The sequence below is a fragment of the Glandiceps talaboti genome, chromosome 7 (genome assembly GCF_964340395.1).
Source record: "Glandiceps talaboti chromosome 7, keGlaTala1.1, whole genome shotgun sequence".
Taxonomy (NCBI): domain Eukaryota; kingdom Metazoa; phylum Hemichordata; class Enteropneusta; family Spengelidae; genus Glandiceps; species Glandiceps talaboti.
In genome coordinates this window covers 130,012-418,369 of record NC_135555.1, presented here as the reverse complement: position 1 = coordinate 418,369, position 288,358 = coordinate 130,012, and the positions used below count along the sequence as shown (strand labels likewise).

General features: G+C 35.0%; 15 protein-coding genes across 17 annotated transcripts in view; 5 read left to right on the top strand and 10 right to left on the bottom strand.

The window, feature by feature from the left end:
- The window catches only part of LOC144437317 (uncharacterized), a 15,576-nt gene extending 10,794 nt beyond the window's left edge, over nucleotides 1–4,782 (bottom strand). The window contains exons 1-3 of the mRNA XM_078126241.1: nucleotides 4,737–4,782; nucleotides 3,529–3,726; nucleotides 1,186–1,905 (exon numbers count right to left, since the gene is read on the bottom strand). Of these exons, the coding sequence (XP_077982367.1) occupies nucleotides 1,186–1,905; nucleotides 3,529–3,726; nucleotides 4,737–4,782 (964 nt within the window). The remainder of the gene's footprint in view (nucleotides 1–1,185; nucleotides 1,906–3,528; nucleotides 3,727–4,736) is intronic.
- A 12,214-nt stretch (nucleotides 4,783–16,996) lies between these two features.
- LOC144437316 (CUB domain-containing protein 2-like) lies at nucleotides 16,997–22,892 on the bottom strand. The gene is made up of 5 exons (XM_078126240.1): nucleotides 22,643–22,892; nucleotides 21,298–22,198; nucleotides 20,067–20,164; nucleotides 17,542–17,742; nucleotides 16,997–17,007 (listed from the first exon to the last, which is right to left on the bottom strand). The coding sequence occupies exons 1-5, from the start codon at nucleotides 22,890–22,892 to the stop codon at nucleotides 16,997–16,999; spliced, it is 1,461 nt and encodes a 486-aa protein (XP_077982366.1).
- A 48,349-nt stretch (nucleotides 22,893–71,241) lies between these two features.
- LOC144437371 (lysophosphatidylcholine acyltransferase 2-like) lies at nucleotides 71,242–122,014 on the bottom strand. The gene is made up of 11 exons (XM_078126296.1): nucleotides 121,768–122,014; nucleotides 119,704–119,840; nucleotides 111,542–111,765; nucleotides 105,136–105,309; nucleotides 98,641–98,734; nucleotides 97,833–97,970; nucleotides 96,969–97,094; nucleotides 79,946–80,099; nucleotides 77,174–77,272; nucleotides 76,329–76,470; nucleotides 71,242–74,515 (listed from the first exon to the last, which is right to left on the bottom strand). Exons 1-11 carry the CDS (start codon nucleotides 121,870–121,872, stop codon nucleotides 74,391–74,393), a joined length of 1,518 nt encoding a protein of 505 aa, XP_077982422.1. The 5' UTR covers nucleotides 121,873–122,014; the 3' UTR covers nucleotides 71,242–74,390.
- A 102-nt stretch (nucleotides 122,015–122,116) lies between these two features.
- LOC144437179 (gamma-glutamylaminecyclotransferase C-like) lies at nucleotides 122,117–125,845 on the top strand. The gene is made up of 2 exons (XM_078126062.1): nucleotides 122,117–122,384; nucleotides 124,630–125,845. Exons 1-2 carry the CDS (start codon nucleotides 122,205–122,207, stop codon nucleotides 124,912–124,914), a joined length of 465 nt encoding a protein of 154 aa, XP_077982188.1. The 5' UTR covers nucleotides 122,117–122,204; the 3' UTR covers nucleotides 124,915–125,845.
- A 1,200-nt stretch (nucleotides 125,846–127,045) lies between these two features.
- Nucleotides 127,046–133,898, bottom strand: LOC144437314 (deoxyribodipyrimidine photo-lyase-like). Its single transcript, XM_078126238.1, has 6 exons — nucleotides 132,657–133,898; nucleotides 132,380–132,464; nucleotides 131,341–131,567; nucleotides 130,762–130,956; nucleotides 127,317–127,702; nucleotides 127,046–127,262 (listed from the first exon to the last, which is right to left on the bottom strand). Exons 1-6 carry the CDS (start codon nucleotides 133,896–133,898, stop codon nucleotides 127,046–127,048), a joined length of 2,352 nt encoding a protein of 783 aa, XP_077982364.1.
- Nucleotides 133,899–134,667: 769 nt separating this feature from the next.
- On the top strand, nucleotides 134,668–142,567 carry LOC144437189 (homocysteine-responsive endoplasmic reticulum-resident ubiquitin-like domain member 2 protein). The gene is made up of 6 exons (XM_078126075.1): nucleotides 134,668–135,247; nucleotides 136,335–136,412; nucleotides 137,830–138,080; nucleotides 138,980–139,129; nucleotides 139,485–139,793; nucleotides 140,357–142,567. Exons 1-6 carry the CDS (start codon nucleotides 135,110–135,112, stop codon nucleotides 140,694–140,696), a joined length of 1,266 nt encoding a protein of 421 aa, XP_077982201.1. The 5' UTR covers nucleotides 134,668–135,109; the 3' UTR covers nucleotides 140,697–142,567.
- A 1,202-nt stretch (nucleotides 142,568–143,769) lies between these two features.
- On the bottom strand, nucleotides 143,770–155,763 carry LOC144437578 (uncharacterized). The gene is made up of 12 exons (XM_078126545.1): nucleotides 155,492–155,763; nucleotides 152,776–152,962; nucleotides 152,279–152,434; nucleotides 151,435–151,571; nucleotides 150,266–150,420; nucleotides 148,846–149,034; nucleotides 148,342–148,431; nucleotides 147,412–147,504; nucleotides 146,875–146,997; nucleotides 146,412–146,546; nucleotides 145,026–145,142; nucleotides 143,770–144,624 (listed from the first exon to the last, which is right to left on the bottom strand). The coding sequence occupies exons 1-12, from the start codon at nucleotides 155,514–155,516 to the stop codon at nucleotides 144,511–144,513; spliced, it is 1,521 nt and encodes a 506-aa protein (XP_077982671.1). The 5' UTR covers nucleotides 155,517–155,763; the 3' UTR covers nucleotides 143,770–144,510.
- Nucleotides 155,764–159,263: 3,500 nt separating this feature from the next.
- LOC144437313 (glycine N-acyltransferase-like protein 2) lies at nucleotides 159,264–167,036 on the top strand. The gene is made up of 7 exons (XM_078126237.1): nucleotides 159,264–159,377; nucleotides 159,738–159,857; nucleotides 160,985–161,096; nucleotides 162,138–162,252; nucleotides 163,673–164,096; nucleotides 165,544–165,647; nucleotides 166,799–167,036. Exons 1-7 carry the CDS (start codon nucleotides 159,264–159,266, stop codon nucleotides 167,034–167,036), a joined length of 1,227 nt encoding a protein of 408 aa, XP_077982363.1.
- On the bottom strand, nucleotides 165,863–172,667 carry LOC144437626 (CCAAT/enhancer-binding protein beta-like). Of its 3 annotated transcripts, XM_078126608.1 has the most exons (3): nucleotides 172,492–172,667; nucleotides 170,204–170,283; nucleotides 165,863–169,005 (listed from the first exon to the last, which is right to left on the bottom strand). In XM_078126608.1, exon 3 carries the CDS (start codon nucleotides 168,910–168,912, stop codon nucleotides 168,511–168,513), a length of 402 nt encoding a protein of 133 aa, XP_077982734.1. In that variant the 5' UTR covers nucleotides 168,913–169,005; nucleotides 170,204–170,283; nucleotides 172,492–172,667; the 3' UTR covers nucleotides 165,863–168,510. The 3 variants fall into 3 exon arrangements, with proteins under 3 accessions (XP_077982734.1, XP_077982735.1, XP_077982732.1); XM_078126609.1 differs by lacking the exon at nucleotides 170,204–170,283 and having other exon boundaries at nucleotides 172,488–172,667; XM_078126606.1 differs by lacking the exon at nucleotides 170,204–170,283.
- Nucleotides 172,668–173,274: 607 nt separating this feature from the next.
- On the top strand, nucleotides 173,275–174,601 carry LOC144437655 (uncharacterized). The gene has a single exon (XM_078126648.1). It carries the CDS (start codon nucleotides 173,290–173,292, stop codon nucleotides 174,313–174,315), a length of 1,026 nt encoding a protein of 341 aa, XP_077982774.1. The 5' UTR covers nucleotides 173,275–173,289; the 3' UTR covers nucleotides 174,316–174,601.
- Nucleotides 174,602–176,686: 2,085 nt separating this feature from the next.
- On the bottom strand, nucleotides 176,687–191,648 carry LOC144437312 (DNA repair-scaffolding protein-like). The gene is made up of 19 exons (XM_078126235.1): nucleotides 191,502–191,648; nucleotides 190,850–191,027; nucleotides 190,007–190,203; nucleotides 189,367–189,444; nucleotides 187,735–187,961; nucleotides 186,751–186,851; nucleotides 186,334–186,523; nucleotides 185,893–186,067; nucleotides 185,404–185,615; nucleotides 184,498–184,722; nucleotides 182,688–183,171; nucleotides 182,208–182,398; nucleotides 181,680–181,818; nucleotides 181,405–181,548; nucleotides 179,776–180,073; nucleotides 179,150–179,341; nucleotides 177,854–177,944; nucleotides 177,444–177,567; nucleotides 176,687–177,093 (listed from the first exon to the last, which is right to left on the bottom strand). The coding sequence occupies exons 1-19, from the start codon at nucleotides 191,553–191,555 to the stop codon at nucleotides 176,929–176,931; spliced, it is 3,465 nt and encodes a 1,154-aa protein (XP_077982361.1). The 5' UTR covers nucleotides 191,556–191,648; the 3' UTR covers nucleotides 176,687–176,928.
- Nucleotides 191,649–191,941: 293 nt separating this feature from the next.
- LOC144437233 (enhancer of mRNA-decapping protein 4-like) lies at nucleotides 191,942–217,381 on the top strand. Its single transcript, XM_078126135.1, has 24 exons — nucleotides 191,942–192,151; nucleotides 192,664–192,727; nucleotides 193,986–194,117; nucleotides 194,711–194,822; nucleotides 195,369–195,468; nucleotides 196,494–196,677; nucleotides 196,854–197,025; nucleotides 197,640–197,744; nucleotides 198,330–198,523; nucleotides 199,021–199,213; nucleotides 199,854–200,025; nucleotides 201,054–201,144; nucleotides 202,313–202,407; nucleotides 202,881–203,754; nucleotides 205,175–205,345; nucleotides 205,680–205,836; nucleotides 206,325–206,520; nucleotides 207,092–207,247; nucleotides 209,084–209,199; nucleotides 210,633–210,798; nucleotides 211,200–211,386; nucleotides 211,882–212,101; nucleotides 213,980–214,143; nucleotides 216,696–217,381. Exons 1-24 carry the CDS (start codon nucleotides 192,055–192,057, stop codon nucleotides 216,874–216,876), a joined length of 4,299 nt encoding a protein of 1,432 aa, XP_077982261.1. The 5' UTR covers nucleotides 191,942–192,054; the 3' UTR covers nucleotides 216,877–217,381.
- Nucleotides 217,382–225,888: 8,507 nt separating this feature from the next.
- On the bottom strand, nucleotides 225,889–227,705 carry LOC144437786 (cilia- and flagella-associated protein 410-like). The gene has a single exon (XM_078126809.1). It carries the CDS (start codon nucleotides 227,595–227,597, stop codon nucleotides 226,851–226,853), a length of 747 nt encoding a protein of 248 aa, XP_077982935.1. The 5' UTR covers nucleotides 227,598–227,705; the 3' UTR covers nucleotides 225,889–226,850.
- Nucleotides 227,706–243,774: 16,069 nt separating this feature from the next.
- On the bottom strand, nucleotides 243,775–247,320 carry LOC144437310 (peptidase M20 domain-containing protein 2-like). Its single transcript, XM_078126233.1, has 2 exons — nucleotides 247,239–247,320; nucleotides 243,775–244,397 (listed from the first exon to the last, which is right to left on the bottom strand). Exons 1-2 carry the CDS (start codon nucleotides 247,318–247,320, stop codon nucleotides 243,775–243,777), a joined length of 705 nt encoding a protein of 234 aa, XP_077982359.1.
- A 10,221-nt stretch (nucleotides 247,321–257,541) lies between these two features.
- LOC144437307 (xaa-Arg dipeptidase-like) lies at nucleotides 257,542–260,640 on the bottom strand. The gene is made up of 3 exons (XM_078126231.1): nucleotides 260,266–260,640; nucleotides 258,239–258,527; nucleotides 257,542–257,726 (listed from the first exon to the last, which is right to left on the bottom strand). The coding sequence occupies exons 1-3, from the start codon at nucleotides 260,638–260,640 to the stop codon at nucleotides 257,542–257,544; spliced, it is 849 nt and encodes a 282-aa protein (XP_077982357.1).
- Between the last annotated feature and the right edge of the window lie 27,718 nt (nucleotides 260,641–288,358).

Genomic DNA, 288,358 nt, shown 5'->3' with positions numbered 1-288,358 from the left:
TAATTCCTCCATAGTTGATATCCATCCAGTATGTAATATTCTACAAGAAAATAATACTTGCTTCATGTAAATTTGGCAATTTAATAAATTTTAAGACCTATGAAACTTAGAGTCAGCAGATTTATCTCCTCAAAATATTCAATGTATCAATTATAAGGTTCAACACAATTCCTTTGGTATTTAGTAGTAGTTCTCATTCTTATGAACCCTTGCACTCAGATTAATTGCTACAAATAAAGACTTGCATGAAAAAAATTGAACAATCATGTAAATAGACACAGGAAATGGGCAATATCCTATCCAAGTAGACATCAGGCACTGCTTAAGGTCTGTGGTGGAAAACCAAATAGAACAGGAAACCAAATGAAAAGTAAGATTACTTTTCGTTGATGAGTTTTTGATTCAGGAGGAAATGCAGTCTTTTGATGATGCAATCTCTCCTTGTTAAAATTCAGTGATGCATTGAAAAGTTTGATATGACTTACCACAACATTCAGGAAATATCAATCTTGTGTACTTAATGGCAGTTGTACTTTTTAATCTGAAAAAGGTCTCTCCAGGACATATGTATAACTGTGTACAAATTTGTCCTGCCAGTCAAAATCTTTATGAATTTGTTATAAATGAGGAAAGAAAAGTGACACATGTAGGAATCGAACCCATGTCACCTAAACACTAGTCAGAGTGTTCTAACCAGCTGAGCTAACGTGTCAACTGGTAGATTGCGTGAATTGTTCCAAGATGTCTTTTTTTCCTGGAGGCAGTGCAGAGAAGCCAACTCATTTTTAAGCTTTACGTTTCAACCTAAGGATCTAAATAAATTGACAGGTCGTCCCGCCTAAGGAGTGGCCAATCAGTTATTAAAGCAGTGAGACTTTGCTGAGTGATTTTCTGTAGCTTTCAGTTTCTTTCTCATTAGCCTTTTCATCATTTCTCAACCAAGAATCCATTTTTCCCCAAGAAAAGAATATATAACTGATATTACATATTCTTGAATTCATCTGGCACTATTCTCCTGTAATTTTTCTTTTTGCAACAGAAATGTACAAAAGGAAGTGGATACGTCATTGAAAATTAATGCAAATTTTAGTCCAATGAATGAATGAATAAATGATGTATGGTTTTGCCTTATATCTGTTGACAGCAGTAATCTATTGTCCATTTAGGAGGAAATGAATATCTTACCTGCAGTAAATTTGGCTGAAAATCCAACAGACACATTTCTGTCATTGCTGTGAAAGACAATCTTTAATACTGATCCATAGGATACAAATTTCATGCTCACTATCACAGCAGTCCTATCTCCACAGTACCTTGCAGTTCTCCTTTCATCCAACCCATCTAATATGAGAAAGACGTAATCCTCTTTACAGTCAGGTGACGCTTGCAGCTGGAAGTCTTCAAATTCTAAGAATACACGGTAACCCTGTGGCACACGTATGTCTGTCTGACAAGACAAACTATTAAGGTAATTTCCAGGGTACCTTACACTGGTTACATATCCTGTCATTCCTTTCAATATATCATTTTCACATGATTTGATGTAAAAACTGTCATAATATGCAGAGTAGCCTAAATCTGATATTGAATAATCCGAATGGAATGTGATGGTAATTTGATTTGTTAATGACCAGAATGTCAATTCATCAAGTTGCGTAGTATGGTTGCCACAGTATCTGACATATTGTATACTATCATTGAGACTAACATAGTCATACAGGCAATCTTTGTGGTACTCTAAATTTAAAGCAAAAAATCCAACTTGTATTCTGTATCCAGAAGGCACTTCAATTATTGTAACATTGTCCATATTGTTATCATAATTATTAGGAAAGTTTTCACTGGAAAAGTTTCCGCTTGCACCACTTAATAGAATAGGCTTGTGATGACTTCCATCTTGTGTAGCTGTTAGGTAAATAAAAAATGATAACTTAAAAACCAATAAATGTAAATGTCATTTCTTTTCATTTAGAATAATAATAAAGCAATACCAGTTTATTTATTGATCCAACAATTACATGTAGGACAGGTGGACAAATTAAGCCTTTATTATGTTATTAATGTAAAGTACAGTGTAAGGCTTACATAGTTTAGGGATATGACTAGATCTGTACTATAACAAGCATTTGTACAAGTATGTTTGCTAAAAATGGCTGGGTCTCTCTAACAATAAGGTTTAGGGATTTAAGAAATACACAGTGACTACATTGTGGTTGTTGACAAAGAGCTTAAGTTAAACTTAAGGTAGAGCTCATAGAATCTTAGCAAAATTTGACCAATCAGATGTCTTTCTTGAGAGTACTTTTTATTATGCAGAAATGTTGAAATCAGCTGTTCAGATGTCATAAGATATGGACTAACATTTTGATATTCAGGCTAGTAAACATCACACACAAGCTTATCGACTGGTAGAATTTTATGTTGTCATGACGTTATCATTTGAAACATGTTTGCCAATGCCAGGGGCTGAGGAATACAGTGATATATATGGATCATATCAATTTTACATGTGTGAAGAGATAAGTGTTTTGTGTTAACTTCACTATCAAGCTTAGTAACATGATGACAGCCCGGGGTTTTGAAATCAATATCGAAAAAAGTTATAAATTATAGAATACTGCATGGGTAAGATATACGATGGATCGTATATGAGGCACAACAGGTTTATCTATCGGTATGCAATATATGGGCATAATAATGAATTTTTCAAAGTCCTGGACATAGGCATAATATTAGATATACTGATTTTTTCCCAACTCCTATAAATGATTCTGAAAGTTTAACATATAAATTTTTGTGAAGGCTGTTTCACCAAGCTTGCACTCTGACTATTCTTTACTTATGTCATGTTAGGGCGATATTTACTTTCTATAAATCTATCTTATAGCTTAAGATTTTGAACACAGACACTTTGAATTTCATTCAAGTATTACCTTCTGCATGGAATCAGATTCCTCTAACTTACATTTTAAATATGGTGACCCGTGCATACACAGTCTTATATGACTAGAAATATATATAATTTGAAAAATTGTATGAAGTACTTCAATTTTCATGAAGTTATTTTCTAATATTGATTGACGCTTAGCTTAGGAAAGGAGATTATTATCTTTCCATGTAGTTTCCTTTCTTTCACCCTGTCTCTAAGTTTATTTCCGTTGATAATAACAAATACATATACCTTGTTGTACTTTGTGGAAAAAAACTCCAAAATTTGGTTACAAAGCTAGACAATGCCACTGTAAACCTAGCACACAACACTGTGTTGAATACTAGACACAGATCCCTGAGTACCCCTACTCTATTTGGCTACCAAGCATCTGGCTCAGCACAGCCATGTCTCAATAGGACACCTGATTGAACAGTCCCAACAGTCATCAGACCAATCTGAATCCTGTTATGTCCAAGCAGAGTTTGACTTAAAGTCATACCAAGCACAGAGATGCCATGACATCACTTAGCACTAGCATTGAACCTTGTGCTATATCAAAACTTAAAATTGAAACAAACAGTTTTCTGTTGACTTACATTTCTGTTTCTTTTGACAAACAAAATTTGCTTTGGTGTTGCATAGTTTGTCCATCCAGTACATTCTATCTTCTAATTTGGTAGCACCATTAGTTGCAGAGAGTTCCTGGCTCATTGCTAAACAGTCTTTGTTGTTGCCACCACTTGGCTGTCTTCCATAGATACCAGTCTCTTCATCCACCCAGCCAGGAAACCATGCTGATCATGTAAAACAGATTGTGTCCTCAATTATTCACTTTTTTTGTTTTCAGTTGAAGAAAATACAAGTGACATATAAAGGGTCCTTATATCTTATATAGAATTTGATACTTGCCTAATTATCAAATATCATTAATCATGCTAATGACTCACTACATTTAAAAAGTATATCAATAAACTATATAAAATATGTGCGTTTTGTTATCCCCAATGAATGTACCAAATTAATGAAATTTGAAGCTTGCATCCAAGCTATGATAACAAGTGTTTATTGGACATGTGCGCTTTGTTATGGTTGATGCATGTACTAAACTATATGGAATTTGAAGTGCGCTATAAGACATAGCCGGAGTACCAAAACCCCTTATTTATATAAATGACTCATTAATATTCATGTTCTGACTTGAAATTAACAAATCTGAGTAAGCTACCCTCTGGGTATCTACATGCCAGATATCAAAGCAATCTGAAAAGTAGTATTTGGGAAGAAGTTGAAAATATCTTTTTTGCCAAAAATGCAGGAAAAACCTGAAAGTGGCACAAATCAACATTGCATGAACAAATCTGAGCAGCTTTTGATTCCACTATTTAAAAGTAACATATACACAGTCACATACAAACCAATATTATACCTGTATTTATATCAATCATTTTGAAGTTGAAGGAATAAAAATTTACAGAGTCTACCAGATTTAAAAAAAAAACATTACACAACGATATGCCAGTGAGATTTTGATATGAAGCATTGAAAGTTACATATTAAGACATTAGATTAGGTTTAACTTATTTTATTAACCAAAATGACTTTACTATCAAAAATGATTGTGCCTTTGTATTGTTAAAAGCATAAAAAACAACTAACATGACACAAGTAAACAATCTTACAATAAATATGCAAGGTACCAAATCTTTCAACTTATTCATTCTCGAAATGAAACTGCCTCCTATCCTGTTTAAATGACAACTGAATAACCAGTAGAAAAAGTTTGAAAACTGAAACTAATTCTTACCTGTGAATGATTCATTGATGGGTTCTCCATGGGACCATACCCACATTCCTTCTGAGATTATGTCATCCCCACCAAGCCAGAAGAGTTCTCCTGCCTTGTAGAGATTATTCCATCTCAGTGTCTCCTCCAAGAAATAATACTGATTTGCTGAGAAAATTGTAGCTAATGTTGCATTCAAGTCTTGACAGACAGCCTTGGCTACATTCCATGATGATTTTTGCAAGAGTCCCCAACTGGCTAGGTAACAATAACCATTGTATGAAAGCCAGTCTTTGCTGTCACACTTTGAAGGCACTACACAAGAAGAAAAAAATCAGTATCAGATTGAAAATGATCGTGTTTTTAAATGTGCATCTGGAGAAAAATGTTCATTCTATGGTGCAATTATCTTGATGAAAGCAACATAGGAAATATATATCTTATTATCAATGGTTTATCAAAGGTTTGCAAATTATGTAAACACCCGCTTTTTGAATGAGTTTGTGAGTATTCCCCTACCCCCTCATCCCCAACCCCATATGTAATGACCATTGGATCAATGATATTAAAGTTAAAACTTCACCAGATATCAGTCCCCATATATTCCAAGAGTTCTAAAATCTTAGCAAAACCACAGCTATATGTAAGCACTTGAAATACAGGATTGAGATTATACCATTATTATATTAATAATGTATTGTGCCTAAGGCATTTACTCTTGAAAGTTATGAATAATACATTGCTGAGAAATTGATTGCATTACAACCTACCTAGTCTGAAAAGATGAATTAATTGGATAATTTGAAGTAATACCTACACTTCCCTTAAGCAACATTAATAATTGAATACTCTAACTAGGTTGTAAATTTTTTTATAAAGTGCTTACATTTGAATACTTCCATTTTGTACAGCAACTTCTATCAAGATCTATAATGATGTCTCACATGACATTTGAAATACTAATTTAGAGACTGTTGTATCCAAGGTGTTTTTATAATCAAAAATCATCAATTAAATCTACGTGTGAAGTTGGTTTTGATTATTCTGAATATCAAGTGCATGCATTCAAAATATTTACATTTTGAAAGGGTTTTCAGTTATAATTTGCTAATTAATTCTACATTTTATGAACAAATGTGATGTTTGAGATGCAATGGCTGTAATTCTTTAAAGCAAAGACAATGATACATTTTCCATACACTTGGCCAATTTTTATATTAAAATAATATGATCACATAAGTAGTGACTTTTAAAACACTTTTAAGTATTGGCATGTCTTACTTCACTGTCCTACTTCCAATAATATACTATTATCACCCACAGGCTACACTCTGTGTACTGTCAAGTCAATAGTATATTTAACATCCAGCATCATCCAATTATTAAGTTGATGCCAATGGAGGCTACAGCGATATTATCACCAGAGGCTCAGCTCTGTGTACATGACTCTATTTAACATGGCAACATCCAGTTATTAATTTGATGCCAATGGAGGCTTATCACCAGAGGCTCAGCTTTGCATATAAGCTAGAAGCTTTACAGACATTACATGTTTGTGTGAACAGTATGATAAGCACCATACCATGAATGTTGGCATTGTCAAAGCACCAATACCATGAATGTTGGCATTGTCAAAGCACCAATACCATGAATGTTGGCATTGTCAAAGCACCAATACCATGAATGTTGGCATTGTCAAAGCACCAATACCATGAATGATGACATTGTCAAATCATTTGTCAAAGGTGAGTACAGAAATATGTTTGCCACTCACCATGCATAGCTGAATTAAATTTGTGACTTATCGACAAGTATTAAATTAGGAATTTTTGAAAGAATTAATTGTACATGAAAATTTCATATGAAATTTCATTTATAAGCAAAATTAGGAAGAGCTTAATTGTCATGGTAGTGAAAGCTACATAACATATTGCCTAATTATTAAAAAATCATTAATTATGCAAATTAACCTTTTAGCAGAAGTTGCATCATCAAGCTTTAAATGACGCATGCACGTCTAAATTACCAGACCATAAATGCATGAACTAAATTACCTGAAATTTAAAGTTTGCATGCTAAATATATCGATCAAATCAAAATGATTACTTCTGGATATTACACATCACAAGTAAAAACTACATAAACAACTACATCAAACATGTATGATTTGTTATGGTTGATGAATGTATCAAGTTATATGAAATTTGAAGTTTGCAGTCTTAAGATATAGCCTAATTACTGAAAATCATTAATGACGCAAGTTACCCATTAAAATTAAAAACTATACCAACAGGCTTTAGAGGATATGTGTTTTCTTATGATTTTCTCATGGTTGTACTAAATTATATGGAATTTGAAGCTTGCATTCCAAAGATACAGCTTAATTGCCGAAGATCATTAATAATTCAAATTATCCATTAAAAATAAAGGCTATGTCAAGAAACCTCATATGTGCATTACTGAAAATCATTAATTATGCAAATGTTTCATTAAAGCTGTAAACTACATCAACAAATTTTATAGGATATATGCACTTTGTTATGGTTAACACATACTAAATTACATTGAAATTGATGTACGCATTCTTAAGATATAGCTATTAATGAAAATCATTAATTATGCAAATTATTCATTACAACTGTAAGCTATCTCAACAAACTTTATGAGGTATATGTGCTTTCTCATGGTTAACATGTGTACCCAATTTATAATGATTTTGAAGTATGCGTTCCAAAGATACAACCTAATTACTAACAAGCGACCTATCGGTCAGAATAGCTCCGCTGTTTTTTTTTTAATTTAATTTTTTATTTTGGTGACATGTAGAAGTGGTTCAGGCCTTCAGCTCTTCACTATGCAGTTTTGTTTTAGCGATGCAATAAAGTGGTTAGTGGTTTCATATGATGTCTCACTATAAAACACATTTTACACAGAAGTTGGTAATGTATTGTACTTTTATACCATAGTCACCATTTTATGACAAAAATCTGTTATGAAAAATTGCACAAAATCTCAGAAAAAAATGACTGGGAAATGCACACAAGAAAAAGAAAAAAAGAGGATTTTGAGGTTGGCTATAAATAATTCCAGTGTCTTACAGCTGTAACCCTGGAAAATTTTAATGATGAATGAAATAAACTAGGGATCTAAAATAATTTTGAGGCAATTTCAATTTCAATTTTCTAACAAATTTACAAAGTCAACAACATTCAACTTGTACTAGTTGTGGTAGATATATATATAGGGAAGAAATGTATTAATCGCCATCTTAGTTTCCGTACGGCGACAATCTCAAGTACCCGGAAGAGAGTCATTCTCAGCCATACGTTACAGTGGTAACACTCGTTCATGTTCGGTTACCTTTCACAAAGAAAACACAACGAAATAATAATAATAATAATGTTCGGTTTTTATATAGCGCTTTCCCACACCGTGCTCAAAGCGCTTTACAATTATTACCCCTGGCTCGGATCAGAACGGCACAACGGCCCTTTAGTCTTCCTCAACTCCCCGGGGAGCATACAATCCATGGTTGAAATGATCTTTTTTTTAATTTCTTTTCATCACAACAACAAAATCTGCGTGATCAAAAGTGTTGTAAACTAAACCAGAAAGAATTATCGGACTGGCTAAACTTCCCGATGAACTGGAGTAAGGTCCTACTACTTCCAAGTAAGCCTCGATAGTACTATAGCATATATACGTGAGAAAATCGTCTCAAACTAGCGATACAACTTTCAAAATATAACTTGACATGTCTTCATTTGTTAGAGTTATACAATTCAAGACGGGTTTTCACTCGAAAACAACAATTCTGTGAATAATGACACTCTGAACGCAGCGATTTCTCGGACGATGTTACCACTGTATTACGTATGGCTGACAACGACTTGCTTCCGGGTTAGTCCCTCGTGCATACGGGTGGATTGTCGGCGATTAATACATACATCGTCTGATATTTTAATTCACATTGTTTCTTGTGACCGGCGCCTGTCAGCAGACTCTGCCATTTTTTTCATCATTCCATTGTATTTAAACCTTGTACTTGACATTTCGCAATATTTATAATTCTCAACAAAATACCTCAACATGCCTCACTTCGCTCGTACTCAAAGCAGCCCCGCGCGGTATGATCACTGACACTGATGACATGATGAGAGAGAACCTTTTCGGATTTACATGTAAAACGGGGAAAGATACGCAAAACATAATGCAAAGTCTGAAGCCAAATTAAAGTTGTAATTATTTTAATTATTTTTACTTGCCAAATATTTGCATTTTGGAAAGGCAAGACACGTTCATGTCGTTTAACTTTACATGTGAACTGTCGGCCATAACTTCAACCGTTAACCGCATGCCTGGCATGCCCTTCCTTCCCTTACGCAAGTTGTCTGAATTCTGGTTCACTGTCATTCCAAATTGCACGACAATATAGAATTAACCACAAGTTACATGTTATCTGAAAACATCACACTTTTATAGTGGGTCTGAAGTGTGATTTTAGTGAGTACCAAGAACGTCCTGTGTTGATACTCAAGATACTTGCTGTGGAAATCGCTCGGTCAAATGAGGTCACCTACAGCTTCTGGTCGAATCAGGATAGAGTATGCAAATGAGGATGTTGCGGATTGGCTGATTATGTAGAAGGATGCAGAATTGGATTTGAAGTTTACAACCCTGTTTCGAACAAACGCTTGTCATTTGGGCGCCCAATGCGTAGAATTATGACTATAGCACATATTACATTGCTTGTTTGACGTCAATAGTGTCTTTTGAAAAGTGGCAGTTTACTTAAAGTCTCGTCGACTGATTTCCAATATGGCGTCGGTTATTATGCTCATTAACATATTCATTTTTTTTTCAAATTACAAAAAAAAAATCATAAAAAATAAAAATGAGGATGTGCTGACTTGAAATTAACAAATCTGAGTAAAAAACCCCCTGCGCATCAACACGCCAGATATCAAAGCAATCTAATAAGAGGTTTTCAAGGAGTTGATGAAAATGACATTTTATGAAAAAAAATCATAAAAAATTGAAAATGGCACAGATCAACTTGGCATGAACAAATCTGAATAGCCTCCCCCCAGGGAACATGCACACCAAATATCGAAGAATTCCGACTGTCACTTCCGGAGTAGATAGTAAAAATATAAAAGTTTGACGGACACCTATGATTCACTCTACTCTCTATACCTCAATACCCACCTATACCTAAAGCTACGCTTTCAGCTTTCGCTGACAGCGGAGCTAAAAACCATTAACTACATATATTATGCAAATGACTAATTAATGTTTACTGGATGTTTACCAAAATCTAATCAGTTCTTTTCATTACCATATTGAAGATGTGTAACAAATTTCATTAGAATTGATGCAGTAGTGTTTGAGATATCACGTCCGCAGACAGACAGAAGCATAATATAACCCCCCCCCCCCTTACAAGAGGTAAAAATAGAAAGAGAAACTTGTAGCCAGCAACGGATAATCAGCTGTCAAGCCAATATATGCATACAAATCTCAGTCCATGAAACTAAACAAATTTCTTGAAATATTCAAAATATTTGGTTTATAATGTTGCATACATGTGACTCAGAAATTGTTATTGCACATATCTCCCTGTGAAGTTTTCATTGCTTCTACGACTCTTTTGAATGTGCAGTCATGTGGTTATGATGTTTGTGTGGCTGACTAGCAATGGAAAAAATGTCAATTATATTCATTTATATGCAAGGAACGTGTTCAAATGTAAGCCCTCAACATTGTATTTATAGCAATGAAGAAATTTTGCTAAACACACATCAGTTAATTATTACAAAGTGTGTGTGAATGAAAAGCTGGGTTTTGGGGTGTTTTGTCTAACAGTAAAGACATTCAATACCATACTTCACAAATATTTCACTTTTCCAAAATCCATGATTCATTATTATATGGAAAGCAATTTAATGAGACACTTGTTCTCAACATAAAGTGGATTCTACAAGAATGATTATTTCTAAACTGGCAGAATTATTACAAATCATCTAATCAGAATAAATCTTTCAATGCTGTACAGTTCTTATTCTTAAGAGTGTACATCACTTATTCTACTTCTTGCTTATCATTAATGATATCACATGAAGTTGAGCCAGTAGCCTCAATTGATTAAATACAATTAATCAAGTAAAATATTACAAAAGTCTTTTTATGAACATTAAGATAGGAAAAGTATATAAAAGTAGTGGGTAATATGGTGAGTGCAACAAAGTGTGGTAGGGAGGGCTATTGACAATACAATGTTGGATTATTGGATCTAATTCCTGGTTGAACTGTAGCCATTACATAGTTGTACATTGCAGAGGACCATACAACTAAGGAAACCTATGTATTGGCTGTACAATGTACCCGGGTATACCATACTATTAACAAACTTCATGAGATGCATTTTTAATTTTCCACATATGAAATTTAAAAGGAATGGACTCTATACAAAATGATTCTATACAAAATAGTATAACCTTCATGTTTGGTACAGTAACTATGAGTGCTTTCATTAGAACATTTCTTTTCAATGCCCACTAACAATGAAAATATTTGTTTAAGAAAGTACTCCTAGTGTGAAGAGCTCAGTGCACCATCTGTCTCTGAATAAATGCTGAAAGCATGACTTCTCTACCAAACACTGAACATCTGGCTAATTCTTGTAAACCAATACAATATTTGCATTTGGAAAACATTGTTTTTATGCTCTTTTAATCCTAACAAGCCCTTCACAGCCCTGCATATTTGTAAAACAATTATTTGATACCTGACATATTTGAATTCAGTCTCCTACAACAAATTGATACAAAATAAAGAATCTAATGTGTTAAATTTACTGTCTGGGTGAAATGAATTATTTCATACAAAGTGTGTGGAAAACAAGAAATGTAGGAAAATTTGTTTAAAAAAATTCTTGTAAACCAGAAACAATTAAGCTGCAAGCAGAAGTGTGTGTGTGTGTGTGTGTGTGTGTGTGTGTGTGTGTGTGTGTGTCTATCTGTCTGTCCATCTGTCTGTCTGTCCATACATACATGCATGTATACAGGTATGTAGCATTATGTATATGTATGTATCATTGTTCATGTATGTGTGCACATGTATGCATGTATGTATGTATTTGCGTGTACATGTGTGGTAGAATACATTAATGATGGCCCTATGATGGTTATATGATTACAAGTGCAATAACCATCCTACTGAAAATATCTAAAAAGAGGTAAATTAATGTAATTGATGTGCCTGGATAAGATTAGATTAAAATATGGCAAAAACACTTTTCGTAAGTGATTGATTTGAAATGTTATTGCCATATTCCCATGCATACCAACCTTTCACATTAATAATCCAGTGGTATAGATGGAAGGCAATCCACATTGAGCATTTGCAAAACACATCAATGATACTTAAATTATTTTTCATTATTTTATTTACTTATTTACTTATTTATTTATTTATTTATTTATCCCCTATTTAATTATGAATATATTCATTTATTTATGTTTGATTGTTTATTTATTTGCTTAATTTCAAATTTCTGGATGTTTGCAATACCTGCTTTATATAACAGCAAATTGCAGGATTAAAGACCATGGGTTTCAATCCTAGGCTCTCGCAGTCATGTTATCTTACATATGTATTAGTGGAGCCATATAATCCATAACAAGGATTTTTCTTTTGTTCAGGACTAATTTTATATCTCTCAGACAACTATTTTTCACACCTACATTTCATTCCTAATCTGAACTGCACTTTCCCTTTATACAATTATTATCGAAAGACTTGATCCTGATAGAATAAATCTTCTTTAAAACACATTTAAAAGTGTTATGACAAATATGACTGCAAATTGGCCATTACTGTGAAGGTCATGAAACAAAGTGATGTGCATATGTGGACTACTGTAGCTGACATTTGTGCCAGGTTTGGTGGAAATGGGCCCATGTACACCAGAGTTGTGAATATGCAATATGATGTTTATTGGGATATTTGGTTAAAAGTCAAGGTATCAGTACAAAGCTTGTTATTAATAGCATGGTGCAGACAAATGAATGTATGTATTTTGAATGAGCAAAGTGTATTTTTAATTGACTGTTATTTGTGAAAATCACAAAATGAAGTGAAATTCATATTCAGACTATGACACCTGACATCTGCTAAAGATATGGTTGAAATTGGCGAATGCATATTTGAATTACAGGCGGACATGCATGCATGGATGTATGGACACACCGGATCCAACAAGGTAAGTAGTGTCCCCCCTGTCCATTGGGCTAAGTAATTTTGAAAATAAGCTGGAAGTCTTTCCACCATGGCATACATCAATTATTCGCATTGATAGAGTGCACAGAGAAAGTTAGATTATTTCAAGGTACCTCTTGACTATTCCATCACCAACAATCAGATAATTCTCTTTTCTTTAAATGTGCAGAATTGTTTATGTTATTGAAATTCAACTGAGAATGCTGATTGTAAAACTAAAAGGTCTGAAAAATTTGAGTTAATGCTAACCTCACAAGTTTTCAGTAATTCATAATTTGTGTTGAGGTTAAAAGATGAAAATAATATTATAATGAATTATACAAGCTTTTTAAATGATTATATCTTTGCTTCTTCCATTCAAACATTTTCTTTTAAGTAGATGGTAGTTTAATCATTACTGAAAAAAAGAATTATTTGTGTAATAGTGTGTTCTGCTATAAATGGAAAGTCAGTCCCAACATAATAAACGTTTATAGTTGTTTTATTTCTCCTTCAAGAAGCCACTGTGAGTGTACCACTGTGAGTAACACATAGTAAAGAAAACTTCATGTACTTTGTCTTAATGCACCTACACTAATGGATAGCCAACATTGTAATTATTTATTTACGATGTGGTGCAAAATACGATTAATCATAGTAAATGAAAAAAAGGCAAATACGTCTTGAAATATTAGCTGCTTAATTTGCCGTTATTTGCCTTTTTGTGTCTCCAATTAATTAGTTTCCCTAATATATTTGGCATTGAATATGGAATGTGATGTAGATATCAAATGAAACATAACTGATGGACTGCTACAAAGAAAACAGCGAGTACCACAGTATACCTATTTATCACATAAATCACCACTCAATAATTAATAGAAATTAGTTTTCTACCTCCAAGACATGGAAACCAATATGAAAATTTGGCATTTAATAGTTGGTATTACTATTATTATTTGTTATTGAAGACTTCAGCAGACAGTATTAATACACTATGTTGTTTATTATTTGATAGATATTGACTTTTAGTTTAGACAACGAGATTAGTAATTCCATTAGCTGTATATCTATTAAGCTTTTTATGCTTTTGACAATTGAAAAATCTTCAAGCTGATTCTCCAAAATATGTTTCATTAGTCAAAACTTCAAGCTGATTCTCCAAAATATGTTTCATTTGTCAATAACTTACCAATGTTATGTTGGCAATAAAACAGTCTCAGAGTGAAAAATGTGCCTTGACTAGCTGTATACTGCATTTCATATATAATACAGTGTGCATGTTTACTATAATTCTAACTTTCAGGTATGAACTAGAAACTATTCAAACCAAATCTGTGGCATATTTTAGCTCTTCAAAGATCTACATCCTTGGAGACTATGAATAATTTGTCTTTTGAATAAAGATGAGTTAAAGAAAGTGCACCACTAATACAATAATACCAATAATTTACCCATTTCTCCACATAAAATGGTTTTAAACATCAGTTAAGTGCAAATTTGGGTCTATACTGTCACCAATGTATTGGCAGGAAAAGTCTACAGAGATCCCTGGAAATGTTAACTTTAAACCAAGACACTGCTGCCATACGATTGATTTCATGTGTCAAATTACTGTCTTATCTATGATTTCATGTGTCAAATTACTGTCTTATCTATGATTTCATGTGTCAAATTACTGTCTTATCTATGATTTCATGTGTCAAAGTACTGTCTTATCTATGATTTCATGTGTCAAATTACTGTCTTATCTGTGATTTCATGTGTCAAAGTACTGTCTTATCTGTGATTTCATGTGTCAAAGTACTGTCTTATCTATGATTTCATGTGTCAAAGTACTGTCTTATCTATGATTTCATGTGTCAAATTACTGTCTTATCTATGATTTCATGTGTCAAAGTACTGTCTTATCTATGATTTCATGTGTCAAAGTACTGTCTTATCTATGATTTCATGTGTCAAATTACTGTCTTATCTATGATTTCATGTGTCAAAGTACTGTCTTATCTGTGATTTCATGTGTCAAAGTACTGTCTTATCTATGATTTCATGTGTCAAATTACTGTCTTATCTATAAATTCAAGATGTCATGCATCTTTCTCACTTGTAAAGAAGCATGGTGCAAGTTAGCAATACACTGTATGTGGAGTGGGTAAATGTAAAATTCAATGGAAATAAGTGTACAAACCATATCAATTCACAGTTACTGCATCTGATTCAGTGTTTTGCTAAGGCTGGGAATGCTAAGTACAAATGTAGTATATTAGCTATTAATTGACTGTTCTCTCTTTGTAGAATTGTCAATACATGAATGGAATATGAATAATAAATACTGGGGAGATATCTGGTAAAATGTGTATAGATTAATTTGCCATACCTTGTATTTTTATTTCACTTGACAACTCTGGTAATTGAGGTATGAACCGGGTAGAATGTGCATAGATTTCCAACCTTAAACCTATATGTAGTTAAACATCTGGTCAACTCAGGTATATGTTACCCCCCCCCCCCCCTCCATATAAAACAAACAAAAAAGAAAAAAATCTATTTTCCTATGAAACTATCACACCTTAATTAGGTAGCTCAAACCGAGATGATATTTTCCTGTTTTCCTTCATTAATTTCTTCTGCAAATGAGCTTTGTTAGATTTTTTTTATACTCTGTAATTATTCATAACACTGCCATATGTTTCCACCTCCTCAAACTAGACTTCATCTTAGCTTTAATAGCACCATAATGCAATGCGTATCTTTCACCTTCATTCATTTTCATTAAAATGTCAGTTTCACAGTTCACTTTGTTGTCAAATTTCTGTTACCTATACAACCTTGCTTAATGAACAAATGTGACTACTGCACCCATTCATTCACTTTAATGTACTGGGTTCATTATTCTTTTATACACAAACTGTAAAGTGATATGTAGCAGTACAGCTAAGAGTAATAATTGATCAATAACTAGAAATAACGTTGTTTGACACCGTCATCTCAGATGGAATCATTTGACTCGATCTGTTTTGAGACACATTGCAGACACATTGAAAAGATCCATTTACCACTTAATCCAATCTTTACACTACTGTCACTTTGTCGGTTAGTTCACACTGATTCCTTACAAATGCACAAGCTTTTAAAACCTGAATGGTGCAATTTTCTTTGAATTAGAACAACTTGCATTTTACATTAGCTTACCTGGTTCAGATTTATAAACTGCTCTAAATCCTGTGAAAGTTCTTGAGTGATCTGTGTGAAATTTGATTATCAATGTATTACTTGGAGTAACACGTCGCAATAGCTTTATATCTGAAGTCCAATCTCCACAATAATCAGCTGGTCTCTCCTCCTCTCCTGGGGTAAACACTTGCACATAGTCATACTGACAGTTTTCATCATCTTCCACAAGGAAATCAGTAAATTCAATGATTATCCTATTCCCCTGAGACACTTCTATAGTGATGATACAGTCTAGCATATTCGCATAATTGTGTGGGAAATATGGAGTGGTGATTACTCCTGAGGTTGAGTTCAAGTGTTGGTTACATTCTTTTGCCACTGGTTTGGTGGGATATTGTGCTGTATGGTATGAATGAATACAAAATTTTATTATTTCTGAGTTACAGATAATTTCTACATACAACAGTATTGAAACGGGAAAAGTTACTGCTAAACTGAAATAATGAGCTGTATGGTGGAAAAAATGAGATCACTGTAATTTCTGTGTATTCATAATTCCATGTTCAAGTGCAAGCACGTTGGTCCTTATTTGTTCTGCTTTTGATTACTAAAGTGTAGTAAATCTTGCAACTGTTATAGGTCAGTGAAATTTGTAGACAGGATGAACAGGAATACAAAATCATCTGAAAATGTTAAAAGCTTGACTTTAAGTGAAAGTTGGTAATACACTGCAATCTAAGTAAATGATACAGCAACAAGACATAATCATGCATAAAGAGCTTCAGCCTAGGAAGGTAACTCTTTTAGCATGATCAATTTGCTCCTAAATTTTGGAGGCAAAATGCTCCTTAATCTAAAACTTAGGATCAAAGTAAAATAATATATTATCAAACTTTAATTCTCATCAACATTCATTGTGACAGATGCCATGTGTTACTGTAAATTGAAAATAAATCATAGACGTTGTTGAATGGCAATGTTCATATTACATTGTATTTATTATAAATTAAAAAAGATTCCTCATTATCATGAAAAGTCAATATGCAAGTGGGCTTTAAAAATTGTCAAATGCAACTAAAGTTGAAATTCACCTTTTGAATGCCAATAAATTTAAAATGTGACCAGCTGAATGCAGCTATTTACAGAAACTTTCCTGGACAATTTATCACCTGCATGTGCCAGTAATTACCAGTACATTTGAGTGCATAGTAATACAAATTATGGATATAATGGAGATCTACCCCTGAATAATTCATACTATGTGATTGATTCTGGATACATTATGAGAAATTAAGAAATATTTTTTTTATTCAGTGCTTTTTATTCAACTGCTTACAATATAGAAGTAATAATCATCACAGGAAATCAAGAAAAATATTTTAGTTTTTTTTACCTCCAAATGCTAACTGCTTGCATATATAATGATTCTGAGTATGGCAGTCTCTATCATTCCAGTAGTATCTATTAGCTCTGCCTTCTCCTTTTGATGGATAGTGAAATACTTGTCTTAGTTCAATACAGTCCTCTGTACTAAAACCATCATCTGTTGGTTGCTTACCAAAATAATTGAAGGCACTCCAACCTGGAAACCAGTCTGTATAGAAAAAGATTATCAATCAGTAATGATAACAAAGCACAATTGATTTATATCTGTTACAAGTACTATCAAACAATGTTGTGCTCAATGTCGATGTGCTATAGAACCCTCATCATACATAATTGCTCTACAACAACACAGCCATGCTTATTGGATTCACAGGGTATGTCATATTTAAGTAATTCGTGGAAGATGTTAAGAAGTAGGTGAAAATGTAGAATTATGAAAAGTACCTGGTAAGCTGTTGAAGAATGAAGAAAAATAGGTCTTAACATTTAAACTGAATGCCCTTGTAAGGGCAAAACAACACATTTTTGGGCCTACACACAGTGTTGGAATGCAAGATTCTGAGTACATGATGTACCCCTGAAATTTGAAGCCTGCATAGTTAACATATTGACTAATTACTGAAACATAAATTATGCAAATTAACCATTTAGCTTATAAGTTACATGATCAAGCTTAATGACACAGGCACTTCTATAATTAATTATGCAAATTACTCACTACAATGAAAACTATACCAACAGGCTGTAGAGGACATGTGTGTTTTCTCATAGTTGTTCAGTGTGCCAAATTATATGGAATTTGAAGCTTGCATTCCAAAGATATAGATTATTATTCAAATGACTCAAGTAAAAGCTATGTCAACAAACTTCATAGAAAAATGGGCACGTTGTTATGGTTGATATATGTACCAAAATGTATGAAATTTGAAGTTTGCATTCTTAAGATAAAGCCTAATTACAGCAAATCAATTATGCAAATTATTCATTAGAAATACAAGACTATGCTCACAGGCTTTATTGGATATGTGTGCTTTGCTATGGTTGTATGTGCCAAATTATATGAAATCTGAAGCTTGCATTCTTTAGATATAGCTTAATTACTGAAAATCAATTAAACTTTCAAATTACTCATTAAAAGTAAAAGCTATATCAGCAAACTTCATAGGGTATATGGACATTATCATGGTTGATATATGTACCAAATTATATAATTTGAAGCTTGCATTCTTAAGATACAGCTTAATTACTGAAAATCATTAATTATGCAAATTATTCATTAAAGCTTTATCATTTACGCTAAATCAACAAACTTTAGAGGACATGTGAGCTTTGTTATGGTTAACGTATGTACCAAATTACATTGCATTTGAAGTATGCGTTCCAAAGATATGGCCTAATTACTAAAAAACATTCATTATGCAAATGACTAATTGTTGTTCATTGGATGTTTACCAAAATCAAATCAGTTCTTGTCATTACGTTATTGAAGATGTGTAGCAAGTTTCATTAGAACTGATGCAGTAATTTTTGAGATATTGTGTTCACAGACAGACATATACATACATACATACATACATACATACATACATACATACATACATACATGCATACATACATACATACATACATAGACAGACAGACAGCAGTGTAACATAACCACCCCTTATGGGAGGTAAAACACTGCCATTCCTATGCTCCATTGCATCCTTCTTCATCACTTAAATAGGAATGTCACGTTATGTTATCAGTTATTATTATTCATTAATTTGTTTCTTTTTCAATTAAGAAAACATGCAAAGGAAAGTAAAGACACACTATTCACACACTATTTATTACTCTTTGTGGACAGCATGTAAAACATCTCAACTTTAAGGAAAGTTGTTATTGTTCTCATCCGACACTTTCTATAGTACAAAAACAACACTACTTAAAATGTATTAAAACATGTCCCTGACATAATTATGTGACTAAAATAACACTTTAAAATAACAGACAGGCATTTGGTTTATAACTACAGCTTTGATGATACCTATTTTGATAACACTTGAGACTCATATGATGTAATACTCATTACATCCTATATCATCAATGGATACAATTTAATATTAGATTGCTTATAAAAATTAAATGAGACAATGAAATATATGAAATAAAAATAGCAAAGGTTGCTGTTCATACAAATCTGATGGAAAATTAATGAATATTAGTAATGGATTGCAAATTCTCAAGTGGCTTTCCTTATTAGGTTAGCTTCATTTGAAGTCATCCACTCTATCAATATATGTTGATATGAATATACAATTTCTAATCTAGTGACAATATAAATTCACTATTTTCTTTAATAATTCACAATCTGTTCAGCTTGATAAATGGTGAAAATACTCAAAAACAGTGTCTGGTAAAATTCGGATTTCATTTAATACTAAAAGTACAATGTATTATCAAAAACATACAAGAAAGGTGTTATCATTTGGAGTACAAATTGTGAAGGTTAATTTCAAAAGTTATGTTTTGATGAATGTGAATATTCACCTGTAAAATTGAAAACACTGTTATCTGCCCACATGAACTCAGCTTCATAATGCTGATCATGACCTCCTATCCAATACGCACCATTTTCAGTTCCAGTACTGTAATTGGCAAAAAGACAACAAAATTTTAGTACAGGTAAATTTTAATAGTTACTCATTCAATTGCCAAAATTGAATCCTTTGTTAGGCTACACCACTGCATTATCTAATATGCATTATTGAATGGTTTCACATACTCTTCTTTCAAGTGTGCATATCACTGATATTAAAGCAATATTGCACTACTAGCAATATGTCCAAGCCACATCCACTACATCTTAATTTTTCAGGTATAATTCACATAATGCCATGCACTGGCCAATTTATTGTCTTTGAACAGGAAATATGAATTATGTACCTTGGTCATTCTACATCATGACAATCTGTGTCTAACGTCAATGGTTCTGTGGTGTATGAATATGAGTCAAAACATTCCAAAATGCCTTCCTGATTTTTCATCATTTATGCTTTAAGAGGTATAATTTATATTATTTCCCAATATTTTTCTTCATTCAGCCAGAAAGCACTCATGACCTAAGGGTCTCTCACTTCCAGTCACTCACAGCGATAAGGCCCCTTAGGTCACTTGTATTTTTCATGGCTGAATGAAGAAAATATTAATTCTGTACAGCATTACTAATACCACAATGAAATATGAGAATTTGCAACAGTGTTTCTTTACGAGCTACAGATATGGCAATGAATCGTGTAGTGGGCCAAGTGTGAATCAAATTTTCTAATGCATATAAAGAGGCATATATGAATATTGCATTTTCACTTTTCAGGTTACAATCATTAAAAGCTTAATCTGCATATAAATAGGGGTCGGATTAAGATGACGCTCATTATGCTTGATGACTTTGAGTGTGTAACATGGTCACAGAGCTCACAGAGCATCTGTAAAACTTCAATTTTAGAGAGTATTACAAATTTGTTACCTCCAATGCCAGACTACATACTTAAAATATGAATATACAGGAAAGAAGCATGTCACTTTTTTTTAAATAGTTGTGTTTTGGGGACTGTATTCGTTAAAATGTTGGCTTGATACACATTGAGAAGTGTCAAGATACTGACCAGGGATTGGAAATTAGCACTTTTGACAGAATTTCTAAGGTTTCAAAATATTCATGATACACAATTAAATTTGGTTGTCATGATAAAAATGTTATACAGAGGGATGAATTACTTACCTTTCACAAATTGCAGAATTTATAAAATGTTGTTCACCTAAACTATGTATACTTGCAAGATTTGTACCTTCCCGTTGGCATGCATCATTAGCCTCATACCAAGTTCTTGTGATGTTGACTATTTCATAACAAAATCTCTTAAAATGCAACCATCCTTGTGGACAAGTTGGATTGAAAACAACTGTCCTGTTGTAAAGAATTGCACTAAAATCTGCTCTAAACCCCTTGGCAGTTCCATAACCGTCAGTAAAAAAGTGAATTCTAAAGATATTAGACACAGACTGGTACACCAGTTGATTCTGTCTTCCTTGCCAGTTTCCACACAACTTGATTGTGTCATTGCCAGTGAAGACTTCTACAAAGTCATTGCATGAATCCAAGTTTCCATCTTGTGTATTAAATGTTTCAAAGTGTACAAGTAATTGATAACCCTGTGGGGCCTGCAGTGTAATGTAACAGTCTTGAGAGTTTGGATAGAAGTTGGGATAGTTAGGGCTTGATATTGTTCCATTCATAGCAAAAATACTCTCATTCCTACAAGAATCAAGTGCATAATATCGTCCAAGAAAACCATCTTTTTCAGTGAGGTAGTCAGAATAAAACAACAGTTGGATCTCATTCTCTTCAGAGTCAAAAATAAGTTGATCATGTCTATATTTATCAGTTGTGCCACAAAAAGTTGTAGGGCGAGTGCCTTGGCCTTGAAAAACTTGCAAAAAGTCAGTGTCACATAAATATTCAACTGTCCCATTCTGTATATCCAAAAATTGTATTTCAAATCGTATGCGCTGATCAGTCGCCACATTTATCAAAATATTGCAGTGCAAATTTGGAAAATAATTGCTTGGATAGTTCCAACTAGAAATTGATCCACTCTCTAAAGTAAGAGTTTTATTGCATCCTGCAAAGGAAAGAAAATTTAAATGAAAGCACTATACAATTATAATATTATATTATGTATACTATTTTGAAACTTGTGAATTTGTCGTTATTTATGATTAATGCAAATGTGGCTTTCTCCCTATTTATCTTTTCAATGTACACAGTCAATAACATGGAGGCTCATTTATTTAATAACCCAAAATTCGAAGGTAAGTTTCAATCAAAAATTAACATTTGACCTGTATCAATGAATCATGGATGTAAAACATAATATTCGTAGAATGATTCCGAAATTTGTGGCCGTTGCCTTAATTAATATATCATTGATATATTAATTAAGGCAACGGCCACAAATTTCGGAATCATTCTACGAATATTATGTTTTACATTTCCAGTAAATGTATTGACTCTAAAATGTCCCTTTTCATTTCCCCTACAACTATCATATCAAGTTTTTACCAACCTTGTCTCTGGTCTAAACTATAATACTGTGCATGGTAGCCTCTGTAGCCATATTTGAAATCAGATGATAGCTGTACACCCATTATATTGCCCGAAGACTGGAACCACAACTGTTCCAGTGTGTCTTCCCTGTATTTTCCACATCTTTTTTCAGAGTGACCCGTGGTAAAGTTTTCGGTGTAAACGTTAACGTAGTCATAACCACACTGTTGTTCAAACTCAACATCTAAATCTAGGAACTGTGAAGACATAATAAAGACTATATTAGCTGAATAGTACGATATCCGGCAAATATTTTAAAATACCTTGTAAAATATAGTCGACTTGTGTTGCGGTGATATGTTCCATGTGTGAAAAAGTATTAGGCCATGTGCGCGTGCGCAAGAATGGCGAGCGAGCCAAATTAATGCGCGAGCAGAGAGGAGGAGATCAGGATAAAAACGTAAACATGTACCACGAAGGTCAATTTAGGCAAAATAACGAAGGTAAAATAGCAATGAACGATTAGCCGACATCTACATCGGATTTTAATCAGATTGCAAAATTACTAAACATGCTAGATATATTATCTCACGGCCACGAATGACCAAAATCTCACTAAAAGTACGCGGCCCGCACACAGAGGAATTGGCGCGAGGAAATTGACAAGAGTGAAATTTTGCTCACCTAATTCCTCGTGTGCGACAGGTTTAAGGATCATCTAAGTGCAGTGGCTTTGGACTTCCCTGCGCGAAGTCATCATCAAATTTTAAGTTTGGATATGGTAGTTACAGAAAATGGTCATCAGGTGTTGTAGGGGAATGGCGAGAGCAAAAATCTGCTGGCGACTCACAGACTCATTTCCTTCTCTGTCTTTCAAGAAATAAAAGGTTTTGGCGAGAAACTCGAAGTGTGCACAGACGTAGACTCAGGACAGACGACCAAAATATAACCAACAGACCTATGTGCCATTATTCTGTTATACCTCTGTTGACCACGTACAATACACATACGATGGCCTTTGAATACAAAGAGTACCCTGTGCCGATCAAGTGTTAGCCTGTTTTAGTGCGCTTATATCCCGTTTAATCTCTCATATCCTCAATCTTGCAGACAAGGCTCTATTGTAGTGTCAGTGTGTTCATCTGCATATCACTTTATTTGAATAATTAATATATGCGATGTCTCACGATGTCTCATGCAATTATGCATATAGATTTTCAATCCGTATTATCAGCTTTTTGCAATTCTAGTTACACGCGATGATATGTGAGATTGAACGGAATATACCGTAAGCGCCATAAACAGGCTAGTGTCTACTTACTTGCAAGAATAATGTTGAATAAGGTTGTGCATGTAGAAATGTGAAACATCGTATATCGTCTGGATATGGATTAGGATAGTATGGAGAGGATATGAAACCCCCTTTGTCGGCATCACTTCTGTATTGTACACAGTCTGTAAATTGAGAAGGGCGAAGTTTTTAAGCAAGGTGTTAGATTCTAATTACATGAGATCTCCTGTTCACATTATATCAACACAATCTGTCAGTAATTTTATCTAGGTATAAGCTTACATCAAATGGGCATTGGTTTGCAATTCTGAATGTGGTCTCCTTTCTGCATACAGTTCTTATAGATTACTATAAAGGCAGAATTCACCGTATCCCATCCTTCTTGTATTTTGAGTTGAGGAAGATGCAACTAGATGAGGTAGACTAACAAAATAACTTAAATATGAAGGGAGAGAAAATCGCACCCAATTCAAAAAGTATTTCTGTTTGTGTGAGGGCTACACTAGTATACAGTTGGCATTAGCTTTATACGAAACCTAATTTCTTTTATGTGGCCACAATGGAAGATTATAAAGTTGTATATTGCTCTTTGATTGATAAGAAAATACAATATAGAAGTGCATTTAAAATACATGCCTATACAGATGGCAGAGGTTACTTAATACATACCCTTAACCTGTCAAGATAAGATATAATGTGAGCAAATAGTAAGTTTTATCAGATACTAATTATTTAAACATATATTGTTTCGAGAATTGTGCAATGTGCAACGGTTCATTTTACTACTGGTATTATAATAAAGTGACGGTTAGCTCTTGCATGTTCCGTAAAAAAAGGTAAGCATTCTGATGAAGCTTATCTTAAACGCAAATGAGTAGACAATTTTCAACTGGAAATTACAACAAACGGTGCAGAAACACTTTTAGGTATAGTAAATGTTGCGATCGTCAGACTGGTCATCAGCCCGCCCCCTTCTTCCTTGGACTGTGATATGTATGCAAACCCTGTCCTGAAGTGTACAAGTATATCAAATTGCTTTACCTGCCACTTCATTTCCTGGGTATTCACAAATTGATTTGGAAACCAGATACCATTCTGAGTTGCTTCCTTGGATAATGGCGCTGAAACGGAAATAGTGTCAGGACATCCCATATTATATATTAGTATTCTGCAGAGCATACAAGGACAGCAAGAACAGGACAGTGAAGCAGATTTTGGCGAGGGATCGAACTAGCAATTAAAGTAGTTCTCACTATAAGAGATTTAGATGTACGTTCATCATTTGCCTTACAGCAGTATTAATTATTGATAGTTTAATAACGTTATCCGGAATGTATGTGGGATATAAAAATAACGATAAAATGCATTTGATTTTGGTGACGTGCAGTATACATTCTATACATTTATTCTGAGATAAGATAACAACGAATCCTTCAATTCGTGTTTGTGAAGCAGTGCTTTTATTGAAATCTGATTATCAATAATTCAATTTATTTGCTCCTCTATTGCACCTCGAGGGACGTACCATACGACAGTATTATCAATGTTGACACTAAGAGACAACTGGGATGGAGAGTAATTCTCGCTTGAATTGAATTGAAATAGTACTTGTTAGTACTCTAGTCGGCTGAAAATTCACAAGGCATTACAGATTTCTTGAATTTAGCATATATCTCTAAAACGAACAGTCTGGCGAATGGATATAGATTGACATACATTATACGCATGAACATGTGCACACCTACCTACCCACATAGGCTACCTGCAAACAAACAAATATCCATCCATCCATCCATCCATCCATCCATCCATTAATCAATCAATCAATCAATCAATCAATCAATCAATCAATCAATCAATCAACCAAACAACCAACCAATACATCAATAAATCAATCAAAAGAATTTGTGTAGCGCCAAAATCCAACACGACGTAATGTACTATGAACAGGAACAATAGGAGATTTCCTTCTTGAATTTATCGACAGTGGGTGATGAACGAAGTTCAAGTGGTGTAGTGTTTCATAAGAGTGGCGTTGCTTTGAGAACGCACGGTCATCGTATGACTTTTGTCAACCCGACCTACCCTAGTTGAAGCCGCCGACCCTAAACATAACAAACACGAGAAATTCTTTGTCTTCTTGACCTTCATGCACGTCTGTTTTCTTTCCCCAGTGATGTCTGTACATACTTCATCAAACTATCACAGAAGGGACATTTCGTTTAAGTTTTGGGTCGTAGCATTATTTTTCAAAAATTAAAAACCATTAAAAGAAAAAATAAAAGAAAATAATATACCGACCTACCTACCCTATTTTCTGAGGCCATGTTATCTGAAACACACAATTATTTTTTTCCGCCTAATCAATTCAGCACTATAGCCAGGAGTAATGTTACTGAGTACTTTGTATTGGATCTTATACTGGGCAGGTAGCCAGTGAAGAGCAGAAAGAACCGGTGTGATGTGATCTCTTTTCTTTGTACGTGACACAATCCTAGCTGCTGTATTTTGGGCATGTTGAAGAGAGACAATGTCTTTAGCTGGCAGCCCATACAGAAGGGCATTGCAATAGTCAAGTTTATATGATATAAGTGCATGAACAAATTTGTGACAAACTTCCTTTACATATACCCCCCCACACACACACACATACATACATACATACATACATACATACATACACACACACACACACACACACACATACATACATACATACATACATACATACATACATACATACATACATACACACATACATAAATACATACTTCTATTGCATTTTATATACACGTCATCTATTGTATTCATTCTTTAACCTTACCTAAATTCTACACATCCTAACCCGTGGACGTCAGCATCAATTTGCCAGTATACAATTACTCCATCTGAATCCACAGTACCGATGTAAGATATTATATTCATGTTTCCACAGCTTTCAATTTCACTAGTGTTAGACAGGAGTGGACTGGTAAAATTCCCTGCAAATTGGCCATCTCTTCCCAATGCAGATATAACGAACCCCTGGACTGAGCCGTCATTGATATTACTGTATACACGAACTGAGAAATAGAGAAATCATACAAACTCTATTTAGGCATGGTTGCGTTCCATTTAGCTATTCCATAAAACCAATAGATTGGTTGGGATGTCAACCCAATGGTCACACGTGACGGATATTAATATGTACGTGTAATCTTAACCTTACTGTCTTTACTAGTATTTTCAGCTGTTTGATTTGAACAATGGTTGCCGCATCTTCTGTTAAAATTCGTCTTTTATTTATTTATCACTTTAATTGGGGGTTTTCTCGAGAAACGTAGGATGGCGGAAATTAAAATGATAAACCCTAAAACGAAAGGAAATTTATCAAACAAGCGTAAAAACAACAACCAACCTTCTATATAGGCAATTTTACGAAACGTGACTATGACAATACACACAAGGTGGGCATGTAACATTCAAGCAACAGGGGATGCATTCAAATCATTGCATTCTAAAATCCTTGTATGTAAATACTTTGTAAGATCGCACCATGAATCAAGTGATGACGATCATCCTGAAAACATTATGAGCTTTTAGTAATGTGAGAGAAACTCCACCCACTCGTCTGAAAATGTACAGGAAACTTTAAAGTTTACAAGTCGAGGATGCTATACTAACAATGTAGATGACTGTAAATTCCATAGAATACTGTTGGGTTTGCAAAATTTTGAAGGATAAAAGGAAATTATCAATTTAATTTAAAGGAAGGATTTGTCTTTTTTTTCACTCTCAAAGTGTTTTAAAATATCAACCGCCCACAAATGACTAAATTTGTATACCTAGCTTTACCGAACAGATGAATTGGCATGACATGTTTCAAGAAAGAAAGCATTTTCTAGTTATTTATAGACATTGGACAGAGCTTGGCAGAGTATACATACCAAGTGAATATGCTACATCAAGCGACAACGTCTTAGATTGCACGAGAATTTAGTTATTAAAACGGTTACCTGTCTATATTCTAGTATTTTACGATGGCGGTCTATAAGAAACGTAGGCTATAGCGCACAAATTATGAAAGAGTGTTGCCGTTTTCAACTGAACCCATTGCAAAATTCCGTGGCGTTTACAGCTTTCCTAAGATTTTTCATCGCTGCTATAACTTTAGACTGGAATAGGAATTTTGTATCTAAGCATATACTCTATGCCAATAGTATTGATGATGCAACTTACGATTAAATGAAAATTGCTCCCAAGAAGGCAAAAGATGTAATTGTATACGTAGTTGCAAACGTGCCTCTTTTATTTTGGAGATGAAAGCGGCTGATTTGTACAGTTTTGCAAAAAGAAAGAGGTGGAAATGATGTTTTAACTATTAAATATGTCGGGCAAGGGTTAGTCTGCCATTTCTAGATATATTTACAGCCTACGGATTGAATGTATATTTATTGATAGGTTTGCAAAAACTGAGATTTCCTATTCAATGAACATATCACGATTTTCTCGTCGTGCACTTGTATCCAACAGTGAAAACCGGTAAGTGGTTGGAAAATAATTAAATAATAAGGAATCAATCACTATATGTCTGGTTGGATAAAGAAAATTAAGTAACTAATGTGCAGAGGTTTCCTTTCTGCATTCACTCTTAGTTTTCTGTCTTCCGTCGAGTATTATAAATGAATAAGTTTCCTGTCGTATACCAATTCATCCTAGTATATTTCAATATCCAGTGTTAACAAATCATTAAGTGAACGTACACAGAAAGTACTCGGTAAAAAAATACCTTGAAGAGGTTACCCATCAATCGGCGACTCGCCCATTCGATCTGTTGTTACAGTTACATATTATGATGTGTGTAGATCTATACATTCATTGATTATATGATGTAATGTAATGTAATGTAATGTAATGTAATGTAATGTAATGTAATGTAATGTATAATATAATATAATATAATATAGTATAATAAAATATAATATAACATATATGTGTATTCATTCATTCTGTCTCTATCTGTGTCTGATGTGCGTGTAACTTTCTGTGTTAGAGTGGGTTTTTGTGTGTGTGTGTGTGTGTGTGTGTGTGTGTGTGTGTGTGTGTGTGTGTGTGTGTGTGAACGTATATAACTTACTATATTTCATACAAAATCAAACTTGGGCAAAGTATGAAGAAGTCTGGATGTATAAAACATTTTTCGTTAAACTGAGTTACACAAATGGACTTGGTCATGTTGTTTCACAATTTCTTTTCAAGTAGAAAACATATAAAAAATAGCACCCATGGCGTTTTAGCATAACTGTATAGTTTGCAATGATGCAAATATGTATCCAAATGTCAATCTATCCTTGTTATTGCCCTTGCAAGTTGCACCATTATGTTATTGCCACTATGTGCATTTTCTTAGTTGCTGGATGACTATATGTCATTTTTGAATGTCTGTCTACTTGTCTAACTTCCCCTGTACATATCTATGCCATATACACCATCTTTTGATTTTTGCGATTAGTTTTGTTGCTAGGTAGGCATGTATTCACTTTTTTATATTTATCCACTTGTCTCACCAGCCCTGTTGTTATATTTGCAATATGCACAACCATTTGGTTGTTGCTATGTGTGTAATCTTGTTATCACTTCTTAAGTTTATCCACATACCTACCCATCCCAGGTTTTAGACCCCCCCCCCCCCGCCGTTGCAATTACAATGGGCTCTGTCCGCCCGTCCGTCTGTTCGTCCGTCCGCGGCATTTTTCAGACAGTCATGCAATATGCTATTCATGCCGGGCACATACATGATATATCATGTGGTACATATGCACGTCATTTTGTTTTGCGATACATGCATATTTGACTAAAAGGCCATATTTGGATTTAAAAACTAAAAAATATAATACGTAGATACTTCATTCAGGTGTCTATCCCTATATACAATCAGGTACTAGCTTCCTTTTAAGACCTTGAACTTTGAACTTGACCTGACCTTCAAGGTCAATTATCAAAATCAAGCCAATTCCTACATGCAATAACACCACCATTTTACTGTTTCTGTGGGCGTGGTCTTGTTGCTAGGCATGTTTGCATACATTTTTTTTACTTTATCCACTTAACCATCCCTGTTATCTTCCAATATACACCATCGGTTGACTATTGCTAAGGGCATGGTCTTGTTGCTGGGCATATTTGCAAACATTTGTAAATATATTTATTTACTGTCCACCCACGAATATTGTTATCTTTGCAAAATAAACTGGAATGTGGCTGTTGCTATGGGCGTGGTCATGGCTGTTTGGGCCGTTGTGTCAATATGTTTTGCAAAATATATGCAGCCTGAGAATAACGCCTCCTGAAATGTTCTCACCAAAGTCTATCCCTGTTCGCCAGGTAGTGTTCAAGATATAAGTTTTTGACGAAAATATAAATAATTAGACTTAATTCGGATATCACTGATGGGATCATCACGTCATGATTACTTCTACATATACATATCCCAAGTTGCATCATCATTAATCAGCTCAATCTGTCCAATAGTTTTGAAGTGAACGATTTTTGACCAAAAATAAAAGAAAATTACCCAAAACGCACATCTCTGATGCGATCATATTCATCTACACATCCTAAGTAATGCTCCCATGGTGATACCAAGGCAATTGATCTGGTGGTTTTTTACTTTAAATTGTTTAAATATACACACACACGTACATACACGCGTATACACACATACAGATACACACACACACACACACACACACACATACACATACACATACACATACACATACACACAGACATGTTGCTATGCCAATATCACTACCTCTGAAGTACCTTAGTGTTCTGTTGTTTTAAAAATACAACTTGCTTTATTCATTAAATCCACGTTAAATACCAATTACTCATCCCTGTGGACACTTATATAGTTTTAAGTTATTATCCCTTTTTCACCAAGTTTCTTGAGTATGTATGATTTGTTTATATTAGTAAGTAATTACTCGTCGATATCTGCTAGACGAAATTCCATATCAGCCAAAGACTGCTGTGTTCAAAGACTACCTTAAACCACCATCTAGAGAAAATAAATAGTTAATGTGTTATTGCCCTAGCCGCTGGTATTTTGCTTCAGATTACGACGTTTTATTTGAGTCGAGTTCAGCATACAACGGACCCGTAGCGAAGAATATAATCTCTTATATGTCCCATTGTGATGCGAAACTACACGACTCAAAGTCTCATCTACGAAGAGGTTATGTTTAGAAACTAATACTTTTTATGATATTGCTAGATATCACTGATACCCTCAAGGAAATTTCATTCTAATATACTTTACTTTTTGTAGACAGTTAACAGAAGTAAGATCCCATAGGAAAGAAGACATTCTGTGATACATTAAATCCACCTTCATTGGGGAATACTTTGTTATCAATGGGATTTGATTGGACCTATGGGATTTTTCAGAAGGAATACTAAACCGCTATTCTTGATTAAATTCTGTACTTTGATACCCTATTGACACTAGCATTTACACAACAAACTATCCCCTTTTCTGTCTTCCTGGTACTTTGGGCTCTTTATCACTTGACTTTACATCAACCAATGCGGTAACACGGTTAGCTCAACCACGCACGCACAGCAATGGGTAAGTAAAGCAGGCAATGCTAAAGGAAAGCTGACTACAGTTAGTTCATTTTCTTCAATAAAATCGTCATTCTACGACAATTTTATATTTGATCGAACAAGCGATAGATGAAATATGTAACGTCATGAGGAAACTAAGAGTAACTGCTTTAAGATGACAGGTCAGTAGTAAAGATAAATTACTGATACAATAAAGGACAATTATTTTATACTCTACTATTCTGTTTTGACCAGGAGCTTGACCCGGTAATACAAATACCTGTCCACGTGGTCTCCTGAGATTAGGCTGTTAGAATTCATTGATAAAATATTTACAGTAATGACACAGAAGCTTTCGACAGAGTTTTGTTTTTCTCTTCATCACCGTCATGTTGTTTAAGCCTACGGGCAAACTAAACCAATTTATACACAGTATACAACTATCGACATTGCCTGCTGTAGTCAACTTTATAAATGTCAATGCTTTTATGCATGAGACATTAAACTTACATTACATTACATTGTATCATATTAGAATATTGAAAATCTGTGAAAGTTACATTTTTATGTCGATGAAACTACGAATTTCTGGAAATTTTTTTATTGTGATTTGTTTGTTTTCGATCTATATCTAACGTTTTTCTGCCACAGGCGATATTTTAACCTACGGAAAAAATCAATTGTTGACGTCTTTGTATCGAATAATCCATATTTACAGAGAAATGGTGATGTTTAGAAGCCCTGTATATTCAAATTACGTACAGAAGTCAGTTAATTAGTCGATGTGTCGTGTTATTCGTGATAAAGGTACTCCTACGAATATTCAAAAGGGGTTGCAATTTTTCCCAAGTTGTTATTCAAATCGTGTCACTTACTATAAAGTTAGAATAACAGACACAAAATAAACTATAATGATTCTTTCAGTATTACTGCCTACAAAATCAATTCACACAGTTTTACCAAGACAAACTGAATGAGTAACAGAATGACTGACATTTGTAACACCAATAGCTTTGGATTAGGCTAAGAATTTGCAATGGTGTCACACACATGTACTAGACTAGTATTATTCAAAATGATACAATTTTCAGTTTTTATGAAAGCAAGCTAAAGTAAATATAGGCTACAGTGCACTAAGTAGACAGGAAACACAATGCAAATTGAAATCTACTAGTACCAGTCAAGAACGATGTCATTCTTAGAGCGTGTACACAACGTCGAATCAATACCACCATTTATTATACAGCCACACACTTTTGGTACAAATTATATATAATTTCAGTATCATGAATCAGCTGTAATCATGACACACCTAGCAACAATAAATCGTGACGCGCACCTAGAAAAAAAGTTGAACTTGTCTCTTGAAGTCTTTATCATTATACTGTCGTTAAAAGGTGTAACTTGGAAGTGGCAAATTGCGACATTAGACACCATTATTCAAGTGTGGTTACGGTAAAAGGCAAAACACAAAGGCTGGTGGTAATTTAAATGTACATTAACGACAAATTTGTTGCCCTATATGACAATAACTAGTTACTATTAGCCGTAGGCATTTATTGCAATTAGAGCAAAATCATACCATGATTTAATACTGATATTAAAAAGTACATTAGTCGTTCGATCGTCGCATGAGTCCTTCTTTTTTCGAAAATCACAAGATTAGGAAGCTAGATGATGTTTTGTGTTGGTTGCGTTGCGTTGCGTTGTATTGAAGTGTGGTGTGGTGTGGTGTGGTGTGGTGTGTGATATGGTGTCATGATATGATATGATATGATGTGATGATAATTATGACAATATCTTTCATAGCTACCATTAAGGACATCATCTTTCATAGCTTCCATAGCATTGATTCAATGCATGCTTACCAGGAAATAGATTAGTTATCTTATGATTTATTATCTATACCGTGGTAGATCATCAACAACACATTGATGCAATACAATAAATGACGAAATATAAGATGTCATCATTAAAATGTTCTATCACAGTTCAAAGTTCATGCAGTTGAGACAGCGTGGATGGGATGGGGTATTCACACTGATACAGTTTAATGTTTAATCTTTAGGAATTGCTCAACAGCGGATGAACAAGATATCGACGTTTGACAGATGATGATTTCTCATCATTTGTAACTGAAGGTCAACCGTGTGTATTTGTATAAACCCATACTCATGAACAATGTTTTGTTGCAGATAAACCAAACATTATATAAGGCAATAAATCCTTTGTAATATAGATTTTCAATGTTAGTTATGATGTGGCACTCTTTTCACATCAAAAGCAACGTATCTAAAGTCATAATAGTAACCTTATAAAGTAAGAAAAATCTGCCATTGATCACCTTTAATATCTTATAGTGACAGCTGAAAAAGTGCAGTTTTGAAATAAAATGTCACTATAGCTTTTCATTCAGTAATCACCAGCACATGTGTGTAATGTTGATTCTCGTAATGGACTGCATTCCGTCTGTGTTAACATAGCTTATACCACCGAGGACTGACTGACTTGCATAAAAAGTGAAAATTTAACATATCAAATAAATGTTTATATTGCCATTCAAACGATTAGCAAATTGAGTATCTTAGAAATATACCCGTCTTCACTTTTCTCATGAATTTGTCAATGAATACAACATGCTTATACAATATACTTTTGTGACCTAAAATAAAGAACATGTGATTGTATACCCTTTTGTTCTGTATGATTGAGTTGGCTTTGTAATTTTATTCCCTAATACGAGACCTTGTTTGCAATTTACTTTGAGGGGAATGAACAGCATTATCAATTGCATGGAAGACCAATGCATCAATAGGAAATACCATCAACACATATGCAGTCATATGCAATATAACATTGGACTACACGGTGTGTACCATCAACGTATGTAGATATACTTCCATAAACAAATATTTGCACAGTGTAAGAAATACATGGCATCAGAAACGTCATGAAATTAAAGAGCCACCATGACTTCGGAAGTCAGCATGTGTAGAAACAAATTTCTACGCTAATATTTTCAACGTTGCGGTGAAGATTGAGTTCATACATTTGAGAGTGTTTTCTGAGTTTTATTGTGTGCTAATATTGAGAAAATTCACAAATTGGATGTCACTATTTTCTAAATTTCAGATACTGCTTATTCAGTGTCACATTAATATGATAATAATACATAATTTTGTACAAGCGAATTGGGACAACCATTATGCGATGAATTCAATTGCTGATAATCGGATATTTAGAATGAGTCTTAAAGCAATTACTGTCATTAAATTCATAATTTCACACCGGTTATGACGTCATATTATTATTAATTTCTTCAGATCTTTGTCAAGTCTATTTTAAAGCACATTTCGCAACAAATAACAGCCCTGTTAATTTTCCTATTTAATGCCTAATATATCTTGGCAAGCTGCCAAACCGAATGAAAAAGCGATTGTCATATGACGAGATTGACTCACATACTATTGCAATTACAGTAATTGCGTTAACTTTCCGTGTATGGGCCATCATAATTGGCAACGCGGTTAAACATTGAAAAATCAAAACGATCTTGTTAACAATCCATAAAAGACACTTTTAACTCCTGAACACGAATGTCCATGTGCTTTCGAGAGATAGTATAACTTTTAAAAGTAGATGCCATAATCATTTATTTAATTCAAATTATATGGATCCGTGTATTATGTAAAGAACATTGTAGCTTAACGAATTTGATAAACTTTACACTAGATAATAGAAAGTATAAAGTTACGTTAGAGTAGAATAGAATTAACCAGTGTAAATCATTCACTTGCACATATCCTAGGCAAAGTTATATGAATTAACCCTTATTGTCTGGCTATGAGGAAGCTATGAGACATCTAGAACTGTTACCCGAGGGCGTTTACGTAGCACTGCTACACTGTATTTCCCGAGGCTGAAAGCTAAATTTTGCTACATAACAGCACGAGATATTATATGGCGTCTAATAGTGCCCTAATATCATAACACGTCACATTCTCACAGGCCCTTTGTACAATTGACCGTCGCTCCGACGCCTGCAAGGAGTACGTTTTCTTCACAATGGACTGAAACACTCTTTTAAAAAAAATCTTTTTATTCTTCGTTTGTTAGGTTATCTAAAGTTATATTTGTATTGTCTAGGCGATGTAACACTTAAGGAGTGAAATTAATGAATAGACATTTGACACACGGTTCAAGATACCATCACTGAATGTATGATATATACTACTTTGCATATTATAGTTTTATATCAATGGATTAATCACAAAGAATATTGAAGGGAAATGTAAACTTAATTTTTAATCTAAGTTGATGTAGTACACCACTCTGATGGCTTTTTTATATAAAGCTTGTCGTTACACAAGTTCTGTATTTGTTGAACTATGGGTAAACATTTGGCCCCTCACCCCAGCAGGGTTTTTATTTGACAGCATAAAACTGCAAGATCATATTTCGTAAAAATGACAGCTGAGAATCGATAAGTATTTTAGCTAACACTTGACCACTGTCTAACATAATACTTCACTTGCAATTCATCGCTTTACTACGTTTGCAATCTACTTCTGTAAATGGTAATATAAACATTCTTCGAAAATGTATGCCTTTAATTGTAGTTCACTTTGTAATCGCTGTAAGTCCATATTACTTTTTTGCAGTAATTCCTTACAGCGAAATTGACATGAAAGCATCATTCCATACTGTATTGAGTGAAATATTTTAGATACAATCCCTCATATAAAATTCCTGAGTGTTTCAAACTAATTTACGTGCTTATGATTATAGATGATGAACATAGATGATGAAGATAGAGACAAGAAAACATACAGCATTGAGCCATAAAAAATGGATGATTCGAAAAAAAAATCACACACAAGAATAGAGTTGCAAATTGTATTTGTAGTTCATATTTTCCTTGTTTGAGACTAATGTTTTATTTATCTATCTATTTATTTATTTATCCATTCATTCATTGTTATTTATTTATTTATTTTGTTTGTTTGTTACTGAGATGTAATTATATATCATGTACCAGCTTGCGTTATCCTCAACAGTATAACTATTCAGTTCTATAAATGGTATGAACCTCAGAACAATAAGTTTATAATGATTTGAGTATGACAACATTAAGAATGTCAACATCCATAATGACGGTTACGCCGGTCTATACTTAACTATGAATATCTTTGCCAAATACATGTACACAAAAACATTTGCAATCTATATACATATTTACAGAGAAATGGTGATGTTTAGAAGCCCTGTATATTCAAATTACGTACAGAAGTCAGTTAATTAGTCGATGTGTCGTGTTATTCGTGATAAAGGTACTCCTACGAATATTCAAAAGGGGTTGCAATTCTTCCCAAGTTGTTATTCAAATCGTGTCACTTACTATAAAGTTAGAATAACAGACACAAAATAAACTATAATGATTCTTTCAGTATTACTGCCTACAAAATCAATTCACACAGTTTTACCAAGACAAACTGAATGAGTAACAGAATGACTGACATTTGTAACACCAATAGCTTTGGATTAGGCTAAGAATTTGTAATGGTGTCACACACATGTACTAGACTAGTATTATTCAAAATGATACAATTTTCAGTTTTTATGAAAGCAAGCTAAAGTAAATATAGGCTACAGTGCACTAAGTAGACAGGAAACACAATGCAAATTTTGGTTGGTATTTGTAACATACTAGATACAAAGCTGCAAGGATTTGCGGTTCTCATCTATGCTGCCTATTAAGTTATACTTTCACATATGCAAATTGGATAGAGACATCGTGGTCGTTGAGCCACTCTTTACGTCCAAATCATAGTACACCAGTTCCACTAGTTTGCCGCCAGATGAAATCAACTCTTGGAATATTCTCATCTCCTACACCCTAGGCAATAGTTATAGCAAGTTTCTGGTTAACCGTGTTAGATTCCTTGGTATGAGTCAGTCTTTATTTAAGTACTAATGTGATCGTGCCTTGAATGAATAAAACGTTGGCATCATAAGGCCGATATTGTACTACACCTTTAACTCCCAATAGACTTGTAAGCACGGTGACAATTTATTCAGGTGATACCTATATATGTATGGTAAAGGTTTGGGTATATACTGATGATACCCAACTTCAACAAATCTGATAACAAAAGGTGTCCAAAGAGATAACATTCGTAAAACTCAGGGTAGATATTAATAGAATTGATGATATATGTTTGATTTAACTGCTTGATAGTTACTTATAAAACAGGTGACTTCTTAACTGTAGATAATCAGCAACGGTTTTAAAGCCTTCATTACAATCAACACAGGTCCTTCGAAATGGTCTTCGTTGCAATAGCATTAAGGAATCCTCACTATAGGCACTGGATGATGAAAACCCTAGCTACTATAAAAACAAATATGTACATAATCAACCTGGTGTTACCACGATTTTCGCATCATTAAGTCTAAAATCCTGTCTTAACTTTCTCAAAAGCGTGGACTGTCGTTTTCTTTAAAGAGTTTCCTGTGATAATGGTCGCCCTGCGGTTGTGACAGCGATAACACATCGATCCGCATTGCATTTACTATAATATACATTATGTAGTATACAGAAATTTCATACTAGTGTTCTCTTACTTTATTTTTTTTTTTTTTGCGGTTGTTGTTGTTTTTAAATTACTACAACCTTTACGATTAATAGACAATATGACACTCCACTGCCACACGTCCTCTCAGTAGTGTAATATCTTCTTTTAGTTAGTAAACCTATATTTACTTTCTTAACGTTCATCCATCTCATTCCTTTTTATAACACTTCGTTCAAGCAAATATTCTATACTAAATGCTTCTATGCCATTTTTTTATTTGTTGAGGTTTATCGTACTATAAGATATGATCAATATTGTAAATTTTGCCTGTTTATGTGCATTAAATCTGGTATCAACGGTAGATTGACATATGTGTGCGTTTAGAGACTTTATTAGGTGTATTATGCGTTATAGAATCAGGCCCATTAACGTTTAATTTTGTGTTATAGAAATAGAAAACTATAAAGCTGAGATGGTTGTACATGTTTTATCACATTTTACAAGAATGTCATGGTAATTGACCTCATTCCCCCTAGAAAACTAAAATTTAACTCATTGTTTAGTTTTTATTTGTATATTTATTCAATCTAAGCTTTCTATTCATCAAGATCTGTTTTCAGATGGACATAGAGTGTCTAATCCTGAAACACAATCAGACATGGCTCCATATAAAATGTTTATTTTATCTTCTTGTTTTACTTGATGTAAGCTAAAATCATTAAAGGTTACTGTATAAAAACTGGCTGTCTCATTAATATGTTAAGTCATTGCCTAGCTTTGACATGTCTAGCAAATGTTCAAGTGTTCCCAGGCTTCCCCTTGTAATATTTGTACATAGAGCATGAGTTATACAAACATCTATTTATATTCAATAGCAATGTCGAACACACTTTGATATTTGTATATCGAAAAATCGATGAAGCGTTGACCAGGTACTTGTGAAAACTAGTTGCAAACTATCTGATGAATTATCTGTTTTGGCACTTTAACATTCTATAGATGGAAACTGCATATGAAAGGTAAGGTAATGCAACTTATTAAATTACTAAGCCATTATGATGTAATGGTGCTGAATGCTAACCTATGATTCTTGTTATTCATATAGTTTGTCGGAATAACTCATGTTACGAGTTTATGTTCACAGCCTTTATGATAATATTTGGTGGTTACTATAAAGCAAATTTGACATCACGCAAATGTAATATAATGACTGACTGACTACCCATCGACGCCCCAAGTTGTACACGTGAATGAGGGCCATTACAATTTTTCTCATTATCTTAGCCAAACAAAAGAGTTTCAGATAACAAAGGGACAGTCACTTGCACATGTCTTTCCTTATACAGCAGTGTGAATTGGAGGTATAAATGACTACATTGCATTAATATGTCATCTGTAAACCATTAGCGAGATACTAGTTGTCAATACCCCCTGTCATAAGTGTACATCCGCTTGTCACCAAAAGTCGACAATTTAAATGGATGCTACAGTCAACTGCAGCTAAAAATACATCCACAGGACCATGATACAATGATGACTAAGATGTTTTTTTCAACAGTTTTCACATATCTAGCTTTTCAGTTGGTATATGGTATAATGCATCCCAATACTGTTTACTCAACAATGTAAATGTTGAACGATTTGTCTACAGCATCAAATGCTAAAAGCCTCTTGTTTATCAAATTTGGAATCTGTATACCTGATATAATGTTTTTTCCTCTATGTATGCAAACGTCGTCGAAATATGCTTAACCTCTAATGAGTACGTAAGGGTATTCCTTGATTCAAAACACAAATATCCCTTTATTAACGTCGACGACTTGCAGAAATTTGACCAACTTTAAGTAGTGTTAATGGATATCATTGATCAGAAGGAATCGTACAATACATTGTTACTTATATTCTGTCTTTATCGGCGTTCACGCCCAAACCTGCAAAGTATATGAAAATTTACACATGGTACAAAATCATACGAAAGAAATGTTTTCCTCTACGTTTCTTAGCACAAACACAATAGTGTGTATTTGTTGTTCATATCAATATTTGACGTGTTGTGAGGAGGGAGAACAATCTATCAGTACGTGGCAGATTTAATTTCAAAGAATTCTTACAATTATCAACTTAGCTTCTTGAAGATGTTTTCGATTTCTCTTCAGACACTAGTATTATATCAAAATATATGGATGTAAATAACAGCATGAAAGACATCAGTGACATTAATATATCTTTTAATTAGTAACACATTACCAGACAGCCGTAAAGTGGTGACTGAATGTTTATTGGGCGTATTTTATTTCTGACCCATTCCTAAACAAAGAACCAAGGGAAGACATTAACGGTGATAACCATACGACCATAATGTGCTTCTTTCCATTTAGCAAAGCCAGGTGGATTTGTCCATTTTCTATACATTATTTAGTAAAGCCGAGTAGATTTGTCTATTCCTATACATAAAAAAACATGGATTTACCACTAATTTCCCGACATTTCAAGCGAGTAAAAGCACTTCCTGGCTATCATAGAAAGGGAAATTCAATTTAAAAATTAGTTTCGATGGAATATAAGTTGAAGAGAGGGGAGTACACAATGAGTTGTTTAGGATAAATACTAGCTCTTAGCTTGTGTGTATTTTAGAGTAAATCTCAAACACATAAAGGATGTTTTGTGTCGATGTAAAGTATTACAGTCACTGAAAGCTGAACAATTGTTGCAAAGGTACATTTTTCACGATTCCATTATTCTGTGATACCGACTCAAATAATAATTATATAAGCTAAATTACGTATTGGTTTGCTCTGGTCAATATCTATAAACGTCTCAAATTGCTACGGCCAATCTATTGATTATTCTGCTATTTGTAGGGATAGGAATTAATAACAGTGGACTAAATGCACAACATGCTGCACTACTAGGGAGTTATAGTTAGGTTTAGTTACATATGTGAATAGGGCAAGACCCCTCAGACAATTCTAAACTCTTTTTGTATTGTCAAACATTAATAGCTACTATTATTGACTTGACCCTTGGTTATATATATATATATATATATATATATATATATATATATATATATATATATATATACAGGTTTTGAAAATTTGAACCAAATTATATGCTATAGACCCTACAGAACTGTTTCGTGAGGTGCGTAGTCCTCACTCATCAGGGGTAGAATGGAATATAGTATCTGCGTTTCCTTACCGTTAAATTCTATAATTCTAATGTTCCTAACAGGGAATATCTACCTAGTAACATAGCGTATTAGCATAGTTAATTACTATGCTATTACTATGTTACTAGGTAGATATTCCCTGTTAGGAACATTAGAATTATAGAATTTAACGGTAAGGAAACGCAGATACTATATTCCATTCTACCCCTGATGAGTGAGGACTACGCACCTCACGAAACAGTTCTGTAGGGTCTATAGCATATAATTTGGTTCAAATTTTCAAAACCTGTATATAATTCGCTCTACTACCCGTATTGAGCACTTTTATGTGGTTTTATCTACATCCAGTCAATTATATATATATATATATATATATATATATATATATATATATATATATATATATATATATATATATATATATATATATATATATATATATATATATATATATATAGTTTTGGTATAAGTTGAAGAGAGGGGAGTAAAGTGGTGAACTATTACGCTCTGCCACTGCGGTATGAAGCACTGTCTTAGCAGATTGATAGTCACCGAGTTATATATATATATATACATACATATATATATATATATATATATATATATATATATATATATATATATATATATATATATATATATATATAATTTCTATCAGTTTCATCTTGCTATGTTCTTTCAAGAATGCTCGAAATCATCTGTATTTTCGAAAAAATATAGATACTAGTTTCAGTGCATAACACATGGTGTTATACTGTTTTTACAACTGTCATAGCATACGAAGCTTCTGACATTTAGTAAGAAAGTACCTATTTATTTTTCTGTAACTTAATACTGAAGAGTATTTGCTCTTATTGCTGGGTGAATCACAACTATATAATGATATGTCATGTAGGTCATATCAGACACATTTCCATGTAAGTGGATATAAGCAATATTAGACTGAATCTCTTGGCCGATAGCTTATGAACAGGAGATTACAGTTACCTGATGAATACCGACATTACAGAGGTATGTTATGTATCTGTCTTTCACACTTGAAAAGGTCAGAGCTTTTCTAGCACAAGGAACAATTCTGTTCAAATTACTTGTGTACCTGGTGTATCGTAAAACGCTTTTGAGCACTGATTTCATAAATTACAAGCACTGCCGTTTCTTGAACAATCATTATCTCCTACCTGAAGCCTGACATTGCAGGGTATTAATATTAAGTCTACCATATCTTCTTGGTGAATCTTACAACTGTTTTACTTTTTTTTTTTTTTTACACATTTAGTTCGTTGCAGTGTTACGCACTTATTTACACTCTTTATTTTCAAAACTAAAATGTACTTTTAATTAATAAGTGTATGTACAAATGCATAGTTAATTACTACTTATAATAACTTGGCTGCATCTAATAAGTAAAATATTTTATAGTGAATAGTGTCTTATTCAATCATTTCAGGAATATTCTGTTTCAACATTTTGAATTCAGACAGTGGGAAATAACACTTAGGTATACTATTGTAAGTAGTTATAATGTGTGTGTACTTTTAGCATGAGCACCCATAGTAGAGATTTTTAGACTCAATGTAGCTATAGTGTATTATACATTACAGATGTATAAGTTTATCTACAGATACTTGGAATCGCTAGCGGTGGTAGAATTTATGATTGTTTTCGGATTTGAAATACATACATTAACTTTACAGCATGTCACACCCTTCCTTAATTACATGAATAAATTGTATGTCATCTCACTCACAAATATCTTTACTTTCTTATGAATTTTCATCATAAGAGACATTTGAATAATATCCCACTTCTGTACGTATTCACAGCAGTGTCAACTAAAGTATGACTGTAACAGTTTAACTCTGATAATCTGACTCAGATATAACAAATTTATCATTCGATGTAACTGTGTGGTATTAGCCATATTAATGTAGTATAAAATTTTCAATTTCCAACGCAAACAGGTTTAGAAAGCTGTGTCTAAAGCTTTTGTCCTTTACCTAAGGACTTCATCGGCAGACTGAAGTAATTACTATGCACTAAAACAAAGGTGTTAATTACTAGTTTGAGAATTCACATCACTCGCTTGCTTAGTTCCCAAGTATGTGAAAGATTAAAACGGCCCCTCCCTGTTTAAAGTAGTATCACATTTATCATGATTTTAGATTATCCACAGAAGTTTGTTTCTATTTTCAACTGCGTGATATTTGATTGATTTTCAATCGATTCGTTTGCTTTTAAATATTAAACAATCGAAAAACGTGTAAAAACTCTGTAAAACAACAGGCCGTATACGCGCATGCGCCAATGTTCGAGATCAGTGTACTTTTCTTTGTCGTATTTCTAAATATCCTCCTTGGTCAATCACTTCCCGTCGATGCTTAAGTTAAGTAACGAAGGATATTTAGTATTCTGAAATCGTACTGATAAATAAGTAGAGTACGGAAGAATTTGAAATGTCTTCTTTGCGTTCGTCGCCAGTTTCTATTCAATGACGGCATAATAGGTAAATCTAGAAAATTGGACTTCCATTTCATCAGTCTGAAAGTTACTATCATAGTAAAGAGTGAATCGTGAAGAGAAAGATAATATCGTGATCGTGACTGTTGCATGGGAGATCTTCTTCTGTGTCCGCGGTCTCTCTAAGATAAACACGGCAGTTTTAACATCACGTTATATTTATACAATGTTTGTTGCTTGGTTATTTTGGGTGAACAGATTTCTTTCAATCTTGAAATGGTCATACCAGAATTGGCATACAACCAAGTTGCCAATAGCAACACATATATTAAGCTATAGTATACTTGAACACTAATAAAAATGGAAAAAATAGCATTTCCCAAAAAAACGAAGGTATTTCAATTTAATCGCTGTTGATTGTTACATAATGTATACGATATTTGTAAATTTAATTTCATTCAGGATACTTTAAATGTTATCATAGAGATATCGCCACAATTCCAACCACGGATAGGGATAACACTTAACAGAATATCAAGACAAAGAACACAAAATTGTTATTACTCGGGTACACTACGGTCTGTGATTGTGTATAAAAACAATGATATGGATAAAAGGTAAGATAGCATTTCCCAAACACTATGACATTAACACCAGTACTTCACTACATAATATTCTTTTGAATGCTAGTGAAATTTTTTCTGTATGCAAAATTTGGTGATGACGTCATCATTTAAATGTCAAAAATTGCACGTTTTGGAACTATCAAAATCGGGAGGACAAAGACTCCAGAAATCGCCGAATTGAGACATTATACATTATTTTCGATTGTTGTGCTACAATACCTAGGTAGAAAGAAACTTCTAAATTAATCATTTTTTAGTAAATCTGATGTTGTTACCAGTGTTATGCAAATATAGCTAAAAAAATAAAGATAATTAGTCATACAATGAAAAATTTCACTAGCATTCAAAATTATGTAGTGAAGTACTGGTGTTAATGTCATAGTGTTTGGGAGATGCTATCTTACCTTTTAATCATATCATTGTTTTTATACACAATCACAGACCGTAATGTACCCGAGTAATTCATGACACCATTGCATTCATCACTGAAAGAATGGTCGGGACTATTGTCTTCTAGCCATGAAAGAAAACCATATCGAGATTACTTCTGACCAGCACCATACCCATTGCATGGATAACAAAGACTTGATTAGCGAACGAACAGAATTTACGACAGGAAGTGCCTTTATGAAAACGCTAGAGATTTCTATATGTGTAATTTTACAATACTTCCAACCTTTGGTACTGATGTATGATTGTATGATACACGATACACTACATCAAAGTAAACTTGACAATCGACGTCAGGAAGAGAATTCTTTACAAATAGACGTTGCCTTCGTAAGGAGAAATCGCACATAGATCCCTAACCTATTCTTGGAGATAATTTGCCAACAGGGTCTTTCCCTTCATTGCGATCGAGGCTATTATATATCAAATCATGCACATAGCTTAAAGCATAGAATACTTGAATAGGATCTTCAATATCGCAATTAATCAGCAATTTTACTCCCCAGTACGTTTTTTAAAATATTAAATGTTAAAGTGAACAAAAGGTCATAAGATGTGACCAGGTAATGCACAGATATAGGCAGCAAATCACTATGTAAGTAAACCTCATGAGCCAAAGCAGTGGTTCACGACAGCTTAGGCAACATATTTTCATCACATACATACATACATACATACATACATATATCCAACAGATAACAGTGTTTCACAGGGTACAAAAGGGCAGTGTTCAATTCAGTATTTAGTAGAGCATTATATATTTAATCCAAGGCACTTGGAGACCATCTTTTTATGTAATCAAATAACAAATATTTCACATGAGTAAACAGTCCTTGAAAAGCTGAACCCATCTAAATGATTTGTGTATTTTTGATGGAAGTTTGCAAATGTACAACGTGAACGATAGCTCCTGGGGTTTTATTTGGTTTAAACAGCCACAAATCATTAACAAAATATTTCCGGCCCGCACCCCCCCCCCCTTCAGACGATTTCAAGGTGTCCCTTCCCACCACAAAATTTTTCCGCCCCACCCTTTTTTCCATATGACCCCCTGACGTAAATTCCCTTTCATGTAGACGAAAAATTAATATTGAATCTGAAATCTCGGGGACAGAGTGATTGTCTGATCGTGGCCTCGCGCCTTTATTGGATAGCTCTTTGTCATATTCATGAGGTGAATGCCATCCTTGAAAGATAATTCCGTGAAATGTTTAGTAGTTTCAAGGCGTCTTACTAATTGTGGTTTGAGCTTCGGGATTCACGATAGCAAATACTAACGTGCTTATATAATGTTATCATTGGAACTGGAATTGAATTCCTGTCAGTGTGTTGTCTTGTTGTACTAAACTCCAAGATTAAAGGGCATGTTTGTTTTAAATGTAACTGTGAATAAATTACTGTAACAGGGATTTCATGTTTTTCAAGCAACACTGGTGCATTATAATGACGTCAGGGAAGACGAAAATGTCCTAGGTACGTTAGTTATGTATCTGGAAAGAATAAGAAACCAGATCCATTGCAAGTATCTCTATTCTGTGTTATAATACAGGGAATTGTAGCATTTTCGAAGTAAGAACGGCATTTGGTAGATATACAAGAAATACAATATGCAATGTTAATGGGCAAAACATTGACATTCGTTTGAAAAATGAACATAGATTTGAAGTGCATGTATGTATGTATGTATGTATGTATGTATGTATGTATGTATGTATGTATGTTCTCTGAAGACGTTGCTGAGTGTAAGCTGTGAATTGTCGAAAATGAAAGCAAATAGATGGCATATAAGCAACCCATTATAAAAGGCGTGCTCTTTAAAACTCTTGCAAAGATTGATGATAATATCGCAAGATTACAATCTCTGATAACTGCGTCATGGAGATGTCAAATCAAAACCTCAACAACTGGATATGGATACAAATCAAACTGTATAATTGTAAGACCATTCTCCATTGCTCGGTATTTGTCTTACATTTTTACACCGTGATATTAATTTTCTTTCTGCAGCGAAATGATGACTAAAATATTCGATAGAAGAGGCATCCATTGGTTTTGTCTCTTGAACAACATTTTCTATAAAATGCTATAAACAAAATAATGCATTAGTAATCAGAGATAAGATGATTCTCGTTAAGGCCTTGAATAACATACCAAAATAAATGGTAAATGAGATAAGAAGCCAATATACCCATCAATATATTATAAAAGTGTGGTCAAAACACAAAACTCTAGACGAAAAAATAAAATGAAGCTACTATACTAAGTCTATGCTTGCCTAAAATATAAAAACTCACAATGATCGATAAGAAGCTTCTCAATTTTTCATCGTTAGATGTAATAACTGTAATGTAGTAACAAGTTGCAACTGTTGCAACGTCGGAAAAGTCTCCCCTAGACTTCGTGCTGCTATATACCAGTAGTTCATTAGTTTGTTCAACGACTATATAATCTATTCAGTTTTTTGTGTCGATATGTTTTTAAAACTTTGCTTTTATTATTGATGATATCATTAACGAATATGTAAATGAAGATATTCATTCGTCTGCACAAAAAAAAATCATGACGGATTTACACTGAATGCCTTCCGTAAGGGAATGCAAAATGCTTAGCTATAGCTATCATACATGATATATGCCTTTATTGTCAAACAGCTATGCCAAACTATAAGAATTCTGATGTTTACTTAAGATATTGCCAAATTACCAAACATCATTAATTTTGCAAACGAATAATTCTAGCTTTATAGGACAAATGCAATTTGTTATCATCAATGTGTACATCATATTATATGGAATTTGAAGCTTGTATTCTCAAATAATTAATTAACAAATGACCGATTACAATTAAAACCTACATCAATAAACTATATCAATGCGTGTACGCTTCCTTGAAATATACCCACATTACTAAAAATAAGTATTATGCAAATGCTTCCAACTAATAGTTACATCAACCATAGATCTTGGAATGCTCAAGATCTATGCATCAACAGACATTTTACTTAGAACATGTGCGCATTGTTATAGTTGATGTATGCACCAAATCATATTGAATTGAACCATACATTCTTAAGATAAAGTCTAATTCCTGAAAATTAACTCATTAATATTCATGGTTGTTTACCAAAACATAACTGGTTCTAGCCATTACCCTCAAGAATATGTGCACTAAATTTAGTTTGAATTGACCCAGCCGTTTTTGAGAAAACGATGACACAGACACATACATACATACATACATACATACATACATACATACATACATACATGCATGCATGCATGCATGCATGCAGGCAGGCAGGCAGGCAGGCAGGCAGGCAGGCAGACAGACAGACAGACAGACAGCCAGCCAGACAGACAGACAGACAGACAGACAGACAGACGTGCGTGCGTGCGTACATACATACATACATACATACATACATACATACATACATACATACATACATACATACATACATACATACATACATACATACATACAAAGACACCCATCCGTAAAATATAAGATTCTCTTATACGAGGTAAAACTCATGCAATTACTTCATATCTTACATTCAATTCTGTATACATAATTAGCTAAAATCATAGACCCTACACGAAACAGTCGTCAATGCTAAAACAATCAAATGTAGAAAGTGGCTGTAGCTTGTGAGACGATATAAATCTGTTATTCATGATCCAAATATTTACTATTAAAAGAAATATAAGTATATTTACAATGGCTTCAATTCAAGTGAAGATGGATTGCAGTGGTTATACACGCTAATACATTTATAGAGGTAAGTAGGTAAGTGTTTGTAGAGTCTCAGGTCTCAAATAACTGTCTGTTGGTGAGTTCAACCCTTCAAGTCAAATCATTTCAAAGAAACCCCATGTTTCTGGAGAAATAGAGGACATGACTTGTGTTGCACGAGGATTGCAATTACAGTAACGAACACTTGGTTCACCATTCCTATTAGCCACCAGCTCATTTTATTCATGCTGATAAACTCTTAAAAGTGGCTTCGTTACAAATACACAGACTCCCCATTGTTACCTGATATTTGCTACCAACAAAATATTGTAGTAGCCATTTTGAAAGAACTGTTATATTTTAGCATGACTGAAAATATTTCGACAAAGGTTAAGCTATTGAGAAATTTAAATCAATTATTACAAAATGTCTTGCACATGCAGTCATTAGGGGGATTACTAAACGCAAACAGAAAATAGGCATTGATAGATTGAGGAATGGTGATAAATTTTGTATTGCCTCATATTGGTTGAAAACAAGTTGCAGTTTAACATCTCTGACAAATCTACGAAAGAAATTATATTCAGGAAAGGGAAAACCGAATGATCATTCCCAGATTTTCATAAATACTTTAACATTCGAACAACAGTGATATGTTTTTTGAGTAGCTTTAATACGAAGTCTATTACACTGTCTGTCAACAACAGCGTAACAGTAAAAGTATTATTATACAGATGGAAACCTCATTTAATTAATCTCGATAACATCCTTTTTATGGATAAAGTTTACAACGTATTGGAAACTGTATTTTTTCATTAATGTTTTGTTTCTACTTTCAAACCCATGAATTGTTAGATCGTATATAACCTTTCGATATTGATGCTGATTGTTTGAAATAAACAAATGGCATTTTGATAGTAACGTGTAGTTTTGAAGAAATTATAAAACGTGACTAGTAGCGATACGTAATTCTGAAATTGTACAAGACACGTAGCTTTCACTTATACGATGAGGAAGATATGTGCTTCTGAAGGCACCTCGCACCTCTCCATAATGTCTTTCCGTAATGGAAGAACATACATGTCTAGTAAAATAGTAAGAATGTCGAACGTGCTTTTGTAGTATTTCATTTTATTTCATATTACACTGAGTTTATGTATAGCCTGGAATGCAGTATGTTTACCTCATATGTTAGATTAAGTTTGGAATCTTTCCATATAAGTCAATATATCGCGGTCAAATGACTGTTCTTGTCTGACCCCAGCTACAGTCAAATCAACATGGAACTGTATGCAAGCACTTAAAGTCTCAAATCTGATTAATGAAGCAATAAAATGCACTACGTGGGCTCCACTCGTCACTATCATGCAACCTGACAGTGCAATTCACCGTACAGTTTATCTATTATAGCAAACATAAGCCAAAAATATGGAATATATACTTTGGTCGTTCTTCGTCTCGACAACGTGCGTCTATGTGCCGACAACGCGTGCCTACGTCCCAGGTTCTGCTGTGTCCGAAATATGAGTCAAAACGTTCAAAATTGCCATTAGTTTCCTCGATGTTTGGTTGATATGGCTGGCGCTGGTATAATTATGTTATTCTCCAATATCTTTCTTCATTTAACCGCAAAATACTCGTGACGTAAGGGTTCTCACTACTCGGCTAGAGACTCGTAGTGACAAAGGCCCCCTTAGGTCACTCGTATTTTCCTTGGCTGAATGAAGAAAAATATTCGGGAATAACATCGAATTATTTGAATCACTTGAATTGAACAATTAAAGCCCTTTCGGATAATATATATTTGTTAAATAATGCATGGTCTCTATTGTACTAAATGCAAACGATGTGTTAATCTTGTACAGTTATTGAGGGAGGGGTGTTGAATGACTTCAACAAGAAAAAACCTTGATGTTATTATTTTCTGTGAGTCTCTAGATTGAAATCTAATGTTTCCTCTTTAGGTGATTTAATCGTACGTGCCATTCCTTCATTAGTAACATTTTTAATTCATGTGGGATTTGTTTACCTAAGTTAGTTATTGCACAGACCTTACCATTAAACCAAGAGTAGTCAACTTGAGTTGGAAATCACTATCATTTAAACAAATACTAACGTCTAATAGGCTTAATAGAAGGACAAAGAAGGATTCCTAGTGTATAGACATTATATAGTGTATAAATTAGACCACTGAAGTACCATGCAAATAATGATGAAGATGTTACCCATGCTGATATACACAGAAACAAATTAAGACTCACGGTTAGTCTGTCCACAGGGCAGTACATGATACGTATATTAAGAGGAAGCCATCTACACTCAAGTGTTATTTATTGCTCTATCAATTTGAATGTGTCTGAATCGAACGTCTATGTCATTTACATAAGGTATGGTTGTTCTGAGGAATTTTCTCGTTGCAATTATACGTGTTTTTTCTTATGTCTACTTATCTAGACGACTAAAATATTCACAAAGAGAGATTGGATACACTGAAATGTGTGACAACCATATGAGAATAAAGCTGTATTTGGGAAACTTCCAAACAACCTAACTATATTCAGTTATTCCGGTAGCAAGATTACCGTGTGTGGTTTAATCAAGTTGATCAGGGTACACATGTCCAATCCAAATTATATAATTTCCATAGCATTTATCCTACACTATAAGATCAGCCTAAGATACAAATATTCTCGAAAACCATAGCTGATATTTCTTCCGGACAGTGCCGTAAAAGAGGTTTAATTATGACGAAGAAATAAAAACAATTCATGTTCACGATTCATATTGAGGTTTAGCCTTTAAGAAGTGACCTGTTATCATAAACACAAGTTTCGATCAAATCTAATTCCTAATGTACCTTAGTTTTAAATTAAAGATATGTGGTAACTTCTGTCATCACTAACGGCAACCACTATAGAATAACACTTATATTCTATTTTTAGAACTGAATAAATCAAGATGGTAATCAGAGCTATATCATCTTATGAACACATATGCTTGAATCACTATGGCAAACTACATTACATCTTCATACACAGCATGTATGTGACATAGAAGCAATATTATAATAACAGTCAAAGTCATTGATATTACTACAATGTAAGAAATCATCATTCGATAAGCGTACTACCTATTGCATGTAACAGTCGTCTAAGTGTATGGAAATCCAAAGAAGTTACGTGGTTTATTTAGGCGTGGATATGATAGGAATGACAAAACGGTTTCACCACACACCGCTTTCAAAACAATTCCATTTCATGTATCGCTATGTGAAGACGTACGAATCCATACATTTCATTATCTGACATGGCACAATGTTCTCAATATTAATATGGATATGTAAAATAATGCATTATATTTTAGCGTACACATCTCTAGTACCCCTAGTAGTGTTCATTATTGATAGCATTCCTTTAAGAAATTACATATTCCATTTGTTTAAAGTAGTTTCTGTTGTACTATTAAAATTAAAAGACTGTAATTTTGATGTGAGATATCCTTGAGTATCCAAGACACATACTGAATCAGTACACTCCATGTTTGGTGATCTTAGTTCAAAACGTAAAAATAGCGATACACACCATCATTTCCTGTCACTATGTATGTGGGTTTGTTGCTACGCATATATATATATGCTCATTTTTGGATGGTTAATTCGCATCTTTGCTACATATACTGGCATTTGGCTGTTCCTAAGGGCGTAGTTATAGTTGCTAGGGCAGAGCCATTATATCTTGAACAACATCTACAGATTGACATATCTAAGGATATAGCCACAGATTTCATACCCCATCCATCACATAGTTTTTGAAATATAAACTGTTGACCAAAATTGATATTGTAAGCCTAATTTGCATATCACTAATTGGATCAATATATCCTGAATAGTCTGTTATTCATTCATACACAGAAACATCCCTACCAAATCTAAGCCTAATCTGATGAGCAATTTTAAAACACACACACACACACACACAATTCACCATGCCTATATCACTAATGAATTTCAGTTCAGTTGTGGCAATTATGTTAAGTAAGTACTTTTCCTTTTTTCTGTAATAACAAAAGGTACCAAGTTTATCTGTCATTATAATTTCAACTTACAGGGAAGAGTGACTTTCATGGTTCATCACTTTCTAAAGAAGATGCATGAAACTCATTACAATAGACATGATTATATATTGATTAATTCATTGATCGATTCGTGAGATCACTAAAGTATTTCGAGAATAAAGATGGAGGATTAGTTATTATTGACGTATTATGATATCAAAGACGGTCAAAACGCAAGTGTATTTACGCACAATTCATTTGAATATTACACTTTTAAAGTATTATTAATATAATCGCCATTCAAAATAATTATGAATAACGTGTTTATTACTGTATGAAAGGAAAGAAAGTAACTATAATAGAGCTAAGACGATTCCATCTAGATGAATTTTTGTGATCCTGTTCTTCTAAAAAACAGCGCTCTTGATTGTTTTGGGTAATTATCAACATGCACCTGTGTCACTGCATCTCTCGGGAACAAACCCTGTAGACGTGCAAAGGTGACGTTCTTGCGAGTAGTCCATGCAATGAACCATAGCTGAACAGTATTTCAAGTGCTTGATAAAATCAGATGTTCCGATGAATGGCTGTTCATATCATTTTATGCATAGACAAAGTCGAATATAGTGCAGTGTCATAAATTCCCAGAATTATTTCTCTGAATTACAGTGAAGGACAAGAGAATTGTCAATAGCAGACAAATGGAGATTTGCAATATTGGAGCTATTACGATGAGAGATAATCCGATGTGTCAGAATAGATCAAGTATTGTCCAATTGATAGTATCACCGGGAGACGTCTTCAATGCCACAATCTCGTACTTTTATCTCTCTGATGACACCATGTTTGTAGGCTATCTCCACCTATAAGTGTTTCTTTGATCAACAGGCAAAGATTATCATTTTTGAGAATTTTTCTGGGTATACAAAAATACACTAATATAAAATATCAATGTTGATTTCTTGCTCCAAACTACAAAATGTTCACTTTTCTTACATACATATAATTGTTATTATGCCCAAATCAAGGAATTTGTTAAAAACCTAGGAATTGAGACTTTCTGAAAGAACACGGTCAATATTCGTTTCAGGTATGCAATAGTATTTCTCCTACTATAAAAGCTTTTTTTGTTTTCAAATAAAACATCATTTTCTCCTAATAGTTGTTAAGCTTCATTGCACATATACGTTAAAAGCAAGCATCACTCACGATATACACGACCTAGGTTAGGGCATGCTCTATCAACCTTTCACCGATACATTGAAGACTTACTGTAAAGCTCAATTTGTGTACACGGTTTTCTTTTGAAACCATTTGAAACAGTCCAAATGATAACTTTGATGAAATTAGCATCTAGTCGCCGTAATCTATATTTAAGAAGAATAGAATTTGTTTCAAAATCTTATTTTGTAATGGTATTGCCATCATTTATAATTATGTCTAGAAATCTCTATATGTCGTAAATTGTGACCCAGTGATAAGAACATGATAACATGACACCTAAATTCTCTAACAGATCCTTTTACTGGTGGTTGTAGTACGGATCAGTTTCTATTTAATGGATTTAACAGGACACTTTCGGGGTAAACATGTTATTTTGTCTGAGGCGAGCCTTGAACAAACTAACAGACGTTGACCCCACAAATGTCCTATTAAATGCATTAAATAGGTGAGGACCCATATTCTAACGAAATTATACTTCGAATTCAGTGATTCTTTTTTAATTTTCCCCAGAACGTCACTGTTATTATGTGAAGCTCTGTTATACAACCCTGTACACTTACTCATTATCGTGTTTAATGAACAAAATAAATATAGAAACCCCATTCCGCTCATCTCGGCCAAATAATCTGATATTTGCCCTACTGTGTTAAATCCAGTACATCAGTCCAAATTTGACCAGTTATTTATGTTTCCCAACTGAGGATATCATAATTATTTTCCTGTAGCTCTGTCATGTGAACTTCGTCTCATGTTTATGAACAAATTCAATACAGCAAACCCATTCAGCAATAATAGCGTCATGGCACAGTGGTGTTACTGGGAGTATGGGTATATGGAGCTAGAAGACGTGTTTGTTTGGGACCTAGGTAAGGTACAGATGATTTTATGCACACTTCACTTGAGAACAGAGGTGCACAATTGAAATAAAAGTCTTGGGTATGGAAGCACATGTGTTTATGAGCTGACTGACAGTGGCATTGTAACAGTTAACAAGATTGCAGACAGTGTCATTGAAATGGTTAACAAATTGCGGACAGTTTCATTGATGGTTAACGAGTTTGCAGACGACTTCGTTGTGTAATATCTGTCCTGTTAACTGTAAAATGTACTGTTAAATGGAATTGAGAGCATTGTTAAGACGAAGAGAAGTATAACAATTTTTATCCACCCAGGTAGTGCAAAATGCACTAGTAGTGTTTCAAAAATGTTTGAAACTGTGTTTGGATATATTATTAAAAAACAATAGTAGATACTAGCACTTTGCGTGATTTCAAGAGCAGCAGTCTGATCAAGTATTGTCCAAGAGCAAATGGCCATACAATGAGAGTAACAGCATGTTGTAACATTTCCTGTTGTTTTTAGCACAACTGAACTGAGGTTCAGTAGTGCTATAGCCATGGTGAAATGTCTGTGTGTGTGTGTGTGTGTGTGTGTGTGTGTGTGTGTGTGTGTGTGTGTGTGTGTGTGTGTGTGTGTGTGTGTGTGTGTGTGTGTGTGACAAAACTGCCAGACAAAGTGCCTTGGTATTCGGTGGGACATTACTTTTGGTGAATAGATGAAAAAAATTGTGCAAATGAAAATGATCACCTCATAGATTTTTGCCATGAAAGACTCCTTGCAGTCTCAACCTAGAATGAAAGGATAATTTTGTATTGATGTCATGAAATCATTAAATCTTTTACTTCGCACCTACCTGTCGATGAAATCAAAATTAATGTGGAAAGACTGTTTTTAGCACACCTGAATTAAAACAAGTTTATTCATTCTATAGACATGAGACCTGATAAAGAATCTTGTCTGTCTGTCTGTCTGTCTGTCTGTCTGTCTGCCTATCTGTGGGCAGCTTCATTAAAGAAACTTAAAGTGAAAAACTACTGGGAAGAATATTTTAATATTTGGTAGGGATATTGATGAAGTCTCTAGCACAACTGAACAATGAAGTTCACTAGTGCTATAGCCATGGTGTCGTATCGTGTCTGTCTGTCTGTCTGTCTGTCTGTCTATCTGTAAACACTTAAACTAAAAAAAAAAACCCGCCCAACCAATTGCCTTGGTATTTGGTGGAGACACTGCTTGTGATGTTTAGTTGTGAAGTGTTTAAAGCAAAACGATCACATAACAGCAGGTTGTGTCATTTTGGTCAAAACGTGATTTTTCGTCAAAAAAATTAAACTAAAAAACTACTGGACAGATCGGAAATTGGGTGGGAATGTTCTTAAGGAGTGTCTAAATTAAGAATTGTTCATGACATGATGATCCTATCAGTAATATGCAAATTAGGGCTAAGAATGTGTCTTTATGGTAACAAATCTATAATTCCTAAACTGCTGAGCATATTGAGCTTTCATTCAAAAACTAGTGAGCAGATTGAGCTGAAATTTAATGGGAATACATGTAGCGATGTGTAGATGAAGGTGTGATGATCCCATTGGCGATATGCAAATTAATTGTAAAAATCTCAATTTTGGTCAAAAACTCATATCTTAAAAAGTATATGGTGAATGGGGCTGAAACTTGGTGGGAATGTTTCTGGGGGTGTTATTCCGCAGTTACTGTTCCCCAAAACATTTTGGCACAACTGGCCCTAGAAACCATGACCACGCCCTTAGCTATTATGAAATGATGATTAATATTACAAAGATGAAACCTGAGATGGGTAGGTAGTGAATAACGATTCCAAAAATGTATGCAAATATGCCTAGCAACGATACCACGCCCATAGCAACAGCCAAATGATGATGTATGTTTCAAAGATGAAACCTGGGATTGATAGGTATGTGAATAACGATTCCAAAAATGTAAGCAAAAATGCCTAGCAACAAGACTACGCCCATAGCAACAGCCAAATACAGTTGTGCTATAACGCCATTTGCGCTAGCCTATAGTTGTTAACTTCTGTTTAAATGATACCAAATGCTTTTGCTCTGTGAGCATATTTTCCGCGATTTCGTCTCATGTCGATATCAAACAAAAATACGTTGACGAATAGAAATTCACGAGATATATTGTATAAAAATAACAGGAACGATTTTCAATATTGATGACAATCGTTACCTTGAGAATATAAAAGCATTGTTTACTGAAATATGAGTGTCTGCTAAAAACATCTCAATTGTAATTTGCAAAATTCCATCCCAAGGGACATATTATTAACATTTCTCATTCCATCTCCACGGCAACCAAAATACGTCATCGTAAATGTTAATAATGTAATATGATATAATATCATTTTTATTTTGCAAAAGAAATAACCTGACGGAGTAATCGGTTACAGAGTTGTAAGCGTTAATACAAAATATAATTATCATTAAGCCGATGTCAATATTGTAACTTCTAGAAGTGACTTGGATGAATAGAAATCGTACCTTGGACATAGGCTAGAATTCATGGTGGAGAACACAAAATCGTAGGGAATGTTGTACAGAGAGATACTTTGTTACTAGAAACCTTTCAGACAATATTTACTTAAACACTAGTACATGCAAAGTGCATCTTTGAAAGGTGAGATTGTATCTTTTGATGGTCATATATGTCATTATGTTCATCATAAACGTTAACAGACATATATGAGACATGTTTACAAAGAGTATTCTACACTTTTCACTTACAGCACTGTAAACTGAGAATAGTACTATATCGCCACACAGTATTCTTGACCTGGGTTTTATTTCATTTTCCAAAACTTGGGAGATGTACTATACACGCACCATAATTTCTTATCTGCATTGTCTTACTCTACAGGTAGGCTTTGTGACGAATATGTCGAGAGTTTAAGCCCTTTAACAATTGCATGTTTATTTGTTGATGTGTAAACCCATTTAAAAGCATAAAGTGACACTGGGATTTGTTAAGATTGCCAATTTTATTACTATTACAGTATTACTTTACCTCAAGTACGAGAGATTCATTCCTATTTCGATAACTAATTCATTTTTGTTATGCTAGTCGTATAATGCCAGGTTTATTTGTATATTTTTGATTAATTGCTATTAAATAACCTTGATGCATGTGTATTCAATAATGACGAAGAGAATTGAAGATGTCAGTGCTTAAAGTACAAGGTCATGGTATCATGGAAGTATGTAATGCACGAGCCTTGTAACATGTATATCATATCTTTGTATGGTGTCGACATGTCACATAGGTTAAATTTCTGTCCCAATTCAGTTTTGCTTGCACGGTCACCAACACCAACATGACACACTCTGTTTGTAAGTGATAGAGTAAAGCAGTATAGCAAAAACGTTATTGATCAACAGGTCGGCATTTCAAATATTGACGTTACTGTTTGTTTTAGTTACATTTACTATCAAATGTGAAGGAACAAAACATAAATTGGCTTTTACCTAGAGCTAGAAATATCGACGGGTCGGACACATCGAGAACGACGAAAGAAATGAGGTGTAATGTTTAAAATGTATAGATGAGTGAGTTTTACATCAATAATTTGTGATGACATGTTCATTTTCTTATTGGGATGACCTATTTCCCATTATCCATCTTCCACTGTATCTAATAAAGACACTGTACTGTATTATGATCAAAATAACAGATACTGACAATTTCCCATGAGAAACTGTCAGGCAACACAAAACTGGACTGAAGATTGTGAAAGATCGCACATTTATTTATCATTTTTTTAATTTATCAAATTTCATTACTATTTCAACGGTTATTTTAATTTGGGTTGATTAATAAATTGCAATAATATTAATTTATCGGCACCAAATCGAGAAAAACACTTCCAAATGCAAATATTTGCCCAATGTAATTAATTTTGATGTGTTCGATGATACATGCAAGACTGGCAATTGTAATACACTACCATTTTAGGTTGCTGGTTATGGATTTAAACTAGAATTAGTTTCTTTATCTTTTTGTAGCGAAACTGAAACCATTAAGTTATGACTGACAAACTAAAGCCACTAAAGAGTGTCAGTCAACACGTTCTTCTATTTGATTAACGTCAAATTATGTTCTACGCTCATGTAACAATATTGTGTATTTGAAGACTCTAGTTAGTTCTTTCCAATCTATTAGAATTGACTTAAGTCTAATTGGACGTATTTTACAGACGTTTATTTTCTAATGCAGGCTAATTCCTCAGGCACACCGATCATTTAATGCAAAATTGTAACCATCGGTGCCTTTATAACGGACAGTATTCCATGTTTATAGCGTTAAATCATCTTGTCATTTTATATTTTTTTATGTAGTCATTCGTTTTGCCTTTTAGCGGTTTGCCTTTCCTTTTAAAAACGTTTTATAGTTGTACATGGTGAAGCTGTAAAATGGGTAATATTGAAGGACTGTGCTATATAGATAACAATTACTATATTTACCTTTGTAGACAACGCCGCTTATATATCCTGATGATGTATCCAAAACATTGTGTTCGACATTTACCGCCCAACGTCCTTCATCCAAAGTAAAGTTGAGATGTCGATATGACCTCAGTGCATCACAGAGTGTTGCAAATGTGTTGGTTTGATAAGATGTAGCCAATCTCAATGTGGTTACTAGTAGGAAAGTTATAAGCACCTGGGCCGAAAGTTGGTCGAAGTGTCGTCGTCCTTGTAACACTGGTGATCCCCGTTGCATGTTTCAAACATTATCGAGGGTAGAATTTATGAAATGTTCAAATTAAAACACTGTGATCATCAATGAGAATAAAACGCTTGCCGCTTCCATGTAACCACGCCTGTCGATTCTTACAATCTATATTCGTGGTAATTATGAAAAGTGGGATGACTGCAGCTCAGAGATCTATTGAACCGCGAAGTAATTTGGAAAGATATTAAGTAATGTGAACCACAGTCACTTGTTCAAATTACAAAAAAAATAAAAATATGTAGACTGGATTCTGTCAAAGGTTGCAGTCTTCACGGTTGTAGAATCTTTGAGGTAAAATAAACTAGATTTCCTTCTTGAAATTCAGGTATTTAGGTAGCTATATACGACAGGTGTATTGACATACATACATAAAGGTTGTTCTATGTCTGTGTCCGTTTCCTCGTTGCTACCACAACTACAACGTATCGACGTAGTGGAAGTTACCATGGCCGGCGATGAGAGACAACTACGGCATAGACTCTTCACACCCGCCTCCCTTCACACTTTCCCGTGAAAGATGGCAATGGAGAAACGCTCGTGTTTCATACCGTCCTGTCAACAACATCAAAAGCCAAATTAATGTTGTCGCTTCGAGAATACGTCGCTTGTTGGATGACTATGAATAATAGAGCAGCTCTGTATAATAATATCAGGCCTATGGAATGGGTCGTTCCATTTAAGGAAGAGGAGACACAGGTGTATGCACGTGAAGTCGTATTTGATGATGAAGGGTTCAAGTGGCGAACACGTATCTGGGTCACATTTACGAGTAAAAAGATAGTATCAATGCAGGGAAACAAAATACCCTTTGGTTCATTGTAAGTAAACTTTATCATATCATGGAAAAATAGCAAGGCAGTAAAACATAAAAGAAATATTCCCTTCTCAAAGACGCCATTTGTCAATACAAAGAAATGGACAGACTATGCCACTGACGATGATCGATTTGAAAAAATGCGTCTGAGGTCTACTTATACCTTCCAGTATTGGTCGACCTCACTGCTTAATTTGGCTTGTTTCTCGATTGCAGTTTTTCGATAGGTACAAAGAGATCTCACCTACACTACATTCTAATCGTTTTATAAACGTCACAGTCTACATGTACCATTTTATCTATACTTTACAGAGTAAGTAAAATATTTATTTTTGAAATTGCTTTCTCAACCAGTCCATGCTATATGTCCTACAATGAATTCTTTTCATGTTCGTATGTGTTTACAAAAGGTCACGTGCTTTCATGATCTTTTACGATTTATGAATTCTTTTTTATGCATCGACAAAATTTCAGCAGTAGGATTTGACGACAACGAGATAACATTCGACATTTTGAAATATTAAGGTGGATTGCTGCTGTCCCAGTAAGTTTTTACCACCACAACTGTTTATTCGCATCACACGCAGGATATACGGAAGAGAAGCATAAACACATGGTTACAATATTTTTTTATTCAGTAATTTACGGGCGACTTTCCGAGTTGCAAGTTTGTCTATCGTGCAATTGACTGTTTAAAATGTGTAGATCTATTTACAAGTGTTCATCCCGAAATACAAGAAATCGCCCTCTAACTGTGATATCTGTATTTGTGACGATTTCCACCTACAACAAATGACCTCTCTTGTAGCCTTGATACGTTTAAAACACACCTGCTTTCCATAAGTTACTGTTGACAGAGTGTGAAACAATAGTAGTATTATGTACGTTATGCGTAATCCTACAGTAAGAATCCTTTGTATAGATAGAGGTGTCAGTCTTGCTATTCCCTTTGCCTGCCTGAGGAAATGCAAATGAACATCACAAGTATGACGCGTGCCTGTCGGATGTAATGCTTGCCTTCACAATCTATTGTCGTTGATTTTACATGTATTATCATCTTCTCTAAAATATTATCTGACGATGTTTACTTATTTCTCGGATGTTCTGACATTTGTCAGTTTCGTGTGAACCCCTGCTTTAGATTACAATCAATTTCATTCATAATCTACTTACATTAATTGGATTTCATGCACAAAACCAGTTAAACTGTATTGAACTGTGTAAGTTGGTTTTCACAACTTCCATGAAATTGACATGATTTATCATATTGTATCTACTCTATATGGTGATGATGGTCATTGTGGTGTTTCTTGTTGTTGTTGTTGTTGTTGTTGTTGTTGTTGCTGTTGTTGTTGTTGTTGTTGATGATGATGATGATGATGATGATGATGATGATGATGATGATGACAATGATGATGGTGATGATATCGATGATGATGATGATGATGATGATGATGATGATGATGATGACAATGATGATGGTGATGATATCGATGATGATGATGATGATGATGATGACGATGATGATGATGATGATGACCACATATCTGTCATTTTCTGTCATGTGGTCGTTGGCTTTGTCACTGTATTGTACTCCCATTTAGGAAAAAAGATAAAATGGATATGAGCAGAAGGAATGTAGAAAATTGGCTATAATTTGATAAAAACACAGAACACAGAATAGAACTATGAAATGAATAACGTATGTGGCAATTACCTTAATGTATATATGACTGTATAATCTGCAGATAGTGGTGAGATTGAAAAAAAGATTAATAGTGAGAGCTATATCTCAGGCTGATTTTAACTACTCGTGGATGACAAAAATGAGAAAAAGCGTATTTCCTCTTTGCTCTTTCTCTATCATTTGTAATTTTTTTTAGATCACGCCCATAGTGACGAAATAAATGCCCATCAAAGCATATAATCAAGACTGAGTGTTAGCATCAACAATCCTTATAACCTTAGATGGATCAAAAGAACACCAAAATCCCATAGCAATTTTAATCTTTTAAAAAGATTCTGGAGCGATGAAAAGACTCTCGGCGAGAATAATTGCTGTAGTGAAACTTCATTTTCATCTATTGATGCAACCGGACAAGAGATAGCGTCATACAAATTACGGCATGAAGAATATTACAATATTCTAATCAAATAGAGTCTTTAAGAAAGACTTTCAGACGTATCCGTACGCTAAGTGTCTCCACATCTAATAAATTCCCTCTTTTCCGCACAATTGAGAAATGAAACTTAATTTCGACGAAGTAATGATGCAAGTAAGGATGGGGTAGCTATTAATAGTACAAAAGAAACTCTCATGTATGCCGACTTGAAAACTAAATATCTATATTGTGCTCTCAATCATATCACATGACAGAACTCTTCATCAACAGTTGCAGAATTCCTCATTAACAGATACAGAGTGAATCATATCACAAGAGAGAACCCCCCAGTAACAGTTACAGAGCGAATCAATACATGAAGTACATCGTATTGTAGTAGAGGAAATGTCCTTCTATTCTCCTTCTATAAAAATGAGAAATGCTAGTCCATTCGTGGTGATATTTTCTGTCATGATATTATTTCATTGCCCAAAGGCGGCTGAGTACGGATATTGCTGGAAAATTACGAATAATTGCATCGAATCCCACGAAGTCTACCTGTGCCAATCACGCTAGGAAAACGTCTTGATGTGTCTCCCATTAAAGCGTTTTGAATGATACAATATACAGGATAATGCTTAAACCGTATCAGAGATCATGAAATCAAATGAGACTGTAAAGGTTGTAGGATGACAATTTGGCTTGTGCTATCAAGCATAAAGTATTGTTGAATTATTTTCGTGTTGTTGTAAAATGATTTAGCCTACGGGATGAGTTACTACTTTAAAGTTACACGGAGGTCCAACATTACGCGTAACCTAGGAACGGCTACAGACGAAATTACACACATATTAACCGTCAATCATATTGCTTCGGTACATTCTCAGTCTTTAGAAGTGAAATTATTGGCGATGGACTGACGTGGATTCATGCATCACTGTAATTATGTAACCTCAAGTGAACTACTATTACTTACGTGCTATAAAAGTGCAGTCAACTTCAGAATAATAAAACGGGTTCAAATTGCATTTTATTTCCTTATAATACTTTATTATCAGACTAGTCTCGTCTCAGTCCTTGTACTTAGAATATCAAATGTTACATTAAATCCACGTTTGATACGAATTCACAAAAGAGGGATTATCGTATAAAGCCTAAGCTTATGTTGTCACAGATTAAATTTGTTGCATACAAGTTTGGTTACGAAGTCTTGAGATCATTCATATGTACATCATTTAAAGATGCAAATCGATATCGTTCAAGAATTTATAAAATCCATTCCATCGTCACCGCGGTATCTTTTTATTAATTCATATATTGATGGAATATAAAATATTATATTTGTATTAGAGTTATTGTGGCTTTCGTGTTAGGTACATGCTCATAAAATTAAATACAAATGGAATCTTACACACCATTTGCTCTAGCTAAAATGATATAGCCATCACTGTTCAAAGGAAATGACTTAGTCCTTAAGCAGTATGATTTAGTCCTTAAGCAGTATCACCTTCAACGAAACCAGTAAGGATTACAATCATTACTTATACATTGAAGTTAAGGAGCAGGAATTTTCATTACTTGAGCAACCTTTATGTGAAGGTTTAATTTAGTAACATGCGTAATTAGAAGAAAACAATATTAATGTAATATAAATCACGTGTATAATTTATAATATTTGATATTGATTTTTAGTATTTGGATAATATAATTCATATATTTTATAATAACTTTGTTTTCTATCATTTGTTTATTATCTTTGTTCTTTGTTTAATGAAAATGAAAATGAAACGAAATAATTTTAAAGCAAAAAAAACCACAACGCAAAATAACTAGGATGTCCATTGGCAATGACAGTTCATCAACAAATAAAGTGCTAGCAGACATCCGTGATGCAACTTAATCATAAATATTTATCTAGCTTAAAAAGGCATATCTGTTTTGATAATCAGAATCATTATTACTACATGCATGAATGTATGTTGCATACTACTATACAATATAGAAGACCAACAGTTAACAGGAAGGACTACAGCTTTTACGAACGATCGGGCCATATGACTGACAGTGATCTTTCCTTAAGGCACGACGCCAACTTGCCACAATAACATAAGGGAAATACTACATACAGAATTTCTGGAATGTGAAGTCCGAATGTAATTTTGTTAATGGACAAATGATTCATGTATATGTGTTATCATAATACTTGTATAACATTACGTCAACAAGTATCTTACGATTTGACCACATCGATCGTTTAAGCTATACTAAATGGGTTAAGTTGTAGTCTCCCAATAACGATTCCTTGGATTACATGCAAACTGACACACATACCTCTTTTCCAGCTTGTCTGAAAAAGGGTGATATCAACATATATAAATGAAGTACCTTGCTGACCTTGTATTTGCTGAGCATATTTAATCGATGGTTTCATTAGCCCTTTCCCTCAAAAGACGGGCATGGCAATTACTTTGATAAATTTATTGAACTTTGATTTACTCAAACCAAGTTTTTGTAAATCTTACAGAAAGCTATTTTCGGACGCCATGCATGTGAAGAATGTGTTCAAAAATGTTGTTGATGTGTTTAAGCAATTGTATAGTATTCTTAAGTTAAGGTTGATTTATGAAATAGGTGCAGGGCTTGTACAACGTACAAAATACAACCACCAAGCCCAATGGGCTCATAACAAGACGGATAAATACACGAGAAAAGACATGTGTATGTTGTGATGACGTGCAGACGTTAAGAGGACATTGGCGTTCCATGTGTGAAGCTTAAATCTTCATATACCCTATTTGAACAAGCACTTACGCCTGTTACAAATATGACATTATAAAGTTTAATCACGTAACGTATGCCAAGATTCATTATGATAACCATGATATAGGAAAACGTCTGTAAATTACAGGCAGACTGTCTAGGGACGCTATGTAAGGCCGATTGTTGCTATTTCTTGACTTTGTTCAAGATTGATTATTATGACTGTGACCGGTTAATGCCATGGGACATTACAGATATCGATGAGTAGAATAAAATGTATATACCTATAAGCAAGTATGCAACTTAATCATGCTGTATTCTATACTGGTGAGTTTTTTCACAACAGGAGGTAACTTTTTAATTTGCCAACTCCAATTGTGTAGTTCGTACGTATGCACCCAGCATCATTGAAATGTCTGCTATCAGGGCATTTCAGTTAAAGAGAAGTCAGTCATGGTACGGTTTAATAAAAAGTTAGAAAGATTACAACTTAGGCAACATGGAGTACATCTGTCAGGTATTTCCTAATTCCTAAATATTATGTTATATTTAAACTTCTTTCAGACTACTGTTCATATCAAACAAACAAACAAACAAACATACATACATACATACATACATACATACATACATACATACATACATACATACATACATACATACATGTGACCCATGTGCTCTGGCTTCCATGAGGTTTGAAATAACATGCGCCCTAAAAGGCAATCTGTTGACCAATAGTACAGTCGTTAGATGTTACCGATATTAGCTCTTTTGTTGCGTATAGTACAATACTCATATAGAAAATACTACATATTTGTACGAGGAATGTAATTGTAATAGGAAATATCTCTCTGACTAGATAGCTCATGACCAAACTCAACTATGTGACGATGCCAATTAATATTGCTGTACTCATTATTTTCTATCGTCTAAATAGTAAGCCTATTCATCTGATATGACTGACTTCAATTAAGGCAGATTTATAGGAAAGCAACTGTTCAGCCGTTCACAAAAAATGCTAAAGCAAACACGCGATCGCTGGTGCATAAGAGTGCGAAAATTCTAGATTATTCTGTCCCTAATAATAAGTAAAATCACGGACATTTCGAATAAAAAAAATCTTTTAAACAAGGTGGAGGTAGAATAATCATGAGCACACTACTCAACGATCACACACACACACAAACACACACACACACACACATATATATATATATTCAGGTATTTACCTAATATGTATTGCCTATAAGTACCTTGAAAAAGAATTTTTATTCGAAACGTCGGATTTCACATATATTTATTCGGACTGTCTCACAAGTTCCTTATGCATTTATTTGTTCTACATACATACATACATACATACATACATACATACATACATACATACATACATACATACATACATACATACATACATACATACATACATACATACATACATATACATACATATACATACATACATACATACATACATACATACATACATACACACACACACACGCGCGCGCGCGCGCAAGTCACTTTACAGAACAAAACAAAGATTTAAGTAGTATAACTTAGGGTCGAATTGACGCTAGTATTCTATTCTTGTATACTTCTTTTTTCAAGAATTGACACATATGCTGCGAGGGAAAGATATATACAATAAACTAAACTATGGTAATCACGTAAACTTACATTGGTATTCGATGACATGTAGTTTTACCGACATGAATACATATTTAGTATCGTGACAACTCGTTTTTTATTTCACTGAAAACGTTCATCTAAATCCATGAAGAGCATACATGGCATGGTGAATTTGTAAGTGCAGTAAGACAATCCTAATAAGCTTGTCTGCAGGCTGTCGTTTGTGTTATTTCAATTGTAAAGCAAAGGGTCATCCATTATTTTTTCCATAGAAGCTATCTATCATTATGTAGGAGTAGCCTTGTGTAGTTATCAAATACACTGTTTGCTTAAATGATGGCCTACAGGTTGACATGTCCACACTGCTTGTGGGCTTAGGTGCATCGCATCGAAATTGTATCAATATTTGAACGATGGTGTAAAAATGTTTTTTAAGCTTGTGTCAACAATACAATCAACACAGTAATAAAATATTCATATATTCATTCATAATCTTGTACACTTATGATCTCTCTCATGCATTATACAGTCCAGACCAGTGATTTGATAATCAAAGTGTGTGATTTTGTCGCCATGTGCACTTTCCCGCTAGGCAAATAAACAGTGAATTCACACTGACCATAGCCTTCTACCTAAGAGATTGCAATTTGAACTTGTTCCAAAATTGGAAATCGGAATTGTCGTAGAGATGAGTATCCGAAGTCAAGAGCACGGAATCATTATTGTACATTAACAAACTCTTTTAATAATGCATCTGATATACAAAGTCGAATGATTGTAATGAACCATTTATTTCATTATTTGACTAAAAATAACGACAGTCATGTAAAGAGTCCCTAAACTACTTTGGTTCATGAATAAATCATGTGCATATCTCCTAAGATTCATGTACCAGCTGCTCCGCAGAGATAGCAAACATATTACTTAGTGTTTGAATTGATCACGTGACATCAAGAGCGCCTTTAAACTGCTACTTTACCTAGATTACGCCGAAAATTGCCAAATAATACGCCATCTGAGCTCAACGTTGATAACAGAGGGACACGTCAAAATTGATACATTTAGTGCCCAGGAAATGATAAATGAGGAGATGGGACAGTGTCGGACATAAGTGAAAGAAAATGCTTCAATTATCACGAGAGTCTGCGGTGTCCACTGGAATGTTAAACATTTCCTTACACTATTAAATACGAATGAAATGTTATATTCTGAAGATGGAAGTCACAATACTAGGAACGTTTTCATCATAATAGAAAATACGATCCTCAAATAACTGCACCAAAGTTTTGATGCGATATAGTGAGGGTAGGTTCCTAGCACCCAAAACCTCTAATAGTATTAGGTCATATATTAATTGAGGATACAAAATTACATTATATGCACACAAGATAATGGAACTTTCAGACCTATAAATTTATGTATTTGTCGACTTGCGCTGTCACATTATACACAAGATATGAGGGCATAAGGGAATTATGGCGTCAACAATCTAAAGTATACTAGTACTTTTCTTTTCACAAATAACGGGTAGTACACATTTCTCTAATAACTTCATATACTACATAGCATGGAAACACATGGAACGACGTTGTAGAGTGTAGAATGCTTTGAATTAAAAAAAAACAGCGGCTTTTTATGTAGAATGCAGTATGCTACAAAAACATGCAGGCTTTCTGTGTAGAACATGAATTTATCCCACAAAAAATATACACAAGAGTGGAATATTTATAGATATCAGCATCCTTAAGAATTTGGATTTAATACTCTTTAAGTAGGTGGAGGTAAGTAACCATGTACATACAAGACAGAAGAAGTTGTGAAAGTTTTAAAAATTAAATTAATTTTTTTTTACGTAGAAAGTAAATTCGTGCGTTTGAAGTTTAGGGACCGGACAGAATTTACGGCAGGGGGGGGGGGGGGGCTGGGGAGAAATTATCTCTGACTTGGTTTTTTTCCTGGCCCCCCCATCCACTGAGACCAAAATTTCACAACCTCCCCCCCCCCCTTTCAAAAGTATAAAAATTTCATGCCCCCCCCCCCCAAAAAAAAAAAGAAAAAAAAAAAGAAAAAAAAAAAGTGCACAATATCCTGCCCCATACAATAACTAAAAAGAGTACAAATTTTTTTGTTACTGTAGCACAACTGTAATATTTCTTTTGGTACTACTATTATGTTACTATTTCAGCCCAAACAACTTAGTAGTTGTAGAGGAAGTTTTTTAGAAAACAAAACAAAATAAAACATTTTGACCATACATGTAATCATACACATGTGGTATAATCTTGTTTATTTCCCAACTAGACACCATAAGTAGTCATCACTTAATACCAAGGCATTTGATGTGGTGGTTTTAACTGTCATTCACTGATACATACACAGAAACACAGACACAGAGTAAACACACATTCACATGCGTGATTTGTGAAAAACTGTAGTGGGGACATTTGTGGGGAGTATCTAAGGACATCACATCACCTACATAGTGTATTCAAATATCTATTTATACTCATAACACAATAACTATCTAATGTCAGACATTTGTGATGTCATGAAGTGCTAGCAAACTAAGGATTTTATGCACACTGAGGTCTGACAAATATAGCTTTCACTTTCCTACACCAAATGCATTACCAATACACATGTAAATGTAAGACATTTGTGACTTCATGAAACTGCAAAGAAATTCAGAATGTTGTGGAATACTTAGATGTAATCAATATGCTTTCAGTTCCAAAACCATACATATTTAAACCTATAGTGTCAGGCATTTGTGACTTCATGATGGGGACAGCAAATTCAGAATTGTATTCAATACACTGTACAGTGATCAGATGAGTATTACTCACAGTTTTCTAAACCATTCAAAAAAGTAAAAGTAAGAAGAAGGAAAGAGAAAAGAACAATTAGTCAAGCAAAAAGACTGTTGTTAACTGTTTTTAGTGAGCAACTTGTGGATAAGGTTGTAGGAAAATACGGCCAGAACATGAACTGCCGAAGTCATCATTTCCTTACTAATGGTAGTGCTCTTTAAAAATGGGCGCATCAACTTATTTATTGATTCTGCGAGTAATGATACCCAGAATCCATGTAAGCTTCAAATGCTAGCTTTAATCCTGGACATGGTATAATGATCCTTTGAAAGCATTCGTATTACTACGATTCCTGAACTAAGTATCTATATGCGATTTGCGTAGCTAGGTAGAGGACAGTCGACTACAGAAGGGTCCCCTAGTATATCTCTCTACCTTCTGGGCACGACTATATCTACCTTTTTGGTAGGCTTATCTTCTGGACAGGGATATCTGATCTGGTATAGCTACCATCTGGGTAGGACTATCTGATATCCTCACCTTCTGGGTAGTACTATCTGACATATCAGCCTTCTGGGTAGGACTATTTGACATCTCTACCATCTGGGTAGGACTATTTGACATCTCTACCATCTGGGTAGGACTATCTGATATCCCCACCTTCTGGGTAGTACTATCTGACATATCAGCCTTCTGGGTAGGACTATTTGACATCTCTACCATCTGGGTAGGACTATCTGATATATCTATTGTCTGGGTAGGACTATCTGACATCCCTACCTTCTGGGTAGGACTATCTTCTGGACATGGATATCTGATCTGGTATAGCTACCGTCTGGATAGGACTATCAGACATCCCTACTTTCTGGGCAGGACTATCTGACATATCAACCATTTGGGTAGGCCTGACATCTCTACCTTCTGGATAAGACTATCTGACATATCTACCTTTTGGGTAGGATTATCTGACATACATACCTTCTGGGTAAGACTATCTGACATATCAACCATTTGGGTAAGACTATCTGACATATCAACCATTTGGGTAGGCCTGACATCTCTACCTTCTGGATAAGATTATCTGACATATCTACCTTCTGGATAGGACTATCTGACATACATACCTTCTGGGTAAGACTATCTGACATATCAACCATTTGGGTAGGGTTGACATCTCTACCTTCTGGATAAGACTATCTGACATATCTACCTTCTGTGAGACTATCTGATGTAGCTGCCTTCTGGACAGGACTATCCGATATATCTACCATTTGGGCAGGACAAATGGCAAAGAGCGAGGGTTTGAGTTGGGCATGAGCAGCCATCTGTCTATTTCATTTAGCCTATGTGAAATGATACCACAGTATATTCTTTTTTGAATGTTAGCACATGGGAAAATGAAAGAGAATCTGTGTGGCTATCAGATAGCTGCAACTGTTATGGTTGACTTGTGTAAAGTGGTTCAAAGTAATAAAGCAAGCCAAATCAGGGTATATTTTCAAAATCACTAGATACAGTAATACTAAACAGGTAGCAAATTTATAGACCACTTCAATAGCATAATTTTCATGGAATATCAACTTGACAAATCACAAATATGTTGTGTCTCTGTCCCACAGTCACTGACAGATAAATGAATAGATTTACTTAAAATATAATACATGTATTTCAACTGTTTTATTTCAGAAATAGATATACAATGTTGTTATGTATGTGACTTACGTATTAAACTGTATGAACTTATGCAACTGTACGATATTTCGTCTCAACCAAGGCACACATTTATTGTTGAAATGTATACAGTTGTTAACAATAAAGGATTAAATATTTATTATGGTTTAGTTGTAAATTAGCTTTCGTGAGATGGTAGTGTTTCCAAGTTATCAACACCACGACTGCAAATGCTTTAAAGGTATACTAAATGTATAGAAAATTGTTGCCAGTGGACCAGTTTTTAGACTACATTATGCTAAAACATGGTACATGGAGACACTGATATGATGTTCCCCCAGCTGTGTAACTTTGCTCTGAATGTTGCATAAAAACTCAGTTTCTTACATTACTTTAATAACAGATCTAGAATGGACAAATTCTAAAGTCCTATTCTTTTTAATGATATCACACAAACTTCACAATCATACATTTTGGAAGCTATATCTACATAAAAGTCATTCTCTTGATACACACTAAAATCACTAAGTACAAATTTACACTCTAAAATCTATAGGAAGACATCTTTAACAATATGCTCAGATGTCTTTGGTGTGGAAGCTATGTTACATGTAATATATCAAATGGCACTATTGGATTGATAGCTCTAAATAGAAGAAAATTACCATTTTTGTGCAATAGTATTAATGCCATGGCTTTTAATATAAGTCAAATGGTTGATCGGAAATAACTGCCTAACTTTTGTGAAGCATAGCCATTTGTATATCAGGTGTCACTTTTCAAACTTTGGGGATGTAATTGAGACACTAGCCCCATCTCTACATGACAAATCCTTCCTGAGGTAGGATTCAGATAGTTTGAAATCTGTGTAGACAAAAACACATCCTGAACCATTCCTGAAACAGTCCTGACTTTATTTCGGAATTTTTTGAGAGATTTCTTGAAACCCTCCTGACTTAATCCTATATGTGCTGTGTGGACATATTCTGTTCTGAAATTCTCCTGACCTCAATCCTGTTGTGGCACTGAAAAATAATGGATTTGCAGTTTTCTTCTGATTTATTCTGTTGTTTAATTTCATTCGTTTGATTATGATTGCTTGTCCATCATTTATGTAAAATAAAAAAGTGTGTGTCAAAATAACATAAACAAAGCTTCATTACGTCACAATGTATATTTCAGGAGTGGGTCCAGGTGAACAGGTCACATGACATCTACACTGTAACCTTTCTATGTGTAAAACACACACCTATTCTTCCTCAGGTAAGATGTTCTACATTAAGATGGGGCTAGTGAATCAAACTTGGTAAATACTTTAAAGTTCTTTCTCACGAGCATAGAATAGAATAGAATAGAATATAACCATAAAAACTACAGAACTGTTGATCCATCGAGAAATTTGACAAAAAATGAAAGATAATTTGACAAATAAAAATAGCCAAAGATCAAAATGTGTGAAGCTTATAAAAGTCAGATATCATTGCCATCATCATAGTGCATTACAGTGATGGTATTTTAGATGTTTATGATGGATGGTTGATTTTCTGATAGGTTACATCAACTTGATAAAACACACTCTCATTGAAGATGCTGATATACCACGCAGATTGATATTACCGATAAGTGATATTTTCAAAATGGGTGATTCATATCTTCTTTGAACAGTACCACACTTTTCTTCCATATTTTAGAAGAACACATATTGATGATAATAGATCCACGTTCGAAAACTTGAGTCCCATTCAAAATGACTAAAACATTGCTACACTATTTACTACACAAAATGTTAACCACTGAAAGTTTCTTGACATTTTGACTGTAAATAAAACATTTTAGCCAGCAAATAAATATAGACTGTTTTGAACAATAGAGATTGAAGGACATATGAATTCTGTTTATTACATGACTATAGATGTTCACCATCCTTCCCTTGAATGAAGTAGCCTTATTAACTTTCCATGTGTCTTTCACCAAAATTGAATAGCAAAAAATAGTTTACAAATACAACACATTGTACTAAAAAAATTTTAATCAGTATAGGAACAAAATGTGGCAACCAAAAAATAGTTCACTTTAATAAACTCATAAGCCGACATCAAAATTTTACATGATGAATAAACTACAGTTTTTTTAACCTCCAAAAAAATCTATACTAGTGAAATAAAATTTTTTGGGCCCTTTATGTATGGAAATAAGAGATATTACTTACTTTTCTTGACAACTTTGCTACTAATGTGTAAATATCTACACAATTGGATATACACAAGAAATATCTCCAGATATATTCAACAAATATAACATCAAATAAATATTGACGTGTAAAAATAATGTTTGAGCTAGGGTGAATAGTATATACCTAAACACTGTCCACATTTCCCCTTTTGTTATATCAATTATTTTAAATGGATGGTTATGTGTTAAGTGAGATTATGCTGTAGGAAAGATTATCTTTCATGTAATCACATTGGTAAGTTACAAGTGTCATTCTTTGAACATCATTCACTAACTTTCCTGTGTTCACAAAAAATGGGTATTAAAGTTGCATTCTCAAAAGTAATATATCACACCTTTCTTTATTTGATGAACTGTAATGATTGTGGGAATGGTTGTAGGATGAAATAAACAAGGCTTCATACTACCACATTTGCATATTTTACAGAAATTTTACACATACAAAAATATCAATGATCAAAACATAAAATCAGAAAAATAACAGCAAACCCTTGTTAACTTTTACAAACAATTTAAAAAACAAAATCAAAACTTCAATCAACAAAATAATGGAAATTACATTAATTGAAATTACTACTTGTATTCATTCAGCTGCCAGACAGAAGCCTACATTTTTATGTACATACAGAGAAAGTGGACCCAATTCTCCTTTTACACCTGATAAATGACAGAGTTTCTGTGCTAGCATTCTTTAAATATTATCACAAAATGTACACTTTTTGTAAATGTAAAGTTTTATCATGTCAAATCTGTCAAAAAATGCAACAGCAAAATCCATATATTCCATAAATTTAAAATCGTTGTTTGGTCAATGATTTAGCGATATGAGTCCTTGTTTACTGTATTTGTTAGTGATAAACTTAGTCTAACCTTGCACAATTTTGCTTAGTTTAATGAAAATGTAAGAATGAAAAGGTGGGTTGAAACCATTGTGAGAATTTCTTGATATTGGACATTACTCTATTCAGTCTTAAATTTTCCATCTTCTTGCTGTATACTCCTGTCTTTAGCTGTACTCATTTCCTGGTATGTCTTGAATAGCATGGCATATTCAGGTTTTTTCTCAGCATATATCTTGAATTGCTCTGTGATGAGAAGAAAGCAAAAATTTGAAGTCACACTAAAGTGTGTTATTATTCTTTTTTTAAACTCTCTTGGGGATTTTTAAACACAAAAGTAAAAGATAATACAGGTGCAGACTGGTTACTTCATTTGTTATTTCACTTATTTTAATTATGATGCTTCATAACTGGCTGTATATAAATTGACACAAACAGCAGAAAAATAAGAACGAATATTACAGGATAGCTCCTTACACAATTTGATGTTTTCAAAACCAGAGATCTGGAAAAAGTTTGTAATCCTTTGCTGCTCAGACAATTCCATGTTTTCAGAGTTCCTAATGTTGAACCATAGATCTAGACAAAGTTTGTTACACTTTGCTGTTGATGATTTGTGATGTTGAGATCCAATATACAGTGCTTATTTTTGTTTGCAATCATACTGATATAAAAAGAGTGCCAATTACGTTGTAGCACAACTGTACAGTTTTTAAAAATGTTTACCCACATGCTGATCCAGGTATAGGCATAGGTGTTCATTTGCTGAATGACTATCCAGTTGCCTATCCAACCCTATTGTTATCTTTGCTATGTACGTGATCATTTGGCTGTTGCTATGGGCGTGGTCTTGTTGATAGGCACATGGACATACATTTTTTGGATGTTCATTCACATGTCTATTAATCCCCGTTATCTTTGCAATATATGTGGTCATTTGGTTGTTAGGTATATCTGCATACACTTTTTGAATGTTTGTTTACTTGTCTAAGAATCCCTGTTGTTATCTTTGTGAAATACACCACTGCTTGGCTGTTGCTATGGGCAAGGTCATGGTTGCTAGGGATATTTGCCTACATTTTTTGAATGTTTACTCACTTGCCTACCAGATGATGGTGCTATTTGACCAAAATGTACTGCCATTTGGTTGTTGCAAATGACATAGTCATGGTTGCTAGGGCAAATTGTGTCAAAATAATTTGAAGAAAATCTGCAGAATAATACTTCTAGGTACATCTCACCAAGTTTCAGTCTCATTAACGATGTACTTTTTGAGATATAAGTTTTTGACCAAAATTCCCATTTGTACACATAATTTACATATCACTGATGAAATCATTATACGCTTAATTTCTTCATCTATACATCCCCAGATACATGCCCATTAGATTTATGCCCAATCTGCTCAGTAGTTTTGGAATTAAAGATTTTTTACCAAAAACACGCATCATGGCATGAACAAACCTTAATTTACACATCCATATGAACATTCCAAACACATTTCAGACCAATCTGCTGAGTAGTTTTTGAGTTCGAGTTTTTTTTTAAAAACAAAAATGACATTTTTGACCCAAGTCACATACCTGTGATGCTATCATTTTGCTTTGAACAATATCCGAACTAGACACCAAAAGTAATCTCCCCACCAAATACAAAAGCAATTTGTCTGGCGTTTTTGAGTTTAAGTTGTCAACACACACACACACACACACACACACACACACACACACACACCATACTCATAGCACTACTGAACCTTATCAGTTCAGTTGTGCTAAAAATCCATGCATGAGAATAATGAGATTTTTATAACTTTTATGTCAAACAGAATGGGTCAATTATTTATGAATATTGCTAGGTAAAGTGGTATCATTCTACTGAATGCCTGCTAAATTTAGTACATTTTCTATACATTTATTCACATAATAATTTATTAATTGAAATACGAGTATAGCTGCATCACATGGCCACTCAGATGTTCCTATAAAAAAGTAAAATGAGTGTAAATTTACAATTATAAATATCATGCCTGCAGATTAGGACAGGTGGTTGCACTTACCGTAAGTAATTTTGCCTGAAGCAGCTGTGTCCACCTGCTTAAATAGTTTTGCTACATCTGTGTTTTTCATCCCAAATGCACTATGGAGGATTCTGGATAATTCTTCCTCAGTTATGTAGCCTTTACTTCCTTCATCAAACATCTGAGAAATAGAAATATATGCATAAACTTCTCATAGAGTTGAATTTTGGAAAGATTGAATGATATATTGAAGATTGAAAACTGAATCATAGAATCTATCACAGATGAGTGACGCATGTTTACATATTGACTGCAATGTCTTGCTAAATATTGAGTTAGGTACAAACAAGGACATGGCATAACATTGTAGAAAAAACATGGTAAAGTTATTATATTGATTAAAAATCCAAAATAAATACATGTACGCTCATTTGTCATTCTTATTGTCACTGGAATATAACCATGTCTGAATACCAGGTTTGAGGTCTGCCATTAGCAGATGGTGACTAAGTAATGCACCAGGTTTGAGGTCTGCCAATAGCAAATGGTGACTAAGTAATGATCCAGGTTTGAGGTCTGCCAATAGCAAATGGTGACTAAGTAATGATCCAGCAAGTAGAATACCATGGGTACCTTTTAATATGCAGCAAGATTAAACCCCCCCCCCCCCCCCATACCCAAAGTATACCATTTAATAACCAATACAGTTCCTTTGCAATACAAGCAAAATACGCCACTCGTCTTATGTTTCCTATCAAAGTAGGGTGAAACTTTTAAGGTTTTATGTTATATACTAATTTCAGAACTAGAGTCCTGTGTATTTGGACTTACAAACCTTGTAAATAGTAACATGGTGTGAGTTACTTGTAAGGACTGGTACCTACCTTGAAAGCTAGTTGGATAGTTTCTTCATTATTAGCTGGTTGTGATAGCAATGAACAACCAATAATGTAATCTCTGAAGTCCATTCTCTTTGTTCCTGACTGTGTACAAATACAATGCAAGAGTATACACACAGTCAGCAAATATGTATTACAATTCCTGTCTTTCACTGTCTCAGCTGACAGTAACTGTTTTACACATGATAACATTCCTTATGCTTCACCTATACATTCAAGTGCCGATGCACCAATAATGTAAAATAACACATGTATAGACATGCAATCATTCTCTGCCCTGATATTCCAGGTCTAAATATGATATGGGACATGTTGAAAAGTGTGTGTAGTCTCTTATTACTCTCTAAAATAATGATTTACGAGATGAAGTAGATATGACCTAACTACCTGATATCACCTCTTCATTCATCGTATTGCAATGAATGCCATTTCTGTAACATGACATGAGTCGAAAGACAAACGTCACATTGTTTAACAGCACGAATGGTGATATGACAAACGAAAAGGTGATATCGGGTAATATCCGATTTATCATATCCTTATGCCCAGAACTTCAAAGAGAATACATGAAATATTAAAAGAGCACAGTTTGTTATTAAAATTTTGGTGTAACTTTTCATAATTATTCCAAAATACAACTTCGGTAGTAGTTCAGGTTCTGTAAAGATTTCAGAAAATGCTTTAATATATTAATACTAGATGGTCGACTGCAACCATAACTTCTAGGATTATAGTATGATAGTGTGGTACATGTAGCATACACGTAAAGGTGGCCTCCAGTCATGTTGATGATACATTGCAAAATGTGTGTGTGTGTGTGTGTCTGTGCCATCGTTTTCTCCAATACGGCTGGCTCAATTCAAACAAAATTTTGTACACATGTTCCTTAGGGTAATGGCAAGAACTGATTAGGTTTTGGTAAACAACCATGAATATTAATGCGCAATTTACGTAATTAATGGTTTTCGGTAATTAGGCTATATCTCAAGAATGCATGCTTCAAATTCATTATAACTTGGTACATACATGTGGGTACCAAAGCGTACCTTTCCTGAAAATATTACTAATGTAGCTTTTAGTTTTAATAAGTTATTGACATATTTTTGGTAGGCCACAAAAAAGAAAAAAATATAGTTTCTGGTCAGGAAATGTTGTCTAAAGTGGTGCGACTTTATCACAATTTTCTAAAAAATGACTGGCTCAATTCAAACCAAATTTATTGCATGTGCTCTGTAGGGTAGTGACAAGAACTGATTAGGTTTCGGTAAACATTCCTTGAATATTAATGAGCAATTTACATAATTAATGGTTTTCGGTAATTAGGCTATATCTCAAGAATGCACACTTCAAATTCAATATAATTTGATACATACATTTGCGATACCAAAGCGCACTTGTCCTGAAAATATTACTGATGTAGCTTTTAGTTTTAATAAGTTATTGGCATATTTTAGTAGGCCACTAAAAAGGAAAAAAATAATTTCTCGTCAGGAAATGTTGTCTAAAGTGGTGTGATGGTGCGATTTTTTTTTTTACATTCTCAACAAATGTTAATCAATCTACTTATCATTGCAGTTACTGTTCTTTTTATTTAGTACTTTACAGCAAGTGTGTATGTGGGGCAGATGTCATAGGCTAGTTCATGATTAGTTTTGCAGTTGTCTTCACTGGTGGCAATTAATGTAGGGAGAGTTACTTTTGTGTTTTCCCTTTCATCTGCAGACTGAACTGGCTTAATAATATAAGTGATGGGTGCTGACCAGAAACAAATTTTTTTGGCTTTTAAAACTCTTTCTACGGTGAGTGCTATCCTACAACGTTCTATAAAGCTTCACATTACATGTTGTGGTTGGCCAGGAGATCACTATTAATGGGCAAATAGCAGTGAATGAGCAAAACTAACTTATTGCATATGTTCTGTTGTATTCCAACAATTGTCTGTAGGAACGACAATCTCAAAACTTTGCCCTTATGGGAGACATTCAGTTTAAATATGGTGAAAGTTGTCTCAGTTTTGTGGCCATATGTAATAACATCAATGTTGAAGATCGGCCACCATTTTGTTCGGTTATGTTCAAAAGTCATGTCTTGTCCAATCAGAAAAGCATTTTCGAATAACATTTAATGCGCATAATGTTCGATATCAGAAGCAGTATTTCACATAAAATGTCATCAAGAACAATTAACCTGGGCATAGGTATATGATAAAGTTATAATTTCCCAATAATGATACAAATGAGTAATGGATTGAGAATATTGGTTGGCTTATAATGAACGTACATTTCATGAAAAAGGATTGAAATGTCACTGGGATTTTAAATGTAGATAGATTCTAGTTTTTTCATATAACCAAACTCCAGTGAGTGGACATGTTTATATACAAATGTAGGTCTAGCCGACATTTTAATATAGGTTTAATACCTACTGACACTATAGCCATGTAAAGGTAATAGATATTTTGAATACAAAGGTTTAATTTGAGAACATAAAATGAACACTCTCTCAATCTTCAAAAGGGGGCATATTTATCCCACTGGCTTTTCTTTTTTATTGCGAGTCAAAGCTTTTACACTGCATACTAGTAAATGACTTGAGGGCTTGAGAACCTGACTCTAAAGTATAATGACTTGTTTCAATTCAGTCCTGAAGGCATAACAATATGATGAAAACTACTGCATGTAAGTTTACTTTCATACAGTATCCAATAGAGTGTGCACACCACTATTATTAAATAAGACTGGGATTTCAATGCCTTACTCTGTCATACAATTGAAACATTTCTTCCAAAGCTGGACTGACTGGGAGGTCAAGATATTTCGCAAAATCTTCAATGTCAATGAATGCATCACCATCTGACTGTGCTATTTCAGCATACTTGGCTAGTAGAGCTTCTACGTTGTCAAATGAAAGTCTGAAATGAAATACAGGAAAAGGATAACAGTTGAACTTTGGTTTAAATATGGAAGAAAGATTAATATCAATATAATTACAAATGTGATCTTGTTTTGTGGGAAAATCACATAAAGACAACAACTATTTACCATCAAACTTACAAAAGTTCCCCACACAAAGTCAATGGAATTGACAAATCACAAATTTTCACTAATATCTTGACAGCACCATCAAGGGTTTACTACATCTGACAGCACCATCAAGGGTTTACTACATCTTGACAGCACCATCAAGGGTTTACTACATCTTGACAGCACCATCAAGGGTTTACTACATCTTGACAGCACCATCAAGGGTTTACTACATCTTGACAGCACCATCAAGGGTTTACTACATCTTGACAGCACCATCAAGGGTTTACTACATCTTGACAGCACCATCAAGGGTTTACTACATCTTGACAGCACCATCAAGGGTTTACTACATCTTGACAGCACCATCAAGGGTTTACTACATCTTGACAGCACCATCAAGGGTTTACTACATCTGACTAAGAATCACTTACAAAAACAATTGTGATGCTGTGAGTAGAATGTCATGAGTCCATGAATACTTATTCTTGCATAAAAATTCTAAATAATGTGGCAGGCTGTGGCCTCATCATAACTGACCAGTCAGATGATATGACAGAAGTCTAAACCATTTCCTTTGTAATTCATACTTGTGACAATTGACAAAATACCAGGAAAAAAAACTGTTGTTACAATCATGAAATTTTAAAATATTTCACAATATCTTAGGATTGTTTCAGCCTCTAGATTGAAACACAATCATAACTGAAGTCTTTACAATAAAATAAAATGGTGATTCTGTTTTTTTTATTAGTTTGAATAATTGACAAAAAGAATGCCATTGGCAATTTGATGGTACTGATAAATTACTATCACCAAATCATGACAACTTTTTGCATAATTTAAACAAACACTCTATGAAAATTGATTTTTTTTCAGTGGAATTTCTCTGAAGTCATGTTTGTAATTTGTATCCTATTTTTAGAAACTTAGTAGATAGTTTATCTGCAAAGTACATGGTTGACATAAAAATCAATTTTTATTTCCAAAAAGACAATTGCTTGACATTTATAAAAACTTTGATCTACAATAAAGTAGCATCATATTTGTCAGAAGTTATAAAATTTTGAAAAGACTTGGCATTCCAAACATCCTAAAAACACAGAATATATTCCTCAATCTCATATGCTAGCTTTACATGTGCGTCATTGTATCATGAAAAAATAATATAACATATGAAATATTCATACAGAGAAAATGATATTTCTTTTTTCTTTTTTCAGCTTGGATGAAAAGATAAAGCTGGATCAGATTTATTGACAACAAATAAAAGAAAATATTGAAAAAAATATGACAGGCTTTCACTTGATAGATACAATATAGGTAAGGTTTATAACACCACTGTGTTATTTTGACTTGGTGAAAGAGGTAATGGTTTTATGTAATCCTTCTAAGGAGTATACTGATGAAATCCTTCCATGGTCATATAATCACAATTCTCTGATGTCTTAGCTCTGCTTTCAGTCATGATAACATCTCATACAAGAATTACTTGAGATATTTATTTCCATGGCAACACACACTACTTACATTTGTTGATTGACTACTTCAAACAGCTCAGAGGTCACAGCAGTCAACAACAGAAAAGTATAACTAAATGAAACTAAAAACAGGCTCCCTTCTCGACAGGAAAAAAATTCAACTATGTATCTAGAATTGACTTGCTGCATAGGGTCTTTTACTTAGGATGAGTCTTTGGATTCACACTCTAAATATTGCATTGATTATCTAAAAATTGAAGATAATATTTGACATCCCATCATACACGTTTGTCTGTCCACTCTATCTCCACCAAATATTCTATCCACACAACATTTTCATCCCCTCCCCTATGATGTTATCAAAATAAGACATCCATTTTACCATTTACATGCATGGTTATTTAAACTATCTACTTACTTTTAGAAAATTTCTTTGATTTAGCAGGGATTGAAGATAGGCAGAGTTCCTTAATTTTACAAACATTTTCAAAATGCAAGTTTTAGAAGGTAGTGGGATGCCCTGTCAGGAAATTGTTTTCATATGAAGATGTTAGATGTAAACATATTAATTATATCAGGTCTGTATTACAAAACTTTTGAACCAACCTTGTTTATAGGTCAAAAACATAGACTTCTTTGTAATTTTACAAGACTTTATTTTTTGTCTCCTTTACAAGTAATTTTATGATGATAATAAAATAAATTTTCTCCAAATGCCTATCAATTGTGAAAATACCATACTTTTTCTTTCTTAGTTTTAATGGTTTGAAAGAAATATAAGAAAGTTGTGAAAACAATAAGGGAATTATGGTTTAATTTTACATATACATGTACCAGTTACATAAAAATGACACACACACACACACACACACACACACACACACACACACACACACACACACACACACACACACACACACACACACACACACACACACACACACACACACACACACACACACACACACACACACACTTTACATCCAGACATTTGACATTTAGTAATTTTTTTCTGCAACAACTAATAAGGAGTGAATTTACAATTTGACATGTAAGTGCATATTTCAATGAAACCGATTTTCTGGGCTGACATGTGTAAAGGATAAAGACATGACCAGCCACAATTTTGATGGTAACAATTTTTTGTGGTGAGTTATTCTCCAGATGCTGTATTCAATGTTTTCACTGTATTATTTCATCAATTTTGTTTTTCTTGCTAGATCACAGCAGATCATTGAATTGATTCCTACAGTGAAGATCAATTTGACAACATATGTGACAACCTGATTTATCACTCAAAATGAAAATGATACACAGTGAGCAATAAAGCTAAATGGCCTTAAAATAAGTCACCAAAATATGAAACGACAATATTTAATGATACACCTGTTATTGCTCAACAATCGTTGCACCAATCAATCAAGAGTAATAGAAGGTAATTTAGAAATATGTGCTGCATGTATATACCCATCATAAGATGATATTGATGCAAGAAAATATCACAGAGCACACTGACAGTAAATTACTTCAATCTGAATTTGCAGATGCAGTGTTTGAATTGACTTCAGAAAAACATCACTCATCATCATCAATCTTTATTACAAAAGATTTCAGGATGGAGTTTTGAATTGACTTTTACAAAAACACGGTACAGCTCATCAATAGTTATTACATACAAGGTTTCAAGATGCAATTTGGTAATGACAATATTAATGATTGATGGCTATTTCAAATTACTACATTTCAAACTTACAACTCAATGGTCAATTTTCCAGTTTCAAGATGCACTGCGCAAGATGTTACGTTGTAAAACAATGTAAATTTAAGACATGTTGACCTTGTTAATTATGAATGATTTTATAGAAGAAAGACTAAACGTCATACATGACAGAGAAGGATTTTACTGGTAAACCCAGGTCAGGTGCACCATTCCCCTATTAAAGTAGCATGTGCAAACCCCCCCATGTGTCGGGTACACCATTTCCCTAAGTAGCGCATGCAAACCCCCGTGTTAAGTGCACCATTCCCCTAAGTAGCACATGCAAACCCCCTGTGTCAGGTGCACCATCCCCCTAAGTAGCAAGTGCAAACCCCCTGTGTCAGGTGCATCATCCCCCTATTAAAGTAGCACATGCAAACCCCCATGTCAGGTGCACCGTTCCCCTAAGTAGCACATGCAAACCCCCATGTCAGGTGCACCGTTCCCCTAAGTAGCACATGCAAACCCCCCTGCATATACAGAATGCATGATGTTGTATGGAAAGATGAGTGATGTATCTTGGAATCAGCAACAGGTTTATTCTGTATTGACTTGGGAAAGCATTTCACTCTCTCATAGTTATTACATTTGAATTCAGCATGCTAATTTGAAAAGAAAAAAACATTGCTCACTATAATATTACAATAGTTACTACGTGCAAGTTATTTCCTTTTGTAGCTCCTAGCCATTACACATATATTATTTAGACTGCAATTCTGATTTGGGACTGCATGACAGGGCTATGTTGATCTGTTGATATCAAAGTTCCTACCAGTACAGTCAATAACAATAATTCAAGAGTCTTCGGGGCACAGCTATGCATGCACATAACACCAGCAGTACCCATATCACTACACTGTATCTATAAATTACTACAGGTTGTAACATTCTCAATTCTCAGTACCTGCAATAATATTTTACCAACACTAGCGGGTCAAAATGGAACAAGAACAATTGACTCATTTTCATGTAGATCTATAGTAATGCATATGTGGTATGCAAAGCTGAAGTCACCGTGTTGACCAAAACATTGAATGATCATAATTTTAATGACACACCTATGTGGTAAAATTCTATTTCAGATACAGAGAATGGAAAACTATTGAATGTGGTTGTAGTATTTCTACTTTGCATACAACCCACTTTTCCTCACTTTCTACTTCATTTGCTGGCCCCTTGAATTTAAAAACCACACTTATTTCCACCTTATGTTTTGTTTTTCACTGACAACGGAAATCATGATACTTGAATGGCATAAAAACTGATATAAGCAAATACAGCTGTTGAGATATCAATTGAGAAAACGTCCTTGCCATGACCAAATCCACATTGCAAATACTTATCAGTGTCCAATAAATAGAGGAATAAACCTAGATGATTGGGTACCATCTTCACTGTACTAATACCAGAGAAAGTAATCTAATGCTTGGTTTTAATTTCAATTAAATCTTATTGAATTTAGCCAAGGCATGATACTGCATGTCAAAATACATTACAAGGTTTACAAAGTTCAAATACATCGTCTTAGCAATTGATTCTACCACTGATTTTAAGCTAGTTTGTTGTGTAAGAACTAAGTCAAAGCTTTCAAATATTCTCTACCTTAAGTACCAAATCACGTTTCATCTTATATTTCCCTATCAGATTGTTCAGCTTTACCTTAATACAAATGTATAATACCCCTCTTAAGATGTTAAAGTAGTCATGTGGATGACAAATGGGGTATTTAGTTGGGATTTTTAATACCTAAAAAAAAACACAAATGAAAACTAAAAGTGCTCCCTTGGGTTAGTATCTCAATATAAGGCTGACTTAAGGTCTAACAGAACTTAGCTAATAAATAGTGTACCAGGTATATCTGTTTTGAGAGATTTTGTCCTTTTCAAAGAAGAGTTATCAGACAGAATCAGAATTGAGTGTAAAATTAACGATGTAAAGGCTAGAAAGAAATGGAAAGGCTTTGTCGAAAGCATAGCCTAAATTGTGATTTTCATTTATTTACCCTGTATTATTATGGCACGAAAAGGAAAAAAAAGAGAAAAAAAAGAAGAGTTTAGCTAATACATAGTGTATATTTTTGACAAAACATTTTTAAGGATAGCAAGCTTTAACAAAAATTCTTAACTAAAAAATCAACAGTATTGTAGCACAACTGTATAGTTTGTATTATTTTTGAAAGAATGTTTCTCTAAAGCAAAATTTTACTATTGGAATGGGCAGTATCTTCATTGCTGGATAAATTACATCCAACTTTGGAAGTGTTTTCAATTGCCTAACCAGCCATGTTTTTATTTTGGCAATACACATCACCAATTCACTGTTGCTATGGGTGTGATTTTGTTGTTTGGCATTTGTGCATTCCCTTTTTAGATGTTTATTCCCTTGTCTATTAATAGCTATTTTTTATCTTTGCAATAAATACACAATCATTTAGCCATTATATGGGCATGGTCTTGATGCCAGGCATATCTGCATACATTTTTTGCATGTTCATCCATCCGCCTATTAATTCTTGTTGTTGTTATCTTTGCAATTTACACCACTATTTGGCTGTTGCTATGGGTGTGGTTTGTTTAGACCTAATTTGCATGAGATAATCACCTGCTATTTTATTGATAATTCTTTATCTACATACCCCTAGAAACATCTCTGCCAAATTTCAGCCAAATCAGTCAAGTAGTTTCTGAATTAAAAGACTTTTAACCAAAAAGACATCTTTTTAGACCTAATTTGCATATCACTGACAGAATCAACATGTCACGAACAATTCTTCATCTACACATCCCTAATTTTAGCCCCATTAAATTTCAAACTGCTCTGACCAGTACTGAGTTTAAGTTTTTTACCAAAAAATTACATTTTTAGACCCAAAACACACATCCATGATAAAATCATTTTAATTTGAACACTTTTCCATCTACACACCCTAAGTAATGTTCCAGCCAAATACCATGGCAATCGGTCTGATGGTTTTTAACTTTAAGTCATTTACACACAAACACAAAGAAATTTCACCATGCCATGCCTATAGCACTACTGAACCTCAGTTCTGTTGTGCCAAAAATTGATTTTGTTTCATAATGTAGTATGTGGAGCAGAAGTTATGGTGTTTGCAAGAAATGAAATAATTGTTATTTTTGTGACATGCCTCTCAGGTACTAAAAAAAAGAATTTCAAAATGTTTTATTGATATAATACTATTCTCTATTCTCCAAAGAATTGTTTACAGTTATCATTATTTCTTTGTATTAAACCAGCCACCTACTTTAATGTGTTTAATTACTATAAAGTGATTATTATACTAGCCATGATACCAATTTGAAGACTACACTGGATATCTTATTAATTCTCAGTAATATGTACTTTATTCTATAATGGACTTTGCACATATAAATAAACACACATCTAAGTCTGTATGCAATTATGCAATCAGTGATGCTATAATAGTACTGTAAGGTACCAAAAACTCATTATAACCCCCCCCCCCCCATATTATTTGTTGAGGGGCTGTTGTGTAGTATAAAATAGCACCAATTGCATTGTAGCACAACTGTATTTGACTGTTGCTATAGGCATGGACTTAATATAAACACCCTGAAGAATGTTACAAATGACTCAGCCCAATCTGCTCAGTAGTTTTGGAATTAAACATTTTTGATCAAAAAGACACATTTTCATACCTTATTTGCATATCACTGATGGGATCATCATGTCATGACCACTTCTTAATCCAAACACCCCTAAGAATGTTCCCACCAAATTTCATACCAATCTGCCCAGTAGTTTTTTTTACTAACAATCACATTTCTTTTACCCAAATCACACACCGTTGGTAAGATCATATTGATTTGAACACTTTCCCAACTAGACACTCAAGGTAATATACCCACCAAATATCATGGCAATCGGTTCAGCGGTTTTTGTTTACACACATCCACACACACATTGACACAGACAGACAGACACTTTGCCATACATATAGCACTACTGAACCTAAGAAGTTCAGTTGTGATAATAAAAACCCTTTGGGTTAAGATGAATAAATGTGTCAATTATTATATACTAGTCTACCATATTATGGATTATGGGGAAACTCTACCCATTTAAATTTACATAATGTAAACAATAAAAAGCAGGATGAATATGGTTGTTATGAGAAAAAGGGGGAGAAATTGAGTACAGGACTTCCTCTATTATGTCTAAAATGACTTTTGTGCAAGAACTGTTGAAGGCTGTATGTGTGTCAATAACACTTTCTGAAATCATGAGTCTTTTTTTGAGTTAATCCATCAAAATCATTACATTTGTTTTTTACTCAGTACTAATGGTTTAAATAGTGCATTGTGCGTCACATTTTACTTACCCAAAATAAACAATGTAATCTTAGATATAACCTTTACGTGATTAAAACATGCTGTGTGTAGGAATAAAATTTGGAGTGATTTTTAGCCATCCTGTCAACTTTAATGTATAAATACTTGCCTAATAGACTACATCTAAACTAAAGTGAACAAATCTAATGGCTTGTTGTGCTATACAGACTGAACAGTGTAATATTACTGTCACATCCAATGTGTTGTACACCATCCCCTAAAACTGTGAATCTTGTATCTCTCAGATAAGGTAAGTGTCAATATCGGTCTATCAAAAGAAAGTGTACATGCACTTCTCGGTATTCTGACACAATAAAGATGACCAGTATGTGACGCTTCATCAAACACTGGTACCAAATGTGATGATATGATAGAGCTAACACTCCTGTCAAACACTGGTACCAAATGTGATGATATGATAGAACTAACACTCCTGTCAAACACTGGTACCAAATGTGATGATATGATAGAGCTAACACTCCTGTCAAACACTGGTACCAAATGTGATGATATGATAGAGCTAACACTCCATTCAGCTGCAGCATTAACATATTCTTATTTATACAGTTGAAGCAGTCACAATCACACAGAGCTTTAAATGGACTCTCAACATACTCTGAATATTAGATATTACATTTATTGATTTTACAACTTATTTACTCAACTGAAAATACTTATACTTACATAAAACCTCAATTAAACTAATGTTCATGTTGATGTATGCCTTCTATCTTCTGACATTGTTAGAACAGTTAATTAAACAGTACAGATTTCTTTTACATCTTTTATAATATTATACATATTTAATAAATTACATCTATGCCTAATCAGATTGTTTTATAAGTTATATTTTAGTACCGGGTTTGAGTTCAGTCTATTACAAGTGCTGGTCAGTTACTATTAAAGTATGCTTCAGTGAGGAGAATACTTCAAGAAAGTATGCTTCAGTGAGGAGAATACTTCAAGCATATTTTTAATGTTCACCAAAAATCATTATTAGAAACTAAGCTTGTAGCACTTTAAAAACTGCACAGTGTTTTTGCTAAAGGTTAATATAAAATAGTTAAAATCAATGGTGTAAATCAGTTACTTTAATACTGAGGTTTCAAAACAAAATTATCCTAGACTGTGAGGGAATCTATGATATAAACTTTACTCAATTTCACAGTTTCTGTTCTCTTTCTATTTCTTCAGCAGTTCACTGGTACCTGCACCTTGGCAAAAACACTATCAGTAACAGAAGCCATAAAGTATGATTTCTGTCACATCTGACACTAACGTCACATCTCGACACAAACCTTAGAAAAAACACTACAGTTGCCATAACAAATGATTTCTATCACATCTGACACTAACCTTAGTAAAAACACTACAGTTGCCATAACAAATGATTTCTATCACATCTGACACTAACCTTAGTAAAAACACTACAGTTGCCATAACAAATGATTTCTATCACATCTGACACTAACCATAGTAAAAACACTACAGTTGCCATAACAAATGATTTCTATCACATCTGACACTAATTTTAGTAAAAACACTACAGTTGCCATAACAAATGATTTCTATCACATCTGACACTAACCATAGTAAAAACACTACAGTTGCCATAACAAATGATTTCTATCACATCTGACTTAGGACTCTAATTACTTATAGAAACACTGATAAAATAACACATAATACTAAGATTATAAAGCTGTATCATAGTAAACACAAATGGATATCTCACGGCTACATATAAGTTTAGATGGATTAAGCCATTTCAGTCACTTCTTGTAGGGAACTACAATTAACTTCAGGGCATCCATATTTTGATCTGTACAGTTGATGATGCTTGAAACTACATAAAACAGAATTATACAAGATGTGTTGATATTAGAAGACAGTGATCCAATGGTGATTTAGCATAACATCCTCATATGCTAAATGCATCAAAATTTGTGACATTTTTTCTTCAAATGTGTTATGTGTGCATACAACGTTTACCACATTCATTACTTTTGTGTCATCACTTTGAATTACAATGATAGTTTGCATCACTAAAATTATCATGAAAGTTATGTTGGCTATGGTGATAGTGACTAGTTATGGGAGTTGACTATCCATAGAGTAGAGTACAGATAAATGCAATACTTACAGTGTGCCCTTAATGGCAGAATGAAAGGTGGAGACATGAAGGGAAAGTGGTAGGGAGGGTGTATGTCTGACAGAGAAAGGCATACATACATACAGACAGACAGACTATGCAGACGGGCACATTGAGGACAAAAGAAAAAGCTAGAGACAGACAGATACACATTGTAAGATTGAGACAGAAAAGTACATGTACAAGGATGCTGATATAAACAGAGAGACAGACTAGTAGTGAGAGCAAGTGGTAGAAAGGTAGAAATACGGAAAGAGTAGCAAGGGTGGATGGGTGGGTGTTAGAAGGCCATATTGTGTAATAATTTGTTCAACTAGTAACATTACATTCAGAAATCATAACTCAATGCAGACTAAACTTGCTATGTTCAATTTCTATGCACAGGCAATTTCAAATTTGCTATAGTGTTTTTGAACATTGTTACTATAGTAACAAATCCAGGTGTATACATTTCAGGAAGTATGGTCTTTGTTTTTAAGACAAAATAATGGCATTCTCATCAGCATTGGTTATAGAAGATTTATTAGTACACTATCATAAAAATAGACCCATAATTGAGATAGCATTCAATACTGGCCATCAAAATAAAACACTTTTAAGAAAATTACCTTAAATATGTTTTCATTCAATTACCATTTTCCTCATTAATCCTAGCTCAATTAACCTACAGCGTTAGAGTGGTTGCCGTGGTAAAAGTGTGCATCGTAACAAAAGTCATTACCATTTGCTACTGTACTACATGGACTATTATTAGATTGGAGTTGATAAATATGTGCCTAAGGGTACCAAGAACAAGAGAAAAACTTTAGAGTGTCAGCTTAGGGGTGCTATGAACAAGAGAAGAGTGTCAGCTTAGGGGTGCCATGAACAAGAGAAAAACTTTAGAGTGTCAACTTAGGGGTGCCATGAACAAGAGAAAAACTTTATACTAGTGTCAGCTTTGGTGCTATGAACAAGAGAAAAGCTTAAAGAGTGTCATATATTATGAAACTAAGCTGATGAATCTCTTTGGATTTATATTATCAGCTTAGGGGTACCATGAACAAGATATAGGCATAACTATGGTTTGAAGAGACTGTGAAAACTATCATTTAAAATTCGTAAAATATATTTGTTAGACCCCAAAATAATAGCAAAATGTGTTTCTAATGTTGGATTTTTTAACACTGTCCTAATAAATAGAAGAATATTCACAATTCATTTGGTCTGTAAACAACTTGTCAGTGTGTATATATTTTGAATATTCATGAGTACTTTGCAACAGGAAATTTGAAAATAAAGGCCAAGCTGTTTGCATGCATCTGAATAGGATAGGATGGAAGGCTAACTTTCAGGTGTGATTTCTATATGTAACAAAGAAGAATTTTCTTCAGAATCTTCAAGTAGGAAGGATATACTTCAGCTCTATGATGGTACAATCAACAACCATACAGGTTGGAGTCAGATGCTAGTCGTTACAAATGTTTTACCACAGAATGTATGAATGACTTTACTTGGTTGGTTGCATTAAACATTACAGATATCAATATTCTACTCAAATCTTTCATAAGGATGGAAAAATATAAAGTTCTACAATAGGTCACAAGATTAGCTGGGATAATGTTATCGTCAATGATAATGTCAATGATGTGTTAGGAAAGGAGTATGTGTTGACGAAGAGACTGACTTCGATAATGATGTTAGCAAGGACAAGAGAGTGCCAAGTAGAAGAATCACTCATAAACATCCTGCTCCAACTCACGATATGTCTTTCATCCTACAATGTACTCCACATTGTTTGTTGGGCAAAATTATCTTCTTGATTTCACTCTGCCCGTACTCAAATGTAAACATTTGTGAACCTAAAACAAACAGACTTAGATATGTTGTGTGTGCTTGTTGGACATGGAATATGCCTCCAACAATAAAGGATTGGTTGGGTATGGGGGATCATATCACGATGAAAATGGAGTCTGAGTTATGGCTTTGGACATGGAAAATTCACAAACAAAATGGCTGCCAGGCAGCCATATTGGATCGTATCATGACGAAAATGGATATGCACATGTATGTCATAGAAAGCTGTCCTAATACCAACTTTGAATGAGATCTGTTCAAGCATGTCTTAGTAATGGCTTTGGACATGGAAAATTCAAAAACAAAATGGCTGCCAGGCAGCCATATTGGATCGTATCACGATGAAAATGGATATGCACATGTATGTCATAGAGCACTGTCCTAATACCAACTTTGAATGAGATCTGTTCAAGCATGTCTGAGTTATGGCTTTGGACATGAAAATTCAAAAACAAAATGGCTACCAGGCAGCCATATTGGATTGCATCATGACAACAATGAATATGCACATGTATGTCATAGAACACTGTCCTAATACCAACTTTGAATGAGATCTGTTCAAGCATGTCTGAGTTATGGCTTTGGACATGAAAATTCGCAAACAAAATGGCTACCAGGCAGCCATATTGGATCGTATCATGACAACAATGAATATGCACATGTATGTCATAGAACACTGTCCTACTACCAACTTTGAATGAGATCTGTTAAAGCATGTCTGAGTTATGGCTTTAGACAGGGAAAATTCGCAAAGAAAATGGTTGCTAGGCGGCCATATTGGATCATATCATAAAACAAATTGACGTGCATATGTATGCCATAGCATGTTGCTCCTGTACCAAGTTTGAAAAAAATCGGTCCAGGCATCTCCAAGAAATGGCTGCGGACGGACGGACAGACGGAACCCAATCCATAAGTCCCCGTTCCGGACTTCGTCCGCGGGGACTAATAATCTAGAGTATGAACCAATATTACATGTAATAATCTAGAGTATGAACCAATATGACATGTAATAATCTAGAGTATGAACCAATATGACATGTAATAATCTATAGAGTATGAACCAATATGACATGTAATAATCTAGAGTATGAACCAATATTACATGTAATAATCTATAGAGTATGAACCAATATTACATGTAATAATCTATAGAGTATGAACCAATATTACATGTAATAATCTATAGAGTATGAACCAATATTACATGTAATAATCTAGAGTATGAACCAATATTACATGTAATAATCTATAGAGTATGAACCAATATGACATGTAATAATCTAGAGTATGAACCAATATTACATGTAATAATCTATAGAGTATGAACCAATATTACATGTAATAATCTAGAGTATGAACCAATATTACATGTAATAATCTAGAGTATGAACCAATATTACATGTAATAATCTATAGAGTATGAACCAATATTACATGTAATAATCTAGAGTATGAACCAATATTACATGTAATAATCTATAGAGTATGAACCAATATGACATGTAATAATCTATAGACTATGAACCAATATGACATGTAATAATCTAGAGTATGAACCAATATTACATGTAATAATCTATAGAGTATGAACCAATATTACATGTAATAATCTATAGAGTATGAACCAATATTACATGTAATAATCTATAGAGTATGAACCAATATTACATGTAATAATCTATAGAGTATGAACCAATATGACATGTAATAATCTATAGAGTATGAACCAATATTACATGTAATAATCTATAGACTATGAACCAATATGACATGTAATAATCTAGAGTATGAACCAATATTACATGTAATAATCTATAGAGTATGAACCAATATTACATGTAATAATCTATAGAGTATGAACCAATATTACATGTAATAATCTATAGAGTATGAACCAATATTACATGTAATAATCTAGAGTATGAACCAATATTACATGTAATAATCTATAGAGTATGAACCAATATTACATGTAATAATCTATAGAGTATGAACCAATATTACATGTAATAATCTATAGAGTATGAACCAATATTACATGTAATAATCTAGAGTATGAACCAATATTACATGTAATAATCTAGAGTATGAACCAATATTACATGTAATAATCTATCAATATCTATGTGAACATTTTCATTCAAGGAATAGCTCAAATCAGCTGTAAATGATCAAATACACACACACACACACACACACACACACACACACACACACACACACACACACAGACATTTCTCAATACTCTGCTTTATATAATGTCTATGTGACAGTGACAACAATGCAGCTTTGAGCATCAAATTAGAAGCAAGGGGACCTCAATACAGTTGTATATGTCTAAGCAATGTAGAGTGGCATATACCCCATAGCTTTGAAAGATCAGAATTGACTAAAGACTGGCTGAAAGTCACTAATTAGTGACAATGACTGTCATATCTCCTACAGACAAAGATTACAAGGCTTTCACTTTCAGCACATGAAGTACAATTGGCTGTATTGAACTTGATAATACCCTGAATACTCTATTATTGCCAAGTCACAAATTGTCACAAAACTTGATAATACTTTGAATAAGCCACCATAAATGAAAGACAGAATAGAATGACATGTCAGATTTTAATACAAATCAGATCTGTAAGTCCAGTGCACAGAAAATCATCTTTCTTTCATAATTATTTGCAAGTAATACTGCTAACAACACTAGTGCAACCTGTCACTTTTCATGACTAATTTAGGAGGAGGAATATATTAAGATTTAGATTGAACTGAAGTGAATGATTGAAACGCAGTCGTTTTCTTTTTCTTATCAACCGAATATGACCTAATTTTGACTTATTTTTCCTTTTGTGAGATCATGAACATAAAGTTGTACAGATTTTTCATAAACTCAGACCTTGCGGCATGCTCTGTTACTTTATCTCTACATACATGTACGTACAAATTGTTGAAATCAGTTAATTGTTAAAATAAGCTGACCTGATACCAATCTCTTTCAACATGGTGAATACTCAACAAATCTCAAACCTGTAGCATCTTTTTCTTTTAATATCTTAACAACTATTGATGATAAATAATAACCCATCATTTAGCTGTTGCTATGACTGAGCATGACCTTGTTGCTAGGCATATGTGTTCATTAATTCAATGTTTATTGACTTGTCTATCCACCCATGTGGCAGTCCTTACTCTTTCCTAATTTGATGTATCCGCTCTCCTCTTATTTCTATATCTTTTATTTCCTAGCATTGCCCTCGTTTCTGTGCTATTGCCTTTACATGATTTGCTTTCTGTTTGTGCAAAATATTAAAATGTATACATTCAACACTTCTGATATGACAACCTCAGACAACAATTAGTGTTATGAATTCAATGGCTATGACAGCGTGTCAAGTGTGTACATCAATGAGAAAGATGTAAGACGTACAGTAACATTTGCAGCAAAGAGTCAAGTCCTTCTTATGATCACTGTAATGCCAGAACAATACCTTCATTTGTGACTTACCTAGTTTTTCAAAGTAGGTGTTGAGAAAATTATTTTGTTGATGAGGCACTAGAAGCCCTGTGAATGTAATGCTTTAATGATAGCTGTTATCATGTCAATGACCCATCATGGTCATAAAGCAGATGGTAGTGTGAGTGTTAAAGGTCTTTGAAACCTATAATGTTACAGATAGCAGAAACATAGTCAAATAATAACATATGCCAGTGAGGGCAAAATAACAATTTAGTGCCTGCACAAGGGTTGGTTGGCACTCTTTACCAAAATTTTGATGATGCCCAAACTTAAGGCGAGGGAATCATTATAATTCTGGTAAAGAGTGCCAGTCATTAAAGAGGGCTGACATTAAATTGTGATATTGCTTGATTGCATGTCTTACACCCTCCCCTCATTCGTCCAATCATTCACATAGCTACTATTCATTAACCATCGTTCGTCATCAATAGAAAAGGTTCCCTTTGATGATGCTTTTCCAAATTGTACTTGCAGATGAACATCGAATACGGACATGGCCTGCATTATTTGTAAGAGCTTGAGTGTCCCCACATCTAATCTATAATTGTATTTTTTCAAATTTCTGCAAGAAATAAGCTAAAAAGCTGCTTGCGTGTCTCACTGTAGTAACTTTGTCATCTGCACAACACTGCAAAAGATGCACATAATAGATGTGCAATGATTGAAATAATTCTAGTGGGAAAAAGTGCCAAGCATTAGTCTCTGCAAGCGTGGGCAATATCACAGCATGGGCAATAGTCTATTTAAAGAAGATCATTTGATTCGATTCTGACCAATGACAGGATGTCGAGATGCAATAATTCTCCATAATGTTATATAGCATCAAAGAAATATACCTGGAGTACTGAGATAAACTTTACATAGTTCCTTTATATAATATTTATACGATAATTTTGGTGGTGATTCATAGTAGCATGGCAGTAAGTGACTAAGGAGCATTTTACCTATTTATCAATTCAATTCCTTTATTTAACATCAGTTTTAAAAAAAATCAATAATATACAAGTACTATTTACTATTGTAGATAAACAGGGTCTATGCCCATTTGATTATTACCAATGTTGTAGATAAACAGGGTCTATGCCCATTTGATTACTATCAATGTTGTAGATAAACAGGGTCTATGCCCATTTGATTATTACCAATGTTGTAGATAAACAGGGTCTATGCCCATTTGATTATTACCAATGTTGTAGATAAACAGGGTCTATGCCCATTTGATTATTACCAATGTTGTAGATAAACAGGGTCTATGCCCATTTGATTGCTACCAATTTTGTAGATAAACAGGGTCTATGCCCATTTGATTACTAACAATAGTTTGAAAGATATATGTTTTCTAAATTATGCATTATTTACATTCAACTTACTTTTGATATTCAGTTTCAGTCACCCTTTATTCACTATCAGACTCAGTGTATGGGACAAAATGGGTTTGCATGCCTTTTTTGTACAAATATTTTCATTTACCATCAACAATCATGTACAAGTTTACAAACAGAACTTGTCACAAATATAGTATGGTAATCAGATATCGTTTTGGATTCCAAATTGAATTTATGGCCCACCCCACCCCTGTTATTGCAGTTCATAAACCCTAGCAAATAATCTCTGGGATATGTGGTGGAAATAAACTTACCCAAGTTTATTCCTGAGTTTCTGAAATTCTACCAAGCCTGCACTGAGTGGTAGCCCTGTCTTTGTGGCCTGCACCATCAGCCTGGTATCTTCAAATGTATGGTCTGTTACAGGAATATCAAGGGCTCTGTAAAGACAGAACACATACAAGTCACTGTGAATTCATTGCAAGAGTTGACAAGGTAAATAATTTTACTGGGATAATGTCATTACTGAATTTACAAAATGGATACAAGTCATTGTGCGTTTGCTTACTTAAAGCCATGGGATAATTTTAATCTACAAGTATAGTCATAAAATTTCTAATTAAACTGCTGAGAAAAATTCACTTGTTTGCAGTAGACATTTTGGAACCATCATTGTCTATCCTATGAATACTCAAGGAATTTCTCAATGAAGGTAATTCTATTTGGGTAAAGTATGATTACAAGTGATGCCTAATATGACAATTTTAATTGCAAGTACAAGAAGTTATGCAAATGATGCATAATTACATTTATAGCCAGACTAAAAAGTCATCATCAGAGCCATATGCAGTGGTATGCAAACCAATAGTTTATATATTTTTGTGTGCTTTAAAATTAAAAAAGCTAAATAATGATATCATCATGTACATATGTGCAAATATGCAAATGTACATTATGTATGCAAATCTATGTCCAGTACCAGATACAAATACAACAATTATGCAAATTATACATTTAATGAATAATGATATCATCTGTATCAAGACAGGCAACTGTACTAATTACAGATGCATGTAGAGATACGCAAATGATCTACATTGAATTTATATAATATGTTATGTTATCACTGTGTTGCACAACAGTTCCATACCTACCATTGCAATATAGTAACTACTTACTTTGCCATAACAGCTCTAACATTCCTAGCAAATAGTTTAGGATCATTAACCTCCTCTTCATTTGGATGATACACATCAAGAAACTCTATTTCTAATTTGTTGTTCAAGTTGCACAGTGTCAGCCACAATATTTTGTAACTGAAATAAGAAGACATTTACTACTTTGCCATCAAGCTGCAACATTATAGATGTTGTAAAGTCAGGGAGTGGTAAACTGTGACTATATTAATGCAATCCCTCTCACAATAATGTGACTGCAATGTTTTCAGCAATACTACTAGACTCTAGACTGCTCCAAAATGTACAGGCAAGAATTTGATAGGATATTTTCATGGATAAGTTTGAGTAGAACAAAGCAGACGTTAGTCAAAGTTGTCCATGAGGATCTTTCTTATCGCTTACTAACTGACTTTAATAGTAGTCAACCATTTTGGTTTGATTATTGACAGTGTCAAAATTGTCACTCAGGGGGTCATATAATAGTTTGATATACAACAGTATTGTAACATGCATCATTAGCCCATCAGAATGTTGGGATTGGGCGTTGTCTACACCATTGTTCAACTGTTCTCATTGAGACGTTGTCTTCATGAAAATAGAAAAGTGGAGGAAATGAGCTAGGAAGATTTGTATAGGTTGATACATCGGAGTCAACACAAGTTGACTTCTAAATTATGATTTCAACAACTCTTTTTTTTCTGCAACTATTATTTCAGCTGATACTGCTCACAGATATTAAAGATTGAATGGTATGTAATGTATAACTGTCAAGTTCATAAATTATTTTCAGACAAAAATACAAACTTACGCATCTGGCCCTTCCCAGGTCCATGTGACTGTGTCGGGAACTGTCAAGTATCGTAGAATAACAGGCTGTACAGCAACCCCTGGATAAAATGCTCCTGGGTAAGAAATGACAAATCAAGCATTGTCAGTACAATATTTATAGGGGAATGGTACCTTGTTTAGTTAATGTTATTTAATTACCATATGTAAATGGAATGCCTCTCAAATGGGCTTCCAATTGTTGCACAAGATCAGCAAATGAAGATTCCTTGATTTGACTCAAGAGATGTAGAGGACTGGTATGATATTGGTGAATTGTCCAAAGAAGGGAATAAAAAGAGTGCACATGTAAAGATTATATATAAATAAAAGACATAGGTTTCAAATACATGACTGTACAGAAATATCAAATGTTTTTTTTTTGTTCTTTCAAATAATTGATAATAGTGTGTTAGTTGTGTTATCACAGTCCTAATTCAGTATGTAACTCCAAAAGCATACATATCATAGTCCTAATTCAGTATGTAACCTCTAAAGCATACATATCATAGTCCTAATTCAGTATGTAACCTCTAAAGCATACATATCATAGTCCTAATTCAGTATGTAACCTCTAAGGCATACATATCATAGTCCTAATTCAGTATGTAACCTCTAAAGCATACATGTCATAGTCCTAATTCAGTATCTAACCTCTAAGGCATACATATCATAGTCCTAATTCAGTATGTAACCTCTAAAGCATACATATCATAGTCCTAATTCAGTATCTAACCTCTAAGGCATACATATCATAGTCCTAATTCAGTATCTAACCTAAAGCATACATATCATAGTCCTAATTCAGTATCTAACCTCTAAAGCAGACATATCATAGTCCTAATTCAGTATGTAACCTCTAAGGCATACATATCATAGTCCTAATTCAGTATCTAACCTCTAAGGCATACATATCATAGTCCTAATTCAGTATCTAACCTCTAAAGCAGACATATCATAGTCCTAATTCAGTATGTAACCTCTAAAGCATACATATCATAGTCCTAATTCAGTATGTAACCTCTAAGGCATACATATCATAGTCCTAATTCAGTATCTACCCTCTAAAGCATACATATCATAGTCCTAATTCAGTATCTAACCTCTAAAGCAGACATATCATAGTCCTAATTCAGTATGTAACCTCTAAGGCATACATATCATAGTCCTAATTCAGTATCTAACCTCTAAGGCATACATATCATAGTCCTAATTCAGTATCTAACCTCTAAAGCAGACATATCATAGTCCTAATTCAGTATGTAACCTCTAAAGCATACATATCATAGTCCTAATTCAGTATGTAACCTCTAAGGCATACATATCATAGTCCTAATTCAGTATGTAACCTCTAAGGCATACATATCATAGTCCTAATTCAGTATGTAACCTCTAAAGCAGACATATCATAGTCCTAATTCAGTATCTAACCTCTAAGGCATACATATCATAGTCCTAATTCAGTATGTAACCTCTAAGGCATACATATCATAGTCCTAATTCAGTATGTAACCTCTAAGGCATACATATCATAGTCCTAATTCAGTATGTAACCTCTAAAGCAGACATATCATAGTCCTAATTCAGTATGTAACTCCAAAAGCATACATATCATAGTCCTAATTCAGTATGTAACCTCTAAGGCATACATATCATAGTCCTAATTCAGTATCTAACCTCTAAGGCATACATATCATAGTCCTAATTCAGTATGTAACCTCTAAGGCATACATATCATAGTCCTAATTCAGTATGTAACCTCTAAAGCAGACATATCATAGTCCTAATTCAGTATGTAACTCCAAAAGCATACATATCATAGTCCTAATTCAGTATCTAACCTCTAAGGCATACATATCACAGTCCTAATTCAGTATCTAACCTCTAAGGCATACATATCATTGTCCTAATTCAGTATGTAACCTCTAAGGCATACATATCATAGTCCTAATTCAGTATGTAACCTCTAAGGCATACATATCATAGTCCTAATTCAGTATGTAACCTCTAAAGCATACATATCATAGTCCTAATCCAGTATGTAACCTCTAAGGCATACATATCATAGTCCTAATTCAGTATCTAACCTCTAAGGCATACATATCATAGTCCTAATTCAGTATCTAACCTCTAAAGCATACATATCATAGTCCTAATTCAGTATCTAACCTCTAAGGCATACATATCATAGTCCTAATTCAGTATCTAACCTCTAAGGCATACATATCATAGTCCTAATTCAGTATGTAACCTCTAAAGCATACATATCATAGTCCTAATTCAGTATCTAACCTCTAAGGCATACATATCATAGTCCTAATTCAGTATGTAACTCCAAAAGCATACATATCATAGTCCTAATTCAGTATCTAACCTCTAAGGCATACATATCATAGTCCTAATTCAGTATGTAACCTCTAAGGCATACATATCATAGTCCCAATTCAGTATCTAACCTCTAAGGCATACATATCATAGTCCTAATTCAGTATGTAACCTCTAAAGCATACATATCATAGTCCTAATTCAGTATGTAACTCCAAAAGCATACATATCATAGTCCTAATTCAGTATCTAACCTCTAAGGCATACATATCATAGTCCTAATTCAGTATGTAACCTCTAAGGCATACATATCATAGTCCTAATTCAGTATCTAACCTCTAAGGCATACATATCATAGTCCTAATTCAGTATCTAACCTCTAAAGCAGACATATCATAGTCCTAATTCAGTATGTAACCTAAAGCATACATATCATAGTCCTAATTCAGTATGTAACTCCAAAAGCATACATATCATAGTCCCAATTCAGTATCTAACCTCTAAGGCATACATATCATAGTCCTAATTCAGTATCTAACCTCTAAGGCATACATATCATAGTCCTAATTCAGTATCTAACCTCTAAAGCAGACATATCATAGTCCTAATTCAGTATGTAACCTCTAAGGCATACATATCATAGTCCTAATTCAGTATCTAACCTCTAAGGCATACATATCATAGTCCTAATTCAGTATCTAACCTCTAAGGCATACATATCATAGTCCTAATTCAGTATGTAACCTCTAAGGCATACATATCATAGTCCTAATTCAGTATGTAACCTCTAAAGCATACATATCATAGTCCTAATTCAGTATGTAACCTCTAAAGGCATACATATCATAGTCCTAATTCAGTATCTAACCTCTAAAGCAGACATATCATAGTCCTAATTCAGTATGTAACCTCTAAGGCATACATATCATAGTCCTAATTCAGTATGTAACCTCTAAGGCATACATATCATAGTCCTAATTCAGTATCTAACCTCTAAGGCATACATATCATAGTCCTAATTCAGTATCTAACCTCTAAGGCATACATATCATAGTCCTAATTCAGTATGTAACCTCTAAGGCATACATATCATAGTCCTAATTCAGTATGTAACCTCTAAAGCATACATATCATAGTCCTAATTCAGTATGTAACTCCAAAAGCATACATATCATAGTCCTAATTCAGTATGTAACCTCTAAGGCATACATATCATAGTCCTAATTCAGTATCTAACCTCTAAGGCATACATATCATAGTCCTAATTCAGTATCTAACCTCTAAGGCATACATATCATAGTCCTAATTCAGTATGTAACCTAAAGCATACATATCATAGTCCTAATTCAGTATGTAACCTCTAAGGCATACATATCATAGTCCTAATTCAGTATCTAACCTCTAAAGCATACATATCATAGTCCCAATTCAGTATGTAACCTCGAAAGCATACATATCATAGTCCTAATTCAGTATCTAACCTCTAAGGCATACATATCATAGTCCTAATTCAGTATCTAACCTCTAAGGCATACATATCATAGTCCTAATTCAGTATGTAACCTCTAAAGCATACATATCATAGTCCCAATTCAGTATCTAACCTCTAAGGCATACATATCATAGTCCTAATTCAGTATCTAACCTCTAAGGCATACATATCATAGTCCTAATTCAGTATGTAACCTCTAAAGCATACATATCATAGTCCCAATTCAGTATGTAACCTCGAAAGCATACATATCATAGTCCTAATTCAGTATCTAACCTCTAAAGCAGACATATCATAGTCCAAATTCAGTATGTAACCTCTAAAGCATACATATCATAGTCCCAATTCAGTATGTAACCTCTAAGGCATACATATCATAGTCCTAATTCAGTATCTAACCTCTAAGGCATACATATCATAGTCCTAATTCAGTATCTAACCTCTAAGGCATACATATCATAGTCCCAATTCAGTATGTAACCTCTAAGGCATACATATCATAGTCCCAATTCAGTATGTAACTCCAAAAGCATACATATCACAGTCCTAATTCAGTATGTAACCTCTAAAGGCATACATATCATAGTCCTAATTCAGTATCTAACCTCTAAGGCATACATATCATAGTCCCAATTCAGTATGTAACCTCTAAGGCATACATATCATAGTCCCAATTCAGTATGTAACTCCAAAAGCATACATATCACAGTCCTAATTCAGTATGTAACCTCTAAAGCAGACATATCATAGTCCTAATTCAGTATCTAACCTCTAAAGCAGACATATCATAGTCCTAATTCAGTATCTAACCTCTAAAGCAGACATATCATAGTCCTAATTCAGTATCTAACCTCTAAAGGAGACATATCATAGTCCTAATTCAGTATGTAACCTCTAAAGCAGACATATCATAGTCCTAATTCAGTATCTAACCTCTAAGGCATACATATCATAGTCCCAATTCAGTATGTAACTCCAAAAGCAGACATATCATAGTCCTAATTCAGTATCTAACCTCTAAGGCATACATATCATAGTCCCAATTCAGTATGTAACTCCAAAAGCATACATATCACAGTCCTAATTCAGTATGTAACCTCTAAGGCATACATATCATAGTCCTAATTCAGTATCTAACCTCTAAGGCATACATATCATAGTCCCAATTCAGTATGTAACCTCTAAAGCAGACATATCATAGTCCTAATTCAGTATCTAACCTCTAAGGCATACATATCATAGTCCTAATTCAGTATCTAACCTCTAAGGCATACATATCATAGTCCTAATTCAGTATCTAACCTCTAAGGCATACATATCATAGTCCTAATTCAGTATCTAACCTCTAAGGCATACATATCATAGTCCTAATTCAGTATCTAACCTCTAAGGCATACATATCATAGTCCTAATTCAGTATCTAACCTCTAAGGCATACATATCATAGTCCTAATTCAGTATGTAACCTCTAAGGCATACATATCATAGTCCTAATTCAGTATCTAACCTCTAAGGCATACATATCATAGTCCTAATTCAGTATGTAACCTCTAAGGCATACATATCATAGTCCTAATTCAGTATGTAACCTCTAAGGCATACATATCATAGTCCTAATTCAGTATCTAACCTCTAAAGCATACATATCATAGTCCTAATTCAGTATGTAACCTCTAAGGCATACATATCATAGTCCTAATTCAGTATCTAACCTCTAAAGCATACATATCATAGTCCTAATTCAGTATGTAACTCCAAAACCATACATATCATAGTCCTAATTCAGTATGTAACCTCTAAAGCATACATATCACAGTCCTAATTCAGTATGTAACCTCTAAGGCATACATATCATAGTCCTAATTCAGTATCTAACCTCTAAGGCATACATATCATAGTCCTAATTCAGTATGTAACCTCTAAAGCATACATATCATAGTCCTAATTCAGTATGTAACTCCAAAAGCATACATATCATAGTCCTAATTCAGTATGTAACCTCTAAAGCATACATATCATAGTCCTAATTCAGTATCTAACCTCTAAAGCATACATATCATAGTCCTAATTCAGTATGTAACCTCTAAGGCATACATATCATAGTCCTAATTCAGTATCTAACCTCTAAGGCATACATATCATAGTCCTAATTCAGTATGTAACCAAAAGCATACACATCATTCAGAACTAAAACTCAGCAGTTATTATGAGAAATGCATGATTTTTATAGCATCATCATCATCATCAAAACTAGTTCTTAAATGCACAGATGAACAGATCCTGAGAAGTGGATTAGCTTACAATATATTATTTGACAAAGAAATCTAATGCCCTTTACAGACGTATATAATATAACTCTACCCCGTCATCCTGGCTATTAGTGAAGAGTCTATATTTTAAAAGCGACAGACTGGCGACATTTGTGTATGCTCAATCTATTTTCTTCTGAGTGGAATCTCTTTGCCAACCTTACTTTAAACTAAAAATTGTATCTACATCAAATCTAGTACAATTAGATGTTAAAGATATAATATACTAACAGAACTGTTATAGTATGACTGATTTCCTGATGGAGTGAGCTAGTTCCCAGTTGTAACTGACATGAATTGAAGATTGAAGCAAGGGTCAATGACTTTTTGATTGGCTGGTTAATGACCTTACCTCCTTTAAAGCTTATCAAGCAAGATCTATTGGTACAAGTCCCCTCTGGAAAGATAATCACCTGGGGCCACTTGCCACCTGACTGAGCTCGGCGTTTAATTTCCTTGATTGTGTTCTGTCTGGAGTTAGGATCAGTTCGTGACACAAACACTGGCTGAAGCATTCTTACAAGCGCTGAAACAGTCAATCACATTTACAATATGGAATATCAAAACATACCACAATGGCAGACTAACTGTCAGAAAGCATAGACACAAACTAACACTATCATTGTGATATGGTGATGTATCAATGGCTGTTACCCTTACTGAGGAGAGCATCTAATTCTGACAGTGATGAGAGAGTATTCCTCAAATGATGGAATGGTCAAACTCATTTTAATATTTACACAATCTTGATCACAGGTTGATTATATCCACATCACCTAGGCACCATTATGACATGTATACCCATTTGTGTAGTCCACCACATGTCACAAAAGTTTTAGTTTGTGACTATATCTTAGTTTTTCAAATAGCATAGTTTATGGAATCACCCTGTCAGTAAAATTCTTTTAAAATTTTACCAGAAAAATACAGAAATAATATATTATCTCAGACCACTATAGAGTTCTCTATAATGGTCTGAGATATTATGTAGTATATTGTGAGATAGCAACAAGTTACCCAGTTGTTTTATTTTACTTGTCTTTGACATATTGAAGCACACACATGTCTAAGTTGATGTAATGGTACCTGAGCTTTTGTATCCCTGGAGATGCTCTCTTTTTCTTGTTTTACCTTTTTAGGTCTAATATCATCCATTAAGCAAGTGCACCTCTAAATCTTTACACAATAAATTCAAAATAACTAGAATGTAATAGTGTTAGTTTTTATATAGCACTTTCTCACTCTGTGCTCATAGCGCTTTATAATTATTACCCCTGGCACAGATCTATAGTGGCACAGCAGCCCTTTACTTCAACTCCCTGGGCACATACAATCCATTACAGCCTCTATATTAAGCATATAGGATTAAAGCAACCTCTATCCTTCCAGGTTCCCAATTACAATGTTGGGTTGACTGAAGTACAATCATGGTTCAAATGTTGTCCAAGGACTTCAGCCATTCAGAAACAAATGGCAGTGTCACACTGTCAGGGTTTGAACCTGAAACCTGCAGATTCCAAGCTGGCCACTCTAACCATTCACCCATCATGACTCTACAACCTGAAACCTGCAGATTCCAAGCTGGCCACTCTAACCATTCACCCATCATGGCAACATGCATCACGACAAAGTATTCACTACATGTTACTATTACTTCTTGATTTTCCTCCTAAGGACACTCCATCAAGATAAATTATCTCCTTCTATTTACAAATTTGTGTGAAGTAGAATTACAAATAGTCTATGATCTGTTTTCCTCTTCCTTTGGGATTCCATGTTATGGAATGAAGAGAACACAGTAGGTCCCTCAGCCCGAGTCAGGGGAATATTGAACACAGTAGGTCCCTTGCGTCAGGCGAGTATTGAATTAGGACAACATAATATATCGCTCTGGAAACATAGAAAAGACTAATTCAGAGATGAACTTGGTGAACCTTTAGAATCATTATTACTAAATAGAAAATCTTGTCTATTTGCCAAATGTATAAGACTGTGAGAACATCTCATTTTTCATTTTTTCAAACAGATTTGTTTGTGATGAAATTCTTGCCACCAGCACATTGACATCAACGATGTTTATCACCCTTTTCAATACACTTTATAGACATATGTAGCAGGTTCTCATGATACTGATGACATAAAATTTACCTTGGAAATGTTACTACTGTTTGCTCAATGGATTCTCCAGTTAGGATAGTTCTGTTCATGTATTTTATACAGTTAATGAGTACAAAACACAGCTTGAATGTTCAAAATGTCTTTCACCTTGTGCAAAATTGTTGATCATGCAATCATTTTGTTAAAAAACTTTCATACATAAGTACAACTTGGCATTTGGGTATATTTTCAATACCAAGGGGCAGCTTGTGCTATCTCACAAATTACAAAATATTTCAGAAAACTGTGTATTAGAAATCTACTGTTAAAATCTACCTTTTCATCCAACATTAAGGAGGCTCATTGGTATAAAAAGAAACTTGATCAAATATTCTACAATGTACAGTATGATATATAGAATGCTGAATTTTACAAAATAATTATTGGTAGTTGAAACTTTTGAAGTAGATTTGAGAAACTTGATGTTGGATTGCATTTCTGATGGCGTTAACTATAGGTTTTGCTGTAATTGCTGTATGCAGCTAAACAAAAAATAGGCAGGCTGTTAACTCTCATCATTGATGGCTGTTCTCATCTTGTCTCACTCTACCTCCAGATGATAAAATGAATGTATAAATACACATACAAAATAAATTCTTAGATTTCTTTTAAACCCATGAGCCTCCTAAAAAATGTTGTTACATACTTCCAAAAATAGGAATCCCTTTATTTTCCGTCTTAGACAGTACACTGGGTAGCCCGGTACGAAACTCAAGTATACTATCAAAGTAAGTGCTGTGTGGTGCTACAGCCATGATGGGGGCCTCTGAAGACGGTGCCTGTTTGCCTTTGATTGTTATATAATGGAACCCTGCCAGGAAGAACTGAAACCGACCAATTTTTTCTAAAAGAGCCTTGATAACCCTAGTGTAAAAGATATATCAAAAACAAAAATAAATCTAGGCAGAGAAGCTAGCATGCTTAGCAATCCATACGTACCAGCACTCTGAAAGCAAGGAAAATGATGACACCTCTGCCATCAAAGTGAAGTGAGTATTTCACTATTTATTAAAGTTTGCAATTTACATAATGTATCATCTGTTTTTAGCAAGCCATGTACATATCAAAGGAAAAAAGTTAAAATATGATTTAGTTTCCCTGTTGATGGAGGAGTCATATGAATGAATTTTATAATATGGTATGTATATGTACATGTAAATGTAGTATTTCAGTTTGTCACAATGACAAGTGATTGTGAGTGTGAACATGTTGCCTCTACAACCCCTACAAAGAAATAACAGACTGATTCATTATTGTCAAGACAATTGGACCATGCAATATTTATGAAAGATAGGGTATAGAGACTAATGCCACTCCACAACCATAATTTCATTGTTATAATGTTGGTAACTGCAATTAATAACCATGCAGCATTTGATTATTTAATGACACAGATATGTATAAGGTGATAGAAAGATAGCAAAAGAGTTTTATCACAGGACAGATATGACATAATGGCACAATTGCTCCCATACATTGCTTGTAGCTGCTTGCAGCGCACACTTCATAGCTGCACCCCATGCTTACTACTCAATGATGTGCTAGCTTTTGGATGTTATGAAATGTTGTATCTATCTATGTACATTGGATGTTATGAAATGTTGTATCTATCTATGTACATTGTATGTACATAGAAAATACACTACACAGTTTGCAGAGAAAATACACTTTCCTGTTGTACCAGCAACATGTTTGTATGGAGTATACTATGTCGCATACAAATATGGTGATGTTGGATTGATATAAAATGATAAATGGAGTATGCTGGCATATAAGTATTAATGTGGTAGATCAATGTCTGAGAAGACTTGATAACAGTAGCATCTTGAAAGCCATACAAAGTTGATTCTTTCTTTTACACATTCAGAACTATGTCAGCATGACATCTAAGTATAGTAAGTTAATCATGCTAACAGGGAGATGCTAGTAATATTTTCATCAAAAATTCTAATTCACTTTAACATTGTGCAGCAACATTCCCTTCCCCCAAATTAAGTATCTATTTTGTCTAAACTTTATCAAAGGCTAAGATAACATGCTCTCTCCGTATGTCCATACTTCCAAATCATATACTTTGAGATTTGTATTTTTCTATTTACGTGGGATAAAATCAAGTATGGCAACAAAATATTTTCTATACATTTTCATTATTCAATACACTGACCAATTTATTATTAACAAGTCATTGAGAATGACATAGTCCCCGCTATGATTGGGTTTTAAGGAACTGGCAGTTTATGTTGTCATTTTCTTGATATCACTACTCTGATCATGCAACAACACTTGTGAACCTAAATCAAACAGACTTAGATATGTTGTGTCTGCTCATTGGACATGGGACATGCCTACTCCTCAAGATGACGTTATGGAATAAACCATTCAACAATAAAGAATAGGACGGGTATGGGGGGTGGGGGGACCTGTTCAAGCATGTCTGAGTTATGGCTTTGGACATGGAAAATTCGCAAACAAAATGGCTGCCAGGCAGCCATATTGGATCGTATCACGATGAAAATGGATATGCACATGTATGTCATAGAACACTATCCTAAAACCAACTTTGAATGAGATCTGTTCAAACATGTCCGAGTTATGGCTTTAGACAGGGAAAATTTGCAAACAAAATGGCTGCTAGGCGGCCATATTGGATCGTATCATGAAACAAATTGACGTGCATATGTATGCCATTGTATGTTGCCCCTGTACCATGTTTGAAAGAAATCGGTTGAGGCATCTCCAAGAAACGGCTGCGGACGGACGGACGGACGGATGCACAGACAGATGGAACCCAATCCATAAGTCCCCGTCCCGGACTTCGTCCGGCGGGGACTAATTACATCCATATTATCAATAGACCATCATGCAAATCATTCCCAAATTAAATGAACTATGTATGAGTGAATAGCTTAGAAAAGTAGCAAAATTTATTTTACAGGCACAGGTGTATGATAAAATCATTTGATTAAACACTTTCACATTTTTCTTCTACATTTTGACTTTCTTGTAATCTTCCAACAGTTCATTAATTAAAATACATTTCAAAATGCTTAATATACATTTCAGAACATTTAGAATCTCTGTGTGGTAAATTTTTGGTTTGAACAATATTGCGCTGGTTAGTTTTATCAGCCACCTGTATCACTGTGTGATATTATTGCAGACGATGCATGTTTAGCTGAAGATGTAGGGGTTCAATGATTGGCGCCCTCTGTGTTGACATTTTTACACTCTATTGTTTGTATCAGAGCAACACAATTTTACACACACAAATGAAACGGAAGTTTACTCTCATGTCTTTTTGTAATATTGAAATTATCTTAATATATCTAACAGTACTGGGAGGTATCAAACCCTACTTTGAACACCTAGATAAGAATATCATTCCACTACAACTCGTTTGAGTGTGTGGCTATACTTGTGCACAACAAGGAATCAAACCTGCATGGCTTTAAAGATATTTAGATAAGTTACAGTGAACTAGGAAAGACAAGTTTTCATAGAAGTCACTTCCCTCAAACACTTTACATCAGTGTGACTAATGGATGAAATCAATGTATGTATATTTCCTTTGTTCAGACATAGGGAGGTGACTGTCATCATAAAGTACCAGTAACATTCTGACTTCAAAATCACAGAATTTACCAGCGAATGGAAATGGCATCTTATACTTGATCTTTTTACATTAGTACTATATAGCCAGCAGCAAAAGTGAACCAGGGAACAGACTTAAGAATACCACCACCATCATGATGCCTTCTAGAGTCTGATGCATTGATTCTGAGGTCATCCTCTAGTGTCAAAAACATGGACTTATCAGTTATTCTTCCTTTCTAACCCCTGCCACTTCTGTCACATTGCTCAGCCTATGAACATGGGATATCCTGCAATCCCAGCTCACAGGAGATTTGCCATATAATACATACATCAAATCAAAGCAAATTACGCAAATGAAATCATACATTCTTATCTACATCAAACAAAAACAAGAAACAAACTGACAAAAAACATACAAACAAAAAGATGTGCACATTTCAATGGTCTGGTTTCAGTAGATTCATTACAATAATTTGTTGTTCACATATTTTTGACAATGTGATACAAACACTTATTATAAATGTGCCTTTAATATACACACAATGTGGTGACATGGCACTTACATGTAGCATATTGAAGCTTTTTAAATTAATGACATTTCTAGTTTTATGTTTAGCTTGAAATGGCAAACAGGCACTGCCACTGATTATTACAATAGATAATGGCCATCTTTCCTATCATAACTGTAGTGTACGAGAAGAGTTCACCTGATGATAATGAACTGGTACGGAAGGCTACATTTTAACATTGAAAATTGTTGATTATCTGTGCTTAAGCAAATTCTAGTTTTCTAAGTAACATGCTCAAGACATTAAAAAAAAGAGGTCTAATACTTTGGCAAAAAATAACAAGAAAAAAAAAATGACCCTAAGGTAATAAATAAACCAAAAGTTCCTCAGATATATTCAGACTGATTTGTAACTTTAAAAAATAAAAGTTTCTGAAATCACTAAAAAGTGTCTGAAACAGAGGAAATACAAGAGGAAGTACAAATTGAAAGAACATACTTCCAAAGAAAGGAGTATAGGCCGACTCAATCCTTCCAACACCTGTAGGAATGTTAAAAGCAAAGAGGACTGCTAACGGATCAACGAAGGAAGAATGGGGAGCAATTACAGCCAAAGGAGCTTCACGTGATGATGCCTGTTTGCCCTTGATTGACAGCCAGTGAAATCCAGCTGCGAACAAGGATGCCCTCACTGAATAGAAATATGGTACAGCCCTCACCCATCTGTTAATAAAGGGTGAAAAATTAAGTGAAAACATACAAATAGTGAAACAACTTTGTGCAGATTTTGATAATGCAATGATAGTACTAATCCCATTATGTTCCCACGGCAACAATGAGTACATCAACATAGATTGTAAAACAAAGCATAAACAATCAATCAAACAAGTACAAAGAACAAAAGAGATGTTTAATGTATGTTGAATATTTGACATTAGTACTAGCTGTATCAATCACCCACCTTTATGTTTAAAGTTAGAGAGGCAGGCAGAGATAGTGACAGTGTGCAGGATGATTCATTTACCCAGTGGACATTGAATAACTTGTCTATGATAATTACTAAACGAATATTAAACTTTCTGCATAACATACGTCCACACATTGGAACACATTGTAAACTAGTTTTAGCCACTGGTGATGCCATATCAAATGCATATGGGAAAGCCGCACCATCAAAGTAGCTGGAATGGGGAGCAGCTACGAGCAATGGAGCCTGTAATACAGATGCCCTTTGACCTTTGACCTGAACAGCAAAACCACAACTTTTCAGTCCTAGTGTTGCTAGTGCAGACTGCACTTTTAGAAGCTTCCTATGGGATTGCAAAAAGCACAAACAGTGTTTGGGTTAGTAAGGACTGCAGTGCACAGGTTAGTTTATGTAAATTTGTATACATATTTGTCTCCTTATGAGCTTGGTTTCCATAGCACATAAGTTAGGAAATAGCAAAGCAGCTAGACTGTAACTTAGATAAGTCATTGGTAGAACTCCTATACATGTACTCTGTGTTAGTTGAACATAGGTTATATAGAGTGCCACCACCTTCTGTATCTCTCAGTCTACAATGCGGCAGTTTCTCTTGTTATTAGAGCGCCAGCTACAGTTGGAAAAAATATACATGTTATTTGTACTTGTACTGCAAGTTGCACATATATGTAAAATGCTGTAAAAATTAAATAATACACCACTTGTTTTACATTCACTCACTTACATTCAACAGAATACAGTGGTTTTGACTGAAAGAGTTGCACTGATTTATAATGTTTCTCTGAAACTAAAGTGAACTGAAACTCTCATTTTAGATTCACATACATTTTGTGTCATTTTTGTTCACTTTCATAATTTGCCATTGTATGCATAGAGTCATTTTTAAGTAATGGGACCCAAACATTGCTTTACAGATTGCAGCAGAGTGGGTGTAATCCACCTAAGCTTGTCAGCCATTCCCAACTGAAACTATGATACATACATTAAAACTTAGCAAGTTTTATTACATTTCCCCTTCTCTGGTACTAAATAAGAAGATATATTTTGAAAGTTACAAAAGAGAAACTGAAATATACTATTCCTAAGACTTCTAAGCAATTCTGGTCTGAATAGTTTCAGTTTTGACACCTCTATCCATAACAAGTTCTATGTAATTAGTATGTATCAATTAGCAAGATTCTCTCTCTGGTTGTCACATACCGCTATTCTATCAGTGTATCAATTAGCAAGATTCACTCTCACGTTGTCACATTACTGCTATTCTATCAGTGTATCAATTAGCAAGATTCACTCTCACGTTGTCTGCTATTATATCAGTGTATCAATTAGCAAGATTCACTCTCAGGTTGTCACATTACTGCTATTCTATCAGTGTATCAATTAGCAAGATTCACTCTCACGTTGTCACATTACTGCTATTCTATCAGTGTATCAATTAGCAAGATTCACTCTCAGGTTGTCACATTACTGCTAGTCTATCAGTGTATCAATTAGCAAGGTTCACTCTCACATTGTCACATTACTGCTATGCTAACAGTGTAGCCATAAGGAGAACATATTTGATTCTTTTGATCTGGACAAACTTTTTCTACAGCTTTGCAAGATAAGTGTTTTTCTTACCCAAACATTGATACTAATCTGACATTGTCCTTTAATATTGTACAACCATATGACATTCTCCAGTGTGAAGGGCACTGCTAGAGGGCGCTATAACCAGAAATACAATATTATAGCACTTGTTGACCATCATTATTTACCCTAATGAGTCAATTGTGTGCTGCATGTCTGTGATGTTCAAGTAATCAACATTATTGTAAAGGGACTGCCTTTTGGAGAAGGCAAAATGTGAAAGCCAACTTTCCCAAAAAAATACATCTTTAATTTGTTACACTTGTTTCCTTCTTGATCGTATCAAATGACATCCTAACACTCCTTTACCTATTACTTTTAGTTTGAAATTTTTTTGTAAAAACTCTGTACATGATATGACAGTATCTAGGAGGAATTTGACATCAGCAAAGAAAACTTTTTCTTATTTTTTGTTTCCCACTTCACATCAGACTTCTACATTCCACAAACTTTTGGTTTTTGCATTTTCTTCAACATGTGGACAAGGGAATATAATTTGCAATTCTAATTTGACAAATTTTTTAAACTACATTTATTTGATCTAATAATAACGCCTATGATATTGCATCACAGGACTCAAAATTAACTTTTTCCTTTGGTAGTCCCAGTGGGCTACCAATTTCAGAAAGTGGTAGTCCAAGGACAGCATCGTCGCAAACCACGGCCTGTTTTACGGCAAGAAATAATAACTCTGGCTTGTGAGAATGAAGGATGGTGACCAGTAGTCCCATATTTCTGAACTGAAAAGAGAGTTCCTCTATTGGAAATATGTGTTATGAAAATACTTGCATGTCTGTAACTCTACCAGCCATTAAATCATTGCATAATCAGTGTTAGCCTGAGTGGACTACCAGCTGTAAATCATGGTAGCCTGAGTGACAAGAATTGGTAGTCCGTGGACATGGGACTATGGTAGCCCCATGACAAGAATTGGTAGTCAGTGGACACAGGACTATGGTAGCCCCGTGACAAGAATTGGTAGTCTGTGGGTACAGGACTATGGTACCCCCGTGACAAGAATTGGTAGTCTGTGGATACAGGACTATGGTAACCCCATGACAAGAATTGGTAGTCAGTGGACACAGGACTATGGTAGCCCCATGACAAGAATTGGTAGTCAGTGGACACAGGACTATGGTAACCCCATGACAAGAATTGGTAGTCTGTGGATACAGGACTATGGTAACCCCATGACAAGAATTGGTAGTCAGTGGACACAGGACTATGGTAGCCCCATGACAAGAATTGGTAGTCAGTGGACACAGGACTATGGTAACTCCATGACAAGAATTGGTAGTCTGTGGATACAGGACTATGGTAACCCCATGACAAGAATTGGTAGTCTGTCGATACAGGACTATGGTAACCCCATGACAAGAATTGGTAGTCTGTCGATACAGGACTATGGTAACCCCATGACAAGAATTGGTAGTCTGTGGATACAGGACTATGGTAACCCCATGACAAGAATTGGTAGTCTGTCGATACAGGACTATGGTAACCCCATGACAAGAATTGGTAGTCAGTGGACACAGGACTATGGTAACCCCATGACAAGAATTGGTAGTCAGTGGACACAGGACTATGGTAACCCCATGACAAGAATTGGTAGTCTGTGGATACAGGACTATGGTAACCCCATGACAAGAATTGGTAGTCTGTCGATACAGGACTATGGTAACCCCATGACAAGAATTGGTAGTCTGTGGATACAGGACTATGGTAACCCCATGACAAGAATTGGTAGTCTGTCGATACAGGACTATGGTAACCCCATGACAAGAATTGGTAGTCAGTGGACACAGGACTATGGTAACTCCATGACAAGAATTGGTAGTCAGTGGACACAGGACTATGGTAGCCCCATGACAAGAATTGGTAGTCAGTGGACATGGGACTACCTTTAATTTCAAGCCGTGCATCAGTAGTGAAAACACAAATAGCCAACATGCAATGTGTGCTAAAAAGCCATAATCAACCTTTCAAGCAAAACCACTGTAAACACTACATGTACAACTTCAAGTGTATATATATATATATATATATATATATATATATATATATATATATATATATATATATATATATATATATATATATATATATATATATATATATATATATATATATATATATATATTATACAATGTAGAGGGTAAGATCAAATATAAATGTATGCAGATATATGCAAATTATATGCAAATTTAACATTGAAAGACTTTATCAATACAGACCTTTACTCATTCCAAATATAGATACATGCTTATACTATATGGGTGTGGCACAGTACTATATATATAATGACCAGGGTACCAGTGTATCATTCTAAAACTATCATTTACAATGTAACATAACAACACTACAGTAGATCATTCTAAAAATACATAGATTTCTGTTGTAAAAGTTATTATTATATTAGACATCACATGTAGTCCTGAAAACTGTAATAGTTAAACTGACCAATACATACATGTATGCACTGAGTATGGATGTTCTAACAAACAGCAGTGCAGGACACCCAATTTATAAATTCTGTTTTATTTCCTGACATCTGAGGAAGGAGGTTGTATACCTCAAGAGTATATGTATTTTTATCAACAGTAAAATGTGAGTAAAATGGTCTGGTAACTTACCAGACCTACTCACATTCCATAGATTCACATGGCTACACCTAACTACCTAAATTTTAGTATAACGCTAAAGTACATTACATCAAATTGTATGATCAATTTTGTTATCTCTGACACTGATATTCTGGCCATTATAAATAGTACATACAAAAGGTCATGGTAATTCAATGAAACAAATATACATGACATAATAAACTTGGCAAAAGTATTCTCTCCTCAACGTTAAATGTTTTCTAGAGTAAAACCTTGGCATTTTACAAAGGAAGGTATTTCCAGCAAGACATACTCTACTGTAACAGAAATGGGGATGATAATAGCTGTATTATTACATAACTTGTTAATTGCTATAGTGATCAGAACCATACACAGTTTAAAAGTGAACAAAGTGAAGCAGGTGTATAGTGGTGCCCTTAGGCCTATCAATACTTTTGTAATACTGTTTGTGATAACTGCTATTTTACAAGACAAATTATCATGACTCATAATTTACCAAATTGGTTTTAAAATACAAGCTACTTATCCTGAACACTACACCCATGTAAAAATAATGGTTTGACAGATCAGTTTCATACTGGTATAGAGTAAGATTTTATTATTTCAACATTTTCACTATCACAAACCTAGATTCTGAAATGAATGAAGATCTTAATATAAGATGATTGATAAATTTTGATGCACTGAACTTCTGATTCAAAAACATAATTGGCAAAATTGAATTTCAATGTATTCATCAGAACTTTAATCTGACAACTCTATGTTTAACATTCTTATACTGTGACTTATATACGTCACATTCTGTCAGCCGAAAATGGTCAAAGTAAGCAATTCCTTGTATCTGAACAGTAATTTCATGAAGTAACTTCAATGTGCTGATTTTTGCACAAAAAATGATAGTTTTCAATGATGAGATTTATTAAACAAGAGGCTGAGTTTTGAATTCAGCTATAGAATGCTATGTATATATCATATCCTATACACATGTAAATCAAGAACCAAGTCAGTTTATAATTGAACAATCACCGAGATTGATTGATAGATGCCATTGACCAATCAGTGAGATTGATTGATAGATGCCATTGACCAATCAGTGAGATTGATTGATAGATGCCATTGACCAATCAGTGAGATTGATTGATAGATGCCATTGACCAATCAGTGAGATTGATTGAGAGATGCCATTGACCAATCAGTGAGCGTAATTTTGACATATGCACTTGCACATATCAAAAACTATGACAAAACAAAGCAATTTTTCATAGCTTATACGAGTATTGAACGGCAGGACCTTGACTACATGTTGGTTCTCTTAGCATACTATTGCATAGTCACATCTCCATGGCAACAACACATCAAGCACCTTGCAATAAAAGGTTTCTTACAACATCAAGTAGTAAACTTAGTATGTTATTCTTGAACAACTGTTTTGATTTTAAAATATACTGATGGTTTCAAGAATTAATTAGACAGTGAAATATCATACGTAAAAAGAAACCGTCTACATCGGACACAGGAGACCAATCATGGACATTCAGTGACTAAAGACATCGACTGCAATCAATTTACAAACACACGTATATTATTCCACAAGTTTTGAAGACATTAATATTAAATAATTACATCATTGTCTGATAAAGGTCTGTAGCAGAACAGGTAGAAATGTCACAGTCATTTCTAAGTTACTATTCAAAGGTGCAAATATTTCACTGTCTAATTGTCTGAGTACATAAATATATCACATACATCAATTCCATAATAATAAAGGACTGTCTCATATTGCTGTAATACAGATTAGAAAGCAATGTTTGTAGGGGGGTTGTCATTTCATTTCAACTCTAATATCACACTTTTTGATGAACTTGATTTTGTCATTTGATAGCACACAAAGCACTGTAAAATGTTGAAAATTGTGATTATTCATGCTGACTATTTATAACAATATGCGATGGTTCGTGGTAACTGTTTAGGAGATGATAAAAACTCTCAACTTTATTATGAATGCAAACAATGCATGTAACTGAATAAAATGGTGAGTTTCCTAAGCTGCTACCAGACTCTTTACACAGTCTCCTTAGGATACTAAAAATAAGTGAAAATACTGTATAACTTTCAAAATATTAAAAGCAAGTCAACAACATGCAACAATGCCATCATACAATCTTTATGATACAAGAGACACATGTAATGCAATGATAGTTCACAGGGTATGCTTGACACATGTTATATTAGCAGTTGGACTTGTGTATGACATTCTAACTAACATGAATGTCCACACAGAATAATATCCCTACAGATATATATGACAACTGAAAAAATGACAAGGATTTCTAACAAGTAATATTTGAAGAACCACAAATGTAGCTGTGGTAGTACACTCCCTGAACTGTTATTCATATTATAGTTCTTCTATTATGATAAAGGGATCACCATAATAGTGAGCTTTGTAGTAATCATACAGAATTATATGCACAAGACATTAGATAACAAGCTGAAAAGCAAAATATAATACTGTATAAGTACACTCACTAATGAAATATGGCCAAGATAAATTGTTATGACTTGACTACATGATACTGTCTATTGGGACCATCTTTTCAATTACAACTGTATTTTGAACTTTTCAACTCTGCTTTGTGTTCAATTACCCTTTCATTTTTACATGTTTTAGTCACACATCTCATTTTGAATTCATACACCTTTCATCAATGATCACTTATGTGGAATGACATCAATGATTATACCATGCACAAGCCAAGTTGAACAAAAACTATGGAATATATACTCTGGTCGTGCTACGTCATGACAATCATGTGAGTCTATGGTACAACAGCATGTGTCTTCATCACTGGTTCTGCTGTTTTTAAAATATGAGTCAAAACATTCAAAACTGCCGATTTTTCTTTCATATTACTAGCACTGGCACTGGCATAATTATTATCCATTATTTTTCTTTATTAGCTGGAAAATACTCATGATCGAAGGGTTGTCACTACGAGTCTAGCGACTCGTAGACTAGTGACTGTTAGGTCACTCATATTTTCTTTGGCTGAATGAAGAAAAATATAATGGGAATAACATCTAAATACATACTAGAACATGAAGAATTACTACATGTGGAGTTACACCCTAGTGACCTATGCCCACCAAAAATATAATTATTACTGTAAAGTGTTACTGACAAAATTTCACCTTTTATCGCTTGTAAAATGCATTATGCTATTCAATTTTCACATAAAACACATTAAAACTGTAATTTGCCTCTGTAAACCAATATACATGTCTACATGTATGTTGTTGTCAAACTGTAATATTACACAATCTCTAGAATTCATTCTACATGACAACATTTTTACACATCACATTTCATGGCAATCAAACAAAGAGTAAAACAGACAGATTATTACCAATGAGTAAACATACCTTCTCCATCCTGAAAATGGTTTTTCTTCATCTTTAATCCCAGTCAAGGCAATAAGTGCAAAAATCCAGGCAATAACTACAAATATCAAAATGCCTATGAGGCGTACTGGAAATAATGTTACAGTACATAATGCAATCTGAAATAGAAAATAAAATAAAATAGAGATATGTGATAAATAGTTGCATGGGGGGGGGGGGGGGGGGGGGGCTAAATTTGTACTCTTGTTGCTTTGGTATTAATCTTTACAGCTTGGATATGTGTTTTGTGGACCGAGGTTGTATGGCAGAAGGGTTTAACTTTAGGAGGGGCATAAGACCAAGGTCCACAAAACCTATATCTGGGCCATAAATGTTTTATCATATACCCTGTATAGTGGAATGGGAACATCACCTTGCAGACCAAGGTCGTATGGTGGAAGGGCCCAAATGTAGGATGGCCTATAAGCCATACTACTGAGGTCCACAAAACTCGTATTTGAGTCATAAAGGTTTTATCATATACCTTATGTAGTGGCATGGAAACATCACTTGAATCACATAATCACATGAATTGGAAGTGAAATATTATTTTATTAAATAGTCTTTAAGAAATGAACAAAGCCAAATTACTGAGCAAAGGGATATCGATGATTGTGCCACTTGCCATATTTGGGCAAAGTGCACAACATGATACAGGAAATTATTGCCCAGTTCAATGTGCTGGGTACTTAAAAAAATTGCTGTTATTCAGTACTATCATGGACAAGTCTTCTTCCTAAGGTTTGAATGAGGATGTAATGTTGGTCATACTGTAGAACATGTAGATGACAGCCATCCTAAGATACAAGTCATTGTTTTCTTTCCATCCATTACTGTTCACATATCAAGACAAAAATACTGTAGTACTGGTAGAGAATCAAAACATAATTCATTGGCAGGGATATAAATGTTTCATTTTGAGTTAATCTTTTGTGGATTGATTATCATCATAATATGTGTAAGTGTTAGTAAAACAGTAAAGGAACAAAATAATGAAAAATTAACTGAAAGCTTGGTGTGTAAATTATAATAGTGAAGGAGAATCTTTATTTGAGGAGACCAGTGAATATTTTGACTGTCCACCTAATGTCATCCATAGACCTACTTACACATGTAGAAAGAAGTATGATGAATTTATTGCTATAATCTGACTGAATTTCATTTTTCTATTGATGAAATTAATTTGTATTACTTTATAATAATAATAATAATAATAATAATAATGATTATCATTGTTTTATAAAGGAGTACAATCATGTACATGTAAATTACACACATTACACAATACTCCATCTGATAGAACACACTTGTTACCCTGCATAATACTGTCTTTAAATTTGAAGTTCAGTGATAACTGCATCATGATCTAATGAAATTATGTTTCTCTCTTTAAAATTATCTATCTTTACAGTTTTTCACAATTCATACAGTATGTGATCCATGGTATGACAAACTGAAAGTTAGCAACAAAACATGCAGATTATAATTGATGGACACATTGAATTTATATGCTACTTCACCATAGTGACTTAATTTTGACACATAGATGTCGCCATCGTTGTTTAGACCATCTGGATCGGATCCTGTTGCCTTTTGGTGGCAATAAATTGTTAGTTAATTTCATTGTAACATCTAATCATGGAAGTATACTTCCATGATCTAATCATGGAGGCTGTTTCTTTACGGTTACCCATATATTTCACTAAAAGCCCATACGTACAATGTTTGGATCACACCTAAAATTAGAATACAGCGTCATTATCACACCATCCACCTCTCGGGCATGAAATGTTATGTTACATGTAGCACTCGGACCATTCAAACTTTTAGTGGTCTGAGGTTAGCATTAATCATTCTGACCGTGGGCCTGCAACAGCTGTCACAAATCATCGCATGCGCATCGCGTGATCATCTCTGGGCATGGTCACTTTGTGATACGTAGAACACACTTTCTGTATAGGGCAAGACATGGTTTTCCCTCCATCAATGTCGGTGTCAAATCCGTGTGTTACTGTTAGCATGCTGTTAGCAATGCACCTTACTCACCCGTATCTTGTCTACCGTCGTTAGCTCTAATTTATGCACAAATGGGTTTTGAACCGGCGGTACCATAAGTGACTCCTGCCGGGGGATTTTCGACCTTTCACTCATGTTCTTTCAACCAGTAGACACTCTAGTTGATCAAATATCAATGATGATGAAAAGTGTTTCCTGGTGATCTAAATTTGTGAGAGTTACAATCGAAAGTTGTTACAATATTGACCTTCGGACGAGTTACGACGTCGTTCATCGATCCCACTTCTACGAGTACATTTTGAAAGGTGCATAAGGTGTGTTGTCATGTAAAAGACTCCCTAAGTGTCCTGAAAATTTAGAAATAGGGTAGAGGTCACAAGAAAAGTCGATCACGGCGTCTTGACAACTTTCCGTACTCCCCAGAGAGACTATCAACCACTAAAAACACCCATCTCAGACACAGAATTATGTATCGGATTTTCGTGTACGGTACTCTCAAAAAAGGTCAACCGAATCATGATATAATGGGACCGAGCAACGGGAAGGCCGAGTATGTGGGAGATGCGGAAACAACAGAAAAACGGCCTCTGGTTATAGGATCCCGATATAATATCCCATATTTGCTAAATCTGTCAGGGCAGGGAAAGGTAAATATCATGACATACAAAACATGCGAAAACGTATGATAATCGGTGATTCATTAAAGGGGAATATGACTTCAGGAAATATAGTATTTCCATGAACTTTGGCTTCAAGCGTAGAGTTATTTCATGATTTGGAATTTCTAGTACCACCCTGTGATCTGTCGGTAGCCCGCCCTCAAGGTTGGATATCCGCTCATTTGCCGAGAACTATTTTTCCATTATTTTTCATCGTGTTCACCTCTCTTGGTCTTTTAGCAACATGATTATTCATTAGACGCATACTGAATATTCATAAAATACTAATATGCTAACGATGTTTGACAGTTTGTACCATTTGCAGTTGTATGGCCAACTTTAAAAATGTGGAGTATAAATAAAAAAGGCATAAAAACATTGTGTGCTTCCGATTACATTCAATTTTAGAATAGGTGGGGGTAGGTTGATTTTTTACTTAATTTTTTAAGTTATTTCTTTTTTCTTCATATGTGAGTGTCTAGTTCAGATAGTTATGTTTTTTGTTGTTTTCCATGTGGTATCTGTGTTTTTGGATTCTTCTCATCAGATGTAGTCATTACAGATTGGAAGAACAGCTGATGTCAGTCTCCGCATCCTCTATTTCTTGCGAGACTTCACAATTTTCGTGATTTTCTTTCTTTTTTTCATGATTTTCTTTCTTTTTTTCCTCAAATATGTTTTTTTTTAAAAGTTTAGGGTCAGTGTGAAAAACTAGGTGGGGTCGGGTAAACGGAACCAAACAACTTTTTTCATTTGGCCTTATGGTTTTAACCAGAAGGCCAAATGAAAAAAGTAAATACTAAGTTATCTTAAAATCTAGCTGTGGTGACATTCCATATACAATTCGCAGTCACCCAAGCAGACACAAATTCAAGAAAGATTACAAAGAGTTTCTTCTTGTAAATATGTAAAATTTTCGAGCATTTTCATTTTCATTTTTCATGTACAGTATGTAGTTTGTGAGTTTTTGCAGCAGTCACCTGATCTTTTTTTTTTCATTGTAATATTTATACTAGTGTATGAGTTTTGAGTGGCTAGACTAGATTAGTTATAGAAACTATTTTCTAGCCTCTCGCCCGCTCTGATACAATTATGCACACATTGTGTATTATATGCTTTCAATTGTTATGTATTATTTTTTTGTGATGGGTAAATAAAATTACAATTACAATTACATGTTATAGTGAATAAAAAGCATGCATTAGCCAAGTTACCCAATATCATTAATTATTCAAATTATTCAGTAATATTCATATCATGGTTACCTAAACATTCAGTTATGTCAATTATCATAAAAATGTGTAGCAAGTTTCAGTAGAATTCTCTGAATTCTATTAAATTCTGAGTAGAATTAATGCTGTAGTTTTTTCAGATATGGTCACAGACACAGACAAACAGACAGACACACACACACACACACACACACACAGACACACACACACACACACACAAAGACATGAACATAACATAACCGTCCCTTTATATGAAGGGCGAAATGGAAAATTGGCTGCTAAGTCAGTGAACACACGAAGTTCATTCAGCTGTCACAAATGACTTTAGCCTGTTTATGGCACTGCATCTGTAACTGCACTTGCTCTCGATAGTAGATGAAAGATAGCCTAATGACAGTTCCAGTGTTATAGACACACTAGGATAGCAGATTAGAACTACCATAGTGATAGATCCAGTACTATAGACAGGCAATGATAGTAGATTAGAACTACCATAGTGATAGATCCAGTGCTATAAACAGGCAATGATAGTAGATGAGTCTTTGAGAACTAGCATTAGTGACATAGACAGGTGAAATGACTTGGGTAGAACTGGTACTCATATCTTTTATCCGTGACTATTGATAAACTTTGTTTTATTTGGTTCTCATATGTACAACGACATGTTCTATAGCCATTATGAGCTCTCTTCCCATAAAACAAAAACAAATAAATTTGTACCTATTGGTAACAAAAAATTACCATATAATACAACACAATTTGGTGCTTAATTATATAATTTCTGTGCCCACTTATAACATCCTTATACTTTGGATTACATTGTAAGTCTTATTTCTGTGTTACAAATAAATTAAAACTTTGTACTCTGCCAAGATACTTGGATAATTCCTAGTTTTCAACCTCCACTGACACAAGAGGTAATTGTGCTTGTTTGTCCTTTGCCCATTTGTAACATTTCAGTTCTAACAACTTCATAATCATATTTCTATGTTTATTGACAGAATATTCAAGGAGAGGTGTATGATGTTGATGACCAAATGCTTGCTGTCCTGGATGATTTGGAAGGCCATCCAACATACTATGAACGTAGCAAGTTGACAGTGAAGTTCTTGGGAAATGACAAATGTGGAAAAACTGAATCTATATGGGTTTATGTATTGAAAACCTTCAAAGAAGAACTGGCAAAGTTACCATATTTGGACAGCTATGATAGTAAAGGAGACCATGGTTTAGAATATGTTAGCCGCTATGATAGGACTACAGACTCTAGACTTGATGTTCAATAGAGTCATGTTGGTACTTCCCACCCTACAGTGACCCCCATCCCTGTAGTTGATACAATCACAGATGGCTTTGGCTTGTAGTCAGCATTTCTAACATAAACAAGTAAATTGCTCATATTGTGCAATCTGTCACATAAAACATATAGATGTCATTATTCATAAAACAACATATCTTTAGCTTTTCTCTATCCTTAATTACTATGTCTATATCTGACTATTGAATGGTCAGGAATCATACAAAACTATCAGAGAGATTGGTAGTCTAGTCCCTGACAACCTTATTCCAATTTTGCACATTATCTTCACACATTACGTCTAGTCAATCTCGTTACTCAACTTCAAGGCGTTTATTGTGGTTCAACCCCATGGTGGGCGAAGCGCAAATGGTGCATGTCAGTAGTAATCCATCATAAATGCACGACAGGCTGCCATCACCAACATTACCATTTATTTGGTAAAACTGTGTTGACTATTGCTATCGTTATCTAGGACTTACATGATATGCAAATGTCCAACCGAGCTCCGCCTCGTTCTCACGTAGGAACGCGGCGATGTCATTATGTTTATATGAATGCTGTAGAGGGAGAACAACATTCTGTGTGAGGGTAATGAGATTGACAAAGTGTGAAGATAACATAGTGTAAAATCAGAATACGGTCATCAGGAACTAAACTAAGAGATTGGGTGTGGATTTTAATCAATTAATCTATCAAATGCCAGTGGTTGCATGACTGATCAAGTCCTCGAAGTTGTGGAGATGCTGTCTTTGATAGTCATTGTACAGTAGCATGCCAATCACTTTTGTATCATTGAAAAAGTTTGATGCATTTTCAAAGTAATTGTTCTCCATGCTGCTATTACATGGAGGACTGTAACAAGACACTTATCCTTGACATTTCTGTATTTTGCCGAATGTAAGGGAGCTATTTGGAGGGCGACAAACACCACTAAAGTTTATTACTATTGTACAGGTTGCAATGTTAATAAAAAAAGACAGTTATAAGTTACACAGTGTATGTCATGATCATTGCATTGTACAATTATTACCCCAGACAGAGACCTATATCATCACAACAAGGAATTGACAACAGTTAAAATGGGGAGCATATCATACAGTAACAGATGTCCACCTTCTGCATTGTATTGTGACCAATCAGAGTGTACCTTTTGAAAGGTTTCATGCTATGTAACCATACTTGGCAACAGATGTCCACCTTCTGCATTGTATTGTGACCAATCAGGGTGCACCTTTGTAAGGTTTCATGCTACACCATACTTGAAAACATGAAGACAAACAAGTGAAGTCAGTTGTACAACTAAGCTGTGGCATATTGACATATATATATCAATATTTTGCAGTAACTGTGCCCTTCATTGATGATAATACACAGTAACTGCGCCCTTCATTGATGATAATACACTGAAGTCTAATGTTTCATTTTGTTTCAAAAGATGAGATAACAGATCCTGACAACATATGTTATGAAGAGTGTCTGTAACAATAATAGGTTTTTTGGTACAATTAAATTTATATATATTATGTAAATAATGGAAATCTTATGTCTTTGACAAAGGAAAGTAACTCTGACCTCTGGAAATGGGTTAATTATAAAAAATTCAACTGGAAATGGTGATTATTAAAAATAAAATTTTAAAACAACATCTGATTCATGATAATTGTGCTCATGTCCGATGGATGCCTGTATGCCTGGATTTTTCTCATAAAATCTGATTCAGTGATATTTTAAAATGTTGATAAAGGTGACGGTAATTACTGAATTGATCATCCTTTCTGACCTTTTTTAAGTAAACCTGAAACCTTTTCTGCAAACTTCAAGATATGTCCATGTTTCTCTACATCAATTCTATAAAGCATAGATAATTCTTGAATCATTATCATTGTCATTTAATGCAATTGTACATGCAACATCCATTTGGTCCGTTCTCTTTTGTGTATTACATTAATTTCATATTAATTATTTATTCCATATTTCATTACTGATTGACATTGTCACTCTATAGGTTGATAATATGTGTACAATAACTTCTGACAAGAAACCATAGCTAACATCTTACAATTCAGATGCTATAGAGTACATTGTTCTTCTTTATTTTGTAGCCACTTCAATTTGATCTACAAGTCAGCAAGTTGAAGTCTTTGCTGTCTCTGTACATATTCATTCATAGTACTTGCTAAGAATTCTCTCTGATTAGCATATGCTATTGCTTCATCCCTTTTACGACTACGATAACCCTTCAACACTGCACTGTGTGGATTGCCTTTAGAATCAGGATTGGCACTTTTGTATTTGAACTCTCTACGTGTGATGACTGGCAGCATCAGAGTTGAACTTTTGGCAATACTTGGTGAATGTAGTACTTGTTTCTCTGTGTTGCTGTGAAACTTTGCCAGTGGAATAGGCACCAGATCATTTCCAGTTTTGGGATCAACAAGTTCTGCTTCACACATCTTGCGTATTTCAACAACATCTTGCAATGACTGTTCACGAGCAGCCTCAAGGTCAACTATGATACGTGTGGGATAATTTCTACCCAGCTCCACTCCAGCTCTTCGTAATTGTGATGATGGACACTTCCATGGTGTATGTATGTATTCATCTGGAAGATCACAAAGTTCTGGAATCCATTTACGGACATAATCACCACAAGGGTCGCAGGTCATAGCAGCATCAACAGGGTGCATAACAAAGTTCCATTGGTCCAGACCACTCATGCCACCATTCTGCCACATCATTGCATTAATGGCAACGTCAGCATCCAGCAAAGTATCCTATGAATACAAAAATAAAACTACCTGGTGAATTTATTCAAGAGATACTGTAGGTAATTAGGTCAGTAGTCATTGTGTGACAGGATGTAGTAAAACACCACAATGCAGAGCTGTGCACTATCGCCATTGGTGTTGAACATTGTAACACATGCTGATTTAACCCAAATCACAAACATTCAGCCATATTTTATCCTAGAAATTCAAATTTTGCCCATTGAACTCTGGGAGCTTGATAGAAAGAGAGTTCATTTGAATGTCTACACCCATGTTTTTTATGAGGAGCTTTCTAATGAAATTTTGACCTTGACTTTTATGTTCAACATGTTTATGTACACTTCTGACATGCATGGATCAGTTTCAACCAAACAGGGCATGACTGTCAGATACCCTAGTTCAATATGCACTGTCATCATATTCATGACCTTCATGATAATTCAACTGAATGGTGGCCATATTTGTCCTAAAAATCTGAATGTAGATTTGTAAGTTTAAATTTTGGTGCTATGTGTTAGACTTGTCATTTATATTCTCAGTAAGAATTTTCAGTTGTTATTCCCAAATATTTTTCTTCATTCACCCAGGGAAAATACTGTTGACATAAGGGGTCTTTGTAATTACAAGTCAATAAATGAGCAGTGACAACCCTTAGGTATGAGTATTTTCAAACTGACTGAAGAAAACTATTGGGAATAACTTAATTATACCAGTGCCAGTAATATCAAAGAAATATATGGGGAAGTAATGTCAATTTTGCATGTTTTGACTCACATTTCAAACACAGCAAAACCAGTGATGTAGACATGTGTTGTCGTGACATAGACACACGTTGTCGTGATGTAGAACGACCAGAGTATATATTCCATATTTTTTGTTGTAAATGGCTCATGCATAATATGATGAGCCTTGTGATCTGATATTTGACTTACTACATGGACCTATTCACTAGTGTACACTGTGTCACTGTTGGTTTATATTTGACTTACTACATGGACCTATTCACTAGTGTACACTGTGTCACTGTGGGTTTATATTTGACTTACCGTTAAAGTCGTATTATAAGCCGCGGCTTATATTACAATGTTGCAAAATAAAGAACCAATTTTATTTCTTGAACTAGGGGTGCGACTTATAATATAGACTTTTCAATTTTTCAAAATGTGGATGTGGTAGAAATTCACCCGAACTCTCGGTTATGGAAAAATGGACGTCTGTAACACAATATGAAAACTTTATTATGAAGTTTCAAAGTGTAAGAATGAAATGATAAGTGTGGCTGGAGGAGATCGGTTACTACATGGACCTATTCACTAGTGTACACTGTGTCACTAGGTTTATATTTGACTTACTACATGGACCTATTCACTAGTGTACACTGTGTCACTGTTGGTTTATATTTGACTTACTACATGGACCTATTCACTAGTGTACACTGTGTCACTAGGTTTATATTTGACTTACTGCATGGACCTAAGTGTACACTGTGTCACTAGGTTTATATTTGTCTTACTGCATGGACCTATTCACTAGTGTACACTGTGTCACTGTAGGTTTATATTTGACTTACTACATGGACCTATTCACTAGTGTACACTGTGTCACTGTAGGTTTATATTTGACTTACTACATGGACCTATTCACTAGTGTACACTGTGTCACTGTTGGTTTATATTTGACTTACTACATGGACCTATTCACTAGTGTACACTGTGTCACTGTTGGTTTATATTTGACTTACTACATGGACCTATTCACTAGTGTACACTGTGTCACTGTAGGTTTATATTTGACTTACTACATGGACCTATTCACTAGTGTACACTGTGTCACTGTAGGTTTATATTTGACTTACTGCATGGACCTATTCACTAGTGTACACTGTGTCACTGTTGGTTTATATTTGACTTACTACATGGACCTATTCACTAGTGTACACTGTGTCACTGTCGGTTTATATTTGACTTACTACATGGACCTATTCACTAGTGTACACTGTGTCACTGTAGGTTTATATTTGACTTACTGCATGGACCTATTCACTAGTGTACACTGTGTCACTGTAGGTTTATATTTGACTTACTGCATGGACCTATTCACTAGTGTACACTGTGTCACTGTAGGTTTATATTTGACTTACTGCATGGACCTATTCACTAGTGTACACTGTGTCACTGTAGGTTTATATTTGACTTACTACATGGACCTATTCACTAGTGTACACTGTGTCACTAGGTTTATATTTGACTTACTGCATGGACCTATTCACTAGTGTACACTGTGTCACGGTTGGTTTATATTTGACTTACTACATGGACCTATTCACTAGTGTACACTGTGTCACTGTAGGTTTATATTTGACTTACTACATGGACCTATTCACTAGTGTACACTGTGTCACTAGGTTTATATTTGACTTACTGCATGGACCTATTCACTAGTGTACACTGTGTCACTGTGGGTTTATATTTGACTTACTACATGGACCTATTCACTAGTGTACATTGTGTCACTGTAGGTTTATATTTGACTTACTACATGGACCTATTCACTAGTGTACACTGTGTCACTGTAGGTTTATATTTGACTTACTACATGGACCTATTCACTAGTGTACACTGTGTCACTGTCGGTTTATATTTGACTTACTACATGGACCTATTCACTAGTGTACACTGTGTCACTGTAGGTTTATATTTGACTTACTGCATGGACCTATTCACTAGTGTACACTGTGTCACTGTAGGTTTATATTTGACTTACTACATGGACCTATTCACTAGTTTACAGTGTCACTGTAGGTTTATATTTGACTTACTACATGGACCTATTCACTAGTGTACACTGTGTCACTGTTGGTTTATATTTGACTTACTACATGGACCTATTCACTAGTGTACACTGTGTCACTGTAGGTTTATATTTGACTTACTACATGGACCTATTCACTAGTGTATACTGTGTCACTGTAGGTTTATTGCTTCAATGTTATTCTAACAAAGCATAAAAAGTGTTGGCATTTTAAAATCACAGACAGGTGAACTTATATCAAACTTTCAACTAACCTGAAACCATTTGTAGCCTTCAATCCAGTGTAGATGTAGGTATGAAATGAGAAATGATGCAACAACATGTCTCATGTAATTATTCATCCAGCCTGTCAGCCATAGTTCTCTCATTGCAGCATCCACTAAAGGGTACCCAGTATTACCCTTCTGCCATGCCTTAAGGTGATCTTTATTTCTACTCCATCTCTGAAACTGTAAGGTTTTTGTCTGTCATTTCTCATTCTCAGTAAATACAAGTCTTGCTGTTACACTATCCTGTATAAGTCTGAATGACAACAATCTATTAGTTTTCTAGTATCATAATATTATATATACCACTTTTTTGGGAAAAAGTTGAGTTTTAATAGAAAAATGTTGACTTTAAGCAAGTGTTATTACAGTAATGTCCATGGTCTGGTTTTTGTGCAGCTATTGCAACTTGACAACTTCATCTCTACTTCTGTACCAAAGTCATTGTACCATCAACATTTGTGTCACACAGTAACCATGGTAACCATACTATGCAAGTTGACCTTTCCATAGGGCCAAGGATTCTTTTATCTAGTGTATCATGAAGTACACAATGTCATGAAATACCTGATAATGTGGTCTCATAGGTTCAGATGCCATCTCAGGAAACAAAGACAACAACCAATATGCCATATCCCTCCATGCAAGTTTACGTCGGAATTTGGGCGATTTAGTTTTGAAGGATTCAGCTAGAATTGTTCTTGGACTGATTTCACCCCAGTGAAGATATGGTGATATCCTGCTAGTGTTGGGTTGATCTGCTCTGCCAGACTCCTTCTCATACTTGTATACACCTATGATAAAATGGGTTTTGTTTGTGTGAATTGATATGTCCTGATACATATTCTTACCTCTGCAGCCTGGGTTCGAACCCACCAGGTGTCGGCTAGGTTTGATTAAATTGACCACACCATAAGTAAGAAGAGTGTAGTTCAGTTTGACTCTACCGTACAATGCAGGTTTTTCTGGGGTACTCTGGTTTCCTCCTGCACTAACACTGAACCAAAGGAGCCTATAAATGGGACTAGTTCCCATTGGTCATCCGATAAATAAATAAATAAATAAATAACTATTATAATAAATGCACCTCGCAGTGAGTACTTAATTTATTTTTTTCCAATTACAAGGACCATTCCTTCTCACAATCACACAGATTAGTCTTTATTTCTCTCACTCTCTCCATATTTATACTGTAAGGCCAAAAAATATATATATCTGGTTCTGGTCAGCACACGTGTGCCCTGAATACCCTCGCGTCGATCCTTTTTTCCCGATAATTTTTGCTTTCCTGTTCCTTATTTATTCCTGATATCAGGAGAACAAGCAGCTGAAATCTACCCTACATGCCAAGACTGCTTAAATACAAAGCCTAAACTGCTTCGAAGAAAAAGGAAGTTTTTCAAGAGATAAATATGATAGAACAGAGTATGTAAAGTGTCAAAAAAATGTGTATTTACTTATTTGCAAAAAAAAAATTAGAAAAAAAAAAATTCGCATCATCGCACCACTTTAGAAAGTTTACCCTGACCAGAACCAGATATTTTTGGGGGGGGCCTAATTTATAGTTTTAATGTGACTTTTGAGATTACTAATTATCACATCTTACCATTTCTTAGAAACTCTTGTAGTGCCTTGTAACCTCCATCTTCTCCAAATGTCCAAGTGCTCCTGATGTTTGCTGCCCAATCAATCTATAAAAGGATGACAATTTGAATGAAACTGGCTCTGTTGTAAAAGGAATACCTGCTTACATGAATTCATATGCTTGCAGTCACTTAATTTTCAAGGATTTTTTTTTTTAAAACTTAAATTGTCAAATAAGTTCATCAAGTCCTCTTTGATGTTAAACACCATCTTTTACTTTGATAACTATAAAAACCTACCACTGTTCCATCTCTTCTCCGTGGCATCTTGGCTAATTCAAGTTCCTCCAAGGCCATGGATGTAGGCCACGAACCAGGAAGAGGTATGACTCCTGGAGCATCTATAAGATCACCCAGTGGTTCTACGGAAGATCTTTTACTGCATTTCATGAAATGAGATACTGATCCTATACCTCTTAACCCAGTAGATTCTACAGTGATAGAATTGGGTTCATGTAAAAGATAGGAGTGAAATATGATAATGTCAATTCCGTTATGCTTCAAACACTTTTCTATTTCAATGTCTCTCTTTGCTAGCCATGGTTCGTACACAGCATTCATACAAACTGTTCTTGCACCTGTTTCTTTTGCAAGACGGCGTATTTCTTGGAGAGTTGATGTTGCCTTTCTGAAGATGATCCTACTGCTATATTTGAGCTGCAAGTTCAAGTCCAATGTGAGCAATGTTTGGTGAAGCCAATATGATGTAGCACCGCCTACGGCGAAGTTGGTTGCTTCTTCTGTTTTTGACCATATGAAAACTGGTATTATAGGTGCATCCTTCTCGATTGCAAATTTTAGGGCAGGGTTATCGTAGGTTCGTAAGTCTCGTCGGAACAATACAATCACAGGTTTTGACAGGAGGGGTCGCTCAACAGTCAAGTTCTTCCCGTTCCGTCTTGTCCTCTTACGACGATTTGGACGTTTGCTGTCGTTTTCAAGCTTTGCCTTCTCAACTGGTCTCTGCATTCCATCTCTCTCCGTACACTCGTGATTTACATGGTTGACCATGTCTTGCAATAGTACATAATCATTGCTTGATGCCATAAGTGAATTTTCCTGTGAAGGATAAATTACATGTTCATGCTGACTTTTCGTTGCAGCTGGTCGAAGTTTATCTGCATAACTCATTGCTTCAAGTTGGGTAGCTCTTGTTTCGCCATTCGATTCATGCCAACTGACTTCTCCAAGTGAAAGTGCTTTAACCAGTTCCAAATCACAGTCAGATCCCAAAGTGTCATCAGATCGATGTAACGAGGATGTAGAATTTCCTGAGTGAGATTGAAAGTATTGTGTGTATGCGCTACAGAGTTCATTTCCAAGGGTTTCGTTTGAACACCCAAGATCCGCTAAAACGGCAGGAAAATCCCTCTGAACAACAGCATCACCGAAGATAGATAGTATGTAACAGAAATATTCATCTATCGATAGCTTTCCATGTAAAAGTTCTCTTCGTAGTGCTCTTTCCTCGCTGCCGTTCATGGTGGCTGTTTCGTTACGACACAAGATGACTTGTACCGTAAATAAAACTGCGTTATTACGTCACGGTCGCACCTCGTTATCTAATTCACACAAGTCACCTTATGTAACACGTGCATAATCGGTAAACTTCGGATACGTTCGGTATCGATCGGCTTTGTTATCGTTGATCACTAGAACCCGCCACTAATAATAAAAACCGAATTCCGTTCCTATGTATGAAAGTATACAACAAATTATCTGAATTCCGTGCCCCTAGTGCATGAAATAATACAACACCATGGGTTTCATGTTTTAGAATTAAGTAATGGAGGGGGGGGGGGGGTTCAGCCTTTTTCTGTTTACAGATGGGGTGGGGGTCAGTGACTTTTTGTTGAGCCGATGGAAGAATCCATCACCTCCCTCCCTCCCGGCCCCCTACAGGCTGGAGAAACTGACCGGTCCCTTCCATTTTATTTTTTTTTAATTACTTTGACGCAAAAACAAGATACTCGTTGGTAACAATACTTCCGTAACAGTTGATGACAATAGGCCTTCTTTTTTCTTCTTTTCAGGTTTTGTAAAAGTCTTTCAATCTCCATTTGCAAAACTTATTCATCGAACCAAAGACACGGTATAAGTTCCAGCTCAGCGCAAAGCTTGCTCGCCGGTTGTGACCATTTCGGTAATCTCCGTGACAATATCGGTCATATCGGAAAACCCCGTAGCATTCCACCAATCAGGAATCGCCATATCACATATAGACAAATGATCACGTGACAAGACGTGGAAATAAAAATACGACTTGCCGGGTGAGATCGTAGGGTTACATTTTCGTCATACTTTCTCACAAAGGGCGGAGTTACAGCGCAGTCCGTCGTCGGTGTGATTGCCTAGCTACTCAGAGATTTAATTCGGTTGTGTTAATCCACTTTTATCGCCACAGTTTTCTGATCGTCGGCGTTGTTTGGCTACCATTTCCACCGTACGGGAAGATCATCACATTCACTGTGGACAGTGTGGTGAAGCCAGGTTCTTGCAGTACAAGTCCAAAGTCTGGCATTTGTTGTTTTGGTACCGCGAACCAGACCCTTGTCTTAAGCATTGAAATAACTGTATTGATGTTCCCGTCGTCAATTGATTGCAAGTTTATAACAATCATTTAGTGGATATAATCTTATCCAAGTGCTCAACAGAAATATACACTGTTCATAATATCAAGTTATCAACACAACATGGACCCTTTTCAAACCATTACTCTGGTTGTGAAGGCACCTAATCAGAAAATTGACGACCAAACAGTGGAATGTGCAGCAGGCTGGACAGTTAGAAAACTGAAAAATCATTTGGCTGAGGTTTATCCAAGCAAACCAGTAAGTGTATATCGATAGCTATGTATTTTTTAAAGGAAATACTGTGTGAAAATACCGCTTTGTAAACCACAGTTAAACCGGAAGTAGTCAAAGTTTTTAACTTTGATGTATTATAATATGCATAACTACTCTGTATAAGTTGACGTGTCATTAAAATTTATCGACGGTACAATTACAACGTCAGATAAATTTGCAGTATGGTCCATAACATCATCATCTAAATTCAACAAAAATAAATAATTTTGATATTTTTGTGCTTACTGTACTGATGTCAAAAGGGAAATTAATTAATGTAAACATTGATGTGATGCAACACTGTCACTGCACTTGTCGATGTCTGTTAGTGCATGGATCAAGATCCATGGTTAGTGTTGTAAATAGAGATGTGTACCACTCCTGACTTAGGGTATATTTGATATTAAACACAAAGTAATATTTTCATTAATGTACCTGGAGATTACTAACTTTAACAGCAGACACACTTTAAAAATGTAATATTTTCCCTACATATGTCACTGTATTGGATTTATGAAATGGTATATATAAATGATACCATATTTTATTTTCAAAGGTATGCTTCAGTAGAATGCAAAGTAATTTATGTATGTAATGAATTTATGCCAGATTGTACAATGAAAAATGACACTTAAAAGTGGATTGTCACTTTAATGCAATTATAAGAGAGAAGATACTAGAATACCAACATGTTGTAATACAAAGTCATATGGTGAATACATTCTCATGAGCAGCGTCCCTGTTATGGAACGGTATTCATTTGTACATGTACCACTTGAACTTTGTTCATCACCTACTGTCAATAAATTCAAGAAGGATATCAAGATGTATCTGTTTGCAAGAGCTTTCTAACTTTTTACAACAGTCTACTAACTATTGTTCCTGTTCAGTGCTATAGAACACTACATTATGTTGGATTTTGGCGCTATACAAATTCTTTTGATTGATTGATTTACCTTATATCCTTCCCTTTGTAAACTTTGCCATTCCTTATCTTGAGTTAATAATCCAGAGTCTATTTTAGACCATACAATCATCTTATGAACATTTCTTACCTTTGTTTTTATTTTAGCATGAAAAGGATCAGAAACTCATATACTCGGGACAGCTCCTATCAGATCATTTAACTTTAAAAGACATTTTGAGACAGGTGAGTTGCACTTCAAATATTATTGTGAGAATGTTAGTTGCTGACAAATCATTTTAATCACCATCAAATTAACATTTTCAACAAGCCCCTTCATTGTTTGAAAATGGAAGTTTAACATTTAAAATGCCTTTAGCTATAGTCATGAAAATATATAATATTATTTCTTGTATAAGATGAGAACCACAGTAATAGCAAGGAAAATGTTGTTACACTACTCAAATAATAATTTAGTCCAAATACAAAAATAGGGGGAAATGACTCCATACCAGTGAAACGGAAAAGATAGATTTTTGATATCTAGGTTTGAAACCCTTACAAAGGCCTTTTGGAACTTGTTAGATTACACAGTTAGTATAACAACAACTCCTACCATTTTGGATTCTGTGTAACATATGGAACCTAACAACAAGTGTAGTGCTATATTATGCAATGTTATCAACATAAAAAAAAAAAAAACAGATTCCAATATTTTGAAGTCATAGAACAAAGTTATTAAAATTTCTGGTATGATGTGAGTTGAACAAACTACCATCAAATTAGGTGATATATAACATAATAGAGTGAAATGTATTTATATGTTGATTGTCAGACCCATTGAGACCATATATGTATACCTATCAATAATCATACATGTAGCTATAAACTAGTATAATTTAATGAATAAATAAATAAATACAATATTACCATGTGCAGTTACTAACCTTTGGCATGAACCATTATATCCTGATCTTCTAAAGTTCAAACTATTTCAAAGTGTTGTCAAAATCTACACAATAGATCATAGAACTGTTTTATCCAACTTCATTTATGGTTTGATGTAGGTCTGGCTGATACACACTCATAACCATTGTGAATCATTGTGAAAACCAAGCCTTAGCATTGTCAATACTTTTTATATGTAAGTGTTTGTATGAACTGTACCATGGAAGATAAACATGTCACAATGATGAATTCACTAATACGTGTACATTTTAGTCTGACAATGGAGTTCTTGACAAGTATCATATATTGTGTGCATACTAGGTCAAGACTTTGTCTCAATTTCAGAGATACATGTATAGGGATATGTTACAACAATGGAGTTCTTGACATGACATAACCCTTGTTTAAAGGCTAAAAGCATAATAAATAATTTCTGTTATGAAATAAATATCCATTGAATGTGTTAGGATTGTGTGTATATGTGCTATTGCCTTACCAAACAATGTGTGTATGTGTGCTATTAAAATGAAGTGACAGTTGGTTTTGATAGGTTTGTCAATGATTTGTGTAAGTTGTGTCAGTAAATCTTGTGTATTTTATAGCAACAATGGCAGGGATGTCAACTTGATCCTATCCCAGCTGTCAAAAGCAGCAAAAACTTGATATTTGTGTACATGTAATGCAATTGTTCAAATTCTATTCTTGATTCTGATAGTATGAAGGAAGTTCTGCACACACAGTTCATCTTGTATGCGCATCCAATATGAATAACCATGGTACAAGTCCTAGAAGTAGCAATAATGGTAATACCAATGGTAACATCAGACACAATAATTCTGTAAACCAACCAACCAATGGCAGTGACTCCACCCTTCGTCAACGTAATACAGCAAATGCACAAAGCAATGTCAGCTATCAACAACAACAACAGCAGCAAATGCCACCACAGGCTTTCAACCCATATGGGTGAGTCAAATCTAGGGAAACTAGAATTTACAAACAATGCAACTCGCTCATTTGTCTTTATTTTTAGCACAACTGAACTGATAAGGTTCAGTAGTGCTATAGGTATGGTGTGGTGTCTGTCCATCTGTGTGTGTGTGTGTGTGTGTGTGTGTGTGCGCGCGCGCATGCGTGCATGCATGTGTACGTGACTTAAACTCAAAAACCACCGGACCATTTGCCTTGGTATGTGGTGGGGACCATTACTTTTGGTGTCTAGTTGGGAAATTGTTCAAAGCTAAATGATTGCATCACAGGTGTATGATTTACATAAAAAAATAACATTTTTTTGTCAGAAACTACTGGGCAGATTGGTCTGAAATTTGGTGGGAACATGCTTAGGGGTGCATAGATAGATGTTCATGATAGATGATTCCATCAGTAATATGCAAATAGGGCTAAAAATGTCTCTGGTCAAAAATCTTTTATTCCACAGCTACTGAGCAGATATCGCTGAAATTTAATGGGATGCACTTGTGATGTACAGATGAAAGAATAGTAAGCATGTAACAATCTCATCAGTGATGTGCAAGTTAGGTGCAAAAATCTGAATTTTGATGAAAAAAACTTATATTTCAAAAAGTACTTGGTCAACGAGACTGAAATTTGGTGAGATGTTTCTAGAAGTGTTACTCTGCAGATTTTGTTCAAAACATTTTGACACAATTGGCCCTAGCAACCAACCATGACCATGCCCTTAGCAACAACCAAATGCCAGTGTATTTTGCTAAAGTAGAAAATAGACAATAAATCATAAAAGAATAATATTGGTAGTTGTAACACTCTTACAGATAATCATGTATTTTACTGTCAAATGTAATGATTGCCACCATTAATTAAAAGTAAGTTATTTCTTTGTACAGTAACTACAACTACATGATGCAGTTCCAACAACAACAACAGCAGCAGCAGCAACCTGCAAATATGCCCAACTATATGACACCATATCAACAGCAGCAAGCTATGTGGATGCAGCAAATGTACATGCAGCAGATGGCACAGTACATGCAATAGTAAGTTATGTGACTCTTTTATTAAAATGTTATGATAAAGTGAACCATTCATAGGAGCTATACAGAATGTAAATCTGGCCAGGCACTTGGCAAGTCCAGAGTAATATTACTCTACATAATAGTAGATTCTATGGATGTAAACTCAACTGTTAAATTCATATTGATGTTCTCAACAACTTTGTGTGTGTACCTGTCCTTGATATCAAAGGGTTCATATTATAGATTTTCTTTCATAGTGGAATCGTTAAGTTTAAAGAAAAACTCTTGATGACAAAGATAATGGGACTTCATATTTCCATGATCCACTTGATGATCTTACACGGGGTATTTATGTATTTTGATGTTTTTCTTGTAGCATGTCTCAGAGTGGAATGCCACCAATGCCAGAAAACCCAATTGAAGAAACCGAAACAAATCAAAATGTAGTTCCACCACAAGTGGCCAATGAAAATCGAGTTAACAACCAACCAGCAAATCAAAATGTTCGCATGAATGCAGGTGTTGGTGGTCCACCAATGGATGATGATGAGGATGATATCAACCGTGATTGGCTGGACTGGGTTTATGTTTTATGTAGATTTTCACTTCTTCTCAGCATTGTATATTTTTATTCATCAATTGACCGCTTTTTACTGGTTATGGGATTTGTTGCAATAATGTATCTGTAAGTATTCAGATTTGTGTTTTCCCATTTTATAAAAGTTTGTTATTTCTGTGTGATGCACTTCTCAATTATAATATGTAGTTGTAATACTTGTATGTAAAGATTTATATTGCCCCCTTTATGATGGAATTGCATGGTACAACACACAGATGCATGGAGACACAAATGTGTTAAAACTGCAATAATAATATGAAATGAATTGTGAAATGTATGTAGATGATAGTATACGTCATTCATGATATAACTACATGATTAAAATACAAATGAATATTCATGGACTCTTGGTTCATACTTAGTAATAAAATTTCTACTCATGGAGTCAAAATATTTCTTGGAAGTGAATCCCACTTTTTCACCGACATCTCATCAGCATTTCAGGGGTATTGCACCCCTGATGATACTGACAAGACATCTGGTGGTATTGCACCCCTGACAATACTGACAACACATTGGGGGGAAGTAAACTTGGAGACTGACTTTGAAACCAATACTAGTAATTTATCAACATCTATGTAAACATTTTTGCCAAAAAAGTTGACATTAAATTATTCTTTGTCTTGCAGTTATCAAGGTGGATGGTTTAGAGTACGTCGTAGACAGGTTCGCCGTGTTAATCGAGTTGAACCACAGCAGCCTGTCAATCAGCCAGAACAACCAGCAGCAGTGCCACAACCACCTCCACAGGAAGTACCAGAACAACCTGTACAGGAACCACCACAGGAACAGAATGAGAACATTAATAATGAGGAAAGTACTAATACAGATCAAACTACAGATAGTGAAAATACAGGTTCTGATATTGTGGAAGAGGAAGTTCAACCTGGTGCTATGGAAACAGCATGGAACTTTGTTTCATCATTTTTCACCTCCCTCATACCACAGGGACCAGAGTTTCCAAACTGAAAACTTGAAAAACAAATGTTTGACTGTGAAATGCTGGATACAAATGTAAAAAATATATTTACTCATTATCCTTGACAAGGAATACAAAACTTCAAAGGACAGATAGCTACATGTACCAGGAAATAGTAGTTACAAGACAATGAAATTTAGCTTCCAGTGCAGAGTTGTTTTCCCATTTCAAATTTGGTACATGTTTGATAGCAATGTATGTAACAGCACTATAAAGTGAGAGACAAATAAGATGTTATATCTCAAGTGTATGGATTTTCAGATGGTCTGGTTCATAGTGAACTTTGCAGTAATATAAAGTCACTAGGACTGTACTTGAATGAACTGTTCAAATATTTTATTTTGCCCTGTGTTTAACTTGTTACTTTGCTATTATCATGAAATCATCATCAAATACTCTTTATTCGAAATTTTCATCCTGCTCCAGTCGGTGACTGCAATGCGAATTTCCAGCAAACTTGTTGTACTACCGTAGGTTTCATTAAAAAGGATATAAAGAACTCAACAGTATTTCTTCAGATTTAATTGAACTGTTGGAAGAAGAATGTCGATTGGATATATGAAATTTTCACAAGATGGCTGCAAGGTTTCTCACAAAGAAACAAACTAGACCTTACCTCATTAATAACACTTATTATAAATGCCCGATCTTCTACCGGTATATTCCATAATCGGGATAGACTGTATTAATCTCACTTTACTTGGTCCCGAGTTTTAGCTTATAATTTATTTTGAGTTTTATGTTTCATCAAAAATAAAGTTCAGGTACAGGACTTCGTAAATGCCATGATTTTATTTTATTTTATTTTACGGAACTCAAAGTACATCTGAATTATGATAGCTGAAATATACTTGTTACAAGATGTATTTGCCAGTTCAGATTACATAGAGATAATACATTTTACTTCACTGTATTTTGAAAGATAGTGAAGATACCAGCATTTGTTTGTCTATTCTTAAAATCATCATGATAAACTAATTAAGTCAGCAATTTCATTTACATTAGGTATGTGGATTTATATTGAAATCAAAAGTTCTGTAATAGACATTTTATGAGAAAAAGGACTGCCATATTGATCACCAACTTGAATGTAAGAAATTTAATATCCTGTTATTTTTTTGTCAACTAAAACGCATAATGTTGTATAGTTGTGGTACTTTATATTTATCATTCACACAGGCTTTACACTGCAGTTTTCATATTTCAACATTCTTGTTTGCTGACAATGAATATGAAAATGGTTTTCTTTCTCAGCATGCAAAGCATTTGATAGAACTATATATCAAACATGTAACAGAGGAGTAAATCCTTAATTGATGAACTTACTGCTTAACTCTGTGATATAAATATATAAAGTCCATCTAAATGAACACATATTGTAATACTTTCTGTGTTATGCCAACATCATAAATATTTACTGATCAATCCTCCGTTAATACTCAGAATTTAGTTCTGTTGATTTCCTGTGGTCAGTATTTGTATTGGGAGTGTTATAAAACAGCATTTAATTTTGAAGTTATGTCAGACAGTGCTGCATGTACTTGTGTACACTGACACAGTATACGTAATTAGTAATGAGCTACAGCAATCATGTGAATCAGTGAAAACTATATATAATTGCTGAGAGAGGTATTCCTAGTTAGATTTCATTTCCACTATACAAGACAAGCTTGATAAAAAATAAGTGTATATAATTGTATGTAGGTGCTATATATTATTCTGTACAGTTTCATCAGGAAAGTCTGGATCTGAATGACTTTTCATTGTTTATGATTTCTACAAATAAGTTTATGTTTGAAGCTCATGTATAATGGATAATAATGTATTGGTATCATAATAAGAATGTGGTAATAAACCATCACACAAGTATTTGTTCACTTACCAGTTTTGTACAATGTATGATTTTGATGGATGTAAGCAGTTTGTCTTTAATTCAGAAAGCGTCATCAGCGAGCATTTCTTTTAAAAAATGAAAAAGTCCATGAAATGTGAGGATCAACCATCTCAACCTCTCACAGACACACGCACACGTTATCTTTCTGTCTAGCAAATACATTTACAAACCACTTCATTTATATGGTGCCACAAAGCTATTTCAGTAAACTGGTCTAAATATTTTAACTTCCTCAATCAATAGAACAAAGACAAAATGAATCTAAGTTTACCGACATTATTGGGTTGCTTGAACCACCCTCTCACTGACCGTATTTATGAGTATTTTAAACTTGCAGTAACTTTCCTTAAAGTCGGCCATTTACATACTGTAGAGGCAAAAACATTGACTGGCATTTCTTCTATCATGCCATTACATTACCTGGAGTTGTGCAAGGAACCTGGACGCTTTTAATGGTAAATTGGCCAGATAAATTACTCTCCACACACCGATTTCATCTGGTAATTAACTAAACTTCTTTGTTTTGAAACTAATGTTGCCACTGAGTCTGGCAACACTCCTGGCCTACTCTGGAATGTTTATAAAAACTTCTGATAAACATTCTTCAAATACTAATTTTTTTTTAGAGGGATAGCTGCTTCATGGTATGTAGGTTTTGATTTTTAAAAAAAACTTTTGTTCACCCACACTGTAAAATGAGATAGGACTTACAAATATTAGTATACAGTCAAACGGTCAAACTGGTAAGACAATATAGTGAAAGTAACCAGAATGTGAGAGAGTCTACACATGCACAGGGTGCTGTATGTTCAGAGGGCACACTGCATTTGAAAGCAAATTTTATTTACATTCATTTACCTAGTATAGTATGTTTGGTACAAAACTGTATATGAAATACACATAATTTATGGCCAAAAATAGAAATACAACATATGCTAGTTTGGGGCATTTCATGTAGGATGTATGTTTGTACCGTAGCTTTTTAGACCTTGTCACTGTAGATGTGAGGTTATGCAATTCCAGCAATAGCATTCTGTTGATGCCACTTTGGAAAGGTAGTAAGGAGAACACTGAACAGTATACAAATGACAAGATATATCTCAAGACTTTCAATAAACTGTAATTTATTGTATAACGATTTCCATCAAACTTACTGTATTGTAGTCTGTTTTGACAACCATACATAGATAGATAGATATCACCAGAAAAGTATGATATCAGCTTGCAAGTATTTCATCACCTTGACAGATGATGAAATAGGAATAAAGTAACAATAACCAAGTTACAATACTTTGATAGGTCAGACACAGTGTGTTGTAATGACACTTCTATAGAATTAGGTACCTAACTGAATAACATACCTTCTGAATATCTCTAATTAAAATTGCTGGCATAAATTTCTCAATAAAAATGTTCAAAATACAGCTTTACATTGAAGGATACATATTGAAGGTTTTACGTCATAATTTTGTCCAGGATACCAAATTGTCTTTTTTCATGTGTTGCTTTTTTTGCTCCGACTCTATCCTATAGTTTTCTCAGCATTTTGCTATGTCTTATGTTCATGTAAGTTTCTGCAATCTTCATGGGAGGGAATCTCCATTTGAGATGACATCTACTGAAAATAAAAATACCTCTATTCTAACGTTTCATACAGACTTTCAAGCCACGTTACTATCAAATTGAACCTTTTCTAAAATATCCAAGAAGACTATGCCAGACTGAAAAGAAAAACAAAGAAACATATTGATAACATTAAAAATGTCGCCAAAATAAAATCTTAAAAAAAATCAGTATTTATCAGATTCATAATATAAAAGAAAATAAAACAACACATTTTCCTAAAAAGTCAACAGCAGGATTTTCCTCGCACTTAAAATGGCTATCTTCCATAGTTCACTGCTAACACACTACTGTGCCTTCTCTGCATAAAATAATCCCCATCTCTGATCACCTGCAGCACAGCGTTTCAGTTTACTGTTCCATCCATCCATCAAATACTGATAGTCTTCCTCAGAAAACTCCTAGAAACAAAATCATATCACTATTTATTTTATATCATATTTACTATTAAGATTAAAGGCAAAATATAAGTGACCACATTATGTTTTTATGAATATTCTAAAACTTTCCCAGACTTTTTTAAAATAAACTCCTTGCACCTTATTATTCCAATATATACTCCTATATTCATTACTTCATTTGGTACAAATATAAACAATGACTCTTTCACTGTGGTATAGTACCAAGGCAGAAAGGGAGCCAAATTTGTTACGTCAAATTATTGGATTAGGGAATTCATATAAGAAATTTTTTAAGTACATGAGATGCCTAGGTTTTGTACTGACTTACAGCATGTAGTTGGTTTCCTACTAACTTCTTTAGAGTGTAAGTTTTCACAACAGAGCCATACAAATATACAAACCTTCAAAAATTCATCTTTATTCTCCATCAATCTTTTCTTCTCTCTCTCAAGTACATCTACAAATTGTTTAGTCCTGTCTTCAGCCTTGACAGTGATAAACCCAGCTGATTCAATTAACTGAAAACAAGAATAACATTATATCTAAGTTTCTAAATTTGCTTTTTACATCACTGATTTGCCATGACAACCCAACTCCTTACTCCAAGTAACATTGATTTACCAACACTTGAGGATATCAATACATTTGTCCAGTGTAACTTTTATTATGACTACCCTTGTCTCTGTTTTGTAAACTAAAACTCAGATCTAATGCAAGTTGCATATACCTTGTGATGTGTACTTTAATCGGGATATTACCCTCTCTGTGCTGTAAACTAAACTTTAGATGTATTACAAGTATTATATACCTTGCCGTGGTCCTGTGGTGTTTACAGTATATACCCTCTCTATGCTGTAAACTAGCACTTAGTAGCATACCTTGCCATAGTCCTTTGGTGTGTACAGTATATACCTTCTCTGTGCTGTAAACTAGCACTTAGTAGCATACCTTGCCATGGTCCTGTGGTGTGTACAGTACATACCCTCTCTATGCTGTAAACTAGCACTTAGTAGCATACCTTGCCATAGTCCTGTGGTGTGTACAGTACATACCCTCTCTATGCTGTAAACTAGCACTTAGTAGCATACCTTGCCATGGTCCTGTGGTGTGTACAGTACATACCCTCTCTATGCTGTAAATAGCACTTAGTAGCATACCTTGCCATGGTCCTGTGGTGTGTACAGTACATACCCTCTCTGTGCTGTAAACTAGCACTTAGTAGCATACCTTGCCATAGTCCTGTGGTGTGTACAGTACATACCCTCTCTATGCTGTAAACTAGCACTTAGTAGCATACCTTGCCATAGTCCTGTGGTGTGTACAGTACATACCCTCTCTATGCTGTAAACTAGCACTTAGTAGCATACCTTGCCATAGTCCTGTGGTGTGTACAGTACATACCCTCTCTATGCTGTAAACTAGCACTTAGTAGCATACCTTGCCATAGTCCTGTGGTGTGTACAGTACATACCCTCTCTGTGCTGTAAACTAGCACTTAGTAGCATACCTTGCCATAGTCCTGTGGTGTGTACAGTACATACCCTCTCTGTGCTGTAAACTAGCACTTAGTAGCATACCTTGCCATAGTCCTGTGGTGTGTACAGTACATACCCTCTCTATGCTGTAAACTAGCACTTAGTAGCATACCTTACCATACTCCTGTGGTGTGTACAGTATATACCCTCTCTATGCTGTAAACTAGCACTTAGTAGCATACCTTGCCATAGTCCTTTGGTGTGTACAGTACATACCCTCTCTGTGCTGTAAACTAGCACTTAGTAGCATACCTTGCCATAGTCCTGTGGTGTGTACAGTATATACCCTCTCTGTGCTACATATTTCTTGAAATCTATAGAATGATTCTCCTCTGGTCCACAACAATAATCACTTATCAGTAGTTTGCCACCAGGTTTGGTCCATTTCTAAATGTCAAAAAATAATCAATATTTATCTAAGAAATGGTAGCATGTATATCTCCTTTGATATGTTTACGTACGACAAATAAAACTGAAAGATCTTTACACTGCACTGTAAGAAATAGTAATTTTAAGTCCTGTGACTTCGTCAATACACATTAGTACTAGACTAGTTGTTTGAAACACAGAAATTGTTAATTTCAGGAGATATATTATATATATATCAGCCATCAGCCAAAATGCATTTATTCCTGAGTTAAAACTACATAACAGCAAACATCATAATTGTTACAATATTAGCCATTGTGATGCTATTTCAGTGTATTATATTTACCAAAAAAGTTGAAAACAAGGCTGGTTTATCTGGAATGTGAAGAATTGTATCTCTACTATACACCACATCAAATGAGCCTTCTGGGAAATCTCTTTTGGTGATGTCTGACACCTCAAATTGTACCTATATACAAATAACAGATAAGAGTCACAAGAATAAAACAAACTAGTAACATAATGTTTCACAGTTGTATCAAACTCTTCAATATCAGCAATTTGTCATTTTTCAAAATGAAATAAAAATTCACTCTCATCAAAAACATAAGGGTTGCACACGAATGAGGGTTGAAGGGAAATGTTTTGGATCCAGGATTAATTCTTACATTGTACATATGTTCATGGTTGTTGGTATTTGTATAAAATGAATTACAAAATATGTTCCAGGCACTTCCCTATTTCTACATAACTCCACAAGTGAATTTAAGACAAGGCACAATAAAACTTAAAGAAGAAAGAGTTACAATAGCAGCTAGTTTCACCATAGAGGGCAGTGTCTTAAAGAAATAAGTACATCGATAAGAAAATAAGACTCTCCTACCTTTGGATTTCCCTTCTGCTCTGAAGACCTTTCCATTGCAACCTCAATCATATTACATGACAAGTCCACTCCTAAAACACTGGCACCATACGTCTGTTCAATAAGTAATTAAAAATTAAAAAACAGACAGTTGTAAATGTATTTTGGGGGGAAAATATCAAACCATGGTGACTGTTTACAACAAACACCTTAACCCCCCAAAATAAAGTTTTGTATTAGTAATATTAAAATAACAATAATATTTGACTAAGTTCAACAACTACTATATTGTGTCATGCATCATGCTTTGTAATGTTTGTGTTGTTCAACACAAATGTAGGAATTATTAAAATAGAAGAACTTAAAGGGGAACACCACTTCAGTAAATGAAGACATTTTCACAAACCTTGGGTTCTGGAAAGTCTTTCGTGATTTTGACATAAATTTCACATGACTGCCAAGAAACAATGAAATGGAACTCATATTTCACATTCATTGCCCTAGCAGTGGTCCAGCATTGTCTCATAAGAGTTTATAGCAGACATAAGCAATTGGGAATCATGAATGTTACTTGTTCATCTAATACATATGCATGTCACTGACTCCAATGATGCAACACTGGATCACTGATAAGATAGTCATACAAAGAACAATAAATGTGAAACAATTCAGATTCAATTTGGTGTTTCTTGGCAATCACATGAAATTTATGTGATAAACCAAAGTTTATGAAAATACCTTTATTTCCTGGGGTGGTGTTTCCCTTTAAAGAAGAGAAAACAAAGTAAATGTTGGTAAAACAATTTGGAAGTCACTGATCCATTTGATTTAGACACTGTTAATTGTCTATGCACCCATCAAAGTCAAACTTACAAATTGATAACATTCAAAATATGATAGAGACAATCAGCGGTGATGGCTTTAAATTGCGTTTCAGTTGATGTACATTACCTTTGCCATATAGAAGTCACCACCTCCAATACCACATCCAACATCCATTACTTTCTGTCCAGGCTGTAGATTCAACATGGCTACAAACTCCTGTAAAAGTGGCATAAATCACGACTGGTAATTTACAGATACACTACTTTCATTTTTCAACATTTCTCCCTTTACAGTTATACTTTTTGAGTTTTCCACTGAGCCTACCTACTAGCTGAAGTTTTTTTCAGCTTTATTTTCAGTTGCTTTTTTTAAAAATCTTTTTCCTTCGTATTCATTATAGCAACTTTACAATATTATCTGCTAAATTTTGTCTTTCTTTATCAGGAAATCTTGTACCTGTGGCACTTTTTGTCTCTGAGTCTTATACATTGTATTTGCAAGTTATATCTAGCATACACAAAATATATGAAATCAGAAGGAAATGTTAGATTATAATTTGACTTCAAATGTTGAGTTTGGCATGATCATTATCTTCCTAAATTTCTAGTTAAATAGACTAGTTTGACTTACTTTGGTTGTTTCTGGGCCACCCGTGCTGACATAACCATCGCCAAATATTTTCTCATAGCGTAGAATTCCTTGTTTGGAATACTGTTGGTTGTCAAGGAAAGACTGGAATGTGTTGTAACCATGGTAACTGGCTTTTGCCATCCTCTTCTTTTGAACCAACCAACACAGCTGATTTTGATTTTTCTTTAGCTAAATGTGAGATAATGAATGTAAAGTGTCGAGATATAGTTTGAAATTATTTGCACAAATTGCGATTAAATCTAAAAGAATACTAATTTTTAAAAATTAACTCCTTATAACACATCACATATAGAAGGAATTGTGAACACAAAGTTGTTTTCTAGAATTGAAATTCATGAAAATCTTATGGTTTGTCTACTTGTTCTCCTTTTCACGTCAGGCTTCTATTCAAGTGACCCAAATTTATATGTTCTTTTGATAAAATCCTAGGATCATGTGTTGCACTCTGCCCCGGAAGCTTAGGCATAGACAATACCATTATATGAAAGGGGTGGTACACCATTTATTGAGGGACACAATGGCGAGCTATTTCTGCCAATGTTGTGAGAGTCCACACTCTAGAGGAGCTGAGACTCCTATGACCATATCTTGTTTTCCAATACAGGACTCAAATCTAGCCTAGTAGTGGTGGATAGTTGAGTTTATGATTTGACTGAGTGTAACTACATATTGTATTACTGTATCTGATATGAATATACAATGAACAATGTATCATTATGTTTTAACATTAAAAACATGATATCAATATTTTCATCAGTTATCAGTCTCTCCATTTCTTATAGATTGACCATTCTCTCCTTAAATTAAATTGTATGCTAATTGTTCCATTAAGGAGCCTTTAGTAAATATGAAGGGGAGTGCTGGGGCTATCAAGCACATTCTGTCATGTAATATGGGGGGGGGGGGGGGGCTGAGGAATCAAGTAGTCTGTCATGTAAGATGGGGAAGGGTTGGGGAATCAAGCATAGTTTGTCATGTAAGATGGAGGGAGGGGACCGTTGGGGAATCAAACACAGTTTGTTATGTACAATGTAAGATGGGGGAAGGGAGCACTGGGGAATCAAGCACAGTTTGTCATGTAAGATGGGGGTAGGGAGCACTGGGGAATCAAGCACAGTTTGTCATGTAAGATGGGGGTAGGGAGCACTGGGGAATCAAGCACAGTTTGTCATGTAAGACATGGGAGGGAGGATTGGGGAATCAAGCACACTTTTTCATGTAAGATGTGAGCACCCTGCAATCGCTAAAGGCTCCCTCAACAGAGAAGTGTTAAGATCAATTTTCAAATTGGAATGTAAACATGGGATAATGACAAGGGGAAACACAAAACTAACATCAACAACATATTAATTCTGATGACTGCCATAGTAACATGAAACTAATTTTTTAGTATACTAACTTTGATGTAGGTTTGTACTGATTTGGTGTAAACCACATCAAATCCCATCACCATGTCTTTGTCTCCATCAATGGCTTGAGACACACTCTGGAACAATGCATTGTATAGACTTGGTGAACGGTAAACTGATGGATTCACATTACGTTTTCTGTCACCTGTAAAAAACAGAAGAACAAAAACGAATCATACACATTTCTTAATTCAATTAAAAAAGCCTGTTGAGGTCTGAAACTAGTCAAGATTCATGTTATTTTTGGACCTATTTACAACTAAATTATACAGAAATAGACACTGTAAAACTATATGTATTATGGTAAGACTTTCATCATAAATTTTGAAAATTTCGTTTTTTTAATTCAAACTTTACATTTAAAGTTAGGGAAGCAACCTCGCAGTTGAAATAGTTCTGCTGTTTTTCAAATTTTTGTTGTTACAAAAATGGTACAGGAGATGGAAGGTAAATCTCTGGATGTTGTAATCATTGTATACAAATAGTTCAACTATGCTACAATAAGAAATAACCATAGTGGTCAAGTGTTTGTGTTTCCCATGTCAAGATGACCTATAAACCAGTGGTCAAACACTTCCCTACAAAACACATTATTTGTTCACTCTATGAGCATACTGAAAATTGTTCACTACTATGAATTTATTTTTTCCAGTTTGGGTTTTGGAAAGAATGTTTTTAGTATATCTTCGCATCAGCACTTACTCATAAGGTCGTATCTGCCTATACAATTGCATAGCAGATACAACTTTTCTGCACTGATGCGACAATGTATTATTTGCTGGTGAAGGCACTAATTATAGAAGTGTTGGTTTGGTTCAAAATTGTACAGTGATTATTCTATGGTTAGAGATGACAGAAATGATCATGACAATTGTTGCAAACTGCATATTACTAAATGCAAGGTCAATTATGGTGCCATATTAGTTGTCCTATTGGAAATAAGTTGTTTACATTTTAAATATGTTTCCAATCTTTCTATCAAAACGGGGCTGATAAAAATTAAGTACTTCAGTTGAGTGTTCTGTAACTTAATTGCCAGGTTATGATTTTCAACCATTTTGGTGATAAACTCACCTACTAGATAGTATCAGGATAATAAACAAATCCATGGTAATGATAATAATTTAATGTTGTGTTACTGTATTTTTTCAATTCATACCTGATTGGTGGAAACAAGATTCCCTAAAAAACATAAAACCATCCTCTTTCAGCCAAGATAATGCATTTTTTGCCAACTGTAACACTTCGTCATCAGTCAAGTACATCATCAGCCAATTAGAGAACACCACATCAAAGCTGAAAGGTTGAAGGTCAAAGGTTAAAAGTCAAGTACATCATTATCAAACCAACTAAAAAACACCATATCAAAGCTGAACAGTTGAAGGTTACTTGCCAATGACTTATCAAAAGCAACACACCAGAAGCCTTATTAAAGAGCATGTCACTCGATCCCTCCACACCCCTGTACAACTGTAAAATGGTATTACCCATTTAAATAAGATTTGCAAATATGATATGTAATGGTCAAAAGTTCACAGGAAAATATAACAATAAAGTTTATGCTTCCAAAGTCTAAGGATAAGAACAAGATTGTTGTCAGTAAACTTAATTCCATGTTTGCTATGTAAGCATTCCAGGGTAGCATCAAGAGATGTTTATCTATCCATAGACCAATGAGATTTGGTGTTAACTGTTTTGTTGTATTTATTAATTTAATGGCATATGAACAAATTATACATAGGGACAATCATAAGAAGAGGTCCAATAATACACACAATGGGTTCAGCTAATCTGTCAATTTGAAAACCAGTCGTAGGTAACTACAATATATCTACTATCACGTTTGTGAACCCAGTACCTGAGGAAGGTTAGCTGGTAAGATTTCCATACCATGTACTTTAAATTTACAAACTGAAGAAAGAACTAGTAGGTTTAATCTATTCTTGAGTGTTTGTAACAAAAGTGACAATTCATCATTTATAGATCAATTTATTTCATCATACCTGTTTTCTAGGAGTTCCATTTCAGTGACATCTGCCTGAACAAACTCTGCATTTTTGTGATGTCCATTGATTTGCTGGTTCTTTTGAATGAACGATTCCATAAAATCCACGGCTGTCACATGTGAAGCTGCCGCTGCTATGCTTCCAGTAAAACGTCTGCCAAAAAAATGATAGAAACAATAAATAGTATTTGGTACAATATGAATAAACTCAGCTGAAAAGTCTCAGTTAAAGGAAAGCTCAGTTGCATAGAACACTATTCTATTCTTCATCTCATTTCTGCCATCTGAAATAGGTTATACATGTATATGTATCATTTGTGATCATTACAGATTTATAAAATTGCAGAATATAGAAGAGTTACAATCGGACCAAAAAAAAGGTTGGAAAATGTCAAATCTCAATCCTATCCCAGCTCTTAACTCCAAATCTGAATCCTATTCCAGCTCCTAATTCCAGATTTCTTTCCCTCCAAATTCAGGAAGCACTAGTCTTACCCTATTCCAGCTCCTAATTCCAAAACTCTCTTCCCTTCAAATGCAGGAAGTAGAGAGAGTATCTCAGGCTTCTCCATCTGATTCAAAGTTTGTGCTTTTGAATCCAGCATCATCTCTTCCAGAGTTGCATCTTTGGAATGAACCTTCCAGTAGTCAATCATGACATTGCGAGATTCATCACATGTTTCTGTTCACCAAGATAAAAAAGACAATATCAATATACTGTAACTTTGAATATATTTAATACAACAAAAACAATATCAATATACTGTAACTTTGAATATATTTAATACAACAAAAACAATATCAATATACTGTAACTTTGAATATATTTAACACAACAAAAACAATATCAATATACTGTAACTTTGAATATATTTAACACAACAAAAACAATATCAATATACTGTAACTTTGAATATATTTAACACAACAAAAACAATATCATTATACTGTAACTTTGAATATATTTAATACAACAAAAACAATATCAATATACTGTAACTTTGAATATATTTAACACAACAAAAACAATATCAATATACTGTAACTTTGAATATATTTAACACAACAAAAACAATATCAATATACTGTAACTTTGAATATATTTAAATACAACAAAAACAATATCAATATACTGTAACTTTGAATATATTTAACACAACAAAAACAATATCAATATACTGTAACTTTGAATATATTTAAATACAACAAAAACAATATCAATATACTGTAACTTTGAATATATTTAAATACAACAAAAACAATATCAATATGCAGCAGCTGTAACTTTGAATATATTTACACTGAATTTAAACAGAACCTGGAACACATACTAATGTTTAAATACTGTCAAACCACCACAGGTTGATTCAACTTCATTTCCTGCTTGGAGAGTATGCAAATCAGTTCATATTTATGCACGCCACATGACACCATGTGACTTAAATATGCTAATTTCTTATACTATACATATGGTAACCATTGGTTGTTTTTTTTTGTTAATTTGGCAGTTTATTTGATGATACAAGTGAATCCAACCTGACACAAGTTCTTGTACAAAACATTTATCATCTTTGATGAATTATATAAGACAGCGTGTCGATAACGTCATGGCCCTTTCCTGGCTGCAGTGACTGATAAGATTATACTATTGCAAGACCCCTGGAATGATACCCTGGCCTTTAAGTCATTTACATGCATACACACAGACAGACAGACAGACAGACAGACAGACAGACAGACAGACAGACAGACAGACAGACTGACAGACAGACACTACACCTTATAGTTCAGTTGTGCTAAAAAGGTGACAACAATGATACATACATGTGTTTACATTGAAGATGACTCATGAAGTTAAGTTCAAAGTTCAAATTTCAATGTTCAATGTTATGGTGATGTAATCAACTTGATTAATCTGGATAACTTATGATTATATATTAGTTTGTACACAAAAAACTACAAGTTTGGAAAAATAGATTTTAACTGATGTTATTATCTGACAAGTATTTGCTAAATGAACAAACAAAGAAGACCTCAATCTGATGACCCTTGGCTTCCAAACAATGGCCAGAATCATAGAAAGGGCTGTCAACTTTGTCACATGACTGATATAGCAGGTCATCCATTTCAACTACATTTATGAAAACAAAATGATAGCTGTGTCATTGTAACTGAATAACTTGGACACAGTTGAATCAGTTTTCTATTCACAAGTCATGTACACGTTTTACATTTTTAGAAAACATTTCTGACATCTTGCATCAATCCAATGGTACAATCATAACAATGGCACAATTATTTCTAAAAAGGGGAAGTTGAAGTCAAGTATATTTATGGACAGGAAATGAGAGGATTTCTTTGGAGTTTTCACAAAAGAAAAACACAATTTAATTTTCACATCTGATTAGAGCTGAACTTTAATATTTGAAACAATTTTACTTCTAACACATAAGATGATAAAGCTCCACATGTCCAAACTAACTAGAACTGTTGCATATATGGTTCTCATTCAGGACACAACAATCATAACACGTCATCAAGCATTCACTGTGCCTCACACCACTAACGAATTCTTTTTAGTGGTACATGGTCTGAGACCATACATACTATGTATTTGGATTCAGTTGAGACACATCCTCTTTGCTACATGAAAACACTCATACATATATATTCTGCATATCTATATCATGCAGTACTGTAGCGATTTCGCTATGTCGCTCTTGGTCCTCTGGTTTTTTTTCTTTTTCTTGTTGTTTTTTTTGCAAACCCCGTAAGAAATAAAAAGTAAAACGAAAAATGTTGAGTCACACAAAATAAAATATAAAAAAAAGAATAAAAAGTATTGTAAACAATACCAAAGCTACAATTATTGCATTTATTGCTATTATTTCCATTTCCTAGGAATCGTTTCGTTTGTGATCACTGAAAAAAATCTTTCCTTTCTCAGCACATCGCGTACATTCATCCACCATCCATCCTTGAATATGGTGGTGTTATTTACATACAATGCTTTCCGGGTCATACAATGTACACGTGTACGTATAACATGATCAACAACAAACAATCCGTATTGTACAAACGGCACTCTGCCAGCAGGGCCACGACAATAATCATTAATTCATTACCTATGTACGTTTAAAGTCCACTGCAAAATCAAGGCAACAGATGGTAACAATCAGAATGTTGGAGAAATGGTATTACACTGACTTACCGTTATCGTGACAATAGTCCATCATTTCGACGTTGCCTCAAATACTGTATTTAAAATCAGTCAACTTTGAGCAAGATTCCAGTCAAATAGCGTGGATGGCTTGTCGTGTTCGGGAAAAGCTACGGCTTCTGCAGTTGTGTTGTCTTCCTCTTGGTCTCATCGATTCTACTGACACCAAATCTCCTTATGGTGGGGAGAATTTCACTCCTGCACTGCCGTGGTTGGATGTGTGATCTGTTATTCACCTGGATTGAATGTTAGCCAGCTGATATGATACACTATCATACGATGATGTCATTGTTGGACTATACCATTCAGAGCGAGGGAAAGTGCCACCCTCTCCTGAGTTACATTGCAAATAGGTTGAACGGGGGGGGGGGGGGGTATATGTGTGCTGTGTCTAATTGTTTTCCACTATCCTTAAAATGAGGATATGCTATGCCAACTAATGAAAATCAATACACAAATCGATCAACTTGTTATGAATGCCGAATAAAATTTCACATCAAAATACGCTATTTTTGAGTGTGACATTTATTAATTGTATACATCGACATAGATAATTCCCGTGTTTCATTCGTTATTTTAATACAGCTGTATACGAATGCGTAAAAAAAAGTTCAGCAAATGTTCAGGGTAGGCGTGAAACACTGGATGGGGTCGGGTAACCGGAACAAAACTGTTTTTTAATTAGGCCTGACGAAAATGTTATTTCGCAGTTTTGGTGTATCCAAGTACTCTGGATGGAGCCGGCGCGTCTTGGCTGAGGTCTTGCACGGCGTGGTTTACGACGATGGAACATTTCAAGCACATTGAACTTGTCAAAACATCAACGTCACATTTGAATCACATTGTATCGATTGTCATATCATTACTACTGAGAATTTCGTAAAACGTCATCACGTCATTAATGATGACGTAACTACGTCGAGATGACATTCGCTGCATAAGGATTGGCCAGAAGTTTGAAGGTGTACATAGCATAGCCATAAATGGTGATTGAAACCATTCTCCTTTTTTCATATAAATACAAAACGTGCTTCACTCTCTCACTAAGGCTCTGAGCTCATGTTTGCCTATTTCGACTTCATCTTCGGGTTGGTCGATTTATTCCCACAATTAATGGGGTGTTGCTGATTTGGCAAAGCGAGGCGCTGATGCAGGTTAAACCGGACCCAAGACTATTATCATTTTATTATTATTATTATTACTATATAATATTTATTTAATTATTTTATTTTATATATTATTATTTTATTTCTTGTAAGAAAACGCGCTACACGTGCGTCTCAGTGTGTTCGGAGTGAAGTTTAAAATTGCAATAAAGTAAAGAAAATAACACCACACATAGAGGGACTAAGCTTAGTGTAAAACAGACCCACTAAAATAATTCACATTGTAAAAAAAAAACCGGCAAGTTAAAATCAGTCACTTGAAATGTTGTCTGAAAAGATGTGTCTTTAAACTACGTTTAAAAATGTCAACAGTCATTGCATTGCATTTCTTATTATTTCAAATGGAAGCGAATTCCACTAGGTGTAACAAATTGACGGGTCGGTTGTTTGACTTGTCAGAGGGAACAGGTGCGGTGCCAATGACAGACCGATGTGGGGACACGTGCGGTGCCAATGACGGGTTGAGTGCGAAAGACGTGAGGTTCCTATGACGGGCCGAGTACCCGGCCGAGTACGATAGATGGTGGTGGTGGTGGTGGTGGTGGTGGTGGTGGTGGTGGTGGCAATATGAAGGGTCGAGTGCGAAAGATAGTGCGGTGCCATTGACGGGTCGAACAGGTGTGAGCCACATGTTATCCTATATAAAAATTGAAAAGACAGATTCATTTTGCATGCACAAAAATTAGCACATAATAATTATGATAATAGTATCCAACTAACTTGTTGGAGAAAGACTTCTTGTGTTGTGTTGTGTTGTGTTGTGTTGTGTTGTGTTGTGTTGTGTTGTGTTGTGTTGTGTTGTGTTGTGTTGTGTTGTGTTGTTAATAAGTTACCCCTGATATGAATTCAGGCATATATTGTGCCTTTGTGCTTCTATGGAACATGTACGTACATATGTTATTTGCCAAATACTGTTCCACATCTTGCTTCAAGTAATTTTTCCGTTATATAAGTTCTTGCAGCAAGATATGGAATTGGGGCAGTAGTTGGCAAATAACATACGTCAACTGCGACAACGAATTCATTTTCATTTTTGAATCATGTCTAAAAATGCTGTTTCATTTCAAAATAAAATCACTTCCGCGTTTTAACCCTATGCACTGACCACAGGTGTTAGTTTTGATACAAACAAACAGACAAACAAACAAATAAACAAACACACAAAAATCAAAACAAAACACAAACACAAACACAAACACAAACACAAACACAAACACAAACACAAACACAAACACAAACACAAACACAAACAAATAAACCGATAAATGAGTAGATAAGTAAATGAATAAACAACAACAACAACAACAACAACAACAACAACAACAAACACTGACACCCCCATAAAATAGTCACCATCGGAGATATCGCCAATGGTGACTATTTGGGGGTAGTATTTGTTTGTTTGTTGCTGTTCTTGTTTATTCATTTATTTATCTACTCATTTATCGATGCTGTTTGTTTGTTTGTTTGTTTACTTACTTATTTGTTTGTTTGTTTTGTTTGTTTGTGTGTATTTGTAAACAAAACTAACTGAGCCTGAGTTCCCTGTGATAAGATTGGTCAGGAAACAGACTGAGTGTGAAACTGTTCTGTTTTAGGCCCACTTCAAGTCGAAACGATTACAACAAGATCTAGAGTTCCGAGGGTCAAAATTTTCGTCAATCACCCCAAACGAAATATTTGTCGATGATCAATGTGGCACGATTGTTTACACAATAAATTGACAATAATTTCTTCACTTTTTATTTATTTTGCTTCGTTTACGGTTTTAGCGTTCACCACATGCACACCTGACTCACTAAAAAACAATTGCAGATGCAGTGTGTGGTTTTATATACTAGTATATGTAACTTGTCTAAAGCTCAGTGAAGCCGGTGCGTGTGTATGTATGTGTGTATGTCCTTCCAAAACAGTCACCATCCTTTGCATGGAATGACAGGTTAGGTATGTGACTCTCCATTTTAAAGATTCTAACGCATCTTTATTTCCATATAGCTCCAAGTGCCGAGGCGAACTGTACAGAAAAAAAGCACAAACATATTATAAATCTGTCAACAATATATCATTATATGGATACGGCTAAATAGATCACCCGTTGTAGGCTTGCTCAAGTCTCCGTTGTACTGTGTGCCTTTCTAACAAGGCTCACTTTATTTCATTTCATTTCATTTCAGTCGTTTCGTTTAGTTTTGTTCCGTCCCGTTCTATTCTATTCTATTCTATTCTATTCTATTCTATTTCTAATCTATTCTTTATTTTCATGCCAACTTTTGATATTAAAATATAGACAAATATGAAAAGATGCCGGATTACTTTATAATCGGAAAGGAATAATAAAAGAGGCCCGAACATTAATCGGTGAAATTTGTTTGAAACATTCAGATAATGTTTATTTGTTTTGATACATAGTATAACCACGTGTAAAGTTGATAATACCTTAGCAAATTTTACACTACATTCGTAGCAAGCCAGAGCGCCACCAGAACTTTGCACGTCAATCAATTGTATGGTATTTGGTAGTTCGGGGTCAGAGTTGAAGTGTCTAGATGATGCAGCTGCCCTGTACCCGAACGACGCAACGGTACGTGAGTGTAGCCATGTCTTCTAATCCTACACTAGGATGTGATAGCGATGAACTAGTACGTGTACCGACAGAGGATTATCAAAATCTAATTGACAGTCTGCAATTACAGATACCACATTCCCTCAAGGTTAGTTCTCTGACTCTTAGACTTCATAACGGATACATTGATATTGATGGTGTACTGAGTACTTCCATCAACAGTAGAAGCTAACATAGATACGGTTTGTATCAAATATCTGTTTTCCAGCTGCTTGAAACTTACATATTTCAAAATGATATCGTTCTAGTAGTTACACATACATGTACATACCGCGTACCGGAATGGGTTTTTGAGTGTTCGAATTCTCGAAGACAGGCATGTTGCCATTTCTATGTCGTACCGCAAGGGGCGCTACTTTCTGAGATCCCAATCTTAGGCCCACCTCAGTAAACACGAAAAAGGGGAACCTGACTTTATTAATATCTTTAGTTTGTGTTTTATCTCTAGGTCATCGGTCATCTGACATCTAATGTAAGGTCAGTAGAGTGGAAAACAAGAGTTTATGTAGATCAATGGCCAAACTATACTGTTGTTATCTGCATGAATGATAAAAATATTGGTGCCTATGTAAGTGTGATATTTTTTTCATTTTCACCCCCCCCCAAAAAAAAAAATATTTTAACCAAAAGCATCAACCAATCACTAAAAGTATTCAATTAAGGTTTTGCATTTCAGACACATGAACGTTGTTGACATATGGAAATTGTAAAACATAACAACTTTCTCACCGTTTAAAAGTAATTGTTTGTGTATGTGTCCCATCTTTGCCTCTTGTATACAAAAACAAAACTGTTTACCTAACTTATAATATTGCACTTTATTGAGCTACAAACACGGACTTTGTTTATGTTGTTTCACATTGTTTTAGAAGAAATAGAAAAACATAGTGAAGTTTTATTGTAAATTAAAAATCCACAATGAAGACCCATTTCTAATCCATGTGGCCACTTGAAACCACAACATGCTAGTCTCCTGAAGTATTTATACAACTAGATCTATTGCAGTGACAGGCCTGGCCAGTCAGTGATAGGCCTAGCCAGTCAGTGACAGGCCTGGCCAGTCAGTGATATGCCTAGCCAGTCAGTGATAGGCCTAGCCAGTCAGTGACAGGCCTGACCTTTCAGCAATATGCCTAGTCAGTCAGTGACAGGCCTGGTCAGTCAGTGATAGGCCTGGCAAGTCAGTGATAGGCCTAGTCAGTCAGTGATAGGCCTGGCCAGTCAGTGATAGGCCTGGCCAGTCAGTGATAGGCCTGGCAAGTCAGCGATAGGCCTAGCCAGTCAGTGACAGGCCTGGCCAGTCAGTGACAGGCCTGGCCAGTCAGTGATAGGCCTGGCAAGTCAGCAATATAAATTTTTCACAGCAAATGATAACAAATTTGGAAATAAGTAAAATGCCACATTCCCACAAACCCGTTGAGGTGCTTAGGTTCAAAGTAATTTGAATTTAGCATGTACAGTCCACCCATGTTGTACATAAGGAGAACAATGGGACACAGCCATGGATTCTCACTGTTACACTAAATTTTAATTGGTCCATTACAAGAAATGGTTGTGTTACTGGTGCATCAAATTGGTTTTACTGAAAAGGGGCACAATGACCATGAGGTTCACTGCATCAGACATAGTCATAATGATATCCTACTTTATCATAACAACAACAACCTCATGACAACTATCTCTTCCTTCTTTCAGATTCCGCTAGCTGAAACTGATGTCTATATACACACAACATCTCCAACCAAACTCAAAGAGGTCTTGACTAAATCAAAGTTATTTGACTGGAGTAAAACAATGTTCTTTGATGGTAGGTGTAACATAGAATGTTAAATCATACTTTATATGACATCTCGGGATCTAAAAACCTAATTTATACAAATTTAGCTGAAATTCAAACAACAATTAGTAATTTAGAGATTGTCTTTGTGGTCAGATTTACCTAATACATTGAATCAAGTGGTGTGTATTTAATATTTACTGGTACCATCCATAGTTGAAATGTAACAAGTTTATGAACAAACCCACTTTCAAATACTTCAAGACTATTAAGGTTTTAACTGCTTCCTCATGATATGACCGACCCTATATTTTTTCAGTTTGGCGACTTTTATTGTTGAAAAATCGATGTTCTCTACAACAATTGTCAGCTGGCAACCCCAGGAGCACATGTCTGAGCAAAAGTTATTGTTTATTGCTGAAATTCAGGGAATTTAATCAAATCAATGATTCAAAGTTTCCTTCTTACTTTAATTGTCATTTCTAAGTCATTCAGACTGTGAAAGAAGTATGAAATATTGAAAGTTTCACCAACATGTACTCATACAGTTAGTGACACTTTTCCAGAATTGTTTTGCAACATTTTTTAACGGACCAAACCATCATTTTTAAGGTGCAGCCCTTACATGTCACACTGTGTTTGTTTCTTGTTTGGAATATTCAGGATATGTGTACCATATGATCTATTATACCATGCACAAGCCAAGTTGAACAAAAAAGTAAGGATTTTTTGCCCTGGTCATTCTATGTTACGACAATGAATACATCATTGGTTCTGCTGTGTTCGAAATATGAGTCAAAACATTCAAAAGTGACATTTCATTTCCCCAATTTTTTCTTTGATATTACTGGCACTGGTATAAATATGTTATTCTCCAATATTTCTCTTCATTCAGATGGAAAATTGTTGGTACATCTAGCAACTCTTGGTGACGTCATCCTAGGCCACTTGTCTTTCCCTGGCTGAACAATGATAAATATTGGGGAATATAACATCTAAGTATTGATTTAAAAACTCAGGCTACTTACAGTACCTAATAACTATCAATTTGTCATTACTCAATCTTGACAGGGTTTGATGAATGTCTAATACCTGTGTTAGAAGAATTCAAATCTGACTCAGCATCACTCCGAGTAGATCTATATGCTGATATATACAAACATGTCAATACTGGTCAACTACACTGGTGAGTATAATTCCCTTAGAGAATATACAGCTAGAAATACACTGGCTAAGACTACATGCCTGTAACATGCCTTGTACAGATCCCAGTGTGACAGAGTATGTGAAACAAGTGCTGTTACAGGGGCTGCAAATTTGGTAAGATTTCAGAGCTGTATTCACAGACATGTCTGTTGGTACAGACAAATATGTATGGGTGTGTAATTTCTGACTGTACATTGATGTGGTCACATGACTGGACCAGGAGTACCCACAGTTGGTGTGTATCCAGAGATGAGTGTACAATTGTCTCAGTGCTCTAGGTTGATTCTAACGACTGTATGCTGTTTCACTTTGTTTACTCAAGTAGGATAACAAAATAGAGTTGTCTTAAGAATTAAAATCAAAAATAAATATAAATTTGTCTTCCATATGACCACTTTAGTTTGCTAGTTAATTTATCATTGTGGTAAATAACCATTGTAACTGTAGGATGGGGATCGATACATATGACCACTTTAGTTTGCTAGTTAATTTATCATTGTGGTAAATAACCACTGTAACTGCAGGATGTGGATCTATACATATGACCACTTAGTTTGCTAGTTAATTTATCATTGTGGTAAATAACCACTGTAACTGTAGGATGTGGATCAATACATATGACCACTTTAGTTTGCTAGTTAATTTATCATTGTGGTAAATAACCACTGTAACTGTAGGATGTGGATCGATACATATGACCACTTTACTTTGCTAGTTAATTTATCATTGTGGTAAATAACCACTGTAACTGTAGGATGTGGATTGATATATATGACCACTTTAGTTTGCTAGTTAATTTATCATTGTGGTAAATAACCACTGTATTAAAATGTAGGATGTGGATCGATACATATGACCACTTTACTTTGCTAGTTAATTTATCATTGTGGTAAATAACCACTGTAACTGTAGGATGTGGATCAATACATATGACCACTTTACTTTGCTAGTTAATTTATCATTGTGGTAAATAACCACTGTAACTGTAGGATGTGGATCGATACATATGACCACTTAGTTTGCTAGTTAATTTATCATTGTGGTAAATAACCACTGTAACTGCAGGATGTGGATCGATACATATGACCACTTAGTTTGCTAGTTAATTTATCATTGTGGTAAATAACCGCTGTAACTGCAGGATGTGGATCGATACATATGACCACTTAGTTTGCTAGTTAATTTATCATTGTGGTAAATAACCACTGTAACTGTAGGATGTGGATCGATACATATGAAAATCAATGTACCAATACTTCATATTTTAAAACCATATAAACAAATCTTGAAAGGAATGTTACACAAAAAACTTTGATGACCTTAGTGAAATATTGTCATCTGGATTATTTTGTTTCTTGTGAATTGAAAACTAGACACTTGCTTTTTTTGTGGCTGTGTAGGAAACCACCTGAGGGAACATTCCTAGCTGCCTTAACAAAGAAAGATGCTTCCATTGTTTTGAAGAACTGGAAGTTTGGATGTGATTGGATGTTACCAGAGTTTGAATTTGTCATAAAGACTAATATCACCAGTGGACTGTATAGTGATGACGGACAACTCTTGTCATGGGCTATGGTACCTTTCTATGGAGGTATTGGTAATGTACATACTCTACAAGCACACAGACGGAAAGGATTTTCAAAAGTTGTTCTTGCTAATATAACACAGAAGATATTAGATCTGGGTGTTATACCCTGGGCTCACGTAGAAAATGGTTCTGGAAAGGAAGTCTCAGAAAGAATGTTACAAGGTGTTGGATTTGAGAAAACTTGCGTGAAGCAGGCATTTGTTGCTTTCATACCAACTGGAAAGGAATTAATCTGGGTATGAGAAATACTATGTGACATTGGCATATGTTGCTGGTATGCCAGGGAAAATGCACTTACCTAGTGATCAGGAACACTACCATGCAAACGCTGAGTCAGTTTGTTATTATATGGTACTGGGGTTGTCTGATGTGCGAGGGCTCCCTAATATGGCATACCTTATAGACTAACCTACCTATAATCATTCTATCTATAATATTTGTCTGAGTAATGCATCTTACATAATCAGGATATACAAGTTAATATGTAGTTTTTCAACCTATTCTCAATATCACAATATTTGATATCACAACAAAATCACCCATGTCCTCATTTTCCCTGTAAATATTTGAAATGACAACTACATCACTCATGGGTTGTTGGTAGCCAAGTGGTTAAACCACTTACCACTGCAGTTGGGGTTCGAAGTCATTCAAGGTTTGATTAAATTTACCACACTGTAAATAGAGTGTCTTTCAGTTTGACTCTACCGAACAACACAGGTTTTCCCTGGGTATTCCTGTTTCCACCTGCATTAACACTGACAAAGATTTTTAAAAAAAATAGATTACAACCTATATCCTACCATCATCCTAATGATAAAGAAAATTACAATACAAGCAACAAGTTACATTACTTTGTATGTCCTACATCATGGTGGGAATACATGGTACATTACTTTGTATGTCCTAAGTCATGGTGGGAATACAAGTTACGTTACTGTGTATGTCCTAAGTCATGATGGGAATACAAGTTACATTAGTGTGTATGTCCTAAGTCATGGTGGGAATACAAGTTACATTAGTGTGTATGTCCTAAGTCATGGTACATTACTTTGTATGTCCTAAGTCTAGTTTAGCTGCTTTGTTCTAAAAGATGCATTCAAGCTTGAGTGTGAATGCCCAAGGTCTAGCTAAAGTCATCTCCATATTCCAGGATATAAATAACAGTCTATCAGAGAAGGCAGTTGACAACTAGTACAAACAGAGAACAATGGCTGATTTTTTCATGCATATTCAGCCTAAGAAGGGGCTTGTAACCAAAATGTGTGAATGACAATGTCTACACACTCATCAAACTCACAATTACCATAAAGCCATAAGGTAGTAGTGATATTACCATCATGACTGAGAATAGGTCCATGTGCCATATATAGTTTGCTAATGTAGCTTTTAGTTTTAATGACTCATTTGCATAATGAATTTATTTTAGTAATTAGGTTATATCTTAAAAATGCACACTTCAAATTCAATATAATTTCGTACATATTTCAAATAACTGATCGTATATGTTCCGAGAAGCTTGGTGATGTAGCTATGATGCATTTGCATAATTAAATGTTTTCAGTAATTAGGCTATATCTGAAATATGCACTCTTCAAATTAAATTAAATTTGGTTCATATATGTACTTCAAACATAACTTATCACATATGTTCTGTTGCATTCACACAATTATTGTGTGTAGGAACGAAAATCTAAAGTCTTTGCCATTACAGAAGGTTTCAGTTTAAATCTGGTTACTTTATTTAATCAAACACAGCTGGGTCAGTTCAAACCCAGACAGCAGTGGTAAGAGGCATACACACTCGGCCACCGACAACCCCTAACAATATGCAGTATGAATGGATACAATTTTGTAAAGCTTGTCATCAATCTAAATATCTAATGATGTGGTCTAAAACCATAGTTACTCCAGAATATAGATCATCCTCCAAACATTTCACTAGCACTCAGAATAAACTAAAATAACAACACACATTCTTTAAGTATTGTTTTATTTTATATTTTTGATTTTCATAAAAATGAACACAATGCCACTGACAAACCAATGTTGTAATGTCTTGTAAAAGTTGAAGGTATCAATAAAGAGGTACTATCCAAAGCTTTGCCTGGATCTATTTGGAATAAACATGGTAGTAAAATCTTGGAAATTATTTATGTGGACCAAAACTGATGTTGACTCCCAGAAAAAAGTTACACATAATCCTGTCCTTTGAGTTGAGAATGTTAGTTGTATCTATAATCATAATTTCTACTTAACATGACATTTAAATATTTCCACCAGAAATTTTTAAACTGAGAAAATATGAGAAAACGTGCTAGCCAAGCATATATTGCCAAGACATTGTAATCTTTAAAGATAGCATTTGTATAGCAAAGTATGGCATCACTCTATGTTTACAAACCTAAATGTGAAATAAACTCAGAAGCTGTACCAACTATTTTGTTTAGTTTACTGTATGATTTCTTACAAGAACTTTAACAATTACAGTATTTTATTAGTATCTCTAGAAAAATATAGTCATACAACCCTTATCACATAGTGTTGATATCATGAGGCTGGGTCTCTTCTTTTCCACATATGGTTAAAATCTTCTTTCTCCAAAGGGGCATTTGTTTGTATATATATTCTGTACAAGTAATTACTAGTTTGGCAGAAGAGGGTTAATCACACTGAAAGTATATTTCATCAATTTAATTTCAACTGCATGACTGACAATTTTCTAAAAAATATATCAATTTTGTTTGTAATTTTCCTACTCAAAGGTGCACTGGAGAATCTAAAGTAATGATACACCAATCGATGATTCAACACTGTCATCTGCTTGCATCATGTGCCTTACTTCAATTGTTAACTCAGATGTTACTACTTGACCTTGACAGAGAATTTTAACCCCAGTAGCTCTAACATTTTTTCATAAGTTTTGGTCTTACTATAGCCATCGTCTCATGATCAAACCATATTACTATCCTATACCTTTACCATTTGTTGACACACTATTAAATTATCTGGATGGTTCATTTGCAATGGTCACAAACTGGACTAGACTGGAATTGAGTGGACCACACCAGATTGGACTGGAATTGAGTGAACCACACCAGATTGGACTGGAATTGAGTGGACCACACCAGACTGGACTGGAATTGAGTCGACCACACCTGACCAGACTGGAATGAACTAGATTAAAACATGTCAAAAAAATGTACATCACTGTATACAGTACCATTGATGACATGTAGAAAACTAATTCAGCTAAATCAAAGGATTCAACTCTTTCCAGCAAAAGTTTTGGTGTATTTTTCAAAAACTGCAACTGGGGCTTTCATGTTTGATCTCATGCATGGGGTTGAAAACATTTCAGGTTAGCTTTAGTTTCCCTTCTTTATCAGTGCATTGTACTTACATACATGGCAAATACTTCTCAAATAAAGTTGAACATAACTTCTGTACACTGAGAACAAAAACACTAGCTACAGCTAAGCCAAAATGAGCTAAACAATAACTCTACAACTTCTACCCATAGACTTGTCACTTGACTGGAAATTCTAAAAATATGCAAAAATTACATTTTACTTTGATACTGAGGAAGGGTACACATACATACAAAAAGTATATTATAAACTCTTGATATAACCATGAACTAAAATCTGTCATAAGGTGAGAGTGAAAGCAGTGTACAACTCTATGGTTGCATCCTCTCAAGAAGACGTAAGGAACATCACTGACAGACAACAGTTATGTTTACTGGTATATGAGCAGCACCGAGTTACTGTACTTGGTTCAATATTTTGGCAGCCTAGGGTATGAACCCATATTGCAAAATCTCAAATTCAATTTTAGTGAGAGTTCGGTACCATAGGAAAGGAAATTTTGATACTATCTAAAACTAGGATAAATCTTACATATTGGTCAATACTTATGATAGAAAAGTTGTTGCTACAATATCTAAAGACATTGAATACTGCATAGTCTATTTAGTTCACAGATGTAAACATATATTTCCAAGAAAGCAACTTGACCCGAATATAATATTAAGATTTTTACAAGTGTCCCAAATATATTCTTCACCTTCATACATATCCAATCCAGCCAGTTTTACTCAACATTTTCTGTTCTTGGTTGACCCATTTGCCTTAAAATGGGACCCCCGGACTCAAAACCTACAGAACATATCCAAATATCAGGTGCCCCAATCTGATTACGATCTGACAAAATTTTACACTTACTGTTTTTATTCTTCGTAGACAAGTACTAAAGAAAATACGAACTACCAAGATCTATGACACAATAGACACAGTTGAGTCATTTTCTCTATCAGTGTGCCCTCTAATAAAAGATAAATAGTTTGTTGTGTGGAAAAAACGACAAAACTTTTGTGTGTTCTTGTGAGTCACAACCAGTTACGGATAGGAAAAAGCCAATTTTGGTGGGTCAAAAGAAAGTGTTGTTGGTCAGTGGCATTTCAGTTTGACTTAATAGCGCACACTCTGGTGTGTACCATGACATGTATTAGTGTACTTTTCACACAAAGTACATTACCTTTATTATTTTACACTTCCTCACACTTGTATTATATTTCCTTAGATTATCTTGAGAGGATGCAACACATACACATACAAACACAAATATTCTAAAATAAACACATCAAAGCTAAGCTTCAGCTTTGATAGCCATATCTTCTTTTGTATGGACAGCATACTCGTGATCCTTGAGAGAGGTATTCTTATCATTAAATGTACTACAAGTCTCGGCATTACACATTGCAGTGCAGTAAGTAGTTGCTCCACTGGTATCTGGCATGTGACCAGCATGGGCTAAGAACAGATCCTTCAGAACACTTAACTCCTTTGACAGAAGCTTCACTTTCACTTCCAGCTGCTCATTTTCAGCTTTGAGTTCATTTACTCTATGCAAAGTTTCCTGTGTTTTTTGCTTGGATTTGACACGGCTCTTTCTCACAGCAATGTTGTTGCGTTCACGACGTTTCTTGTACTCGTCACTATGCTTCTCATGATGGTGTTTCTTTGAAGACTTTGCGCTGTCTGGAGCCATATTGGTTGAAAACAGAACCAGCTGGAATTCCTAGTTTTTTCTTGATAGGTAATGCTATCAGAAATGAGTTGATATGTATGGTTTCTTCACCACCTGGGGAATAAATATATGCAAAAGCTGCCAAATTAAGTTTGAAAGTAACATTGTACTATTTGTTTGTTAAACATACTATTAGATGTTTTTCCCCAATATCTTTCTTCATTCAGCCGAGGAAAATATGAGTGACCTAAGGTGGCTTTGTCAGTACGAGTCACTAGATGAGTAGTGACAACCCTTAGGTCACATGTATTTTCAAGCTAAATGAAGAAAAGTATTGGAGAATAACAATAATACTAGCACCGGTAATAGTAAAGTAAAGTCAAGGAAAGTAATGGCAATTTTGAACGTTTTGACTCATATTTCAAACAAAGCAGAACCAGTGACGTAGATGCTCGTTGTTGGGATATAGAATGATCGGGTATAAATGCCATATTTTTTTGTTCAACTTGGCTTGTACAGGGTATAATGAAGCATATACACACACACATATAGATAATATCCATACATCAAACGCTAATAGGTAATTCTACATTGTACATCAGAAGTGAGTGAGATGGATACTTTGTTCTGTTCATCATCTTGGAACAAGCTAAAATACAAGTTAAAACAAATCAAGTTGAATTTAGACATATTGAACTTGAAGCATATACCAAACACATAGATATTCACGTATCCAAGGCTGGTACTCAAAGAATGAAAAATATTATTAGATACTTTCATTTTATGATTTCCACCATGATATGACATATGCCATTTTCTGACCATGGTTAAATGTTTACACTGTACTACTCTGGTGGATAAAATATCTATTTTTAATTTTAATGGAAACGTAACTCATACATTTTGCTAGTTCCTACAAGACATTACAAAGAAAATAATGAGACAAATCGGTATTGTAAATTGTGAAAGATGCAGATTGCAATCTGATATCAATAAATCATAAGTCAGAAGGCCTTTGCCAAGACAACCAATAACAATGAACTGTCACAGTCTAATTCACATTACTACCTTTAAAATCAATTACAAGCACTACAATTTTAAAAATATTTTTTTTTACCAAGCAATAGAATAACAGTGTTGCAACAAGTATTCAAGCAAATTTGAATTGTTATTAATTATTCACTTTTAATAAGCTGAATGGTTGCCATTTGTGGTTGATGCAAAACTGGGTTAATCAAGAAGTCTAACCCCTCTCCTGTCCTTAACCTAATATTTACTCTTTAATTTAAATTATCACCAAATGATTCTTAACCTGTCTGTTACATGTAGCTGGATCTTTCACACCGCAACACCCATTTACTATTGCTGGCAGTGAAGACAGGCTAGTAGTTTCTGTTAATAATAATAATAATAATAATAATAATAATAATAATAATAACAACAATAATTATTATTTGGATCAGGCTTGAGGCCCATATTTAAAAAATAATGTTGGAATTTATATAGCACTTCCCCACTCTGTGCTTAAAGCACTTTACAATTATTACCCCTTGCACAGATCTACTTCCTCAACTCCCTGGGGAGCATACAATCCATTGCAGCCTTTATAAACTCATAGAATTCAAGCATTCACATTGCAACCCCATATCCTACTAGGTCCCCAATTGTACAGCTGGGATGACTGAGGCACAATTGTGGTTCAAATCTTGCTCAAGGACTTAGCCATTCAGAAACAAATAGCAGCGATGGGGCTCGAATCTGCAACCTGCAGATTCCTAGCCGACCACACTAACCATTCTCCCATCATGACGGTTGCCAGACAACTCGTCCCAAAACGAACTCGTCCCATCGCCATTTCGTCCCACGACTAACTCGTCCCAAAACGAACTCGTCCCACCGCCATCTCGTCCCACCACTAATAATATTGTGTTTAGCTACGCGTTCAGAACACAAACGTGAACTGACGCAACTTTGGCAGATTCTGTCGAGAAGGCAACGTGACTTTTCATCTGTCGAAAGTTTTGCAATTACAAACAATTACTTTATAGTTATGTTTCCGAACTTTGATATGAAAAAATATGATTGTAAATTAAAGGAGTCCAGTTACTTATTAAGCAATCAATGTCAATTTCTGAAGAATCGTTTTATACTTATACTCTCTAAGACAACATTTCATGATTCCATTCACCAGCTAAAGTGTTACTTCATATACATCATACACGTACAAATTTTGACATGCGGCTCTATGATGCCATTAGTCCTGTTCGCATACGTCCCTTTGATCCTCAAGTCAGCGTAGACCCGTGCATGCACCGTCGGCAAAAAGGGATATGACGCTACATGCGTTATGCCTATTTGCAGTTAATTATGAACCACACAGGAATATTCTTTGAATGGGACGAGATGGCGGTGGGACGAGTTAGCCCGGGAACAACTTTATTGGGACGAGTTAGTTTGGGACGAGTTGGTTTTGGGACGAAATGACCGCCCACCATCATGACTATGTGATATTATACTTGCTACTGCAAGTAGAAATTAACACCAAGTCTTAACTTATAAATTCATACCAACCCTGAGACTATGAACAATTATTATGTTAGCTTATATATAGCATTTTCCCACACTAGCTTCACAATTATTAACCTGGTAAAGGATCTTTAAGTTTTTAAATTTATTTACATGTATAATACTAGTATTCAATGTAGTCTCACCAGTTTTTCCATAACTCCAATCACATTTGTTTTCTTTTTAAAAAGTTCCTATGAAGAAAACACCTTATCCTCCCATTAATTAAGTAAACTACCTAAAGATCCTATCCATAGATCGAAATTAAGTTCTGATACAACACACAAGGAGTAATCATGAGTGTGCACGGCGCGGGGTGCTTCATACCACACATTCATAAGAACGATGATGCAAGGTTTTACAATTGTTTCTAGTAATGTTACAACAACAATAGACAGAGAAAATGTGTGTAAGAAAACATATGTAAATAGTATTATTACGAAACTCTCCTGTACTGTAGCGTTGTTGACATGCTGTGAAACCTACGTAGCTACAGACTTAGCTTGCTTCAGACGGGGGGGGGGGGTGTCAAGGGGGATGTGTTTGCAAATATCAGAGGAAAACATCGTATTTACATGACGTATCACTCGACCTGTTCGTGTAATTTAACACTATCAGTAATAGCAGTTTAATACTCTATAATACAACCACTGTGCTCTAATTGAGTTATACCATTGTAAGTAATGTAACGTCTAGCGTCTTGCCCACGAAAATATACATAGACGTATGTATATGTATAGACGGTTTGCAAGTGACGTTTACAGTCCGAATTTGAAATTATTACTTTATAAACGGAAACAAGTATCCTACTAATCCCAAGAACATTGATCATGCTGCTCGTTACATCATGGCTCCATGTACCAGGGCAGTTGTCTTTTGAACAGGTAACATTCTGCATTACAATTGTGCGTAATACTACGTTGCATAACCAACCCAAAGCATGTTGAAGAAGCCAAGCTAAACTCTGATTGACCAGACGTACGTACGTGTAGACGAGGCGTGACCCCACTAATTATCCAGATATAACCTACCTACCTTTATGGAACGTTGAGATAGTATCTTCTCTATGAACTGTGTTCAAGATCCTACGAGCCTTTAGATGTCTTTGGAGAAATTTTGGGTTTAAGGCGCTGTAATGAGACTTGCAATAATCTATCTGACAGTGACTTCGTTGTGGCTGTAATAGTAAATGATGTAATTCAGCTTCGTATCACATACATTTCAACCAATGAAAACTCGTTTTAGTGTGGACTGAACTTGGGACGGCTCACAAAGAAGACTTAATTTGATTGGTCACTATTTTAAGACCACTTACATGACGTTTTCAAAAATAACTTTTATTTCCTCTTTCAAAGTTCGATACCACAAGTTCAACATCCATTTTTCATTTGATATTGCTTGCTCCCCAATTTTTAGTCAATAAAAAGAAAAAACATCCTGAATTTCAGCGTGATAATGAAATATTGCGCAATACCGAACCGAAAGCGAGGCAAAAACTTGTCACGACCTGTCTTTACCGATGACCAATGAGATTGCTAAAAAATGATATCATGTACTATTTCTGTCGGGTCAGCTTTAGACTTTTTACTCAGAATTGACCTGCAATATCCACGCCCTAGTGTAATAAAGTTAGCCACAATTCCTCCATTTGTTAGGTAAACTATGGCTATATCTCCATAACGTGGTAATGACCGTAGTTTTGAGAGAGACTTATATTGAGCTTGGATAAGAGAAAATATACCTAAGAAAAGGAGAAAAAAAATTAAATTACTGCGGATAGATATATCAAGATCCCTGCAAAGCGGTCATTCCTACGTAAAACCCACGTTTCACATGACGTCGGCACTTTCTGGAACTAAACCAGCTGTACAGAGACTGTATAACGTTTGTTGGACAAAGTCGTCGGAATTTGCGGCCAAAATTCGCCGTAAAGAAACATTTTACCCTGATTTGTGCAAACCAACCGTCAAGATAACTCCTTTCAGTGAACTCAGTCTGGATTTCAGTGAAATCACGGCTTTCTCCGACCGAAATATTCAAGAAACCTCACCATGCCAGCTGAACGTAAAAGCGATGGATTCACCGGCGACCTTTTACGATTCTGAGGTAGACACCAAAGCTGGCAAGAAAAACCCAGTTTTCCTGTTTGAAGACGGACCCCTATTGGCTGATTACGGCGATCTATATGAAAACGAAGGTTCGATAGATCTCAGCTCCTATCTCGATCCATCAGGAACGACGGTAAAGAACGACGACCTGTTCCAGGAGTTTGGGTTCCTTTCCGCCGCTTCAACTTCTACGGTCAACCCCGTTAGCACGACATCGACGCAAGGTGACGACAACGCATCGTCAATACCAGACCTGATCAAAGTAGGTGATATAAAACAAGAATTTCCAACAGAAAATACGGAACACATGCCTCAGATTGGTGAAAGTACAAGATTAAACGTCGACGAGGTGGACAGCGTGCGAAAGATCGTCGTCAAGATAGAAAACGACGATAGCGGACCTAGCCAGTGTCAAGCGAATACTGTGGACGCCAAACCGTCGGGTACACGAAATCCATTGAAATCGGCACCGGCGGGGAAGGCGATCGTGAAGGGTAAACGCATGATAGATAAAGAAAGCGAAGAATACAGGCAACGTCGACAAAGAAACAACGTAGCTGTCAGAAAATCTCGAGAGAAGAGCAAGCAGAAGCAAAGCGAGACACAACGCAAGGTTTCTGATCTCCAAGAAGAAAACGACCGACTGCAGAAGAAAGTAGAACTTTTAACAAAAGAACTTACCGTCCTCAAGACACTTTTCACTAATGTTGGAGTTCAAACACCCGTATTTAACGGCACTGACTCCATGTAATTTATGTAACGATGATAACATAGTGACGGAATACAAACTTTTTCCTGTCTTACAGTATATGTCCAGTTTTCTGGTTCAGAAATTATACTTATTTATACACTGTCTGTCATGTCTGAATTTATATAGATACATTTCCAAAGTAGTTATTAAGTATCTTGTGTTTTATAAATCAAGTGATGTGAGGTTGTACTAATTTGTATTGCATATGAATCTTTAGACCCTGTTGAAATGGGTCTATGTGGAATCATGATTAAACCGAGTTGACAGTACCTGTCACAAATGTGAATTACTCGTTGTGTCATTTCATAAAATATCTAAACCCCCCCCCCCCTACCCTGTCCCTAGAAATATCCATTTAATTTGAAAATGAAGAAATCTTCAGATTTAAAGAACCCTGTTTTAAAAAATATGACATCATATGGTACTACTGGTAGATTATATCAAACTGGCAGTTGACTCGAACATTTTCTCCTAGCATGGAAGTACCGTACCACCAAGGTTTTACTTCCATGTTTCTTGATACTTGGTAGATGGTGAGAAAATGTGCCAGTTTCCAATACTAGCATAGTTCAAAAGTTAACTAATATGACAATGGTTGTAAAACACATGCTCTCCTTATGTTTCATTCTCTCAGTTGGCATGCCATGACAGACTACACTGAAGTCAAATGTCCCTGAAATAATCGCCTTGAACTTTGACATGATGATGATATGCTATTGTGTGAAAATGCCTGCTGAAATGATAGGTACAGAGTGTGTATGTAATGTGTGTATGTGTGGCGATCAAATAATGCAAGTCATCAAGTATATAATTATGTTTAATAATTCGTTATGGAAAAATGAATTTTTACAAAAGTGAACATCTCGGTAATTACTGAGAACCTAAAAAATCCTCATGTAACATGTCATCAGTGTCATGTCATGTGCCTTCTCACCCACATACCACCCACACAGGGCCATTGTTCTGCAGTGCAGTGGTGTAAAGGCCTCAAGTCCAGAGAATTCTGGAATGTTCTACCTCATGGCATTTCCCCCACTTGAGACCAACTGTAAGGTCGCTATCAAGTGTACCTCTAGTCCAGAATGTAAAGATCACAGAAATATGTGTATGTAGAAACTGAACAGCGTTCACTTTTTGATATTATAAATTAAAATGAAACCGATATGCCAGAGACTCCTGTACTGTGTTAGGGGAACCCCTGTGATACCTTCTATTCATATGCAAATATATGACCCCCCTACATGATGTCATGTTGCTGAGTATTGCATCACTGATTTGTGGTACAGACAATCTGCAATATACATGACCATAAAACATAAATTTAAAGGAGTTGGGTTGGAGAGCAGAGGCGTCACTAAAATCAAATATTAACAGTAATTCATTTTCCTATTATATTTCATGGTATATAAATGTTGGCACTGATTAATTTCACATGCAACATGGATTTTGTGGCCAGGTCGGTAGCCCAAAGTTTTTACTAGTTTTAGCAACAGAATATTTCTTAAGTTCATTAGTATTCCAGGCTACTGTGGGGTGCCAGTTGTGAAACTAGGATAAATATTATTAATCACTTGCATGACTTGGGCATCTTCAGTGTGAATTATATCTAATTATTGTAACCTTGTTCCTTTGTACTGACAGATTTCAACTAAGGCTGGGGTCAGAATATTTACAGTGGGGGAGGGCTGGGGCTGGGAAGAAATTGTTTTGAAGTTGTTCACATCAAAATTATATTACCAGTGTTTGATTTGGGTAAAAAATGTGTTTAGTTAAAAAAATGTAAACTCCAAAACTACTTGGCAGATCAGTTTGAAAATTGGTGGGAACATTCTTAGGCATGTTTATATTAAGAAGTGTTGATGACATGATGATCCCATCAGTAATATACAAATTAGGGATAAAATGTGTCTCTTTGGTCAAAATCTATAATTCCAAAATTATTGAGCTGATTGGGTTGAAATTTTATGGGAATGTTCTTAGTGCTATTCAGATTAAGAATTGTTCATGACATGATGATTCCATCAGTGATATGTAAATTAGGTCTAAAAATGTGTCTTTGTGGTCAAAAATCTAGCATTCCAAAACTACTGAGCATATTGGGCTGAAATTAAATGGGATGCCATCTGGGGATGTGTAGATGAAGCTGTATTCACAACGTGAATTTCAAACTAACAATCAAATCAATTTAGAACTTCATTATGTTATTTTACAAAGTGAAAATAATCTATATATAAATGACACACGTAAGCATGACCAATGTAAAGTAACAAACATCTTTATTTCTTACAAAATATAATTACAACTTTAAAATTTTAACATGGTGAATTCTCTTGTACAAAAAGAGGCAGTGGTTTCAAAATATCAACAGCACAATAATGAAATATGTAGCAATATACAGAGAAAACACATTTCAGGTTTAAATACACATTTGGATACCACGAACTTGTAAAACTTCACAGAGTGTGCATACTGTTGTGAAGTATTAAAACTTGTCATAGAGACTGAAGATGAAGGTATTTCAAAACTTCCTCAAACTGACAGGTTTTCTTGTCATTTTGACTACTGCTATAAAAGATCTGGTGCTAAAATATTTTGAAATATTCTGTCTAACAATTATTGCTCTAAATCAATTTCTTCCATTGCAATTGTTTTATCTGATATCTGAGCTACAAAGCATGACATTGGACCAACTGATTTACCCATTATACAGTGTATATCATACCCATCTTCTGGTTGCTCTGAGACAGGAAGGAGTACTTTTATTGTTTTCTGCAACAACTGTAGAAAAATAGTAGATATATTAGTCTATATTATATGGTTGAGTTTTGTAATCTGCTCTTTCAAATCAATATACATCTCATTCAACTAAAACATCTAACTTTTTCAAATATGGCTAATACGAACTCAAGCTAGCCAATTGTACCCAAACCAACATACATCACACACACACACACACACACACACACACAGAAAGAACAAAAACAACACTTTACACAAGCACACACAACACATGCAATGCAAGTTCCCACATTGACACATGAAACACAAATAACGTTAATATAAAGGTACACAAATTATTGACTGATATTTGTGAAACACAGAGATATTCTTTACCCATCATAACTTACCTGTACTTTGACAGTCATATCTTTCATCCGACTGTCTGCATACTTGATAAGTACCTCTAAGTTCATGACAATATCTGGAGTAGATACAGTGTGATTACACTTACTGCAGTGTAACTGGGTGATACTGTTAAAAGGAGATGGACACTGGCATTATGGTACTAAGTAATTTCACAAAATCATATCGTGTTCATCATTGCCAAAATCAAAGGTTAATTGTAAGTCTCAAAGGTGATTTAAGTCCTTCTATAATTGTTGATAAAGGGAAATACAGTAGTGTACGTGTAGTAAGGGTTTTATGGATTATTGAATGCCACTGTTCTTTATTCATTCCTTATAAATAATACAACTTAGTCTAGAAGTGAGCTATGACATATGACTGTTTCATCATCAATGGTAAAAAGAAGACTTACTTGTCTTCACCACCCTGTAACCTGTCATTGCCACAGATATTGCATGCTGGCCAGGAAAACGCTGTACTTTCATCAACACCACCCACAATACCTGCAATCAAATAGAAATGTAATGTATTCATTCATTCCCTCCATCCTATAGACTGAAACAACTCACTCCCTTGGAGCCATAGTCTGAAAGGTCCAGTCGTGTTAATACACTTCTGTAACCAATTGCAATGCACAAACAACAACTGCATCTTTCACGCTATTGGAGCCATAGGTCAGTGTTGGAAGGGTAAGGGATAGCAGCAATCAATACTGGCTAATCTCCTAGACTCTTACTTAGTCTGAATATCTTCATCTGGTTAAAACTGCAACATGATATTTACTAATTACGGTATCTAAGACAATACCACAATGTTTGGATAAGGCTATACATGACAAATAACAACAACTAATCTTTTAGTCTGAAATTGCGGTATAGAGTTCTTATGATGAATACACTACTATTATCTTGAGATCAAAGTACTGTTAGATTAACCACACTATACAACACTGTGACTGTTCTACACAAATAATAAAAGTAGCTCATATCAGAAATGCTAACTCAACTAATTTGGCTGAATTTGTATGGGGATGATCTGATTTGATTCATAATAACAGAGATCTTACCTTTTTCTACTAAGCTATTATACAATCTGTAACTTTGATTGTAGCACTGGAAATATGTACTCCAAGGACTTCAAAACGTCTCTATCAACTCTGCTATGGTTCCTCCCTATCAAAAAGCAAGAGACTACACATTGTTTTCATAAGCATGGATTTTCAATAAAAAATCCTACCCACATCCTTACTAATGACTATAAAAAAATACAGAAATAAACTTTAAATCACTAAATTCAACCTACATCTATGTCTATGATTCTGTGTCATTTCTTATCCAATGTTCTCTCAAACCACAAAACACACAACGGAAATGACTAGACCAAAGATGAAGTTGGAACTTGAAGTTGTGTGTATGCACAGATATGGACAAGTTGGCCATGTTACAACCCAAGCAAACGTTGGACAAGAAATGACTGAATAGACAAGATGTAGATTGAATTTAGAGAGTTAGGATTTATTTCTGTATTTCTTATCATCATTATCAAGGTTGTGGGGGTATGTTTTTACTGAAAATCCATGTGCAGGAAAACATTGTTCAGGCTCTGGGTTTTTGATAAGGAGGAACCATAGAGGAGTTGATGGAGAAGTGTCGGTGTCCTCGGAGTGCATATTTCCAGAGCTAATTTGATTCATAATAAGAGATCTTACCTTTAACTTTCACCAAGCTATACAATCCGCTATTGATATCTACTCTGGGTAAAACAGCTGGTGATGTACATGACACAGTCTTGGCCATATCTTGTGTAATTACCATAACACCTGTTGTTGATGACCCATCACTTTCTACTTCTGTCCTGTACACCATACTACAACTATCAGCATATACATGATAAGCACCATCTGAAACAGGGATACAAAGTCATTACGGTATTTCAAAGGTTAATTATCTTTCATTCACTGAAATAAGATTTCCTTGAAGCATATTTGTCATATGTGTTGATTAAAACAACTTTTATCTGCAAATAATTAATGCAGTTACTGATAAGTTTAAAAGTCCATCCATCTTTCAGATCTTACAATTCTTCACCAGAGACACATAAGTGGAATCATAATATTGTAAAGGTTAATAGAGTATTAAAGAAGGAATATACATGTACATGTATTTAATACCCACATATTGGGTACCTGTTACTGTACATGTATTTAGTGTATAAGTTATGTAATTGTAGATTTGTAATTTGTTTGTCAACAACAGCAAAAACAACATCTTAGATATCCATGTGAATGAAAAAATCCCTGCTAAATGATCCTGACTTACAAGTAAACAAGCTCACCTCTAGGCTTTTCAACACAAACATCTTGAAAATACAGTGTATTATTTCCAACCGTGAGGAACTTCCTTACTTCATCCAAGAGGTAGCAAGAACTTCTGATGTGGAGGTAAATATAGGATGTTGTTGCATGTTGTGATTGTGATGAAGTCATCTTATTGGTTGATTGTAGGGAAATATCACTAATATAGACATGATACCCAGTCACATGTTCTGTATCATCAGATTGTTCTTCTGGTCTGGCATAAATGATTCTACCATGTACACTGGTCCTATGGTTGAGACACTGCTGTTGATCAAGCTGATAGAGGAAGCATTGTACAGCAATGGTAAAATACCAACAAATATAAGGACAGAATATTGACATTTGGTTTTAAAATGGTCAATATTGATGTGGGCAGACACACATACAGAATCTATTGCAGACACACATACAGAATCTATTGCAGACACACATACAGAATCTATTACAGACACATACAGTATCTATTGCAGACACACATACAGAATCTATTACAGACACATACACAATCCATTGCAGACACACATACAGAATCTATTACAGACACATACAGAATCTATTACAGACACATACAGAATCTATTACAGACACATACAGAATCTATTACAGACACATACAGAATCTATTACAGACACATACACAATCCATTGCAGACACACATACAGAATCTATTACAGACACATACAGAATCTATTACAGACACATACAGAATCTATTACAGACACATACAGAATCTATTACAGACACATACAGAATCTATTACAGACACATACAGAATCTATTACAGACACATACAGAATCTATTACAGACACATACAGAATCTATTAGAAACACTCATACAGAATCCATTGCAGACACACATACAGAATCCATTGCAGACACACATACAGAATCCATTGCAGACACACATACAGAATCTATTACAGACACATACAGAATCTATTACAGACACATACAGAATCTATTACAGACACATACAGAATCTATTGCAGACACACATACAGAATCTATTGCAGACACACACACACACAGAATCCATTGCAGACACACATACAGAATCTATTGCAGACACACACAGAATCTATTACAGACACATACAGAATCTATTGCAGACACACATACAGAATCTATTGCAGACACACATACAGAATCTATTGCAGACACACATACAGAATCTATTGCAGACACACATACAGAATCTATTGCAGACACACACACACACAGAATCCATTGCAGACACACATACAGAATCTATTACAGACACATACAGAATCTACTGCAGACACACACACACACAGAATCCATTGCAGACACACATACAGAATCCATTACAGACACACACACACACAGAATCCATTGCAGACACACACAGAATCCATTGCAGACACACATACAGAATCCATTGCAGACACAGACACAGACACACAGACACACAGACACACAGACACACACACACACACACACACACACACACACACACACACACACACACACACACACACACACACACACACACACACAGAATCCATTGCAGACACACATACATAATCCATTCCAGAAGCCCATCAGGTGTTCCTTGTTGGCTCTAAAATTCAGTCTACAAACCTACCTCTAGTACTTCTTTGAGAGTGATTGAATTTGGAGCTCTATATACTTTGGACACTTGCTGACTTAGTTGGATTTTGTCATGACCTCCTGTTGTAGAAATGACATAACAAAAACTTGGTGCTTGACTTTCAAAATGTTTTTGATTCTGAAAAGTACAAGAATAACAACATTACTGTGATTCACTGATTATCACTATAACTAATAATTATACATTAATCTAACTAAAAAGTAAATCAAGTATGAGAGGATAATTTTGTTTTATTTTATATGACTAACCGATGATGTAGAATATGATTGTCCATCTTTGGTGGTAGTCTGACTAACCAATGATGTAGAATATGATTGTCCATCTTTGGTGGTAGTCTGACTAACCGATGATGTAGAATATGATTGTCCATCTTTGCTGGTAGTCTGACTAACCAATGATGTAGAATATGATTGTCCATCTTTGGTGGTAGTCTGACTAACCAATGATGTAGAATATGATTGTCCATCTTTGGTGGTAGTCTGACTAACAAATGATGTAGAATATGATTGTCCATCTTTGGTGGTAGTCTGACTAACCGATGATGCAGAATATGATTGTCAATCTTTGCTGGTAGTCTGACTAACCAATGATGTAGAATATGATTGTCCATCTTTGGTGGTAGTCTGACTAACCAATGATGTAGAATATGACTGTCCATCTTTGGTGGTAGTCTGACTAACCAATGATGTAGAATATGCTTGTCCATCTTTGGTGGTAGTCTGACTAACCAATGATGTAGAATATGATTGTCCATCTTTGGTGGTAGTCTGACTAACCAATGATGTAGAATATGATTGTCGATCTTTGGTGGTAGTCTGACTAACCAATGATGTAGAATATAATTGTCCATCTTTGGTGGTAGTCTGACTAACTGATGATGTAGAATATGATTGTCCATCTTTGGTGGTAGTCTGACTAACTGATGATGTAGAATATGATTGTCCATCTTTGCTGGTAGTCTGACTAACTGATGATGTAGAATATGATTGTCGATCTTTGGTGGTAGTCTGACTAACCAATGATGTAGAATATAATTGTCCATCTTTGGTGGTAGTCTGACTAACCGATGATGTAGAATATGATTGTCCATCTTTGGTGGTAGTCTGACTAAGCGATGATGTAGAATATGCTTGTCCATCTTTGGTGGTAGTCTGACCAACCGATGATGTAGAATATGATTGTCCATCTTTGGTGGTAGTCTGACTAACCAATGATGTAGAATATGATTGTCCATCTTTGGTGGTAGTCTGACTAACCAATGATGTAGAATATGATTGTCCATCTTTGGTGGTAGTCTGACTAACCGATGATGTGGAACATGCATGTCCATCTTTGGTGGTAGTCTGACTAACCAATGATGTAGAATATGATTGTCCATCTTTGGTGGTAGTCTGACTAACCGATGATGTGGAACATGCATGTCCATCTTTGGTGGTAGTCTGACTAACCAATGATGTAGAATATGATTGTCCATCTTTGGTGGTAGTCTGACTAACCGATGATGTAGAATATGACTGTCCATCTTTGGTGGTAGTCTGACTAACCGATGATGTAGAATATGATTGTCCATCTTTGCTGGTAGTCTGACTAACTGATGATGTGGAACATGCTTGTCCACCTTTGCTGGTAGTCTGACTAACTGATGATGTGGAACATGCTTGTCCATCTTTGCGGGTACATGTAGTCTGACTTGTTATTGGCTTACAGAGGGAATTAATCAAAGAAAATAAAGCTGGTGACCTGAAACAAATAAAATCAATCAATTACAAATAATCAAGTTTTATATGATGGAACAAATTGAAGGACATGTGGGATGATAAACATTCACTCACTTTCAATTATACAAAGGACATGACAAAGTCTTTTCATACTAAAGTTCACACAGCCAGAGGTACTGTTACTTGCACTGGTAAGTGCACATACTTGAAGGGTATTTGCACTGCAGTGCAATACCAAAAATCATTATTGCATACCTGTATGCAAATGATATGCAAATGAATGCAGACTCGTTCATTGTACACATGTGATCGTACAGTATCACTTTTACAAAAATTGTCTGTTTCAAATAACCATACCTAATAATAACAGAAACCCATGCCACATGAGTGCTAGTGTGGGTACTCAGGGGTATTTATACTCATGCTTGCAGTGTTTTCTGTTACACTTTCCCTAACTACACTTATTAAAGGATGGCTGCAGAGAACATTGCAAGCACATTTGCAAATACCCTGAGTATGCCACAGTTACACTTGCGCATCATGGAGTTCTGTCATAATGTTCAGTTTACCTTAAAATTTATGAAATTATATCTGGTGTTAATAATCTCCACAATTAATAGTGGTAATGTATTCATAGTTAAACCTATGTGAGAAACATGTGATAGTTATGTCTTACCAAGGACAGAGTGAGAACATGTGACAGTTATGACTTACCAAAGGACAGAGTGAGAAACATGTGACAGTTATGACTTACCAAAGGGCAGAGTGAGAACATGTGATAGTTATGACTTACCAAAGGGCAGAGTGAGAACGTGTGACAGTTATGACTTACCAAAGGACAGAGTGAGAACATGTGATAGTTATGACTTACCAAAGGGCAGAGTGAGAAACATGTGATAGCTATGACTTACCAAGGAGAGTGAGAACATGTGATAGTTATGACTTACCAAGGACAGAGTGAGAACAGGTGACAGTTATGACTTACCAAAGGGCAGAGTGAGAAACATGTGACAGTTATGACTTACCAAAGGGCAGAGTGAGAACATGTGATAGTTATGACTTACCAAGGACAGTGAGAACATGTGATAGTTATGACTTTGTTGCCAAAGGACAGAGTGAGAAACATGTGATAGTTATGACTTACCAAAGGACAGAGTGAGAACATGTGATAGTTATGGCTTAACAAGGACAGAGTTAGAATTTGCCTATATGCCATTTGTAAAGTTTATCTTAGATAACAAGAATCACTTTCTGTAATCTTCAACCTCTAACGGTAGTATGAGACAGCTGTTCACACAATATATTTTTGACAACAGCCAGCCAACTTCAATTAGAAAGCGCTCCTTACCTTAGTCTGTTTGTTCTCTGGACAACCCTGAGTCCAGAGAAGACATAGACTTTGCCTTGGCCATGCCGTATACATTGTGACCAAGTCTGTTCATGAGTACAACTGTGTGGTAATTGTAATTCACAGAATGCTCCATGCATATCTTGTAACAGGAAAACCCATTGATAACGTGGTTTTGATGTTCTCTGTGGTGACTGAAGTCTGCCTCCAAGAAGTCTCGGTAAACTTGGAAAGAAGTTAGAAACAAAAATATTATAACCATCTAATTCTTGTGTGTGAAATAAAATATCCCCATGTGATCATCAGAAGTAAAGTAATGTAATAATAATAATTATGATGGTAGTCTTCTTATAGTGTTTTCCCACACTTTGCTCAAAGCACTTTTAAATTACAATTACTACTCCATGGCATGGATCTATATCGACCTTTACTTCCTCAACTCATTGGAAAGCATACAATCCATTGCAGCCTCTGTAAGCGCATAGAATTAAAGCATTCACATTGCGCCCTCAAGTCTATCCTACCAGGTCCCCAATTATACAGCTGGTTGACTGAGGCACTATCATGGTTCAAATCTTGACTAAGGACTTAACATTCAGAAACAAATCATAACCTGCAGATTCCAAGTCAGTCATTCTAACCATTTGGCTATCATGACTCAACAAAATTATGAAAGGATGAATAGATACCATAGATTCAATAACTATAGACAAGTATTTCAACCAAGACGTTCTTTTACAAGAGAAAGTGACAAATTGATATGAACATGCAAAGATTGAAGAAAGAATCTTTTTAGTTTTTTGAGGTTTAGATATAAGGAGTGCACTGATTTGTTTCTTAACCTAAATTCAAACTCCCAAAAGTATCAACATTCCATGATGATATTTATACAATTCATCCTCTCACCTTGTACTTTGGCCAGCAAACCTCTTACAGTATAACCTTTGTACAGTGGCTTGTACACAGAAACCAATGGCAGGGTGTCCACCATGTTCTTCAATGCTTTCTAGAAATGACTCTGAGATTACATGTTTGGGCTTTGATACAGGAACAATAATCTTGGTTTCTATGGTATCTGGAGATCTTCTGTTGCTGAATAATTGTGATGGTTTCAATTTCTACAAATATGATGGAAGTAAAGCATGGTGAGGGAATTGACTTGAACTAGCTCCCCTTATAACCATTGATGTTAAATTAGTATTTTTTTCACTAACCACATACCTGTCTGCCTTTCTTTATTTATCCCACCTCTCCCCTGTGTGTCTGTGTGTCTGTCTGTCTGTCGGTCTGTCTGTCTGTCTGTCTGTCTGTCTGTCTGTCTGTGCTACACTAAATACATTTTGAAGCAACAAAATCTTTCATTTAGAACATATAGTAGAATAAAATTTTCCAAACCTTTTTTGGTGAGAAAACCGACAACGAAGATTGGAGTTCATCTCTAGATGGTTGTAAAGATGTCGTTATCTGTGAACTGAAATCACTGTCTTCAGTTGACATGCCTCCAACAGATTGACAAAAGTATGTACATAGTATGATGGCTTCCTTGTGGTGGGGAATTACTAGTTTCTGCCTGAAAGAGGACATATATATAATACCTGAGTATATTGTAATGACACAATTACACATTCTTGTAAAAAAAAAAGAAAGCTGCATCAACAATAAAATACATCATATCAAAGTCATGATTTGTATTCCTTGTCCACTAAATACAGTTGATTATGAGGACCATAATGACTGTGGGACACTGTCAGTAGGTGACTAATTCAAACTTTCAATTTTGTTAGAAAGGTACACATTTTTTGGTACATACAATGGTGGGTAGATTTTGATACATACCATGGTGGGTAGATTTTGATAACAGATCCAACATTCAGCATAAGTTGATCACTAGAACTTGCTGTAAACAATATTGTGATGGCAGTAGGTGTAGAGTCTTGCATTGCAGTACCTGATAAAACATCACACTGGGTAATATTGATGTTACATTGTATGTCTATAGATAATACCTTTACTGTCAGTGATGACCCTGTTTGGCTGTCTGAAATTGATAAACATTGGAAATGACCAATTAGTCCACATGTAGTAATTTATTTGATGGTACATGGACATCAAAGAAATGTGCTACAAAATTTAAAATAATTGGTATTACTAATCTTGGAAAGGCAATACTTGTAAATGATATTATACAATAGCAAGGTAAGTGGATTTCCAAAAACAGATTTTACAAATAAAAATGTAGACTGAAGTACTTACCTGATGTCGATTTCTTTGAGTTTGCTTTCTGATGAGACCAGAATGTCATTGAAGACTTTTCTCTTGATAATATTGTATGTAATTGTTCAGCTAACCCACCTCTGTTGGATCAAATATATGCTGATCAATATGAGACTGACTCTCAGTAAAAACCTGTTTTAACACCATACACATAATGTTTATTTCTATCAATATTGTTAGTGACACAGGACTAGTAATTGGTTGGCAAATAACAAACTGGCAATTGGTTGGCAAATAAACAAGTCTCCCATCAAATACTTTACTGCTATTTGACTGAATAGTAACATGATTTTGAAAGAAATTTGTGGCAACAAATCAATAGTAAAAATGCCTGTGATATGCAGGAAATGGCTGGATTTTAATAATTGACCCTGAGGGTGAAAACAAGGTCAAAGTCTCAAAAGAGATTGTACACCTAATAATATAGGGATAGACACTTGAATGGAGTCTCCATGTTTAAGTTGTTGAGTTTTGCAGTAAATCATGATTGTTCACTACAAATATGGCCACCACTCAGTTAAAAGTTATGTACGCACAACAAATAATGCATGTATTATATATTTCTCTTCTTCGCTTGTTCTGCATTACTTTAAGACATTATTTTGAAAGAAATTGGTCACACATAAATGCTACGAACTGTCTGCAATATGCCAAGAAACAGTTTCATTTTAATAACTGACCCAGGTCAAGGTCAACATCAAAGGTCACTGTCTTACAAGAAAGCTTGCATATGACTATATGGGGTTAGACACTTGAATGGAGTCTCTGTGTATTGAGGTTTGTAGCAATATATTGATCTATTAGTTCAAATATATTGACAAAGTTTACTTTCAGTGCTCACATAACTTTGTCAATATTTCCCTTCTCCAACATTACCTTTGGACATGATTTAAAAGAAAATGGCAACAAATAACTACAACAAAGTGTCTGTGATAGGCAAGAAATGGCTTGAAAACTCCATACCTGACAAATTTCTTCTTTTTCCTGGTTGATTCAGCCTGGGTAGATATTGCTGTAGTTCTCTTATCTGGAGTCTGCCCTTGGACAGATTTCAACCAATCACTACCCTTCTTTGGGCTGCTACCACTGTCATAACACTCCCTAGTGTTGACATTGCCTGCTGATGACAGAGATGCTGTGGTAGCTCCAGAACTAATACTTGGTATGGACAGTTCTTGAGATGCTCCATCCTGTATCAAAATAAATGGGTACCATAGGTACAGTGGACATTTATAGTGTTTTACTGCTTCAAAGAATACCCTGACAAGAAATATAGCTGTCAAGATCCAACAACATTTCTTATCAAGACTAGTGCATTTCTAACCTCAAGATATCAAAATCAAGAAGAAAAGAACAATTTTTCAGACTCCACATATAGTAATTGACTTTAGGGATCGGTCAGTTTCTTCGGCCTGGGGGGGGGGGGGGGGGGGGCGGTGGATTGGTAGGGGGGGTCACCCTGTTTTTGAAATTGGCAGTAGGGGGGGTCATGCTGTTTTGAAAATTGTGGAAGGGGGGGTCATTGTGTTTTAGATTGTGATGGAAGAAAAAAATCCTTTCTACAATGGCATATAGCCTTGTCTGAAATGTGGTACATGTCAATATTTGTTCTTGTCCCTGTTTCTTACATGAATTCTTTAACATTACTTATTAGTTCAAACCTAACTATACATATTCATATACATTGTACATGTACCGGTATTACCTAGCTACCACACTAGTTACAGAACATGTCATGTAAATGCTTGGCTGTTTCACAATCAATGCTTCACTTATATTGCAGTTTGGGGCAAAAGTGAACTTGAAGGTTTCGTAATGGTAATTTTCATAGATAGTTTATAAATGAAGTTAATCTAAATTGTTCTACTCAATCTGAATAGTCTCAAAATTGACTTTTCAGAGTTAAAAACCTCCGGGGCTTCTAGGGGGAGACCCCCTAGGACCCCCCCCCCCCCACACACACACATGAGGTGTACACATACTAGTCTCAAGATCTTCCCCCTACCTCTTACTGTCAAGATCCTATCAAACTATATTTCAAAAATATTTCAAGCTTATGTAGTTGCATTTTATATGTTGGTACTGTCTTGAAAGCTTGGAAATTATTTTCTGAAAATGTCTGAATAGTCTCAAAATTGACTTTTCAGAGTTAAAAACCTCCTGGGCTTCTAGGGGGAGACCCCCTAGGACCCCCATAAGAGATGTACATATTCCCTTCTCAAGATGTCCTACCCTTCACTGCCAAGATGCTATTAAACTCCTTTTCAAATATATTTACCCTGTGTAGTCAATAATTATAAATATGATAGTGCTAACCTGGGATCTTATAAAGTAGATGCAAGACAGTCAAGCAGTGACTGAGTCACAATAAAAAAATACCTGTCATGCGAATATTATATATGGGGGGGGGGGGGGTCATCATGTTTTAGAATTAAGTGATAGGGGGGTCAGCCTGTTTTGGGTTTTACAGATAGGGGGGGTCAGTGACTTTTTGTCGGTCCGATTTAAGAATCCACCGCCCCCCCCCCCCCAGGCTGGAGAAACTGACCGGTCCCTTACAACAAAAGTGATATTTCTGAATAAATTACAACAAACCTGAGGTGGTTTTGCTGACCTTTGAACTTCTTCATCCTCTGAAGGTGATTCATAATCAGAAATGACAGCATCTATTGACTGAAAATAAAATTCAGTTCTTATTAAATAAAAGATGAAAAAATAATATTGAATATTTTCAAATTGCAATATTCACTTGATACATGATTCTACAAGCCGAGAGAACAAGCATAAGCATAGTTACAGACCCATGGGAAGGGGAGGGGAATATTCACGTGTATATGCATATGTAGTGCAGTTTGAACCACCCACCCCCCCCCCCCCCCCTTCATACCACCCTCACCCATTTTTCAGCTCATGTAGACTCTCAGTTGATTTTTTAAGCATTAGGCAGAGGTTTGACATCCTCTTTGAATGCACATATGACTTTGGACCCCATATTTGGACGCGGTTTCCAATTTTCAAAAACACTTTTGCTTCCCCCCCCCCCCCCCCAAATTTCTGACTGAAATGTAAAAATCTGACCCCTAGTTTCTGGCCACTAGTTTTTGAATTTTTGTTGTATTTGTGCTTGTAATTTGAATCCATCAGGGTACACTTCTACCAATTTACCCTACCACCATAGTCAGACAAGGGAGCTCAGTGTTCAGTTCTGTGTTCTGATTGGTTATCTGGAGCTCACCTGTCTTGTAATTGGCTGCTGTTTTTTGTTTGCTGTCAATTTCATAATGCTTTGTGATCTGAGTGGTTGTCTTGTGTCAGGTGGCGATGGTGCTATGATATCTTCCATACTGTCACTATCACTCGAATTCCAGTCTATCATAGCAATTTCATTGTCTGCTTTGGAGACAGGTGACTTTACAACAGTAAAAGTGATCTCTGTGTGATGGAACATAAAGTAATTTGACACTCACACTGATATGAAAGATAAAACATCATGAAAACACAGCAATATTGAGAAAGGACATCTTGCTGGTGTTTCTGGGACAACCTGTTTTTATAAAACTTATATTCAAATTTGAAAGATACGTAGCTGTACAACACCCCTTGGGTATATTTTCCAGCCTGCTGGTCTGATATAGGGGTAACACATTTCAAGCAAGAACTAGATTCTAAAAGGAAATTCACTATACTCTTTTTTGGTCTAAAAATTGAAATTTAGTATGGTTTCCTGAATTATATTTTTAAACCCTTTACATTGTATTAACCAATAAGGCAAGTTTACTATCAACTTTGGAGTTTACCCCTTCATGCATTCAATCATTGATTATGTTAACAAACATGCTGTTAAAGAGCAGACCTATCAAAATTGGGCTTTTGGATTTGTGTCACATGGGTCACTCATTCAAACCAATATTTGTACAACGAAACATCACAAATGTGTAACATTTTTGAGGAAGTAACATTAATAGCAACCTCAATCTCTATCTATATCAATGTATAATAATTTGTACCAATGAACTTGTATTGTCTATATTTTGCAATATGTGTTCTTTATTGATCAATAATTCTATATTCTCCTCACTTTTCTTTTCTGACGACTTTGCCTTTCCTGGTTTTAGTTTCATTTTACTTGGTGTCTTTTGTTTTTCTTCTTTGATGATTTCATGATCAAACCCATCTGTGCACCTCTGCCAGCTTTCTTCAACAGATTTTCCTTCAGACTGTCTTTTCTTCTTTGCCGCATTACTTTTAGAAGATGGCTGCATTAGTCAATCAACAACATATTCAGTAATGTTTTTCTTTAAACCAAACTTCAATCATTCTTAACAACTGGTATTGAGAACAATTTACTTGTACTATCTCATAATGGGAAACATACATGTATGTATGTATGTATGTATGTATGTATGTGTGTGTGTGTGTGTGTGTGTGTGTGTGTGCGTGCGTGCGTGCGTGCGTGCATGTATGTATGTATGTATGTATGTATGTATGTATGTATCATATGTATGTGTGTGTGTGTGTGAGTGTGTGTGTGTGTGTGTGTGTGTGTGTGCGTGCATGTCTCAATGCAACACTCAACCTCAATTTGTGTAATGTTTGTAGAACGACATTAACAGTTATGATTTTCAAAACAGTCCCCCCCCCCCCCATCATAAAAAATGACCGCTCCCGCCTTTAATAATAAAACACGTTCTGAAGCAACTGCGGGATAACGAGTTCCTCCTATTGCTCACCGAGTTTCGTTTGCTTTTGACTCTGAAGCCCTCGTCCCTTTTAAACCAGTCCATTTTCTAATTCATTCTGTATTTATGATTCACCACTGATCTTCGAAGGATCACAAGAGCTGCAGGTCGCAAACTCGTAACTTGCTCATGTAAACTTTTCCACCATTTTGTTTAAAAACACCACCCAAGTTACTTTGGAAATGTAACTTTTCAAGACGTCCATATCTGTTTTCTTCCTTTCAAGTGAGAATCCCGAGTAACTTTAACCCGTCAAAGTTGTCCTTAAATTGGAGTAAAGTAAACAAATCTGAAAGAAAACCGCGCTGCTAGTTTAATCCTATAACTTGTACTGGTCAATGCTGTTTTAAGTTAAAGACTTAGGGAGCTCTGGTGAGCGCCATTCGTACACATGCGCATTTAGGGCATGTCATATCATGCTATAACAGTGATTGAACAGTTATTTTAATAAATAAGTTGTCGATTCACACCAAAAACAAGGATTGTGAACCGACATTGATATATTTTGGCGTGTTAAGTGGATACAACACATCTCGTCAGTGAAATGGATACCTCGTCGGGCTCATCATTGAGCACGGATGAAGCGACGCAACGTCTGAAGGACATGTTGAACGTCGGGAAATCGCTCGGGTTGTCCACAGGTAATGTGGTATATACATAATGCGCATTTGATATTTTCCAGACTGTCTGTGACATTATTATGTTTGGTTTTTCACGTCATGATACCCTTTCTCTGTGTGTTGAACTTTATTTCACAATGTAAAGTCTGTGGTGAAGTCGAAAAGAAGGTTGCAGGCAAGGAGTTCGTTCCGAGTTTTCATGCAAGCACATGCCGTTCTCGCACACTGTGTTTTGATACATGTACGTTTGGATTCCAGCCAACAGCATTCACTGACGTCTGCCTGCGAAGTGAACCCGTGGCGCATTTACAATAAGTTATAGTTCAATCAATAATTGTATAAATTTCTTTCTTATGTTATAATTTTATGAGTTGATGTGAGCTAACTTTATATAATAGTCTGACTGTCAATCAATAGAGTGATTATAAATTGACTGAACTGCCATTCGAAATGTACAATGGAATAGAATGAAAATATAATGCACGTGTGTTCCTTATCTTCTTTGTTTCACTTTCATAATTTTTTGTCTGCAGACTCAAGCCTTCAAACCACAAGTGATGCTTTTGATAATACTGGAGATGGTGATACCAGAGAAAGGTAAGTTACATATTACAATTACAATTAAATGAGACACTGCCATGGTGAACTAGTAGATGTTATTCCCAATATTTTTCTTCTTTCAGCCAGGGAAAATGCAAGTGACCTATGAGTCAAGTAGTGATAACATCCTTAGGTCATGAGTATTTTCTGGCTGAATGAAGAAAAATATTGCAGAATAACATAATTATACCAGTACTAGTAATATAAAAAAAAAATCAGGGAAAGTAATGGTAATTTGAAACGTTTTGGCTCATATTTCGAACACAACAGAACCATGCAGTGATGTGGACAAGTGTTGTCTTGACATAGAGTGACCAGAGTGTATATGCCATTTTTTTTGTTCTAAATGGTTCGTGCATGATATAATTACTATTAGTCCTCCAGTAAACTTGGCTTCAATAATCCACCCCACCCCATCAGAAAAGTCTGAACTTTCATAATTACTCTGCCAACATGTTACTCAAGTTTTGTTATTGTCTTTCGTTTATCGTGTAGGTAAAAGAACATATTAAAATGTTATATTGTTGTGTGTAATGTTGCACACAGACAAGATACAGATTTCACCAATTCAGTTATCAACATTCATGTGGCCTGATAATAGTGTAATAGTTTCTACTCAAACAAATATAGTGTACTGTCTTGAATGATCTGAAATGTTGGGAGAGACAAAGTGTGAATACTTTAAGCATTGATACTTTAACACACAGCACAGCATTGAACATTAAAACAGTTCTCTTTCCATGGTTTTCCAATGAAGAGAATTGATAGAAGATATAATAGTTAAGTAGAACTGGAGAAACTTAAACACCCAATGGAATATCTAAACAGAATCGACCCCAGTTTATCCTGGTATAGTTGTTTGACAAATAGGAATGCTTCAATTTACATGTATGATTGGCATTGATTATGAACTCATAATGTATATTTGATACATGAGATGTAGAACGTTATTACCTCATGCCCAGCTGTCTGAGAACTTTGTCTTTATAATAACTGACATGTTAAACTTTAACTATCTCAAATCTATATCACATTAGCTGTTGTATTAAATTGATGTTTAGTCTGTTCACTGGCCGAATCTGTGACTGCTGTACGTTCAATCTGTACATGGTATTAAAACTGCTGTGTGACAAATTTAGTCATGTGACATGCTAGGTGTAGTTGGATATAACAGTAACCTGGTGAGTATTACAAGCTGATAAAGTGAGTGTATACTTATCATCTGTTGAACCGTTTTTTTTTTTCTGTATTGCAGGATTGGGTCATCTACATTCAATGGAACATCATCTCAACCATTGCCATCTGATGGGAATGGTGATTCTGACTTAGCAATGCCAATAGGTACTGGTAGTAGAAGTGTTGGTGAAATAGCAAGTAGGCAACAAATGTAAGTTTTTACTAGAATTTCGGTTAAAAAAACAGGCCTTGTTTATCTTAGGCAAAGTGCTGGTTCTCCTGCCGCTGTATTTCTGTCACCTAAAGCTAATGTGGTAAATTCATAAAGTTTGACATGTGCATCATGGGTAAACATGCAGCAATTCTTGTTTCATCTCCACTAATCATCTTGACCCATTCTGTTATCAGTATCTTGATTATAGGATACCTTGACAATACTTTTCTGTAAACTAATTTAGCTAAATATATGTATGTCTACCAACTCTACGCTTAATGGAATTTCACTCTTAACTGACAAACTTGGATTACTGATATTAATTTAGTTCAAGCTGCTACTAGTAGCGAGATACAAACAGAAAGTCAGGCTCATCTGCTGGCAGGATAAATAGCTTACTATGTGTGGTGGAACTTGGAAGGACAAGTAGCTTATCTCTATTTGGGCTCATAATTGCTGATAGTACTTAATGATACTATTTATCATAGACACTAGGGGAAAGCCTTCTAGTATATTTATCAATGATAGGAATATGTGATTTTACCCTTGTCATAACTGTAACTGACAGTGTGTCAACATTTTACTCACAGTTTACTTCAGGGCAATGACAGAACAGGCAGTGTACCTGTATATGCCAAAGATGTAACTATAGTTGAAAGTGAAGCTTCATCTGTGGCAAATTCAACAGCTGGCAGCAACAAGGTAAAATACTTGTCAATAAGCATTATAATTTCAAACAATAAGGAACATAGAACTATTTCTTGACAAGTCATTACACATTGTCAACTCAGGTTATATGTATAGTTTTGAAATGTTGTTGGACTTTGCAGTCTTGAAAGTTCACAAAATCATGAATGAGAAAAAAGTGACAAGTGTGGATTGAAATGCTAAAAACAAGGTGAACCCATGGTTATTTAATATTTACAGTTCATTATGACAGATACTTTTTTTCTCACTGCATTATATTCTTTGTATTTGACAATTGTATTGTGTTGTTAAAGGAATGACTTAGATTGAAATGTTATACATCTATTGTAGGTAAGTAACAAGAACATCTTAAAAAGTAGACTTGCACTTTCAAAAGAAATTTAATGTTATGCTTTAAATAAGAACATGTACCACCAGTGATTTATTTGCAGGAAAAATGTTTCATTATTGCATCATAGCGACCTTTGACCTTGTCATGTGACCTTCAAATTCTTAATTGTCAAACATCAAGTAATGCTGAAATGCTGTTTATTCTCTTAGGTGAGAATATCACCAGTTGTGAACTATGATTGGGAACACAAATACTACACAGGTAATCTGGTGGCCATCAACAATACCTACATAGCTTATGCATTGAAAGGTTAGTACATACCATCAAGGTATATAACATTTATTTGTCAGGTTGATGTCATCCATCATCCACAATCCACAAATCCCTAAAGCAGATTGGAGTAGTCATTCAGTAAAGATGCATCACATTATACTTTTCAGTGGTCTTCAGTGTATTATATTTAGACACTTTTACCTTAGTAAGTAAGACAACTACAAGACTATATGTATACTTCAGTGGGTATAATATGGTAAAACAAAACATAAGAACACTGACAGCAACAAAATTTACCATATATATAATTTTATTTGGGGTAGGTGAGCACCAGTATGACAAGTGAAGTATGTAATACTTCTTGGGTAACAGTTATGAAGATTTTTTCAAAATATATTTTTAGTGAGTGTAAAACATAATGTGAGTGTGACACAAATCTTGAGGATAACAGAACATTGATAAACTCTGTAAAAAAAACTAAAGCTTGGGATATCTAAGAAGTGTGACAAATATTCTGTGGCGAAAACAATCAGGCAGAGAAGGATCATGGTGGATTGTGGTTATGAGGGGGTGGTTGTAGAACAAGGTAAGGTAAAGAAATGGCATTGTGGTATATAGGGGAGATATGACTATGGTAAGTTGAGGTAGTCGGGATTGTGGTAATAAAGGATACATAGATACAGGGAAAGACTACCGACTGTTTGACATACCTAACATTCTAGGATAATATTAACTCCAAATAAACATAGTCTCCAAAGATGTAGGGGTCAAAGTTGATATCTTTATACAAGAGATTTTCATTTTGGTTGAACAGTTATGCTGATACAACATCATTTTCAGTATTGAAAAAAACATTCTGTAATGTACAGAGGGTAATTCCATATTCAAAGTATGATGACCATAAACAGTCACATGGAAGTGTACCGATGTGAATTGTGTCACCCTGACATTTTGCCAGGACACCCCACCCCCCATTCCTTTTGTTATTTTCAATTTTATGTGTATTTTAAAGATTGAGTCTATCCACTGAAATTTGAAGTATGATTTCTTGTTTACAACAGGTCGTACAGGATATGTTGTGAGAGTCATTGACCGTAATACATCTGAAAGAGTGCTTTTGAAGGGTTTCGTTGGCGTTGTCATAGACCTAGCATTTGGACATCTCAATTCAAACACACTAGCCTGTATTGATGAACAAGGCAATTTGTTTGTGTGGGATCTGTTTGAACAAGATGGAAAAATAACGTATCCTTTTCTTTGTACCAATAAATACCAAATACAAATAGTTATGGGATCTCGGAATCTGCTGCAGTCTTACTTTTGTTCTTGGTATTTCTCAAGTGTCAAATTTTGTGTGTGACCATTTCACATTTCATGACTTTGACCTTGTATGACCTTAACCTTTGACCTCATAATTGCAGTACTGTTGCTAAAATCACTGTCCACAGACCAGCAAATACACCAAGTAGTGAGCACCATAGACTGATATGGTGTCCATATATCCCAGAAGATCCTAGTGATTCGTCCTCTACCAATGATACGTCCAACCCTGATGATTCAGTAAGAATGTTGGCTATCACTCATAATGAAAAGGTAGGAATGTATTGATGTCATCATCTCATGTCTTTCTTCAGAGGTTAGGTGAGACAAAGATGGAAATCTGCTCAAATTCACAGTCCATACACATTTAAATGAATGTATTGTATTTTAGGGGTACAGTATTGAAAAGCAAGGGTAACTCAATAAATGTAACAATTTACCACTTTTACCAGAAAAATGTTTCCCAAATCTTGCACTGTCTTTGGATCAAGTATTTTATATTTTCATTTCAAGTGTAGCCATAACCATGAGCTGTCTTTTCAACAGAAAAAAATAAAATTGAAAAGTCCTTTATCACCTGTATATAACTAGAACAGTGCCAGATATTTGGAAAACCCTGTCTCAATTCATAGTTTGTTGCAAATATATTGTCTCCAATGTCTTTCTTTTCACAAAATCAGAAGTAAGTGTATCTTAAAAACACATAAAAACTGGATGGTCTCAACTCAAAAAGATTCCAGAAATTCTGACTAGTTTTCACCCTGTTAACAGAGCATCATTGGGTCAGTCAATATTTGAATATGTCTTACCAGTAGTACCAGTACTGAGTATAACCCGTTTCTTGATGTGACAAGACAAACTGAAAGTGTGTTTCTCATTGTCCTCAGGCTGAAGTATGGGATATAGAAGTAGTAGCGGCCAATCATGACAATGGTCCTATATCTATGGATGAAATCAAGGAAGGTGTCATTTCAGTCAATGGTCATGATCAGGTAAGTTAGTAAAACTTCTATGTCATCACTTCCATCAAGTGAATATAAATATATTGAATATCCTCATTAGCATCCAATGGCCTAGAACTCTTTTACACATAGCTAGGTAGACTGTTCACAGCCAAAAGATGTCTTGAAGTCTGGGAATATCATGTATTCATACCACCCCACCACACCACACTCTACTCTAATACTCTAATAGCAATGCAAACTATGTCTATACAACTTTCTTATGTTATTGTAGTACTTCCTTGAGACTGCTATAAACTTACTTGTTTGCAGAGCAGTGTTTGAAGTCCCTTCATCTAAACTAACATAGACGATTATTTTTGCTGCACATTGAAATTCTCAGTTTATATCAATGATATACAAATTTATCAATGTGAATCTTATGAAATAAGCATTTTCATTGCTTGTATGGCACCTCTTTCCCCAATACACACACGCACACACACACACACAATGTATACATACACGTACATGCGTGCACACACACATGTATACACACATACACAGATGTACACACACGATCTGTACGTTATGTTTGAAATCAATATTTGTTTGTTTGTTTTTCACCATTTGTAGCCAATAAGTCAAGCAGCCTTGTCACCAGATGGTGCTGTTTTAGCTACAGCTAGTCTTGATGGTAATGTCAAGTTCTGGCAGGTTTATCTTGAAAGTAGTGATCCACCCCGTCGCCTCCATCAATGGATTCCTCATGACAATAGACCTGTCTCATGCCTTCTCTTCTGTGATAACCACAAATATCAAGACCCCAAGTAAGTTCAGTTTGTCATTTGTAAGAACAGATATACATTTACTGTAGTGTGTTGTTTATATATTTAAAAAAGATATCTGAATATTAATATTAGAGGTGCATGACTTTCCATGATGCTAGTAATGAACAAATAATGCAACTGTGTGTGTGTGTGTGTGTGTGTGTGTGTGTGTGTGTGTGTGTGTGTGTGTGTGTGTGTGTGTGTGTGTGTGTGTGTGTGTGTGTGTGTGTGTGTGTGTGTGTGTGTGTGGTGAAGGGGGGGTGCATGCATGCATGTGTGCATGACTATGACTGTGTGTGAAGGAAATATCATTCTAATACTCAGACTGGTAATTGTGCTTAATTTAGAGTATGGAACAATTTCATTTCGTATGTTAAAATTTGACACTATTGTTAACTTGTGATATGTCTTTTATGTATATATCTATCGATCTCTGCAACTCTGTTAACGCAGTATAGAACTCATACCCTGACCATAATTTACTCTATTTTCCTTAGTCTGCCATTCTGGAGATTTCTACTAACTGGTGCTGATTACAATAGAGAAATCAAAGTATGGTGTACAGTGTCATGGACATGTCTACAGACATTGAACTTCACCACTCCAAGTCCAATGCAACCTGAACCATGTTTGAAAGCCTGCTTGGATTTATCAGCTGGATACCTTGTCATGTCTGATATCAAGAGGAAGGTAACACAGTGATGCATGTAGTAAACAATAATATTGTGTATCTGATGCTGAAAATAATGTATTTCAGTTACTTTTCTATCAAGAAAGATACATCTCAGATATGCAATATCAACAGAAATGTTTTCCGGTCATAAATACCCATGATTCAATCTCAGGTTCTCACACTAGTGTTTTAATATAATCTTATCAGTGGAGCCATAAGGATTAGCTAGGATTATTCTTTTGTTCTCATAATCTAGCATGGGTATTTAAGGCAGTCTGGATAAATGGTACATTTTGTATTTAAGGCAGTCTGGATAAATGTCAGATGTAAAGTTAACAGTTTCTACAGATTCTCTCTTCTGGTCATTATTTTATTCTATTCACTTTTCACATATTCTAAAATTCAGGTATTTTTGTTTGAAATTTGTTATGACTCATCTATGATCATTGTTTCAATGTGTGTTATTACTTGACTATCTTCCTATGTAGTTCAACTTCAAATCCGTCTGTATAGGCCATCATATGACCAAATTGTATTAAGCCATTTCATTGAAATATTCAGTGATGCATCATCAAGATTCAAAAGATACATCAATCCTTTACATGTAAAACTTCAGAATATTTGACATCTAAAGTGCAGACCATTATGCTTTAACAGGTGCTATATGTTCTAGAAGTTTTTCAAGACATAGAGAAAGGCCATGCACACATATCATCCATCTCAGAATTCTTACTGACCCAGCCATTACTAAGTTTTGCCATCTTAGATGCTAGTAGGAAGAAATTCAAACATGTCGGTAATGAAGAGGCAGATATGGAAGATGATGCAGGTGAGGATTTGTTGTTGTGTTCATATCTGTTATAAGTTGTTGAAAATATTGCATATTCGAAATGTTACAGCAGGGATGGATAGGCAAATAAATAAATAAACATTCAAAAAATGTATACAAATATGCCTAGCAACAAGACCACACCCATAGCATGAGCCAAATGATGGTGTATATTGCAAAGATAAAAACAGGAATGGGTAGGCAAGTGAATATACATTCAAAAAAAAGTATGCAAATATGCCTAACAACAAGACCACAGCCATAGCAACAGCCAAATGCTGATGTGTATTGGAAAGATAAAAACAGGAATGGGTAGACAAATGAATAAATATTTTTAAAATGTATGCAAATATTCCTTTCAACAAGACCACACCCCTGTTTTACCTTTTCTATATACACCATCATTTGGCTGTGGCTATGGGCATGGTCTGTTGCTAGGCAAACATTGAACCATTGTTTACATGATTTATTGACATGCCTACCTATCCCTATTTTTTTAATTTTAACATCATTTGACTATTGCTATGGGTAGTTAGGTAAGTAGATAAATGCTTTTAAAAAATTACGAAGTCACCCAGCAACTTAAGATAGTGCATATAGTAATACTAATGATGGTGCACATTGCATGGGTAACAACAGAGTTAAGGATGGATTGGCACTTTTTTAGTTTGAAGATTTTCCACTTGGCTTGTATATGTGGTATAATGGTATATATATTGCAGGATGACACTGTCAGACTTTGTCAAACTAGTTCAGTTGGTTTCCTGCTGCATAGATCATGTGACATTCAAGACATAGTGATAGAATCTATGCAGTGAGCAATTGATGTAAACAGTTCCCAGTGAACAACTACTATCAGGTGTATTTGGCATATTTGTGATTGATTCAGACTACAGTTGATATATTCATCATAGAATTTGACAAGATGTAATCACTGACTATCATTGATATATTCATTAGAGAATTTGGCAAGTCGACATTTTGTGAAGTGTTCATTTAAGTTATTTTTGTCATTCCTTTCTCTTTAGGTGATTTAGATGTTAGTAGATCCAGTGACAAGGATAGTTATGGTACAAGTTCAGTAGGAGTGGTTATAAAGATGTATTGTGTACATACAAAGTGAGTATAAATCAATGTCTGTGTAAAAGTGTCATTTGTGTACATGCCGAAATGGTTTTACTATTTCATAGCATTAGTAACATTAAATTTCAAATATTTAAATTAATGTAATGGAACACTGGGAGTAGATGGAGAACACAGACATAAGACATTCAGGCAGCACTTGTTTATGCTAATTTCTAAAATTTTCAATCAGAGGAAACATTTTACCTGTTTGCTGAATTGATCACCTTGCCACTTGTCATGATAGCTGTACTAATTAGTCAGTCTCCATTTCATTAAGTACATGTACTTTACCCTACCATTTCATTAAGTACTTTACCCTACCATTTCATTAAGTACTTTACCCTACCATTTCATTAAGTACTTTACCCTACCATTTCATTAAGTACTTTACCCTACCATTTCATTAAGTACTTTACCCTACCATTTCATTAAGTACTTTACCCTACCATTTCATTAAGTACTTTACCCCTACCATATCTACTTTACCCCTCCATTTCATTAAGTACTTTTCCCTACCATTTCATTAAGTACTTTACCCTACCATTTCATTAAGTTCTTTTCCCTACCATTTCATTAAGTACTTTACCCCTACCATATCTACTTTACCCCTCCATTTCATTAAGTACATGTACTTTACCCTACCATTTCATTAAGTACTTTACCCTACCATTTCATTAAGTACTTTACCCTACCATTTCATTAAGTTCTTTTCCATACCATTTCATTAAGTACTTTACCCCTACCATATCTACTTTACCCCTCCATTTCATTAAGTACTTTACCCTACCATTTCATTAAGTTCTTTTCCATACCATTTCATTAAGTACTTTACCACTACCATATCTACTTTACCCCTCCATTTCATTAAGTACTTTACCCTACCATTTCATTAAGTACTTTACCCCTACCATATCTACTTTACCCCTCCATTTCATTAAGTACTTTACCCTACCATTTCATTAAGTACTTTACCCCTCCATTTCATTAAGTACTTTACCCTACCATTTCATTAAGTACTTTACCCTACCATTTCATTAAGTTCTTTTCCCTACCATTTCATTAAGTACTTTACCCCTACCATTTCTACTTTCCCTTACCATTTTGCTGTTTCTTTCATGTTTGTTTCCTATACCAAAACAGAATTTTACAAACTCTCTTTCAGATCTTTGCAAGAGCTTCAAATTCGGTTCCAACCACAGTCCTCAATAATGGCACAAATAGCAGCATCTCTCAGTAGTGTATCACAAGATGAGATTGGTAGGTTGGCATGTTGTGCTAGAATCAGTTCAACTTTATCAGAATGGATTTTATTGTGTACTGCATTAACAAAAACAGTTTAAAAGGAGAAGTCTAGTCAGACTTATTTTTGCCTTTAGAACACTTTGTATTGATTACTTCTATCAACTTCTGTTACATCTATATGATTCTGGGTGATAAAATAGCTCTTTAATAATTTGTTCAGCTTTGAAACCTTGTTTAAAAAAAGCCTTACAGCACTTGGCATTTGTTCAGCCATTTGTTGATTTTCTGCAATGGTTTAAGGGAAGCCCCCATGACAACATCAGGAATATCATACCCACTTTGTCTTGACAGATATAATGAGTAAATTCCATTTTACTTGCCATTGTCCAGCATAAGGTCAATTTTCCCATGACTTAACTAACTCTACAGTTATAAATGCTTTGATTAACTACATACATGTATATATGATAAAGTTGCCATATTTTCAGGTGTTCGTGATCCATTATCTGATTTAGACCAATCTACGGATGTTGAAGGTTCACAAGCTGATCTCCAAGTAACAGCTGATGATGATGGTATTGACATCAATGATGAGGAGGATGAACAAGACCAAGCTCCGACACCAACACCAGGTACTTCCATGACAAGCTCCTTCACATCAGACTCTGCAAGGTCACCCCATCAACACCCAGTACTACTTCCACCTGATGCATTTACCACTACCACACCCAAACAGTCTCCTTCACAGCTTGTACGGGAAAGTCAGTCCTCAACCAGCAGTCTGACTGCAGTGTCTGGCATGAACAGTTCTGTGGATGACTTACTATCTACCAGTGGGTCACATGATATCTCAGAAAGTACAATTACATTGACACCATCGTCTCACAGGAAACATGATGGAAGTGAGAAACAGACACCAACCAGTCTACCCCTACCACCCACTACACCCGGTGAAACAGACCAGTCACAAGAAATTGATATTTTGGAGCTAGAAAAATCTGCATTGGAAGATGAACTAAAGGAATCAGTTTCAACACAGTCTGAGAATGTACTTGACTTTAGTAATGAGCAGTCTAGAATGGATAAGCGTGATTCTAGTTCTAGTATTGAGTTGGTTGCTAATGGGGCTTCAAGAGATGACAATTCACCAGAGATTGAGATTGTTCCTGAACCACAGGAAGGGGTTGAAGACACATTCTCAGGACAGCCAACACTATCTGTCCAACAAAGTCAGGAGGAGTTAGCCATGGAAGACAGTGTGAAAGTCAGTGAAGAAGAGAGTTTGCCATCAGAACGCAGCCATCCAGAGAGCCAACCTGATAGCAGCAGAGATACTGTTAGTGAACAACCAATACCACTCATGTAAGAAACTATTGTTATTTATGATACACAGATTAAACTTCAAGATCTTGTAAAATGGCACTCACATATTTGTTTTTTAGTTGCCATGTAGCCACACCATATTCTATGTGTTATGTACAATTAGTTGCATACGATGTGTCATAGACTGTCTATAAATGTGACACAGTAGTCCAAGGTGTGGCATTCTAGACTATGCGATGTGTGTCATAGACTGTCTATACAAGTAACACAGTAGTCCAAGGTGTGGCATTCTAGACTATACGATATGTGTCATAGACTGTCTATGCAAGTGACACAGTAGTCCAAGGTGTGGCATTCTAGACTATACGATGTGTGTCATAGACTGTCTATACAAGTGACACAGTAGTCCAATGTGTGGCATTCTAAACTATACGATGTGTGTCATAGACTATCTATACAAGTGACACAGTAGTCCAAGGTGTGGCATTCTAGACTATACAATGTGTGTCATAGGCTGTCTATACAAGTGACACAGTAGTCCAATGTGTGGCATTCTAAACTATACGATGTGTGTCATAGACTATCTATACAAGTGACACAGTAGTCCAAGGTGTGGCATTCTAGACTATGCGATGTGTGTCATAGACTGTCTATACAAGTGACACAGTAGTCCACGGTGTGGCATTCTAGACTATGCGATGTGTGTCATAGACTGTCTATACAGGTGACACAGTAGACCAAGGTGTGGCATTCTAGACTATACGATGTGTGTCATAGACTGTCTATACAAGTGACACAGTAGTCCAATGTGTGGCATTCTAAACTATACGATGTGTGTCATAGACTATCTATACAAGTGACACAGTAGTCCAAGGTGTGGCATTCTAGACTATGCGATGTGTGTCATAGACTGTCTATACAAGTGACACAGTAGTCCACGGTGTGGCATTCTAGACTATGCGATGTGTGTCATAGACTGTCTATACAGGTGACACAGTAGACCAAGGTGTGGCATTCTAAACTATACAATATAGGTACATGTACATAAAGAACAGGATGCAGACATATCATCTCTTGTGACATTCAACATCTTTTTGTCATGGATGATATTGCACATTGCACATTTTACCAGGACGTGTTGTTTTGATTTATCTTGCAAATCTCTGTCAAAAGTACCAAGGGAATGACGGGGAACATGCTGATATGGAGAAATGAAACAATACTCAAACATGCAGTCACAGGTTTAACATCACATCTGTAAATTGCTCATGAAAAAATGAAAAAGTCACAGATGGCTTGGCATATTTTTCCACATACAAGTTCACAAATGTTCCCACTTGCTCGAGTCAGTGAAAAAATAATGAACTACAAATAAATGTCAAGGAAGCAAAGAATTTGAGAACCTGACAACTTAGTATCTACATTGTATAACAAATTTGATGTTTATTGTATTGGACAGTGGAGTGGGACCAGCTGCTAATCAAGCAGATCTCCATGGCAACATTGATGATGACATCATAGCAGGTGTTGAAGAAAGCAGTAAAGGTAGTCAAGCTGACAGTGAACCTGTACTTGAGTCTGTCTCTGATACTCAGTTAAGTCCCCAAGTTGTACCAGAACAAGAAACGAGGTAAGTTATGTTTAAACTTGATTTGATTTGTTGCTAACATCCTGATAATAAGTCAGATTTGCCAATTCTACAACTTTATTTCAGAGAGATTGCGCAATGAAGGGTTGGTGAAATGTGTTGTGTACAGAAATTAAGCTAAGACAAAAATCAACCTTGCCTTTGTTCACCTTGAAGTCTGTGGTGATGAAATGAAATAGTTTGTATTAAATTGTTATATTATAGTATGACTTATGACTATACCATAGAACAACAGGAAGGAGCAGCAATCCAAACTATGAACACATTTACAAAGGTTTCAGTGTATGGAACTAATGATTTGATCTTGTCTTGTCAGTGACCGTGATAATCTTGAAGTGTCATCGTCTCTGTCATCTACATCCAGTACTCCTGGTAGAGACAAATCACAGAGAAGAGATCTTAAGAAAGAAAGGAAATCAAGGAGCTCACCTAAACCAAGGAAACTGATTGAAAGTGACAGTGCAGCTGCCGAGGTAAGGAATTTGGGTAGTACCAGTCAGACTTACTTTTGCCTTCAGTACACTGTTTCATTGATTACAGCTATCAACTTGCATATGGTTTTGAGTGATAACATAGAGTACTTTTGTATTAAACTTACTCAACTTCAAGAAGCCCTCCTGCACTTGGCATGCATTTGGCCATTTTTTGTCATTTCAATCAAGTGTGAATGGGTAAAATCTCTGGTGATGATGTCATATTTGCTACAATCTCTTTGTATTAAAGCCTGACTGGACTGTTCCTTTCAGTTTGTCTTAATCTCTTTGTACAAAACAATAAAACCTATCAATTTGTAAACATGTTGATGTGGCCTGAACCACCTGAATACTCAATACAAAATGTCAATGAAAAAATGTGCCGTCTCACAGCCATGGTATGTTATAGTCAGGACAAAGAGATCACAATGTATACAATACAGCCTAGGTTTGAACCATGAGTGAAATGTACCTGTGTTTTCTTTCAGTTATCAGCAGGATTGAAACAGTTACAGTCTATCCTACAAGCACAGCAAGAAGAGATCAAACAGTTACGTCAAGATGTGCAAAAACATCAACTGAATAATTCACTAGTACAGAGTATGAAGAGTAAAATGGATAGTTTAGAAAGAAGATTAGGAAATAAAATAGATGTTGCTATTTCACAACAAGCTGGGGAAGAAAGTATCCTTTTTCATTTTCTGTAATGATCAATGTGTAAATGATTTCACTGTCTAGTGCAGATTACAATCCATTACAGGGTTACATCAACACATATCCCCCCCCCCCCCCAAAAAAGGTCTTTATACCTTTGCTATGAAAGATCCACATACAGGTATGTTTGTTCTTCAAGTCAGCCACACTCACGGTGATTCTGTTTTAAGAGTCAAAGTAGAAGTTTCTCTCAAGTCTACTGTCAGAACTGAAATCCCCTCAAAAGTGATTCTCCTCTTGGTTTGTCTGATGTCAGAGCTCAAGTGCACCTTGAATATGAATCTGCTGTCAGAGCAAAAGTCCCTGCAAGGTTTGGAACACTTTCATAACCAAGTGCCACTGTATAGAATGATTTATTCTCATAACCAATAGTGTGCTCTTGAAGCAATATAACCCCCAATGTGTAAATGATTTCACTGTCTAGTGCAGATTACAATCCATTACAGGGTTACATCAAGTTTACTCACTTAGCCAAGCTCCCCCAGCCAAATATGTAGAAGCAAGACTGTCTTGTGTATTTTCCTTAACCACCATATCTCAGAACAAAGATTAGAACTAGCCTTACAAGAAAGACAGTCACTGGACAAACAAAAACAAGAAAAATTGTTAGAGACGGTGTCACAAACATTGAGTACAACAGTCACACAGAAACTGGAGAAAACTGTGCGTACAGAAATGAAGACTACAGTACTTCCAGGTTAGTTCTAGATAGCATCAGTACTTCCAGGTTAGTTCTAGATAGCATCTGTACTTCCAGGTTAGTTCTAGATAGCATCAGTACTTCCAGCTAGGTTAGTTCTAGATAGCATCAATACTTCCAGGTTAGTTCTAGTTAGCATCTGTATGTTAAGTGATTTAATGAAAACCATACAACCTTACATTGCACACTAAGCTGAATATCGCACAATGCTCTCTGATTTGAATGCTGCAGACAGTGCTCCTTGAATTCAAGGAAGTCTCACCAGTGTGAAAACATACTTGACATTTTAAAACCATAGAGTTACCATTACAAAGTTTCTGACTACCCAGATATTAGTGAGATAGTGAGTTTATGAACTTCTCTGAATTTCTGAACATTCTTAGCATCAAATTTTAATGTCGATAATATATAACAAAGGTGCAGTTAGGAATTGAAGATGTAAATGTATCATACAAATGTTCTAACGACTAAATAGGATATTTGCAACGAATAACATATGAATTGGTTTCATTTGATTTATGACAAAACATGAATTGATAGAATGATGACATTCATTCATTTATTACACCAACAATGTGCTAATAATGTTTATGATGATTACTGATATTGTAAACCTCAATGAATGCATATAAAATGTTGTTGAGACCTCATTTCCAGCTGTAAGACCATGTAATGACTGGTGTATATTGGAGGGCCATGTAATGACTGGTGTACATTGTAGGGCCATGTAATGACTGGTGTATATTGTAGGGCCATGTAATGACTGGTGTACATTGGAGGGCCATGTAATGACTGGTGTACATTGTAGGGCCATGTAATGACTGGTGTACATTGTAAGGCCATGTAATGACCGGTGTACATTGGAGGGCCATGTAATGACTGGTGTACATTGTAGGGCCATGTAATGACTGGTGTACATTGTAAGGCCATGTAATGACCGGTGTACATTGGAGGGCCATGTAATGACTGGTGTACATTGTAGGGCCATGTAATGACTGGTGTACATTGTAGGGCCATGTAATGACTGGTGTACATTGGAGGGCCATGTAATGACTGGTGTACATTGTAGGGCCATGTAATGACTGGTGTACATTGTAGGGCCATGTAATGACTGGTGTATATTGTAGGGCCATGTAATGACTGGTGTACATTGTAGGGCCATGTAATGACTGGTGTACATTGTAGGGCCATGTAATGACTGGTGTACATTGTAGGGCCATGTAATGACTGGTGTACATTGTAGGGCCATGTAATGACTGGTGTACATTGTAGGGCCATGTAATGACTGGTGTACATTGTAAGGCCATGTAATGACTGGTGTACATTGTAGGGCCATGTAATGACTGGTGTACATTGTAGGGCCATGTAATGACTGGTGTACATTGTAGGGCCATGTAATGACTGGTGTACATTGTAAGGCCATGTAATGACTGGTGTACATTGTAAGGCCATGTAATGACCGGTGTACATTGGAGGGCCATGTAATGACTGGTGTACATTGTAGGGCCATGTAATGACTGGTGTACATTGTAAGGCCATGTAATGACTGGTGTACATTGTAAGGCCATGTAATGACTGGTGTACATTGTAGGGCCATGTAATGACTGGTGTACATTGTAGGGCCATGTAATGACTGGTGTACATTAGAGGGCCATGTAATGACTGGTGTACATTGTAGGGCCATGTAATGACTGGTGTACATTGTAGGGCCATGTAATGACTGGTGTACATTAGAGGGCCATGTAATGACTGGTGTACATTGTAGGGCCATGTAATGACTGGTGTATATTGTAAGGCCATGTAATGACTGGTGTACATTGACTTCAATTTCAGCTTTAAATAGGATAGTAGACCCAGTAAAAGATCAACTTCATCAAACTGTCTCACAGAAACTTACAGCAACTGATACCCTGATGAAAGAAAATATCAGTAAACTTGTCAGGTCTAGGGTGAGTATATTGAAAGAGTCCAGACTTCTTTCTGTCTGTAGTACACTTTTATGGGTTATTGCTATGAACTTATTGCTGCCTTTAGTACACTTGGATTACTGCTATCAACTTCTTTCTGCCTTCAGTACACTTGTATTGATTACTGCTATCAACTTATTTCTACCTTTAGTATGCTTGGATTACTGCTATCAACTTATTTCTACTTTTAGTACACTTGGATTACTGCTATCAACTTCTTTCTGCCTTCAGTACACTTGTATTGATTACTGCTATCAACTTATTTCTACCTTTAGTACACTTGGATTACTGCTATCAACTTCTTTCTGCCTTCAGTATACTTGTATTGATTACTGCTACTAACTTATTTCTACCTTTAGTACACTTGTATTGATTACTGCTATCAACTTCTTTCTGCCTTCAGTACACTTGTATTGATTACTGCTATCAACTTATTTCTACCTTTAGTATGCTTGGATTACTGCTATCAACTTATTTCTACTTTTAGTACACTTGGATTACTGCTATCAACTTCTTTCTGCCTTCAGTACACTTGTATTGATTACTGCTATCAACTTATTTCTACCTTTAGTACACTTGGATTACTGCTATCAACTTCTTTCTGCCTTCAGTATACTTGTATTGATTACTGCTACTAACTTATTTCTACCTTTAGTACACTTGTATTGATTACTGCTATCAAGTTATTTCTACCTTTAGTACACTTGTATTGATTACTGCTATCAAGTTATTTCTACTTTTAGTACACTTGTATTAATTACTGCTATCAACTTATTTCTGCCTTTATACACCGACTATCAACATAGTTCTACCTTTAGTACACTTGTTATGATTATCTGCCTTAGTATACTTGTATTTGTTACTGCTATCTACTTCTGTATGACTTTTGGTGATAAGTAGCACCTTGGTAACCTACCAAAACTTTGCAATCTTGTCAAGAAACACTACTGCACTTCACACACATATCACCATTTTGGGATTTCCTGCAAGGATTTATGAGAAAAACCTTTTAAAGCGTGACTGAATGACTGGTGCTGTAGGCATGGCAAAATGTGTGTGTGTGTGTTTGTTTGTGTGTGTGTGTGTGTTTGTTTGTGTGTGTGTGTGTGTGTGTGTGTGTGTGTGTGTGTGTGTGCGTGTGCGTGTGCATGCGTGTGTGTGTGTGTGTGTGTGTGTGTGTGTGTGTGTGTGTGTGTGTGTGTGTGTGTGTGTGTGTGGATGTGAACTACTTAGAGCTGGGTGAAATCTTTTGGTAGTGGGTAGTTATGTTACTTTGGGTGTCTAGTTGGGAAATCAAAATGGCTGCACTAGAGATGTGTGATTTGGATCAGATTCAGAAGATGTGATTTTGGGTAACTGAGGCTTTGGTACTTATATAACATAACTGTGCATGAATAATGTTGTCTACATTGCAGTCTACAACTGAAGCTATAGGCCAAGCAGCTGCAAACACAGTACAGAATGCTATGCAGTCCACATACAAAGAAACTTTCCAAAGCACTGTAGTACCTGCCTTTGATAAAGCTTGCCATTCTATGTTTCAACAAGTCAATGAAACTTTCCAATCTGGCACTCAAGAATGTAAGTAGAGGTTCTTGTCTTGAAAATGTCATGGTAAATTGGTATGATAAAACAATGTATTTCTATGTTACCCATAATCACTGTACATTTAACTTTGAAGTCATAGGGTGGAAGCAACTTAAGTGTAAGGGGAGAAATATGGAGAGAAGCATCTTTGGCTTTGGCTATATACATGTACAGTAGCCATTTACCTTGCACTGTCATGTCATGTTAATTTATCCACTTCAATATGTAGAATGTCACCTTCTCAACTCTACTCAATTCAGTTGTACAAGAAATAATACTTTGGGTCTTTATGAAATAGGAATTGCATTCACACTATTGCAAATATTGACAAGTTAGTCAGGTTTGTCACTTTTGACAAGTTTAGAGTAACAAGTACTATGATCTTCATTTTTCAGATGTTCAACAACTTGAGAGTCATCTCCAGAAGAGGAGACAACAAATCCAGGAAGGCAGAGATCCTGTGGTCGATAAACTACAATCTATGGTGGATTCATTCCAGGCCAGCTCTACTCAGATCAGAAATAGCATTATTAGTAGTGTCCAGGCAGAACTAGACAACCAGTTACAGAAATCTATGGCCAGGTACAAACCCTCTCTAACTCTGTTAATTGAATTTAAGTTGTTTGAGAAAAATGAGAACTTACTGATAAAAAACACAAAGTAATGATAACAATGGTTATTGACTGCCCTTGCATTATTTCAAACTCTTTTACTATTTGTTCTTAAAGTGTTTATGTTTTTTTTCTACAATACTGATTTATTGAGAGTGATAAAAATGGTCTGGTAGCACTCCAGATTTAACTGCTGATAAAAATACATAAAACTTTCAGAGGCATACATGTACAGCCACTTTCCTCAGATGTCAAAGAATGTAATGAACGTCTGAGTGAGAATTACACTTGGGGTATGGTTTATTACCAATGTGGTCAGTCACCAATAAATAGAACTCCTTTGCAGTTGGAGACTTAACATTACGTGAACACCACAATTGGTGATGCTCACTGTCCAATTAACTATATGCAAATCAAATTATGTAAATGTCATTTCAGTTAATTTATTCATATATTTGATGTTTAGTCTCCAAGGATCACTGGTGTCTAAAGTTCGAGACATTGTGAAAGACGAAGTGAACCATGCCATGAAAGACCACCAGGCAGTAGTAGAGTCTAGTATAGTAAACGCCATCACTAGGTCATCGGCTGCTACCCCTGTACCTCAACAGATTGACACACAACAACTACAGTTACAGATTGTACAACTATTACAACAAGGACATTACAACCATGCCTTCCAAACTGTAAGTACATTTATGTATGTTCCTGTCATATTAGTTGGTATGAAGGGTTCCCTTTATCAACAGGGTATTACACTACAGCTATAAAGATGTGTGATGTGAAGAGCGCCCTCTATCAGCAGAATATTCATTACAGGTAGTGATTGTATGACTTTTTCAACAGGGACATTGTTTCAAAGTGTGATGTATTGAGTTGTAAAGTTTGGCATATTTATGACAAGCACACCCTGTCTGTTAGGATATTGAGATTCCAGGAGGGTTTCTTTTATTTGAAACATGCTTTTGAACATAGATGATACAAAACATTTGAGAATGATCTTTATCTAGGCAGTATGGTGATTTGAGGACTTGAAGTGTTTCTATGTTTGCAACTGACAAGCAGACAAATCCAAGTTTTGTGTTAAGTCTAGTTTAACTACAGAATGTTGTATTGTGATTGTCAAGTAATACAGTGTACCAAGTCTGAGAGTAATTCTGGTGTGGATATTGTGATTGTCAAGTAATGCAGTGTACCAAGTCTGATCAAGGGCGTGAGGCAACAATTCTGGTGTCTATAATAATATTGAATAACGTGAATATAGACAACATCAACAAGTTCCGTCAAGTTTATCATTATTTCAGTATCTTGAATTGTTAGTTAATATCTAATTATCAAACACAGAGAAAGGCATATATTTAACTCGATCGAATTGCGCTGGAATACTAATTTAAACAGAATATACGGTACGGAATGCTGCGCTGTGAGTATACCGATTAGATAGCGCCCTCAACGGTCATAGAATTTACTTCACTGTCTTGTCACTCGATTGCGAGATCGAATGATTTGAATCTTGGAATTTGAAAATTCAACCTCCACGAGCTCAGCATTTGCTCAATTTGCTCATTTGCTATAAAAGAAGGGGTAGGACACTTTGGTGTTCTTTTTCGTCGAAAGATTGAAACCACATCGCCCTCGTTCACTGACGCTTTCTGTTTGTGCAAACTTACGAGTATTTGTTTAATCTGTCAAATGATGTTGTTACGTTTTCTCCTTCATTCAAACTGTATATTTTTTAAGAGACACAGATATGAAGACAACTGTTTAATGATTATTTTTACGTACTAATTTTATGAAAATAATATAGACCGGAATCAACTGTGTGTTCGAGCCTACTGCAACTCTTCGGCACCAGATATTGATTGAAGTAAACTATTATCAATTGCATTTTTGTTTATTTCCACCACAAAAGACGCTCCGTTTCAGAGCTTCATTTCAAATAATGTGCTGTTTCGGCAATCTGTTTTAATGTCCAACAAACGCCACAATGTTCGCCAGCATGTGAAATATATATCTCACCACAAGAGGGCAGCAGGTGGTATCAAGCTTCGAGAGAAAATTCATGGGTCACATGTTCGATTTGAAGTGTCCTGATTGGTTTATTCGATGCCGTGTCCTACCCCTCTGTATTACTAGTTTAAGTAAGGAATGCGTTTGAGCTCAAGCATGGCAAGCAGCGCATTAGCTGCCACGAGCGCACTAAGCATCAATTTTGCACCATGTCTATCCGAATACTTTTCTTTTCTTTATGTGTAGACATGTATAATGAGTTTATTAAAAAATACTATAAATAAATTTAAGAAGTAAGTATGTAAATGTGACTCATAGCTAACTTGGGCCTTTATTACCTGTCGACTGTATATATCATTATCATTTTCGGATTACATCAGAATTTTTGCCTCATGCCTCTGGTCTGATAGTAATTCTGGTGTGTACCAAGTGTGATAGTAATTCTGGTATGGATGTAGTGATTGTTAAGTGATACAGTGTACCAAGTCTGATAGTAATTCTGGTTAGATAGAAGTGTCATTGATTTCACTAATCTGTGCATGTTTTTATTACAGGCCCTTTCAGCATCAGATCTAAATCTGGTTGTCTTTGTGTGTCAATCCATTCAACCACAGCAAGTATTTGGTGTTTCTCCTTGTCCTTTGGCACAGCCTGTTATCTTATCATTGATCCAGCAATTGTCAGCTGATTTGGAAAGTGACACAGAACTTAAACATCGGTAGGTGTCTTCTACTTTATTGGTAACTTTTATTGGTCTGTAATTTTTTTCTGTCAAAGTTTGTTGTAAACAATACAATAAAACAGAAATGGGCTGTATGTGTTGGAAGGTGATAGACATGTAACTGACTGACAGTGGGTTGTATGTGTTGGAAGGTGATAGACATGTAACTGACTGACAGTAGGTTGTATGTGTTGGAAGGTGATAGACATGTAAATGACTGACAGTGGGTTGTATGTGTTGGAAGGTGATATACATGTAACTGACTGACAATGGGTTGTATGTGTTGGAAGGTGATAGACATGTAACTGATTGACAATGGGTTGTATGTGTTGGAAGGTGATAGACATGTAAATGACTGACAATGGGTTGTATGTGTTGGAAGGTGATAGACATGTAAATGACTGACAATGGGTTGTATGTGTTGGAAGGTGATAGACATGTAAATGACTGACAATGTACTGTATGTGTTGGAAGGTGATAGACATGTAAATGACTGACAGTAGGTTGTATGTGTTGGAAGGTGATAGACATGTAAATGACTGACAGTGGACTGTATGTGTTGGAAGGTGATAGACATGTAAATGATTGACAATGGGTTGTATGTGTTGGAAGGTGATAGACATGTAAATGACTGACAATGGGTTGTATGTGTTGGAAGGTGATAGACATGTAAATGACTGACAATGGGCTGTATGTGTTGGAAGGTGATAGACATGTAAATGATTGACAATGGGTTGTATGTGTTGGAAGGTGATAGACATGTAAATGACTGACAATGGGTTGTATGTGTTGGAAGGTGATAGACATGTAAATGACTGACAATGGGCTGTATGTGTTGGAAGGTGATAGACATGTAACTGACTGACAATGGGTTGTATGTGTTGAAAGGTGATAGACATGTAAATGATTGACAATGGGTTGTATGTGTTGGAAGGTGATAGACATGTAAATGACTGACAATGGGTTGTATGTGTTGGAAGGTGATAGACATGTAAATGACTAACAATGGGTTGTATGTGTGGAAGGTGATAGACATGTAAATGATTGACAATGGGTTGTATGTGTTGAAAGGTGATAGACATGTAAATTACTGACAATGGGCTGTATGTATTGGAAGGTGATAGACATGTAACTGACTGACAGTGGGTTGTATGTGTTGGAAGGTGATAGACATGTAAATGACTGACAATGGGTTGTATGTGTGGAAGGTGATAGACATGTAAATGATTGACAATGGGTTGTATGTGTTGAAAGGTGATAGACATGTAAATGACTGACAATGGGCTGTATGTGTTGGAAGGTGATAGACATGTAAATGACTGACAATGGGTTGTATGTGTTGAAAGGTGATAGACATGTAAATGACTGACAATGGGCTGTATGTGTTGGAAGGTGATAGACATGTAAATGATTGACAATGGGTTGTATGTGTTGAAAGGTGATAGACATGTAAATGACTGACACTGGGCTGTATGTGTTGGAAGGTGATAGACATGTAAATGATTGACAATGGGTTGTATGTGTTGAAAGGTGATAGACATGTAAATGACTGACAATGGGCTGTATGTGTTGGAAGGTGATAGACATGTAAATGACTGACAATGGGTTGTATGTGTTGGAAGGTGATAGACATGTAAATGACTGACAATGGGTTGTATGTGTTGGAAGGTGATAGACATGTAAATGACTGACAATGGGTTGTATGTGTTGAAAGGTGATAGACATGTAAATGATTGACAATGGGTTGTATGTGTTGGAAGGTGATAGACATGTAAATGACTGACAATGGGTTGTATGTGTTGGAAGGTGATAGACATGTAAATGACTGACAATGGGTTGTATGTGTTGGAAGGTGATAGACATGTAAATGACTGACAATGGGTTGTATGTGTTGAAAGGTGATAGACATGTAAATGACTGACAATGGGTTGTATGTGTTGGAAGGTGATAGACATGTAAATGACTGACAATGGGTTGTATGTGTTGAAAGGTGATAGACATGTAAATGACTGACAATGGGTTGTATGTGTTGGAAGGTGATAGACATGTAAATGATTGACAATGGGTTGTATGTGTTGGAAGGTGATAGACATGTAAATGACTGACAATGGGCTGTATGTGTTGAAAGGTGATAGACATGTAAATGACTGACAATGGGTTGTATGTGTTGGAAGGTGATAGACATGTAACTGACTGAGATAAAAAAAAGTTAAATTTCTGTTTTAATTTCTTTCAGTAGACGTCCAGGTTAAATATAGAGTTTAGACAAACCTCAAATGAAAATGAAAAATCTCTCATTTGTACATTTGAATCTTAACGCTTACTTTCTGTGATGAAGTCCACTGGGATACAAAAGTCATGCAATTTTTTACCCAATATTTTTAGTGATATATTTTATTAAAAGGGCTATTTTAGTTACACTTGTCAGACATGGTAGATACAGAAATATATGAATGTAATCATTTAGTTCAATTACAGGCTGAAACTGAACAACTGAAGTCAAGAATCTATCGTAAATCACTTATGGTTGTTAATCTTTTAACTTGCAGATACCTTCAAGAAGCAGTGATGAATCTAGAGACAACAGACCCAGTAACTAGAGAACATGTACCAGGTGTAATAATGGGATTACTGCAGAAAATAGAAGTTTTCATGCAGAACTACACCCAAAGTGAACATACCAGACCATTACGAATGCTTTCTATGGCAGCAAAATCTCTACTCAAGTAAAAAACATGTTGACTTACTTGTCAGTTCTTTTCTCACTCAGATTCCAAGACGTTCGCATGTTCAATACATAAAAAGCTGAACTCTCAACTTTAAATCTAGTGTGATGTCATATTATAGACATTGAATTCATACTTGACCTTTCACCTTTACAGTGAAGGAGTGCTGCCAGTACAGATATCTTTTCGTAGGGTGTCTATTGTGCCTGTAAATACCAGGATGTGTCACCTTTGACACCAAGTACCTACCAGAATGTGTCACCTTTGGCACCAAGTACCTACCATAGAAGAGAATTTTTGAGACCAAGTAGTAACATTTACTCATTAACACTATTTTATAAATTGTTTTAATTTGGAAATTCTTAGAGTTCGAAACTTCCACCCCATTGCTAATTATTTTTAATTTGAACATTTTTCAAGTATGCATGTTGCCACAACAACAAAGATATGCTGTTTACATTTAGATTTAAGCTGTGTAATCAAACTTGTAGGTTAAAGATAGTAAATGTAATATTTTTACAGTTGGAATCCTCACCTAAGAAACTATGGTATACACCTAGTGTTGATAGAAAAGTGAAAATGTTTCAAAGACTAGCTTATCATAACTGCCACATATAAATTTACTAATTTTACATGTGTTATCGGTTTCAGTAATTATTGACTACATATTAACTCTGTCTGTTAGGTACCCCCAAAAAACAAATAAACAACAACAACAAAAAACATCTTTTAATGCAATCAGAAATATGGCTTAATTTTATGATCAACAGAGTAAAGAAGTACCAGTTAACATAGAATGTTTCTTTTTATTTTTTTTACATAAACACAAATAAACAAGTTGTGGTAAATTGGTAGTCAACCAAAGAAACCTAGTGGTTATATGATATGATGGTTACTACATGAGAATGTTTTCTTTTGTTATGTCTTACACTACTTTCACAAAAGTATTCTGTAGTTACATCATGTAATAAGTGGGTTATCACTGTCTATACACCATGAGATAAGTGGGTTATCATTTTAGCCATCACCCCCCCCCCGGGTGCTATTACAATGGGCTCCGACTGTCCATCCATCCATCCATGCGTCCGTATTACATCATTTCTCAAACATGCAATATCCCATATCTTTCAAACCTTACACAAAGGTGACATATCATGTGGGACATATGCACGTCAATTTGTTCTTTCATATATATATGCAAATTTGACCGAATGGCAGCCATATTTGTAGTTAAAAATCATTATTTACTGCATTACTCAATAACAAAGACACTCCCATATTATCAGATGCAAGCTATCTTTGGAGACCTTGACCTTCAGGGTCAATTATCAAAATCAAGCCAATTCCTGGCTATCACAGACACATTGTTGTGTTTACATTTCGCCAATTTCTTTTAAATCATGTTTACAAGTAATATTGAAGAAAACAAGTATACATGAGCATTATTTTTGGTGCTCGTGAAAGTATTACTGAATGGCAGCCATATTTACAGTAAACAATCACTATTCACTATATTTAATACTGCATAACTAAACAACTTCAATCATAGACTCTTCATAGACCATCAAAAGTAAGCTATTTATTACATATTGCAGACACTTTGTAGCAATTATGTGGGGCTAATGTTTTTTAGATCATGTCTATAGATAATACAGAACCAGATAAACATATACATGCATTACTTTTGGTGCTCATATCACTTATTACTCAATAGCAGCCATATTTGTAGTGAACAATCATGATTCAATAATTAACTAAAAAATGTTAATACATGGGAGACTTTATTAAAGTGCCTACCCCTATATTACCAGGTTTAAAATTTCTTTTTAGATATCCACCTTTGACCTAAACTCAGTTACTGAAATTCAGCAATTCCCTGCATTATCAGACACTAGTATTTATTTTGTTGCCACCAATTTCTTTTAAATCATGTCTCCATTCAGTCACATTGAGGGGAGTTATGGCTTCAATGAAGACTTGTCCATCATGGGATAGAATGATTATCACCAAGTATCCACCATGGGATAAATGGGTTATCACCAAGTATCCACCATGGGATAAATGGGTTATCACCAAGTATCCACCATGGGATAAATGGGTTATCACCAAGTATCCACCATGGGATAAATGGGTTATCACCAAGTATCCCCCATGGGACAAATGGGTTATCACCAAGTATCCACCATGGGACAAATGGGTTATCACCAAGTATCCACCATGGGATAAATGGGTTATCACCAAGTATCCACCATGGGACAAATGGGTTATCACCAAGTATCCACCATGGACAAATGGGTTATCACCAAGTATCCACCATGCGATAAATGGGTTATTATTAAACAAGCATCCACATGTGATAAATGGGTTATCACCCAGATATGTTGTGTTTTTGACAGGATGATACACTTTGAACCGAACAAATAATGTATGTTCATGGAGTTGTACCCACCTATTGTCTTAAAAGCTAACAGACAGTTGTTATGCAAATTTCTTGTACCATTTCTTGATTTGAAGTGGTCATCTGAAAGCCGTACTCTGAATGCATAATTTATGTTTTTCAAGACATACAAAGTTGTGATCAACATGTTATAAGCATGAACTCTATCAACACACTCTTCTCAGTTTTGGTTTTGGCTGTCTTGTTAAGTTTGTATTTATGTACATCAGTTTTGTAAGTAGATCTCATGTAGATTTTTGAAATGTTTCATTCTCATCAGTTTTATATTTTGAAACCTACATTTAGTGTTTCAATTTTGTACGTTGATTTGAACATGTATATTCCTGTTATGTTCTATGCATTTTACAAATAAAACAAAACCCAGTCATTGCACTCACTTGGCTAATACTGTTATAGTTTTGTAGTAAAAACCTGAATCTGTGCTCAGAAGATTGCATGACAAAAGCTGAGGATGATAGGATGTCTGGTAAGCTCTTAACATCACCTTTTGCTCTCTGCGACCTGTGGTAGCTTTTAGTAGAGTTAACAGAATTGCCCAAGTGTCTACACTATTACTGTTAATACTGTACTACAGCACATTGCTTTGGTGGTATGTAAGGGTACCTAAACATTAAACTGAGATCATGAACTGAGTCTCAGTTTGCAAAAAATAGTCATCTGAGACCAGTGTCAGTTTGCAATAAATAGTCATCTGAGACCAGTCTCAGTTTGCACAATCCATGATGGACTACTGAATGTCTGATGGGTTAAACTACATGTCTTGACTTTATAGCATAATGATGGGCTGAATTTGTAATTTACTGGTTTGAATTAATGATTTGTGACAAATATAATATGAACTTAGAAAAAAATAGTGAAATAGTGCTCACGGTTCTTTGTACATGACAGTCTACACAATGGACCCCTATGATGACCATATATATATATATATATATATATATATATATATATATATATATATATATATATATATATATATATATATATATATATATATATATATATATATATATATATATATATATATAGTAAATAGTATCAAACTCGTAGAATAGAGTGCTCGATGCTTGGGTAAGCAGGGCGGGAATAATCAAAGTAGGTACTGTTGTCTGATGAACGCATTGAGCGTGAAACTCGGAGTTACAACCAAGCACCTCAAGTTCCAACCAACCTACTTTGATTATATATATATATATAGTTTTGGTAGTACTGGAACTCTTTCTTGGGTGTAACTCGGAGTTTCACGCATATTGCGATCATCAGACATATATATATATATATATCAATGGATCAAAAGTGTCATTCATGAAGATTGCTTTGTCGAATGACACTGAAGGATCAATCTATACAGAACGCTTTCTTGTCTACAGTTTGTACCGATGTGAAGCAGATGTGTAAAGAGGGAAAGAAGGTAAGGCTGATTTTATTATCTTTGCAGTGTTTTTAATGCTTTAGAGGCCAAGAAAAGTGGGGGGGGGGGGGGGTGCAGTGTTTTTAATGCTTTAGAGGCCAAGAAAAGTGGGGGGGGGGGGGGGGGGTGATGATAAGTCTTCAAATTTAACAGCATGAAATGGCTTCATTCGATTACGGTTCTTCTTCAGTACTATTTGATTCTGTTATCTTCATCCTTTCGTAGCACGCATTAACATTGTTGTTGCATAATCACTGCAGATGGAGTCTTTCTCAAAGGAAATGTCGATGGTGTATAGAGGTCCACAGTTCCAGGACAATAGTACATTTGTACATTTGTACCATGGTTTACTCCCGGAGTTTACCATACAGCGTGGACCAAATGCCATCATGTGCATATATGACTGTATATTTTATGGTTTAATCACCGTCTGATCAAATTTGATATGACTATTGGGGGTCAGTTCTCTGGGTGCAAGGACCTTGTTTGTTTTTTGGATAGGATATTTATGTTTGTTAGCTTATTAGTTGTTTGTTTGTTTGTTTGTTTGTTAGCTTGCTTCCTTGTTTGTTTGTTTGTTTGTTAATACATCGGGTTAATACGCAGGGGAGCTTTATTACCAAAATCGAAAAGAAAACAGTTTGAATAAACAGTGAGTAATACAAGTAAAAGGTGACTGTAGACGTTGCTAGTTTTCTTTGTAGAGTGTTGTCATACCCATGGCCGGTGGATATGGTATTCATTGTCAAAATGATAATTTATTGACTTTTTCCGGGTGCAATATGTCCCGCCATCCTTAAAATGAACAAATGACGTCACTGAGAAACTGGTCATTTATTGGAGAATGCAGAGCATTGAATCGTGTTATTAACCAATGAAAACATGAGAAACTACAATTCTGTAGAAAACTTGTCTTTATTTGTTCAACTCACTTGTCTCATATACATTTCGCTGATGTTCACTTGAGTGTACACACTGAAGGTGAGTGTTTTTGTGGAGGTTTTTGTGTTTTCGTTTTTGTTTCATATTCACTGCGTCTTTATGTCTTTACCATCCCTTGGGTGTTTATAAAGACTTTCTTATTGATTTTCATAGTTTATGATATGATCAAATAAACTTATAATTTTGTAAGTATATGAGTTATATAATATATTTGAGAGTTATCTTCACTTAGGTGTATGTTCGAGACAAATTAGAAACCAATGTCTTTTTTAGAAAGCTGACACGTGTGCACGAAAGAGTGGAACCAGCCAAAATTACGCTTCAAAGTAAAAACTTGCACCATCAGGTATCAGAAACTATTCTTTATAACTTACATAGGGTTGAAATATATTCTTAAAAAGTTAAATGGTATCATTAAAGTAAAGGTCAGCACATCTAATGGTAGTATCATTGATAGGAGAGATTTGGAGTTTAAGGCAATTTTAGACTACCTTGGCAAACATTTCACGTATTTAAAAGACAATATCATCTCAAATTAGAATTGGGTGAAAATATTTAAGAAAACTTTAATACCATTATGACAGTAAAAAGGTTGTTGGTGCATCTGATTGTTGGTTGAATGCATGAGTGACCTCTGGGGTGAGGGAGTCCCAGGGGTTTTCCCCCCTGGCAGATCTGGAGTTTTTTGCTTCTATTAAGGCAATGTTTAGGTTATTTGAGATAATATTTCCAAGCTAACATAAATGTAAGTTTTAAATGAGTTTTTGATTGTCACATAAAAATGTGCCAGTAATATTGGTATAGGGGCATTAATATTGCATGTATAGTAATAGTCACTGGTATGTTCAAGAACCTTAGGTGGTCATACCTAGTGTATAATAGAAACTGGAATTTGATGAGATGTGGTGATTTGTAGTGTAATTGTGTAGACAAACTGGAAAAGAGTTTGTCACCAGGAATCCAATAAAAAGAAGATACAGAGGAAGAAAAAGAGTAGGCAAAGTTGTTTGGGTTATTTTAAAAAAATTTTTTGTTAATTGACCAACCGACCCCTAGTTGCTATGAAAAAGTAATGAGGAACATAACATGTAGGATCACCCTAACCTAAATTGTGGGTTATTTAAGGAAAAGCTAGAAGTTCAAATTGGCATACTGCTATAAGTTGAGGTCCCTTTTCTGATTCACTTCTCTATTTGAGAATTGTACTGAAAAGACAACAGTATGCATGCATCTAACTCTGGTCAACTTACAGCCTCAATGTTGCCATGGAAACCATTGGCTCATTTGTATCACAATTAACACGTTTTGGGCTATGTGTGTTTGCAGTTATAACTATGAGAGAATATGAACAAGATGGACCCCTCAATTTGCTGGATTAACTTTTCATTAAGAGCTGTATCAATAAATATGTCACAAAAATGTAATGTTATCATGTATGTACATGTATGTATTTATGTATGTATGTATGTATGTATGTATGTGTGTGTGTATGTGTGCGTGCGTGTGTGTGTGTGCATGCATGCATGCATATGTGTATAAGTATGTATGTATGTATGTATGTATGTACAAGTCTTTTTGGTTATGTTTGCAGGTGTGCGTGTCACTGGCTTCCCTTGGACTCTACATCTAGCTTATAGCTAATATACAAGCTGTGTCAATAGTGAAGAGAGTGCACCAAGCAGCCATAGCTCAGCATTAAAACTGACATTCGCATTGTTTGCTTGGACACTTTGTCATGTTGTGGTGGTAGGTTAGCTCAATCACTGAATTCAATGGTCAACTTTATTGTCAGCATTTTAATCAGAAATTCAAAATGATACAAAACTACAGGCAACTTTTGTGAATAAGTACTTCATACAATAACACATTTTTGACTGAAAACAGTGGAAAAAAAATAGGAGTCTTGAAATGTCACTGCAATCATTAATTTGATATCTTATTTAACAATGCACAATATTTTACAAGTTTTATATTGATATCTATCTTCAAAATCTTCAGTTAATACTATAATATACAAACAAAGCAGACTTTTTAACAAACACTACTATATACATTTATTCAAATGTTATGAGGGAAACAATATAGTTGACAACTGACAGGGAATTTCTGATAAATTGTACAAGTTGAAACTTATCCTTCTGAACTGAGTAAAACAATGTTATAACCAGTGTATCCACTAGTAAAACAGTGTTATAACTAGTGTACCCACTAGTAAAACAATGTTATAACTAGTGTACCCACTAGTAAAACAATGTTATAACCAGTGTATCCACTAGTAAAACAATGTTATAACTAGTGTACCCACTAGTAAAACAATGTTATAACTAGTGTATCCACTAGTAAAACAATGTTATAACTAGTGTATCCACTAGTAAAACAATGTTATAACCAGTGTACCCACTATTAAAACAATGTTATAACTAGTGTACCCACTAGTAAAACAATGTTATAACTAGTGTACCCACTAGTAAAACAATGTTATAACTAGTGTATCCATTAGTAAAACAATGTTATAACTAGTGTATCCACTAGTAAAACAATGTTATAACTAGTGTATCCATTAGTAAAACAATGTTATAACTAGTGTACCCAGTAGTAAAACAATGTTATAACCAGTGTATCCACTAGTAAAACAATGTTATAACTAGTGTATCCACTAGTAAAACAATGTTATAACTAGTGTATCCACTAGTAAAACAATGTTATAACCAGTGTACCCACTAGTAAAACAATGTTATAACCAGTGTATCCACTAGTAAAACAATGTTATAACTAGTGTACCCAGTAGTAAAACAATGTTATAACCAGTGTATCCACTAGTAAAACAATGTTATAACTAGTGTACCCACTAGTAAAACAATGCTATAACTAGTGTACCCACTAGTAAAACAATGTTATAACTAGTGTACCCACTAGTAAAACAATGTTATAACTAGTGTACCCACTAGTAAAACAATGTTATAACTAGTGTACCCAGTAGTAAAACAATGTTATAACCAGTGTATCCACTAGTAAAACAATGTTATAACTAGTGTACCCACTAGTAAAACAATGTTATAACTAGTGTACCCAGTAGTAAAACAATGTTATAACCAGTGTATCCACTAGTAAAACAATGTTATAACTAGTGTACCCACTAGTAAAACAATGTTATAACTAGTGTACCCACTAGTAAAACAATGTTATAACTAGTGTACCCAGTAGAAAAACAGTTATAACCAGTGTACCCGGTAGAAAAAGTTATAACCAGTGTACCTGGTAGAAAAAGTTATAACCACTAGTAAAACCCAATTTCTGTTATGGGTTAAACTGATAGGTTTTAATTAGAGGCACAGCATAATAAAGGATAGGGGAAAATTAAAATTTGATGTGTCATAAGAAAATGTTGTGTCAGTGGTACACAAAATTGCCTGAGAGCACACTAATTATGTAATTCACCAAGTTGATCATATTTCTAAATGCACTATTTATCTCATATTTTTTTTAGTTATAACTTACAACCCAAGTTAACCATCACAATGAATTGTCTGGTTCTCTGCATAATTTTTTTGCTGGTAGTCTTTACCAATGCTCAATACCGTACCACTGGTAACACTAAGAGAGACTTTGCTATCAAGAGAGTCAAGTATGAAGACCTACTGGTCAAAACACTGGACAAAATCCTAAGTTATACTTTCATACATACATACATACATACATACATACATACATACATACATACTGTTTGATACATGGGTACAGCAAAGAAATAAATGTTTATATAAAAATTATTTTGCTAATGTCATGTCATGTCATGTTACTTGATTTGGTAAGACTTCCTTTAGCCCCCCACCCCCCCCACCCCACCCCCACCTAACATTAACCAGTTCTGACTCCAAAAATATGTCTATTTTTTCTTCACCGGTTAGAATAAAGGCTAGGGTTAGGGTCCCTCTTCAGATTGTGTACCTATTTTTTTTTTAATTTTAGGTTGGTGGGGCCTAAAGGAAGTCTTTCCCTTGATTTGAAGGGAGTCAAGGTTTCATAATCAACAAACTGTTTTCCAGATTTTAAGTGACTTAGATGATTATATATAGACAAAAATTCATCCACATCCTGTCACTAGTACACAACATAAAGCAATGACAACAATGATTCATTCTGTCTATATTCTATGTTGTAGACTATGGAAAGTACAATGTATATGCCAATTTAACATACACAGTTTCAATTCTTTATTGGAAAATGTGGCCCTCAATGATGGTCAACATTACAAATCCAGTATAAGTTGAAGTGGCTAAACCAAATTGTATCCATAGACTACTCTTACCGACAACTCCCTAACTTGATTAAATATACCTGATATATGTATTTATATAGTAAGGAAATTTTGTATACAAACAAAACCAACATACCATGACATAATAATAGCACAAGAGACACTGCTGGAAAGATAAACAAGGCAAACCCATGTTGTTTATCATTCCTGCAGTGTCTATTGTACTAAAGGGAATTTTAATATCAAATATGTGTACAGTATTACAGAATGTTTGTCAGTATCAACATGTCATTTGTCTTGATGTCAAAGCATCATTTTATTATACCCCAATCAATATCATTTTATCTGCATTCTTAAGCAGTAGTCTGTCCTTACAAACAATTCCATAGAAAAAGAGATATGTAGGTTTTATTCAACAGCTAAAAAAAGGGTTAATTTAATTGATATACTGGTACATGTACCTAACATGAGCACAATGCATTGATAGAAACATGAGGCAAGACATGCTAACTGGCATTGTTCAAATCTTGAAGTAAACTGTGGGCAATGTCCTAAGTTTGTGTATTTCACTATGATGCAATATGTATTAGGTACTTGAAAGGCAACAACATAGGAGATACAAATGTAATTATATTTATAGTGTAACATATGGAAATTCAATTCAAAATATGTTACTTATGTACAAAGATTCCTACTGCAAATTTAGTCAAGACATGTATAAAATTTGCCTTCTGAAAGCTGACATAGTTTGTGATTGCAATATAAGAAGAGCCTTCACTCCAGTCTTATGAACTTACCCACAAATTATACTCTGTGCTGCATACAATATTGTCTATGCATTTCTCACTGAAAAAGAAATCATAAAGCTTGTCTCATACAAGGTGTAGTCATAGATAGTGAAGCTAACATCTAAAATGTTTCTAGTCTATTTCTACATTCATTAATAACCACTTCTAGACTGTCATGGTCAAGTTCTTTCACCAAAGACAGAACTGCCGACAAAATATTGGCATTTCTGTTTTTACTGCCATGATGTCGGATGGTTTTAGCAGGTGACAATTTGTCAGCAGGTAGGGGTTTCAATCCAAGTTGTTCCCGGATTGTGTTGGTTTCTTCCAGCGTCAATTTAACAGCACTGTCCCCAGCAGCTTGGCCATCCTTCACCTGTGAATTGGAGGGGGAAGTTGACTCGGTATTTTTATCAGTGGACGATTTCGTTTCCTCGGTGGGGACGGGCAGGTTCTCGCCCTCTTCAATGGCCTGGTTGATTTCTTCGGGTTGTACGGGGACGTTGTCTAGTTTCTGCAGATTAGGTAACATTTTTAGAACGGTCATTCTGTACTTGTGTTGGGATGCACAAGGGTTGTCCGCTAACCATAACACTCGTAGTTTGGGTAACTTCTTCAAGAAATGAATGTCACTTAGGTTTTCAACGTTGTTTTTCCTTACGTACAATTCTGTTAAGTTTGCACAATGACTGAAATCCTCTAAGGTAGTGATGCTATTAACGCTGAGACTTATTACTTCGACATTGGGCATCTGGCGGAATATCGAGACATCTGTTATGTCACTTCCCCAACAGTTCAGTTTCTTGACACTTTCTAAGTCGGAAGACCTTGCTCTCGCTAGAACTAAACTGGCAGTTAACTTGACCATGATTTTTCGGTAAATATATATATCACACCAAAAAAGTAACTCGTATTCAAGGAAATGACAGGTCTGGTGGTAACAATCCTATATAGTACTTGAGGAATCGTTACCAGGCACACTTGTTTGCAGTGTAAAGGTGTCGTAAGGCGTCGAGTCGCAAACTATTAGCTCTAGATTCAAATTGTAATTCAAATCCGATGTTAAAGATTCCCGGATCCCTGGCAAAAGCCTGAATGGCATGGCACTAGCACCGGGCAGATCAATCTGCTTAAAATCCGATGTGGTGAAAGCGGTTTTTTTATTTACCTCTATTCATCGTGTTGTGACGTTTGTTTTGTTCGGAGTGATCGCCGCCTTCCGAAATCACTCCGAACAAAACAAATGAATGCACTATGAATCACGATACATACATGCACTATTAATATTTTTGAGAAAAGGGTAATGAAATGTCTCTTTATCTCATTTCTCTCCAACCACCTGTGGATTTCGCCCTTACCATGGAACACTATTGCTTGGAATTTCACTGAGGTTCACTATCTCCTAAAACTAAATATGAACTTTCAACTTTCTGTTGAAACTCTGGGCACTTCATCATCTAAATAGGTGAAAGTATGCGCCCCACCCCCTCCATTTCTTATATTGATTCAGATTTAATCTGCGAAATGGAAAATGATTGCTATCATCGATTTGATTGTACGCAATTTGATTCCGAATATAATTTTATAATTACAATTCGCGCCAGTCTGTTAGTCCTGTCGCTAGGGGGCAGTATATCATGCTGCTGCCTTGACCTTTCGGTGACATGCTGTCCCACGTACGTACGCGTAGTGATTTGAATACATATCATGCAGTTTAGTTATAAAATCCAAAAGGGCTAATACCAAACCACTGGGGCTCAGGCTTAGTTGGTTATGTCTACGAAAACACAAACCAAACAAGTAAGAACATACAAACATGAACGACATGTTATAAGTGAATATCAACAATGTTTCTAAGCAACAAGAATTACAACATGTTTTCACATAAGCCTTAGTGTGAAATGGTCATGTTCTGATTACACTCAAGGTTTCACGCACAAACTGTACACCAACAAGCTATTACATTGGTTGGTCACGCTGCCACCAGGCTTAATACCACACAAAGTAAAAAAAGTGTTATATTGCGCTGTCGTCTTTTGACAGCAAACATTGAAATGGCGTGTATTGGTATTTGCAATGTTTTGGGTTTTTTACAGTCAATTTACATTCAAATATTTGTTAATATCCCAAGTTTTCATGTCTTATTGCGCATTTGAATTTACATAAACATGTAGACGAGAAAGGTAATGGATTTATAAGCTAAATGGACCCATATTGTTTATAAAAATTGTTTGACTATCAAGAATTTTCGTAACCCCACCCAGCCGAATTGTACGTACGTACTGATGTCAAATTGTACAGAACACCAATACACTACATTAGCATTGACAGTGTATCGACTTTAATAAATCTCACATTGAGCGCCAACCTAAAATTTGAGAATAGCAGGAAATTTCCTTTCAATCTTGCAGAGAGAGAGAGAGAGAGAGAGAGAGAGAGAGAGAGAGAGAGAGAGAGAGAGAGAGAGAGAGAGAGAGAGAGAGAGAGAGAGAGAGAGAGAGAGAGAGAGAGAGACAGACAGACAGACAGACAGACAGACAGACAGACAGACAGACAGACAGACAGACAGACAGACAGACAGACACACACACACACACACACACACACACACAGACAGACAGACAGGCTGCATCATCATATGCCAATTGCTGGGGTGGGGATGCAGACACCATCCAATAGTAAGCACTTAAAGAAAATAAGGACATGTAGGCCATTTTGAGGCATACAATATCAAACCATAGAAGATGTCGATAGCCATAGGCATAGAATACTTGCTTGTGATATTCAATTTCACTCTCGGTACATAGTATCTGGCTCTTTTTTTTTATTTGTATATGTGTCTTAAATATATCTAGCACACACACACACACACACACACACACACACACACACACACACACATACACACGCACACGCACGCACACGCACACATATATACATGTGTTTGTTTGTTTGTTTGTTCGTTTGTTTGTTTGTGTGTGTGTGTGTGTGTTTTATGTGTGTGTTTGATGAGGTGTCTATCTATGTTTGATATCCTTTGTCATGCGTCAGACGTTTCTTAGCAACCAATGTGACCATTTCTGGATTAATAACACAAGCCTTCTTCTCATTTTCAGCAGCGGCTGAAGGTCAACGTAAGAACTATAAAATGACAGAAATACCTAGATCTGCTGGATGGCTAGAAACAACCAAGGATCTCAGTTCGGCACATCTAGTCACAATGACGGTACACAATTCCATTTAATCATTATTGCAACTGATCAAAAATGTGTTTAGATTGGATTTAGTAGCTAGTAATATCAATTCAGTATGAAAGTACCATGATGTAATCAAAATTATTAATGTGAATAAAACATCCAGCAATTTGAAACTCTGTATATTTTTTGTTATTATATCCCTTCATGTTGTCACGGTGATATTCTGAACTGAAATATCGTAATTTGTGTTCACCAGTTTTTTACACTTTCTTTTCCATCCCTGTTAATGTTATATAACTTATACAACTTAACCAACCAACCAACCAACCGACCGACCGACCAACCAATCAATGTATTCTTATCCAGCCCATGTAAACAACTGTATACAGTTTATGCATATTTCCTTTGCTGGTCCATAGACTCTCCACTGTCTATATATGTTTGGTCTCTGTTAAAGCTTGCAGATTATCCATGCATTGTTTTATATTCCGTTTCAAAAAACAATCAATACAATGACCAACACGCGGTTTTGGTATTTTTTCAGCAAAGAATTAGGCAGTCAGTTAAGTTCCTATCTGAGTGTTATAACAATAATGTCTTTCTCTATATATCGCTTATTTGCATCTTCCTATCCAAAGGTATCATAGTCATCTTTGTTAATATTACATATACACTACATAGACACTAATATAGAACTATGCTATCCTGTATCACTGTACAAAAGGTTCCTCCAGCAAATCATAGGGTTGGGGCTGGATTTCAAGAATGCAAAGAAGAAACTTTGTCGTTTTAAGACACTTACACTATTAAAAGTATGGCGTATTGATTCATAATTTTACATGATGATGGGGGAGGCAAAGAATAAAAGGGTCCAATCTAAAATTGGAAATACTATGCCAATAGGACCTATACTTTCAATCTTGCAGAGAGAGAGAGAGAGAGAGAGAGAGAGAGAGAGAGAGAGAGAGAGAGAGAGAGAGAGAGAGAGAGAGAGAGAGAGAGAGAGAGAGAGAGAGTTATTACATGGAACATATGGTAACAGGACAACTGCCCCCCTGGACATTTGCCCCCGGACAATTGACCCCGAAGGACAACTGCCCCCGGAAATTGCCCCCGAAGGATAACTGCCCCCGAACGAAAAAAAAAGCTAGTATTACAGATGAACGGGTTTGTCATTCATTAAAATGTCACCGTCGGCAACTTGCCGCCGCAATTTGCGTACATTATACTCACTACATTGACATGTTTTTTTTTGTGGGTATGGATAAGCTTGGTTTGTGATCTGAGGCCTGAGTAACATTGTTCTGCTACATGGGGACATGTGAATATATATCATCCACAAACACAAACATGAAGTCATTAGAACTTGTTAATGTGAGTATATATTATGTGAATTACGGCGGTAAGTTAAAGCATCATGCCGACTTTTATAATTGTCGTAATAATTATCACAGATGACAATAGAGTAAAACGTGCAAATGTGAGTATATATTATGTGAATTACGGCGGTAATAATTGTCGTAATAATTATCACAGATGACAATAGAGTAAAACGTGCAAATGTGAGTATAAATAAATTGATTGATTGATTGATTGATTGGTTGGTTGATTTTTATTACCTGTACAAGAAATAATTTCAGATCACTTGAAAAAGATATAATATATATATATACAAAATTTATACATGTAATGGGAGTCAGAAAATAGCTTTGCTAATCAAGTCTGACCCCTCACATTAATGGTTAATAGTTAAACATTCACGGGTGTTACTAAACGCACTCCCCTCCACCCAACCTCCATCCCAATCCCAGTCATTTTACAAGTGATGAGAAGAAAGTTCGGTAAAGAATGCCAACTATGTTATATATTCTTTTAGTAAATCCATTTTAAGTAACCACTTGAAACTATGTCGTGTTGGTTCCTTCCTGATATTGTATTTGATGTCGTTCAATGTAGTTGCACCTGTATATGATATTGATTGTTGTTCAACTGATGTCTTCACTGGAGGAATACATAAATTGCCCTGAAACTTCTGTCGTGTATTGTATTCATAATTCAACAGCGTGCAATAATTGGTTATAAAATAGAGTGTGGTAAATTATTGTGTATTAAGTCGTAAACAAAAACACCTACTAAATGCGTGTGTAACTTAAACACGTCGAGAATTGTTAACCGGTTGAAAAGAGGAGAAGAATGTTCCAGAAAATTATGTGAATTACGGCGGTAAGTTAAATCATCATGCTGACTTTTGTGAATGACGTAACAATTATCACAGATAACAATAGAGTAAAACATTTGAATGTAGTGAATATAATATACTAGTATGCAAATTGCGGCGGTAAGTTGCCGACAGTGACTTTTAATGAATGACAAACCCGTTCATCTGTAATACTAGCCTTTTTTTTCGTTCGGGGGCAGTAGTCGGGGGGGGGGGGGGAGTTGTCCTTCGGGGGCAGTTGTCCGGGGGGCAATTGTCCGGGGGGCAGTTGTCCGGGGGGCAGTTGTCCTTCGGGGGCAAATTGTCCGAGGGGCAGTTGTCCTTCGAGGGCAATTGTCCGGGGGCAATTGTCCGGGGGGGGGGGACAGTTGTCCTAGAATCGGAACATATACTGAAATGAATATGCAATAAGAAAAGATGCTGGTTTTACAGTAAAAATAGGTATTTTTGAAAAAAATGAATTAAAAGTCAATCATGGGTTGCACGGTGCCATCAACATGTTTTTTCTTGTTACTGTGGCCCGCCAAAAACGCTTCTTATTTTAAACCTTGAACAGACAAAAGATAATTCATTTGAAAGAACTCATGACTTTGTTCATTCATATGCTTGGTGGCCACAGATCGTCTTCATCATTCTCTGCAAGTCGAGCCAACCTGATAACTTCTACAGTCGCCTCATTTTGAACTTGCAGTTAAAGTTGTTACTTCGCAGATTAAGCTTAATTATGGTAAGTCTAAATTATCATCCTAGGTATTTCGAACGTTGTAAGTACGAAAGTTGATGTGGTCTAAGATAACTGTAGTCGGAGCCTGTAGCAATATTCGAGAGCTAAGTACATGGACGTTGCTGTGGAAATATTTGCTCAGAGAACTCCGACAGTCCGTCAATGTCACTATCGGAGCGCACATTTTCAGAGCTAACTGGCACATGCAATGTATACTGTTTCATAATTATATTCTCATTTATTTTATTCTGGTGGAGTAATTCTTCACTTTCGTGAAGAGCCTCTACATTTACTAGAGTGTGGTTTCGCTTGAAAAAAACTTAAATTATTACGGACTTGACATTTTGTTAGCTCATTACACGCCAACAGATTAAACAAATAAATGCAATGTGGATTAGTTGTCTAAATTAAATTTCATGTTTGATTTGTTTAACTTCATATTTTCACAGTTTTTGGTCAGAGCAGACATTCAAATCACGACAAATTTGTTATTTAGATAGCCGTAGGCCATTGACAGCAATTATTATGCTAAGATGTTGTACAAAATACACCGAATGTGAATTTTCGACTTCAACATAAGTAGTTTTCTCTCTATTTATTCACCTTGGGGCAGTAAGGGAAACATAGTGAATACAGAGCGATGGAACACAAGGTAGACCGTTAGTTTTTCCCGGTCATAGCTTTAGAACTAGCCCAGACTCGTTGCAGGCATGTCATAAACTGCTTGTCCTCATCAGTGAAAGAACATAATAGTTCCATCAAATAACATTGAACAAAATCCTTTATCTGTTGCTTTAGGCTGTGTCAATGTGTTTGTGTGAAAGGCCAGCTAACACTTGATGATAGGGTGTGTCTTGTCAATAACAAAAAGTTATTTCTTTTCATGTAAACAAATTGAGTGTATATATCACACGAGATGACAAATGAGTTTATATATCTCACGAGAAGACGAACACCTTATGATATATTTTGGGTTTTTCTTACATATTTTTTTTATATTCTGCAACATTTCAAAAACCTTGGATAATAATTATCGTTTTGCAGTATGGTAGAATGAAGTAGTCGGATTAATGTATATTAACGACTTGTAAATTCACCCGGGAATTTCTATTATATTAACTTTTTACTTACACAACTCCATCCTTCGTTAATGCATTTATTTGTAAATCCTCATGAAACGCACAGGGTAGTCTGCTCTCGGGGTCTGGAGGTACATTTTACAATGCAGAACGTACACAGGTATCGTTCCTTTTCATTATCCAAATGGCGCTCGGCCTTCAATATGCAAATTATGATGGTACAATATATATACATATTCGGAACCAGGGATTACTGAGAAGAAAGTACGTCCATTCCTTCCTTCGTTACTTCATTCATTGCTCACGCACACACACACTCACACACTCACTCTCAAATAGCGCACTCACATTCTCACGCAAACACACACACACACACACACACACACACGCACGCTGACACACACACACACACACACACACACACACACGCACGCACGGACGGGCGCACGCACGCACACACATACACTCACTCGCTCGCTCACACACACACACACACACACAAGCGCGCGCACATACATTCACACCCACTCACCCACTCACCCACTCACTCACTCACTCACTCACTCATTACAATCCCTAAGGTGTTGAAATCGAACCTCTTCTTATTTCTCTGCCTTTCTTTGAGCCTGCATGACAGTTTTGTCGATTTATAGACTAACAAATTCACATGTTGATCTTTTCCTTTGATTTCAGGAAAGTGTCATCTCTCGTGTAGTTTTGCTATGTCTTCTGGTGGGCATGTCCTGTGCGTTCCCTAGCAACCGTAGGGACAAGTGGGAGGAGTATCGATCTTTGCTGAAATCTGTGTTTGCATTAGAACACCCTGAAAATAGTATACAGAGTAAGTGTTAAGTGATCATTACGTGCTATTATCTTCTAACAGATGAAGACCAACAAAATGTAATTTTTGTACATCCGTACAGATATGACACAATGGACAATACCCAGTAAACAACAAACAAGTTAACACAGAAATCCAGAAAATCTACCTTTACTCGTTGTCAACGTTGTCATGATACTGGGTGACGTCTGTGATGTTATCATCCATAACAGATACAACTATAGCTAGCTAGCTGCTAGCTGGATTTTCTAGACTAAGTGTAAATTATACACCCCCCCCCTTAATTCCATTTCGCCAGTTCAATAAACTATACATACAACATCTATACCATACACCATGCCTAAATATCACAAAGATGTGGTTTATACACATGCGCACTTAATTTCTGTCCTCTAATTGACAGAGAGAGGCTGGTGTTCCTATGACCTTGGATATGAAAATAAATGTTTAAGTGACAAACCATGGTGCTTCACCGGTGTTAATTCGGACAAATCTAAGGGGTTGACGTGTTCTCCAACAGAAGGTAAGACCAAATAGAACAATATATACTCTACTACTATGTTGCCTGTCTACAGCTAGTCCTGTTAGCACACTTACGGGACTCGATTCAGTTCTGTCCGTTCCGAGTAAAACTATTCAATTTCCTATATAAATTGTTCAATATTATGAGTACAGATTATGTTTTATATGTGTTGACAATAGCTTACTGCTCGTGAGTTGGCACTGTGGGCTTATTGTATCTAAAAAGCACAAATCCACTGCCTACTTGGTGTTTAGGGTGTAGTGATGTACATGAATATAATATTCTTAGCATTTAGTGTATGCATGGCGGCCCGATGTGTTTCTACCGCCATGGTATATGTGAGTAGAAAGTCACAAAGGCGCAGAAAATAGTGATCACAACTATATATTATAAAATTGACCCATTATGTGTCTTTTTTTAGATCCATGTGCTGGAGGGCCATGTCTTGAGGGTGAGACGTGCATAAAAACTGGTACAAGTGGCCATGCTTTGGGATTTGAATGTATAAAGGATATGAATGGTATGTCCTACGTTCTTGCATCCGAGAGACTTGCCGTTCGCTAATCGTGTTGTTTTCCATGATATTGTTATCAGCAATGCCAAAAAGTTACCGCTATCTGAACAATGGCATTGTCAGATAAAAAGAGCATATACAATGTACTGTAGCTAGCTGACATGTACTATAACATGACACGAGTCATGATGGGCAAATGGTTAGAGTGGCCGGCTTGGAAAGTGTTTTATAAAAACCAACATATCATTATTGCATCTCAGATCAATAAAGGGCCGTTCAATATAGTGATCTAATATTTTCAAAGCAGCAGAAAATGAACTACTTACGATTTCTAGCAAACCTTAAAGAAAACTTTTATTTCGTAATAGCACCGATTTCGGCCTCATTCAAAGCCGAAGCCAGGTGAGACAGATAGTTTCGATACCCAAGACTATGCAGGTGTCGAATTCTCTAAATTTAGAAAACCATCAAAACTCCAACGCCTTGGTATTTACAATAATCAAATGACAATAAATCCTGCATATTAAAGCGTGTCCTTAGCAAGGTATGTCATGCATAATTATAAGCGTCCTGGAACATGAAACAAAGCTTAATAGTTGAATCACGTTTCCAGACATACTAGAATCAGATAGTATCTCAAGATATTCATTTCTTTACTAGTGTTGGCAACATGTAAAAACCGCGTCATGTCTGAACTCCAAGGTCCTTAAATCATTGTCAAATAGTTTCTTTACCACAAATTCAAACACAGTAATTACAACTTCGACATGACAACGAACGCATCGTTTTGTTGGCCGGGCAGTTCCACAATTAGCAAAATATACTAACACATGTTAGATACATCTTTTCATCCTACAACAACTAAACATACATAAAGTTTTACAGAGGAAGTAAAAAATATGTTGCCCAAACTTGTGTTATCCCAATGTCTACTATGATGTTACTGGATCGGAGTGTCTGCATGGAACACCCCTCCCCTCATCGCCCGTCATACAGTATGTGATCTTCACCCACATACAAGGAAGTTTCTTCGCTGTTTGTGGTTTACCACAGATGTCTCTATTCTAAAATGTTGCCATAGTGTTTGACTCCCTACAGATATCTCTATGCTTACTCATTTCAGAGCTAGTACTGGAGACGGATGAGTCTGATATGTTACTTATCACCATATGTCATTATTGCGCTGACACAGGACGACTTTGTGTAGAACTACCCGGTGGTGATTTTGGATGTTTCTTTCCCTGAGAACTAAAATGAACAGGTAGGCAGACACGGATAGACCGTGAACATGTTGAAGCAGGGCACTAGTCTGTAAGATACGCCATTTCGCGGAACCCTCCTGAGGGGATATCCAGATACACAACGTGTCTTCAAGCAGATTAGGTAAATGCATAATGTAGCTTGGAAGAAGTCTTGGTATCAACAACATGGCTTGGAAGAAGAAGTCCCAATTTTAACATCGCTAGATATCAGTTGTATAGGACTTGGGGCTGTGGAGCGTTCATAAATAAACCGTCTTCACTCAATTTTGCTGGTTCTGTATGGATACAAATCGAGGGTCTCAAGTAGGGCACAAATACAACGTCTTGAAAATGACTTTGGGACCCTATTTTTTTAATATTCATATAGAGCCAGTTAAATGGGGTGAAGTTGGCTTATTTGTGAATGTTTCATAGTATATAGCCCCAAGTCTTACACTTCTGATGTTGCGATGTCTGGTACAATCCGTTAATTTAGTTACTGGGACCCTGATTTTTTATTCCCTTATGGAAGGCTGAATTGGAAAATAAGTTAGCCATCAGATGTCACGGACTGGGTACCATATTTAAAATAAACAGTCTTATTTATAGCGAACTACAATATCTATGCAATTGTTCGGGTCATTCATTTTGGCTCTATAGACCTACAAGTTAGTTCACACGACTAAAAGTTCTCAAAAACTTACTGATCTGATCAAGATTTCTTGGCACTGCGTCTATATTTAACCTATAACCTGCTTTGTCATAATTATTTATAAATTTTTGCGTTTCACAGGTATGACTTGACAGTGAGAAACCCAAACGAAGATTATAAATTCACATGGTCGACAACTGAGTAGTTGTAGCCACAATGGACGTACTCCTTGATACTTTGATGCACATGATGCAGTAGTACTGGCGAAATCGGATAACAGTACTACCGGATAATTTGGAATATTCTTATGGGGAAAAAATAGTATGAATAGAAATACATGATTCGTTGCTTTGTTTAAATTTGGTGTAATTAGGATTTATATGTGATTTCTTACTTAGTGTTAAAACATCTATAGTCACGGAGTTAAAGCTCGCTAGGTGTCACTTGTTAAGACTAACACTGGTCACAGAGTTAAAAATACTCTAATGTGTCACTTCTTAAAATAAACATTGGTCACAGAGTTGAAAAAAAATCGCTAGGTGTCATATGTTAAAACTTTGGCCACAACGTCAAAAAAAAACCAACTGCAGGTTGTATTAAAATGCCCAATAAATATATCTTCAATATATGAACTTTCGTGAAAATAGAGAGAGAGAGAGAGAGAGAGAGAGAGAGAGAGAGAGAGAGAGAGAGAGAGAGAGAGAGAGAGAGAGAGAGAGAGAGAGAGAGAGAGAGAGAGAGAGAGAGAGAGAGAGAGAGAGAGAGAGAGAGAGAGAGAGAGAAATTAGTCATTCGCGATCGCATGGCTGTCACCAAGTCATCACTGAATCTAGGTTTTAGAATGTATTGCGGCAAAGCCGCGGGGAATTTTTTAATTTACTTGGTAAACGACTGCTTCTGAGGTTTAATTTGGTTGAAATCACGAGCAAAATATTTCGAGCCTACCCTTGCAGACCATCAGAATTTTCGCCCACCTCTGAACTCTCATTTTTTTCATGGCTTCCCAAATTTCTCACCAGACCACAGTCTGAACCAACATACCAATTTTTAAAGCGTATTTTACAAGTGATTGTACAATTTCGATCCCCTATAATTTTCTGTCAACCTTTAAAGATGACAACCTCAAAGTTGAAACATTAACAAATGCTGTATTAGTATGAAAAGTCATACTTCAATATCTTCTATGGTATAAACAGAAAGTTGTTATGAATCACAAAGGTTGAGTAGTTTACATGTAACATGGTAAGAATATTGAATGTTTAATCTCTGTCCTGATTGAGTCCTCATCAGACAATAGTTGACCTCTAGATGGCGCTATGATCAATTCGCTGATGAATACGTTGGTTAGAGCGTACATTGATGGTGTAGAATACAATGGTTTATACTTAATTTGCTAAATTTACTCTCAAGCACTTGAATAATTATTTGATGATTTTGTGTGATACAGTACACACATTTCCTTTCTTGTATATACAGTGCAACAACAACAACAACAACAACAACAACAACAACAACAACAACAACAACAGGTTCTGATGGAGATAAGTTAAACTTGACTACTAGCCTACTGTGATATACAGTGCTGGGTTTCCGCTAATATTTTAACTTGTTTACAAGGAATTTATGTTGCATCAATCAAAGTGATGTGACCCCTACAATTTTCATCATGCTTTATATCATATATAAACATGTTGGGGACTGGGTGTGTGTGTGTGGGGGGGGGGGGGGGGTTGTTATTGGCCTAAACAAAGTTTGTTTATTGCAATTGTGTGAAATTGTGCGATCATCCCTTATTCATATACAGCCAGGTAAAATGCCAATTTTCACGATATGCTGTATAACCATACAAAACTTCGCCAGTGGCATTTAATATCTGTTGGATAAGAATTAGTTGGAAGTACATTTTGATTAAATAAATAACCTGTCATTGTCTACTGCCTGCTTTGAGTCTAAAGTTGGATGGATGAAGGGCTGTTATACAAATATAAATATATACAAATATATATCACTGTTTGAAAATAGTCTTTTGCATAGTAACTGGGTCACAACGAAGGGGGCTTGTCCTCCTAGGATACCACCCATACAAGCTATACAAGACAGAATTACCAAGCAGAAGTGTATTGCTTCTAGCTATAGTAACTTGGAATGATTTGTCAAATATACAATAGTATACTCTGTCATCAGCTGTTATTTTCACTTCTGTTTATTTACGTAACTTACAACAACATGTATTGGTAAATTGCAATTGTGAAGTATTCACAGAATCAAAAATTACTTGTACATCAAAGCTACTAAATTTTTCTGTTGAACATGGAAATTTCATATATGTACATTTATTTTTAAAAGCACAAAGCAAAAATGCTGATGTCTACAGTGTAGTCTGGAAATCTGTGGAGTTGTTATAATTGTACGTAATATCATGGAATACAATGATAACAAGTCCGTGTTGAGGAACATAATGATTGACATGTAAGAGCTCCAATGCTGACTGACAATGTTAAGAGAAAAAACTACAGTCTTTACTACTCAGTTCATTGGTCAGTTATTCAGTCAATTTACAAATTAATTGCAACAAGTCTTTGTTGAAAACATAGTCCAACATTTCAACTTACAAATATGGCTGTCATTCGGTCATTATTGTGAAGGTCATGAAATAGTGTGATGTACATAATTAGACCCCAGTATCTGACAGTAGTGTTAGGTTTGTTTCAAACCGGTCCATGCATGTCAGCAGCATATATGAACACTTTCAATATTATGCATAATTTGACCTTGAACATTGAGGTCAGAGATCAAAGACACACTAGAAAGTACATCATGGATAACAAAGGTGTAAACACTCAAAATGAAGTCTGAATCTATTAAGCTTCCAGAGTTAGTGGGCAAATGTGAATTTTTACAACAAATATGGCTGCCATTCGACCATTATCATTGAGGTCAAAAAATTAAAGTAATGTGCATATGACCACTATAGTACCAGACATTTGTGCCAAGTTTTTGTTGAAATCAGAGATACAGGTGCATGGACACATGCATGGACAAGCGGATGGATGCTAACATAGTAGTTTCCCTCGGCCTTTGCCTAGTTAGTGGGAACTAAAAAGGACTCTTTAGTAGTTCACAGGCATATCAAAGTACTACAATAAAGAAATTTATGTGAACTTCTGAAAGATCTTAATATCCCACGGTTTCAATAAGATGCGCTCTCTAAAACACTGAAATTTTAGGAAGAAGTCTTAATAGTGACACTTCAACATAACACATTGGCATGGTGATAAGGAAGCACAGTGTACCCTTTAATTTTTTTGTTTTGTTTATTGGACAAAATGCTAAAAATGTTTTTTTTCTTCTTATGAATCACCATATAGTGTGGGATAGTTTAACATCAAATTAGATGGGTCACAAGAAATTAGCTGTACATACATCACTTGCACATTAACTTGCATTAGAGAACACACTGGCCACCAATGGTATTTGATAATAGTCTAATCACATGACCATCTAAAGGTCAAAGTTTACATAGAGGCAGCTGTAAATGCTTTCAATATACTGAAACTCTTCTAATATTAAAATTGCTCCATCTCCCCCTCCCCCTCCATCAATATACTGGAACTCTTCTAATATTAAAATTGCTCCATCTCCCCCTCCCCCTCCATCTATATACTGAAACTCTTCTAATATTAAAATTGCTCCATCTCCCCCTCCCCCTCCATCAATATACTGGAACTCTTCTAATATTAAAATTGCTCCATCTCCCCCTCCCCCTCCATCTATATACTGAAACTCTTCTAATATTAAAATTGCTCCATCTCCCCCTCCCCCTCCATCAATATACTGGAACTCTTCTAATATTAAAATTGCTCCATCTCCCCCTCCCCCTCCATCAATATACTGGAACTCTTCTAATATTAAAATTGCTCCATCTCCCCCTCCCCCTCCATTAATATACTGAAACTCTTCTAATATTAAAATTGCTCCATCTCCCCCTCCCCCTCCATCTATATACTGAAACTCTTCTAATATTAAAATTGCTCCATCTCCCCCTCCCCCTCCATCTATATACTGAAACTCTTCTAATATTAAAATTGCTCCATCTCCCCCTCCCCCTCCATCTATATACTGAAACTCTTCTAATATTAAAATTGCTCCATCTCCCCCTCCCCCTCCATCAATATACTGAAACTCTTCTAATATTAAAATTGCTCCATCTCCCCCTCCTCCATCAATATACTGAAACTCTTCTAATATTAAAATTGCTCCATCTCCCCTCATCCTCCATCAACGCCAACTAACTAGACCCCAACTCCCCTATCTACATATCAGTAAATATATAGCAGACTATTTACATAGCGACAAGCTAACTTGCTGAACACTATAGCAGACTATTTGCATAGCGACAAGCTAACTTGCTGAACACTATAGCAGACTATTTACATAGCGACAAGCTAACTTGCTGAACACTATAGCAGACTATTTGCATAGCGACAAGCTAACTTGCTGAACACTATAGCAGACTATTTGCATAGCGACAAGCTAACTTGCTGAACACTATAGCAGACTATTTGCATAGCGACAAGCTAACTTGCTGAACACTATAGCAGACTATTTGCATAGCGACAAGCTAACTTGCTGAACACTATAGCAGACTATTTACATAGCGACAAGCTAACTTGCTGAACACTGTAGCAGACTATTTGCATAGCGACAAGCTAACTTGCTGAACACTATAGCAGACTATTTGCATAGCAACAAGCTAACTTGCTGAACACTATAGCAGACTATTTGCATAGCGACAAGCTAACTTGCTGAACACTATAGCAGACTATTTGCATAGCGACAAGCTAACTTGCTGAACACTATAGCAGACTATTTACATAGCGACAAGCTTACTTGCTGAACACTATAGCAGATTATTTACATAGCGACAAGCTAACTTGCTGAACACTACAGCTAAGGTAAATTACACAAATATATATAACATATTGAGGACTATAAATATTTCTTCTCCTTTTCAATCCTTGTTTTTGTAATCAGTGCATGTGTTTCTTTGTTATTGTTTTCTAACAATCCTAAGTTTTCAAATTTTCTTAATTTCACAAACTTTTAAAACACATGAAAGAATAAATGTACTTGTACAGTTGTACTATGCCATAATGTTTTTGTTTCAATATCTGTTCATAACAGATACATTCTCTGCTTCTATCACCTACCATGCACCAAGATAAATCTTCACAATTACAACATTCTTCTATTTATGTATAAAGTCATAGTCTGGCAATTTTAAGGTTGACATCCTCGAATTCTATGTCTTTTAAAATTATGCAATTTATGCTGTTGTGTGAATATTCATTTTTTTCAGAAGACAGCCATGCAACTAGCATTTGTTTAGATCAAGTTGCATACACAGCTTCAATATACTATATACTATACAATACAGTTTAAGTTAACAGATTTTTGATAACAATTATGCCAAAATGGATTCTGTTCAAAAGTAAAAAAATGTGCAGTATTAAATTGGCAATAAAGTTAACTTCATATTATGATTTGGCTTGACAGCAATGACATGTGCCTTGATTTGTACTAATTTACTGGTGTCAGTATCTGCATACCTCTCTTCATTTTGCTTTGGACAAAAACTATAATTCAAACATTGGTTTGAAATCACTGGCAGTAAGTTACACAACAAAGTTACTCTCCATGTCTTCATGCCAGTACCTATCATGCCAGCATTGTCAATGACAATAACACTTGCACTGATTTTTAAACCATTCCCAAGTGTTATGTATCCATACATGTACATGACTATACAACTGTCACACTTGTACATGATGATACATCAGTAACTGTCAAATTGGTCAAAATAGTCATTGGTTACTCATTGGTAAATATTTATCATTCTCTTGGTATGGTTCATTCACTGGTATGGTCCACAATGATAAAGCTACAATGTACATTTGTTGATTTTGGACAACCACAATCATGACAGCATTAGTTCAGCCCTACTTATAGGTATAGCTGTCAATGATCACCTACTACATTGGTTCACATGACAACAATTATGCCAGCATTGGTTCAGACCCATTCATTGGTATAGCTGTCAGGCTGCTACATGAACCAGCACTAGACGGGCATCTTGAGTTAGTGGGTGTACGAGGGGCAGTGGCTTCTTCAAACTCCCTCTTGATATCATCCATGAGTTCAGGTTTTTCCAAAACTTCAATCATACTCATAGCCAGTGCTTTTGCTGTAACCAGAGTGCGTTTATGAGCTGAATCTGTACCTGCAGCTTGTGTGAATGCTGGTGTTTTGACAATTGCTGGGCTGTCAATACTGAAGGTAGGTCTGATGCTTGGTACACGGTGGGAGACATTACCCATATCTGATGAACCAGTGGGTGTCAGTACACTCTCTGGATCAGTTGAGAAAATAATGCCAAGCATCTCTGCATGTTTCTGGAAGAGTTCAGCTAGAAGACAATTGTGAATCATGCTTAGATAGGGTCTTCCAAGGAACTCAAAATGAGCTTCACACCCAGATGCTTTGGCAGCTGCAACAATACATGCAGCTACTCTCTGCTGTAACATATGCAAGTCTCTAGCATCACCTGCTCTTAAGTAAATCTGCATCTCTGTTTCCTCTGGGATCATACTTGGCTTGACGCCTCCTTTTGTGATGATACCTACAAAGTAACAACATGAATTCATATATCAATATAATTTCTAAATATTTTACTCTTCAGCTAATGCAGATGACTTTATGGTGGTTGCACAATCCAGATAAATCAGTCACTGTGTTTTTGTCAAAGTGGCTGTAAGGATGAGAAATAGGTTTTTTTTTTTTAATTTTTAATTAATAACAAAGTCCAGATGTAAACTTAGTGTTCCCTTGGGTTAGTTTCTCAATATTAGACTGACTTTAGGGCTAACAGAATTATACCAATAAATCATGTCATTTTTGACAAACATTTTTCAAGGCTAACAAGCTTTAACAAAAATTCTTAACTCAAAAATAAGTTCTAATTTTTGATAAGTATGTATTTAGTTACTCAACATATGAACCAAGCTCAAAATACATTTCCTGTGTAAATACATGTACTGGAATTGTCTAATGGTTTTGTTAAAGAATATTACCAAGTCTAATCATTGATGTTGTTTGCGAAGTTTACTTTTGTTGATTATAAATTTATATATATTTGACTTGTGTTTATTAGCTGTGCAGGTAAAGACAGAGTAGCAAGAGAAATGACTACAGTAGGTGGACATTTTCCTTGGCTGCCAGCTTCTTCTAATAAGCACCGTGAATGACCCATTGAAGTTAAATGCTACATCAACAAACTTTACAGGATATGTGCATTTTGTTATAATCAATTATGCATATACCAAGATATTGGAAAGTTGAAGTTTGCACACGTAAAATGTTATCTAATTTCCCCAAATCATTATTTATGCAAATGATTCATTAAACTCTGAGCTACATCATCAAGCTAGGTTACATATGCTTTGTTATTATCAACATGTGTATTAAATTGATAAGTTAGAAGCTTGCATGAAGATATTGCCTAAAATTCTCAAAAACTGTTATTGATACACATACATCATTAATGTTCATAGGATGCTTACCAAAACATAATCAGTACTTTAATTAGCTCACAGAAGCACTACATTAAATTTCATTTTAAAACAAGAATTCATAGATGACATAATCCCCGCTGTTTGGGAGCTGTTGATCCCTGTTTGGATTGTAACATTTCTTGTCTGTGATAGGTGCAATCACAAAGTGACATGCATATGTACCTAAAAGTACACTAAAGATAAAAGGAATAGTCGAGCACGAAACTACTGACCACATACAATGTTTTGATACCAATGTACACAGATACAAGCTGAGTGATACCAGTATATCTGTCCCTTAATTTAACAAAATCACATCCAATGATGCACAAATTCAATCAAAACAGGTTTTCACACATTGTAAACTCAACTTTACTGTACTGTGATCGCTAATCATGCTTCCAGAACATTCTTGTTAACCATGTGCTTTGTAATGAGTCAGCATTTAAACATGACCCCTCAATTCCACAACTTTTAGTACAGTAGTACCACCTCCAACAACACGATATTGTCAGCTATCACAAGTTTTTAGCTTATGCAAATAGCGACGAGATAGGGGTCCCCAACGGGTAGCGGGTTTGCCGCAATGCATGCTGGGAAACCCCCACAGAGTTGTAAACCGGAAGTGGATAGAAAGTAAGAACCCATAGAGATTCAAAAGTTCCAGGGCCCCTAGAGGGCGCCCTGGAACTAATTACGAATAAGATCGAATATTAAAAGCCTTGGGAAAATATGAATGTACCTGTATAATGTGAGTTTAACAGAAATATTGCACAAAACTATTAGAAATATTACACCAACTTTGAATGAGATCTGTTCAGGCATGCCTGCATAATGGCTTTGAACATGAAAAATTCATATCAAAATGGCCGTCTAGTGGCCATATTGGATTTTATCACAAAATAAATTGACATGCATATGCATGTAACCTGTTTATTTTGCCAGAGAAGTATTTGTATTTGCATTTGCATATCAATGGGACAGTTTCGGACAGTTGTGACATCACTCCAGGAAAACTATTCAGTACTGCACTTAGTAAATACCTCCAGTATATCCACATATTGTGCAAGAAATCATTGTACATGTAATACATTTCACAGGCATTAAAAAACCCTATTCCTGTGTTGTTTATGCTGAACAGACTAAATTAATACAGTTAATTGTTGTCCATAGAATAAAGCAGCGACAAGCTTGGTGTATATTAAACATGAATACTCTGCTACATTAGAAAATCCCTTCTGAACATACTCAAACATATGGTTTAATTTTCACTGCAAAATGACAAGAATGGATTTGATTTTCCAGCTTAGATTCTACTTTGCACAGAAAACATATGTGTGGAGGCCCTATTAGGTAAACTGATAAACTAGATCTATGAAAATATTAGTAAATGAATGTATGGTACATATACTTGAGGCATTCACTGCCCACATCTATCTGGAAATTAACATGAGCTTACCAACTGATATAAACCTGTAACATTTCTGCTATATCTTCTTTTTCCTTAATTTTCTTACAAGCAAAATTAAAATATTAATATTAATGTGTAGATCTTATGCACTGCTATAGTTAAGAAAAGACAATTTACAAGTAGTCTGAAAAAAATTACAAAAAAAAAAATGAAATAGTGCCAATGGCGTTGTAGCACCACTGGGGAATTTGGGCAATGATAGATGATGTAATTTTCAGAGGGTTTGATTCATGGCTGGTACTGTGATCTTAGTAGTGAGGCATAAGACAATTTTTAAAATTTTCATGTACATGCCTATCTCTTTCTGTTGTTATCTGTGCAATGTCTATCATCAATTCACTGTTGCTATGAGCAGGTCGTGTTGCTGGGCATGTGTGTTCATTTTCTGTAAGTTTATCCTCATGCCTATCTACATGTAGCTATTGACACTCCTCCAAACATCCCTCTAAAATTTCTGCATCCCATCCGCCTAGTTTTCCTATTAGTTGTCTATGAGATATAACTTTTGACCAAATTCGCATTTTTATACCTAATTTGCATATCAATAATGGGTCATGATGTCCTGAATAATTTTTCATCTACATATTTACAGAAACATCCTTACAAATTTTCAGCCCAAGCTGCCTCTAGTTTTGGTATTAGAGAGTTTTTACCAATAATAATAATAATAATGTGAATTTATAATACACATTTTCTCCCAAGAGCTCAAGGCGCTCACAATTATTACCCCTGGCACGGATCAATAGTGGCACAAAAGTCCTTTTACTTTCTCAACTCCCTAGGGGTGCATACAATCCATTACAGCCTCTATAAGCACATAGATGCATTCACATTGCAACCTCTATCCTACCAGATTCCCAATTATATAGCTGGGTTGACTGAGGCGAGTTGTGGTTCAAATCTTGCACAAGGACTTTATAGTCATGATTCAGAAACAAAAAGTACTGATTGGGCTCACACTTGCAATCTTCATATTCTTGCCACTCTTATCATTCACCCATCATTATTCCATAACAAGTCATATTTTAGTCCTAACTTGCATGTTTCAAATGGGATCACTATGTTATTAGTAACTCTTTGGCTACACATCCCTGTGAATATCCACTAAATTTCAGACAAATCTGCCACATAGTTTTTATGTTTCTTCCCCAAAGCACACAACTATGACAATCATTTTCATTTGAACAATTTTCCATCTACATGTACATGACCTATTAAAGTAATGACTCCACCAAATATGAAAGTAATTGGTCTTGTGGTTTTTTATTTTAAAGTCATTCGCACACACACACACACACACACACACACACACACACACACACACACACACAACTTCACCTATAGCACTACTGAACCACAACCTTGTCAAAGATTCAAGCCATTTTTTTTTTGTCATTTGCTGTTTTAAGAAAGGTAACATTCAACAGTTCGATATCGTAAACTCTCATCATCAACAACTGTGTTTTCAAGCAAATATAAATTCTTAAAGGTAACTTAACAATACCATGAGGAAAGGAAATTGGAAATCAGCTTTAATTTATTGTAATACAGTTCAGTGAATGACCATTGTACATAATAGTTCATTTATTTATTCCCAATATATTTCATTAGAGTCTAGTGTATTATGGCAACAAATGAATATAACCATGTCTAAGAATCCAATGACTGACAACTTAATTGGTTTTCAATTTGACACATTTTAAAGTCCATTGAGTCTAGTCAGAACATTAATACATTCATCTTTATTCATCTTGTGTCTTTTCATGACATAATAGGATCTCTTATTAAGCTGTGTTTGCAACACCCCCCTATTTTTCTTTTTCTATGTGACTGTGAAATCCATTAATCAAAATATTATTTTCATGACAATTAATATCCCTTGTAACCATTACAATGTATGTTTGTATTACTTTTGTTTTACTGCCTTGTCCTAGACGATTCTATCTGATTACTAGGTAGATATACATATTGAGTAACCCTACATGATAAATGATTACTGTAAAGTTCAACATCAAACTGGATTGATTTTTATTGAAAATATATAATTTGTTATTTGAATCTGTCATGCTCATGTTTCTTTATTAAAAGGTAATATTTTTCACTTAAATGCTATCTATCTCTTATTTAATGTGCTCTGGTAAATGCTAAATATTAAAATTATTATTTTTAAACAAATTTAATCTCAGAACTGCTAGACTTTATAGTAAAATACATGCGATGGAATCATGTTATTATCAATATTTGAATCAAAATCTTTCATATGAAATTAGAATTTTTCACAGAATTTACTTACAATTTGACAGTCCTGTGCATTGGAATTCAGTTTCTTACACGACTATGATGAACCTTTCCTATATCAAGCAGCCCTGACTAGAAGTCAGAAAATGTAGTCAACAAACATAAATCAAATACAGACTCAGTATAAGGTGTTAAAGATCATCTGACACTGCTAGATGAATTCAGAGAGTAAAATTTAATTTATTTTAATAAACAAACACACACCCAAACAAGGACAAATATGTTGATAGAGAATGTTGGATTGGCATTTCAATGACACCTTTTGACATTCATTTATTATCTTGATATTCAAACTTAAAGAATTCTGTGAAATTTATTGTTGTTCATATTCTTAACATTTTTGAAAACAAGGATACTAGTATTTTATTTCCATATTTTTAATATCAAATGGGTATTATTCTAATTTCGTTGATGATAACATGACAGCCAAGTACAGGTATAAATAAGACAGTGTGTGTCATAGTGAATGCAATGTTTTTGTAATTTTACAAGATGGAAGGTAGCAGGATGCACTGGAATGAAATTCAGAGATTTAGGTATGCTAGACATCAATCAATGTTTCAAATGACCAACAAACACATTTGACTTCTTGAGCTGACAGGACAGCATGAGACAGCCCCTTAAAATCTAATTTACATCTAAAAATTGGCTACTGCATACTGCTGGGTAAATAGTGATAAAAACCAATAGATTTGCAAATGCATTTGTACTATCAAATACATGCAACTTGTTAACCTTGTACGTACCTTTCTAGAAAATCTAAATAATTACACTCTAGAAATAGGGTACATGTACTGATAAGAATGAGCAATAGAGTCATTATGACGTTCCTGTTATATGCATTAAGCAATTCACATTGTTCTGTTTTACCTATTTCTAGTTTGGACAAAATCAAGAATGATAAAATACTGGATTGTGGGTACAATATAGACTGAAAGAGTTGGCATTGTGGGTGCCCTATGCTGTTGTCACTTACATAGCAAGCATGCAGGCGTTGGCATTGTGGGTGCTCTATGCTGTTGTCACTTACATAGCAAGCATGCAGGCGTTGGCATGGTGGGTGCTCTATGCTGTTGTCACTTACAAATGTACATAGCAAGCATGCAGGAGTTGACATTGTGGGTGCTCTATGCTGTTGTCACTTACAAATGTACATAGCAAGCATGCAGGAGTTGACATTGTGGGTGCTCTATGCTGTTGTCATTTACATAGCAAGCATGCAGGAGTTGACATTGTGGGTGCTCTATGCTGTTGTCACTTACAAATGTACATAGCAAGCATGCAGGAGTTGGCATTGTGGGTGCTCTATGCTGTTGTCACTTACAAATGTACATAGCAAGCATGCAGGAGTTGACATTGTGGGTGCTCTATGCTGTTGTCACTTACATAGCAAGCATGCAGGAGTTGACATTGTGGGTGCTCTATGCTGTTGTCACTTACATAGCAAGCATGCAGGAGTTGGCATTGTGGGTGCTCTATGCTGTTGTCACTTACATAGCAAGCATGCAGGCGTTGGCATGGTGGGTGCTCTATGCTGTTGTCACTTACATAGCAAGCATGCAGGCGTTGGCATGGTGGGTGCTCTATGCTGTTGTCACTTACATAGCAAGCATGCAGGAGTTGACATTGTGGGTGCTCTATGCTGTTGTCACTTACATAGCAAGCATGCAGGCGTTGGCATTGTGGGTGCTCTATGCTGTTGTCACTTACATAGCAAGCATGCAGGAGTTGACATTGTGGGTGCTCTATGCTGTTGTCACTTACATAGCAAGCATGCAGGAGTTGACATTGTGGGTGCTCTATGCTCTTGTCACTTACATAGCAAGCATGCAGGAGTTGACATTGTGGGTGCTCTATGCTGTTGTCACTTACATAGCAAGCATGCAGGAGTTGGCATTGTGGGTGCTCTATGCTGTTGTCATTTACACAGCAAGCATGCAGCAACAATAACACACAGTTCAGGCAAGTTATTATATTGAATATTATAAAAGTTACTCATTGTACAATTCATAGTGAAATAATGAAAGCAAAGACTTGCAAATAATGAAAGCAAAGACTTGCAATCAACTTTATTATTTTGTAAAATATTTAGTAATATCATGAGGTGAGACAACCAATAATCATACCACATTAAATGCTTAATATGTTGTTTTTTTTTAGAATTCATTGTCTCATTTTTTTTACAATATAAAACTCATCATGTGGCAATATCTTTGGCTTATTTTTACATTCAGTGCTTTGCAAAAATGTATATACATGTACCTTCAGAAAATTTCAATCGTTTCAAAAGGTATGACATCAGGCAATATGTGTACTTTTATGACTTTCATGGAAAAATTATTAAAATTTCCCACATTTTCCTCTCTTACAGAGGTATAAAAATGATAAGAGTTTTTGTTTAGATGGTATGTTGGTAAAATCTACCAGTGAGCCAACATATTTTACTAGGGTGTCATCAAAATTATGGTACAAGGTATGCAAATCTCTAATTCTTGAGCTTCTAAGTCATTGACTTTTTGCTTGTAAATCAAAATGTTTTTGACTTCATTGTCTTCACCTTTGAATGTTCCTACCCTGACAGAAGAGAAACACTGTTCATGAAGAATTTCACCTCGCTTTTGAAATTTTCATACCACATTGTTGTGTGTAAATAATGGCATGTGTGTTTGATGGTTTTCTTTGGTGTCCAATCTTCTATGTTGTTTGTACAATTTACTATTGTTGAGTTGAATATATTTGACTTCTCTTTCTGAGCTGTATAGGTTAATGCATAGTAGCAGGAGAAATGACTACACTAACAGTAAGAGGACATTTTTTTCTGGCTCTAATGGCTTCTAATAAAAACCTTGAATGACTCATTTAAGTTAAAGATACACCAGCAAGATTTATAGGATATGCTTACTTTGTTATCATCAATGTACTACCAAATCAATTTCAATTTGAAGCTTGCATAAATATTTCCTAATTACTGAAAATCATTAACTATGCAAACGATTGAATCATTAAATCATAAGCTTTGTAGGATATATGTGCTTTGTTATAATCATATGTAACGGGTTGTTGGTGATTAAATTGACCATGCTGTAAGTAAGAAGAGTGTTGTTCAGTTTGACTCTACTGAACAACGCAGATTTTCCCCGGGTACTCCAGTTTCCTCCTGCATTAACACTGAACCCATGAGGGATGGCCCTCACTGGACTTCTTGGGAGACAAGTGTTTATATGCTTAAAGAACTATCCAGTATAAATAAAGATTATTATTATATTATTATGTAACAAATTAGAAGTCCAAATCTTCCATTCTGAAGATATTGCTTAATTACCAAAAATATTAATGAGATATTAATAATACAGACAGATGGACAGACAGACAGATGCTTGGTATCTCTTAAGCTCCCCCTTTGGGAGCTAAACACACTAGCTCACATCCATTACAGTGTCAGTTTGACAGGTTATAGCCTTCTCATCATTATCTTGTCCTATCTATCCTCGGGTATTCACAATAGCATATAGTGGTCAAGGTTGTTACATTATCTTGAATTTCCAATCAGTGAACTCAAGAAATCTGAGCAGTGATGTGGACACGAATATAAGTGGGTTTGAAATGACACAGTTTGCTCCCTCGATCATGTTATCAGACAGAACAGCTCTCACAAGATTACCCAAATGGAAAATAATATTGTGTATTTGTATGCTATCATGATTCAATTCCATTAACCTGTATTTTACATTATGTTACAGATCACACCCACCCACACAGTCATGGTTGTATTACAAGCTGAGTAGATATTCTTCCATTTAACAATTTAGCTTGTCAGCCAAATGACAAACAACAAGTCACGCATCCTATATTTCACTGCAATTTCACTAAGATTGCCTGTGTCATAGATTTTAGCTGCAAGCTGTGTTTTGATACTAGGTAAAAAGAATCTTGTCATCTTTCTTGGCATTAGCATGTGGTTGTTTTATTTTAGTTTTTCTTCCCCTAACAAGTGTTTGTGTAAAACAATCAATATCAATAAATCAAATGAAAATTTCTACTCGCAGAGTCAAAATAATTTTCGGAAGCAAATCCCAAATTTATGTTGATGTCTCCTCGGTATTGTCAGAGGTACATGTATACACAAATGATGAGATATCACCAAAACTTTGAGATTCATTTCCAAAATTTGTATGACTCTGGTAGAAATTTTCATTTTTACTATGAACTCAGAGTCCATAAACATTCCCTGTCGCAATATTATTGAAGATATCTTATAATTTTAGTTCATACATTGAATTCAATATATATCAATTTCATTGTTCACTTTATGTGGCAGTATTAAACATTCTATATTATTTACATATACTGAATTTACTTTGTTTGCAAAGACATTTTGCTGCTGTGTACTATAACTGTACACTGTACAAGCCATAGTTTTAGTGTATGAATATAAGCATATAATATATGCATTGTTTCATTTTCTTGAATTCTCAGAAATTGTTTTTACTTATTTTAAAGAGGAATTTCTTATCTATTTCACTATTGATATCAGAATACATGCAGTTATCAGTCTGTTAGTAGGAAACCACCAGGCTTTATGTTTTGTTTTATTTTTCAGGGAAAAACATAACATTAAACATCATAATGAACCACACTTGACCTCTTCATGGCACCATCCAAGATGTACCACAAAGAGACATATTTTTCGTTAAAGTGGCCATATGGATGAGGATTGGGTATTTATTTTGGATTTTTAATTCATAAAACAATTTTATCATGGCTTCCTACTTGAAAAATCAATGTGAAACAACATATGCCAAGTCCTTGTTTGTAACTCAATTAATTGCAAAAGATTAATAAAATGTGTAACTGTAATTTTTGCAATATATTGAGTTTCAAAAATAGACTTTAGCAATGTTGTTTCAATTTGATTTTTCAAGTAGGAAGCCATGATAAAATGGTTTTATAAATTCATATGGCCACTTTATAGTCAGTGGAAATTGTCTATAGGTTTGATGTAATCAAGGTCTGTCTTATAGACTCTGTAGTGTAACATTTGATGTAATCAGGCTGTCTTATAGACTCTGTAAATGCAACATTCGATGTAATCAAGGTCTGTCTTATAGACTCTGTAGTGTAACATTTGATGTAATCAAGGTCTGTCTTATAGACTCTGTAAATGCAACATTTGATGTGATCAGGCTGTCTTATAGACTCTGTAAATGCAACATTTGATGTAATCAAGGTCTGTCTTATAGACTCTGTAGTGTAACATTTGATGTAATCAGGCTGTCTTATAGACTCTGTAAATGCAACATTCGATGTAATCAAGGTCTGTCTTATAGACTCTGTAAATGCAACATTTGATGTGATCAAGGTCTGTCTTATAGACTCTGTAGTGTAACATTCGATGTAATCAAGGTCTGTCTTATAGAGTCTGTAGTGTAACATTCGATGTAATCAAGGTCTGTCTTATAGACTCTGTAAATGCAACATTTGATGTAATCAAGGTCTGTCTTATAGAATCTGTAGTGTAACATTTGATGTAATCAAGGTCTGTCTTATAGAATCTGTAGTGCAACATTTGATGTGATCAAGGTCTGTCTCATAGACTCTGTAAATGCAACATTTGATGTGATCAGGCTGTCTTATAGACTCTGTAAATGCAACATTTGATGTAATCAAGGTCTGTCTTATAGAATCTGTAGTGCAACATTTGATGTGATCAGGCTGTCTCATAGACTCTGTGGTGCAACATTTGATGTGATCAAGGGCTGTCTCATAGACTCTGTAGTGTAACATTCGATGTAATCAAGGTCTGTCTCATAGACTCTGTAAATGCAACATTCGATGTAATCAAGGTCTGTCTCATAGACTCTGTAGTGTAACATTTGATGTGATCAAGGTCTGTCTTATGGACTCTGTGGTGCAACATTTGATGTGATCAGGCTGTCTCATAGACTCTGTAAATGCAACATTTGATGTAATCAAGGTCTGTCTCATAGACTCTGTAGTGTAACATTTGATGTAATCAAGGTCTGTCTCATAGACTCTGTAGTGCAACATTTGATGTGATCAAGGTCTGTCTCATAGACTCTGTAGTGTAACATTTGATGTGATCAAGGTCTGTCTCATAGACTCTGTAAATGCAACATTTGATGTGATCAGGCTGTCTCATAGACTCTGTAGTGTAACATTTGATGTAATCAAGGTCTGTCTCATAGACTCTGTGGTGCAACATTTGATGTGATCAAGGTCTGTCTTATAGACTCTGTAAATGCAACATTATTATTATTATTATTATTATTATTACTTTATTATCCCTCACGGGGAAATTTGTCTTGCAACAGCACAGAAAAGCATACGTATAATCTTTCACGTTAAAGTAGTACTAAAAACAACAAAAGTACGAAGACATTAAAAACTGTGTAAAAGACTACATAAAAAAGCAATCACATTCCTTTACTTCTTACATTCTCTGGTTAAGTATTCTGATGGCAGAGGGTACGTAAGTGAGCCAAGCACGACGTGTTCTCAAGGATAAAATTCGATACCTGCGACCCGAGGGAAGCATCTCAAAATACTGAACTAAGGCATGGGGAAGGGTCATTGGTAATTTTTGTGGCTTTAACAAGTGCTCGTTTTCCATATAATGATTTCATGCTTTTACATTCAGTTCCACATATTTTAGTACAGGTATTAACAACTGTCTGTAATTTGTTAACATTTGAAACAGTCAATCCTCCAAACCAGCTTAGAAACGAAAAGGTAACTACACTCTCAATGTGGCTAGTCTAGAGTAGAATGCTTTCAATATATCTGGTCTAATATTCAGTGACCTTAGTTTACGCATTTGATGTAATCAAGGTCTGTCTCATAGACTCTGTAAATGCAACATTTGATGCGATCAAGGTCTGTCTCATAGATTCTGTAGTGTAACATTTGAAAGGATCAAGGTCTGTCTTATAGACTCTGTAAATGCAACATTTGATGTAATCAAGGTCTGTCTCATAGACTCTGTAGTGTAACATTTGATGTGATCAAGGTCTGTCTTATAGAGTCTGTAATGCAACATTTGATGTGATCAAGGTCTGTCTTATAGACTGTGTAAATGCAACATTTGATGTGATCAAGGTCTGTCTCATAGACTCTGTAGTGTAACATTTGATGTGATCAAGGTCTGTCTCATAGACTCTGTAGTGCAACATTCGATGTAATCAAGGTCTGTCTTATAGAGTCTGTAGTGTAACATTTGATGTAATCAAGGTCTGTCTTATAGAGTCTGTAGTGTAACATTTGATGTAATCAAGGTCTGTCTCATAGACTCTGTAGTGTAACATTTGATGTGATCAAGGTCTGTCTCATAGACTCTGTAGTGCAACATTTGATGTAATCAAGGTCTGTCTCATAGAGTCTGTAGTGTAACATTTGAAAGGATCAAGGTCTGTCTCATAGACTCTGTAAATGCAACATTTGATGTGATCAAGGTCTGTCTTATAGACTCTGTGGTGTAACATTTGATGTAATCAAGGTCTGTCTTATAGAGTCTGTAGTGTAACATTTGATGTAATCAAGGTCTGTCTCATAGACTGTAAATGCAACATTTGATGTAATCAAGGTCTGTCTTATAGACTCTGTGGTGTAACATTTGATGTGATCAAGGTCTGTCTTATAGACTCTGTAAATGCAACATTTGATGTAATCAAGGTCTGTCTTATAGACTCTGTAGTGTAACATTTGATGTAATCAAGGTCTGTCTTATAGAGTCTGTAGTGTAACATTTGATGTAATCAAGGTCTGTCTTATAGAGTCTGTAGTGTAACATTTGATGTAATCAAGGTCTGTCTTATAGAGTCTGTAGTGTAACATTTGATGTAATCAAGGTCTGTCTTATAGACTCTGTAAATGCAACATTTGATGTGATCAAGGTCTGTCTCATAGACTCTGTAGTGCAACATTTGATGTAATCAAGGTCTGTCTCATAGACTCTGTAAATGCAACATTTGATGTGATCAAGGTCTGTCTCATAGACTCTGTAGTGTAACATTTGATGTAATCAAGGTCTGTCTCATAGAGTCTGTAGTGTAACATTTGAAAGGATCAAGGTCTGTCTTATAGAGTCTGTAGTGTAACATTTGATGTAATCAAGGTCTGTCTTATAGAGTCTGTAGTGTAACATTTGATGTAATCAAGGTCTGTCTTATAGAGTCTGTAATGCAACATTTGATGTAATCAAGGTCTGTCTCATAGACTCTGTAAATGCAACATTTGATGTAATCAAGGTCTGTCTCAGACTCTGTAGTGTAACATTTGATGTGATCAAGGTCTGTCTTATAGACTCTAGTGTAACATTTGATGTGATCAAGGTCTGTCTCATAGACTCTGTAGTGTAACATTTGATGTGATCAAAGTCTGTCTCATAGACTCTGTAAATGCAACATTTGATGTGATCAAGGTCTGTCTCATAGACTGTGTTGTGCAACATTTGATGTGATCAAGGTCTGTCTTATAGACTCTAGTGTAACATTTGATGTGATCAAGGTCTGTCTCATAGACTCTGTAAATGCAACATTTGATGTGATCAAGGTCTGTCTTATAGACTCTGTAAATGCAACATTTGATGTGATCAAGGTCTGTCTCATAGACTCTGTAAATGCAACATTTGATGTAATCAAGGTCTGTCTCAGACTCTGTAAATGCAACATTTGATGTAATCAAGGTCTGTCTCATAGACTCTGTAGTGTAACATTTGATGTAATCAAGGTCTGTCTTATAGACTCTGTAGTGTAACATTTGATGTGATCAAGGTCTGTCTTATAGACTCTGTAGTGTAACATTTGATGTGATCAAGGTCTGTCTCATAGACTCTGTAGTGTAACATTTGATGTGATCAAGGTCTGTCTCATAGACTGTGTTGTGCAACATTTGATGTGATCAAGGTCTATTTTATAGACTCTGTAGTGTAACATTTGATGTATTCAAAATGTTTTAGTTAAAAAGTCTAACACTAAAACACTATACCACTTTGAAATGGAGCATATGAAGAGTACTTGTCACATAGCTTGAATGTCACCAAAAAGTAGACAATAGTTATCATTAATTTGCATTTACCTACATTGTGCAACCTTGACCTTCACATAGAATTAGACATATACTTACCATTGATTTGCATGCTTGGTTTGATTTGTTGTCTGAGAGCTGCAAGATTGTTATAGCACAAAACAGCAGCATCCAGTGCATTTCTACCTTCCCAAGGTAAAGCACCATGTGTGGGTTTACCATTGTATGCAACTTTCATCTGCAGCATATCAAGCATGACTGGTTTGGATAAATTATTATGATGTGGCTGGGCTCTCAGTGCAATGTCAACATTTTCAAAGACACCAGCTGATATCATATCTATCTTTCCTCCACCACTCTCTTCAGCTGGACTACCTATCACAGTTACCTTCAAATTAATCAAGAAGTTTGAAATAAAAAACATTAAAAACTGTAACCTGTATAGGCTGTAACAAACAATGTAAAAAGTTGATCTGTAGTATTAAATTGATCAACTGATTAATCCAAAAGTTGAAAAATAGCGCCAATGGCATTGTAGCACAACTGTATATATTTTTTAAAATGCTTACGAACACTTTATAGGTGTTCATTTGCTGAATTACTATCCAGTTTATCCAAACCCTGTCATTATCTTTGCAATATACACTGTTGCTATGAAAATGGTCTTGTTGCTAAACATATTTGCATACATTTTTTGTTATCTTTGCAATATACGTGATCATTTAGCAGTTGCTATGGGCGTGGTCTTGTTGATTTTTTGAATATGTATTCATTTGTCTATTAATCTCCACTTATCTTTGCAATATAGGTGATAATTTGGCTGTTGCTATGGGCGTGGTCTTGTTGCTAGACATATTTGCATACACTTTTTGAATGTTTGTTCACTTGTCTAAGTACCCGTATTGCTATTACCGGCTGGCTGTTGCTATGGGTGTGTTAATGGTTGCTAGGGAAATTTGCATACAATTTTTGAAAGTTTACTCACTTGCCTACCAGATGATGTTACATGAGCAAAATATACTGTTGTTTGGTTGTTGCTAAGGGGGTGGTCATGGTTGCTAGGGCCAATTTTGACAAACTGTTTTTGAAGAAAATCTGCAGAATAACACTTTCCGAAACATCTCATTAACTTTCAGTCTCATTGACCCGAGTACTTTTTGATATATAAGTTTTTGACCAAAAATTCACATTTTTACACCTAATTTGCATATCACTGATGGGATTATCACGGCTGGTACATTTCTTAATTTAAATACGCCTGAAAATGTATATATATATATATATATATATATATATATATATATATATATATATAGTTACACCCAATCTGTGAAATTGCCCAATTCATGAAATGGGTAGGTAACTCTGCCTAGTTCATGAAATAGTCAATCATATTGCCCAGGTTATGAAGTGGGTATGTAAGATATGCCCAGTACATGAAATGAGCATCTTTCATAGGACACAGAAAAAAAGAATAAGAATCAAACAACTTTATTATCATGTATTTACAAACTCATCACTTCACAATTCTTATTTTATTATAATTCAGTGTAGCTTGTGTTTTCAATAGTGTTCGATAATCAACACCTCAGTCCAAAACTCTTGCACCCAAAGTTTAATTTCGCCCCTTTTAGATCGTAATCTATACTCTCATTTGCATAAGGTTGACAATTCCATGAACTGGGCAAAGTTACATGCCCATTTCATGAATTGGGCAATTTCACAGATTGGGTGTAACATATATAATGTGTTTGCTTGAATGTGTACATTTTATAACAGATGTTGTTGTGATTCTTAAGTTCAATTTGTATTGCTTAGCTGTACAAAAAATTACAATAAATATTCGGCTTCACAAATGTAGAGTTATGTCATCAGCAGTACCAACAGCCTAGCCATACTTTTAATTTCAATTCGTCTGTCACGTCACTTGATTTCATAACGAATTACCATATGAATAGAAATAGGGGACAAAATAGCATGTGATGTACGGATGAAATCCATTTCCGTTAAATACATACATCGTGAATACTTAATTATCAGCGATAAGAAGTAAAAAAATTGATTACATCACGTCTAAGTTTGTTTGTGCATATCCGTAACGTAATTTCATAAACCAAATCGCATACCTTCCCCAATGGTTTGTTCAATTTCTTGCAGTGTTCAATCGTTGCTTTTAGAGCCAATGCCACGGCCAAACTGCATTCTGTTACGAGATTTCTTCCAGAGCCGTGTCCGATCTCTGGCAATGCATCGAACTCACACAGTACACATATGTTCAATCCACCGCTACCATAAACTGCACGAAAACCTGTCGGGTGTATGAAATTCCGTTCGACATCGAATCCGTGTTTCTCCAGGAACACAGTGAGGACATCGTGAGCTCGCTTCTCGTCGAATTCTAGCTCAGGGTGTTTCCATAACTCCTGACTGATTTGAAACAGCTCCTTTTCTGCCTTGTCGATAGCTGCAGCTGCTAGATTTTGGCAGTCACTCGTTGCCATGTTGAACACTACACAGTACACTATCTGTACGGTGAAAGTGGCAGATATGAATGAATGAATAACAAATGGTGCTCTCGCACGTACGTTCGTAACATAGACTGGCTTTGTAGTCGAAAACGAGGCCAGGGAAATTTCCTATTATAATGACCTGAAAGAGGTCAGATACCCCTGTCATGCATGAATAATGAAATAATGCTGTTGTAACTAGACCTGCCAAAGAGGGCGCTGCCGAGAAATAAGTGTCAGGATCGCATGGTCATGCATATGCGTGTACGAGTGTCAGAGGCCCGTGGTGTTCCCCTTTAACATTCTAAATGAAATAGAAATGACAGTTAACTTTGAATCACGTGTTTTATCAATTTTTTTCTCCAAAATTCTGCCATACAAAATAACTTTTTCTCAGAATACGTGCTCATTGGGTTGCCATCTGACAATCAGTATCATGATTTAAAAAAATTAAAGTACCATCTTTAATTAAACAAGGGAAAGAACTACTCTGTTTATTTGTAGGAGATAATACGAAACACTGCAATGAGTCTATAAGTAAACAAAAAGATAAACTTGTCACACAATACCTTATTATTGAAGCAATTGAAAACAGAAAAGATTTTGTTACAGCTAATATGGAATAGTTTAGCCGTTAGATTTTCTGACAATTGAAGCATACATTTTTATTTTTATTCTCGTTTTACCAATATTCTTACCTCACTTTGGTTTATTTTGTTGTTTGTTCCTGTATATGTTTTTTGCTCATCTTTTTAGTAGTGTATGTATTTTAATTTTTTTCTTAGTGCTGCTCCTAACAATCTTAGTGAGCCCCTGATATAAATAAATAAAAAAATATACCATCGTCCATTACCAACCACTTTCTTAACAGTTCTCGTGGGAATTACACTACAGGTTTTCGTCTCGCCACATTTACGAACCCCATGTGTCCATCAGGTTTAACCTTGTTGGGTTGGCATGTTGTTTCACAAAGCATCAACACCTGAGACAACTTTTTCCCTCCTGGTTTACTGATTTATATTAGGTATGAAATCAGAGCCTAAAGACGTTTCTTATCATGTATACGTCGCAATATATTACTACCGATAATACCAGGTACTTGGTCCTTACGCTCACGAACTGTTTGATCTAGATAATCTTTCACCACAAGTACGCCCATGTTCTCGAATTCTATACCTAATACAGTAATATTTAGTTCAAGATAACCTATAAGGAATTTCCAGCCCATTAGCGGCAACAATGCGCATCCAACTAGTAGTATTATTGTTGTTGTACCTTGTTTCCTCAAATATTCATTGAAGAAACTCTCTGTTAATGGTAGAAACTTCAGCACCTGTGTCTAACAAACAGCGAGCTGGGCAATTTACCAAACAAAATTTCGGCTTTAGGGCAAGACACCCAAAACAAATGCAAATAACACACCCCACTTCAGACTTAGACTCCCAAGAAGTGTGTACGCCTTTGAGATTCACCTTTTTGAGTGTGCAAAGTTTGAATAAAAGGTCAATTATCACCTAAAACTTGATATTATACCACACACACACACACACACACACACACACACACACACACACACACATACACACACACACAGACAAATAGCAGATAAATACAAATCCATTCATATGCTTATTTTATTGTCAACTTTTTAATATCTCTTCATTGCAACTGTTGTATACAAAATTATTTACAAATCAGAAACACAATGTTTAATAGAAATCGGTTATGATGTATCAATTTACAAAAATATACATGATTAAATTGACCTTTAAGCAATTCAGAATATCTCGTATATTACTACATGTAATTCATAGTCTTCTACTTGATTCAAAATGTTTGTAAGATACAACACAGAAAACATAGCGAAGTACAAAAGTAAACTATTTGTTTTCATTGCATCTTTGCAATTGTGTAATGTGTAAACACCATCAGCAAAAAGAAAAACATACGATTTCAAATTCCCCTTTCAACTCCCAGTGGATTTTGCCATAAAATATAAACCCTCTATGGTATAAATTCAAAATGACTGTAAACACACTTGTACATACACACATACATACATACATACATACATACATACATACATACATACATACATACAGTACAAACATGTACATGGCAATTTAAGTTAAGTGATTTTAGTTAACTCAAAGTGACATACAGCCTTGTCTTTCAAAAGGAACTGTACATAAATCACCTTAACATAATAAATCACTCCCTTGACTTTGCATACTGCCACCATAACACCATTTTAAAATGGCGCCTATGGCATTGTAGCACAACTGTACAGTTTTTTGTTAATGTTTATCCGGTTGTCTATTCAGCCCTGTTGTTACCTTCACCATATGTGCCATCATTTGACTGTTGCTATGGGCATGGTCTTGTTACAAGGCATATTTGCATATATTTTTTGAATGTTTATTCACTCGTCTATTAATTTATTATCCTTGCAATATACGCCATCATTTGGCTGTTGCTATGGGCATGGTCTCGTTGCTATGCATATTTGCACACATTTTTTAATGTTTATTCACTTCTCTATTAATTTCTGAAATCTTTACAATATCCATTTGCTGTTGCTATGGGCATGGTCATGGTTGCTAGGGATATTTGCATACATTTTTTGCATGTTTACTCACTTGCCTTCCGGATGATGTTATTTTTGCAAAACATACGGGCCTTTGGTTGTTGCTAAGGGAGTGGTCACTGTTGCTAGGGCCAATTGTATAAAACATTTTGAACAACATCTGCATAGTAACATTTCATAAACATCTCACCAAATTGCGGCCCTATTTGATAGTAGTTTTGAGATAAGTTTTTAACCAAAATTCACAATTTTTACACCTAATTTGCATAATACTGATGAGATCAACACATACTAATATTCTTCATCTATACATCATCCCCAAATGCATCCCCATTAAATTTCAGCCCAATCTGCTAAGTAGTTTTGGGATTAAAGACCTTTGACCAAAAAGTCACATTTTTCGACCTAATTTGCATATCACCAATAGAATCACCATGTCATGAACAACTCTTAATCTACATGTATACACCTCTATTAAAGAACATTCCCAACAACTGTCTGGCCAATCTGCCACTAGTTTTGAAGTTTAAGGTATTGACCAAAAATCATGTTTTTTGACTCAAAACGAATTGATCAAATTTCCATCTACACACCCTCACACCCTAATTAATGTCATTGCCAAATATCAAGGCAATTGGTGTGGCCATTTTTGACTTTAAGTTGTTTACACACATCTGCACACACACACACATATGCATGCATGCACACACACACACACACACATACATACATACATACAATGATACATACATACACACAGACATTTCACCATGCCTACAGCACTACTGAACCTCAGTTCAGTGGTGCTAAAAATGACATTTTTGATAAATAAATAGGGTCAACACGGTACAAATAGATACAATTCAGTTAACAAACTACATGGTTCAGTTAACAAACTATACATAATTTGTTTTACTGTCACTAATTTACTTTTCCATAATCTTCATTAAAGATAAAACACTACGTAAGCTTTCAGCTTATCAAATTATGTTGTGTATTAGATAAAATTGTAGTACTTGTATTAACTCATTTCATAGTGTATTTACAACCCAGATCAAAATGACTTTAATATAGAGAAATGATTGCATTGTTTTGGCCACATGTTCATTTATCAAATCAATTTAATAAATAGAAATTAAAAAATATTGGCACTCATTTTACATACACTATATAATTCAATGTTTTGGTTATTAAAATCAAAAGAAGTAACTGTATACACATGTATGAACTATAAAATAATGCCGAGTAATAACTCTAAAACAAAGGTGAGAAAATTAGAATATGTTAATTTTGTAAGGTTCAAGTACTTAATATGTTATTTTATTGACTCAATATTACAGCTGTTTGTTATAAATGATACATATACTCTTAAAATGTGTAATGGTACTTGGTATTTGCAACATATTGGTAACAGTTTGGTGAACTTTCATGTAAACAAAATGCAGAAGAACAAAATTTCAGTATGTGCATACACTGGTAACATATTATGGCACTTTTATGTACATGCATGCAGGGCAAAATCTCAGTATTTGCACACATACCTGTATTACATTGTTACATGTTATTGTTTATGTATGTATGTGTAAGTAGAGATTTTCAGTATGTGCAACATTATGGTAAGACATTCCTAAAATTCCAAGAATTTGTATGGAAGGGCTCTTTTTATACTGAAACATATTGTTAACACATTGTTGATTTTTCACATATACACAGAAAGGCATCCTCAGTGTGCAACATAGTGGTTCACATTGCTAAAATGCCAAGTATGTGTAAGGAGGGGTCCATTTTATGTCCAACATACTGCTGACGCATTGTCAAATTGTATATGTAGGACAAAATCTCAGTATGTACACATACTGGTAACATATTGTTGAACTAAGTCCATGAAGGGTATACTGGTGTGAAAGATTCAGAAAAGTTTATGCATATCTTTGAACTAAATGACAAGCTGTTACCATACATACAGACATACAGCCTCTTCTAACTCAAGCAAGAACTACTGACATTTTCCATTTTTAAATCAAATAAACAGTTAAATTCAGCCATTGATTTATCAGCCATACGCTATACTGCTTAATTCAGCCATTGATTTATCAGCCATACGCTATACTGCTTAATTCAGCCATTGATTTATCAGCCATACGCTATACTGATTAATTCAGCCATTGATTTACCAGTCATACACTTTACTGACTATAAGAATCACTTTGCGTGTGGTGCTCTTTATCTGATTTTGAAGCCTAAGTGATGAAGAGTAGCACATACAACATAATGTATTATACCACACACAAGCCAAGTTATTGTCTTTGAACAGAAAATATGGATTATATATCCTGGTTTTCCATGTTACAATAACCTGTGTCTCTGCCACTGGTTCAGTGTGCTCAAAATATTCACTTTCCAAATTGACGTTACATTCGAGGAGGCTATATTATTCTCAAATATTTTGCTGCGTTCAGCCAGAATATACTCCTGATGTACGGTTTTGTCATTACATTGTACTTGTCTATAGACTACTAGTTACAGGGCCCCTTATGTCACTCATATTTTGCATGGCTGAAAGACTAACCCAACCATAGCTATATTTAGAGTAAATTAACTACAAAAGAGCTTTTAAAGATTGTACATCATCATGGGTATCCTGTAAGAGTAAAAAACTCTGGTAGACCCAAAGATTTGTTGTTGTTTACACTATTATATAATCACTTGTTACAAGTTGTTAAGGTAATGATGAACAAGAATACCAACAGCTATGAATCTACTACAAGTTATGTACTGAAATATACTTGATTTCATGGAAACAATTGTGTAATAGAACCAATTTAAGATTTCAATTCCTTTTAATAGTGTACTTATTTTTCTGTACTTTGAATAATTAATGAGGTATGTTCATTAGTTTCCATAAAATCAATCACTTTAATGAGAGAAAATACATACTTTTCATTTAGCGTATTCATCAGTAAAAGGCTCATAAATATATCTACCTAATATAAAAACCTGGTTCTATGAAGTTGGCTTTGTTTACATGTACCATGTACAGTAAAAGTTATTTCTTTAAACCATGAAAAAACATATAGAAATATGAGATATCTAAAAGACATATTAAAATTGTGTTGTCTCTAAAAGGCCTCTAATATAAAGACCTGCTGGATCTAATTAATGACCAATTTGTTTACAAGGACTATGTAGAATGTAAAGGTAAAAGTTATTTTTTAAACACCTAGAAAGCATACAGATTCTGAATTGTGTGTTACAGGTGCTTTTCTGAGTAAGCATACACTTAAAAAAAACAACAACAACAGGAGACAATTGGAAAACCATCATACATGGTAAAACTATGTATACATACAATTCAAAAAAGGTACAGCAACAGGCAAATCCTATTATTCACAGTAAGGACTCTTCATATCATTTGTACTATATTAAAGTAAACATATATTTCGAAAGGAAAAGCAAATGAACAACATAAAAACCTTATACACTGGTTGTACAGGGACATGTACAATTTGCACAATCATAATCACGATTTATTGATCACAACCATGATTTTGTGTGTGATGATTGGTAATCACAGTAATCATGCCCCGAACCATGATTTATGTGATTAGACGATGGTGGACAATGTAATAGACACATGATGTAAATAAACTGTTGTTGCACTGGTAATTTGTCATCACTGCAATCATTTTGACGGACCGGGTGTAAAATAATTGAATTTATAGGAAATGTGTGAAACTTCAAAAAAATGTTTACAAGTATATATAATTGTGATCACGACTGAGCATTTTGTTTACAACCTCCTTGCCAGAAATAACGTCAGATTAATCAAAATCATGATTGTGCAAATCAAATGTGCTCCAGATGTGCTAGTATTAGAGTTCTACATTCTGAGAGATTCAAGATAAAGACAAGAATGATGAATTCTTCATAAAAAAACAATTCCATCAAATACTTTACTGGTGTGACTAATGAATGAAATGATCTTTTTGTTAAATTTTGAGTCACAAGGTGGAAGCACAAAGTAATGGACATGGCAATTGCCATGTACCATGTGTGCCAAGTTTGACTGAACTTGAATATTGCATGTCCGAGAAGTGATGTATTATGGACAGACAAACAGGGCCCATTGTAATAACTCCCCTTTGAGAGGCTAAATATAAAATCATCCTTCTTTAACCCTTTAATGACTTGGTTTCTGTAATTACTGTAACTCTATGTACTAATTACACCCTAAATATGGGGTGTCAGGCTTTAATGGCTTGGTTTCTGTAATTACTGTAACTCTATGTACTAATTACACCCTAAATATGGGGTGTCAGGCTTTAATGGCTTGGTTTCTGTAATTACTGTAACTCTATGTAATTACACCCTGAATATATAGGGTGTCAGGCTTTACTGACTTGGTTTCTGTAACTCTATGTAATTACACCCTGGATATAGGGTGTCAGGCTTTAATGACTTGGTTTCTGTAACTCTATGTAATTACACCCTAAATATATAGGGTGTCAGGCTTTAATGACTTGGTTTCTGTAATTACTGTACCTCTATGTACTAATTACACCCTAAATATGGGGTGTCAGGCTTTAATGACTTGATTTCTGTAACTCTATGTAATTACACCCTAAATATAGGGTGTCAGGCTTTACTGACTTGGTTTCTGTAATTACTGTAACTCTATGTAATTACACCCTAAATATGGGGTGTCAGGCTTTAAAGGGTTAACTGTAATAAATTTGCTACACGTGATGTAAATGGTGAAATGACTTTTTTCAGATTTCATTTCCTTGTTGAAACACTTATAAAAATTTCCCTTATAATATATACAATATACAATGTATGTAAAGTACTGAAAATATGTTTAATTAAACTTGCACATCATCCCCTGATTTGATATTCAGAACAGCAGGGCTGTCAACAGAGTGGTCATCACCTGTATCACTTAGACAAAGAGTTATCATTTCTTTATCCTCCACTTCTTCCTCTTCATCATCCAACTCATCACCCCTGGCATACACAGCGACCAAAGTTGATGAATCCACTTCATTCACATCTTTACCACTATTTAGTTCTGTTGGCTGCAGCTCCTCATTCTGTGTAAAGTTATCATTTTCGGCATTTGTAATGGCAGTAGAATTATTATTATCTTCATCAGTTGTATAAAATACTTCATTCTGTTCATGACCATCAGATCCATCTGATGTGGAATCATAGGACTGATGCCGATAGTGGAGTGGCAAGGCAGCTGCCTGCAGACTACCCTCAGTGTTCATTCCACTGTATGTACATGTATGTTCCTCACGTGCACTCTCTTGGCCACCTAGGGAACTGCAACCATACTGTCTACCCCAGGTACTATTCACATATCCAAGCCCTTGATGTTGGACCTCGCCATATGCAGGATATCCCTGGATTGCATTGTAGATTGGAGCCATTATGGGCATTTCATGTCCAGGATATGGTGGAGGGTCACTGGAATGTCTTCTGGTGATGTCACCCTCTTGACTAAGAGACCCCATGGGTACCATCTCTATTTGTTCATATGGTGGAGGTGGTGGTTCATAAGCTCGATTCAGATAAACTGGTCTGCCTAACATTGTAACAGTGATAGCAGCAGGAGATAACTCAATATCTGAGCACCCATTGCCACCAGTGAAATGATCTATAAATAATGGAGAAAGCATTTCTGTTTCATTTTATGCAATTTTTCCAGCTAAATGAAATGTTTATCATTCATTATATATCCAACTGTGTAGTAGTTTATAGAAGTTAGAGCATTCACCTTCCCAAATTTATGGGTATCACATGAAACTTTAATTATGCAAGGTTCATTTGATTGGGTAGAAAACGATTGCCTGTATTGTTAATTATTATACAAAAGTATAAGACATATATTTTCCAATCAGCCGCATCCGTCTGAAGGCTTCACATAAGCTAAAACAATGTCACAAACTAAATTTAAAAAGTCCAGAATATGTCAAGCAATGCTAGACTGTGATATTGATATGTTTATCACTGTGTAGAATTCTTGTTACCTGCAATAGAATTTTATTACCTAGGGGGCATCAAAAAAGTAATGATCATTCAATTTCTTGGTTGACACCATTACTTCCTCTCCACAAGCTACACATGCATAGCTATTACTATAGATGTGCATCAGAATAAGTCAAACCTCTTGTTCTATTTGACCCTCTAATGCTATTAAAATAAAATACTACTGCAGGTACTGAGACTTAGAATTCTACACAAAAAATTTACCTTGGTTAACACTAGTTGTACTGAGAAATGATATCGCTCTAGCTCTCTCTTGTCTCCTCTTGTTTATGGCTATCTTTGCACCAATCAGTACAAGTAGTACAACCATGGAGAAGACAGACACAGCAGACACTGAGTACATAACATCACTACTAATACCATTCTCTATATCAGCAGGAGGTCCTTCTTTTGAAGTGTTTGTGGTGTTAGAAGCAACAGGACCAAAACTTGATACACCTGGAGAAGATATAGCTGAACAATATCACAAGAAAAAATATAAGATCCAAATATGTAAACATTATGAAATAACAAATACGAAGGTAATGCAATACTTTCAAATAATCTTCTACATGTACATAACATTTGGAATCCTTTCCATAATATAATTTAAAATTAAAATGACAAGCATATAAACATGGTATGCAATAGCATGGTTTTATTTTTTCTCAATGATGAATGGAAATATGGGTTGAAACACATTCTATTTTTGATGATTTAAGGAAGTTTGGGTAACAAGTACTTCTCACTTCTCAAGTTTTCATATCATTGTATGAAAGTTGGAAATATTGATGAAAGTATTATCGAAAAATAAAGTATCTACCACTGGTATGTTGTACAGTTGTAGTATATGTACAGTTGTCTTCATCACTGTATTCACTCTCATCAAGTTCTGCTGACTCCAGACAATGATTAAAGCCATCACAAACTAGACTGTAATTTATACATCGATTATGACCACACTTGAAAAACCCATCTGGACACGATCCACCATCTGAGTCAAAGAAACAGTTATATTTCATTATTGTCTTTGATAACATATTATGTTTATACCATGATGTAGATGTAACTGTTCATAGCAAACAATGACAAGCCTTAATTCATATAAAACAAAGACCCCAACTGGTTTGTTGTACGGCAAAATTATTTTGAAAATTTAAGTTGACCTTGAAAATAAAGGCTATGGTCAAAGGTCTGTCTTAATAGTAACCATAATGCTAACAATATGGATGTACACATTTGAATTGTGTCTTTTGGGATGAAACTTCAAAATACATAGAACAATATAACTATTTGACCTTGAAGATGAAGGTCAAAGGTCAAAACTTTAGCATAGTGCTTGAAAGCTAACCTCTATGAATATAGGTGCAGGCACTTTAATGGTGTCTCTAGATACACATTTTATAGTTTATTGACCAATTTGCTCTCTGAACTTGAATGTGGAGGTCAAAGTCAAAGGTCATATATGGTATAAAAAGAAAAGCTTAACAGCATTGTCATAATTTACTCTTTAAAACTGCACTAGCTGCAACTGGATATTTTTTTGAAAATGTTCTGTTAATACTAATAGATACAATAACTTACGCAAAGAAGTGAATTACCTGTGGGTGAACATATTTTTTGTACCTGTATACATGATAAATAAAATCAAACTTGGGTCTGCAGCCAAAAATCAATAACTTCAATGTTGATCATTATTTAAACCTGTTACTGAATTTTTTAGTGAATATATCTTTTGGTTACTTGATGAAGAAGCCTTCACTCGAAGACTACAGGGAACTTGTGTGTTTTATGGCAAAGTTATTGTACAAATTTGAATGGTGTCTCTAAATACAAAACTTAATAGTTTATTGACCAATTTGCTATTTGACATTGAATATTTAGGTCAAAATCAAAGGTCAAGGTATAAAAAGAAAGCTGACCTTTGGAATATAACTTTTAAATGGTGTCTTTGTGTATTCAATTTCTTGAGTGATGATAGAAAGAAATACTTTGGTCAGTTTTCACCTTGAAAATGTTTTGTAAAGGTCAAAGGGCATGGTCTCATTAGAAAGCTCTTCTGATGTCCATATGTATCAAACTTTTGAAGATAACAAGCAAAATGTGCTTTTCTATCACAAATATGGCTTCCATTTGATATACAGGTCAAGGTCATGAAATTAAGTGACTTGCATATACCTCAGTCAAACCCAAGTCACTATTAAAATGTTATCACTTGAAATGTTTGATTTAAAAAGCTATGAAGATAGCCAAAATTTGACTATTTGACCTTAATGCAGACTTTCCGGGTCAAAGGTCAAGGTCTTAAAAAACTCATATCTGAAAATATGGGTGTATAGACACTTGAATAGAGCCACTATGTATTACACTTCCAAAGTTATGAAGCATATTGTGAAATTTAACAACAAATATGGCTGCCAACTTTTGTGCCAGTTTTGGTTGAAATCGCTCTCTGAATGCCAGCGATATGAGGGTGCATGGGGCTAAAAAATGTCAGTCCTACTTGCAGCTAGTGCAGGTTTTAAGACAGCAAGCTGTCACAAATTTAAAGGGACATAGAAAAAGTAAATCAGTATTTTCATTTCAAATGATACATGTTCAATGAATAAAAGATATGATACGAACAGAAAATATTTGCAGTGCAATTCATTTTTTTAGTGAATATCATAGAATTCAAAATAATTTTGAAATAAAATTGACAATGTCATACATCAAGATGAATTTACCTAGATGTAATGGAATCGCCAAAGTGATGCAATGATGCCTGCCTTTGATGTTGCAGGCTTACTGTAGTGTAGTTGTTACTGTACATATTTCAAAGTGATTAGAATCACCTGGTGTTCACATTGTAGATATATACCTGGAGGGTGAAATTTGCACATATACTACAAGTAATAAACCTTGTTCCCACTTTTCAGGGCATATATACAACTTCATTCCAAGTACATATCTACAAGCAGCACAACTTGCGAGTCTCGTCAAACCTTAAAATGTATACTACCTTCAATTTAGTTATTAAGCGAACATGATTAACTGTGAGTTTGAGATGAACATTTGTGAAAGGGGAATAAAAGATTAGCTGGTTTTGCCATAAATATACTTAAAAAATATTGTCAGTTTCAGTATAATCTATTTGGGCAAATGTTTCAGGAATTTATGATGTTTAATGTTGCTTCCACTCATATATCCATGAAAGATTCTAACTAAGAACAGATGCGGTTATATTTTTGAATCGAGTGTAATTTAAACAGAAATTAGCATTTCATCTTGTGGTCATTTTGATAGGACATGATTGAGCACCTAGTATCCATTAGTAATACTCTCTGGCACTGTACAAATAGAAGATCTTAGATAAACTCTGTAAAATGTAAATCAGTCTTATGTCGTGTTTCAAATGTAGAATAGAACTTAACTATAAAGTTGAACTTACGTGCAATTGAAAAAGTTGCATAAACAGCTACTAGAAGATCACTACTGAAGAACTTGGCTTGTAATCTGATATACAGATGGTTGCTTGAACTGAAGATTGGACTACTCCACGAGTTATGTTTGGTAGATAATATGGATGACCTGGAGGTCATGCCACTGTAGATTTCCAGGGAATTCTCACTACCATTTAAAGATTCTACATGGATAAAATGGGAAAATATCCTGAGTAACATTTAAGTTATATGAAATACTAATAATTATCATAAGCTTACCATTGGAATTTATGGAAAATAGTAGCATAGTTACTAATTTTTTGTTGTTGTTATCCTAAGGTACTATCCGGTCTAATAAATTCATTTTTATGTTTTCATTTCTTTTTGCCATATTGGGTAGTGATCATGATAAACATTCAAATACTAATATATTTTTTTAACAAGGAGTTATGATATACATAATCTTAAATCACATGAGATTGACAGGATGATCGATAGCTACTGTGCTGGAGAAAAAGATAATGTCTTGGTTTTCGTAATTCTAAGTTTTATGATCTTGTATACAACCATGTTGATATCGAAAAGAATTACTTACCCGAACTGGCAGGAAATCTCTTGGCATAAATGAATATCTTTCTATCAACTGGAGCTGATATAGTCCATATGCAGTCATAGAACAAGTATTCAGCATCAGAGACAGAAACAGGACGTTTCACCAGTACACCACCAATGGGATCTAAAATATTAGCACCACATTCTGAGAAGGGAAAATAACAATATAAAGACAGGCATCCATTTTATACAAATAGAGTTCATTGTAAACACTGGTGGCAATACAATTGTCTTTTAATCTGAGATTGTCCCATCTGACAAATAACCAGACGTAAACTGGAAAGTGCTACTTTGCATTAGTTTCTCACTAATAGGCTGACTTTAGCTCTAACAGAATTATACCAAGAAATAGTGTACATTTTTGACAAAACAAGGATAGCAAACTAAAATTTTGTCAAAAGCAAGTAGCAGTTTGATACTACTTACGGTCTCGGTTTACTGAGATAGACACAAACTAAAACTATTTTGTTCAATGTGGTAGATAACAAATAAATGGGTGATAGCAGTGCCTCTGTTGAGCTGATCTAATCACCCTGTGATCAAGATAATAGTGTAAACATTGGAAGTCTCCAAAGATGCACTCTGCAAGATCATGGAAGTCATGTCCTGTTTAAAGCATTGTTTGCGGTTTTTGTTATCATTATAGCAATGTCCAATCTTTTATGTTTTCAATTGAAAATCCATCTCTGTTCAATCTTTTATGTTGTTTGCATTTTGCCTTTGTTGATTAAGAGTTCAATATATAATTGACTTCTGTTTATTAGCTGTGTAGGTAAAGACAAAGTAGCAAGAGAAATGACTACAGTAGGTGCGCATTTCACCTGCTACTTGCTTCTAACAAAAAGCCTGAATGACTCATTGCAGTTACAATGAGTAAAAGGCAATCATCAAGTTTCATAGGATATGTACACTTTGTTGCAATCAATGTACATACCAAGTTATTTGAAATTTGAAGCTTGCACATGTATGATATTGCCTACCTAAAAATCATTAACTATGCAAATAATTTGTTAACATTATGAGCTATATCAACAAGCTTTGAAGGTAATATGTGTTTTGTTAATATCATGAACATGTGTACTAAATTATATGAAGTTCAAAGCTTACATTCTGAAGATATTTATGGAAATGCATCATTAATTTTCATAGGATGTTTACCATAACCTAATCAGCTCTCACCATTAGCTCATAGAATCTCTATGCCAAATTTCATTTTAAAGCAGTTGGGAGTTTTTGAGATATTGGTGATACAGATGACAAATGGACAGACTCTTGGTATATCTTGGTTAAGCCCTTCCAATTACAATTTGCAAGTTGCATGACATATACCTATAGTAAAGATGAGTGATTGGTGAGGTGCAACTTGATGTTACTTTGTTCAAAAAAATTCACTGTACACTGTACAGGCTTTTGAAATAGAGGTCACAATGATATCAAATTTAAACCATTTTAAAATCTAACATGGCTACCAAAGTATGTGTTTAATAAGGAAAGTGGTCTCTGAGGCACTTTTACCTTGAAGAAAACAATCACAGAAATCTCACTGTTACAGTACTACACCATACATGTATATCACAGGAGAGCCTATGGTGAAAATGACCTTACCTGTTGATGGTTTATTTAACCATTCTCCTTTAAACAGAAATAGGGAAAAAAATGCAAATATGAGTATTACTATTTTTGAAAATTATAATATCAAAGAAAAAATATTAATGAAAAGCAAAAGTGCATCAATTTTTTTATGTACATTTTTTATAAGAATTTTAGCAGAAATTAGATTTTAGTTGCTAATAAATGATTCATAAATCATATTTATACTATTCATTGTAATTTATTCCTCAAGATGTGAATTAAATTCATGTAAAACATATGTGACTTGTTCTTTACGTCATATCAAAATGGTGACTGGTATCATGACAGATACAATTTGACTATAAAAGAATGACACATTATTTGAATCAGAACTACTAGCACTTCAAGTAAACTGATATGAGTAATTATCAAACTGTAGTGGTGATGAAAAAGTAACAGATATTGCTTGTATATGCAATCATTTCAGGACATAATACACTTGTGGAGTACTAGCTGACAGTATAACCACCAAAATATTTAAGTTGTCATGAAACTTGAAATTTACTAACTACAAACTCTGTGGGTTTTGTTCATCTATTTACAGTTACTTGACTATATATATTATTAGGTGACATCATGTTGCACAATACATCATATGCACTGTCACGATTATAACTATGACTGTACTTGTGGTGTATAAAACAATGAATTCACTATATAATCAAACAAGACAGAATTGGAAGCAGACAATTTTTCAGTATCAATCAAGATACTGAATAAAAAATGTTAATTTTACAGGAGTGGACTGATGCAATTTAAGATAAAAAATTTCAGTATACTTGTACATAATTGTGTAATATGTTAATCTACAAAACTGAAACGTTGCATATGCATAGCAGACACTGCTGCCCCCCACTGGTGTGCCATATGATAAAGTTATTGTGCAAATTTGAATGTATGTAAAACTTCATAATTTATTGACTTGTCATTTGACCTTGAATATGGAGGTCAAGGTCAACGTATAAAAAGAATGTTTATCATTGCTTATATGGATATAGAAATTCAACTTCTTGGGTTAACATAGAGAAAAAAAGTTTGATCATTTCACCCTGATAATGTTTGTTAAGGTCAATTAATACCTTATTAGAAAGCTCATCACTGATAATGTGGGAGTAGACACTTGAATGGTGCACATGTGTATAAAACTTTTGGAGATAACAGACAAAATGTGCTTGTTTATCACAAACATGGCTGTCATTTTGCTTTATTTACATGTTATGGTTGTGAAATTAAGTGACATGTATATGCCTCACATAGTGAAACCCAAGTCATGATTAAAATATCACTTGAAATGTTTGATTCTTAATAAAGCTATTAAGATAACCCAAATTTGTCTATTTGACCTTGAAGAAGACTTTCAAGGTCAAAGGTCAAGTCTTAAAAGAAAGTTCATATTTGATAATATGGGTGTAGGCACTTGAATGGAGTCACTATGAAGTGCACCTCCAAGTTATGATGCATATTGGAACATCTAACAACAAATATGACGGCTATTTGGCAATATTTCATTCTGTTGCAAAACAAAGGTATGTAAATTATGTCTCGCATAGTAATTGTGCCAGGGTTGGTTGGAATCAGTTGTTGCATGCCAGACATATGAAGGGTGAACACATGCATGGATATGCAGGCCCAATGTAATAGACCCTCCAGGCTAAGCCTTAGGTCGTTGGGGGCTAAAAAGCAAAATATAACACAATCATACACTTTGGATAAGAATAGCATTTGATAAAGGCTAAACAAATGAGAATGAAGAGACTCACCTGTAACAAATTCATACTGTAAACTAAATCCTAAACCATAGGTATTATTTGTAGCATAAAATGACATCACCAGGGCATTGCCACTGGATTGGATGGCTGGAGGGCGTTTATTTCCACAGTACTGACCAATAAAAGAATCTTCATTCATATCATCCGAATCCCAAATCTGTAAAAATATAAATATATCACAATTAACAACAACAAATGATCTAAAATCAAAGTCTATTGAAAAGAAATCATTCTTTAATCAAAATCTGCCATATAGCATTAATTTACCTTGCAGCCATTTTCAACAGAAGTACTGAAACTGCTGCTTAGGATTAGGGTAAAGTAGGGTAGTGCAAAGAAACAATTAACAACAAAATGGGTGTAGAAGAATTTCATGAGTTCCTGAACATTACACCATCAAAACGAATTAAACAGTCTGAAATATTATTTAAACTGGCAGAGAATGTCATGACTTGAAAACCCAGGGATGTATTTGCTATCAGGTGAGACAGCAATGCTGTTTGGCACAAATGAAAACATGCACTTCCCTGTGATAGTGAGTGACCACAGCAAGTCTCTAGGTTAGATTTGATTTTACATTTCAGCACAATCGGCCCAGTAGTTTTGGAATTCAGATTTCATATTTTAGACCTGGGATCACTATGTCATGAACAAACCTTTATTTGCACAATCAAAACAAATTCCAGGTCAATCTGCTAGGTAGTTTTGGAGTTTATGGTTTTCTTGTTTGTTTTTTTTAACGAAAAATCACATTTCTTGACCCCAAAACAAACACATCTGATACAATCATTTTCATTTGACCTAATTTCGATCTACACACCCTAGGTAATGTCCCCACCATATGCTAAGGCAATCGGTCTGGCTTTTTTTGTCTTTATTAAGTCATTTAAACACACAGACACAGAAACCATGCATGCCTGTAGCACTACTGGACCTCAGTTCAGTTGTGCTAAAAATCAATCTCAAAACATTGTCCCTTATAGTGGCCAAAGTACATAAATCTTTTATACTCATGGATCAGAATGGTTAAATAAACCATCAACAGGTAAGGTCACTTTCACCATAGGCTTTCCTATGATATACATGTATGGTGTACAGTACTGTAACAGTGAAATATGATGTATTGAGTAAAAAACAGCTGGAATATCTAACTAGTTTCACACCCTAGAAAACATTCTGTGGCTATAAGGCTTCATTAAAGAACAAAAAAGCACAATTGTGCAATTCACATGCAATTTAGAACTTAGAAAACATAGATTTGTCTAAAAAAGAGCTAACAAATCTTAACTCAAGTCAGTTCTATCCAAAATCTGTAGAATCAATATAAAATTCACAACACCAACAAGAATTTTGCTGATGTATGTTGTTTACATTATGAAACTGTTGAATGTTAAGATTTATGGCAGTCAAGGCACAAAGTGAGGGCAATATAATAACTAACTCCTATACCACAAGCTGTATAAGAGCTTAATCCCATTGCTATGGCAACAGTTATAGGTCCTCATAATGAAGTCAATTGTGTAGGTAGGTTACATAGCTACATACTATGTTATTTTCAATCCTGTATTAAAGGTGACATATGGGAAAGTACAGTCACAGAACTACCAATCGTATAAAAACTAAACAACATAGAGAATGCTTGAATGTTAACATTGTACATGTGATTGATTATAAAATTGCTAATAACAGCATTCCAGATGTTGCCTAAAAGATTGACTAGACAGTCACCACAACTTATTTTTGCAAATCAAATTTCAAATTTATCTACATCAGTTAAACCAACCAAATGATGGATATAACGGCTTAGTTTTTTTTTCTTCTAAATTCCATCCGTGTACATGAAATATAGTCTACATGAAATAAACATACTGCTGCAATTTATATTTTTACTTCATCACCAGATTTTTTGTTTATATGACCAATATATAATTTATAATTACCTTAACATAGTGTTGGCAAGAGTAAGCAGAATCTTCAAGGAGAAAATCACTAAAAATGAGTCGGATAAAACTGTTCTGTGAGGTAGATGAATTCAGTGTACTTTTGGCTTCAAAATGATATATACAGTGTACATTTGATGGGAATTGGTCTGGAAAATTGGGACTGGAAAAGTTGCCTTGTCTTGTGATCGCATCAAAAGGAGTCCCACTTACTTTCTGCACACATCGAGCTTTAAAGATAAGAAAATAGGTTAACCATATTCTCATAGTAAATATTGTCATACAGTTCTGACAGATTGACTTTATGTCTTCAGAAGTCAAGGGAGGGCAAAAAATATGCAAGGGTGCCATTTGCCATCATGCAGAGCCTTAATTAGCATACTATCGAATATTTCAAAATCTTAAGGATGTCAGAGTGTCATCATGCACATCCATAATCAGTAGGTCTCACAGATATTTAATCAGCAAAAACATGAGGTAGATCACCGGTTATTAAAAAATCAGGTTTAGGACCAGACTGCTTTGTTGTTTTTCATGACTTACGTGTATCTTTATCTGGAATGACTGTATACTCTATATTGAAACCATTACTAGGAACACTGTCATCAGAACTAAAGGTTAATATAAGTCTATTTTTATATGTCACATAGTCTGGAGGTAACACAGCTCCACAGTAACTTCTACCAAGACTCAAAATTGTAATGTCTGGATCTCCAATAACCAATAGTTCACACCTGCAAGAAAAATGTTTCTGTTATGTACATAGTTACATTTTCAAAAAATGAATCATTTGCAGCTAGCCCCTATTCTACTTCTGTGTGACTACTGGTGAAATGGATTAACAGATTAAAGAATTGCACTTTGCCTTGAAACCTTCTTGTGTGCTCTCTGTATCTCAATATCATAATTTTCAGTGTAAATATTGGAATTGTGTTGTGGGTTTCTTAGAAGCATGGGATATACATATTTTTTTTGTTAGGTAAAAACGGGCATGGCATAACCACAACTTGAATAGAGACTTAGTCAAATCACTTCACATGAGTAGTGTTTGACAGGTATCATTGACAGTGGTGAATCCCACAAATTTCATGTAGAACTGTTTTGTGAAAATAACTCCTGTCATACCATAACTTTTACAGTGCTATGATTGGCTGAATTCCTTTTTAGTTCCAATTTACTTTGTTTAGTAGTATTCTGTATTATCATAGTGAAATACTATACATTCTTTATTCTATACGAAGTAAGATTTTCAAAGCTGATCAAGACACCATGATTTGTAAATAGCCATCACCACCATCCTTCCAGAAACTTTAAAGATATGCTGTAATGATCTACTTAAAAATACTAAAAATACAAATTTTGAGTAACATGCAATATGTCCCCTTAATTGTCACTTTCATCAGTGGACATGCTACTGAATGCACTCAATATGGCTTAATAATACTAAAGCAGATGTACAATTGCTAGATAATGTGTAGACTTACTTGCAGTGATCACAATCTTCTAAATCAAAAGCAACAAAGTGAATTCTAATATAGTGTGCAACTGGAGCTTTTAAACGCAATTTACAAGTTCGATCTGAATCAGAAACATTCGGATAATTAGGAGATACAATATAACCATGAGAATCTTCTTCAAGGATCGTTTCTGTAATACGAGTACCACAGATATCTAGAAAGGAAATTAGAAATTGGTAAATATGCATAAATTATTATGAGATTCTTACTCCCTAGATCAGTGAATCATAGATATTACAATAATTACTCTTTAGCACACTGACATAATTTTGTCCTAAATTTGGGAGGATGATTTGATGGAATCTTCATTCACTTGACTATGAATCCCTTGTTACCTTTGCGATATACATGATCATTTGGCTGTTGCTATGGGTGTGGTCTTGTTCCTAGGCACATTTACATACATTTTTTGAATGTTTATTCACTTGTCTATTATTCCCTGTTATCTTTGCAATATACGCGATCATTTGGCTGTTGCTATGGGTGTGGCATGCCAGATAATTAATGCATGCCATTCACCAAGATCAAGTATGGCATGCCAGATAATTAATGCATGCCATTTAACAGAATCCAGCATGCATGAAGATAATAAATTCATGCCATTCAACAGAATCCAGCATGGTGTGCCAGACAATTAATGCATGCCATTCAATACAATCCAGCATGCATGAAGATAATCCATGCATGTCATTCAACATAATCCAACATGCAAGCCAGATAACTAATGTATATCATTCTGCAGAATCTAATATAGTTTGCCAGATAATTAATGTATGCCATTCAACAGAATCCAGTATGATGTGCCAGAGAATTAATGTATGCCATTCAACATATTCTAGTATGCATGCCAGATAATTAATGCATGTCATTCAACAGATTCTAGTATGCATGCCAGATAATTAATGCATGCCATTCAATATAATGCAGGATGTATGCCAGATAATTAATGCATGCCATTCAATATAATGCAGGATGTACGCCAGATAATTAATGCATGCCATTCAATATAATGCAGGATGTATGCCAGATAATTAATGCATGCCATTCAATATAATGCAGGATGTATGCCAGATAATTAATGCATGCCATTCAATATAATGCAGGATGTATGCCAGATAATTAATGCATGCCATTCAATATAATGCAGGATGTATGCCAGATAATTAATGCATGCCATTCAATATAATGCAGGATGTATGCCAGATAATTAATGCATGCCATTCAATATAATGCAGGATGTATGCCAGATAATTAATGCATGCCATTCAATATAATGCAGGATGCATGCCAGATAATTAATGCATGCCATTCAATATAATGCAGGATGTATGCCCGATAGCCAAGTCTCTAGGCTACTTTATATCATAACAAATATTGTAATTTTGAAAACTGTCCATACAGAAACTCTTTCATGGCAATAATTTTATATGAAGTTGAAAAGAATAAGAAAGCCAGCTCAGCAGGGATACAAGAAGAAATGGCATTGTAGTACAACTGTACAGTTTTTGTTATATTTATATGGCTGCCTATCCAGCATGTTGTTACCTTTACACTATACACCATCATCAGCTGTTGCTATGGGCGTGGTCTTGTTGCTAGGGATATTTGCATATAGTTTTTGAATGTTTATTCACGTGTCTATTAATTTATGTTGTTAATTTTGTAATAAACACTATTACATGGCTGTTGCTATGGGCATGGTCTTGTTGCTAGGCATATTGCATACACTTTTTGAATTTTTACTCAGTCTTGCCTACTAGATGATTTTGCTATTTTAGTAAAATATCATTTTCATTTGAAAAAATTTTCATCTACAGACCAAAAGTATGTCCCCACCTAATACCAAGGGCAAGGCAATTGGTCTGGCAGTTTTTGACTGTAAGTTGTACACACACACAACACACACACACACACACACACACACACATGCACGCACACACACTAGCACACACATGCACACACACATAAACACACACAAATCCACACATATACACTAACATTTTATAGCCCTGTTGAAATACTTCAGTGTTGAGTTGTGCTAAAAAATGAACACATCATACATAAAATATAACTACATATATGATGAATAATTATTATCATTTTAAAGCTGACAGACAGGATGTATATACTTACCTAAAGAAATAGCTGCAATGGGGATAGAGTAACAACACAAGAGGAACAAGAAAACTGAAATATGCTGGAAAACAACCAGGCCCATCCTACTGCCTCTCCCATTCCTATATCCTTTCAATTCTGTTTTTAAAAGAAGAAAAAATCAATATAAACATAAAAAGTCAAATGTTATCATTTACATCTTAATTTTAAATAGTTTATTTGCATAATTAATGGTTTCTTTTTATTTAGGCAATATGTTAATCTGTAAGATTCAAATTTCATACAGTTTCATATCATTAATTTCGAATTAAGTGGTAGGTACATCATGTATAATAGCTAAAGTTCAGAATTTTGCATTCCAAGAATGTGTGTAGCCCAAAAATCTACAATTTTGCCGTTACAGGAGGCATTCAGTTTAAATCTGGTTACACCAGGTAATACCCCAACTCTCCCATTGGTTTCTTAAACTATTTTACTCATCTCAACTGTTCTGGAGTTTCTTACACAACATCTTACTCACCCTTTCCCATTTTCTCATTGATCCGTTTACATACCTGTACTATACCTAAACTCTTCCTCAAGAAACTGTATTTGAGCCGTAAACTATATTTTTGTGGTCAAAGTTTCTATAATCTATTCTGCACTTCCATGAGGATTTATTCCCAGTTTTACTCTACACTTCCTGCAGTTTACACATTGCATACATTATAATAATTCATTATCATTCATTTCTCATGTTGCTAATTAGGAAGTTGGCATATGTAAAAACTAAATTAATATGCAAATTTTGCTGAAATTTCAGTTGTTCATAAAGTTCTGATAAAAACCAGTCTTGGTGATAAAAATAGCACACTAAATCATATCAACTGGAGCCATTAAATATGATTTGTAAGCATAAAGTTACACAGATTAAAACTGTCATTCTTGAAAACTTTATGTGATATTAATGATTAATGATTTCTGTGGTAATGAGTAGTATGTGCATGTAACAAACAGGTACTAGTCTACAAAACTTAATTTCTTCATGACAGAGAGAAATTCAGCTGTTTTGTGTGTGTCAAGTCAATATCAAGATTGTTGAGGTATGGTTTGCAATCTGTCACTGTCTACTGATAAAACATTGTCACCATTTTTGTTATGGTCCATTGACTTATGAGCCACTTGGACTCATTGCCCATGTTTTCTTCTGGAGTTATTTGAAAAGTATGGAAATGGTTTAGATAAATTTTATCCGACTTCTCTTCCTGGTACTAATTGGTTCGAAAACCATACAAAATACACTTTAACATACATGTACAGTAATACCCATAGTTTTGATACACCTTTTGTTGTTAACATAAACTATGATACATTCACGCTCATTACAACAGATCAAGTAATTAATTAAAAAATACAGACCATCCATAGTTGGAAAGAAGTATCAGAGCTCACAGTGGTGGTGTTTAGTCAGCCAAGAATGTGTGGCTATAATTCTGTATTATATGATAGGAGACAAGATATGTATTTTATAAGTAATCTATGAACCTTAATAATGCACATAAATCATAGACCAAGCCTACAGCAGTTAGACAATAAGTTCAGTCACTGTTTAATAATGCTTCAAATTTGTGATGTTAAGAAGAGCAGATTTGTATAGTTTCATGTAAGCAAAAAGTTATTTATGAGTGTGTCATAAGACCAAGTATGTGTGTACAGTACCTGTCGGTGAGTAGTGCAGCTCGGGACAGGTTGGAACCCAGTACGGTACCACCTGCTGCCTTTCATCCAAATGATAAAAGGTTATAAAACTGTGAGCAATTGACTCATAAACCTTCATATCAAGTATCACAAATTTGTTGACATTCAGAGGTTGCTTAGACGTATGCAACGTCATGTCAGTGAAAATTAGAAATCATTTATACAGTACAATACACTGTGTACAGTACAATACAGTATTTAACTTGTTAAATAAGTGTTTGACAACAGTACAATACAGTACAGTACAGTACAGTACAGTACAATACAGTACAGTACAGTACAGTAGTTCAGTAAAGCACAGTACAGTTCAGTACAGTACACCACAGTACAGTAGAGTACAGCACAGTACAGTGTAGTAAAGTACAGTACAGTACAGTACAGTACAGTAAAGTACAGTAAAGTAAAGTAAAGTACAGTGCAGTGCAGTACAGTACAGTATAGTACAGTACAGTACAGTACAGTACAGCTTAAATTTTTATCTGATATGTCAACCATATCATTCACTATTAATCTTCCTTCTCCCAACTTGTACTTAGTTAGTTTTGTACGAACAAATAACCCCTAGGGAGAAAGAGGATCAAGTCTAACTCCAATCATTTAAAAGTATATGTAATATATGCGTGTATGTACTGCGCATGTGTGAATAAATTACTCTCCCAATTGTGGTGTTCAACCGTATGTCACGTCTCCGTGCCAATCCTTTCAAGAAGTACTAAAATATTACTAAAATATTACAGTATTTTTTACATTATGGACATTTCATATAACAAGCATTTCCAAATGATAACTCCATTCAAACTCATCTACTTACCATGGAATGTACATCTTACAGGTTTTTCTCTTATTTTTTTTAGCATATTTTCATTTTTTCCTGTCTTTTTCCAGGTTATCATATCAAAGGTTTAAGGAGATATTCCTCATGACAAGGAACTAATGATTTTTGCAATAAAAAGAGAGAACTAGTGATACAAAATTGTGAAATACAAGAAATGAAACAAAACAAATATTTATTTTATGACATCCTGACATGTAATATCCAGTGTGACTAATATGTAAGATACCAGTGTGTAATGTCTCTAAATGATTAACAATATAACATTATAACTGATAAGTAAATAGGTATGGAATCCTAGTTAAAATTTAATTTTATGATAACTTGTTATACTTAATTTCTATACATTAATTCTATAACATTCCCAACTGAAAGGACAACATCTTTTGGGATGCTTCCAAGCCAAGCAAGTTTTTTTTTGAGAAACATATTGACTTCAAGATCTATAAAACTTTAAAGCTAAATTATCTACATAATGCATTAATTATTAACAGCGAATCAGATACATAATATCTTTAATGGTCATTTCGATACTATGAATTACTACATAAATCTTTATTTATTATATATGTTTGATACAGCTGTACATAATCTAGGCTAACCTGTGTTTGTGTGTATGTGTGACAGTCATGCTCATAGGGTTCATATACACCCTGGACTGACAAACCTTTCACCTTGATACTATCAGTGACTATAGTAATAACTAGTGACAGACAGATTATTTACATACAAATAGCTGTCAGTGACATGGATGTCACATGATTGGACTATAAATGTGATGTTATTGGTTGACATGATAGAATCTAGTCACAGAATCTAGTGACTGGGACTGAACGCCCAGAGCATGATTGGTGGAAATCAGTCAAATTGAGGTGGCACATTTTGACTTTCTGACTGGCAAACATCACATATAGAAATGTGTAATTTAGCATGGGATTTGTCAGAGATATCAAAGGATTCCAATACTAGTCTTGTCTCCTAAATCATGCTTACTTTAATGTTTGCTGTATAACCCTGGTTAGTCTGGATGGCAACTAGGTTTCTAACTAAACCACATTGTCTGGTCAAAGTCCCTCAATCAGCACAAAAAGTTGTTCATCCAATCAGTATGAGTGGAGGCGTAAATCGTAACAACACAATATAGGAACCAGACTTAACCCTGGTATGTAGTCATGACTTGCAACAGTGCCTGCTTTTGATAAGGAAAATGTCACATAATGCGCTCCTTAGTCTAGTCCCAATACGTTCCGTGTTATGTTTATCTTCACACATCACATCTAGTCAATGTCGTAACTCTAGCCATTAAATATGGCTAAACAAAGCGTAAATGGCACATGTCAGTGGTACAATTGTCCATTAATTTACAAATTGACAACTCTCGTAATTAAGACAATTGCTAATTAATATTCATTTGGTACAGCTATTGGCCTTTCTAGGACTGATATGCAAATGTCCAACCAAACTCCACCTCCAGTCTGCTGAAACTAAAATCATGTGGGACGCGATAACATCATTACATTTATATGAACACTGTCAGGGGTAGCACAGATTTCTGTGCTAGGGTATTAACGACACTGACTAGATGTGATATGTGACAATAAACATAGTGTAAACTGTAACAAGGATTGTATTGGAACAAGACTATGCTATATTGTACTATCCAGGACAAACATCTAGGTTGATTTCCAGATCCATGGGCACTTACAGTCTGTCCTAATTTACTTTCTTTGTATTGGGGCAAAGTCCAATTTTTTGACTTGCATCAGACTTGTGATTCTTGATAAGATTTCAGACATTCAAGTATAACATACTGATACATAAATGAAATCTTTCTCATCACAAGTTTGTAGGACTACTTACAGTGGTAGATTTACTTAAACTTATTTATTGCTACTCAAATACAATTGTAAGGAATATCAGTAAAACGAACAAGGAAGTTGCACACTGATAGATTTCTATACACTTAATATCTCCATATCTAAAACACTGGTTGGGAACCCTAAGGTAAAATGACTATGGAATTAGGTAGATTCATAAATTCAAAACCTGAAAAATAATGGTAGGGAGTCCTGCTAAAATCTGGAAAATACCTGAGTAGATTTCCCCCTAGATGTAAATTGTACTTACTATAACAAAGACAAGTTGTATATCATAATTTACGGAATGTTCAATCACTTGTCCTTGGTTACTTTATAACCTGTTATTCTCCTTTATTTGTGTGAAAACATTTTCAAGCATAATAATTACTATTTCATATGTGTTTTTACATGACACAAACCTAACATGTGTCATATTACTGTTCAAAATTGCCATAACCATAATACAACAAGTCTTTGTAGAAGACAAACTTCCCCTCAAATACTTAACTTCTATGTGACTGAATGGTGACATGATTTTAAAGAAATTAGTGTCAACAAATAAATACTAAAAATACTGCTAATGTGCACAACTGAAATCCAATGTCTGACATACACATACAGTGTGAGAAACACACCGCAAACAACAAAACACCCCTACAGGCTAATGGAACATCCCATGAACTTTAGCCAAGTGATTATGTAACATGATATAAGCATATCTCATAGAGGTTCATTGTAAAAAATTACCTATTTTGAAAGAAAATCACTCTTTTGGACAAAACTTGAAAACCACTGATTGGATTGCTTTCATCACAATTTTTCATCTATACCCTGCACCATCTGCAATGTCCCAACCCAATCTGAAATAAATCGATCCAGTGGTTTCTCACCTTTCACACACACACACACACACACACACACACACACACACACACACACACACACATATACATACATTCACACAGACAAGACGATGCATATAGCACCCTGAACCTCAGTTCAGTTGTGCTAAAAAGTGTGCCATGCAAGAATTAACTTGTACTTACAAGTATAACCAATCATGCAGAGTCCGTCTTAAAATATATACACTCAACGTTCGAAATTGAAAGATAGAGAACCACCAAACAATAACGACAACATCACTGTCTGCACTCTAGCTGTGCTTGTGCTCTTTTCGAACAGAGCACTCTAAAGTACTGTACCAGTATGTTTCTGCGCATTGTGCGTTAATTCTCATTCATTGTTGTGTCAGATGTATTTAACGAGTGCTCACAAAAGGACAAACAACAGTAAATATGACAGCCAAAAAGAAATCATGAACTGTACAATATGGATTTAATCATATTGGCAGTAAATCATGATGCAGCTCACTGCAAATATGGCCACCATTGAGTTATAAGTTATGTGAGCCAAAAGTAATGCATGCAATTATATATATCTAATCTTATCTTGTTGTGCATTACCCTGAAAGAAATTAGTTAAGTAAATGTTATACACTGTCTGCAATATACAAGAAAAAGCTTGATTTTGATAATGATCCAGAAGGTCAAAGTTCAGGTCAAATATCATTTTTTTACAAGAACAAGAAAGTTTGCATGTGATTACATGGGGTTAGACACTTGAATGGGCTTTCTTTGTAGTGAAGTTTTTGAGTTATGCA

Coding starts and splice junctions, on each gene's coding strand:
- LOC144437316 (XM_078126240.1), bottom strand. CDS start 22,892: ATGTCTTCACAGTTCCTAGATTTAGATGTTGAGTTTGAACAACAGTGT. Junction 22,199..22,642: donor TAGTTTAGACCAGAGACAAG/GTTGGTAAAAAC, acceptor TTTCCTTTGCAG/GATGCAATAAAACTCTTACT. Junction 20,165..21,297: donor AATTCTGCAATTTGTGAAAG/GTAAGTAATTCA, acceptor TGCCAATTACAG/TACTGGAACTGAAAATGGTG.
- LOC144437371 (XM_078126296.1), bottom strand. CDS start 121,872: ATGAGTGAAAGGTCGAAAATCCCCCGGCAGGAGTCACTTATGGTACCG. Junction 80,100..96,968: donor AAACTCAGGAATAAACTTGG/GTAAGTTTATTT, acceptor ATTTCATTTCAG/ACTTTCATTTGACAACGTAG. Junction 77,273..79,945: donor TGTTTCAATTGTATGACAGA/GTAAGGCATTGA, acceptor ATTTGTACACAG/TCAGGAACAAAGAGAATGGA.
- LOC144437179 (XM_078126062.1), top strand. CDS start 122,205: ATGTATCGGATTTTCGTGTACGGTACTCTCAAAAAAGGTCAACCGAAT. Junction 122,385..124,629: donor ATCTGTCAGGGCAGGGAAAG/GTAAATATCATG, acceptor GTTTATTGACAG/AATATTCAAGGAGAGGTGTA.
- LOC144437314 (XM_078126238.1), bottom strand. CDS start 133,898: ATGAACGGCAGCGAGGAAAGAGCACTACGAAGAGAACTTTTACATGGA. Junction 127,703..130,761: donor AAGGCTACAAATGGTTTCAG/GTTAGTTGAAAG, acceptor TTGTATTCATAG/GATACTTTGCTGGATGCTGA. Junction 127,263..127,316: donor GTGCCTATTCCACTGGCAAA/GTTTCACAGCAA, acceptor TATTGCCAAAAG/TTCAACTCTGATGCTGCCAG.
- LOC144437189 (XM_078126075.1), top strand. CDS start 135,110: ATGGACCCTTTTCAAACCATTACTCTGGTTGTGAAGGCACCTAATCAG. Junction 138,081..138,979: donor CAGGCTTTCAACCCATATGG/GTGAGTCAAATC, acceptor TTCTTTGTACAG/TAACTACAACTACATGATGC. Junction 139,794..140,356: donor TTTGTTGCAATAATGTATCT/GTAAGTATTCAG, acceptor TTTGTCTTGCAG/TTATCAAGGTGGATGGTTTA.
- LOC144437578 (XM_078126545.1), bottom strand. CDS start 155,516: ATGATGGACTATTGTCACGATAACG. Junction 152,435..152,775: donor GAATTAGGAGCTGGAATAGG/GTAAGACTAGTG, acceptor TTTTTTTGGCAG/ACGTTTTACTGGAAGCATAG. Junction 151,572..152,278: donor ATGGAACTCCTAGAAAACAG/GTATGATGAAAT, acceptor TCAACCTTTCAG/CTTTGATGTGGTGTTCTCTA.
- LOC144437313 (XM_078126237.1), top strand. CDS start 159,264: ATGTCTTCTAATCCTACACTAGGATGTGATAGCGATGAACTAGTACGT. Junction 161,097..162,137: donor TAAAACAATGTTCTTTGATG/GTAGGTGTAACA, acceptor CAATCTTGACAG/GGTTTGATGAATGTCTAATA. Junction 165,648..166,798: donor TTCAAACCCAGACAGCAGTG/GTAAGAGGCATA, acceptor GTCTTACTATAG/CCATCGTCTCATGATCAAAC.
- LOC144437626 (XM_078126609.1), bottom strand. CDS start 168,912: ATGGCTCCAGACAGCGCAAAGTCTTCAAAGAAACACCATCATGAGAAG.
- LOC144437655 (XM_078126648.1), top strand. CDS start 173,290: ATGACGTCGGCACTTTCTGGAACTAAACCAGCTGTACAGAGACTGTAT.
- LOC144437312 (XM_078126235.1), bottom strand. CDS start 191,555: ATGGACTGGTTTAAAAGGGACGAGGGCTTCAGAGTCAAAAGCAAACGA. Junction 186,068..186,333: donor ATCAAAATCTACCCACCATG/GTATGTATCAAA, acceptor GTCCTCTTTCAG/GCAGAAACTAGTAATTCCCC. Junction 177,945..179,149: donor TAGCTTGGTGAAAGTTAAAG/GTAAGATCTCTT, acceptor ATTTGATTGCAG/GTATTGTGGGTGGTGTTGAT.
- LOC144437233 (XM_078126135.1), top strand. CDS start 192,055: ATGGATACCTCGTCGGGCTCATCATTGAGCACGGATGAAGCGACGCAA. Junction 194,118..194,710: donor ATAGCAAGTAGGCAACAAAT/GTAAGTTTTTAC, acceptor TTTTACTCACAG/TTTACTTCAGGGCAATGACA. Junction 205,346..205,679: donor GTACCAGAACAAGAAACGAG/GTAAGTTATGTT, acceptor TTGTCTTGTCAG/TGACCGTGATAATCTTGAAG.
- LOC144437786 (XM_078126809.1), bottom strand. CDS start 227,597: ATGGTCAAGTTAACTGCCAGTTTAGTTCTAGCGAGAGCAAGGTCTTCC.
- LOC144437310 (XM_078126233.1), bottom strand. CDS start 247,320: ATGCGAATTTGGTCAAAAGTTATATCTCATAGACAACTAATAGGAAAA. Junction 244,398..247,238: donor TGCAGAAATTTTAGAGGGAT/GTTTGGAGGAGT, acceptor GTTACTTTGTAG/GTATCATCACAAAAGGAGGC.
- LOC144437307 (XM_078126231.1), bottom strand. CDS start 260,640: ATGGCAACGAGTGACTGCCAAAATCTAGCAGCTGCAGCTATCGACAAG. Junction 258,528..260,265: donor TGAACAAACCATTGGGGAAG/GTATGCGATTTG, acceptor ATTAATTTGAAG/GTAACTGTGATAGGTAGTCC. Junction 257,727..258,238: donor ACCAAGCATGCAAATCAATG/GTAAGTATATGT, acceptor TTGCATTTACAG/AGTCTATGAGACAGACCTTG.